This window comes from Schistocerca americana, chromosome 4, assembly GCF_021461395.2.
Source record: "Schistocerca americana isolate TAMUIC-IGC-003095 chromosome 4, iqSchAmer2.1, whole genome shotgun sequence".
NCBI classification, from domain to species: domain Eukaryota; kingdom Metazoa; phylum Arthropoda; class Insecta; order Orthoptera; family Acrididae; genus Schistocerca; species Schistocerca americana.
In genome coordinates this window covers 288,567,901-288,856,258 of record NC_060122.1, presented here as the reverse complement: position 1 = coordinate 288,856,258, position 288,358 = coordinate 288,567,901, and the positions used below count along the sequence as shown (strand labels likewise).

The window sequence follows — 288,358 nt, the reverse complement described above, 5'->3', positions numbered from 1 at the left end:
AAAATGATCTCCCCCACGCTCAATGCAAGTCCTCCAGCGCTTACAAAGTGTATAAATTCCTTTAGAAAAAAATTATTTTGGTAGTCCGCGCAACCACTCATGCACTGCGTGGAGTACCTCTTCATCAGAACGGAACTTCTTTCCTCCCATTGCGTCTTTGAGTGGTCCAAACATATGGAAATCACTTGGGGCAAGGTCTGGTGAGTATGGTGAATGAGGAAGACACTCAAAATGCAGGTCCGTGATTGTTGCAACTGTTGTACGGGGCAGTGTGGTTCAAATGGCTCTGAGCACTATGGGACTTAACTGCTGAGGTCATTAGTCCCCTATAACTTAGAACTACTTAAACCTAACTAACCTAAGGACATCACACACATCCATGCCCGAGGCAGGATTCGAACCTGCGACCGCAGCGGTCGCGCGGTTGCAGACTGTAGCGCCTAGAACCGCTCGGCCACACTGGCCGGCGTACGGGCAGTGTGGGGCCTTGCATTGTCATGTTGCAAAAGGACACCTGCTCACAGCAATCCACGTCGCTTTGATTTTATTGCAGGCCACAGATAAGTTCTTAGGAGATCTGTGTATGATGCACTGCTGACACTGGTCCCTCTACGCACGTAATGCTCCAAAATGACGCCTTTTCCGTCCCAAAAGAGAGTCAGCATAACCTTCTCTGCTCATGTTTCTGTTCGAAACTTCTTTGGGGTTTGGTGATGAGGAATGGTGTCATTCCTTGCTCGCTCTCTTCGTTTCCGGTTGGTGGAAGTAAATCCAGGTTTCGTCCCCAGTAACTATTCTTGCAAGGAAGCCATCACCTTCTCGTTCAAAGCGCCAAAGAAGTTCTTCACAAGCATCAACACGTCGTTCTCTGATTTCAGGTGTCAGTTGCCGTGGCACCCATCTTGCAGACACTTTGTGAAACTGGAGCAAATCATGCACAATGTGGAGACCCATGACTAATCTGTAAACACGCTGCAATGTCATTCAGTGTCACTCGGTGGTTTTCCTTCACTATAGCTTCAACTGCTGCAATGTTCTGTGGAGTCACAACTCGTTGTGCCTGATCTGGACGAGGAGCATCTTCCATTGAAGTCACACCATTTGCGAACTTCCTTCTTGCTGACAAACATGCATCACCGCCCTGGACCTTCATTCGTCGATGAATTTCAATAGGCTTCACAGCTTCACTACACAAAAACGGAATAACAGAAAGCTGTTCTTCCCTGGTGCAATTCGCAAGTGGGGTGGCCATCTCTATACTGATGCCGGCCGGGGTGGCCGAGCGGTTCTAGACGCTACAGTCTGGAACCGACCGACCGCTACGGTCGCAGGTTCGAATCCTGCCTCGGGCATGGATGTGTGTGATATCCTTAAGTTAGTTAGGTTTAAGTAGTTCTAAGTTCTAGGGGACTGATGACCTTAGAAGTTAAGTCCTATAGTGCTCAGAACCATTTGAAACATTTTTATACTGATACTGCGACGGAGCGTGGAATGTCAGATCCCTTAATCGGGCAGGTAGGTTAGAAAACTTAAAAAGGGAAATGGATAGGTTAAAGTTAGATATAGTGGGAATTAGTGGAGTTCGGTGGCAGGAGGAACAGGACTTTTGGTCAGGTGAATACAGAGTTATAAATACAAAATCAAATAGGGGTAATGCAGGAGTAGGTTTAATAATGAATAAAAAAATAGGAGTGCGGGTAAGCTACTACCAACAGCATATTGAACGCTTTATTGTGCCCAAGATAGACACGAAGCCCACACCTACTACAGTAGTACAAGTTTATATGCCAGCTAGCTCTGCAGATGATGGAGAAATTGATGAAATGTATGATGAGATAAAAGAAATTATTCAGGTAGTGAAGGGAGACGAAAATTTAATAGTCATGGGTGACTGGAATTCGAGAGTAAGAAAAGGGAGAGAAGGAAACATAGTAGGTGAATATGGATTGGGGGAAAGAAATGAAAGAGGAAGCCGCCTGGTAGAATTTTGCACAGAGCATAACTTAATCATAGCTAACACTTGGTTCAAGAATCATAAGAGAAGGTTGTACACATGGAAGAATCCTTGAAATACTAGAAGGTATCAGATAGATTATATAATGGTAAGACAGAGATTTAGGAACCAGGTATTAAACTGTAAGACATTTCCAGGGGCAGATGTGGACTCTGACCACAATCTATTGGTTATGAACTGTAGATTAAAACTGAAGAAACTGCAAGAAGGTAGGAATTTAAGGAGATGGGACCTGGACAAACTGATTAAACCAGAGGTTGTACAGAGTTTCAGGGAGAGCATAAGGGAACAATTGTCACAAATGGGGGAAAGAAATACAGTAGAAGAAGAATGGGTAGCTCTGAGGGATGAAGTAGTGAAGGCAGCAGAGGATCAAGTAGGTACAAAGACGAAGGCTAGTAGAAATCCTTGGGTAACAGAAGAAATATTGAGTTTAATTGATGAAAGGAGAAAATATAAAAATGCAGTAAATGAAGCAGGCAAAAAGGAATACAAACGTCTCAAAAATGAGATCGACAGGAAGTGCAAAATGGCTAAGCAGGGATGGCTAGAGGACAAATGTAAGGATGTAGAGGCTTATCTCACTAGGGGTAAGATAGATACTGCCTGCAGGAAAATTAAAGAGACCTTTGCAGAAAAGAGAAACAGTTGTATGAATATCAAGAGCTCAGATGGAAACCCAGTTCTAAGCAAAGAAGGCAAAGCAGAAAGGTGGAAGGAGTATATAGAGGGTCTATAGAAGGGCGACGTACTTGAGGACAATATTCTGGAAATGGACGAGAATGTAGATGAAGACGAAATGGGAGATACAGTACTGCGTGTAGAAAGACCTGAGTCGAAACAAGGCCCCGGGAGTAGACAACATTCCATTAGAACTACTGACGGCCTTGGAAGAGCCAGTCCTGACAAAACTCTACCATCTGGTGAGCAAGATGCATGAGACAGGTGAAATACCCTCAGACTTCAAGAAGAATATAATAATTCCAATCCCAAAGAAAGCAGATGTTGACAGATGTAAAAATTACCGAACAATCAGTTTAATAAGCCACAGCTGCAAAATACTAACGCGAATTCTTTACAGACGAATGGAAAAACTAGTAGAAGCCGACCTTGTGGAAGATCAGTTTGGATTCCGTAGAAATATTGGAACACGTGAGGCAATACTGACCTTACGACTTATCTTAGAAGAAAGATTAAGGAAAGGGAAACCTACCTTTCTAGCATTTGTAGACTTAGAGGAAGCTTTTGACAATGTTGACTGGAATACTCTCTTTCAAATTCTAAAGGTGGCAAGGGTAAAATACAGGAAGCGAAAGGCTATTTACAAGTTGTACAGAAACCAGATGGCTGTTATAAGAGTCGAGGGACATGAGAGGGAAGCAGCGGTTGGGAAGGGAGGGAGACAGGGTTGTAGCCTCTCCCCGATGCTATTCAATCTGTATATTGAGCAATCAGTAAAGGAAACAAAAGAAAAATTCGGAGTAGGAATTAAAATCCACGGAGAAGAAATAAAAACTTTTGAGGATCGCCGATGACATTGTAATTCTGCCAGAGACAGCAAAGGACTTGGAAGGGCAGTTGAACGGAATGGACAGTGTCTTGAAAGGAGGATATAAGATGAACATCAACAAAACCAAAACGAGGATAATGGAATGTAGTCGAATTAAGTCGGGTAATGCAGAGGGAATTAGATTAGGAAATGAGACACTGATAGTAGTAAAGGAGTTTTGCTATTTTGGGAGCAAAATAACTGATGATGGTCGAAGTAGAGAGGATATAAAATGTAGACTGGCAATGGCAAGGAAAGCATTTCTGAAGAAGTAAAAATTGTTAACATCGAGTATAGATTTAAGTGTTAGGAAATCATTTCTGAAAGTATTTGTATGGAGTGTAGCCATGTATGGAAGTGAAACATGGACGATAAATAGTTTGGAGAAGAAGAGAATAGAAGCTTTCGAAATGTGGTGCTACAGAAGAATGCTGAAGATTAGATGGGTAGATCACATAACTAATGAGGAGATATTGAATTGGGGAGAAGAGGAGTTTGTGGCACAACTTGACTAGAAGAAGGGACCGGTTGGTAGGACATGTTCTGAGGCATCAAGGGCTCACAAATTTAGCATTGGAGGGCAGCGTGGAGGGTAAAAATCGTAGGGGGAGACCAAGAGATGAATACACTAAGCAGATTCAGAAGGATGTAGGTTGCAGTAAGTACTGGGAGATGAAGAAGCTTGCACAGGATAGAGTAACATGGAGAGCTGCATCATACCAGTCTCAGGACTGAAGACCACAACAAAAACAACAACTGCGACGGTATGTGTGTATCTGCACTATGCTGCCACATACAGGCCATTCTGCACGCTGTTTGTAGCACGCTTACCAATTTACAGGATAACGGCGCGAAATTTCGATTTGTTATTACAAATTTAAGGTTTTTCATTTGAGTCACCCTCGTAGTTGCTCAAATCACCTCCTCGTTTGAATAAAATCTTTGTCTTTTCAGCCATTTCTTCAGTTTGGGGAACAAATAGTAGCACGAGGGAGCCATGTCTGGAGAATAGGGGGGATGTGAAACGAGTTGGAATCCTATTTCCATTAATTTTACGACCACAACTGCTGAGGTGTGTGCTGGTGCATTGTCGTGATGGAAAAGGACTTTTTTGCAGTCCAATCGCAGGCGTATTTCTTGCAGCTCTGTTTTCATACGGTCCAATAACGATGAATAATATGCACCTGTAATAATTTACTCTTTTCCAGATAGTTGATGAGGATTGTTCCTTGCGAATCCCAAAAGATAGTCGCCATTACCTTTCCGGCCGAAGGAATGGTTTTCAGCTTTTTTGGTGCAGATTCTCTCAGGGGTAACCTATTCTTAGATTGTAGTTTGGTCTCAGGAGTATAGTAATGTATCCATGTTTCATCCACAGTGACGAAACGATGCTTAAAGTCCTGCGGATTCTTCCTGAACAGCTGCAAACCATCCTTGCAACACTTCACACGATTCTGTTTTTGGTCAAGCGTGAGCAATCGCGGAAGCCATCTTGCAGATAGCTTTCTCATGTCCAAATGTTTGTGCAAAATATTATGTACCTGTCCGTTTGAGATGCCCACAGCACTAGCAATCTCACGCACGCTAACTCTTCTTTCATCCATCACCATATCATGGATTTTATCAATGATTTCTGGAGTCGTAACCTCCACAAGGCGTCCAGAACGTTCAGCATCGCTTGTGCCCATATGGCCACACTGGAAATTTTGAATCCACTTATAAACTGTTCTAATCGAAGGTGCAGAGTCACCATAATGTTTATCAAGCTTCTCTTTAGTCTCCTGGGACGTTTTGCCTTTCATAAATTGATGTTTAATCACCACACGAAATTATTTTTCGTCCATTTTTTGACGATCACTCGACTTCCTTGATTCACACACACGAATGCCAAACACAAAGAAATAGACCAATGTGGCTGAAACTTGGTGTGCGTTCTTTCCAAAGATGCTACTAACTAAACATGACCTCAATACGTGCCGGTGATGCCATCTCTCGGACTTTGCACGAACTTTTCAAACGCCCTTCGTATATTTCGAGAGTTCTAAATGTGTTCCAGAGTAGGACTCTCACTTTTTCCTTTATGGAAATGAGTATAGACGGAGTATGAGTTACTATTCTTTCAATTGCGTATGATATTAGTGAATCATCATTTTGAACTCTGAACTGCTTTAAGTTGGTAAATATTTCGTGTACTGTGATTATGAAATGAAATTAGTTTTTGCTTATCTCTGATTGCAATTAGTTCGACGTTATTGCTACCATTCTCCTAATGCTCACAACGTAACTCTGCTGCATTTGATACAGGTATTTTCTGTCTGTATTTAAAGTGAATATTATGGTACTACTTCCCGTTTATTTGAGATTTCCTGTCTCTGTCGTCTAAGTCAATTACAGACGTTATAACACAACACTTGTTATTAATAATTACTATTAAAAACAGTCTTGATCACGATTTATTTAACAAGGTGACCGGTTTCGACCACTACTGTGGTCATCTTCAGACCTATAAGTTGTATACAAAGCTCTAATTAGAGGACTACATACATTAAACAAAATACATAAAGTTATAAAGCTATAAAACGTTGAATTACCATTGAGTAGGAACCTCTTTCTGTTGGAGAATCACTACTGGAGAAAGAAGTTCCTACTCAATGGTAATTCAACGTTTTATAGCTTTATAACTTTATGTATTTTGTTTAATGTATGTAGCCCTGTAATTAGAGCTTTGTATACAACTTATAGGTCTGAAGATGACCACAGTAGTGGTCGAAACCGGTCACCTTGTTAAATAAATCGTGATCAAGACTGTTTTTAATAGTAATTATTTATTAGACTTTGATCACTGCTGTTCCCATAGTGCATTCAAAAGTAACTTGTTATTAAATTATTCATTTCACTTTCATTTCGTATTTCTGTGTATTTTGTTTACTCGCAACTCCAGTCAATACATTGCTATTTAAGTACATGTTCACAGCTACAGGTTATTACTTGCAGTGAATTAGCTGCGGTCCATGAAAGCAGGCATGCGTGGCTCGACCCTACAGATACCTTCAGTTATTCTTTTTCAAACAGAGCTGCGCATGGGCCAAGTACCTAAAACACAGGTAAAGATGCTACTGGTTTGCTCGATGGGATGGTTAGGTTTCGTCGAACAATCTGGAAATAATTTTTTTTTTTTTTTTTTTTTTTTTTTTTTTTTTACAAATGACATGCCTATCGTATACGTAAGTATTATGTCTTGTTAGAGGAATTTATAACGTTGTTGATGTATTTAAAATCTCTGTGTCTTCAATTGTAACCTCAAATATTGAGAAAAGCGTTCTCTTTATCAAATTATTAATGCCTAACGTAGAAGTGTAAAAGAAATGGACAGATGTTATAATGCAACACAATATTAAATGTCTACATATAAGAGGGTTGGTTTACACTGGAGAAAATACAATCGAACGAGCATCAGCGACTGAGAATTTACAAAACATCCTTGGTGAAAATTTATTTTGGTGATGTGGAAGAGCACTTCCTACTTCTCTCTGTCAGGTAATACTCTACATGACAGATCCTGCCTTCAGCTACATCACTATGAAGCTATGTGCAATGGAGGTATGACACTATCAAAGTATTATTTTGGCCCTATTTTGGCCCTAATGGTGAAACTGAAATGGACATAATGTAACAGGTTTTAAACTATTTTCAGTATCTCCAATATAAATGAATTTAAAAAGGTCATAGGAACTGATCTCTACGGAAATGATAGATGTTCAGTGTGATTACACAGATTTATTGTCAAAAAACACAAAGGTGAAATTCAGTGAGCAGACATAAATATTAATTAGAATGAATACAAATGGATGCTGTAGTACAGCTGACAAAGTTTGGAATGGGAGGAGTGCCTACACCTTCGGTCCCATTTAGAATGTGGATAAAGCTATCTGATTCACTTTGGGCTGACAGAGATTGTGAATGACAAACTACACACTAATGTAGCAATATTATGAAAAGGGTAGTTGCTACTCACCATATAGCGGAGATGCTGAGTCGCAGGTAGGCACAACAAAAAGACTGTCACAAAATAAGCTTTCGGCCGACAAAGCCTTTGTCAAAAACAGACGACGGACACACACACACACACACACACACACACACACACACACTCACGCAGGTGCAAGTGTTTGAGTTGCACTTGCGTGTGTGTGTATGTGAGTCTGTCGTCTATTTTTGACAAAGGCCTTGTTGGCTGAAAGCTTATTTTGTGACAGACTTTTTGTTGTGCCTGTCTGCGACTCAACATTTCTGCTATATGGTGAGTAGCAACTTTCCTTTTCATAACAGTTACATTCCATTCTGGATTTTCCACTGTTTGATTTTACACTAATGTATCATACATATGTGGAGCTATAATTGCTGCTGTTTGCACAGGTGAACGCCGTATATGGTGGGTAACTGACCTCCTATAATCCTATCAAGCTGGAAGAACACATGTCTACCATGGACTAACGGAAGTCTGCAATGCAGTGAACTGCACGCCACAGCGGTCACTCGATCGAAGTATCACAGCCACTACTGTTCGATACAGGACCCAGAACTGCGACTCTAAACCAAAGACGAAATTGCTATGCACGAGTACCATGGTTGGTGGTCAGAATATTCGCTCGAATTTGCCTTGCAGCAACAAACTGAAAGTCGACCAGAGTTGCCTTGCACCTAACACCAAACGTATGGCTGGCCTTGCAGCTACCACCAACACTTACAGCTCCATCTGATTACAACTCTAACTCAAACAGTCTGATCACGACTGACCTTTCTCTTTGCTTTCCCTCTACTCACTGCCCTATACTCCTCCTTAGTACTCTGCCAGAAACGTACATTCCAAGTGGAATTCGTTCAGAAAGAACAATCCACCACTGGTGGGATATAAGGTGTGTTTTGTGCCAATAGTTTATTTTTTAATACCTGGTACTGCCTCCCTACAACAGACAGGCAGAGCCATTTCCATCAATCTTTTCTCTATTGTGGCATCGTACAGGCGTCCTCCGGTATACCATTCGACGTCACAGTCAGCCCGCCAGTCAAGACATAGCTTCACCTTTCACGTGGGAACACTGGCGTGGGATCTGCATGTCCCTTCGAAATAATGCAACAGTTCTTGGAATGCCTGTATGGCGCACGTCAACCTGCGCCCACCCATTACGGCGAACAAAGCGGAATGTTTTCACAGGTCGATGTGGCGTTCCCAGGAAGACCCACGGAAGAAATTGTCAGGGCTACCTGCGAAAGGAGAGGAAAGCTCTCACCGCTGCATTGATCTACACTCTAGAGAGTAAAAACTGGTACACCTGCCTAATATCGTGTGGGGCCCCCGCAAGAACGCAGAAGTACCGCAACACGACGTGGCATGGACTCGACTTATGTCTGAAGTAGTGCTGGAGGGAACTGACACCATGAATCCTACAGCGCCGTCCATAAATCTTCTGAATAGCGCGTTGCAAGGCATCCCAGATATGCTCAATAATGTTCACGTCAGGGGAGTTTGGTTGGCAGCAGAAGTGTTCAAATTCAGAAGAGTGTTCCTGGAGCCACTCTGTGGCAATGCTGGACGTGTGGCGTATCGCGTTATCCTACTGGAATTGTCAAAGTCCTTCGGAATCCATTATGGACATTAATGGACGCATGTGATCAGACTTGAAGCTTATGTGCGTCTCACCTGTCAGTCGCATCTAGACACATGAGGGATGCCATATCACTCCAGCTGCACACGCCCCACACCATTACAGAGCCTCCACCAGCTTGCACAGTCCCTTGCTGACATGCAGGATCCATGGATTCATGAGCTTGTCTCCATACTCATACACATCCATTCACTCGATACAATTTGAAACGAGACTCGTCCGACCAGGCAACGTGTTTCCAGTCATCAACAGTCCAAATTCGGTGTCGACGGGCCCAGGTGAGGCGTAATGCTTTATGTCGTGCAGTCATCAAGGGTACATGAGTGGGCCTGTGGCTTCGAAAGCCCATATCGATGATATTTCTTTGAATGGTTCGCATGTTGACACTTATTGAAGGACAGCATTGAAATCTGCAGTAATTTTCGAGAGGGTTGCACTTCTGTCACGTTGAACGTTGCTCTTCGGTCGTCATTTGTCCTGTTCTTGCAGGATCTTTTTCCGGCCGCAGCGATGTCGAAGATTCGTCGATTCACCGGATTCTTGATATTCACGGTACACCCGTGACATGGTCGTACGGGAAAATCCCCACTTCATCACTACCTCGGAGATGCTGTGTTCCATCGCTCGTGCACCGTCCATAACACCACGTTCAAATTCACGCAAATCTTCATAACCTGTCATTGTAGCGGTATTAACCGATCTAACAACTGCGCCAGAAACTTTTTGACTTATATAGGCGTTGCCGACCGCAGCGCCGTATTCTGCCTGTTTACATATATCTTTATTTGAAGGCCTACACCAGTATCTTTGGCCCTTCAGTGTATTACCAGTGATCCATTCCGACGCAGCTCACAAAAACTTAGGCGCCGGCCTCTGCAGAGAAACGCCCCAAGTTCCATTAAATCCATGTCCCTTTGGGACACAGACAAACCTCCTGCTACTTAAGGCTCCTCCACCACCATTCCTCCCACAGGAGCGAATCGGTGATCAACATTTCTCCCCCGTCAGCCCGTATATTAGAGCTCAGTCCTTTGTATTCTCTGAACTGCCAGCAATAAAGTGGCCGTTCTGCTGTCCATGCTGGCGGCTGCGCCGCACGAGACGGTTGTCCGTGAGGAAGATAAGCTTCCAACATGAGCACAATTCCTTCACCTCAAAAATACTGCATGCAAATTACTGTACAACCAACACTGTACCTAATCACTGTTAATCCTCTATACTGATTATTGAATTGGACACCGTGCTTCCATAATGCGAGGTGAATGCCCTAATCTGTATAAAATCAATAACTGGGATCAATTAGGTGAAAGAAAGGCGAGTCCAAACGACTAGCCACCTTTCAAAGTATATCAGGTGTAGATAGCAGGAGAGCGCAAACGAACTGCAATCGGCTGTGTTCAGTTCCGATTCGATAGTGTTTGCTCATGATCTGCTGGTTTTTGGTCTTTTAGCGAACCATCAAAGGAAGTTCGTGTCCTCTCTGCTGTGGTGCTAGCAGTACAAGAATGGTTCAAATGGCTCTGAGCACTATGCGACTTAACATCTGAGGTCATCAGTCCCCCAGAACTTAGAACTACTTAAACCTAACGAACCCAATGACATCACACACATCCATGCCCGAGGCAGGATTCGAACCAGCGACCGTAGCGGTCGCTCGGTTCCATACTGAAGCGCCTAGAACCGCTCGGCCATCTCGGCCGGTGCAGTACGAGAATCTTCCTCTTTCTTGTCTACTTATGTTGTTGGCATGAGTTGCACAAGAGACAGCGCCAGGGCCGTCCTGGAGGGAGGCCAGTGGGGGCAGGTGCCCTTGTGAGAATTCATTCCGTTTACAATTATGAAAAAGGACTTGTAATCGCAGGGCCTGGATTTTTAAGACTTAAAATTTCTAAAACATTGCATTGAAATGACCTGAGAATATTGATAAAATTACGTAAAAATTAAAATCACATGAAGTGCAAAATAGAATAATGAAAAACTTTATAGGAGGTTTGCTTAAAATTGCCATGTTGTTCCTTGAGAAATCTCATTCTTTGAAGATGTAGGTAAATTGTTGCATAACCATCTTATAGCTTTTGTGCAGTATAACAGCATGCAGAGGTTGTGTAAGGTGAGTTAACATCTGTTATTGGGCAGTATGTCCTTAGAGTTTGATATTTTCCCTTAGTTTTAAAAACGAATAAAAAAATTGACACATGAATATCGATATTTCACAAATGGACATATTACGTTTGGCACAGTCTCAATACAAAACATCAATATTTTCGTTTTAATACCCATACCTGCCACAAGTTAACAACAGGAAGATATGCGAAAATGGCAATAAGCAGACGAACCATCAAGTTATTTTAAATGTGTCCGAATACATTCTTGAGCAACACTGCTACGTTTTTCTAAAGACTCGTGCATTGTTGCCAACGCTATAAGAAAGACCTGTTGTGTCGTAAATGATCGTTAGACACAAACATGGCAATAAATGAAATGAACTCTTAAAATGTGCAGTTTTCTGTTATGCCTTATCGCGCACATTGTGCTGGAGCGGGAACATGTACTTTTCCCCAAAAATCGATATGAAATCGTTGACAAAGCTTGCTGAAGTGGTTCCCAAAGCGCAAGACCTAGCAAATGTTATCCATTTGTATATTTTAATGGGAGGAAACGAGTAATTGAAAGAATAAGCTTTACGATGGGACCAACAAAAGATAACGTAAATAGTGGGAAAACGTGAAATCTGGGAATGTAAAAATAGTTTTTACTGTAATTTTACTTTTAGCTTGTTTATGTTTATAACATTGGCCAGGTACTAAAATTGCACTGAAGAAACTACTAGGAAAAAATTGTGAGCATACAGCAGTGGCCTCAAAATTTGTAAATTACTACGTTTAAAAAAAATTAAATAAAATTTCCTGAAAGCAAACAAGTGCGAATATGTGTCTATTATGCTGATTAAAATTAAAACTATACGAAACATCTTTTAATTCTCGTTACTTTAGCCGTTTCCATGCCGGCTGCGCTCCGCCGTGCAAACCAAGGACAGAGGTTCGGCGCAGCGCGACCGGTGTGGACGACAGTCAGCTCCGATGGCAGACGGTGCAAGAGAGGCATTCTGCATCACGGTGTGTTCTGCTGGTAAAATTCAGAGAGCGTCCGTTCCTAGAAGAGTCAACAATTGTATTGCTTCCTTCTATGCATACCTCACTCTCATAAGTCAATAAAATTAGGGAGAGCCCACACGGAGTATTATCATTAATCGTTCTTCAACCATTTGCGACTGGAACAGGAAAAGGGGGAAGTGACATTGGTACACCAAGTGCCCTCCGCCATACACCGCAAAGTGAACAGTGGAGTACAGACATACATGGAGACGTAGAATTCTCATAGCAAAGCAACTTTTACACCTTTCTAGTCAAGAATATTTTGAAATAAACCTTGGTGCAGGCTACAATTGTTGCAGCTTTAGTAGAACGTTTCACTCCAAAAGCCACTCCCATTTACAACACAAATCACCCTTTAGCTATCCGAGATCACACTACTTAATAATCGTTACCGTAACTTTTATACAAATATCTACAGGCGACTCACTGAATATCATCTGCCAATCACATAACATATAATGTATCATACATTTCATATTTACAGTTTACATCCAAATTCGTTGGTCTCTCGCTCATAGTTTAAATCGGCCACACAACTAAGTTCAACTGTGAGACAACAAGCTGCTGCGTAGCATCTTTAGCAGCGTTTCATTCAGATCCTCAAAACCAATTCTCAGACTAAATAAGCGACATTTAGCCACCTTTCCATTGCTTTAAATACAGAGACGACATGGTAACTGTTTTCTAACTGCTTCCGCTACGTAAAAAAGGATCGTGACATAATTCTTCTCACTTAGAATCATTCTACAAAGTTCAGAGTCAACGCCGTACTAGGTAATTAAAGTTCCAAAACGCAAGAGCGATTAGTTCAGGCTCGGCAAGGCAGATAGAATGTCTGTTAGATAATGTTTCTAAGATAAAGAAAAAACCCACCCTACAGGTGAAAGCCAAATCGTTAGGCGAAGTTTCGGTTACACTATTTACAGTGTTCCATTATCAGCCTTCCATGACACACATCAACCATTACTTACGCTATAGTCATGGCTTCGCTTTGCAAGTGCTTGTTCTGCAATGACATTCCACTTGGAGCTCCTTTTCTGCTGTGTCATTTCATCCCTCTGCTACTGAATTATGTCCAGCCCACTACTCTCAGGAATCAAGCAGCAAAAGCTAGGGTCACTGACCCTCTTATCTGAAACACTAAAATCATTGGACGTACATCAATGAGTCCTTAATTAAACATCGCTACACACTCCATACCCTTTAGCTTTATTAAAAGGAAACAATATTCCTGTTTTGCCTCTTACCCAATTGCACATTCTCATCCTTATAAGTCTTCACACAGTGTCATTTTATAGTGTAAATGTTGTACCGAGCCAACGATTACTTATCAACACTTTCTATCCTCTAAGACAATAGCAGAAATAATGTATGAGTAGTATTATTCTATACTCTAAAAGAAAATGTCACTTTGTTGACATCTCAGTTGAAAAGGACACTCGAAGTAAGATAACTCATAAAGTACTACACTTGCAGCCAGCAAGAACATATCAGAACAACAGCACAGTGCTTGTACTACAGTCATGATAGATTGACCAACCTATCTGTAGCTCTGACCTACCATAAACGTTCACACCTTGATAATGCATACTAATGCCTCTGCAGCACCTAATATAAAATACAGTTTTACATTCACAAATCTCTCATGTTCTCTTCTCGATCCAACTACTAGATTTCATTGTCATGACGTATACATTAAGTCATATCCAGTTGTCACCACAGCTTACATCCTCCTGTCTCATAATGCAGCACATACATTAACCCATGAGATAGAAGAAGAACTGAATTCCTCCCTCCCCCCTCCCACATCATTATAGGACAATAAAAAAAAGGACTGCAGATCAGGAAAAGGACAGAAATCCACAGCCAGCTCGAGAATCCCTCACTCACTAATCATGTGTCTGCTATAGAATAGCACATTCTACATAAATTCTGGATATCTCTCTGTATACGGGGTGCCCAAGAAGGAATGGCCAATATTCATGGATACATCAGGAACGACCATTCGAAGCAACATAGTCAGTTAAAAATTGTCTCTAAAATGCGTACCTTGGAGGTATGAGCACGTCTTCATCTTCGATAATGTGAAACGGATCTTTTCTAATTCTTCATTGATTTCCACGTTTTGAGACGTGGCAGGCTGGACTCAAACAAGAGAAAAAAGTGCGGTGGACAGGGCTCCAAAGTGAATACATTAAGATTTATGAGCACTTGTTCGTCTTCGCTACTGTGAAACACATCTCCCCTACTGAATATGTGTACATTAGCTCTTAAGGTAACCATTTTAGAGCCAATGTTTACTTCACAATTTTTTATTGTTTTGGGCTATACTATCTCCTCCCACAAAATGGCCGGCCGCAGTGGCCATGCCGTTCTAGGCGCTTCAGTCTGGAACCGCGCGACCGCTACGTATGCAGGTTCGAATCCTGCCTCAGGCATGGATGTGTGTGATGTCCTTAGGTTAGTTAGGTTTAATTAGTTCTAAGTTCTAGGGGACTGATGACCTCCGATGTTAAGTTCCATAGTGCTCAGAGCCATTTGAACCATATTTGAACCCAAAAAATGGAATGCAAAAAGCTCGCATAGAAGAGATTTGTTTCAGAGTATCGAATATCAAGAAGTGGTCATAGCTCTTAAAGTATGCAATTTAGAGCACATGTTTACTAGACTTCTTTGCTTCGAATGATGGTTCCTATCATATGCCTGAATATTGACCATTCCTCCTGGAACACCCTGTATAAAGCTTCAGTTCTATTGTTTCTGAGCCCAAGCTCTTTCCCCGGACTGAGACATAGCAGTCTATAGGACTTGTTGTGCGGTTTACGTCCGCGTCAAACGGACCATGATAAATCACCAAAAATTAATTTCAGTAGTTATTCACTCGGATTTCGCTTTAGTCTTTACCAAAACTAAGTCTCATATTTCAAAGCTGACAGGCTTGACTTTTTCATCACATCACCTTTTGTCTCTCCTGCTTTCTTTCTTATCCCTTACTTAGCTAATGTCATCTTTTCTTCCAAGGCCAGTTCTCTAATCACTGAAAACCCTACTTCCTCCAACAATAAATTACTTGATTTTACATTTAACGTAAGTTCTCATGAGGCAAATCCTGTCACTTCTCAGCATAAGTTATTAAAATCCAAATACGTTTCATTTTATCTCTTTTCATTCCGAACTATTTCAGAACCAAATTGTGCCCTCTTACAGGACAACAATGTTGTTGGACTCCACAGCGTCGAAATAAACAAATTTATTTAATCAATTCATTTAATCAATACTTCAAATCAAGAACTACGCTCCAGACACCCTAGCTGTTTGACATCCCTCCGCACCTACATTCCTTCACGTAAATACTTCCCCACTCAGATGGTTCAAATGGCTCTAAGCACTATGGGACTTAACATCTGAGGACATCAGTCCTCTAGACTTAGAACTACTTAAACCTAATTAACCTAAGGACATCACATACATCCATGCCCGAGGCAGGATTCGAAACTGCGACCGTTGTAGCAGCGCGGTTCCGGACTGAAGCGCCTAGAACCGCTCGGCCACAACGGCCGGCACCCCACTCAGATGGCTATTGATAAAAGATATCCTCTCCTTTCCATTCCAATCACTGGGTAAAACATCTCTAAAATTTTTGAACTGCTTTCTCTTATTTATGAATTTTTCCGTTTCTTCTTCGTAGAAAAATTCCATATTTAAGGTTGGATAAGAAGCACACTGTTTCTGAACATATGAGTAACATAATCTAGTGTATGTAATTACGCCAAAAGCACAAAATAAATAACCTATGCCATCATAGTGCAGCCATAACCACAAAACCTAAGCAAAACATTTAGAAACGAGTAGTAAATTTATCAGAAACAGTTCTTTCCACGAAAGAAATGGGAGTGCTAGCAAAATGTCTCAGATATGTCCCTCTCCATAAATCTTGCGAAAAACGATTAGATGTTTTAAAAGTTGATATAGAATACAGTGTAAACAATGACGTTGCTGCCAAACACATGGTAAGTCGTGGAATACAAAAATGGCGTTAGTTTGACATTCCAGCAGCAAAATATGTAGATCAGAACCTAAAGAAGAAGAACCAAAAGAAGAAAATTACCCAAAATAAGAACATTCTGACAAAATCAGATAAAAGTAATACATTGGTTTCCAGACAAAAGTGATTATGCTGAGAAAGTGAAACAATTCCTCACACTCAATCCCTACCATATCCTCACCAAAGATCCCATCAAAACCTTCAACGTAGATATTAAAAACTTAACCAGAAACTAATCAGTTCTTTCCTGAAGACGGACTAGTAAGCCGAAAACTAGCCCGAAATAAAAATCAGTAGAACAAAAACAGTGTACTTGTTTTCAATCGTAAGCCCACAGGATGAATTGACACCGCTTGGTCAAACTTACAAAAAATTTTAAATTTAACTAGAAAATCTTCCATGGCCACGCTCATACTAGTACAAGACCAACACTCCAGTACACTGAGACGATGCTCTATAGTTGGGTAAACTTCTTTCAGTCCTTCAGTATATTTGGCTTCTACACCTACATTTTCTGCTGGAATAACCGGTATTCCAGTGATGATTTAGCTTCTGCGTACCGCTCCTTTAATTTTTTATGCCTACTATCACTACCATCCTTTCTCATATGTTTATTACAATGAATTTCCATTGCTTGACCCATAACGTTACCGTCATTTTCCATCTTGTCCACGTCATGCTCTGACTTATCACCTCAAGAATTAACGTAAGTTCGTCTGACAGTCAAGATATTTTATGATCAATGTTGGAAAACTCTTGCTTACAACTAGTAAACATTTGGTCTGAATCTTGCTTAAAGCTAGCATACATTTGGTGAAAACCTTGCTTGCTTCTGGAAAACTCTTGCTTGAAGTTAGTCGACATTTGTTCTAAACATTCTGCGTGGTGTCTGTTTGTTCTGTATCGTGTCTCCCTACCACTTTCGCGCAACGACGCTCTGAGCGTGTTTTTTAGGGAACTGACTAATTTGAACCTGGGACCTGTTGCTGATAAGGAGGCGTCAGACCACACATGACATGTAGAATTAAGAAGAGTTCAATGAGACTAGCGATGATATAACCAAATACTTAATGATTTCAGCGTCAGCTCCACTGCACTCCCTGTAAAAGAATCTTAATACTAACTAAATTTAGTGGAAGGGGTTCAAGGCTTTCCTATTTTTAGTTAGCTGGTAAAATAACGTCGAAAAAGCAGTTAAGTTTACCATTGGAAATTTTATTCTACTCACAAAACATTGTATATAAATTGCACTACTGATAAAAGGAAATGTTTTAATACAGGATGGTAAAAACCAACTGCGTTCAACAAAAATGTGAACGAATATTCCCTGAATGGGTTTCCAAGTTCTACAATGGATCGAAGGATGACCTATGCCGTATCACATCTATAATCTAGGTTTAAATTAAGTTTCACAAAAGAGAAAACTATCAAAATGGTCTACAGTGACCCTCAATTATCTTTAATTACTCATCTAACTAGTCGTAAATTACAGTGGCTGATGTGGCTTCTCAATAACTATATAACAGAAAAATCATCGCGTTTCAGATTTTTACTTCAAGTGGCAAATGTGAACACCATGAGCTTTAATTGACGATCGACACTAGTATTACGCAAAAAGGGGATGTAACAGATGAGACTTCTGCAGTTCTGAGTGAAGCCCTATGTGCTCAAAAATGCAGCATCACGTGCATTCATTACCTTGTTGGTGTTCGTCAGGGGGCAGTGGGCAGCACAGCTCCGCTCACCTCGCCGTCTCCGAAGCAACTCTCTCCTAACTTCTCCTTACTACAATTTACCGAAGTTGGTTTTAAAAAAAACTATCTGGCTGTGTTTTCATCTGACCAATCAGGGTCTCAATGTTAACCTTAAGCTCCGCCTACAAAATTTCTGTCCATCCAATGAGAAACGTTATACTTTTCGTGGTGGGGCAATGTTTTAAAGATTGCAACGTAACAGAGAAGCGAAAAAGTCTCACGCTAAAACTTGCAGTTGGTGTGGTCCTTTTAGCGTTATCGTAAGATCTGTACTGTTCTTCTGGAGGGCTCTATCTTTTAACATGGGCTGGGGGGTGGTCCTAATGTAACAGAGACGCGAAAAAGTCTCACGCTAAAACTTGCGGGTGGTGTAGCCCTTTTTGTGTTATCGTAAGATCTGTACTGTTCTTCTGGAGGGCTCTGGCTTTTAACATGGGCTGGGGTGTGGTCCTAACGTAACAGAGACGCGAAAAAGTCTCACACTAAAAACTTGTGGGTGGTGTGGTCGTAGCGGTTAGCTGGCCACGTGGGTGTCCGTCCCTTATCGTAGGGCCTTCTTGCTTAACACGGTTCTGCTCTTGGCTTCTGTTCTCGCTTCTCCCCTCGGAACTGCGTCTGTCTCACGGTGGGAAGGTATGACATGCATTTAGGCATTCTTGTGTTAGTCTGTGGTATTCCATTTGCTCACTCGTTACTCGTATTACTTTGGTTAATTTAATGTCACGATTTATTCGGAGCTATGTGAGATACTACTGGATTTGCTTATCATGTCAGGGTTTTCATGGAAGGTGTTGGATTTGCCTGACACCTTACATATCACCACCCTTCGAACTTAATTTTTGCACTGAAGTTAGGCAATGATTGAATCATTGTCTAAGTCAGTCAAAAATTATTGCTTTATCTAAATTTTGTTGCCTACTGTTCAGCCACGTTATTTTGGTTCTATGCTAGTTTGTATTACTAATTTATATTTTTGTATTCTTCCACATTATTCTTAAAAATGACAAGAGAAGAAAATTTTTATGCTATCATTAATTTTTTATTATTTTCTTTCTTTATTTAAGTGTGAAGTTTGTTTTTTAAGAAGTTTGTTATCGAAAGTTAGGAGTCTTTCACATCGATTTTCTTTGAAATATTGTTTTTATAAATGTAGTAATTAAGCAAAATCTATTCCTAACAAATTTCTAAATATCATGTACAAGTAAAATGTTTTTGTTTCTAGACACTCATTTCAACGTTGTTACACTAACAAATAAGAATTATTTCCAAGAATTGCTTTGACAAGGAAATATACATACACAAGTATTGAGATATTATCCTAACAAATGGTACAAATGTTAAAAAAAAGGGGAAAACATCCAACAAGATATTTTTTTATTCTTTATTTTTTTAAGGAGAAAATAAGTAAAATATAGTTATTCTTTTATTTTTATGAGGAGAAAATAAGTGGCATATAGTTTTAGTGTTTATTATGCCTTACTTTTGTTCTTTATATACTGTCCATTTCAGAACTAATGACTTATTTTTATCGATAGTCTATTTTTTACTTAAGTCCACCGTCAATGACTGTTATTTTGTAGTTTATTAGCTGTCTGGTGTGCTTAACTTACTTAGTTTTTCACACGTTTCTTTTGCGCAATTCCTACATCACATAATTTGATTTCACACATTTACACAATCCTATGAATGTTTAAGCATAAGGTTGGCGAATGTTTTTGCACGGAGGTGATGGACTTGAGCGAGATGGATGTGGGCAGGCATTTGATGTACAGATTCGCTCATGATTCCTTGTTGGCTTTGCAAATGTGTGTTGCTGTTGTGGAGGTCCCATAATGGAATGGAGCTGTGAGTGCAGAATCTCGTGGTTTACTGGCTTTGTATGTGTAAAAGTCATCGTTATGTGTCGCTGAAAGCGGTCGTTTTTCGTTGTAATATTTTGCAGACGACTAGTTTACAATAGGATAGGGATTTGGGAAGGTATGTCGTCTATTCTTCACCCAGCTTCTTTCTTGGTCTCAATCTTGCGAATCTTCAACTTCTGTTCTTCCTGCTTTTTCTCTGCTTCTTACTTGATTCTTGGTTCTTCTCTGGGCAGGATATGGAAATATTTATTGATAACTAGTCGCTTTGAAGTTCTCCTCTTAGTAACAGTTTGATAAATTGTTTGGGCATGTCATTTTTACTTTGTGGACGTTTTCTTCAGTTTCGTGCATCAGCGTGCTGTTTAATAGCGGTAGTGTGACTTTTACACATATTTTTTGCCAGTGGTGGCTTGCCCAAGTGGTCTTCTCGTCAGGCCGTGTTTTGCTCACACCGCTGAGTGGGGGCGCTCGGAGACCCTTCCGGCATTTGGCTTTCGGCATCCCGTTGCGTCTCTGCAGGGCTCCGCTACTGTGTGGGTCTATGTTCCGTCCTAGCAGGGTTCTGCCTAGCGGTCAAATTTATTGCCCACTCTACGAGGGCCCTCTGTTGGTCTCGCTGTCCTTTCCCTTCTCTCGATGCTTCTGCCTTGTAGGAATCATGTCTTTCTAATTACGTCCTTTTCTTTCTTGATACTTCTCGCGTTGCAACTTGTGGGTCGTTGCATCTGGTCTTTGCTGGAGTTTTTACAATGGTTCTTACAAAAAGTTTTACTTATATTCATCTAACATATGCCTAGTACCTACATTGTTTTACGCCTTTTTAAAAAGCTTTACAAATTTTGGCGCCCTTTCCATGTTACAATTCTAAGATATTTTGAGTCTTAACTTATACAAGAAACCTCAAATTCGTTTTTTATTTTTGTGTAGTGTTGTGGTGTATAGCATTTTAGTACTTCATGCTGTTAGACTATCTACACTTTATCCCTTCACCTTAATCTATGGTACTATTGGTGTTATTATTGAAACTACTTTCTATTTCCCACCTTCCTCTCTCTTCATTCTTCTTTCTCCTGATGATATTATCTGCAACATAATCTTGAAATATTGTGCTGATTATTTACCAGTAATAAAATTAATCTTCAAACTTTTTGATATGGCTCACGTGGTGAAGTCCTAAGGTTTTGCCTGTTTTGGGGTTCATTAGTTCCACAGCATTATCATGAGCAATTCGGCTAATTATGACAGGTCCTTTGTATGCAGCGTAAAACTTATGTATTTTGTGTTTCTGTTTGCTGGAGAGATGGTGTGTTTTTACAAATACTTTCTGGCCTACTGAGAATGTTCTCTTAATTGCTGTTCTATCTCCTCTTTCTTTTCTTTTAATGGCTGCCTTTCTGATGTTGGAGAGTGCTGTTGCTATGACTTGTTTGTGCTGTCTACATGGTACAATAAGAAATCTAACATTTTCTCTGGTTATGTTTGGGGGTTCAATATTTTTAAGTACAGTAACTGGAGGTAGTAGTGTAGTGCTATATGGCATTTCATTTATTACTTCTTGAAAATCTTTAAGGTATATATCCCAAATGTTGTGTCTTTTGCCTGCATATAATCGGCATAAAGTGCCTATGTCCTTCATAGATCGTTCTGCTGGATTTACGCTAGGTTTGTACTTAGATATGTAGATGGGTTTTATTTTGTGTTGTTTTAACGTGTTCTGCCATTGCACTGATTTGTATTGTGAGCCATTATCCGAAATTATTCGTTCCACTCGACCTACTTGTCTGAGAAAATCTTGTCTAAATGCTTTACTTATAGTAAGACATGTTGCCCGTTTTAATGGTGTCAAGGTAACATAATTAAGATTAAGTTCCAAAACGACAAATATGAAAATATATCCATTTTTTGTGTGTGGGAGGGGCCCCATCAAATCTGTTGCAGCTATTTGTCTTAATCTTTTAGGGATTATTGGAAACATAGGTGGTTTGGTTTGGAAAGTGACGTGTTTAGCCCTCATACATTTTTCATTTGACCAATACTGTTCTAATTCGTCTTTCCATATTAGGAAAATGGCTTGTTTGTTTTATTTTTAAAAAGCATTTCTTTGGTCCAAAGTGGCCATTACTTAAATGTGTATACCGTATGTACTTATTAATTAGGTCATCTGGGATATAAATTAACCATTCATTCGTTGCAACATTTCGTCTAAAAAATAAAACATTGTTTTTTACGAGATAGTGCTGTCGAATGTCTGGAAAATCCTTACTTCTCCAGTTGTGTTTGATTCCTAGTATTTCGGGATCCTTGTCCTGTTCTTTGCCTATGTTTTTCAATACTGTCGTAATGTAGTTTTCGAAAGGTACTTGTTTCGTATAGTACATTGTACACTGGTCTTCTGCTGCTTCCAAACCTATGTTATTGGATGCACCCTGTGGACAACGTGATAAAGCATCTGCTAATACATAATAGTGAAGTCAAATTCTTGTAGTATTAACATCCATCTGGCTAACCTCCCAAGAGTTAGTTGGCAGATAACAGAAATTCTAATGCTTTGTGGTCAGTGTATACTTTTGTTTTTCTTCCTAATAGGAAGTATCGAAAACGTTGTTCCATATGATCTTAGTGCTGCCTGTTCGTATTGTTGGAATAAAACAACTCCTAAACCTGTTTTCGCACTATCAGTGGCCATACAAAAATTTTGTTAGATCAGGATGTGCTAAAATCGGTGCTGTTGTTAGTGCGTTTTTCACTTTTAAAAATTCTTCATTGGCTTGTTGATCCCATACCCATGGCGTGTTTTTTCCAGTCAATGCACATAGGCGTGGTGTTGCGAGAGAGTCGATCCAAATAAATTTTTTATAGAATCCGGTGAGACCTAGAAATCCTCTGAGAGTTTTCTTATTATATGGAGTGCAGAATTCTTTGATTTCCGTTAGTTTTTCTAGGTCGGGCATTACCCCTTTTTCGGAAATTATGTGTCCTAGAAAACTGCCCTCTCGCCTTCCAAATTTGGATTTTGTTATATTTACTGTGACCCCATGCTCTTCATGATCTGTAAAAACTGATTTAATGTGTCGTTGTGATGTTCCCAAGAGGGTTCTGCTATAATCACATTATCAACATAACAAGTAATTTTTTGTAAAATTTCAGGACTGAGTATAGTATTAAATCCCCTAATAAACGCTGCTGATGATATGTTTAAACCAAATGGCAATCGTTTAAACTGGTAACATCCACCGAATACGATAAATGCTGTAAATTTTCTACATTCTGGGGCCAATTCTATTTGCCAGAAGCTACTCCGTAAATCAATTGAGGAAAATATCTTAGCACCTATAGCGTCCCCAGTGCTACATTACGAAAAGACTTAAAAAACAGTATTTATAAAGAAGAGACATTTAAAAATTGAATAATATATTTTTATCATGTAGCCGTAAAACAGTAATTTCTCTGTCGAGAAATGCAAGGAAATGCAATGCAAAGAAATAATTTATGACAAAATAATCTAAAGAGACGACAAGATACGCTCTTTTGTTAATTTTTTTAGTCGACTTCACTTCTTCACTTGTCTTGATGATCTACAGACGGACATCTTGCGAGTGCTGGCAAATGTAAGCATATTTGTATGAGTTAAGCATATAATATATTAATTTAATATTATTGTGCACTTTTAATTTGTAAGAGGTGATCCCGATTTCATGTCCGCCTTCCTTGAATTAACCTGCATTCAAGTAATTTACAGTTCAACAATCGCAGTGGCCGATGCAGCCAACGACGCCATTAAGTGGCGATATTAACTTATGAAAAATTAGCGGAAGCGAAATACTCGCCCGCTATTAAATATAATATTAATTTTTCTCCACAGCCGCACGAAGTTGCAGAAATACGTAGCTTTAAAATTCTTATTTTCAGTACCGTAGCCGACAGCCAGAGCCAGGACTCCGACTACAATACAATGGTTAACGGAGGTAAGAAAAATACTCTCGCGCGTGTGTGGGCCGCAATTTTAATTAATAACTAAAGATTTCTTGCTTTAAAGTGAACTGACTAGCCGAGGAAATTAATATGAAAAGTTTATTACATTGTTCAACTTATATGCTCATGTTTTAAGATTCAGCGAGTCTAACATTCATTAATGTAACAAATAATTTGAAATTAATATTGTTAAAAAGGAGAACTTCAGGAAAGCATTTAATCGTAAAATCAAAATTAAATGAAATATCATTTTTATTAAGGCCCACCATGTAAGTCGGCAACAATCAAAAAATAATAATAACAATAATAATATATTAAATTACGACGGCCGACGGACGGGAGACACCTTGGAAGTTTTCTATCAATTCCTTTAATTTTTCTGGGCGATCTGTGTTGTTCTGTATGGAATCAAGCACTAACCTGATGCTCCCATCTCGTTTTTGTACAATATGGAGCGGGCTAGTATATGTGGAGGTAGCTGGTTCAATAATATCGTCATCCAACATTTTAGATATCTCCTGGAATACTTTATTCCTGTAGCTTAATGGGATTGTATAGGGTGGCACTCTAAATGGTTTGTGCTGTTTTACCTCAAACTTGTACTGAAAGTGTTTAATACTGCCAGTCCTAGGTAAAAATACCTCTGCTTTATCTCGTAAAATACCCTCTAATTCTCTTTTACTGTGTTCCGAAATACCTTGAACTTCTTGCAATTTTTCGTCGATTTCTTTATGGACTTCTAACATGAGTTGAGGCGATTCCCCCTTTTGTGCATACCGTTCTAATTCTTCATCCTCTTTATCTCGCGGCATTCTTAATTGTTTGTTTATAACTGGTATTTCTCCTAATTTTAGCTTTTGCTCAAAGAGAAGTGTGACATTCCCGAATGTTACGCTACCTTTCCCCATATCTATTATCGCTCGTCTCCCATTTAAAAAATCTGCACCTATAATCAAATCTACAATTGGTTCAGGTATAATCACGAAGTTGGCTTCGATCTTTTGACTTTGACACGAAAGAGTTAACCTTGTTTGTCTCGTAACTTCCGCAGCATTGTTTCTAATAGGACCTCTTACTTTAATCTTACATGTTTTCAGAACTGGCAATTCCTGATTGGCATTACACTGCATGAATAAATTTTCTGAGATCGCAGTCAGTTCACTTCCGCTATCAATTACAATATTGACTGGGATATGCTTTACCATGGCCTTCACAATTGGTTGAATTTGAAAGGGTTGGTTCTTTTCTTCTTCTTCTTGCATCAACGAATCCTCCAATGAATCATACATGAGTCTTTTCAGGAATTTCCCTTGTGAATTCTAACTTTCTGTAGGATAAGCTTCGACTGCTACTTCTCTCTCTTTTATTTCCTCTTCTCTATTTCTTCCTTCTTTTACGCTTTCTTCAACATCCTCTACTTTTTCCTCATCCTCTTCTATCTCCTCCTTCTTCGTCACAACTTCCACATAATCGCATCTAAATGCTCTAATTATCGCTTCATAACTTCCTTCATTATATACGTTGGGTTGTGTGCCCACTCGTAACTTATTTTCAACTTCTGTCGACTGCGCATTATCCTCATTGAATTCGCTTTCCCTGGTTTCCATCTCAAATAGCTCTGCAATACTCATTACTTCGTCCTTTCCTCCTACATTCGTTGTGCATGCCTCTGGTAATTCATCTTCCTCGTCAGTATTCTCCCAATTAATTTCGTCGCAACACGATATTGTTATTTTCTTCGTTTTCATCTGGTCCCTGCGGATTTGTTTCTTCCTTCTTCTCTTCTCGTGATAAGATTTTTACTTCTCTGTTCAAGGTGCTGCAATTGTCCTGGGTCGGTGCGTCATTCTCTTTGGCATGGGCGCTTAGCTGTCAATTCGAACGTTTATCGGGGTTTGGTGGTCTTACCTCCACCTCTTCTATGTGTATTCTCTTTTCTTGTTCAGCTTGTTGATAGTGGTTTCTTTGTTGATAATTTGTCGGTCTATTGGTTCTCCAGTACCCGTTCCGGTTGTCGTTATTCCCTCTGTAATAGTTGCTGTTCCTGGGTGAATTATAGTTATTGCCATATTCTCTTCTAAATCCATAACCGGTTCTTTGTTGAAATCTATTGTCGTTTCTTGGTGCGAAGTTATCACATGGTTCGTAACTATTGTTTCTTCGTACTGTGTCTTGTGGATTCCACTGCTTTTTGCTTTCGTTTTCACGTGCGCTTCGTCTTTTTCTTGCGTCATCTTCCGAAAATATGAACTCTAGTTCCCTTAGAATACCTTTAAATGCTTCGACGTCATTGCCTCCGCGACCTACTAATGATTGCTGGTATTTCAATGGTAGCTTCATCGCGCATAATTTAATCAACTCTCCGTCACTGTATGGTACATCTAAGCATTGATTTTTCTTTGCCATTAATTCGAAAAATTTCACGGGACTCTTCTCTTCTGAATTTTCAAAATATGGGTTCTGTAATAATTCGTACTTCACTCTGTTCTGTGCCTCGCTGGACCAATATCGTGAGAGAAACTTCTCTCTGAAATCTTCGTACGATCGGCATGTCGCTGCAACATTCTGCATGGTTTCTGCGACTGTTCCTGACATGTGTGCACATATAAAGTCTAATTTGTGTGCTAGCGTCCAGTGTTCTGGTAATCCTACTCGGAATTGATTAATAAAAGTTCGTGGATGTAATGAGTTTCCTTCTCGAAAGTGTTGAAATTTTCTGACTGTGAGGAAATCATCATTGTCGTACATCGTCATAGTTCCATATGAAATTCGCGATTCTTCGCCACTTTTGTTTCTGATCATTTCTCCCTTCATTCTTTCCGGTTGTGGTAGATCCATTGGATATTGTCCACTGTAACTTTCGCCTACCCTTGCGTAGTATCGTTGGAGTGGTACGCAATAATTTTCTTCCATCGGTTGTGAACGTGTAGCTGAATGCAGTGCACTGTACTCTTCGCGACCTGGCTTTCCATTGTCAGGCATTGGTTTGGTATCTAGTCTGGCTAACCTTGCTGCTTCATTGCACGATCCAAACTGTCTTGAAACATACATATGTGGTTCCGCATGTGTTTGTGACGACGTTTGTTCATCAAGAATTTCGAAACGTGTTTGTTGCTGTGCAGCCTGTCTGATTTCACGTATGTTACGTTCCGCCTGTGATTGGAATCGCAAATGTGTAATATCTTCGTTAATTGCTTGTTTTTCCGGTGCTGTTACAGATACGGATATGGTTGCGGACTCTGTGCTTGTTCGATCCTGTTCACTACGCTCTTCAATGGTTTGCAACAACTCTGTTCGCAATTTTTGAAACTGTCGCTTCTATTTTGACTATGCGGTTATCATATCTTTTCAGCGCAGCTTTCGTGATACGTTTGTGTAACACACTGTTTTCAACAATTTCACGCGCTGTACCTGTTGCTTGTCTAGTAATTTCGTTTATCTGTTTCTCTAGTTTCTTGACTTCTCCCTGGGTGTTGTTACGTAATGTTTTGATCTCGTCCTGAGTGTCATCACGCAATGTTTGTACGTCCGCTTGTACCGTGTCAATGTCTGTTCTCAATTGATTGTGACCTGTTATTAAGTTTCCTATCACTTCTCGAGATTCTTTTGCCTAGTCTTCAATATGACTTAGGTGTAACTGATTTTTTTTGTTTTGTTCTTTAATCTCACGCATTTGTCTCGTGGTTTCTGCAATTTGTTTCGTCGTTTCTGCATTTTGTTTCGTCATTTCTGCATTCTGAATTTTAATTTGTTTCGCAATTTCTTTATTTTGTCTTGTCATGGTTTCCGTCATTAATTGTAATAATTCTGCCAGATTGGTGGGTCCTATTGCGTTTTCTTCCGACGTCCTACGCTCTGTGTTTTCGCCCAAGTGTTGGTTCGCAACCGATTGCATTGAACTGTGCTGTGACACATTTCTGCTCGCATTCCTTGTACTCTGTGGTGAGGGAGCTCTGATTACTTGTACAATGGGTTCTACGTTTTCAAGACGCAAGTTAGAATCCTCATCGACTGTCTCTCTACTTTCCTGCTCCTCTGTCGTATGCTGACCTAGGTTTTCTGTGCCTTGACGTACATTATCCTCGTTATGGTGCGTTATGTGTCCTTTTTCTCGCGATACTGCATCGTCTGTTGTACTGTCCTCTATTCTCTGTCCATTTTCATGCTGGGTCTCTACCTCAATTCGGTCAAGGTCTCGATCTGCCATTGCTAATCTTTCCGAATCCCTTATTTTCTGTTTTAAAAGCAATTCACGCGCCCTACTTCGCGTCAACATGCGCTCATACGATCTCACGCGTTTCATAAACTTTTTGTTCACATAACTTGACACTACCAAGACTGACAATCCATTCACTTACTTGTTAGGTCAGAACCAACTTGTCAACGACGTATCTGCCACCTGTGCGCTTGCATTGGAGAGAAAACTTAATTCTTACAATTTTTAAAATTCGTAACTTAATTATGCTATTTTCTCTGCTAGAATGTCTATCTATTGAATACTTTCTTACTATCTATCTCTGCAGCTACTGTTTTCGACTATTTATAACGTTCAAAAAAAGTTTTTTTTATTACGAAAATTTTTCAACAGGATATTTTTCTGACCTAGTTAGGCATGTGGTCGACCTTCAATCATGGTATTTTACCATCCTGGCAGGGTCGCCATTTTCTAAACATTCTGCGTGGTGTCTGTTTGTTCTATATCATGTCTCCCTACCACTTTCGCGCAACGGCGCTCTGAGCGTGTTTTTTAGGGAATTGACTAGTTTGAACCTGGGACCTGTTGCTAGTAAGGAGATGTCAGACCACACATGACATGTAGAATTCAGAAGAGTTCAGTGAGACTAGCGATGATATAACCAAATACTTAATGATTTCAGCATCAGCTCCACTGTGCTCCCTGTAAAAGAATCTTAATACTAACTAAATTTAGTGGAAGGGGTTCAAAGCTATCTTATTTTTAGTTAGCTGGTAAAATAACGTCGAAAAAGCAGTTAAGTTTACCATTGGAAATTTTATTCTACTCACAAAACATTGTTTATAAATTGCACTATTGATAAAAGGAAATGTTTTAATACAGGATGGTAAAAACCAACTGCGTTCAACAAAAATGTGAACGAATATTCCCTGAATGGGTTTCCAAGTTCTACAATGGATCGAAGGATGACCTATGCCGTATCACATCTATAATCTAGGTTTAAATTAAGTTTCACAAAAGAGAAAACTACCAGTATGGTCTACAGTGACCCTCAATTATCTTTAATTACTTATCTAACTTGTCGTAAATTACAGTGGCTGATGTGGCTTCTCAATAACTATATAACAGAAAAATCATCGCGTTTCAGATTTTTACTTCAAGTGGCAAATGTGAACACCATGAGCTTTAATTGACGATCGACACTAGTATTACACAAAAAGGGGATGTAACAGATGAGACTTCTGCAGTTCTGAGCGAAGCCTTATGCGCTCAAAAATGCGGCATCACGTGCATTCATTACCTTGTTGGTGTTCGTCAGGGGGCGGCGGACAGCACAGCTCCACTTACCTCGCTGTCTCCGAAGCAACTCTCTTCTAACTCCTCCTTACTACAATTTACCGAAATTGGTTTTAAAAAAAACTATCTGGCTGTGTTTTCATCTGACCAATCAGGGTCTCAATGTTAACCTTAAGCTCCGCCTACAAAAATTCTGTCTATCCAATGAGAAACGTTATACTTTTCGTGGTGGGGTAATGTTTTTAAAGTTTGCAACGTAACAGAGAAGCGAAAAAGTCTCACGCTAAAACTTGCAGCTGGTGTGGTCCTTTTAGCATTATCGTAAGATCTATACTGTTCTTCTGGAGGGCTCTATCTTTTAACATGGGCTGGGGGGTGGTCCTAACGTAACAGAGACGCGAAAAAGTCTCACGCTAAAACTTGCGGGTGGTGTAGCCCTTTTTGTGTTATCGTAAGATCTGTACTGTTCTTCTGGAGGGCTCTAGCTTTTAACATGGGCTGGGGGGTGGTCCTAACGTAACAGAGACGCGAAAAAGTCTCACGCTAAAAACTTGCGGGTGGTGTGGTCGTAGCGGATAGCTGGCCACGTGGGTGTCCGTCCCTTATCGTAGGGCCTTCTCGCTTAACACGGTTCTGCTCTCGGCTTCTGTTCTCGTTTCTCCCCTCGGAACTGCGTCTGTCTCACGGTGGGAAGGTATGACATGCATTTAGGCATTCTTGTGTTAGTCTGTGGTATTCCATTTGCTCACTCGTTACTCGTATTACTTTGGTTAATTTAATGTCACGATTTATTCGGAGCTATGTGAGATACTACTGGATTTGCTTATCATGTCAGGGTTTTCATGGAAGGTGTTGGATTTGCCTGACACCTTACATTGTTATGAATCTTCCTTAATGCTAGAAAACATTTAGTTCATAGCTTGCAGGACTGCATTAAATTTTAAGCACTTGTTGGATGCACCCGAACTGCCAACTCCTGCTACTTTCACATCGACCATTGTCTCTTCTACTACTTTAATTTACATTTGAGCACTACCGTCAAGTGCAGACCCTTCAGAATTATCAACTGCTATATCGTGGCAATACTCATGGTGTTCTGTAACAATTCGGATTTAGTAACATTTTCTCTCCCTAGCTTGGCAGGCTCCATCCTCTCTACGCGCATAACACAAATAGGTTCAAAAGTAAATGAAAAGTTCTTATTGTTTTACTTTAATCCTTATTACATTTGGAATCGGCTTGTAGAATGTTCACTTAATCACACACCTTAGGCAGTCTTCCAGCTCTAAATGTGTACGACTTCAGATAAATTTCTCAGTCAAAAGTAAATGCACTTACGTTCCATTTAGACACTCTATTTTCACATTTTTTCCTTTCCTTCAGATATAGTGGAAGTGCATGGGTGACAATAAAACATCTTTTATAGAAAAAATTAACTGCCAGAACATCAGAGAACAAATAATAATTAACTTCACAACATGTCAGCCACATCATTTACAATAATTAATCTCGCAGACGTTATTCCGTAAGAAGAAAATCTAACTCTTATATCAGATAGTTTTCTTGGAAATAAATTACTGAAAGTTAAGTCACAGCATTGACAAAAAAAAACAACTGCGAATACACCTTAGAAAGTGTTCCAGTGCTTCAACATTGCCAGCCTTGGTAGATACATTTCACGATGTCTCACTGTTACAGTAAATAAAATTTGTTTAATTGGCATCATATTTGTCGTTGACTGTAGAAATTATTTATTTCACTACTGCAGTTTCGGCCTTTGGGCCATTATCAAGAGTTACTGCAAAAAACAAAAAAAAAATACAAAAAATAACATACAGTCTGTATACACTTGCACAAACATGCAATGTAGACGCTAGACATTACAAAAATGATGAAAACAATACATCACTTACATTTTGCTTTAGCAGATGTCGGACTTCAAAATCCTTCGACACGTATACATGTCGTTGTCAAAAACTATGCCCGGGATCATGCTGCCTGCCCTCTAACAAACTGTACTTACAGCAGATTTTATCAGGTAATCTACGTGACAAGTCGTACGTGTATTGCACATTTCAGTTAACATATTTTACTGCCGTTATTTTCTTTATGCGTACTTTAATAAATCCTTGATGCGGTATGCAACGTCACTGTAGACGTCACTGAGACATAGCAGCCACTAAAATGCGAAAAATCTCTACAGTGGGTAAAGGTCTCCAGCTGCTAATAACCAGAGTGTTAATGCTAGCCTTTGATTCATGTTATGTTAGTCTCCGGTAATTTGTGTTCTACTTTCATTCCTCCTCGGTTATAAAGAGAAGCGAGCGAAATGTTTCAACCGAATTGTAACGCTAAGGACAGTTGGAGCTGCTATTCTGCGTTACCATTTCACGCTTACCTACAAATTGAGGTCATAAATTCTTCTTTTCCTACACCATTTTGCTTAATACATTAAAAACGTTGTGCTCGCCATGCAAAATAATCCTCTCTAAATATAAATATTTTTCATCGTGGCTTAGTGCCAAAAATGACCAACACAGAGTTGTCTGATGTTCTTTTCTACCCCTCTAGCGTAAATACTTGTTCACAGATGGTAGTGAACTATGGAATATTTTCTGCGATGTTCGTTTGCTTGTGTTCGCTTCCATTCGTTCCGGTGAAAACTAGGCTTGAGATATCTCTTTTCTGTTTTTTGAATTACCAGTCTTCTGACTGGTGGGATACGACCGCCACGAATTCCTTTCCTATACCAGCCTTTTCATCTCCGAGTAGCACTTGCAACCTACGTCATCATTTATTTGCTGGGTGTATTCTAATCTCTGTCTTCTTCTAAAGTTTTTGCCCTCTACAGCTGCCTCTAGTATCATGGAAGTTAGTCCCTGATGTCTTAACGTATGTCCTGTCATTCTGTCCATCTTCTTCTCAGTTTTTTCTATATATTCCTTTCCTAGCGATTATGCGGAGAACCTTCTCATTCCATCGAATTTTCAATATTCTTCTGTATCACCGCATCTAAAATGCTTAGATGCTTTTCCGTTCCGATATCCCCACTTTTGTGTTAGCAAAAGAGCCAACAACGTGTTACGCGCGGAGGCCGAAATGCACGCGCTTTAACTCAAGCAGGCTGGCGTGAAGAGGGAAGAACTATACTGACGTGAGGTCTGGAACATGACAAGGAATGAGAATTCAGAAAGCGGACGTAATTAGTTTGATACTTAACTTTAATCCATGAATGAAGAACGTCGCTCTTGATGGTACATGAGTCACAATATTATCTGTTCAGAATACATTCTTGACGATATTACTTATAGTAACTGAATATGCCGCCTTGCTAGGTCGTAACAAATGACGTAGCTGAAGGCGTATACGAACGGACCGCGGCCGATTTAAAGGCTACCATCTAGCAAGTGTGGTGTCTGGCGGTGACACCACACCCACAGTCCATATTTGACTACCATAAAATGTTATGCTCTAAATGTACATTCTCAAAAGTTTCTTCCTCAAATTAAGGCCTGTGTTTGATACTAGTGGACTTCTCTTGGCCATGAAGGCCTGTACTAGTCTGCTTTTTATAACCTCATTGCTCCATCCGCCCTAGGCTATTCTTCTGTCTAGGTAGTAGAATTCCTTAACTTCGTCTACTTCGTGACCTGATGTTAAGTTTCTTGCTGTTCTCATTTCTGCTACTTCAAATTACTTTCGTCTTTCTTCGATTTACTTTCAGTCCGTATTCTATACTCATTAGACTTCATTCCATTCATCACATCTTGTAATTCTTCTTCACATTCACTAAGAATAGCAATGACATCAGTAAATCCTATCATTGGTAGTCTTTCACGCTGAATTTTAATCCACCTCTCGTACCTTTCTTTTATTTCCGTCATTTCTTCTTCGATGTATAGTTTGAACAGTAGGACTGAAAGACTACATCCGTGTCTTATCCTTCCTAATCTGAGCACTTCTTGGCGGCCACTCTCACTTGTTCCCCTTTGGTTCTTGTACATGTTGTGTATCAATCGTCTTTCCCTATAGCTTATCCCTGTTTTTCACAGAATTTCGAACATCTTGCAAATCCTACGAAGGTGTCTTGAATTTCCTTCCGTATTGTTTCCATTATCAACTACAACGACTGAAATGTCTTTCTGGTGCCTTTACCTTTCCTAAAGCCAAACTGATCGATGTCTAACAAATCCTCAATTTTCTTTTCCATTCGTCTGTGTATTATTCTTGTCAGCAACTTGTTTGCATAAGCTGTTTAGCTGGTTGTGCAGTAATTCTCCTGCAATCTTCGGAAATGTGTGGATGATGTTCTTTCGAGAGTCACATGTGGTGTGCCAGTCTCACACATTTTGCACACCAACATGAATAACCGTTTTGTTGCCCCCATGATTTTAGAAATTCCGATAGAATGTTGTCTATCCTCTCTGAGTTATTTGATCTTAAGTCTTCCAAAGCTCTTTCTAATTCTGATTCTAATACTGGATATCATATCTCTTCCCTATCAACTGATGTTTCTTCTTCTATCACGTCATCAGACCCCTCATAGAGGCCTTCAGTGTACCCATTCCACCTATTCGCCCTCTCCTCTGCATTTAACACTGGAAGTCCCATTGAACTCTTAATGTTACCAAAATGTTCAAATGTGTGTGAAGTCTTATTGGACTTAACTGCTAAGGTCATCAGTCCCTAAGCTTACACACTACTTAACCTAAATTATCCTAAGGACAAACACACACACCCATGCCAGAGGGAGGACTCGAACCTCCGTCGGGACCAGCCTCACAGGCCATGACTGCAGCGCCTGAGACCGCTCGGCAAATCTCTTAATGTTACCGCCTTGCTTTTAATTTCACCGAAGGTTGTTTCGATTTTTATACTTGTTGAGTCAGTAGTTTCGAAAATCATCTCTTTTTCGATTTCCTCACATTTTTCATGTAGGCGTTTCGCCTCAGGTTGCCTACACTTCCTATTATTTCACTCTTATGTGAGTTGTACTTCTGTATTTTTGAATTTCCCTCGATCAACTGAAATACTTCTTCTGTTATCCATGGCTTCTTGAAGATACTTTCCTAGTAACTATGTTTTTCTTTCCAGATTCTGTAATGCCCGTTCTAGACACATCCATTCATCTTCAATTGAACTGCCTACTGAGCTATTCATTATCGCAGTTTCCATAGCCTGCACTGTAGTACTATGACTGCAGTCAACTTATATGTATGATGGTTGTGGAAATTTGTTATTACGTCTCTTGTAAAAGCTGCCTCGCACATAAAAAAGTACCTGAAGAGACAAACAACAGATCGGCAATTTGTGCAGAAAACGATAGGCAAAAGTTCTGTCATGATCGGTGATCGGCAGGTGTAAGGCCTGCACACGTTGAAGATGACATAGATACATTGCTTGTGAAGTATCCTCCGCTCTGAATTTGGAAACTAGCATGTCAGGGCCACATGTCTTGCGCTGAACAGCTTAAATAAGCGTCTATGACAACGAACAGATTGTTATGATACGGCCCCTGGGAAGGAGAATCTCGGAAACATCAAAGCTGATCGGATCTTCAGGAGCTACACTATTTGATCAAAAGTATCCGGACACCCCCAAAAACATACGTTTTTCATATCGGGTGCATTGTGCTGCCACCTACTGCCAGGTACTCCATATCAGCGGCCTCAGTAGGATCAGAAATCAGGAGAGAGCAGAATGGGGCGCTAAGCGGAACTCACAGACTTCGAACGTGGTCAGGTGATTGGGTGTCACTTGTATCATAAGTGCATGCGAGATTTCCACACTCCTAAACATCACTAGGTTCACTGTTTCCAATGTGATAGTGACGTGGAAACGTGAAAGGACATGTACAGCACAAAAACGTACAGGTCGGCCTCGTCTGTTGACTGACAGAGACCGCTGACAGTTGGAGAGGGACGTAATGTATAATAGGCAGACATCTATCCAGACCATCACACAGGAATTCGAAACTGCATCAGGATCCACTGCAAGTACTACGACAGTTAGGCGGGAGGTGAGAAAACCTGGATTTCATGGTCTAGCGGCTGCTCATAAGCCACACATCACGCCGGTAAATGCCAAACGACGCCTCGCTTGGTGTAAGGAGCGAAAACATTAGACTATTGAACAGTGGAAAAACGTTGTATGGGGTGACGAATCACAGTACACAATGTGGCGATACGATAGTAGCTTGTGAGTGTGTCGAATGCCCGGTAAACGTCATCAGCCAGCGTGTGTAGTACCAACAGTAAAATTCGGAGGCGGTGGTGTTACGGTGTGGTCGTGTTTTTCATGGAGGGGGCTTGCACCGCTTGTTTTGCGTGGCACTATGACGGCACATGCCTACAATGATATTTTAAGCACCTTCTTGCTTCCCACTGTTGAAGAGCAGTTCGGGGATGGCAATTGCATCTTTCAACACGATGGAGCACCTGCTCGTAATACACGGCCTGTGGCGAAGTGGTTACACGGCAGTAACAACCCAGTAATGGACTGACCTGCACAGAGTCCTGACCTGAATCCTATAGAACACCTTTGGGATATTTTGGAACGCCGACTTCGTGCCAGGCCTCACCGAACGACATCGATACCTCTGCTCAGTGCAACACTCAGCGAAGAATGGGCTGCCATTCACCAAGAAACCTTGCAGCACCTGACTGAACGTATGCCTGCGAGAGTGGAAGCTGTCATCAAGGCTAAGGTTGGGCCAACACCATACTGAATCCACCATTGGCGATGGAGGGCGCCACGAACTTGTCCGGATACTTTTGATCACATAGTGTATTTTCGTGAGCACTTATGGAAAGTGACTGAAGGACGGCAGGGTAGGCGACAAAGTTTTGGAAGTCCACGGCTCAGTCATCACATAACGTGGAGGTCGAAGCTTTCCCGCTCTGTAAAGCAGGATATGCAGTGATCTTTGGCAGCTCTGACGAAAAAGAACGGTGCAGGTGTAGGTGCAAGTGTTTCGGACCACACTGTTCAGCGCACATTGATGAACATGGGGCTCACCTTACGTGATCCTATGTTGACGGAATGATGTCGTCGATCACGGTTACAGCGGACTCCGCATAATCGATATTGGACCACGTATTAATGGTAACATGTTGCCTGGTAGAATGAACAACTTTTCTTGTTACTCCAAGTCGATAGTAGCCCTGGGATATGTCGCCATCCGAGCGAACGGCTGCTGGAAACATGCAGTGCAGCATGCACGCGGGTCCTTGGTGGGGCGGTATTATGCTACGGGGGAATTGCACCTCTGCCTCAATAGGACCTCTGGTAGTAATCTAAAACACCAGGACAACTGTAGAGTAGGTAAACATTTATGCAGACCACTGCATCCCTTCACGGTTGATGTCTTCCCAGAGAGCGATAGCATCTTCCAGCAGGTAAATGCCCTTGTCACATGACCAGAATCGTGGGAAAATGGTTTGCGGAGCAAGATAATGTATTCACTTTGATGCCTTGGCCTCCAAATCCACCTGATCTGAATCCAATGGAATACATGTTCTAAACTTTTGGGAGCCAGCTCAACGCTCACGAACCACCGGCATGTAAATTGAGGGAATTGCGTAACCTGTACGTGGCCGTATGGTGCCGCATATCTCCGGAAACCTACCAAGGACCTGTCGAATCCATGTCGCGCAGCACCGCTAATGCACTGCCCTCTAAAGGATGTACAAAACGCTATTAAACAGGTGATTATAACGTTTTGAGCCATCAGTGTAGGTCCACTAATGCATGTAGAAGATGGTGTCTGGAACGGTATCGGTTACCGAGTAATTATCTTCAGGTGACGTTGTTGTTGTTGTTGTTGTTGTGGTCTTCAGTCCCGAGACTGGTTTCATCCAGCTCTCCATGCTAATCTATCCTGTGCAAGCTTCTTCATCTCCCAGTACCTACTGCAACCTACTTCTTTCTGAATCTGCTTAGTGTATTCATCTCTTGGTCTCCCTCTACGATTTTTACCCTCCACGCTGCCCTCCAATACTAAATTGGTGATCCCCTGATGCCTCAGAACATACCCTAAAAAGGTGACATAACAAAAACGAATATTAAATTATTATATACGTTATTTACATGGGAGAATATAGTACCCATTAGACGCTATTCACAACTCAGATACGAAAGTTTTCGTTGTAGAATAGGATATCCGTGCGATGTGATTTAGGTGGAATGTGATCGATGCGTCATAATTATAAATATGATGTTAGAAGCTTCTATACGTGTTACTGATAGAGTAAATTTACTCATTAAACCATTAGAATAGAACTGACACAAACGTATAAAGGTGTAGCATGAAACTGTATGAAACATTCGTGGTAGAAGTGTAAAAACTATACTGAAACCTAATTGCTTAATTTATGATTAAGGGATCATGTATTGTTACAAGTTACTATTCATATGTAGAAATGTATGAAGAGAACACCACTGATTGGAAAACTGACAAATAATAAATGAAATGTATTCGCAGTTTCGAATATGAACAACCATATCAGCTGTATAATGGATTGAGGACGACATTGCATCGTAATTTGGAATAACACAGGCAATGCAATAACGTATGACAAACAATATGCTAAGAACAAGGGAATCGTCTAGGAACTGAGCACGGCTTTGTGGTCAGGTGTGTGAATCCAGACTGAAAGGGGAAAGTGAAACAAATACTGGAATTAACAACAATGAACAACGAAAGACACATACCTCTCTCGCTGTTGCTGTCCTGGGAAAATGTAGAAGAGGTGTACATTTTTACATCCCCAGGGAGAATAAGGGCAGACGTCCAAACAGTGTGCATTTATCAAGGTACACAGAATAAGTGCCGATATGAAGGTTGTGAGAAAAAAAAATGACATTAAAGTGGCTTAATTTATTCTTACATATATCATTTTTCTACCAAAGAGCGATAGATGAGGCCGTTTAGAAATACATCACTCTTCTGTCTACAAATCACTTCGAGTACAAATGTTTATCCATATCTCTACAAATCTCTACAAATAACAAATGAACGCGAAATAAAATACAGTAGCTACTATTATTATGATCGCCAATGTATGTAGAAGGAAATGGGAGATTAGAGAACACACTGCTAAGTTTGAATCTATACCTTCTCGAGTCCGAATGAAGAATAACATGGGAGAAATGAAACTGGAAATTGCCGTGTGCTTCGGAGCGAACTGCAGCGAATCGATTAGCACTCGCTAGTAATGAGTCGCAAACAGTGTGTGATACACTGTCCCTGACTGCCGGCGCTATGGACTTTCCATTTGCGGAGACAGCGGTTAATGCTCCGTGACCCTGGCAAGTAGGCCAGGAGTGAAGGATCACTTTCACCGTTCTTTGGCATGGAGCACTTTTTTTTTTGCCGTTTACAGTGTCAATGGAGAATGGAAGCTCACCGTAACAATGTTAGGAACAAGACTGGAATAAGGAGCAGAACTTTGCCAGAGGTGCGCCGGAGAGAGAACTAAGAAACAAATGGTTCAAATGGCTCTGAGCACTATGGGACTTAACTTCTGAGGTCATCAGTCCCCTAGAACTTAGAACTACTTAAACCTAACTAACCTAAGGACATCATACACACCCATGCCCGAGGCAGGATTCGAACCTGCGACCGTAGCGGTCGCGCGGTTCCAGACTGTAGCGCCTAGAGCCTCTCGGCCACCCCGGCCAGCTAACTAAGAAACAAATGGGAAACATTAGATTTGGGCCGGACGGTGTAAGGACATGTCTACTTGCCTCAGCGAAAAGATCAAAACACTTGCTGTGAAAGATGATACTACCAGCTCAGAAGCTGGACCATTCGAACAATCTGAAATGCCTTTTGAAAAGGCTGTACAGATATTTGCAAACTGTCTCTAAGTAAGACGTGCAAACAAAACTATACGGTAATCCTAGTAATGCCACACACCCTGACTGTAAGATGTGGGGAACAATCAGAACCTGTAGCTCTCGTTACTCACCCACATATCCACATCTACTTCACGAATGAACACGATCAGAAAGGAGATGTTAAAACTTTGAGATTTACTGATGACATTATAATTCTTTAAGAGACACAAAGGACTTGGAAGAACAGTTGGATGAAATGGATAGTGTCTTGAAAAGAGGTTATAGGATAAACATCAACAAAAGTAAAATAAGGGTAATGGAATAAAACCGCATTAAATCGGGCGATGATGAAGGAGTTAGATTAGGGAATGAGACAGTAAAAGCAGTTGATCAGTTTTGTTATTTGGGCAGGAAAGTAACTAACGATGGCCACGGTCAATCAATGGCCCATACTTCCTAACGGAAGATTCAGGTAACACCATGCAAGCACTTTCTTCGGCGACTCAGGAGTCCAGGTATGGCAGATGTACGTACGTATATCACACCAAAAGAGTCGTTCGTCGGAGGCGCTTGTCTACATGCTCGTTTCGCGGTTAAGTTGTTGAGCCAGGCGCCGCCATGGAACTTGCTGTCATCCTTGACCAGTTCCCTCCATCTGTTGCGATCTTTGGCGTACTCCTCCCATTTGTCGCAGTCAATGTTAAATGTGTTCATATCACTCTTGATGCAATATGTAAAGCGCAAAGCGAGTCTTCCAGGTGGGCCCTTGGCACGCACTATCTCACTAAGTAATGTGCATCGGGGAACACTGGAGTGGTCCATACGATATGTGTCCCAGTCACCGCAGACGACATTCCTTGAAAGTGGCGTTGATACTTGGTAGACCTGCAGCATTAAGGTAGAATGTGTATAAAATGCAGACTAGCAATAGGAAGAAAAATCTTGTCTGAAAAGAAGAAATCTGTTAACATTCAATATGAATTGAAATGTTATGAGTCTTTTTTAAAGGCATTTGCCTCCACTGTAGCCTAGTACGGAAGTGAAACCTGCACTATACACCATTCAGACGAAAAGAGAATAGAAGATTTTAAAATTTGGTGCTGACAATGCTGAAGATTAGTTTGGTAGATCGGATAACTAATGAGGAGGTATTGAATCGAGTTGGGAGAGCAGAAATTTATGGCACAACTTGACTAAAAGAAGGAATCGGTTGACTGAACACGTCCTCAATCAATTTGGTAACGGAAGGAAATGTGGGGGTGTTAAAAACTGTAGAGGGAGACCAAGTAAGGAGGTTCGAAAGTATTTACACTACTGGCCATTAAAATTGCTACACCAAGAAGAAATGCAGATTATAAACGGGCATTCATTGCCAAATATATTATACTAGAACTGACATGTGATTACATTTTCACGCAATTTATGTGCATAGATCCTGAGAAATCAGTACCCAGAACAACCACCTCTGGCAGGAATAATGGCCTTGATACGCCTGGGCATTGAGTCAAACAGAGCTCGGATGGCGTCTACAGGTACAGCTGCCCATGCACCTTCAACACGATACCACAGTTCATCAAGAGTAGTGACTGTCGTATTGTGACGAGCCAGTTGCTCGGCCACCATTGACCAGACGTTTTCAATTGGTGAGAGATCTGGAGAATGTACTGGCCAGGGCAGCAGCCGGAATATTTTCTGTGTCCAGAAACGCCCGTACAGGACCTGCAACATGCGTTCGTGCATTATCCTGCTGAAATGTAGGGTTTCGCAGGGTTCGATTGAAGGGTAGAGCCACGGGTCGTAACACATCTGATATGTAATGTCTACTGTTCAACGTGCCGTCAATGCGAACAAGAGGTGAACGAGACGTGTAACCAATGGCACCCCATACCATCACGTCGGGTGATACGCCAATATGGCGATGACGAATACACGCTTCCAATGTGCGTTCACTGCGATGTCGCCAAACCTGGATCCATCCAAAAAAATGACGTTTTGCCATTCGTGCACCCAGGTTCGTCGTTGAGTACACCATCGCAGGCGCTCCCGTCTGTGATGTAGCGTCAGGGGTAACAGCAGCCATGGTCTCCGAACTGATAGTCCATGCTGCTACAAACGTCGTCGAATTGTTCGTGCAGATGGTTGTTGTCTTGCAAACGTCCCCATCTGTTGACTCAGGGATCGAGACGTGGCTGCACTATCCGTTACAGCCGTGCGAATTAGATGGCTGTCATCTCGACTGCTAGTGATACGAGGCCGTTGGGATCCTGCACGGCATTCTGTATTACCCTCCTGAACCCTCAGATTCCATATTCTGCTAACAAACATTGGATGTCGACCAACGTAAGCTGCAATGTCACGACAGGATAACCTGCAATCGCGATAGGCTACAATCCGACCTATATCATAGTCGGAAACGTGATGGTACGCATTTCTCCTCCTTACAGAGGCATCACAACAACGTTTCACCAGGCAACGCCGGTCATCTGCTGTTTGTGTATGAGAAATCGGTTGGAAACTTTCCTCACGTCAGCGCGTTGTAGGTGTCGCCACCGACGCCAACCTTGTGTGAATGCTCTGAAAAGCTAATGATTTGCATATCACAGCATCTTCTTCCTGTCGGTTAAATTTCGCGTCTGTAGCACGTCATCTTCGTGGTGTAGCAATTTTAATGGCCAGTAGTGTAATTTGCAATAGTTATGCAATAACGTAGAGGCCTGCGCAGGATCGACTAGTGCAGAGAGCTGCGTGAAAATAATCTTTGTACTGAAGACAATAACAGCAGCACGTCTGACAATGTCTTCATCGCAAGCAGATGTACGCTAACCCAGTGTGGCACTGAGAGACTTAACAACTCAAAAATTGTGGCTTTGTACAAATGCCAGTAGACAGCAGGCAGCATGTACCACGTGCTAGATATTTTAACACATATTCACAGATCACAGCAACTGGACAGCTCCAAAACTCATTTCTTCTCTGTGGCGGGAGCCCCCTAAGTTGTGTTGTGACTCTCAGTTCAGAGGTAACTGGCTCGAATTATCATCATCAGCATCTGGATGGCGAAAGGAGAGGCATCATCAGCACAGACATTCTACATGCGCTCATTACAGTCACTGACCACACAGCTCACATCTGGTACGTCATACACTGAAGCCACTGACATGACATCCAGTTGAAAGATATTCACAGGAGACGAATCACTTGGAGAGGAAGTTCTATGTGTGTCTGTTTGCCACTGAAGTTTGTATGGGGACTTTTCGAAGCATCTTGGAACTATTTGTATACTCCACCATCTAAATTTTCCTTTCCCCACTTTTACCCTGCCTGGCAAAAACAGTAAAGCGTCCAGAAAGGAAGGAGGAAGAGAAATGAAACTTGGTTGTTTCGGGGAAGGAGACCAGACAGCGAGGTCATCGGTCTCATCGGATTAGGGAAGGACGGGGAAGGAAGTCGGCCGTGCCCTTTGAAAGGAACCATCCCGGCATTTGCCTGGAGCGATTTAGGGAAATCACGGAAAACCTAAATCAGGATGGCCGGACGCGGGATTGAACCGTCGTCCTCCCGATTGAGAAATGAAACTTCACAACTTGAGAGGGTATGTGACGTTATTAGAGTGGTTACAAAATCGAGTCAAATTTACAAATATTTTGACAGTGCGAGTCCACGTATCAGTATGACATTACACCCCCTCTTGTGTGAATGCAAGCACTGGTTATGGTGGGAACGGTGTCATAATGCCGTAGGGTCTACTCGTGAGGCAAGCTGGTCCACAGCTGTTATAACCAGTTCTTAATCTGCTGGATACTGGCACTACAAAGGAGTTTACCTGCGAGCTGATCCCACATATGGTCTGATGGATACTGATCTATGGATTTGCTAGCCACGTACGCACCTCAGCACTATGCAGACACTTCATAGAGACACATGTCTTGAGTGGACGAGCATTAGTCTGCTGAAAAATGACACCACGATATGCCGCATGAGAAGACGATGACGCAGGATGTCCTTGACGTACCGTTTGCCGCCAGAGCTCCCTCATCGCTGGCAACCGTGATCGGAAGTCAGTCGCAAACGGCCCCCCACAAAATGACGCCAGGAGTGACACCGCAATGGCTCTCCAAAACATAGGAAGAATAGGACCTCTTCCCAGGTTGCTGCCATATTCGCCGATAACAGTCATCCGGGGTAGCGGAGAACCGCGGTTCATCGCTGAACACAATGCTACTCCAGTCACAGGCAGTCTGTTTTTCCTAGCTGCAGAACCACTGGAAACATAGTCGTCTGTGTTGTGGTGCTAACGGCAGCCTATGCACTAGAAGGTTATTCCCTAATCCGGCTCCTGCCAGTCTCGTAACGACGGTGCAGGGACTCCATGACATGTTTTCGGATGGCAGCTGCTGATGTGAATGGGTTATGATGTGCGCGGTGTACAATACAGCGATCCTCCCTTGTGGTTGTCAGACATGATCAATTGCAACCTTGACGATGAGTATTCCTGCCCTAATGTGCCCATGCAGTACAACTTTGGGCTTCCGTCATTTCCGAACGCCCCACAAATTCAGTTAATGCACGATTCGACTAGGGGTCATAAGGATACCCGCAATAAAGTCGCTAACAAAGTCTGTCAGGTGCTGATAAAGCTGTCTCACACGAGTATGCCGCATCTCTCTGCCCTTCACAGTGATCACCAACAATTTGATGCTGTTCACGTCTCTCATGTACCCTACTGGGCCTGGTAACAACAATGAATACGAGCAACAATAACGGAGTCTGGTGACTGTTCTTAGTGTCACAGAGAATGACAAATGGTTCAAATGGCTCTGAGCAATATGGGACGTAACATCTGAGGTCACCAGTCCCCTAGAACTTAGAACTACTTAAACCTAACTAACCTAAGGACATCACACACATCCATGCCCGAGGCAGGATTCGAACCTGCGACCGTAGCGGTCTCGCGGTTCCAGACTGAAGCGCCTAGAGAATGACAGCTCTAATCATTTACATACCCACCGATAGTATGTATGTGTACGAAGTTACGTTGACTCCGACCATGTCTTTTGTGTGATTCACTTTTTTGTCAGGCATTGTATTCTGTAGTTAAGATCTGTTATTTTCTAGGCTATGATGTTACGATATACATACATCAAAAAAGTTTTGCGTCACCTCGGTTCCGAGAGTTCAGGAACCTGGACAGAAAACTGGGACAGAGATCAGCATAAACATCATTTCCACCCTTTTTTATTGCTCATGAAAACCACACATGGCATGTTGTACCACCATACAGCGAGACCTTCAGAGGTGGTGATCCAGATTGCTGTACACACCGGTACCTTCAATACCCAGTATCACGTCCTCTTGCATTGACGCATGCCTGTATTCGTCATGGCATACTGTCCACAAGTTCATCAAGGCACTGTTGGTCCAGATTCTCCCACTCCTCAAAGGCGATTCGACGTAGATGCCTCAGTGTGGTTGGTGGGTCACGTCGTCGTCCATAAGCAGCCCTTTTCAATCTATCCCAGGGTTCATGTCTGGAGAACATGCTGGCCACTCTAGTCGAGCGATGTCGTTATCCTGAAGGAAGTCATTCACAAGATGTGCACGATGGGGGCGCAAATTGTCGTCCATGAGGACGAATGCTCGCCAATACGCTGCCGTTATGATTGCACTATCGGTCGGAGGATGGTATTCACGTATCGTACGCCTTCCATGACCACCAGCGGCGTACGTCGGCCCCACATAATCCTCCCCAAAACAGCAGGGAACCTCTACCTTGCTGCACTGGCTGGACAGTGTGTCTAAGGCGTTCAACCTGGCCGGGTTGCCTGCAAACACGTCTCCGACGATTGTCTGGTTGAAGGCAAATGCGACACTCGTCAGTGAAGAGAACGTGATGCCAATCCTGGGCGATCTATTCGGAATGTTGTTGGGCCCATTTGTACCGCGCTGCATGGTGTCGTGGTTGCAATGATGGACCTCGCCATGGACGTCGGGAGTGAAGTTGCGCACAGTTTGAATAGTAACACGACGTCTTGTGGCTGCGCGAAAACATTATTCAACATGGTGGCGTTGCTGTCAGGGTTCCTCCGCACCATAATCCGTAGGCAGCGGTTATCCGTAGTAGCCCTTGGGCGGCCTGAGCGAGGCATGTCATGTACAGTTCCTGACTCTCTGTATCTCCTCCATGTCCGAACAACATCGCTTTGGTTCACACCGAGACGCCTGGACACTTCCCTTCTTGAGAGCCCCTGGCACAAAGTAACAATGCGGACGCGATAGAAACGCGGTATTGACCGTCTAGGCTTGATTGAACTACAGACGACACAAGCTGTGTACCTCCTTCCTGGTGGAAAGACTAGAACTGATCGGCTGTCGGACCCCCTCCGTCTAATAGGTGCTGCTCATGCATGGTTGTTTACATCTTTTGGCAGGTTTAGTGACATCTCTGAACAGTCAAAGGGAATGTGTCTGTGATATAATATCCACAGTCAATGGCTATCTTCAGGAGTTCTGGGGATGTGTGTATTATAACAACTTAATGAAAGGAAGATAGGATATGAGCTGCATCGAACGTATAAACTAATAATCTTGTGGAAACGAATGTAGGTTAGGTGTATGGAGGGGCCTGCAACTGCCCTTCCTTCTAGAAAATAATTATCTTCACAAACCGAACTGGGATCATGCTCTGCCACACAGACAGAAGTACCAGATCAGTGTCAGTCTGAAGAAAGACGGAACATGACTAGTAATAAATCTCCCAGGAACAATTTCAGCGTGACACTGCTCAGATGTTGATTGTTTATTAACCTCAGAACATACTCATCGTTTTCAGCAATGTTTTGTTAATAGTGTACACGTGAATATGTAGCAACAGATACAAACAAGAAACACTAGTTCATGTAAATTATTATCTAAACAGTTTCGAGTATTGTACTCACTCTAGAAAATTGCGTTCCCAGCTTAAGACCTATCTATTTAGCAGTTCAATTTCCTCACCTTCGATGAGATTTGAGCACTAACAAAGAGGTTTGTCGTTAACGTTTGTCTCAATCTTCTTTGCAGTAATATTAAATTAGCTAGCGAAATCCTCCTTTGTGTATACAGGGTGTTACAAAAAGGTACGACCAAACTTTCAGGAAACATTCCTCACACACAAAGAAAGAAAATATGTTATGTGGACATGTGTCTGGAAACGCTTACTTTCCATGTTAGAGCTCATTTTATTACTTCTCTTCAAATCACATTAATCATGGAATGGAAACACACATCAACAGAACGTACCAGCGTTACTTCAAACACTTTGTTACAGGAAATGTTCAAAATGTCTTCCGTTAGCGAGGATACATGCATCCACCCTCCGTCGCATGGAATCCCTGATGCGCTGATGCAGCCCTGGAGAATGGCGTATTGTATCACAGCCGTCCACAATACGAGCACGAAGAGTCTCTACATTTGGTACCGGGGTTGCGTAGACAAGAGCTTTCAAATGCCCCCATAAATGAAAGTCAAGAGGGTTGAGGTCAGGAGAGCGTGGAGGCCATGGAATTGGTCCATCGGTCACCGAATCTGTTGTTGAGAAGCGTAAGAACACTTCGACTGAAATGTGTAGGAGCTCCATCGTGCATGAACCACATGTTGTGCCGTACTTGTAAAGGCACATGTTCTAGCAGCACAGGTAGACTATCCCGTATGAAATCATGATAACGTGCTCCATTGAGAGTAGGTGGAAGAACGTGGGGCCCAATCAAGACATCACCAACAATGTATGCCCAAACGTTCACAGAAAATCTGTGTTGATGACGTGATTGCACAATTGCGTGCGGATTCTCGTCAGCCCATACATGTTGATTGTGAAAATTTACTATTTGATCGCGTTGGAATGAACCTTCATCCGCAAAGAAAACATTTGCACCGAAATGAGGAGTGACAGATTGTTGGATGAACCATTCGCAGAAGTGTACCCGTGGAGGCAAATCAGCTGCTGATAGTGCCTGCACACGCTGTACATGGTACGGAAACAGCTGGTTCTCCCGTAGCACTCTCCATACAGTGACGTGGTCAACGTTACCTTGTACAGCAGCAACTTCTCTGACGCTGACATTAGGGTTATCGTCAACTGCACGAAGAATTGCCTCGTCCATTGCAGGTGTCCTCGTCGTTCTAGGTCTTCCCCAGTCGCGAGTCATAGGCTGGAATGTCCCGTGATCCCTAAGACGCCGATCAATTGCTTCGAACGTCTTTCTTCGGGGCACCTTCGTTCTGGAAATCTGTCTCGATACAAACGTACCGCGCCACGGCTGTTGCCCCGTGCTAATCCATACATCAAATGGGCATCTGCCAACTCCGCATTTGTAAACATTGCACTGACTGCAAAACCACGTTCGTGATGAACACTAACCTGTTGATGCTACGTACTGATGTGCTCGATGCTAGTACTGTAGAGCAATGAGTCGCATGTCAACACACGCACCGAAGTCAACATTACCTTCCTTCAGTTGAGTCAACTGGGGGTGAATCGAGGAAGTACAGTACATACTGACGAAACTAAAATCAGCTCTAACATGGAAATTAAGCGTTTGCGGACACATGTCCACATAACATCTTTTCTTTATTTGTGTGTGAGGAATGTTTCCTGAAAGTTTGTCCGTACGTTTTTGTAACACCCTGTATACCTATTCCCTCCTACATGAGGATGCTGTTCACCTTTACCACCTCTTTCCATCCAAAATCAATAGAAGAAAATACAATGAGGGGAAAAAAATCGCAACACCGAAAAATAATTAATGTAGAGTTATGAAACTTCAGGAAAACATTTGTCTAGGTAACATAGTCAAGTGATTGCCCGCCGGGGTGGCCGAGCGGTTCTAGGCGCTACAGTCTGGAACCGCACGATCACTACGGTCGCAGGTTCGAATCCTGCCTCGGGCATGGATGTGTGTGATGTCCTCAGGTTAGTTAGGTTTAAGTAGTTCTAAGTTCTAGGGGACTGATGACCTCAGATGTTAAGTCCCATAGTGCTCAGAACCATTTGAACCATAGTCAAGTGATTAACATTGCAAGATCCCATGTTAATATAAGCGCGAGATAAGCCATTGCAAATGAAAAATGCTGGTACATTAATAACCGGTGTAACCGCCAGAATGTTGAATGCAAGCATGCAAACATGCGTGCATTATGTTGTACAGGTGCCAGATGTCAGTTTGAGGAATGGAGTTCCACGCCTGTTGCACTTAGTCGGTCAGTACAGGAACGGTTAATGCTGCTTGTGGATGACGCTGGAGTTGTCGTCCAATAATATCCCCTATGTGCATGATTATAGACAGATCTGGTGATCGAGCAGACCAAGGCAACATGTCGACACTCTGTAGAGCATGTTGGGTTGCAACAGCGGTATGAGGGCGAGAACACCCCACGGGATGTTGCTCATGAATGACAGCACAACATGTCGAATCAGCAGACTGACGTACAAATTTGCAGTCAGGGAGCACGGGATAACCACGAGACTGCTCCTGCTGTCATACGAAATCACAGCCCAGACCATAGCTGTAGATGTGGGTCCAGTGTGTCCAGCAAGCAGACAGATTGGTTGTAGGCCACCAGCTGGCCTCCTTCTAACCAACATAGGGCTATCACAAGTACTGAGGCAGAACCAGCTTTCATCAGGAAATGCAATAGGCCTCCATACTGCCCTCTAATGAGCTCTCGCTTGACACCACTGAAGTCGCAATGGCGTTGGTTTGGGGCCAGTGGAATGCGCGCCACAGGGCGTCTGGTTCTGTTGTCCTTGAAGCAACCGATTTGTAACAGTTCATTGTGTCACTAGGGTGCCAACTGCTTCTCAAATTGCTGCTGCGCATGCAGTTCGATGCGTCAGAGCCCCACACCAAACACGATCGTGTTCCCTCTCAACAGTGGCATGTGGCCGTCTGGAACCCGGTCTTCTTGCGACCATACTCTCTCGTGACCACCGCTGCCAGTAATCGTGCACAGTGACTACATTCCTGCCAAGTCTTTCTGCAGTATCGCAGAAGGAACATCCAGCTTCTAGTAGCCCTATTACACAATCTAGTTCAAAAGTAATGAGGCGTTTATAATGAGGTCTTTTTCGTCTTAAAGACATTCTTGACTAATATCAACTCACCACGTCCAATCTCAAAGGTAACTAACGCTCACAACCGTTAAAGCAAACCTGGTTGAATACTCATAGTAGCGTTGCTAGCGCCAACTCTTGCGCGATTGTCGCGAAACTGGAACGGACATCATCTTTGAGATGCAGAAACGCGCCTCCCAAGTTTTGTTTGTGTCGCACGACTCCTTCTTGGTGATGTGATTTTTTTCCGTTAGTTTAACTGGTGTTTGGCCTCAATATTAATGATGATGATGATAATGACAGAATCCTGTGCCAGAACAACATGGAGTGCTTAGCTGAAGATACGTTGTTTGTGTATTTTCTGCCCTATTCCATTGAGACGAGGGAAATATATTTGTATACCTCTGTACGCTATCTCTCCTATCTTTTTCTCATTAACCCTACACATCATATACGACGGTCATTGCTACGGCATTAAAGCTCTGACTGGTTACCACACACCCTGCCCCTGTCGCTGCTGCTGTGACTGGAACACTGTCAAAGCTGCATAGTACGATGGCCAGACCATGGCTCTGGTGATCCAGATTACACCATTTCCAAGTGTAGTTCTGCGCCACTTCCATGGTCAGAAATTATGCTCTGTCGCGACAGAACTGGGTCGGGGACCATAAATACTGTACACTTCTGCAATGCCGTATCTGTCATCATCTGTAGCCTGCTCTGAGGTGCTCCACAGCGATCGATGACCTGATGTGGGTCATCCAGCCTACTGCTACTAGACACTGCTTGTGCTAGTTCCGCATCTATGGGCTTTGCCTACTCCTGATGTGGCTGGAAGCTTAACTGGTCTCTTCCAACCAGACGCTATCTGTTGGCTGACTTCAGCCGATTTCAGGGCACTTACACACTTTTCACACCTGCACCAGACTTATTGCTGGGTCACTGCCTGCCTGCTATGCACACTCTCTGCTGCTGCGGACGTGCGCCCAAAGACTATTGTTACAATCCGCCTGGTTTTGCTGCCATCAACACTGCAACCTGGGCCAGCCCATGTCATTTGCTGCTAATCACAGCAAGTCATCGTTCTCGACTGATATATTGATTGAGATGAGTAACCATGTCATTGTTTTCTCACTGCTTCTATGAGTCTACTATGGCTGACTACCCATTTCGATGTACCTGCTACCCTGCTAACCACCACGTACCAACAATGTGATCTTTCGTGAGATCATTAACCCTCAAGCTATCCTGACTCCACTATAACTGGCGTTAGATGTGGCGAGTGGATTAGGGCAATGATGAGGGCTGATGTACAGCATCATCAGTGCACTAGGGTGAGTGAAGAATATATTTTTTCTTCAAGTGTCATGGTAGACTGAGTGAACTGGCAGATGAGTTTTAAAGAGAAATTTGGTAGAACTAGAGAGGGCATCTGTATGAATCAGTTTAAGGGACATTTAAAGGAAGACTATGTCGTATGCTGGTTAGGTGCATACAGTGAATTTTATTAGGTCAAAGTGCACCCTATATGGAGTCAGCCCCTGTAACAGGCTTCACATATAGTAGATGTGGACATTATGCTAGACTGTGGAACGAATGCACCCCGCCATTTACAAAATTTCATGTAACACATGTTACAAATTCTACATAGGACAAACCAGCAGAAACTTCAAGATTACATATAAAGAGAAAGCAAGAGAAAATGAAAACAACCCATCTACATTTTTTCGTCATCTACAAACAGAGAAACACGAGATAAAACCTATAAACGAAGCACTAGAAATCCTTCATATTACGCAAAAGGGAGCAATCATGAACATCCTTGAGAAAATAGAGATATATTCACATGCAAAAAACAACCCCACAAATTTGCTAAATGAACAAACCGACCTAAAGCACTAAAAGTAAATAGAAAACTTTATTCACATTATAAAGCATGAAAACAGTTAAAGCAATCAAACAGAAACACTAAATAATAAATATACGTAGTAACAGCGATAACAACGTGAAGAGTATGCAACAAAGACATAACACCAAGAAAACATCACAAATCATAGACAATAAAAAAATTGTTACGAGATCATAAAAATTGAACATGAAAATCTCAACTAAAACAAATTCCAGGCAACAACAAAATTAGAACTAAAACTGTAGAAATAACAAAAAAACAGCCGAATTTCCACACATAACTTGGTTATTACGGCAACTATGTAAACATGTAAATCGCTGATCCACTGTCATCTGACCTGTCAAGAGAAAAATAGCGTACATAAAAACCGCTTAGTCAGATAAACGTCCCCAACGTATATCTAAAGAGAAACTAATAATTATAAAAAGAGAGGACATGACAGCAGTGATATTACTTATAAGGTAAAAACACAAAATGAATGTATTCCAGATCTTTTAATTAAATATTTCCCTGAGACATTTAAGTCTCTTTTTATTATCTACGATAATGAAGTAAAATTGGTACTGCGGCCGGGACTCGAATCCGCGTCTTCTTGCTTGCTTTCTTTTTCGTAGTTGATCGATTAACTCAGTTTTTTATTACAGAGGGAGCTAACCCTCTGACCGAACACGCTGAGCTACCGTGCCGGCACTATGGCGTCAGTTGGACAAAATAATTTGAAAGCTTCTGGAAGAATTTGATCCGTTTCATACTCAATCATTCTTGTGATAATATCTCCCAAACAGACAGAGTTAAATGTTTCTTTGAGCTGGGAAGAAAATACAGCCTTCAGTTGTACACATAACTGTGCACAATTGAAGAACGCACTACAACGAATCAAAACCGCCTACAGGTAAATTCTGAGCATAATTGGCAAACTGAGTACCAGTGCCTGCTTTAAGGAAGAGGAGTTTATCACGATGTAAAATCTTATTTTAAGTTGTGTTACAATATTATCCAGTACCTCGAAGTACACCTCTTTGTTTTTTGACATCAAAGGATTGCCAATGCATTTATCCATCGTTTTAGCTGTCTTCATAGAAACTTCAGGTTACGAATTAGTCCAGCATTTCATAGAATTTAAAAAGTCGATCAATTTATCTGTATTTCTTAAGCTTCTTGTAAGCTATGCATTCTGAGACAGCACAACTGTGCGTCATTTTCCGAAGAACGTTGAAGAGTAGTTCAGTCTTCAAAAAAATGTTCTGAAAAACAGAGGGGGAAAGAAACCAAGTCAAAGTATAGGAGGCTATTTTTGAAGCGATAGTCACTGCACTAGAGTCTGGACAGTCAGTTAGAGTCTGGACTGTCAGTTATTTCATTTAAAACTTGTTAGTCCCAGATGGTTTTCGTGAATGGGAGATATTGTTCTGGCGTTATAGTTCCATCTCATTTCACTGTTCAAAGGAATGCGTTTACCAACAATTCTGTCGAGAATTGCTGTGCATGTGAAAGACCGTTGGAAGAAAGCAGGAATTCCCTGAAGCGTGGTGGAAAAAATCCTTATTGGTATTATACAACTCTGCTGTAAAAATAAATTCGGACGATGTGTCAAACAGTGAGTAAAAAGAGCTGGTGGGATGGGGTGCGAGGGAAGGGCGAGGAGGGGCAATTCCACAGACATTAGTTTTCTGCCCATTTACTTCTTCATATTCACTGCACATGGGACAACTAACATAAGTACAGAACAATGCGCCAAAGCCCCACCCAACACGATCGTGTTCCCTCTCCGAAGTACCACGTGGCCGTCTGGAGCCCGGTCTTCTTGCGACCGCACATTCTCGTTGTAAACGGGCGACGTATATTATGGTCTTTATGCAAGTGGATAATGTATCTTACGCGCCAATGGATAATGTATCTTAACTGTCGTCTCAAGCCCAGGGTGGTAAATAGGCATTCCACATAGCTATAAGTTTTGGCCCTGTGTCAAAATTATTTAAAATGCCTCTGAATTCAAGAATACTCAAATCAATATAAATGACCAGTTTGGCATTTATCCTAAAATGATAACACAACCTCTCCTTTTCTCATTCTATATTTTAATTTATCAAAGCTTTCAAGGTTCAAGTCATAAACAACAAGGGGGTTTAATTACTACCAACTCTCAACAAATTAATTGAAATTTAGACATTGAATATGTGATTATTAAATCTTTATCTTTATACATGAAAGTATTATAACAAATTAAACAATTAAACCTTTATCAATGATATTTACATCTATGTTGTCGTAGCTGAGCAGTGGGCTAAGTTGGTGGAGAATGAACTTTATCTTTTGAACTAATCAAAACTCTCATGTACTCAGTGAAGAATAGTCAGTAATTAACTCTTGAATTTCTATATTCAAAGCGTATGCAGGTTGGAGTAAACAAAATCTCGACTCAACATTTAATCTCGCCTAATGAGCTTTGGTACATTACCAATCGGGAACTGCGGCGGCGTTATCTCCGTGCTGGATCTGAAACGCTAATTCCCTACTCTGGCCTTGACTGAATTCAATCAGTCTTAACTTTCCTGCATTCCGCAGAATGTTAAATTTCCCTTAGTCAAAACTAATGGCAATTGCACACTCGCTATGGGATGGAGCGACGTGCACAAATCTCAGCCCACAAAAATTCCTGCAGGAATATGAACTACTGCTTAACGTTTGTCGCCACAATATGTGAAGCGTACCGCCCTCGCTTCGCAAACTTGAGTGATCTAATTACCTACTCAAAAATTAGTAGCCACGCGCAATGGCCGCGTGGTTAGAGGCCCCATGTCATGGATCGCGCGGCCCCTCACGCCAGAGGTTCGAGTCCTCCTTCGGGCGTGGGTGTGTGTGTTCTTGGTTTAAGCTAGTTTAAGCAGTGCGTAAGCCTAGGGACCGATGACTTCAACAGTTTGGTCCCTCAGAAATTCACACACATTTGAACATTTGAATAATTAGTAGAATATTGTTATGATAAATCTCATCAAGTACCTCTGTAACTGCCTGAAGCTCAGAAAGCAACCATCGTGCAGGCTTTCCCACATCTCATGATTTAAAATAATTGCAACTGGAGTCAATGAACAAACCGCCTTTAATGATACCTCAAATTGTATGTGTCATTCTGTGAGAGTTGTATGTGAGGAAGTGGGATCACCCTCACTGCCTGCCACTGAATGGGCAGGCATTCGAGATCAGCGTACACTGCAAAAGGTACTCGCTCTTTGTGTAGAAAATGGTTTGAACTTTTGCGGCTCAGTAGTCATATCTACACTTACCATATCGTGGGCAGAGCAGCCCTCTGATGCTACATGAATTGTTTGCTCAAATTAAATGCATTCACACCTAAAACAAACACACTCTAAGACAGAAAGTGATGCACCACGAAGGAATTACCCAAATGGGATTGAAATTGATGGATGTGATGTACATGTGTAGACAATGGTTACAGTTTCACACAAAATGGAAGATTTATTCAAGAGAAAGAGTTCCCTAAATTGAGCAAGACAATAATACATTGGTACACCTCTGGCCCTTATGCAAGCACCTGTTCGGCTTGGCATTGCTTGATGCAGTTGTTGGTTGTAGTCCTGAGGTATATCGTGTCAAATCGTATACAACTGGCGCTTTAGATTGTCAAAATCCCGAGATGGTTGGAGAACCCTGTGCAGAATGCTCCAAACGTTCTCATTTGGGGAGAGATTGGGTGAAACTCACGCCATGTGCAGGTGGGCTTTATCTTGCCGACATGTTAATCCAAGACGGCTTGCCGTGAGGGGCAACAAAATGGGGAGTAGAATCTCATCGACGTACCATAGTGCTGTAAGGGTGCAGCAGATGACAACCAAAGAGGTCCTACTGTGAAAAGAAATGGCACCCCAGACCATCACTCTTTGGTGCAGGGTGTATGGGAGGTGACAGTCAGGGCTGTTCCAGGGCATCTCCAGACACGTATTCACTGCTCATTGGGGCGTCTCAGTTCGAAGTGGGACTCATCACGGAAGACAATTCTACTCCAGTCAATGAAATTCCAGTCTGAAGACATATCTGGAGACGCCCCGGAACAGCAGTGGGATACCAACCTAACTGTCTACCGCCATATGGTCCGACAACCAGGAGTAATAGTCTATGGTGCCATTTCTTTTCACAGTAAGACCTCTTTTCATGTCACCCTTACAGAACAGCGCTACGTCAATGAGATTCTACTCCCCATTTTATTGCCCCTCACGGCAAGCCATCTTGGGTTAACATGTCGGCAAGATAACGCCCACGCACTGGCGTGAGTTTCACCCAATCTCTCTCCAAATGAGAAGTTTGGAGATTTCTGTACAGAGAGCTCCAACCATCTCGGGATTTTAACGATCTAAAGCGCCAGTTGTACAGGATTTGACACGATATACCTCAGGACTACAACCAATAACTGCATCAGGCAATGCCAAGCCGAATAACTGCTTGCATAAGGGCCAGAGGTGTAGCAATCTATTATTGTCTTGCTCAATTTATGGAGCTCTTTCTCTTGAATAAATCTTCCATTTTGTCTGAAGTTTTCAAAGGCACATTTGCAGGATGGGCGTGGATATATTGCAAAAAAGTATATATAAGTTAAGAATATAAATAAAGAATTAGTTAAGATAGTAATTAGTATAAGCGGTTGTATCGATTGTGGCGTGCAACCGCTGAAACATTAGAATAATTACGCAGTTCAGTTGTCTTGCTGAGAAGATGGCACTTTTTTTGTTTTTGAGCCGGTTCCGATCGGACGCATATCTGCCATCACTGCAGATAATTATTGCGTACACCGCCATTATTTATTTTATTGAGACGCAATCTCACTAGGCGTACTCATAGTTGTACACAGCAACAGAATTAATGTAAGTGTCTATGTAACTTAATTTAGTATAATATTTTGTGAACACAATGATATTTTTTAATCTTGTGCTTCACTTATACTGTGAGCAACTGTTCGAATTAAACGGCATCTTGGCAATGCTAAAGGTTAGGTGTTACAAATGGTCCAGCACGAACCAAAACTTTGAAATTATTCAATCTGCAGGGTGACACAGAAAAACGGGAACATTTCCACAATCCAGTAAAACTAGAAGTGACGAAGGAAAGAAATTGCATTCCTAGTAATTGAACCTTACAACTTTGCCATTTACGAAACATTGATGGCATTTATGATTTTTTTTTAAATTATATCGTTTGGGTGGCGTCATCCTACACGAATACATTCGTGAAATCTGCTGTTGAGATTCCTCATTGACCGCTGCAACATCTCGGCTGGGAGACTGTGAATTGCATCCCGAATTCTCTGTTTTAACTCTTCCAGAGTTCTTGGTCGAGTCGTGTAGACGTTGCTCTTGAGGTAGCCCCACAAGAAAAAATCACAACGGATAAATCTGGCGATCTCCGAATCGTGAGATCACACAGTTGCCAAACAATTCTCTCACATACGCCACTGACTGCCGTGCAGTGTGAGATGTCGCTCCGTCCTGTTGAAGCCAGGCTTCTTGAACGTTTGGAAAGTTGTTCAATGCATGTGTAACGAAAGTTCGTAACATCTCCACGTAACGATCGGCATTGACAGTTATTGCGTTTCCCTGTTCATTTGTGGAACAATGCGGTCTGATAATCCCATGTAATGAAACACCTCACCGAACTGTCATTTTACTAGCGTGTAAAGGGCGCTCATGAACGTCATTAGGATTTGTGTTTGCCAATAACAGTAGTTCTGTTTATTCACATAATAGGTGAGATGAAAATATACCCCATCTGATATCCACAACTTGTTTAGAAATTCATCATCATTGTTTAATTTGTTGACAGAACCCTAATCGTAACCGGTGATCATTGTCCTTCAATTGTTTCACCATCTGTAGTTTCTGCGGATGACATTTTAAATCAAGACGAAGAATTCTGCGAACACAGGGCATTCCAACCACTGCTGCTTGCTTATGAATTGAACGCCTTGTGCTCCATAAGACAGGCTCCCGTACAACACCAAAGTTCGCTGGAGAACGCATACTTCTTGGTCGTTCTGTTGGTTTCTTCTTGAGGGCAGATCCAGACTCTTCAAAGTTATTAACCCAACATTTTATCGCGCGTTTCGACAGAACGGCATTACGACGTCCTAAATTATAAAAACATCGATACTCCCTCTGCGCCGCTACCAAACTATCACTGTTTCTATAAAACATTTTATGGCTAACGCACGCTGTTGTCTGTTCCACTGATCCATTATTACTGAAAAGGCGGACTATTTACTCGCTAACTGTCACGAACCCGCAGTGCTGCCACCTATCCATGGTTGCCACTACTCATTTCAAACATTATCGTTATTCCGCGTCACCCTGTACGAAGTCCGATAAAGAACAATTTCAGAAAAATCAAACTTAACGGTCAAACTTAAATACGCAAAAATCCATCGTCAAGCGCCCAACGTTTGTATTAACATACTCTGATCACATACTACACTCCTGGAAATGGAAAAAAGAACACATTGATACCGGTGTGTCAGACCCACCATACTTGCTCCGGACACTGCGAGAGGGCTGTACAAGCAATGATCACACGCACGGCACAGCGGACACACCAGGAACCGCGGTGTTGGCCGTCGAATGGCGCTAGCTGCGCAGCATTTGTGCACCGCCGCCGTCAGTGTCAGCCAGTTTGCCGTGGCATACGGAGCTCCATCGCAGTCTTTAACACTGGTAGCATGCCGCGACAGCGTGGACGTGAACCGTATGTGCAGTTGACGGACTTTGAGCGAGGGCGTATAGTGGGCATGAGGGAAGCCGGGTGGACGTACCGCCGAATTGCTCAACACGTGGGGCGTGAGGTCTCCACAGTACATCGATGTTATCGCCAGTGGTCGGCGGAAGGTGCACGTGCCCGTCGACCTGGGACCGGACTGCAGCGACGCACGGATGCACGCCAAGACCGTAGGATCCTACGCAGTGCCGTAGGGGACCGCACCGCCACTTCCCAGCAAATTAGAGACACTGTTGCTCCTGGGGTATCGGCGAGGACCATTCGCAACCGTCTCCATGAAGCTGGGCTACGGTCCCGCACACCGTTAGGCCGTCTTCCGCTCACGCCCCAACATCGTGCAGCCCGCCTCCAGTGGTGTTGCGACAGGCGTGAATGGAGGGACGAATGGAGACGTGTCGTCTTCAGCGATGAGAGTCGCTTCTGCCTTGGTGCCAATGATGGTCGTATGCGTGTTTGGCGCCGTGCAGGTGAGCGCCACAATCAGGACTGCATACGACCGAGGCACACAGGGCCAACACCCGGCATCATGGTGTGGGGAGCGATCTCCTACACTGGCCGTACACCACTGGTGATCGTCGAGGGGACACTGAATAGTGCACGGTACATCCAAACCGTCATCGAACCCATCGTTCTACCATTCCTAGACCGGCAAGGGAACTTGCTGTTCCAACAGGACAATGCACGTCCGCATGTATCCCGTGCCACCCAACGTGCTCTAGAAGGTGTAAGTCAACTACTTTGGCCAGCAAGATCTCCGGATCTGTCCCCATCGAGCATGTTTGGGACTGGATGAAGCGTCGTCTCACGCGGTCTGCACGTCCAGCACGAACACTGGTCCAACTGAGGCGTCAGGTGGAAATGGCATGGCAAGCCGTTCCACAGGACTACATCCAGCATCTCTACGATCGTCTCCATGGGAGAATAGCAGCCTGCATTGCTGCGAAAGGTGGATATACACTGTACTAGTGCCGACATTGTGCATGCTCTGTTGCCTGTGTCTATGTGCCTGTGGTTCTCTCAGTGTGATCATGTGATGTATCTGAGCCCAGGAATGTGTCAATAATGTTTCCCCTTCCTAGGACAATGAATTCACGGTGTTCTTATTTCAATTTCCAGGAGTGTATTATCATCATCTGTTATTATTTGTCTTTGGCTAATATTTACAACCCAGCCAGGAAAAGCCACGATAAATCGAACTGTTAAGACGGGTAATGGAACAGTACAATGGCCATTCCTAGTTACTATGAGGGTCATTCAATAATTAAAGAGACAAATTGGTCTGAAGAAAAAAGCGTTTATTTTTTCGAAACAATACTTTTTCTAATTTTCAACATAATCCCCTTGAACATTTATGCACTTGTTCCAACGGGCTGCAAGCATTTTTATTCCGCCTGCAAAGAACTCTTTATCTTGATGTTTGAACCAATTTTCCACAAACCTTTTCACGTCCTCGTTGTCCTGGAACCTCTTAGTACATAATGCCTCCTTCAGTGCACCAAACAAATGTAAATCACTAGGTGCTAAATCAGGACTGTAAGGGGGAGGAGGCAGTACCTCCCACCACATTTTGTCGATGATTTCACAGGTTAGTTGAGCAATATGAGGACGTGCGTTGTATTGCTGGAGAATCATACCTCTCCTCTGAGTCCACGTCATCTCTCTCTCTCATGGCTTGCTTCACCTTGTTTAAAAGCAAATCCGAGTAGCGTTGGCTGATCATTGTACGCTGCTCTTCGAGATAATCACAAAAAACTGGGCCTTCAGTATCCCAAACCACTGTCAACATGACTTTTCCTGCTGATGCTTGGGTTTTGAATTTTTTCTTGACCGGTGAGTTGGCGTGCTTCCACTCCATGGATTCCGGCTCATAATAGTGAACCCAAGTTTCATCACAAGTTAAAATTTTCAAAACGTTCCTTTAGCTCTGTGCCAACTCTCAACCCTGTTTCCTTGTGTAGCTGCGTCAATTCCTTTGGGACCCATCTTGCACATGTTTTGCGATACTTCAGCTTGTTATAGATAATGTTATGAACTGAACCAGTACTAACTTGAACCTTATCAACTGTCATTTCCCCAGTCACACGGCGGTGGCCATGAACAATGTCATCAGTTCGACTTTCAAGTGAGGAAGTTGAAACTGCAGCTGGTCGGCCAGAACGATGTTCGTCAGTCACTGAGTAGCAACCATTTTTGAACTGCTCTACCCACTTGTACAAATTTGCACATTCTGCAGTATATATTCACTGGTTTCTCGCCTTCAGTAAACAAAAAACGAATAACGGAACGTTGTTCAACTAATGTGGACGTTTCAAGGCGACTCTCGATCATGAAATGTATTTTTGAGGTTATAAACAAAACAATGTTGATACATCAGCTGATCAGTGCTCATTCCAGTCATGCCAACTTAACGCCATAAAAGTACCAAACTTGTCCTACTAACAGTTTTCCCCCAGATCAATTTGTCTCTTTAATTACTGAATGACCCTCGTAATTATTATAGGTTTAGATATGTTATGTGAGAAGGACACTATTATTGAGTTCTCGAAACTTAAATGTTCCCTTAGACATAAAAGCAGTGATGTCGCGATTGACTTAGATACCAGGACTCTCAAACATGACAAGTATTGTACTGAGTACAAAATTCACTTTTTGCGAGAGAGCGACGAAACAAAGATACAGACACTCGCAGCTGATACAGAATATGATGATTTGAAATTCAGTGAGAACGTTTGGAGCATTATGGGGAGGGCTCTCCAACCATCTCGGGATTCTGGCGATCTAATGCGACAATTGGATAGTATTTGACACAATATCCCTCAGTTCTACAACCAAGAAGTGAATCAAGCAACGCCAAGCCAAATAATTGCCTGCATAAGGGCCAGAGGCGGATCAACACATTACTGACTTGCTCAATTTATGAAGTTCTTTCTCTTGAATAAATCACCCATTTTGTCTGAAACTATTCTGGCGATCTAATGCGACAATTGGATAGTATTTGACACAATATCGCTCAGTTCTACAACCAAGAAGTGAATCAAGCAACGCCAAGCCAAATAACTGCCTGCATAAGGGCCAGAGGTGGATCAACACATTACTGACTTGCTCAATTTATGAAGTTCTTTCTCTTGAATAAATCACCCATTTTGTCTGAAACTGTAATCATGTACATTACATATACCGATTTCCTCCCCATTCGGATAATTCCTTTGTGGTACATGTTTTTTTTTTTTTTTTTGTCTTAGAGTGTACACTCTTATTTGTAGTCAACTGAAAGGAAATTAGGCGGGAAACGTTTCTACTCCAGCAGTAACGTTGCTTAGTGTCATCAGGGTTGAGCAACAAATCTGTTTTTTTGCACTGACCTGCAAATTACAAGTGAATGGGTTCAATAGCTTTATCCTCGATCCTTTTCTTCTACACATCGAGCTTATCAGACATGCTTTTCCCCAGGGTGTATACATGAACCGATTTGTGGAGATTCTGCCTCTCAAATTTAGCAACGTTCGGGAGCATGACTGCGGATGCAGTGCCATTGTGCTTATACAAATATTAGGCATGTAGTGCTGACTACATTCTGGACGTATCTTCAAGTTTTTCTCACAAGTGAAATGCTTGTTGCACTGTCGTTCGAACTTTCGACATGAACAATGTCTCGTTTTCGAAGTATTTCTCCAGGAAGAGGGATATATAAACACTCTACATGTATTGAGTCATAAACAAGTCTACAGATGTTCGACCACAGAACCTAATTACGACTTTCCCAGACTCTCGTTCTTGTAACTCACAGAATGAGGTCGTTATTTTGGTCTTGCTTAATCCCTCGTACAACTCAGCAAGTGGAATGCCTAGCGAAATTGCATCAGTTTCCCTCATAAATGTATTGGTGTTTTACAACGTCATGTTTTGTGACAGTAAACTCACAACACAGGGTCACATTACATTTTATGCTGGAATATTGTGGATCATCTAGGATCTTAGAAATTTTCCGTTTCCAGGCATGTTGATACGCTTTCAGGCACAGGATCGCGTCACAGTTCCTGGCTGAGTTCCCAATCAGGGCAAATGAGATCCTGTTCCAGTGTGTGTGACTTGAACCCCTGTACATGGCAGTGCCATAACATGACATACCTGGTGCATGTTAATAGAATGGGTTGACAAACTGTTGCTGGCTAACGAATTGTTACGATAACTTCCAGAGATCGCCGTGTTGACAGTCCAGACAGTCACGATGACAGCCTTAACGTGGGTGTTCGTGAGAATGGCCAGGGTGTGGGTTCATACTTGTTCAGTATTTCTAGGGAAAAAGAAAAAATGACCGATAAGCATTTTGTGTAAGAACAAAAACTGTTTTTCTGGAGAGTTACATATGTAAACAGACATTTCCTGTCTCACACTGGTCCGACATGTCCATTGAAATAGATTTCTGTGACTGTCCAGACATTAATACATTAGCGAGTATTTCTAGAATTGACAGGAAAACAGCTGCAGATAAGTATCATGTAGACGCAAAAATATTTACACACATATATAATGAGAGACATGTTATACAAGCACTCATCTGTGCTAGGGTCCGAGTCATTAAGTGATAACAGACATGGCATATGCAACGGGCTAGGTGCCTGTGACTGGACCAATTCCTGATCAAGTATATGGAAGTATCCACCAACATTCAGACGCCAGCCATGTCATTTCCCAATAGTTCTATAATAAACCAAAAACTACAGTAGATAATTAACATTTAAGAGCAATTTTTCTTTTAAAAATAGCACATATAGATTAACACATATGGGCACATTTGTGTTGATATTTCCATATGTTAGCTTCCATATTTCAGGCGAATCACTCATAATCATCAATCTGCTTTAATTAGAGCTCACACACTGACAAAACAAACCATGCAAACTGTGACAGTAGACATACTCCCATCGTGCTCTCAACAAAAAACTGCTTCCCTCAATGCTCAACGGCGTTTCCAATCTTGTGACACTTCTTTACAGTGTGCAGAGATGAATATTTTATGATCCGAAAGCAGTTTCATTAATAGTACGTAAAAGTGAACAAAGTCCAAAAGGACCAAAAATGGACTCGATTCGCTTGCGCTCAGAACATCCATTAAAGGGATCAGAATTCAACCAACGGAACTTGTTTAAATTCCATGCTCCACACTCATAAAGGAACATTCAGTGTTTTTTTTTTTCAGCAGTGGACTCTTATCATTCAAAGTCAATAATCTCCTTACATGTAAAGCAAAAAAAGTCGACTAATAAGTAAAATCCACTCTCCCTCAAAATTGATATGTCAGGCTTCCTACTATACACTGGAACTAACCAGGACTTAGGCTGATCCAAATATTATACTCTAAACTTGCATAAAATTGCACTCGAGTTGTTATCAGCTAATGATCGGTTGACAAATCATTTGAGGTTCTCCCAGCACAAAACCTTGTTAATACAGTACCCCTGAACTGACGAGCAACTCGAAAGCCATTAAATATCTAATAGTAAAAAAACAGCATACATCAATAACTCAAGGAACCTACAAGAATGTGCTTTAGAAACCTGTCCTAAATCAACGCTTGACGTTTCAGTACTAATCCAAAACCAAGCTTTCAAACTGTCTTACCAAACCTTCGTCAGGAAACAAGACTGCACCCAGATCAAAACTGCACTCCCACAATTTGACAACTTTATTATGCCCTGATCAGAACCGTACTGCCATAAGACCCATACTAAAGTTCAGGCACCATTAAAATTTGATAAACAAACAGTACTACTAATGTTTTTTTCACAATTAATGCAGTGTAGCTGATGGCTGTCTTTCAACAGTTGGCTGCTGGCTCATTCTACACTCTTTGCCGATATGGAGTTTCGGCATAGCTGGATGTGGCTAACGGTTCACAAGACCTGAGGCACATGTGATGTCATTTTGACATCACATGCTGCATCGAAGACGGAAAGAACTCTCTATCAATTTTCGCGAACCTTCATTTCACAACATGTGAGGTGAACGTGACATTCAAAATAATAACATTCGACTAAATCAGATAGAACAGGAGATTACACTTTATCTTAATTGCAGGGTACGTGAATTGCATGTTATGTTGCTTATGAATGTGTAAAGTTCTGCATTCATGTGGATTGAGCTGTGGATAAGGGAGACATTAACGAGTTTGCAAGAACTAACATCGAAACTCACTGAAAAAGTTGTATTAACTATTTTTCCTAATATGCCTTCATCAACCCCAAAAGCGAGAGGCCTTGCTGATTTACAATGAGAAAACAAGCTCAAGCCAGCCAGAGCTGAATGCAATAATTTGTGGAAACAAACTTCAAGATGTCTCAACAACTTACATTTATATTTAGAAACTCTGAAAACTAGCTGATGGCGTCTTTTTGTAATTAGAAATGGTGAGTAGGCATTATAGCAGACGAATTAAAACAATGACTCATTTAAATGATGTCCTATGAATAAATGCTGTTTCAGAATACCAGCACGTTGAGGGTCTCTCGAAAATGGGTCGGTACTGGTACAATTTGTTGTAATAAAATGATTAAAAATGTCATATTGGTAGTTAAAGATGTACCTCAATTGAAGACATTCTTCTTTGGAAAAGTTGTGTCCAAAAAGAAATAGCTCATAAACTTATTTTTATGTTTTATAGATCGCTTTTAATTATCTTGCAATTGTGTCAGTCTTTTCAATGTTTTTATTCTGAGTGATAGTCTTAAAAAAATATCTCGTAATAGATGCATGAGACTAAGTTACCTTTTACAGTCATTCTTTTGCAGATGTGTCGATCTCTTATATGCTTTTTATTCTGAATGGTTGTTCGTTTTCCTGGATGATGAAATGTTTTGAATATTTACTCGCTTTTGTGTGTCTCATGCTCAGTTTGTAAATTATTAACAAAGACAACACACTCCTGAGAGAGACAGTACACACATACGTGCATAACACAGAATATTACAAAACATACTTCAGTCAAAGGACCTGTAATGAGGCAGTCCCAGAATATTTAGGAACTTGAAGATAAAAAAAAAAACTGGAAATGGCAGTACATGAACGAGCAACTTTGTATTTTGTAACATTGTATTTACAACCAGTAAAACATGATAAACTTGTGAATCTTCAGACTTTGTGCTGTAACTTAGATAGTTTGAAGGCTTTCACAGCCAATATGTCGTTATGTGACCTTTAATTATAACAGACCATACCAAAAACTACTTTTTTATAAATTGTCAATGTGACATTGCCCTGTAATGGCATACTTTCATTACATGTAATCTTTGAACGAAAACTATCAGCTATGAAATTCATAGTGGCATCTCCCAAGCACCCTGCAACGAACCCTAAAGAAAGTCAATAGCAGTTCCTGAAGTCGTCAACACAGCATGTGACATAAAAATGTTCTCATGTGTTCCTATAGTCTTGTGAACTGAATGCTACCTAGCTGGATAGTCCCTGCGCCAACAGTTCGAGGCATTTTTCTCTTTTCCTTCCATCTACAACAAGGTTGTGTGACAATTTACATCAAGGAATCACAAAGAAATTACATGAATCTTTAATTCATCTTTGTATTCTTATCTTCTCACTGTTGATCAGTGAATAAGGTTGAGTGATATCTGTTTTTTTTTGTCATGACGAACGCCATACAAATTTTTGCTCTTTATAAAATGTTAAAACATAAGAAATGTCAAAATATAATCACTGTTCAGTAATACCATACTGTAAACTACAGAGGATACTGCTTTGCATTCAATCTAAAAACACCGATTTCAAATATTATTTGGATTTTTATTTCTCTCGACTATCTAGTTCACAAGGTCATTGTTGGTCTGTTTAACAGTAGAATACTATCTTTTGGTCACAGGATTTTCAACATATCATGTCACTGAATAAAAAGATACAATATGGTTGGAAAATAATTTAGTGTGTGTCTTTATTACTTATTCCATCGAACGATGAATGTGTTTTGAGAAATCACAAACTTTTGAAATTTATTGAAGTCTATATGACTTTATCGCCATATGGTCCTACCGCTTTAAAGAAGTTATTGAATATTAGATGTTATAAAGTACTTCATAATTTCTTAATGCAAAACGCTATGAAGACAAAACCTCACCACAACAATCAGTATTCTATTTTAACAAGATTAATGAGAAAACATAGACTTCATATGTCAAAGGAATTTTTCTACTGCCTGTGCAACGTACACTTTCCAGGCTGTGGGAGGGGGGAGTGAGGAAATTGTTCTCAGTTATACGGATGTTCTTACTTTCGACTACCTAATTTGTGGCTTAATGGTTAATTGTCAGAGTACAGATTCACATCTTCAAGATCTGATCTCCACTAGGGCCTGGAATTTTTTGCCATTGGCCATTTCTTGCAGACAATGCATTATGGATATCAAAAAATATACTAAGTAATTCTTTGCTTATATTCTATCATATATTGTAGCTTTTTCTACAACTAGCTGGGTAATACAGTTCAAATGTCAGAGGAAAGTGGTGGTGTACTACCTCCAACAAGAGCATATTTCATAAAGTAATGTGTTAAAGAAAGCTTTCTGTGTTTACATTAATAAAAAGTTTACAGTGCCTCCAGTAATGCTTTGAAGCCTGAATTGCATCATGTCCTGCATAATAAGTAATGGAAGAAAACTGTATTTTTTAGTTATTAAAACACTTTATGACAATTATAAATAAATTAACAAATATCAAAAATATATAACATGATATTAAAATGGATCAAGGTAGTAAAAATGCGAAGGCTTAATAATACTCTTTTCTTACTTCCTTACATTCTGTTCTGAGTGAGTCTGTTTTATAACAGTAATTCAAGTAAAATAATGTTGCTTAATTAAATAGAAATTTTAAAATAAAGCAAAGTTATTATCAAAACATTGTTATATTGGAAGTGGTATGCTCAGGGCTGGTTTGAGAACATTTACACACACAACAGCCATATTCAGTTGGCAACTCCTCCTCCCTGCTACCTGCCAAGCCTCTCCCCTCAAACTTCAACTGACTATCTCTGGTGACTTGGTAAGATGTTTAAAAATAAACATGAAGTTAGTAATCGTGGAAATGGGTTGTTTTTCTTTGAAAATAAGTAGACGTTCCCCTGTGATGGAAATACATTTCTGAATCTTATTTCAGTGTTAAAAATTTTTAAAAATCTTTTAAGGTCATTCCTGAGGACTTTAAAAGCTTTTGGCAAAAGCTACAAAGAAAATGTGATATCATTAAACTGAGTGCAAAGAAAGAAGATTCAAAATTTCTTTTCATTTTTAGTTTAATAATGGAACTTTTTATTTCTATAGTTTAGAAATTATCTCACTTTCCACTGAAAAACGTGGAACATAAATACAAAATATATTATCTAATTTTGTATTAACATGTTAAACATAAGAGACTATTTGGCCACATAAGTTGTATGTTACATGTTAAGAAAACTCCCCAGCAAGTAGGTAACTTTCAGTAGTTGAAAATTATTAAACTGGTCAAAAATTTTATGTATAAAATGCACCCCTCTCATCTTGATGCTCCAAGTGGTCACTTGTGTCATTTTGGCACTAAACCAGCCCTGGGTATGCTCTTCTTCCTTCTAACCTCTGAAGTAATAGCTCTACAGGGGCGCAGAATTAACATGGACCCTGCGCGACGCTGAAACTTGGCATTTTTCACAAATGCAATAGATAATAAAAGCCTTAAGTGATGCAAAATGCGAGGACTGACTGAGGCTTGAATCACCAACTTTCAGACTTTTATTCAGGATATATATCATATATCCATCGACCTACACAATCGAGAAATAATTATATAAATAGTGTCTGCTGAAAGAAGAATCGCAAAAATCAAATGTGCAACTTGAAATATTTGTGAAAGCTATACATCACGAGCTACACAGTTAGCAAGTTTAATTTGAATTAGATAAAAGGTACAACTATAATAATAAACATTAAAGGCCATTTCAAACTAGATGTCAGAATAGAATGGAATGGTATGGACTGGAACAGAACGGAATGTCAGGTAGCGTCATCTTGAAATGATGGAGTGTTCACACATGACGGAATCTTAAAACGATGTCAATGAAATTAGCTCAAAACCAAATGATGAAACTGAGATTATGAGATACCAATGAAATGTTACAAAGACGCAATGTAGTTATGCACTGCAGTGCTGTCGCTGTCTCCCGTTTATTCTTTTATCTCACACTTATTCAATGTTTTTTATGTTCTCTTGTTTTGTTCTCGAATTTTTGTGTCCTCTTGTGTATCTGCCAAATATTGTTAATAAATTATTCACACTAAATCCGCAACATTTTTAGTGATCAGTGAGACTTTGAATCACGCCACATCACAAACTAAGTACGAAACTATATGAATTTCTTTCGGACATATGTGAAAGAACAGACGCCATGCAGAATCCACAGCTGCGACACATTACATGTAAACTGAAGGTGATGGGGGGCGGAAGATAGGAAAGGAAAGGGATTACTGACGCCAGCTGCGTTGGGATATGACGCGAAATTAGAGGTGTTGAATGAAAATGTGTACCAGACGAGGATTTAAACCCGGGATCTCCTGCTTCCTAGGCAGGTGTGTTAACCTCTGCACTATGAGTGACACAGTGTTATCGCAACTTCACGGACTATCTTGGCACCCACACTCCTAGCGAGCGCCACCCATCGACAGCCCCTGTCCACTTCCTCCATGCTCACAACTCTGAGATTCCTGCAGGAGTTCAGACATGCTTGTGCATCTGCACCGAAGAAGGTGAACATGTCCGAAAGAACAGACACCACAGATTCATATAATTGATTCCTCTAGCTGGGCAATGGATTCACCTTCTTCAGTATGCATGCACAAGCATGATTGACCTCCTGCAGGAATGGAGAAAATTGAGGAAGTGGTCAAGGACTGTAGGTAGGTGGCGCTCGACGGGAGTGTGGATCGGTGATGAGGTGTGTCAAGATAGTCTGTGTAGTTGTGATAATACTGTGTGCCAGGTGGCACATTGGTTAACACACCTGCCTAGTAAACAGGAGATCTGAATTCGAATGCTGGTCTGGTACACACTTTCACTTGTCACTGCTGATTTCACATAATGTTCTGATGCAGCTGACATCACTAATCCCTGCCCTTTCCTGTCCTTTCTTTCCCTCTCCAACTTCAATTTACATATAACTACAAAACACTGCATCAATTGCATCAAGCATCTGCCTCGTATTGAATACTAATTATCTATAATGAAAAATCCGATGCCAATTGTCGACATGCCTACAAACACTCTCGCGAACCATATAACAGTTAAATCACCACCTTCTGTCAAGAAAATTGTGTTCTGTGGTTTCCACAACTCGAGATTCTGTGGTAGTCCACACAACTTCCAATGAAACAAAGCATAGTTAACTCCATTTGCCGTTCTCAACGAGGATATGGCCACTGAAGTCCAGGATATTTTGACCTCGCCACCAAGCACTGATAAATATGCTGCCATTAAAAATGTTCAAATCAACTGCTTTTCTCACTCTGAAGCCAAACGATTAGAAACATTTTTTCACACTGAAGTGTTAGATGATCGCAACTCTTCACAGCCGTTGCGTCGCCTACGGCACCTGGCGAGCAATGCTGTTAATGAAGATATTCTACGAAACATCCGTCACGCTTATTGTCGACGGCCACCAGATACTCACCATATGCCGCAGCCACTTCGACGCCTTTGCACAAACAGTGGACCATACTGCTAATATGTATCAGTTCTCAAGTGTTGCAGCCATATGCCCACAATCAGACAATTACAAGGACAAATTGCTGGGCTTACCACTCAAGTTGTCGCTCTTCAAACACAGCATCCCAGTCAGACATCACAGCGCAATCACTCAGCGAAGAAATGCCGCCATTCGCCTTCAGCTGAAAAGTTGTGCTGGTACCACAGACTAAATGATTCTGAAGCTAGAAAATGCCATTCTCCAAGTGAGACGGCAAATATACCAGGTTCAACATCTCACAGTGATTTGTACTGCCAGTCCGCTATGAGAATCGATTAGACAACAGGTCAGAGAGCAGGAGAGCTTCTGTCAAGTTTGGAAGGTAGGAGACGATATACTGGCAGAAGTAAAGCTGTGGGGACGGGGCGTGAGTCGTGCTTGGGTAGCTCAGATGGTAGAGCACTTGCTCACGAAAGGCAAAGGTCCCGAGTTCGAGTCTCGGTTCGGCACACAGTTATAATCTGCCAGGAAGTTTCATATCAGCACACACTCCGATGCAGAGTGAAAATCTCATTCAGGTCAGAGATACTCAGGCTACATATTCCAGCAACACCTTGCTTCCACTGTCTGGAACTGGCTGGCCTATGCCAACAATCAGTTAGCACCAGCATAGCGATTCAACCCTTGGCCATGCTATAACCAACCCTGGAAAAGAGTGCGTGTTGATTTTACCAGACCATTCTCATGTGTAATGTGATTGCTAGTTGTTGGTTCCCTCTTTAACTTTCCACATGTGACTCAAATGACTACCACTACTGCAGCAACTACTTGTCCATCATATTTGCAGTATAGGGGGCAACTGCCATACAGGTTTCTGACAATGGCCCTCAATTCACAGCATCTGCATTTCAGGATTTTTGAAAATGAATGTAGCCTGGTGAAAACTTTACAGGAGCGCACACTGCACTGTCTTTGTCCTACGTATCTGGCTCTGTGGGTCCACCGCCCACACATACACACACTCATGCACACAGTCATATCACCACTTGGGCTCCTATGTCTGGGCTCGCACGTTTCGCTGGGACTCCAGATGGACCTAAGGTGTCTTTGTTGGCAATAGTGGGTGGCAAATTTTTGAAGTAACGGCTGTCCAGGACAATTTGGTCAAGCACTGAAATCAGCTACAGCTGCATTAAGACATATCGACCCTCCCCACTTCCCCACAACTGCCAGCTGTGCACAATATGTGGAGCTGTACCAGGAAAAGCTTGCTTGCTACCACTATAACCTCTGCCCTTACGTACAGTAGTTTATAGGCGGTCGGTAGTGACTAGGAATGGGAGCTAATGGAGTGGAATCACTTCCATTCCCTACACCACTTCTGGGTCCCACCAACAGCAGAGATCCCCTCACAACACAATCGATGGAGGTGGAGCATTTTCAGACTCAGATTTCCATGACGGTCAATTCCTTGCACTATGTTCTATGCAGCCTGTACCCACTTCACTGCAGACAGGACCAAGCTGAGCCATAGAACTCATTTTTCAATTTTCAATCCTACAGCATGCGCTGGCATTTGACCCAGCCAATTGTATTAATGACCTTTGGGCTTCTGACATCTCTCTCTCCTCCTCCCTGAAGAAATGGCACAGACTGAGATATCTCTGATCCTACTTACCTATCAAAAGGTTTTAGTGCATAACAGTGATTCCGATTATCCACCCAGCCTAAGTATTGATATGGACAAAAGTATGGAGATACTTGGACTATATACTCGAGCTGCAGGTTGCTCCTGCATGAGGTATCGCCATGGCAAACATGTCACACAGAGCCATCCACTTATAAAGGCACATTTGCATGCCGAGCGTGAGTTTCCGCGGAAACGCGAAATATTAATTAAATAAATAATCAGTGACAAATAAATAAAGCCTATGGCACACAACTGCAGCGCTGTGTCGCTGATAAAACAAAAGCACAATTACGTTACTCTTATGTTTGATTAAGAAAGGGAGAGCTCTGGTAGAAGTGGTGCGAGAAGCACGTATTTTTTTTAATTGTCTGGCACACCGCCATATTTCATGTTATAGAAGAATACTGCGAGTTGCAACCACACTAGGCACTCGATTCTGTAAAGAATTATATTTATAAAAGTAAGTAGGATTATGAACTGTAGGCTTATTCATTGAATATATCTGATTTAACTAACTGTGTAACTTTTTTATGTTTAGTAGACAATCACCTCTGTACGACGTATTGGCATGGCTGGCAAATTATTGTAATATTGAGATTTAGATTATGAGTCCGCACCTACCGCAGCAGTCTTTGGAAACGATTTAATTACGAAGTCCGATTATTCAGTTTTATTTCACGGTCAACTACAAGTAACATTGCCTTTACGAAAAAGCCATTGTCAAGCGTCTGATACCGAATAATTAAACGTCCACGTTCCAAATAAGCAAATACAATTGCAATCACAATCACCATCATACAGATAGAATAATCAATATCGAAATAACAATATATTTTTATTTATTTATTTTATCTATTTTATATTGGCGACTGCGTGTCGGACTTGTTATTTTGTCATTTGTTACATTGTTCTCTTTGTTTCATGTAAAAAATCAACTTTCTGGACCTGGACGTCAATGTATGAGAGATAACAAAATCTGAAGATATTTTCCAATTCTGAAATTTTGCGGGAAGACGCAATGAAACTTCCAGCAAAATAAGGTAAGACGCAGCATCTTTGCATTAGCAGGCTTGACCAGACGTATAATTCAGTGTATTAGCTTTTCAGTAAATTCTGTAGTGTTTCTTTTCCGCATAACAGTTTCAGTGATAAATTTCATTCTCAGTACTTTTCCCTAAACAATAACGTATGCAACAATACCAATACACGAGTGTACAATATGGCCGACTTCGGTACGATATCATGTAACATGGCCAGCAGCCATTACCAATAATCTCAAATTCAGTTTATATTTTTAAATTAACAGACAGCCATTGTTGCTATGAGCGATTCATGCTCAACTACATTTTATTTTAAAATCAGTGTCAAAAATTTTCTTGAAACATATATCACGTGTGGCATGGTAATAACTAGAAAACAATACGCAAAAATGGAACAGCAAGGACGTACTATTCAGGCGCAATCCGACTCGGACGTGAGACAAGTGTTAGAAAATGACTTTACGACAGCAACCGGTAGTGACGATTCATCAAACATTGACGCAAGTGTTGACGAAAATTTTGACAATAGGCCGTCCACTACAAAAATTTCAAAATCTCAATCAGAGCCCATGTTAATGCATGACGTCACGTCTAATGACGCGGCGGGGGCAGAGACCTTGCAAACGGTAAACATTGCCGACATGTTACAAATGCTAGTGAAACAAAACGCAGAAAATATGGCAACCATAAGGAAACAGAACGCCGAAAACATGGCAACCTTAAAGGCACAATTAGAGACACAAAATGAACAGTTAAAAACACAAAATGACGAAATCAAATCTGATCTCATAGCAATCAAGATAGGTAATGACACTTTGTGTAAACGTGTGGAACTTATAGACGCCACACTGACCAGACAGATGACTGAACTCAGTACTAAATTTTCCCAGCTTAATACGAGACAAGAAAAGACTACAACTGACGTAGCACTTTTACAGACACAAGTAAAAAACCTTAATGTCACGTGTGAAGTTCTTACTGAACAAATTCAAACATATCCTTCAGTACATGACAACCTTGAAAAACGAATTACTGACGTACAGAATAAATTTGACAATGTTGAACAACACCTGACTGACATCTTACAATCTGATGCCACAGCTCATTTTCAAAATATTAATAAAGAATTTCATGATTGGGTTGAGAACAAAGACAAACATTTTGATAGATGCTTACGTGAAAATTTACCAACAATTGTGCACGACTCCGTAGCGCAATACATTACTCATAACAAACAGCTGATCAGTGACGCAGTACAATCCGTCACTGTACCCATGAGACAATTCACCGATCAACTACAGTCTGAATGTAACGAAAATATCAGTCAAAATGTACAGTTCAGAAACCAATATACATTCGAGTATGATACACACATTCCGCACACGACAAATACACAAGAACAAAACACACCACGACTACAACACATACCACGATGTGGAAACACAAACACAAGCTATTATCATGGTAAACCACAGCAACATTATCGTAATTACTCGCCAGCTGAACATACCAGTAATTACAGTGGAATAAATCCATATCACAATGCGAAGGAAGATGAAAGCTTAATGAAACACAGGCAATTTCAGATTTTTATCCCAGAAAAACGAACCATTCATCCGGTGATTTTTCTTAAATCTTTTAGTAACGCATTTCCACGCACTTGGAGCGACCGGAAAAAGATTTCATATATTGTCGGTTACATCCAAGGCGATGCAGCTGTCTGGGCATACAGTCAAGCTGACGTATGTACCACGTACAGTGAGTTTGAGCGTGCTTTTCTGAACAAATTCTGGTCGCAATCCGTCCAGGAGCGACTCAGAAGACAAATTTTAGAACCTGAAACTTTTAACAGTAAAAATGGTAACTTACGCAGATATTTTGAAAAATACTTGAACATGGGACATTTTTTAGACGAACCAGTCGCAACGCGTGATATACTCCGTGCGTTGAAGGCCAAATTGCCTTTCAACATTAAAGAAAAACTCCTACATATCCCGGATGACGATTCAGATTATTTTTTAACAGCTTTAGATTCGGTTGACATGTTACTTGAAGATCAGCGCTTCGCGCGGCAAAACAGCAGCCACAATGTTTACACTAGTGGTATGCAAAACATGCAGGCTTGCCAACACAATTCTGGCGCGCCCACAGTTGGATACGCGGTACAGCAAAAACAGCAAACTCACATGCCGTCTCAATACGGAAATCAAAATCAACACGCGTATTCCAATACAAACAATAGTTACAACAGTAATAACATTTCATGCGGCAATCTATACCAAAGGCACCGCGGTAATAACTACAACGGTAACAACGGATACAAAGGTAATAACAAAAACACAAACAGAAATAGAAATAATAATAACTACGAGCCAAGACAGCATCAAGGTTGGACTCGTAACGATCAGTACTTTCATTCAAACTCTGCTTTACCACAGCAGCCACCAGGTCAAAATTGGAGCATACCTCACGACCGACAGGTAAGTTATAATGCGCAACAGCTACAACAACCGCAAAAGTTTGGAGATCATAATAGGCAATATCCGAATGTGAATATAATAGAAATGACACCTGATGCACAACCTCAATCTGTGTCAGTACCTAGTACAAATGATAATCCAACAAACTAGAAACAGTCACTACTTTGTCCCAGGTCGTGGCTGAAGAATGCTTGGGGGGCGACTTCAATGTTAATCAGTTATTTGACACCACACTTGAACAACAGAATAATGATATGCCGAGTAATTCTAAACAAAAACTACCTGTTTTATTTATAAGATACAACCACAATAACAATATATCAGATGAACTTTTACAAGACAGTACACAATGTCGTTTAAACACAAATGTAATTGTTTTAGCATCTACTACTGGTGTAGTAGGTGGGATTCCAACTACTATTATCCTAGATACAGGTGCAGCTGTGAGCGTTTTGTCTTTTAATTTCTATAAAAAGATGTGTGAATTGGAACCTGTGCCTGAGTTTCCTGCCCAAAACTGTAAAATAACTACTGCACTAGGTAATAAGTCATGTAGGGTTACGAAGCAAGTTTTTGTAAACGTTAAAATAGGTAATGGAACCGTACAATGGCCATTCCTGGTTGTACAAAACCTTGTGACAAATTGTATATTAGGAATAGATATTATGAGCGAGAAGGACTGCATTATAGACTTCTCCAAAGGTAAATGTATTTTAAATGATAAAGGCAGTGTAATTATTATTGATTTGGACAGGAGAACTCTAAAGCATGACAAACACTGTACAGGGTACAAGGTTCAGTTAGTACTTGACAATGACATTCAAGACATGCAAACACACTCATCTGACACAGAGCTAATGGACTTGAAAACATTGCTTGATCATAAGATAAGTGAAGCTACAGCTCTCAGTGTACATGAACGTATAAAACTACAGGAAGTGTCATCCAAATATTTACAAGTTTTTACCAAATGATTAGGTGTTATCAACACGTATGTGTACAAGATTGAAGTTAAGCCTCACAAGATCTTCTACCATAAGACATATAACGTACCGTTATCTCAACGACCTGCTGTGTGGCAAGAATTAAAACAAATGTTAGACTGGAAGGTCATTGAACCATCCACCTCACCTTATTGTAGTCCTCTACTTGTTGTCAAAAAATCAAATGGAAGCATTAGGTTAGTGTTAGACGCACGAGCTATTAATGAAATAATTTTACCGGTTCACACAAAACCTGAAAATTTAGAAGAGCAATTACAGAAATTTCTAGATGCAAAATATTTTTCCACAATAGATCTCGCTAATTCGTTTTGGCAGGTGGGTATCACTCCTGATTCTCGGAAATATACTGCATTTATGTTCGGGGGGCGAACCTATCAGTTTTGTGTTCTACCCTTCGGACTGAATGTCAGCTCGGGGGTATTCATTACAGCCCTGGATACCGTGCTTGGCGACGATTTAGTTGAGACAGTCACACACTATGTAGATAATATACTGATAGCTACACAATCTTGGAATGAACACGTTGACACTCTTCAAAGAATTTTAGAAAAATTTGCACAAGCTGGAGTCACAGCCAACCTAAGAAAATCAAAATTTGGTTGCAGTGAGATAAAGTATTTAGGGCATATCATTAATTCACAGGGCATACGTCCGGATCCCAGTAAATTAGATGCTATCAGAAACTTTCCTAGCCCTCGAACTAAAAAGCAGTTAAAATCATTCCTTGGGCTATGTTCATTTTTCAGACGTTTTTTGCCACAACCACTTTTGAACAGTAAACATCTGCTAAATCTACTCAGAAAGAATCAAGTTTGGATCTGGTCGGAACAGTGCCAGAATGACTTTAATACAATTAAACATGCTTTAGTGAATGCTAACATATTGAGCCATCCAGATTTCAATTTAGATTTTTGTATGACTTGTGACGCTTCACGTACTGGCTTGGGCTGTTGCTTATTTCAAGTTGTAACGAATAAAGAGGAGGAACAGATAAGAATTATTGGGTTTGCGAGTCGCACTCTAACTGAATGTGAGCGTACATACTCCACTACTGAGTTAGAAACACTTTCCATAGTATGGGCATTCAAGAAATTCAATTATTATTTATTTGGAAAACATACGGTAATTTACACCGATCACCAGGCCCTGACATTTTTGTTAACTTGTAAACTTGTACATCCTAGACTATCACGATGGGCAGTTACACTTCAGAACTACTCTTTTGAAATTAAGTACATAAGAGGTAAGGACAACACCATTGCAGACACTTTGTCTAGACTTCCACAAGGTATGAATGATACCAACAGTGACTTAGAAAATATAAATGACTACAGGATTCTCTTAATGCAAGACAAGCAGTATCACCAATATTATATTGATATGTGCAGAAACATGGCTGAATTACAAAAATCTGATCCTCACTGGTATAAGATAATAACATTAATGGTAGAAAAACACAATCATCCTTTGACTAAGTATTACAAGTTACACAATGATGTGTTATTTTACCGCCGACATCCAAATGCTACTAACTGGTGTGTATGCATTCCCAAAGAGTCTGAACGTAATCTAATTTGGCACACACACTTAGTTTGGGGTCATTATGGGACGAAAAAGTGTTTGGCAAAGCTCAGCACATACTGTTATTTTAGCAATATGAGAAGAAAAATTTACAGGGAACTAAAAACATGTGTCATATGTCAAAAATCAAAACCTCAGAATTTATCCACAAAAACAGATTTACATTCTATTTTACCCAGTAAACCCCTGAAAATTCTGTGTACTGACATCAGTGGACCGCATCCAGCAAGCTCTGGAGGCGTCAAATATATCTTAGCTTTTTACGATATATTTTCTAAACATGTAAAACTTTATGCTTTAAAATCCGCCACTGCAAATGCTATAATACGAAGATTCTCAAGTGATTACCTGACGCACGTGGGAAAACCTAAAGCAATTCTATCAGATAATGCAGCATACTACTCTGGGTACAAATGGAGAAATTTCTTGAAGGACAATAACATCAAAAGTATATTTATTTCGAGGTTTAGTCCACAATGTAACGCGACTGAGAGACTTTTCCGAGAATTAAATCGATTCATGAGGACCTATATTTCATCAAAACATACTAATTGGGTGTCCTACCTAAGTCTTTTCGAAGACGTACACAATAACTTAAATATTTACGATACGAATTACACACCTAACGAGATCATGTTCAATTGCAAACAGAACGATCAGTGGATAGAACCATTACCTAAGTTGTCAGACAAGGAAATCACACCTGAACAGAAAATAAAAGAAGTATTGACTACATTGACACATCACGCACAAATACGAAACAAACATCACAGAAACATAATAAAAAGAAAACAAAAATTCGAGGTAGGAATGCTTGTACTACTTCGTACTCATCATAAATCTGTAGCACTCAAACGACGCAACGCTAAGTGGCGTCTGCTATATGAAGGACCTTATATAATTGTTAACATACCGCATCCTGGTGCGTATCTGTTACAACATCCTAGAACTAACAAAATTATTGGGCTATACGCACACCGAGATCTTAGAGCATTTCATGCTGAATAATGTCAAGGTCATACCCATCAAAATATTGCTAAGCAACTCGAAAAACTCTGTTGTTACAACACAGATAATAAGTAGTATAGAAATTTTCATTTCAGCGGTTCCAGTGACGCAGTTGAAGACAGAAGAACTCTTCTTTCAGTGCGCGCCTCCACCTGAAAGACGGAATATTAAAGTAAAATTTATGATTACGTAGCAGTGGATGACATATTAATTTTCACGGAACATTTGTTACTGAAGGTACCACTGACTTGGTGTGACACCTGACGAACTGACAGACGTCATCTGTGAAGCGATCTTTTACTTTGAGAAATAGATTAGACGCACATCTCTCAACACGAAAAGCATCTATCAGTAGTCAAGGCCACACAGACACTCTACACACACGCACAAAACGCGAGGAATCGAACATTTTCTCTCTCTTACTATTTTGAATATTTATTGAGTAGTGAAAACGCCTGGTCTTGCCTACTGATGAAATGAATGTTGTGTCTAACCTATCTTAATTTCAGATGACATCACAAAAAACATCGATAATATCCCAGCAAAACCGCTAAAGAGGATGTAAATATCTGCAATTCATGAAATCAAATGTGACACAATGTAATAACCTATAGCGATGTAATGATGATGTAAACATGTTTATGTGCAACTATATTATGTTTATGCTAAGAAAATATATGACGTGTGTATGTATAATTACTTATTTTTTTAACTGATGTAAAGTGTAACTGTTACTATGTAAAAATTTGAACACAACGAGTGCCAAAAAGACATTGCATAGTGAACCACTGGTCACGGACATTAACGAACATTACTAACTCTGCAACTATGCGGAAACCTATGTGAAAGAAACTGTTAATGCCATTCATTATGCAGCGTATCAATGTAAACGCGATGAACGATTTCCTTGATTAATAACTACGAACATTTAGGTGAGCTATATTAAAAAAAAAAAAAAAAAAAAAAAAAACAAACTGAAATTGTGAAGTGCATAATTCGTGCATCGTCTAGTGACATTACTACAGTACCCGACTTCAAGATGTTAACTGGATTAAATGGACACAAAGTGCCTGTCCAGAAAACAACACGACGGGTGGAAGAATTTTGGTTGGAACTTCAGGGAATGAAATGTTCTCGAAATGTGACGGACACTCTTACCTGGACTGTCCAAGGATCGACGCCAGCTATGTGCCGTCCGAGGTTCTGCAACCAAGCTTCCACGGAATGTAAAAAACGAACTGCACGTGGAACAATTACTCGACGGGTCACGTCTGATCTGTAATAAGCAATGCTTTTAGTCACAACGAACTGCATCACTACGACTATAATGGAAATGAGAATTGGACACGCTTATGTATTAATCACGTTGTTATACAACGATGTTACTGTGATCAAAAAAACTTTACCACGACGATACTAACCTGTAAAAAATTATTGTGCAGTGGATGAATATGAACTGTAATAACGACACGATGTGTATAGGTCAACGCACCTGAAAAATACGGACATTTTTCTTTGAAGCATTTCAAAACAATACTATGTAACTAAGAACATTCAACAATCTAAGTTGTATTGTGTTATAACAAATATTGTAAATTTAAAACTAAGTTACCTGTCATAGAATGTAGTCTTCATATGTAATCTTGGTTGAATATTTTCTTTGTGCAACGACTGAAAAACGCGCGCACACGAACAATATGATCTGCAATACTGTGCCGCGTGATCTAACTGTACGATATAACGGCAGTGCCGCAGTTACACAGACGCTTCTGCGCATGCGCGCGCTCTATCTGCCAACATTAGAACTTTTACGGTGCACCCGCGTCATTCAAATTTTGTATATAATGTGTAATGTAAGTCATGTAAATAGTTGTAGATAACTTAGATTTTCTTATGCCTTTAGGTGAATTGCTCGCCTGCAGGTGTGTCCTTTCGCCTCGCAATTCAGGGGGCAATATAAAGGCACATTTGCATGCCGAGCGTGAGTTTCCGCAGAAACGCGAAATATTAATTAAATAAATAATCAGTGACAAATAAATAAAGCCTATGGCACACAACTGCAGCGCTGTGTCGCTGATAAAACAAAAGCACAATTACGTTACTCTTATGTTTGATTAAGAAAGGGAGAGCTCTGGTAGAAGTGGTGCGAGAAGCACGTATTTTTTTTTTATTGTCTGGCACACCGCCATATTTCATGTTATAGAAGAATACTGCGAGTTGCAACCACACTAGGCACTCGATTCTGTAAAGAATTATATTTATAAAAGTAAGTAGGATTATGAACTGTAGGCTTATTCATTGAATATATCTGATTTAACTAACTGTGTAACTTTTTTATGTTTAGTAGACAATCACCTCTGTACGACGTATTGGCATGGCTGGCAAATTATTGTAATATTGAGATTTAGATTATGAGTCCGCACCTACCGCAGCAGTCTTTGGAAACGATTTAATTACGAAGTCCGATTATTCAGTTTTATTTCACGGTCAACTACGAGTAACATTGCCTTTACGAAAAAGCCATTGTCAAGCGTCTGATACCGAATAATTAAACGTCCACGTTCCAGATAAGCAAATACAATTGCAATCACAATCACCATCATACAGATAGAATAATCAATATCGAAATAACAATATATTTTATTAATTTATTTTATTTATTTTATACACTGATGTGAGACTGTCTGTAAATAATGTGGCCAGGCACTTTCAAGTTTGCTCTTCGAACCATTTAGTTACGTACCACTGAACAATACAGCCCAACATTGTGTGTTTTAAGTTTGTGATTTCAATTGCTCCTTGGACTGTTGTGCATGTTTAAGACGACTGTTACGCTATGGACTCGCCATTGGTTAACCATTCACTTCGTGAACTCCCCCACCGTTGAGTTCAGGAATTACCTATTCGTTCCACCAGTCTGTGTATTATCGCTAGTATCAGTGATCATAAACTGTTCCCTACCTATACATAGTAGGATAGAAAACGGTGAAGTCAGTAACAATGGGAACTTGCTTCTTAGACGGCAACCATCGACTGTTTGACAACGAACAGTGGACGAAACTGTTGTTTCTGTTGGACACATGTGCAGATGTATTCTCACCACAGCAGTGGTGACTGTCGGCTCTATGCTGCCAATGGTTCCACAGTGAAGACATATGGTCATCTGACACTTTCACTGAACTTAAGCCATTGAGAATTTGTGCGGCAATTCATTGTGATAGAAACAGTACACCCCCATCCTTGGAGCAGACTTTTTATCATTTTATGGCCTGCTACCAAACCTTCACCATCGCCGCCTTCTTGATAAAATCACTAACTTATCTAGCTGTGGATGGTTACACTGTGTGGACAACACTGCTGTATGTATGATCACTGGTGATTCTCCATATTCAAGCAGTTGGTGGAAATCACTCAGCAGCTACCCACGCCAGCGCCTGTTCAGTACTCAACACTGCAACAAGTTCTAACAACGCTGGGACCACCGATTCACGTTCGACCTGGTCGGTTACCACCCAAAAAATTGAAGGTAGTGAAGCAAGAACTTTCTTTTGTCCTAACCCAAGCGATCTGTCATCCATCAAGCAGCAGCTAAGCCTCACCTCTACACATAGTCCCAAAGAAGACCAACAGATCGCGTACATCCGATGATTACTGGCGATTCAACGCCATGGCAATTCTGGATTGGTTCCTGTACTACACATTGAAGTATTCTCATTCAGTATCCACAGCAAACACATCTTCTCAGTAAAATTTGGTACATGATTTCTTGCAAATAACCAGTGCTCTGGAAGACATACCTAAGATGGCTGTCTGTACTCCATTCAGTCTGCTCCAGTTCAGCGTTTTATGAGAAATTCACTCATAATCTCCACTTGAGAATGTTTTGGTAATTTCCAGCTGTAAAAATGAACATCTGATGCATTTATGTCAAATCTTCACTCACTTTACTCATCAACCCATCAAAGTGCATGTTTGGAGCATCAGAAGTTCATTTCCCAGGGCATACCATTAACACCCAACAAATTTGGCCACCACAGGAGAGAATGAAAGCTATACACAACTTTCTACATACTTTGATAGTCATGAGTTGCGCAAATTTCTCTGTGTTGCTAACTTCTATCGTCGCTTTGTGTGGAACCATGTGTTGCTGGCCGCTCCAGTGAATGACGTGTACGAGGTTTGCCGAAATCAGGTAACAAATTACAATGGACTAGCGAAACAGAAACTGCTTTTAACAACATGAAGACAGCAATCACTGAGGTCGCAGTTTTAGCACACTCTGTTGCCCGAGTGTCTCTTACTTTGTTGGTTGATGCATTCATAATTCCAATAGGTGTTGCTCTTCAACAACAAATAGACCTACCTACATTAGCAGCTCTTGGCATTCATCAATCAACCCCTCGCATTAAGGGGACATTGTGTGTGAAACTCGTTGAAATTTGACATTTTCTTTTTTCTACTCCATAATGTACTTTGGACTTTCCTGGACATTTTGGTATATAATACTTTAAAATCAGACAGTTGTGAGGCCTTCAAATAATATTTTGAATGTTGATGTGTGAATGTCAAATTTCGCGGCTACACATATATTGAGCAGTCATATCTTGGAAACTACACAGTCTAGAAGGCAGTGAATTGCTTTGTTTTGTGCCTACTGCTAAGTCTCAGAAGTTGGCATTGCGAATGAACAAATCAGTCCTTTGTTTCTGATACTACTTTTCATTGAAACTGCTGTAGTGTCTGATGGCAAGACAATAAAATGTGCTGGAAGACTAACAGACAAAGTAATTGATGAATTACAGGAATATTATGGGAAGGCCATTAGAGATAACTGCGACAAATTAAAGAAAATGAAAAGAGCTGTGTGGAGCACTTTCTTCCATCCAATATCAACTGATGAAAAGCCATATCATGCTTTTTGTCCGCCTCCACCAAACACTTGGTGTAAATATAGGCAAGCTAAATTTTCTGGCACCCTGAATGAATTTACACATAAACATTCTCTTCCTTTGGCAACAATGGAGGCAATCAAACCTATTTACGGAGATTTGGAAAATCCTGAGCTACTAAAGAAGTGTTTACGTGGGAAGACCTAGAATGTGAATGAGTCCTTCAAGATGTTGTGTGGTGCTGTGTGCCTAAAAATGTATTTGTTGGCCTTATGACTCTAAAGTTAACAGTGTCTGATGATGTAATAACTTTTAATGGTGGGAACTATGAAATATTTAAGGTTCTGTAGCAGTTGGGAGTAAGATTTGGATAGAACACAGCAGGAACTGGATGAGCTTCGTGTACATTAAGCAGAGTTAGCTGCTCAGCAAATGATGAAAGAAGCAAGAAAGAAAAGAAGAAGACAAGCACTGGGCTGTTGTTACACTGAAGAAGACACAGACTACGGGCCAGGGCAATTTAGTAAATAAAAGATGCAGAAATGTAAATCTGCATAAGAATTTGCAATAAAAAAGTTTTAAACCTTAATATCTCTGAACAACATTTTTTGCAGTAAATGACATGTTTTCTAATAAAAAGTGCTGGGGTAGAGACATGAAATTTTCACAGCATGCCAAGTGTGAGATTCAACACATACGGAACTAGAATAATTAAAATATCCTAAGTTGTTTTGTTTTTATTTTTATTTATTTACAAAATTCTGTCAAAAATTGAGAGTTTGAAAAAAATATCAAATGCCCCACAATGCAATTTTAGTAATAATTCGAGTTCAGTGTAACTAGTAAGGTGCATTCAATAATTATGGAAAATTGTAAGTTAGTGTCTTAAAAAGGGTCACAAAAATCGATAATTTAACATTGGCAGCATAGGACATACAACGTCCCCTTAATCTCCATTGGAGCAGAGCTTGGTTGTGTTTTATGGACCATGGCCTGTGGCCCTTGTCAGGAAGCAAAGGTAGGATGTTATGCTTAGCTCTCCTTTGGGAAATTCCGTATCCCAAAGGGACGTTTGCAGCATGTTCATATTGAGTTAGGCAGGCCATTCCCTGAGTCACAGGGTTCAAAGTACATCTTATCCATGATTGACCATTTGACACATTGCATTGAGACCACCCTGTTACTGGAAATTTCAGCCAACACAGTTGCCAAGGCCTTTGTTTGCAACTGGATTGCCACGTTCGACTATCTTCCATCACTGACAACAGACCAAGGCCAGTAATTTGAATGTGCCTTGTTCAGTGAACTGTGCCGACATTGCGGGTGGCATCATTTCCACATGGCTGCTTACCATCCTCAGTCAAATGGCCTAGTGGAAGGATGGCACTGAACACTCAAGGCAGTGTTAATCTGCCACTTGCAGTCAAGAACTGTTGCCCTGCCCTGGGTGCTTCTCGGAATTAGGACTGTTCATAAAGAAGTTCTGAACCCCTCACTTTCTGAGGTCCTATACGGTGAGCCTTGCAGAATTTGCCACTAAATGTAGCCACATTGGGCCATGACCTGCCAGAACTAGTGCAGCGAGTGCGTGAGTATATATGCAACACCTGCGTGCCACCACTTACCCATCACACAAAGCCTATGACATTTGTTCATAAGGAGTTAAACAATGGCTCTGAGCACTATGGGACTTAACTTCTAAGGCCATCAGTCCCCTAGAACTTAGCACTACTTAAACCTAACTAACCTAAGGACATCACACACATCCATGCCCGAGGCAGGATTCGAACCTGCTACCGTAGCGGTCGCGCGGTTCCAGTCTGTAGCGCCTAGGAGTTAAACACATGTTCCCATGTCATGCTGTGCACAGATGCCATCAGCCTGGCTTCGCACCACCCCTATGCCATACCGCATAGTCTAGTGGGACACCAACATGTTTCACATTGTTGTCTCAGGAAAGACCACTACAAAGACCTTAAACAGACTGAAGCCAGCATGGACTTAAACTGATGCCCCAGTGGCATGCTCTGCATTGGCGCCTCCACAGCCAACAGACACTCACTTCAAAGTACAATTAAATATGAGTGACTTTCTGCCAGAAGATATTGGTGTCATCCCATATGACTCACTGTTAGTTATCTCAGTCAGTTTCGCAAATAGGCAGGCAGGCCCCAGTGTAGTCTCCTGGTCAATCGAACATGCCCCGCCTCTGCCCTCCTTCGTCGAACACCTCGCTTCACGACCGATTGAGCGCTCATCGTCACCACCCCTGTGTATGCCGCTCTCACTGCCGACGCCTGGGATAACATCACCTCTACAGCCGCCTCGCCAGCCTCTTATCATCATGCTGGGTGCGCTGCCTGTTCCTCTTTCGCCAATGATGACATCATGCCTCCCACTGCCTCGCCGGTCGCGACCATCGTATCACCTACACCGCACCACCATCCCCTCTCCTCAGCCTCTGGCGGCTCCTCCTTTCTCACACTTTGGCTGCACACTGCACCCACCAGCGCACCTCGCCGATTAAGACGTTTCAGCGATTAACGCCTCCACCACTCTGATATCCCGCCGGTGCACACAGCTTTCTTCCATATGCTTCAAGCAATTGGGGGGGGGGGGGGGGGGGTGCTGTGGTGACGTAACTCCATGTGGAGTCGCCTGGAACAACATCGTTGCTCTGAGGTAGTTCAACTAACCTCTCTGGAAGTGCAGTTAATTCACCCTGATCGATGTTTGTCATAATATGCTTGCTACCTTATAGGGCAATAAAATATATTTGTATGAAATCCTATGATATGTTAGCTGCTATTATACGTAACTAATATCCGAATACCACACTTCCCACAGATTTTTCGTGTTGCAAAAGTTTTGATAAAACAGTAGTATCTCAGTTTCACTCTGCCACAGTATGTGAGTAGCAGAAAATATTGTTCCACTTCGTTTTATATTGGGAGTGCCCCTTTTTGTAAACACCACAGCAGTATCAGAACAAATTTCCGCCTTTTAGTGAAAATATTAGCATCACTGGCCTATTAATGCTTCAGAGCAACAACATTGTCACCCTTCTACCATCATTCACTGAGGTCTGTGAACTATTTGTGCTTACTTAGGACAAGTTTAACTCAGTAAGATTAAGAGGAAAGTTCCTACTTCCATTTTTTTTAAGTGATGAGTCCACAGCTACACAACATAGCTGTTGTGCCTATCAGTTATTAGTATTATCCACAGATGCCTAAACATATTTATCATAAAATAATAGCTATATATGTAGTTGTAGCATGTGGAAGGAGTTCCTGGGTGCTATGTTTTAAACTTTCCTCAAGTATCAAGTTTATTTCAGTGTCTTCCTTTATGTCAAATTGTAGCTAGTTGAAGGTAACTTAAATTCAAATGTCTTATATTGTACTTGTCTGAAGTACCAGTTTTGTGAAACTGATGGCTTATTGTGCTTGTTTAATGTAACAAAAAGTTTAATAATATACTAATGTCCCGAGCTCACTTAGTCGCCATCTATAGAAGAAAATATTATTCACTCTTATCTCCCATTTAGACAAAAACTTCCCATCTCCCAGTGAATGCTTCAGAGCAACAAAATTATCCATCATCTAGCATTATTTCCATAAACATGTAAATTATTTATGCTTACTCAAGCTAAGTTTAACATGTCAGCTAACGAGAAGTCAGTTTTTTTAAGAAATCAGATAGCTGTTGTATTCCTCAGTTATTCGTATTATCCACGCAACCGTATCCATATTCTTCATAAAATGATTGTTATCATTGTGTTAGAAGAACATAGGTACTTGTCACTCAGCTAACAGCAATCTTTGTTTATTAAATCGACATAGCCATAACAGCGGGAGTGGCTGGCAACTTATGTTTTAAATTTCCCTTGAATTGTCTCGTTTAATCCCTTTATTTCTTTCAGAAATGACTCTGTTCCACCAATGAACCAGCTACTATGGACATTCAAATATTTTGCCTCTGGTGATTTCCTTCTGTTCATTGGAGACTTTATTGCTACTGGCAAGCAGATAGCCAGCAGGTTTATTAAAAGGATTTATATGGCACCAAACAACATGCACAAGAGAGTTTTTCCATTATCTCCATTCTCTGACGTAATTAAATGAAAATAAAATAAACTAATGATTATGAATTAATATATTTTTATTCTGAAATCATGTGCTTTAATTTTTATTTCCTGATCCTAATTTTGAGCTTTATGCTCTGTTATTAACCAATTTAGTTCTTCCTCCCTTCTCGGTTCCTGTCAAGCTTCTTCTGAAGCAGCAGCATCTTAAACTCTGCCAATTGTTTCACATTTGACAACAGGTATCTTTATTATGGCAACAAAACTGTCAGTTCTAAGCTGAGATGACTGTAGAAAAGAAGAAAGGGAACACTGAATGTGTCACACCCACAGTTACTTCCCCTGCCCTCCCAGATTACATATAGCTACTAGAGAAGATTACACAGGACAAAATTATGTGTGAAGTAGTTACTCTTCCTCAAACATTTAGGGTGAGATACAATAACAGCAGCCTCCAGTTTTATAGATGCCATAGTTACATTTCTACCCCAGGATTATAAAAAAGATAGTAGTTATTTATTGTAAATGTTGGCATCTTGTTCTTCATATACTCTCAATATAGTTAATAATGGACTGGCAAACACCAAACACCCCATCTTTAATCGAACTTGAAGATAGATCGTTTTATTGTTGCACAAATAAGTACCCTACCAATTTTGCATTAATATTTTCATTGACTGAGACTGCAGGAGTTTTCGTGTTTTCTAATTTGCAGCTTTAAAGTATTCTCAAGCAAATAATTTTGTTATGAGGAGTGCTTATCACTCAGGTTTCACACCCTATTTCTGCAGACGACGACTACATAAATGATCTACACGAAAATACCCAGAGTTCTCTTCAGTTGTTGCCAACTTAACTGGACATGGATACTATTCCGAAAATAACTAACTGGGGAATAAAATGGCATTGTACAATGCATACTCCAAGTTAACCTGGGGCTAGCCTGTTCCTCAGTTAACTATCCCTGGATTTATGCCAAAATTGTGCAACTGGCTCTGTGATAACATTATTCACTGTGTTGGACAGAAACTGTCCTACTGGTCCCTGCATTTCCATCAAGAAAGATGTTAACACCATAGAAAAACAACTTCTCTATGGTGAACCCCAAGCAACAGCCGAGTCAGTTCTTTGGAAACATACCTAACGACCTAATTGAGGTATCAGATTATGTTCAAAAATTTCATTCACACATCTTCAAGCTGCATCCGATCACACCGAGAGAGCACACTCACCGATTTTTCAATTTTGTTGATCTTTGGAAAGATAATGAGGTTTCTGTTAGGCACAACACTGTGTGCAAGATTCTGCATTCACCGTATGACGAACCATATACAATCCTTAGTTGAGATGAGAAGACATTTAAGGTCTATGTTAATGGCACCTCAACTACAATTTCCATCGATCGCCTTAAACCTGCTTTCTGCATGTTCTTTGCTGGTATTTGCAAACCAGACAAGCCACAGCAGGTGCCAGACAAAACGCCTGATGAATCTGTGACAGACTTGGCAGAATCACCAATCATCATGTACAAGCCACAACAGGTGCTCGACAAAATACCTGATGAATCTACAACTGACCTGTCAGAACCACCTGCCCCTCCACCTGGTGTCACACGTTCTGGACCCCACGCCCATTTCATTAGAAACTAACATTATGCAATGCAGTTATTGTTGACTCCTATGGCGCCCATATGACAGTTTATAGGAGGAGGCCTACCTGGTGGTATGGAGTACTTTTAATATTTTGGAAGATGAATAGCAACTTGTAAGTAGTCATTCCGACCCTGTTAAAAACTTGCGTAATACGGATTTTTAAATCAGTTTCTTTGACGAAAAAAACCTTACTGTACTACATTCTTTCGTTTTCCTGAGACCTGGGGTGGAAGGGGTGGGATGTGGCCCCCTCCTTCCTCAGGTATGGGCGCCTCTGGATGACTGCCATTTATTGTATGGTGTCATATTTATTTATTGTTTTTTTATGTTCTCTTGTTTAGTTCTCAAATCGTTTACACTCTCTCGTGTATGTATGAAATTTTTTAATAAAGTATTAAGACTAACCTTGCAACACCATTCTTGATGCAAAATGTCAGAATATGGTATCAGATTTAAGGAACTAGCAATGAGGAATTTTATTAAAGGTGAAAGCAAACTTCATAATGGAGGTTATTTGATCAGTTTTGTGTTGTATACTGCTGAGAACTCAAACAAATTTCAAAAGATCGACATTTATTTTTTAGAGAAAATATATACACACAAACACAACAAAAACATTTATAAGGGAATACATAGAGCCTGTGTAGCTTTTCTACTGTTCAATTTTTTTCTATGTATCAAATGATGTCAGAAACAACTATATTTTTCTCCTTCAATAAAGCAGACTATTTCGTTTAAAAAAAAGATTATTTAATGAAAATTGCTTTATTAATATTTGTGAGAATGTCGAGCCACAATAAAGTACGAATGATATTACCGTAATTCCACACAATTTGTGAAATTGCCAAGTCAACACATGCAACTTAACCGAGAAGATACTCGCTAAGCTGAAACATGAAATGCACTGACGAAACAAACAAGAACACAAAAAGGTCTCCAATTCAGAAAACAAAGTTACTCCGCAATTCACTTCTCTTAGCGATAGTCTCCGACTACCTGCATTGTCAGAAAGCATCCCTCTCCATCTCCTTCTACATAGAGCAGAGCTCCTGGGATGAAGGGTTATTTGTGACATACGATCACGTCGGCCCTCACGCAGACTGTGTGGAAAACAGAGAAAGTGGATGAGTGTCCGGCAATGGCATAGTCTCGTCGACAGCTGCTTTAGTCAACGTAAGCACCAGATCTGGAGACTGGTCTAGCAAAGGCGTAGGCTCGTCGGCCGCTGTGTAATGTGATGCAGGCGTCAGGCGACCTGCAGTGTTGTCTGCCTGGAGCAGCTACGCCACCTTGAGATGTTTGACAGAAACCTTGAATGCTTTTCGTTAACCAATCCTATCTCCGTTAGCTCATGCTGTTCCAGTACAGTATGCAGACCCATGTAAGACGTTTGTAAAAGAGCTTTTACAGAGGCTGAAGCGTAACATGAGATTACATACTTAGATCTTGGTGAATAAAAACAAGGGGCCTCCATGTAGCAGGATGTTGTGGATGGATGGATGTTGGAAATGCAGTCCTTGATTTGTTGTAATAAGAACGGCAGATCCCTAGGCAGGTGGCCACAATGTTGGCTGAAGAACTCCGGAGGAAGCCTGATGGACTTGCCATACAAGAACTCCACCACTGAAGCACCAATGCTGAGTTTGAATGCAGCATGTAGACTAAGCAACGCTAGAGGTAAAACTGACAATGAAGATGAAACTTTACACATCAGGACAGATTTAAAAGTTTGGTGCCAACATTCAACCATCCCATTACTGGACAGGTGATACTGGTCGTATGATGATGTGTAAAACCACAAAAGTTTGTCAGTTGGCAGATCAGGATGGACTCAAATTAACATTATGTTACATCAATCGGATAATTGAACCGAGAGACTATAGAAAGGTTTGTGGGACAGTTTCCGCCGAAACCCAGCACATATACCAACCAAAATATGCTGAAAGCCTTTAACACATTTGAGTGGTCCAACCAAGTCAACATGGGTGTGAGAAAAATGGTGTGTAGATTCCCTGTAAGAACCAATGGGTTTTTATACATGTTACCCCACCTTAGTCATTTGTTAGAAAATATTTACCAACAGCCTGTACTCACGCTTGATGCCCACCCATACAAAGCTATTAGTCACAATCAGTATAGAGCAGTTGGCTCCAGAATGGGGGGAGTCCACGAATGGAATGAAAGAACTGTTTCCGAAAACGCTGTGGAACGAAAAGGAGTGGTCAGTTTTGAGAAGTCTGTCACCACACTAAGGAAGTTGTCCAAGCGATATTACATATATGCAATCCTGTATGTTACTTCTTGGTAACTCTTGTAATTCCACATCAGTGTCTTGCTCTGTCACCAGTCACTTGAAGGCAATGGTTGCTGAAACAGCATTAATTCTGGAAAAACAGTCAGCCACAGCATTATCCACAACCAATAAATGGCGAATATCGATCTAGAACTGACTGACAGATTCCAAATGGCGGAATTGTCTTGGTGAGAATGAGTTATGTGGAATAGTGAAAGCAAAAAAAAAAAAAAAAAGTCTGTGATCAATAAAACTGTGAAGTGGCAAGCTTTTACAATCAGCTAGAATTGCTTAATGGCTTCATACACAGTCAACAGTTCTCAGTCATAGGCGCTACATTTTATTTCCGACTCTGACAGTTTGTGAGAAAAGAATGCAAGCAGTTGCCATATATTTCTTATTTACTGCTGAAGATCTTTCCCTATCTTATCTGGTCAGCATCAATGAAAATAATCAAGGATATGGAATGGACAGGACACACTGAAAGAACGGTGTCCCTTAAACTGGACTTGATCCTGTCAAACGTGGATAGCATCTGTAAGGTCTTGAATTTGGTCCTGGCAGGATTACGGTGAGGAGCACCTGTAAGGGCACAGTGAGAGGAAGATGGCGTAACTGTTAAAATGTGTTTGAAAGAGAATCAGACTTAATCATATCAATTTCTACATCTACGTCTATACTCTGCAAACCACCGTGAGATACGTGTCAGAGGGTACTTCTCATTGTACCCATTATTAGGTTTTCTTCCTGTTGCATTCACGTAAGGAGCGCAGAGAGAATTATTGTTTGAATGCCTCTGTGCATGCTATAATTATTCTAATCTTATTCTCTGATCCCAAAGTGAGCGATATGTATAGGGTTGTAGGACATTCCTAGAGTAATCATTTAACACTGGTTGCTGAAACTTTGTTAACAGACTTTCTCAGGATAGTTTACACTTATCTTCAAGAGTCTTCCACTTCAGTTCATTCAGTATCTCTGTGACACTCTCACGTGGATGAAACAAACCTGTGACCATTCATGCTGCCCTTCGCTGTGCATGTTCAGTATCCCCTGTTAGTCCTATCTGGTATAGGCCCCCTTTTTTTTGTCATCAGTCTACTGTTTTGATGCGGCCCGCCACGAATTCCTTTCCTGTGCTAACCTCTTCATCTCAGAGTAGCACTTGCAACCTACGTCCTCAATTATTTGCTTGACGTATTCCAATCTCTGTCTTCCTCTACAGTTTTTGCCCTCTACAGCTCCCTCTAGTACCACGGAAGTCATTCCCTCATGTCTTACAAGGGAACCTCCCCATCGCACCCCCCTCAGATTTAGTTATAAGTTGGCGCAGTGGATAGGCCTTGAAAAACTGAACACAGATCAATCGAGAAAATAGGAAGATGTTGTGTGGAACTATGAAAAAAATTAGTAAAATATACAAACTGAGTAGTCCATGCGAAGATAGGCAACATAAAGGATAATGGGAGTCAAGGAGCGCCGTGGTCCCGTGGTTAGCGAGAGCAGCTATGGAACGAGAGGTCCAAGGTTCAAGTCTTCCCCTGAGCGAAAAGTTTAATTTTTTATTTTCAGTTTATGTGACAAACTCTTATGTTTTCATCACTTTTTTAGGAGTGATTATTACATCCACAAGAAAACCTAAATCGGGCAAGGTAGAAGAATCACTTTACCCATTCGCTAAAGTGTACAAGCTAGATGGGTCGACAACATTTCCCTGTCATGTGACGCACATGCCGTCACCAGTGTCGTATAGAATATATCAGACGTGTTTTCCTGTGGAGGAATCGGTTGACCTATGACCTTGCGATCAAATGTTTTCGGTTCCAATTGGAGAGGCACGTCCTTTCGTCTACTAATCGCACGGTTTTGCGGTGCGGTCGGAAAACACAGACACTAAACTTATTGCAGTGAAGAGAGACGTCAATGAACGAACAGACAGATCATAACTTTGCAAAAATAAAGTAAGTAGACTTTTCGCTCGAGGGATGACTTGAACCAAGGACCTTTCGCTCCGCGTCTACTCACGCTAACCACGGGACCACGGCGGTCCTAGGCTCAGACTCTCCTTGATGTTGCGTATGTTGAGCATGGACTTCTCAGTTTGTATATTTTACTAATTTTTTTCATAGTTCACACAACTTCTTCCTGTTTTCTCGATTGATCTGTGTTCAGTTTTTCAAGGCCTATCCACTGTGCCAACTTATAACTAAATCTGAGGGGGGGGTGCGATGGGGAGGTTCCCTTGTTAGCAGATGTCCTATCATCCTGCCCCTTCTCCTTATCAGTGTTTTCCACATATTCCTTTCCTCTCCGATTCTGCCTAGAACCTTCTCATTCCTTACCTTATCAGTCCACCTAATTTTCAACATTTGTCTATAGCACCACATCTCAAATGCTTCGATTCTCTTCTGTTCCGGTTTTCCCACAGTCCATGTTTCATTACCATACAATGCTGTACTCCAGACGTACATCCTCAGAAATTTCTTCCTCAAATTAAGGCCGGTATTTGATATTAATAGACTTCTCTTGGCCAGAAATGCCTTTTTTGCCATAGCGAGTCTGCTTTTGATGTCCTCCTTGCTCCGTCCGTCATTGGTTATTTTACCGCCTAGGTAGCAGAATTCCTTAACTTCATTGACTTCGTGACCATCAATCCTGATGTTAAGTTTCTCGCTGTTCTCATTTCTACTACTTCTCATTACCTTCGTCTTTCTCCGATTTACTCTCAAACCATACTGTGTACTCATTAGACTTTTCATTCCATTCAGCAGATCATTTAATTCTTCTTCACTTTCACTCAGGATAGCAATGTCATCAGCGAATCACGTCATTGATATCCTTTCACCTCGTATTTTAATTCCACTCCTGAACCTTTCTTTTATTTCCATCATTGCTTCCTCGATGTACAGATTGAAGAGTAGGGGCGAAAGGTTACAGCCTTGTCTTACACCTTTCTTAGTACGAGCACTTCGTTCTTGATCGCCCACTCTTATTATTCCCGCTTGGTTGTTGTACATATTGTATATGACCCGTCTCTCCCTATAGCTTATCCCTACTTTTTTCAGAATCTCGAACAGCTTGCACCATTTTATATTGTCGAACGCTTTTTCCAGGTCGACAAATCCTATGAAAGTGTCTTGATTTTTCTTTAGCCTTGCTTCCATTATTAGCCGTAACGTCAGAATTGCCTCTCTCGTCCCTTTACTTTTTCTAAAGCCAAACTGATCGTCACCTAGCACATTCTCAATTTTCTTTTCCATTCTTCTGTATATTATTCTTGTAAGCAGCTTCGATGCATGAGCTGTTAAGCTGATTGTGCGATAATTCTCGCGCTTGTCAGTCCTTGCCGTCTTCGGAATTGTGTGGATGATGCTTTTCCGAAAGTCAGATGGTATATCGCCAGACTCATATATTCTACACACCAACGTGAATAGTCGTTTTGTTGCCACTTCCCCCAATGATTTTAGAAATTCTGATGGAATGTTATCTATCCCTTCTGCCTTATTTGACCGTAAGTCCTCCAAAGCTCTTTTAAATTCCGATTCTAATACTGCATCCCCTATCTCTTCTAAATCGACTCCTGCTTCTTCTTCTATCACATCAGACAAATCTTCACCCTCATAGAGGCTTTCAATGTATTCTTTCCACCTATCTGCTCTCTCCTCTGCATTTAACAGTGGAATTCCCGTTGCACTCTTAATGTTACCACCGTTGCTTTTAATGTCAACAAAGGTTGTTTTGACTTTCCTGTATGCTGAGTCTGTCCTTCCGACAATCATATCTTTTTCGATGTCTTCACATTTTTCCTGCAGCCATTTCGTCTTAGCTTCCCTGCACTTCCTATTTATTTCATTCCTCAGCAACTTGTATTTCTGTATTCCTGATTTTCCCGGAACATGTTTGTACTTCCTCCTTTCATCAATCAACTGAAGTATTTCTTCTGTTACCCATGGTTTCTTCGCAGCTACCTTCTTTGTACCTATGTTTTCCTTCCCAACTTCTGTGATGGCCCTTTTTAGAGATGTCCATTCCTCTTCAACTGTACTGCCTACTGCGCTATTCCTTATTGCTGTAACTATAGCGTTAGAGAACTTCGAACGTATCTCGTCATTCCTTAGTACTTCCGTATCCCACTTCTTTGCATATTGATTCTTCCTGACTAATGTCTTGAACTTGAGTCTACTCTTCATCACTACTATGTCCGCCCCAGTAGCTGAGTGGTCAGCGTGACGGATTGCCGTCCTCTGGGCCCGGGTTCGATTCCCGGCTGGGTCGGAGATTTTCTCCGCTCAGGGACTGGGTGTTGTGTTGTGTTCATCATCATTTCATCCCCATCCGGCGTGCAGGTCGCCCAATGTGGCGCCGAATGTAATAAGACCTGCGATATGGCGGCCGGACCTGCCCCGCGAGGGGCCTCCCGGCCAATGACGCCAAACGCTCATTTCCATCACTACTATATTGTGATCTGAGTCTATATCTGCTCCTGGGTACGCCTTACAATCCAGTATCTGATTTCGGAATCTCTGTCTGACCATGATGTAATCTAATTGAAATCTTCCCGTATCTCTCGGCCTTTTCCAAGTATACCTCCTCCTCATGTGATTCTTGAACAGGGTATTCGCTATTACTAGCTGAAACTTGTTACAGAATTAGTCTTTCTCCTCTTTCATTCCTTGTCCCAAGCCCATATTCTCCTGTAACCTTTTCTTCTACTCCTTCCCCTACAACTGCATTCCAGTCGCCCATGACTATTAGATTTTCGTCCCCCTTTACATACTGCATTACCCTTTCAATATCCTCATACACTTTCTCTATCTGTTCATCTTCAGCTTGCGACGTCGGCATGTATACCTGAACTATCGTTGTCGGTGTTGGTCTGCTGTCGATTCTGATTAGAACAACCCAGTCACTGAACTGTTCACAGTAACACACCCTCTGCCCTACCTTCCTATTCATAACGAATCCTACACCTGTTATACCATTTTCTGCTGCTGTTGATAATACCCGATACTCATCTCACCAGAAATCCTTGTCTTCCTTCAAGTTTACTTCACTGACCCCTACTATATCTAGATTGAGCCTTTGCATTTCCCTCTTCAGATTTCCTAGTTTCCCTACCACGTTCAAGCTTCTGACATTCCACGCCCCAACTCGTAGAACGTTATCCTTTCGTAGATTATTCAATCTTTTTCTCATGGTAACATCCCCCTTGGCAGTCCCCTCCCAGAGATCCGAATGGGGGACTATTCCGGAATCTTTTGCCAATGGAGAGATCATCATGACACTTCTTCAATTACAGGCCACATGTCCTGTGGATACACGTTACGTGTCTTTAATGCAGTGGTTTCCATTGCCTTCTGCATCCTCATGTCGTTGATCATTGCTGATTCTTCCGCCTTTAGGAGCAATTTCCCACCCCCAGGACAAGAGAGTGCCCTGAACCTCTATCCGCTCCTCCGCCCTCTTTGACAAGGCCGTTGGCAGAATGAGGCTGACTTCTTATGCCGGAAGTGTTCGGCCGCCAATGCTGATTATTTATCAAAATTTAGGTGGTGGTGGGGATCGAACCCAGGACCGAAGACGTTTTCATTGTGAATCAAAGACGTTACCCCTAGACCACGGGTACAGAGGCCCCGGACACTTGAGTAATATTCTAGAACTGGTTGCAGGAGTGATTTGTAAGCAATCTCCTTTGATGTAATTATTCTATTTCATTTCTATAGAGGCTGAATGCTGAAAGTGTTAAACCGATGGCCCCAAAACTCCACTTCTTTCTGCCTGAGAACACATTTGTCTTTGATATATCAATAACAGACTGAGGTGGCACAGTGGTTAGCACACTGGACTTGCATTCAGGATGATGGCTGTTCAAACTCGTATCTGGTCTTCCTGATTTAAGTTTTCTGTGATTTCTCTAAATCACTCCAGGCAAACGATGGGATGGTTCCTTTCAAATGGCATGACCGATTTCCTTCCCCATCCTTCCCTAATCCGAGCTTGTGCTCCATCTCTAATGACCTCGTTGTCCATGACACGTTAAATACTAATCTCCTCCTCCTCCCTGATATATCAATAATAGATTATCGATTCGACATGCCAGAAAGAGTGACATGTCTGTTACTAGTTTGATTGTCACGAACTGACTCCAGAACATTTAAATGGGAGACCATTTATTCGCTGTGATGGTAGTGTGCAAGCAATTCATGTTAGGTTCACTGTTGTCATTTAGGTAGCTGCATGAAGGAGTGCTTTTTCTAGCTAATCGCCCGAAATAGATATGATACTAACAGCAGTTGCGCAAGCGCTTGCTGACGTCACGGTCCCAAAAGTACTGCTGGAGAGCGCTCAAATCGCGCCACTGGACTCGCATTCAGGAGAACGATGGTTCAAATGGCTCTGAGCGCTATGGGACCTAACATCTGAGGTCATCAGTCCCCTAGACTTAGAACTACTTAAATCTAACTAACCTAAGGACATCACACACATCCATGCCCGAGGCAGGATTCGAACCTGCGACCGTGGCAGTCGCGCGGTTCCAGACTGAAGCGCCTAGAACCGCTCGGCCACAGAGGCCGGCACGACGATTCAAACCCGCGTCTGGCCATCCAGATTTAAGTTTTCCGTGATTTCCCTAAATCGCTTCAGATAACTGCCTGGATGATTCCTTTCAAAGGGCAAGGCCGATTTCCTTTTCCATCCTTCCCTAACCAGAGCTTGTGCTCCGTCCTTAATGACATCGTTGTCGACGGAACGTTAAACACTAATCTCCTCCTCCTCAAATCGCGATGGAGTGACCCAAGTTCTTCAGATAGTGGAAGCTGCTCCCCTTTAATGGCGTACGCTGTAATTACATTCGCGATGCCACTTCTAGTTTGTGGGGCGCCACATGCCTCGTCACATAACAAAATATTATGCAACCGGTCACCAACAAGTAATTGAGAGTCACAGCTTAAGTTGTTATTTGAAGCTACAGAACTTCTGATTACGAAAGGAAACTGGTTGAACCACAATTGTTTTCACGTTACCTCAGACACTTCAAATTCAGTCATGACACAAGAATTCAAGAAGCGGTTTATCTCCGATATCCTAACTTTTCAAAATTGATGGGTTCGAAGATCTGTTGGTTTGTGCACTCGACGAAGCACATTTTCCTTAAAATGCCTGTATTTGCACACAGATGGCATGTCATGAACGATATCAGACAATAACAACAGAGTCCTGAGTGTCTTAAGCACTAACGGTAAGAATATATTGTAGGTTACCATTACAAATACATTAATGGTGAGCGAAAGTTCCAGAAGCGGGAACAATAGGTCCAGTTGTTGTGGCACGTACGATGGAGTGTTGAATTTTCCTAGCAGTACTAAAGAAGCGATACAGCTAATTGACGAATTGTCCATGTGCTGCGAATCACGCGAGGTTACCCGGTACTTGACCGACGTTTGTTGCCACTGGAGGAAAAGGAGTCACTTGTTGCGAACTGTACGACAATTCTTCTGTCAAGGTGGCGTCCACAGTAGCCACTGGACTATCCTCATGTTTAAAGTATGACCTTCTTTGGGGTCACCACTTGTGGGAACATCGATCCATTAAAGCATGGAAGATATTAATGCCACACATTTCACGGAACTGTCAAGTTAATACATGCAACAGCACAGAGAAGGCACTCCCTACACCAAAAACATGAGCCGTACTAGTAGGAACAAATAAGAAAACAAAAAAATCATCAGATTAGGAAACAAAGATATTCTACACTTCACTATTTTTGGTGATAGTCTTCGACTAACTGCGTCTCCACATATTTATTTTGTTATTTATACTTGGTGTAGGTGTCACCTCTGTCCAGCTGTCGTAAAACCAAAATAATTTTTCGCTTTCAGATATCTGGCCTCTCTTGTGGAAGAACACACAGTGTAAAAAATATCCAGTGTGCATTACACATTTGCAGTGGGTCACGAACACATAGCAAAATAATATAACAATGATTTAGAAACCACAAAAGCGCAACATACACGACTATCTACATCTACATCATACTCCGCAAGCCACCTAATGGCGTGTGTGGCGGAAGGTACTTTCGGCACAACTATCTGATCCCTACAACACCGTTCCTCTAGCAAATAGTGGGTGGGAAAAATAACTGTCGGTAAGTCACTGTATTGGCTCTAATTTCTCGAATTTTCTCCTCATGGTCAATATGCGAAATGTATGTGGGGGGAAGCAATATGTTGTCTGATCTTAGAAGTGCTGTCCAGAAATTTCAATAGTAAATCTGTCCTTGATGCACAACGCCTCTCTTGTAACGTCTGCCAGTGGAGTTTGTTTAGCGTCTCTGTAACGCTCTCTCGATCGCTAATCGATGCCACGACGAAATCTGCCGGTCTTCATTGGATCTTCTCTATCTTCTCTATCAATCTTACCTGACAGGCATCCCAGATAGATGAATAATACTCAAGAATCGGGCCAACAAGCGCCTTATAAGCCACTTCTTTCGTGGATGAGTTACACTTCCTTAAGATTCTTCCGATGAATCTGAGTCTGGTATCTGCTTTTCCCACTATCTGTTTTATGTGGTCGTTCCACTTAAGGTCGCTCTGGATAGCTACGCCTTGATATTTTATGGCATACGCTATCGCCAGCTGTTTGTCTTCAATAGTGTAGCTGTACAATAATGGATTTCTTTTCCTATGAATGCGCAATATGTTACATTCATTTTTGTTCAGGGTCAACTGCCAGAGCCTGCACCATTCACCAATTCTCTGCAGGTCGTTCTGCAAATTCTTACTATCTTCTGGCGTTGCTACTTTGGTATAGACAACTGCATCATCTGCGAATAGCCTTAAAGAGCATCCGACGCTTTCTACTAGATCATTTATGTATATTGTAAACAGTAACAGTCCTGTCACACTTCCCTGTGGTACTCCGGATATTACGTTTACATCTGTCGATTTTGTTCCTTTAAGAGCGACGTGTTGGGTTCTATCTGCAAGAAAGTCTTGAATCCAATCGCAAGTCTGCTCCGATACGCCGTAAGCTCGTTTTTTTTTTTTCATTAAACGGCAATATGGGCTTGTGTCAAATGGCTTACTGAAATCAAGGAACACGGCATCAATCTGAGCGTCGTTGTCCTCTGTGCTGTGGATCTCATGGAGGAACAGAACGAGCTGAGTTTCGCAGGATCTCTGCTTGCGAAATCCATGTTGATTTTTATGGAGGAGATGTTCATTTTTCAAAAACGTCATAATTCTTGAGCATAAAACATGTACCATGATTCTACAACAGACTGATATCAACGATATAAGTCTATAATGGTGTGGATCTGTCTTGCGGCCTTTCTTAAAACCGGGAATGACCTACGCTTTTTTTTCAGACTATGACGTAAGTGAGCTCGGCAAAGATATTAGTAAACGACGGCACCGTGCCCTACCAATGTCAACATCAAAACTTCCTTCCCGGAAAACCCTGACCTTGCCGTCTCGTTCCTTCTCGTACTGCCCCTTTCCGTTCCGTTGACAGTCTTTGTAGATGCCGTCATTTGAAATGTAGATTGTTTTGTTGGCCTGTTCAGTCCTGTTCCGTTCCGTCAAATGTTAATCGATCTGTTTATAGTTTTTGGTATTTTGTAAAAATAGTGAATAAAACATTACGACAATTTGAGGTGACCTGCTTGGTAAAAGCGTGCTCCAGAATTCTCAATTTATTGTGGTATTCAGCTGCATGCATGATAGTTACAGAGCGTTTCCGCAAGAGATTCCACGAGTACATTTCTAAAATTCTCCAGTATCAAATGATGTCAACACAATAGAGAGCAGGTCTTCTCTCATAATGCTATGTGATAAAATTGACAGGAAAAACCAAGAGTCCACATAATCTCATTCTGCCTAGGAATTTGATACGACGAGGGAGCATGCACTTTTTACAGTCAATACTCAACAGTCGATTATCCTTCACTCACTTCCGCGAAGAGAACGATAAAGAATATCCATGAGCCGCATCTTACATGCGGCAGCGGCTAGCAGAAGGCGTTGGTGGAAGAAATGACGTTTGTGACTGTAGAATTGTTTTATATTGATGCAGATTCTTTTGAATAAATATTTTTTTGTAGAAGTAGCAACCTTTATCAAAAAATCATTTTGAAGGTAAGGGGAGCGGTTGCATTCTCTTTAGTATACAATGATGTTCGATTAAAATATAAACAATGACAATGAATTAAGAACAAAACAACATAATCGTATTCACTTATTACGGATCCATACTTTTTGTAAAACAGTGATTCTGATTTCTTACGTCCAGTTTTACTCATGCTGACACACTGTTCAAATTACAGTAGCCTCAATAGTGAAGCAGACTCTAGGACAGAAAGTAAGATCGTGAACTTTTACGGCAGAAGATGAACAACATTTAAGACTCTCAGTTGCTTGCAGTCAGCGCCAGTTATGCAAACATAATGAATTAATAAACTCCTCATACTATAATTCGTTGGTATTATATGGAATTCTGTTCATGCTCAAAATATATGTTTAGCTCGTAAGTGAGCGATCAGATCATTATGTGCTGCTGTTTCACGAAAATTTTGTAGCCTGTTTTTAAGTAGCTTGGGTTCTTACTCTGGCACAATTTCTTGGCAATATTTGCGGTTAATATGAATGTGTAATAAGTAGCAGTAGCATTTATTCGTTGGACTGAGAACAACGAATGAACTTGAGTATGACTACGTCTTTAACCAATGTACAAAATGTTAAGTAAGCTTTGAAAACAGCTAAAGGTCTTACAAGCAAACTAAAGATTAACTAAAGCATTAGTGGCAAATGTCAGCACAGTACCTATTACATAATTCACGCTAGATACCTTCTTTTTTCAATTCACAATTGTAAAATTTATTAAATGAAATAAACTGTTTTGCAGCTGCTGTTGTGTCGTATTAATAGAAAGGTCAAAACAAATAAAAATTTTACTCTTTCAGTTGGTTTCTTGCTCCGATACACTTCATATCATTCAGCACAGTGAAGTTGTCAACAATAGCTTATAGGGCTACTCTTGTGGCCCTTTACTACTTGTTTATGAACTAAAATGCTTCCATGCAGTTTTCTTCCAGATTTTTTTTTTTATGTTTAGGGAAAGCATTTCTGATAGAATTGTAACCTGAGGATGGACGCCAAAGAAATAAAGACCAATTTGAAGGAGGCACGGGAAGCTATTAAAAATAAAGACTTTAATACTGCACTGCAGAAATGCAAGGTATGTTCAGTTATTTTAAAATGTGAAAATGTGCATTTGTAAACGAAAATTGATACATGGCAGTAGCAGTTACCGAACATATTGTTTATTACTGTGGCCACTCTTGGATTATAAGAGCAATAATTTGTACTTCATTTTAACAGGCTGTTTTGAAAGCTGATCGTAATAATTATGTTGGCCTTGTGTTGTTTGGAGTTGCATTGCAAGAATCTGACAAGAGGGATCAAGCCCCCAATGCATTTAGAAAGGCTATTGAAGCTTCACCAAAGCAACTGCTTGCATGGCAAGGCCTTGCCTCCTTTTATGAAAAGGATGATTCTGAAACAGCCTACAAGGAACTCTACCCAGTATATCAGCAGCTACTTATTCTTGAAACGTATGTACATCTTTTCAGCGATAGAGTAATGACGATAAATTTGAATTTCATGTCTATGTGCCTTTGTATATCACCTCGCAACACTCGGCTATGTTCAGTATTGTTTGTTGCTTAGTAAATCATACACAAGCTCTATAAATGCAATTTGTTGTACATTTGTAAGGTAGGCTGTGTGTGTGTTTCAATTCCTTGTTTTAATTTCACATTTTGTTTCATGTCATATGTTGTTCCTTCAGTCACACTTGGCATGTACACAGCATGTTTTTGCATATTGAATTAATTTTCCTGGCTCATCAAAGATTACATTTATTCCCATACTATAAATTACCATATATTTGTCCTTAATTTGAAATGAAAACTGTTAGTTTAATTAACCAGTGGTCATGGTAAAGATGATTTAACACACTGGCAGCAGGAGTAGTAACAAAAACAGTGTGCATCATAATGAAATTAAAATATGTGGTGAGCAGAGAACCTGATAAAGGTAAACAAATCATTCCTAGTATAAAATCTTGTCTTGAGATCCCGCAGAGTTATCGGAAAGTTATATTATGGAAATGATCAACACGCAGTGTTAGATTGTGACAGTGTGCAGTTGGAAGAGTGAATAGAAATAATGCGGGGCATTGTGCCTGGGGTTTTAGAGTGGACTAGATCACAAGTGATGAGTGACCATTAGCATTCAAAGCTAGTAATCCTGAAATATAAGCCCCAGTTTCCACTAGATGACATTCTCTAAACTACACTGATTCAGAGAAAACCATACTTTTTACCATCTGTCCAGTTTCACAGAATGAGGCCAAAGTTCGGATAGTGCTAATTGGTTATATTACATTAACACATTAAAATTCCCATGCTTCAGACTTATATTAATTTTACATTTGAACTCTCAGAATAAAAGGCGGCAGAATTTTGAATTTCATGAAGACTAAGATTGAACCTTAACACAGAGCAGAATGGAGCAGGACATATGGGATGATGTGGGATGTAATAGTATCTTTGCTGTTTTGTTGTTGCAGACATCTAGTGACTCTGAAGTTAGTCTCTCCACTTGGTTTTGATCATCAAGATTTAATAAAGCAGATACATTGTATTTCACGTTAGTTTTGTTGGTAATTAATTCACAGAATATTTTTTTTTTCTTTTGATGTAGGGAGAGGAAAACTACGTGATATCTTCAGACCTCCTCCATAACTGAAAAACATGATTACATTTCTCAAAGTAACCAACAGTCTCAGACACGGAATTGAGGTTCTGTTGTACACAAATTATTGTGGTATTTTTGTCAGTAATTTATTCATGAGGTTATTTTGTTTAAATAATTGCCATTTTCAAGGATGAAGTGGGACATAGCCAGAAAGCACAAAAAAGGTTGCTGGGAGCACTGGCCTCTTTAAATATGACAAAAAAGCAATGAAAAAGTTATTGCAGAGGATGAGAGATGTGGCAGAAGCTTAAGGAAAATAGCCAAGGAATATGTTGCTCCAAAAACACCACTGGGAGATAGGGTACATGGAAAAATTTAAGAGAAAATGTGGAGATCCGAAAGCTTTAAGTGAAGAACATGAAAAATTAACAGTAGAAGGGTTTTCAACCTGTGCACAGTGGGGATTTCCCCTTCAAAGTGGTGATTTTAGGGATATGGTAAAAACTTTTCCTTGAGTGGCATGGACATCAAGTGAACGAGTCCCAGGATACCAGATGTGAGAGAGAATGGGTTAAGAATCTCTTTCATCAACATGCTAATCTAACATTTTGTCTACCTGAAAATGTGAGATCAAGGGCTGTTGTTGAAGAAGAATGTCTAATTGGTTATGTACTTTAAGAATACGGTAGCTAATCTGAAAGATATTTCTCCAGAGAGGATACTAAATTGTGACGAGACAAATTTCACGTATGATCCTGGGTCTTCCAGGGTCATTGTGAGAAGAGTATGTCGACATCCAGAAAGAGTTATTGATTACAGCAAACAGCAAGTTAGTGTAATGTTTGCTGTATCCGAAAATGGAGAAATACTCCTACATTTTGTTGCCTACAGGAGTGTGGCCACAAGTCTCGACCTAACATGGACAAAAGGTCATGTTGAGGACTCACGCTATGAAGTAAGCAAATCTGGTTGGTATGACATGCCTTTATTTGAATAATGGTTTGTGAAAGTAGCTCTGCCATACTTAATAAGGTTTAAGGGAAGAAAAACTGTTATGGGGGACAGTTTTCGAAGAGAGCTCTTCCAGGAAGTGTAAGCTGTTTAATGACCACAGTATATTGCTGTTTTATAATGCTGCCTCCGAATTCTACACATCTCACTCAGCCCTTGGATGTTGCAGTATTTAGACCCATTAAAGCAGCATTGAGGACTGTTTTGATGAACTGGAAAAAACTGTACAAGAGATGTATGCCAAAGGTCTAGTTTCCAAGAAAACTGATGGAAGCATTGTAAAAAATTGAGAATGTGCCAAAGAATGTCACCTTTGGCTTTACAGCATGGTGTATGATACTGTAGGTCCTGAAAACGCAAAATACTATTGGATCCTGGAAAAGCACTGCAGAAAGTGCAAGGAAATTTCCAACGCTCAGAGTCGAAGAAGATATGGATAGATATTCTATCAGAAAAGCTTGTCATAGCTGGATCTAGTGATTCAACAAGCTACCAATTTTGGCTTCATTGTTGCCACAACTGCCACCCATGGCAGTATCTCCAGGCATCAGATTTCCACTAATGTCCAACCAATTGAACCATTGACATATTAGATGACAAGAGTTGAACAAAAAATTTAGACTCGTGCAGATGATAACAGCAGTAGCAAAATAAAATGTCAGTTTCCACTAAGAACTAGGAGACAAGCCAAGGACTACATTGTAATGTATTTTATCACAGAGGAAAACCACATGACAAAACTTATCTGGCACACCAAAGGATAAGATGATTTAAGTAAATTTTGTAAGAAAAAAGGAAAGGGAAAGAATGATGATGATCCATTTTCCTCTAGCTTCTGACATCCAAGATGATCTGTACAATAATACTGAATAGAGAATTGATGTGTATCAAGGCATCAGGAGAGAAAGATTTCCTCATTTTGTCCGAGAATGTTGACATGAAAGTGGAAATTAGCATGGTATTGCTTTTTTCTTTTTTTTACATGTTGCATTAAAATTTTCTCTGTTTCATAAAATGTCCTGTTGTTAACATGAACCAATAAAAATTTGTTTACGAAAGCTTAAAATAAGCAGTTTCTGCTTACCGCACTGTGTAGCATTATTTCCCAGTGAGAAAGGAAAATTGCAAAATCTCTATCCCACTTTGCCTCCATAATCTACTGGAGGGAGAGAGAAGCACAGTTCTTAAACACACTGCTGCTCGTTTTGTATATTAATGACCTGAAGAAAAATATTATTACCAACTTCAGACTTTTTGCACATGATACAGTTATCTGTAATGAACTATTATCTACAAAGTTACTCAGACAGCTCTTGATGATTAATTTATATTTTCAAAATTGTACAATTGTGCACTCTCGAATATCTGGATGTAACAATTTGTGTGGCTATGAAACTGTGTTACCACACATTCTGTCATAGATAAAGCAGACTTACATTCATTGACATGATACTGGGAAAATAGTCCATCTACAAAGTGGCCTGCTTATGAAGCACTTGTGTTTCATTTTATAATACTGCTCAACTGTGTGGGACTCGTAGTGAATAGGACAAATAATTGCAGCTTTATTTGAGTCGTGAGAAGGTGTATGGAAGTACTGAAAAACCTGATTAGGCAGACACTTGAAGATAGATGCCCATTATCTCCTGAAAGCATAGTTACAAATTTTCAAGAACCAGTATTCAGTGAAGAATCTAGAATTATACTTCATCCTCCCACATATCACTCCTATGGAGACTGTAAAGACAACTTATGCTAATTACAGTGCACACAGATTACTTAAACTTCATTCTTCATGCATGCCATATGCTGTTGGTGTGGGAAGAAATCCTAACATGTAGTGCAGTGCTAAGCACCTACTACTCTGTACATCACATTGGTTTGCAGAATGGGTATGTAGATCATAGTCGAGGAGGCGTTCACAAAGTACCTGTTTTCAAAACACTTTTATGAAGAGTATTCAGTGATAAATTTCATTTTTTACCGTGTTATCGCCATCTGAAACTCTGCAGGTGGTGACAGAAGTGTGTATAAACAAAGTTGTAATGTTTCATTGACACAAGTAGCTTCATGGAGGGAACACAAGTATTGGAAGTTATATTTGTTGTGACCACTTGTCCATTTTTCAAACATTGGGAATATGAACAGACAGCAAATTATTGGACTGATGACATTTCATTTCATGTTGGTTTATCACATGGAACTGTTCCCATATAATCATAAATCCATTGTAAAAATATAGAATGAGGGACAGCAGCCATTTGACCCATTGTGAAAATATACACACTCAGTCATTATTTTTTTAACACTTTATTTAGGCTACTGGTTTCAACAGTGCTGTAGCATCGAATAGTCACAAGTAAGTAGTTATGAACTAAAAGGTACTGCTAATTGCCTGTTGTTACCTACAAGATATTTCTTAACACTTATTTCTGAAAGAAATGTATTCTGAACAAAAGGAAACTTGGGTGTCAGTGAAAAGCAAGCTCATTGTGTTGCTCTACAACTCTCAGACAAAATTAAAATCAGTTGAATTCAAAACAAGAACACCTTCTAAGAAACAGGAATTTTGCTGTGGACAAAACCGAGGAAGTAATGGTTGTGGAGATGTTTTTAGACTAAAAACTAATCATTCACTACATATTTATTCTATGAGGCCAGACTGGAAGTGTAGAATTGATGTGGACATTATCTACTACCTACAGGGTGCTGTCATAAGCAAAAATCCAGTAAAATGGGCTGCAGACAACGAATTTTGCAGTATTATAAGGCCACTGTACACCAGTCATTATTTGTAAAATCTTACTTCACCACAAATGATGTTACCACATGAAACATTCATCCATATTACATAGCCTTATACCTGTCACTTCTGCATACTTCCATAATTATTAAATTTGTTTTGGGAATTGTAAAAAAAGTTAACAAAGAAGTTACATGGAACTTTCATATATTGAATGATAAAAATGTTCCAGGATTATTTTGATTAGTTGTGCTAATTTTTGAAGTGAAACATACACAACCATTACTTTAAATGTTGCCTTACTCTCTCAAACATTATTGTTGGCTGTTTACAAACGAGGACACATTGGTATTTTATGAACGAAATCCTCCTCATGTCAGTGTGAGTTTTGTAAGGTATTCTGTAGGAACATATTGAGGAACTAATAAATGAACATAAGTTAAAGTATGTTGGTAACTGAGAGCATCCTTGAGCAGCAGCAGTTACTCATTGACAGTTTCATGAAACAAGGCTCATGATACCTGCAGAAAATAGATGTTGAGATCCATATCATGGAACAACATGTCACCATAAAGCACAAACAGTTCTCAGTGCATCTCCATAATGTTGTCATTGGTAATTGTTAATGACTTTCCTGTACACCTGACACAGCTCATGATGAATTTTGGTCTGCATTCTTGTTTGTTTTTTTTTTTTTAATTTTATTTATTTATTTAATCTCAGTCCAAACCTCACATTCGCTGCAAGAAAGAGTAAGAGCTGTCATTTCCAGCCACTGCTGCAGCGCTACTGACAATAGTTGACACTCACCCAGCCATTGTATTTTTTAATTTATTTATTTATTTATTTATTTTTCCACCTCTGTCATGCTTGTGTTGTATTTCCTACTAAGTATGTTTACTTAAAAAAGGGAAACATAATGTCTAGGCGACTGTTGCCTGCAACTGGTTTCTCCTGTCAACACACTGCAAATTGTCAGTAAGATTTGTTACTGGAGGATTGTTTTTATTTTGTGTTTTTTGTCTTTCTATTCATGGCTTGGGCATGGTGATAAAAACTGTGTCATGCCACTACAAACTATTAATCTAATTTTATCTTAATGGTCATTACAGAGTCAGGACGTACAAATGTTGATACCACCATGTATCTTGTAATCTTGTAAGTAAGTTTATACTACATAGGAAATCTATTTCTTTGAGTATCCTATACTTGAGATTGTTTAATGTATATGTGACAACCCTGTGAGCATTTGCATTGCTCCTCTTTTCACATGCTCCATGTTGGTTGTTAATCCAACTGAATACATTCCACAAACTACAGCAGTATTTCAGAATGAGGAATGAAAGTATTTTGTAAGAAAGCCATCATGTAGATAAACTTGTTACGTTACCATATTTTACTGCTGAATCGAAACTTGTCTTTTGATTGATCCATGTTGCAACTTTTGTAAAGATTGAACTTCATATTCCCACATAACAAACATTTGTACAGCATGGCTGACTTGGTAATCATGTAAACTTTGGCGGCTATGTGTATATTTCCTGAAGTGCACTGCTTTTCATTACTATTTGTATAGAGCTAACTGAATCTTTGCACCAGGCTGACATCCTCTCAAGATTTGATTATAACTTAACTAAAGTATATAACAATATGTGCTACATGACAAAAAAGGAAGCAACCAAAAGGCAACAGAATGAAACTTCATGGGTTGAGAAGGTACATGATGATATTTCAGTGACTACAAAATCAAGTCATATTTACGAAGTACTTGGTAGTATGAGCCCACTTATCAGCATGATATTGCACCACCTCTGTCCTGGAAGCAGCATTGATTCAGTTGGGAAGGGTGCCGTAAAATCACTGTATACTCCCGTGAAGCTCACTGGCCCAAAACTGCTGTAACTGGTCCATGCTATCAGGCAAGCTGTGGGTTGATACACATCTACAGAGCAGCAAGTTAAGTGTTTTTCTTTTCCTGTGTTTTCCTCATAGTATAGTTCTTAAATTTCATGTATGTTTTTCTGTTTAAAGAGGTTTAACATCACATTTTTGTAAGTGTAAATGCTTTCAGCCTGTAGTGTAGTTTCGATTTCTTCTGAACAGCCAGCTACATCACTCATTAACGCACCAGCATCCATTGGTAACACATCAGGAGGATAGCAAGTTGCGTATCTAGGATTCTGTCTGCTTTTACAATCACTTCTTCAATTAGACTATTTAGGATGGGTTGGATGTGTACGTGCTGTGTGCGGACACAACTGCTGCAGTTCGTGAACAGCTGAATGTGCTTTGGCTACAGTCAGTCACATTCAGGGTGCTGTCTCGGGATGTAGTGGAGGTGGAGAATATGGCGTGTCACTTGTTTTGCCCATGGTCTCTGCTGCTCTGACACCTCCTAGTGTACCTGGTGCAGTGGGTCCACCCCCACAGCAGAGTGGTGGTGCTAATGTGTTCATTTCACTAAAGTCGGAGGGCCATTGTAGAGACTGGCTGTCTGGCCACACACATTCGGTCTGAGTGGACATGTGGCTGCTGCTTCAGCTGGGTCTGAGCAAGCACATGGGGGTGGGGTGGGGGGGGGGGGGAAGGTTTACTAGTTGTCAAGAACTCCAACATTAGGCACTTTATGGAGCCCCTTAGACAAATAGCATTCAGAGTTGGAAAGAAAGCCAATGTGCACTCAGTATGTCTGCTGGGGGACCTAATCTGAGATGCAGAGGTGGCCCTGCCTGCTGCTATCAAACATTTAGGGTGCAGTCACCTGCAAGTTGTGCTTCATGTTGGCACTGACTACGCCTGCCGCAAGGGTTCCGAGGTCATGCTCAGTTCTTACAGGCAGCTGGCGGAAGTGGTGAAAGCTGCTGGTGTCACATGTGGGGTGCAAAGAGAGCTCACAATTTGCAGCATTGTTCCAAATGTTGATCAAGGTCCTTTGATTTGGAGCTGAGTGGAGGCTCCCATCCAAAGACTTTGTCGACTCTGTGACTGTCTTGACTGCAGATTTCTGCACCTGCATTATCAGGTGGGGATTTGTAGGACTCCACTTGATAGGTCAGGGGATCACTACACAAAGGAAGCAGCTACTCGGGTAGCAGAGTATTTGTGGAGTGCACATGACAGTTTTTAGGCTAGGCAATAGTTTGAGAGGTACTCTGTTGAACACTCACCAGTTGATACTTAGTAAGGGGAGTCAGACCGCATTCAAATAAAGACACTTAGAATGTCAGAATTTTATTAGTAAACTGTCGAAGTGTTCGTAACAAAGTTCCCAAATTTACTGTCCTCTAGGGAAGTTCTTGTGCTCAGATTATTCTCGGGATCGAGAGCTGGCTGAAACCGAAAGTGGAAGGCTCTTTAGTGCATCACGGAATTTATATCAGAAAGACAGATTAGACGCCATAGGAGCTGGAGTGTTCATTGCTGTTGATAAAATTGTTGTACCTATTGAGGTTGAAGTTGAGTGTGACAATGAAATTACCTGGTCACATATAACAGGTGTAGGTGAAACCAAGTTAATTGTTGGCTGTTTATACCGGGAACTCGATTCCGCTTTGACAGTTCTAGAATCATTAAAAGCAAGGCTGCAATTAGTAGTGCATAAATACCCAGATCATGCAGTACTAGTGGGAGATTACTTTAATCTATTAAGTGTAGACCAGAAAGTCTATGGATTCATTGCAGGGGTAAAGACAGACACTCCTGCAAAGTACTTTTGAACACAGTTTTCTGAGAACTGTTTTGAGCAGCTAGTTCGGCATGAGAATATCTTACACCTTGTAGCTGCACATAGGCTGGATGTTATCAATGTCAGTATAAAAATCAGGATTAGCAATCATAATGTCATTATAGCAGCTATGGTTACAGAAGGTAATAAATCCGTCGAGAAGTCTAGGGGAGTGTTTCTGCTAGAAGAAGCAGTTAAGCAGTTGCTAGCATCTCATTTACTGAATTGACATAACTTAGTTCCAGCAAGCTTGACATAGATGAATTATTTGTGAAGTTTAAGCAGATTGTAAATCGTGGTCTGGAGAGTTATTTGCCCAGTAAGTGGACTAAGGAATTAAAAGATCCACTGTGGTCCAGTAATAAAATTCGGAAAATGCTGGGGAAGCAGAAGCAGTTGCTCCCTCTGTTAAAAAGAGAACGCCCATATGACGACAGGTAAAGATTGGTAGAGATTCATGTCTTTGTGAAAAGATCTATGCATGAAGCATACAACAATTACCACTGTTATACCTTAGCAAAAGATCTAGCGAAGAACCTTAGAAAATTCTGGTCCTATGTAAATGCACTAAGTGTCTAAGATTTTCATTTAGTCCCTTGTTGGCCCAGGGTGGTGTGGCAGTTGGAGACAGTAAAACAAAAGCCAAAGTTTTGAATATTGCATTTAAGAAATTGTTCATGGGAGAGAATCGTACAAACATACTGTCATTTGACTATCGCACACACTACCATGTTGAGGACATGGTAATAGTCATGCCTGGTATAGAGAAACAAGTGAGTCACCAGGTCCTGATAGCATCCTAATTCACTTAAGTTTTACAGCACTGGCCCCTTACCTAGCTTGCATTTGTCACAAATCTCTCGCCCAGTGCAAAGTTGCAAGCAATGGGAAAAATGCACAGGTGACTTCAGTATATAAGAAAAGTAAAAGAATGGACCCGCAAAATTACCAACCAATCCCTAACTTTGGTTTGCTGCAGAGTCCTTGAACATATTCTCAGTTCGATTATAATAAATTTTCTTGAGACCGAGAACATTATTTTCACAAATCAGCATGGTTTTAGAAAGCATTGCTCATGCAAAACTCAGCTTGCCCTGTTTTCACATGATGTACTGTAAACTATAGAGGAAGGGCAACAGACAGATTCTATATTTATAGATTTGTGGAAAGTATTTGATATGGCGCCCCATTGCAGGCTGTTAACAAAGGTATGAGGATATGGAAGAGATTCGCAGATATGTGAGTACCTTGAAGACAGAGCACAGTATGGTGAGTGTTCGTCAGAGACGAGGGTACCGGCAGGAGTGCCCCAGGGAAGTGTGACAGGACTGCTGTTGTCTATGTACAGGTTGGGCAGCTATCTTCTGTTATTTTCTGATGATGCTGTGGTGTACACTAAGGTGTTAAAGTTGAGTGACTGTCGGAGGACACAAGGTGACTTGGACAAGATTTCTAGTTTGTGTGATTAATGACAGCTAGCTCCAAATGTAGAAAAAATTAAGTTAGTGTGGGTAAGTATAAAAAACAAACCTGTAATGTTCAGACACAGCGTCAGTAGTAGTGTCGCGCTTGACACAGTCGCATCATTTAAATATCTGGGCATAATGCTGTAGAGCAATATTAAATGGATCGAGCAGGTGAGGACTGTGGTAGGGAAGGCAAATGGTTGGCTTCATTTTATTGGGAGAATTTTAGAAAAGTGTGGTTCATTTGTAAAGGAAACCACATGTAGGACACTGGTGTGAACTATTCATGAGTATTGCTCGAACGTTTGGGATCCATACCAGGTCTGATTTAAGGAAGCGTCAAAGCAGTTCAGACCGAGTGGGATAGCACAGTGGTTAGCACAATGGACTTGCATTTAGGAGAACCATGGTTGAAACCCGCATATGGCCACCTTGATTAAAGTTTTCCGTGATTTCCCTTAACCGTGTATGGCAAATGCTAGGATGGTTTCTTTGAAAGGGCGTGTCTGCTTTCATTCTCCACCCTTCCCTAATCCAAGCATGTGCTCCATCCCTAATGATCTTGTCGTAGATGAGACTTGAACACTAATCTCCTCCTCCTCCCTCAAAGCAGTTAAGAGGCGGACTGCTAGATTTGTTACAGGTAGATTCTGATAACACATAAGTGTAATGGAGATGCTTGGGGAACTCAAATGGGAATCCCAAGAAGGAAGGCAGCGTTCTTTTTGAGGAACGCTATTGAGAAAGTTTAGAGAACTGGCATGTGAAACTGACTGCCGAATGATTCTGCTGCCACCAAAGTACATTGCACATAAGGACCACAAAGATAAGATACAAGAAATGAGAGTTCATACGGAATCATATAGATAGTCATTTTTCCCTCGCTGTATTTGCAAGCGGAACAGGAAAGGGACTGACTAGTAGTATTATAGGGTACTCTCTGCAGTGCGCCACTTGGTGGCTTGTGGAGTATCTTTGTAGTTATAGATGCAGATACTGGCACTGAGATGGAGTATGATGACTAAACTTGTCCTACACTTGTTCTGTTGGGGAAAGATCTTGGGATCGTGCTAGTTGTTAGAGTACCTCAAATCATGCAGACAGTTCATAGAGATAGGTTCTACGTATGAATAACCATTGTACTGTTGAAAAATGGCACCATGATACTGTCATATGGGCGTTACGGGTTCAGGATGTCCATTATGCTCAGTTACCACTGGCCATGAACTGAAACCATACCCAATGGCTCCTCACACTGTGACACTAGGAGTAACACTGAGTTGCCTCACCAAAACATTGTAAGAAAGTGTCCTCTCCTCAGTTTCCACCGCACTCCCCACTGTTCACCAAGGGTAGTGTAGAAATACAATTCACTGCTGAACACAATGTGATGCCATTCATCAGCAGTGTATGCTTTCTGGTCACTGTACAACTCCAAACACAGTCATTGGTATTGTGGTTTTAACAGTAGCTTTTGCATTGGCTGGTAATGCCTTACACCAGCTGCTGATAGTCTCGTACAATGGTGCAAGATGACATGGAATGTTGCAGGGAGTCCATCACTTGCAGCTGGATGGCAGATGCAGGTGTGGAGGGTTACAATGTGCTTGGTGTACAATACAGACATGGTCGACTGGAATCTTGAGAGTGAGTATGCCTGCTCTCAAGTTCCCATCCAATCCAACATCGGGCATCTGTCTTATCCAAATGCCATGCAAATATGGATTTTGTGTGCTTTGTCCAGCCTACAATGTGGAGGCCCACAATGAGTCCCAACTCTGTCAGGTGCTGAGAGTGCTGTCTGATGAGTACACATCTTTCTGTCCATCATAGTGATCACTCAACATTTGATGCTGTTTGCACCCCTTCACATACCATATCAATCCTGGTAATAACACTGAACACCAACTAAACTGATTCACTCTGATTGATACTCTGCCTGTCACAGAGAATTGCAATTTAAACAATGGGAACTCCAAATAGGAACATAAACAGTGTAGGAAAAGATAGATTTGCTACTTACTGTAAAGATTACACAAGCTACAGACAGGCACAATTAAATGACACTTATATAAGCCTTCAGCCGCAGCCTTCATCAGCAAAGAGAAACACACACACCCTTCATACACACAAGCAAGCACATCTCACACACACATGAGCGCCAACTCCGGTAACTTAGGTCAGAATGCAACTATCAGTTGGACCAGTTGCATTCTGTCCCAAGTTGCCAGTTGCTGGTCATGTGTACACGAGGTGTGCTTGCTTGTGTGTATGAAAGGTGTGTGTGTTTCCCTTTTGCTGACGGAAGACTGTGGCCAAAAGTTTTATGTAAGTGTCTTTTAATTGTGCCTGTGTGCAACTTGTCAATTTAATCATTTACATACCTACCGTTGGTGTGTGTGTGTGTGTGTGTGTGTGTGTGTGTGTGTGTGAAATTACAGAGATCATGTCTCCAGAGTGCCTCACTTTTTTTTATCAGGCAGTGTATAACACCATCATCTGCAGACTTCGAGATTAAATCTAAAAATATAGTCTGTACCCAGATCAGAATAAACAAACGGTGATAGTCAAGCGCAGTTGTGCCCAGAAGGAGGCAATGAAAGGCAACGAAAGTTAGTTGTTACCCACACTTAGAGTGACTCTCTGCAACAACTATGTAATCTGTATTTAGTATAGTTACACTGTTGAGTTCACTTTGTAGGTTGTAGTTGGTGTGCTACCTATCAACATATTGCATCAGTTGCTTTAAAGGATTACAAGTTATCTGTGTGTCTTTTTCTGTGCATGGTTTCTTACAGTGAAATATGCTTCATAGCTGCAAGCTGAAAACATTTGTGGCTAGCATAAGAACAACAATTCTGCTTGTCATGTTTCATCATGTTTAAGTCGTCATTACTTTTTCAAATTTCCTGTTCATTTGCAGTCATAAATAACACGAGTTTCAACTCCAAAAATGCTTAGACCTTATTGAGTTGCCATCCGAATTTTATTACAGTTTTATTACTGTAAATGCTGTATATTTATTCAGGTGTCCTTTTCACCCCTATCATGTGCTGCAGATACATTTTGGATAAACTTTAAGTTGTAATTGCAAATTATGCTTAAATAGAATACTGGAACATTGGCAAATTGTGTGTGTCACATACTTGTGATCTCCGGTCACAGTCAGTGACATCTTCTGACAAGCAGATTTTGAATACTTCAGTAAAGGTCTTGTCCTAAATAGTTGAGATCTGTACTGTTACTTTTGTGTTATTGTAGTTTATTTTATGGCCAACAATATGCAGTGCTTACTAGCTGCAGACTTACTTGGCTTCAGAAAACAATCACATTTAGAGCAGTGACTGTTAACAGTTCAAATAGTTTCCCCTTTATAAAGTAGTGCACTCATCATGAAATCCTTTACACATTTGGTGCCCTCCCCCCCTTTTTCCACAATTAACAAAAATTTGTGCTGGAAAATGACCTCTGACTGAAAGTAATCATACAACTTATTTCACATTTTGAAATACGTTATTTCCAAGATTTGTCAAAGCTGTGGCCTGCAGTCAACAAAAACTGCCTAATTAAGGTTGTAAACTGCTGAACAGTACTCAAAAATTGATAAAAAGAGGATTTTAGAAGCTAATTCTTTTATGGATGTATTCTTACAATTAACTATGATTGTCAGCAGGTGTACTCCTATTTAATTGTGGTTGTAATTGAAGGTATTGAGTTAATGATAGTGTTTCTGTAGTGAAGGATCAGGATTGTAATCTAGCCCTTGGATCCCTATTTGGATTTTCCAATATTTTGCTAAATCATTCCAGGTGACTGCTGGTATGATTCCTAATAATAGGCAATGTCCATCACCCCCCAGTTCTGTGACAGTAACTCGTCATTTGAAATTGACATGCTATGCAATAGTATTATTACACAATGCATTTACTACTGCCTTAATTTAGTGAACATGTGCCATCAATATATGCCAGTGTAACAGTTATCCAATGGAATAAAAAAGAATTAAAATGATAAAGATGGAAGAATTAGTACTAAACAGAGTGTAAGGGTACTATCATTCTTGAAAACCGTGTAATCTAAGCACAACAGTTACAGAAATACTGATTTGTTAATTGCTTCATTCTTTTATTTTATTGTTGTTGCAGTGATATAGGCAAATATAGGGAAATTTGCAATAAATTAGCGGAACTAACTCTGAAGAGCAAGAAATGTGACACTTTTGCTGAAATTCTGGATTATCAAATTGAGATTGTAAGTGATGAGAAGAAATCTATAGCATTGAGAACTCTGGTAACAGTTCTGGGACAAATTCCAGACCTAAATGCAAAATTATCAGCAAAAGTAAGTTACCTGTCAACATACTTTTATGCAATTGTAGAGATCGTTGTTAAAAATAATTTATGTGACAGTTGCAGATTTTAATGTTCTTAATTTTGAAGTGAGTATATTTATTGTACATTACTTTGAGTCCCGAAGAACAAATTCCTTAATTCTGAAGCTAGAAATAGCTACTCCAATTTGTTACAGGTGACTGATGATATGGTCACTTCGGTTGGTGCACAGCCTTTTTTCTTCTACATCCTTGTCCAACTGAACTAATACTGTACTTAACAATGATCTTGATGTTAATGTACCTGTGCTATGTAGCACTCCCACCCCACCCCCACCCACCCAATCCACACCATCTTCCTTTTTTTCTTTTTAGGACTACTCCAGTAATGAAATAACAGTAAAGAAACTGAGTTTCAAACATTATGATGACATGAAGGATTGTTGTTTATAGGCACATTCGTAATAAATTAATTAGCTCTTTCATTTAGCCAATGCTCATACCCTTTTCCTTTAAATGACTTCATAGGCAAGAAGGAATAACACTTCAGCAGCCTGTACCTAGACATGTTTCACTTCTACTTGTATCCTTTCTCTTGTGTGTTTAGGGTTTATTCTATATCCTCCAATATTGAAAAGCTTTTTTTTTTTTTTTTTTTTTTTTTTTTTTTTTTTTTTTTTTTTTTTTTTTTTTTACATTTGTGAAAATTTTGCCACACTATAAGACGAGACCAAACAAATACAAATTGTGAGGAAAGTTTGAACGATGTACCAGCATTATGTAACTAAATTTACAAAGAGGTAGTGTTAAAAAATTTCTGGTAGAACCCTTTCATCTGTGACTGGAAAGATCTTAATGACAAACAGGCTTAGTAGAAAGTGGATGAAGTGGAAACTTGAAAGCAAATGCCACTATACCTCATTAATGTGCAATATTAGTATGAGTGAGTTCAAACAGAGCAGGATGACCGTATTTGGAAAACAGATTGTACTGCAATATTTTGTGTGTGCAGGGCACACTATTTAAACAGATAATTGAATTAACCACCCTATGTGGTTACAGCACAGACAATCAACATGTTGTCCACATGGCTGTAAAGGAGCATACATGTTGTCCACGGTATAGATTCAAAGGGGAAGCACTGCACTGAGTGTGGGCCTAGATGTGTGTTAAAGGTGTCACGGAATATACTACAAACAAGACTGGTGGTGTACATGCCACAGTGTCATTTTCTATTGTCCAAATACTAGAACCATCTTATTCTGAAATTTCTGAAATGTGCATGTAAATGCTGATGTTGCTTTGCTTAAAGGCAAAATTTAGTGATTTCATGTGAGTCCCACTTCAACCTGTACTATATTGATGGTTTCATGTTTGTTAAATCCTACTGTGTTGGCAGCTCTCTGACAGCCTGTATTTTTTAGTTACGTGGCTGCCAAACACTAAAGTGTTTGAGGGTGACATTGTATAGTATGTGTGATCTCAACCTATGTATATTGATGGTATTATGACAAGGATAGATTGCTACTCACCATATGACAGAGATGTTGAGTCTCAGACAGGAACAACAAAAAGACTGCTAACCTTATGCTTTCAACCAGAAGGCCTTCTCCTGAATTAGACAACATATATACATTCACACAAACACAGCTAACACACACATGACCACTGTTGTCTGCGACTGCCAAAGCTGTCCTCTGTTGCCACTGTTGCCAGAGATAGTTATTGCACGTGTGTGTGTGTGTGTGTGTGTGTGTGTGTGTGTGTGTGCGCGCGCGCGCGCGCGCGTTGTCCAATTCAGGGGAAGGCCTCCTGGCCAAAAGCTTACTTGTCTAGTAGTTTTTGCATTGTGTCTGTCTGTGACTCAACATCTCTGCGATATGGTAAGTAGCAATCTATCCTTTTCATAATGCTCTCACTATTCCAGCCTGTATTTTCCATTGTTTGATTTTGCCTTTACATTTGAGGTTTTAGAGTGTAACATGTGGTTCCTCGTGCGGGCAATTCCACAGTCAGTATTTGTTTTTTTTATGTATTCATTCTGATTACAGTATTTGGCGGCCTCACACCATACTTTAATGTCAGTCAGAGATTATGTATTGCTTTGCAAACTTTATCACTGGTGTATTGTCAGTAATGTGACATTCCTAATCTGTAGTGTAAAGTTCTTTCGGTCACATGTGCCCTTTGTGTTACAGTTTACACTGATGATGCTGTATTATTGATGTTACTATAGTGAAATGAATTTTGTTTGCTAAGTGTGTTACTTTCACAAAGGTCAGCGATCCAGCAGCAGCCTTTCTTTCCTGCAAGTGCATAAAATTTTTATGTTTGCTAGACTAAATTCAAACTTTTTTTTCTGTCTATTAACAGCTGGAAGATGCATTGTCTCTCATCCTGCAAGATGATTTGGAAGAGGAAAAGGAGGACTATTACAAGAAATACTTAAAATTACTTTATAAGTGTAAAAAGTATAAGGAACTTATGAATGAAGCAATAAATATGCATCTTTTGTATAAAAAAATGGAATATCCATTAGAATGGATATGCAAATGTTACAGTGAAGCTACAGTACATTGTCTTCAATCTGTTAATCATGTTAACAGTTGTATTGAAGATTACATTACTAGACTTCTTGCCCTAAACCAGAACTCAGGCCTAGCACTGCTTGCAAAAGGTGCTAAACTTTTTAATGATGGTAGCTTTACTGATGCCTGTGAGGTATTGAAACAAGGTGAGTACTACTGGTAGTTTCTGTTTTTGTAAGGGAAAAGCTAAAGCTGGTTTTTTGTGTGTGTGTGTGTGTGTGTGTGTGAGAGAGAGAGAGAGAGAGAGAGAGAGAGAGAGAGAGAGAGAAATTTAGTTAGTTGATTTCCTTCTCTTAGAAATTAAAAAAGCCCGAAAGATTGTTTCATTTTGGCTCTGCAGCTAATTTTTATTGCTTTTTCAGTGGTACCAATGATGCCAAACTCTTGTTATGTTTATGTTTTGCTGTGCCAGTGCTACCTTGCAACATACTGTTTTGTTGATTCAGAATTCTGTGCTAGAGAGGCACTATCAAAATTAGTAAATCTCAACCAGCCACAGGAAGATATGAAACATCTCTTGAATTTTGCCCTTGTAAAATCATTGTGTATGCAAGGTAGAGAAAAATGTGAGGAAGCTGTCAGCAAATGCGAGGAGGTGAGTTCATAGTTTCCAGTGAAACCAAGCAAGCATCTTTTGTCTTTCCTTTTAATTTATTTGATACTTGAAGTACTTCAGCAACACTTCACAAAACTAGTACTGCTTGATGCTGGTTTGTCACAAACTTTTCTTTTTACTGTCTCTCTATTCATTGCAACCTCCGTAAAGACAAAAATGTGCCAGTATCATCATATTTGTTCAGTATACTATAGAACCCATAATCAAAACGTGCCAGTATTGTCTTATTTGTTCAGTATACTACAAAACCCACAATGAAAGCCAGAATCTTATATTATTTCGTATTCTCAGTGTAACCTTCGCTTTTTAATGAAATGTCATTACTGCCATAAAATTTGTTTGCTAAGTAGTACTTTATGGCCCACACAATCAGACACTTTGGTAAGGTCACAGAATATACCAACAGAGTAATATTTTTTGTTTAGATGTGCCATAACTTCAGCTGTGAAGTCTTGTGTGGAGAACCCTTCACAAATGCCAAACTGGGTAGCAGTTAAACAAGTTCTCCGAAAAATGAGTTGGTCTTCTATCATAAGCCACTGTCTCAAAAACATTTTACAACAATAGGAATAATGAAATGCACATGTAATTAGAAGTGGTTTGCTTATCTCCAGTTTTATAGAGGAGCATGCTAAATATAATTTAAATCTGTCAAGAAACCTACACTGAGTTAATGACTGAAAGACAGCTTAATAATAGTCCTCCTAAGTTAGCTGAAGACTTGACTACTCTGCTAGAAACACCATCATAAACGAGAATTAGCACTTTTTAGTGATGTAAGTAATTTTCTCTCTTCCTCAGTGTATGTTTTACACCATCTTAATATCCGAATGAAGGATTTTACTATACTGGTGCTAAAGGAGTTTCGGCTCTTGACTACTGCTTGTCCTCTGAGTGAGAGAGTACTTGAGATATTTTAATCCCTGTAGTTGTCCATCCTTGATCCATCTTTCTGTTTAATTTTCTCCCCCATCCCCCCTTTTTATATATTGTCTGCTTTACAACTCACTTCCCATCATTCTTGTTATTTGTGTATTAGCACTGTTACTGATTCATTATTTATGGTCCTATGTTATGGTACTTTTCTTGTATGACCTGAATCTAATTGGTTGGGATATTTTGTTGTTAACAGATGGCCAGGTGAGATTCTTGACAGTTTCGCAGCATAATGAGTGTGTCTGATTTCAACGTAAATATCTCAGAAACTAAGATTGATAGAAAAATGCAAAAAACATTATGTTTATTGTGAAAACTGTAAGAATTTTATATAAGAGTTTCGAAATAGTTCGGTGATCTGCTGACAGATGGTAATGTAATCACAATACATAATGCCTATAAATAATATGCTGCAGCTCTGAGCAATGAGTTCCACCATTGAAATGTGAAAGGAGGTTTGTGAACCAAAAAAAGAGGTTCAAGTCATTTATTCCTTTGAACAAAATATAACATGTTAGCTCACCAACCTACAGGAGCAAGGCACAAGCTTCAAACATGATTTAATGTTCCAAAAAAACCCTGTGCAAAAACCATTTGCAAGCTCTTTGCCAAATTCCAGTGTACAGACCGTGTGGCTGGTGATCTAGAGGGGATTATTGGCCCCAGGCCATATCTGTACAAGCTTTGCAGCAGAGAGCTGACTTTGCAAACCAAATTTTCACAATGATTGGTAATGAAGGATCTCATGTTGGCTGCTTCTGGTTCACAGATGACGATCACTTCCTTCTGAATGGTGTCATGCATAAACAAAACTGGTGATTTTGAGGTTTCAAAGATCCCCATTTGTGTGATGTGGAACTTCTGTATTCTCCCAAAGTTACTGTTTGGACTGTGGTATGCAGCAGAGGCATTATTGGCCCCTTTTTCATGTGAGAAATGATCACTAGTGAATGTTATGTTACAATTTTGTAACAGTTTGTCACCACGCGGCCAGCACTGCAGGACTGACCAGGCACCAAGTGGTTCATGCAGGATGGAGCAAGACCATATCGCACCGAACAAGTGTTTCACTGTAATGATGAATACTTTAGGAATAAAGTCATTGCATTGGATTATTGCAAATTTACTGGCACAGGCCTGGATTGAACTTTGTATTCACATGATCTGACTCCTTGTTGTGATAACTTTTTGTGGGACACATTAAAAGACACCGTCTACAAACCCATCCCATCCCACTGGGTGAGCTTGAATCGTCTATCTGCATGGCATATGGATCCATTTCCATTAAGATACTACAAGATACGATGGCAACTTTCAACTTTTGTTTGTGCCACCTCTGTACTGCGGGTGGTGGGCATTTTGAAAAGATTTTGATGTGATTGAAGGGACTGCTTGCAGAGTACAAGTTAAATTGTGCACGCTGATATTATATGAGCTGCACAGCATACAGCACCTTTTAGAACTATTTTGAAACTTCTGTATAACTTAAATGTAAAATTCTCAGAACTTTCACAGTAAACATACCTATCATTGCACACATGTATCAGTTGTAGTTTTCAAGGTATTTAATTTTGAAATCAGGGAGTCCTTTGCTGGACACCCTCTACCATCCTCTCCCTTCCTTTTGTCGGTATTTTCCATATTTTCCTCTTCACTGATGCTGCAGAGAACCACCTCATTCCTTCTAATATCAGTTTGCCCGATTTTCGACATTCTTCTGTAGCACCACATCTTAAACTCTTTGATTCTCTTTTGTTTTGGTTTTCCCACTGTCCACAATTCACTGTCGTACATTGCTGTGCTCCAAATGTACATTATCAGGAAATTCTTCCTCAAATTAAGGCCTATGTTTGACACCAGTACACTACTTCCTGCTTTTTATGTCCTCCTGGCTTCGTACATTGTGGGTTATTTTACTACCAAGATAGCAGAATTCCTTAATTCTTTTACTTCATGATGGCCAGTTTTGATATAATTTCTCACTGTTCTCATTTCCACTACTTCTTGTTATTATCTTTTTTCTGGTTTACTCTCAATCCATATTCTGTACTTATTACCGGTAGACTGTTCATTCCATACAACAGATCCTGTAATTGGTTTTTATGCATATTGTATATCACAGGTCTTTCCCTTTAGCTTACTCCCATTTTTCTCAGAATATCAAACATATTGCACCATTACACAGTGTCAAATGTTTTTTCTAGATAGACAAATTCTGTGAGTGTATATTGAGTTTTCTTCATCTTTGATTCCATTATCCAGTGCAGTAAGAACTGCTTCTCTGATGCCTTTACCTTTCCTAAAGCCAAACTGATCATTATCTAACAGATCTTTAGTTTTATTTTCCATTCTCCTGTATGTTATTCTTGTCGGCAGCTTGAATGCATCAGATGTTAAGCTGATTGTGCCTATCTGCCCTCGCTATCTTTGGAATTGTGTATAATATTTTTCCAGTAGTCAGATGACATGTTGCCAGTCTCATAGATTCTACACACCAACTGGAATAGTAATTTGGTTACTATTTCCCTTTAATGATTTTATAAATTCTGATTCGACATCAGGTTTTCCAGAGCACTTTTAAATTGTAACTCGCTAATACATGATCCCCTATATCAACACTTGTTGGCTCCAGTTGCTTCTTCTGAAACGTTATCAGACAAGTCCTCCCACTTGTTTAGGCCTTTAGTACTCTTTCCATTTATCTGTTCTTTCGTTTGCATTTGACAGTGGAGTTCCCATTGCATTCTTAATGTTACCACCTTTGCTTTCAATTTCACTAGAGGTTGTTTTGACTTTTCTATATGTGAGTCAGTCTTACTGACAATGATTTCTTTTTTGATTTCTTAACATTTTCCCTGCAGCCATTTCACTTTAGCTGCCCTGCAGTTCCTATTTATTTCATTCTTGAATGATTTATATTGCTGTATTCGTGTCTTTACCGGAACAATTTTGTACTTCCTCCTTTCGTCAACCAGTTGAAGTATTTCTTTGTTACCAAGTTTTCTTAGAAGTTACCTTCCTTGTACTCATGTCCGAATGTGCAGCATCTGTGATTTCCCTTTTTAGAGATGTCCACTCATTTTCAACAGGACTGCCTACTGTGATATTCCTTATCACAGTATCCATATTGTTAGCAAACACCTCTTATCATTCCTCAGTGCTTCTGTATCCCACTTCCCTTCCACACTGATTCTTCTGTATGATTCTCATAAACTTCAGGTTACTCTTCTTCATTACTGAATTATGGTTGAGTATGTATCAGCTCCTTTGTATGTCTTAAATCCAGTATCAGATTTCAAAAGTTCCATCTGGCTATGATGTAGTCCATTTGGAATCTTCGTGTGTCTCCAGGTCATTTCCAATCATTTCTCTCTTCTTATGATTCTTGCACCAAGTAATCACTATTACTACCTGAAATTTATTGCAAAATACAGTTAGTCTTTCTCGTCTCTCATTCCTACTCTGTAGCCAGTATTCTGCCATAATCCTTTCTACTATTCCTTCCCCTATAACCACATTTCAATCCCCAGCAATTATTAGATTATTATTTTCCTTTAAATACTTAATTACCAGATCAACACCCTCATATACTTCCCAATCTCTTCTTATTGTGCTTACGAAATTGGTGTGTTTATCTGACCTATCGTTGTCAGCATTGGTTTGCTCTCTAATCTAAACCGTTCACAGTAACTCACTGTCTGCCCTACTTTCCTATTCGTAATGAACCAAACTCACATTATGCCGTTTTCTGCTGTTGGTCCTGTTACCCTATATTCATCTGACCAGAAATCCGTATCTTCTTTCCATTTCACTTCACTGACCTCCACTGTATCAGGATTGAGCCTTTGCATTTTCCTTTTCAGATTTTCTAGCTTTCCTACTGCATTCAAACTTCTGACATTCCATGCCCTGACTCATAGAATTTTATCCCTTCATTGGGTATTCCATCTTTTTCTCGTGGTCACCACCCCCCATTGACAGTCCATTCCCATAGATCCAAATGGGGGACTAATCCAAGATCTACCAATGGAGAAATCACCATCACACTTTTCCAGTAACAGACCACACGTACTATGGCTACACATTAGCCCATGTGTCCTTAGTGCATAGCCTTCTACATGCTCATGCCATTAATAATTGCTGATTCTTCCACCTTTTTGATGGTTTTCCAGCCCAAGAGAAAGGCAGTGCCCTGAACCTTTGTCCACTCGTCCACTCTCTTTGAAAAGGCCAACCTTTGTCCACTCCTCCACAGTCTTTGACAAGGCCATTGGGAAAACAAGGATGACTTTTCTTGTCAGAAATCTTCAGCTGCCATTGCTGACAATTTTTATTCAAAATTTAAGCAAACCTGGAACCCATGACATTTTGCTTACTAATCAAAGGCCCTACTCCAAGACCATGAGTTCCAATTGTCAGATACCTTTTAATTCTAAATCACAGAAGATAGATCTAAAACCAAATTCTAAATGCTGTTGCACTATGTTCATCTATCTTCATTGAGAACATTGCTGTGGGAAATAATCTAAAGCTCGAAAACAACTACTCAGGGCATCCTTGATCAGTACTGTCTTCCCACCTTTCTGTAGTGTAACTCCACCACCCACCCAGTCTTTACAACACTCTAATCCATTCTTACACTGCACCCTCTCCTAACCCTTTATCACATGACAATGGAAGACCAAAGCACAAGACCTTTCCAATGCAGTTTACTGTGACATCCTACTCCAAACCCACCAAAGGTTTATCCTTCCCTATCATAGGCCTGTTAAAGCAGTCATACCAGCTCTGCTGCACTTTATGCACAGAATTTTATGCAGGCATGACCATCAATCAGCTGTCCATTCAGATGAACAGGCACTGCCAAACTGTGGCTAAGAGCACAACTGACCACCCAGTGGTGGAACATACAGATTAGCACAACGTGCTAGATTTCAGTAGCTACTTCTCAAACTCTCCAACACCAGCTTCTCTGAACTAGGTAGATGGGTGTTGTCCTTGCAGTGCATCCTTTGATCCTATAATCCTCCTGACCTCAGTCTCTGATAGCCCCCTGCCCTGCGACGCTAATTTCACTCATTCTGCACCTACTCACTCTTCCTCACAATATCCCCTACTCTTGTTCTGTCTCCCTCCCTCCTCCGTTCTCTCTCTCTTACTCTCCCAGTCCACTCCCCTACATCTTTGTGAACTGCAGGAGATCACTGGTGCACGTGCCACATTGCTGTCCCATGCATCAGCTCTCTCCCCCTCCCAGCTGTTAGCCACCATTCACCCTTCACCCTACATCCTTTGTTTCACCTCTCATCCACTTCACCCAACATAACCCCTCGCCCGATACGAACTGCAGATGTACAATGTTTGCACGGTGTAGTCAGCCAGCCCAATGAAAAATTAGAAAACACACATCAGTACACTGCAGTAAATTATACTGTATCCTGAATTGCATCCTAGTATGCACTACAATGCCAAAATGGAATAGAAGATTTATCTTTGTACAGTGTGTGACATTTGTGTATAATAATTAAGTAATTCTACACTTACAGATTCCTGTGTGGTTTCTTTCTTGCAGATTTTGTCATCTTATGGCTTGAGTGCTGACATTCTCATCTGTATGGCAAGAGCATACATCTCTCTAGATGAGTTTGAACAAGCAAGAAAGTGTTTCGACATAATAGGGAATGAGAACAAATCATCTGCGTTACTACTTGAAGCACTTATGTTGAAAAAAGATGGTAAATTTGAAGAAGCTCTGGCTGCATTAAATGCAGCAGCAGCTACTGATCCCAGCCAGTCGGAAATATGGTTGGAAAAAGGAAAATTGCTTTGGGAGAAAGGAGAGCATGATGAGAGTTTGATAGCTTTCCTAAAGGTAGCGCATTTATTTATAAAATTTTGCACAGTTTAAACTTTAAATGAGTCAGAATGTGAACTTTTATTACAAGTTAACCAAATTTTATATATTAAATTTCTTATGACCTAGTTTAATAACTGTCATTCAATACAGTAGTTTTCAAATAGTGAATTGCTGCAGATTATCATACTGCACTTTCACAACCTTCTTTGTGGCAAAGGTAATTCTCTTAATTGAAAAAAGTAATTTTTGGCAGACCTCATTGTGCTCATTTAATTTGTCTACACATTACTCTGTGTCCTTACTTTTTGCCTTAAGTCTGAATGTACAAGTAACCTTCCATGTAATTGATTCTGAACTTTCTTCTAACCAAAATCATCAGTTACGTCAGGAAAGTCAAAATTCATTCTCAGTTGCTAAAATTGCTGATGGGTAAGACAACTTTTGGTTCTTGTGCTCTTTTGCAAGGTTTTTAGTGTGTTTACCAGTTTACTAAAAGACAGTTCAGCCATAGACACTATTACTGGAATTGTACAAAAATGTCTAATTGCAGTACATCGGTTCAGAAAAATTGGTTGAAATTTTTTCTCATGTATGGAGTTGAAAAGCTTCATCGGGTCCTTTTCTGATTGGAAGACTTAGATTAGATTACATTAGTTTTTCGTTCCATAGTTCCGTGCTGAGGAGATCCTCGTGGATGTAGAACATATCTTCTTTTTTTTTTTTAAAAAAAAAAAAAAAAAAAAAAAAGCTGAAATAACAATACTAATAGTAGGAATGAACGAGGTTTGACCGGAAAATACATATAAAAGTTGAATAATGTCTTTATGTTACAAGTTGCAGTCACCGCCAGGTGGGACTACTGCTGTAATCAGTCCCATCAACGCTCAGTTCGAGTGAGAGTACTCTGTGTGAAGGTGGGAGTGTGCAGCAGCTTGTTGACAGTTACCTTTTTTCATCCGCCGTTGGCATGGAGCTCTCTCTGATTGAGGAACAGCGCGTCAACATCAAGTTTCTTGCAAAGCTACGCAAGAATGGCCGTGAGATTTTTGAGCGTTTGAAACAGGTTTACGGAGACAATTCTCTGAAGGAACCAACCGTGAACAAGTGGTTAAAAAGGTTCCGGGATGGCTGAGAAGAAGTGAATGATGACCCTCGCCCAGGACGCCCGTCGACATTGAGTTCCGATGCAAATGTTGAACGAATTCGGGCTTGTGTTCTTAAAGACCATAGATTGACAGTCAGAATGATTGCTGACGAGCTGTCAATCCCCAAAACAATCGTTCACGAAATCCTGACACACAAACTTGAAATGAAGAAATTGTGTGCGAAAATCGTACCGAAGTTCTTGACGCCAGAACAGAAAGCAAAGAGGGTTGAGTGCTGTGAGGATTGGTTGGAAGCAGAGGAACGAGGGGACTTTCTCAACCGAGTCATCACTGGAGACGAGTCCTGGTTTTACGAATTCGATGTGGAGCTCAAATCTCAAAGCAAGAAATGGAAACTAGCAGGAGAACCGAGAACAAAAAAATCATGAAAATCAAGGTCCAATGTGAAGACAATGTTGATTGTTTTCTTTGATTCTAGGGGCATTGTTCACAAGGAATTTGTCCTTCCCGGTCAGAGAGTGAACGGAAATGTTTACGTTGAAGTTCTGACACGTCTCAGAGCTCGTGTGGCCCGAGTTCGACCGGAGTTGGCATAAGGGGGCAGGTGGATCCTTCATCACGACAATGCGCCTGCTCACACGTCGCTCGTTGTGCGCGAGTTTTTGGCCCGAAGCTCAATCACTGTTACAGACCACTCGCCTTTCTCACCCGATTTAGCCCCGTGTGACTTCTTAATGTTCCCGAAATGCAAAATGGTGCTTTGGGGGCAGCACTTGGGAGATGTGGAAGCCATCAAGGCGGAAACGACACTGCAACTGAACAACAACACAACTGAAGACTTTCAGCAATGTTATCAACAGTGGAAACGGCGTTGGCAGAAGTGTATCGCATCTCAGGGCGAGTACTTTGAAGGAGACCATATTGTAATACCTGAATAATTGTAAAATAAAGTTATTATTCAACTTTTATACGTATTTTCCAGACAAACCTCGTATACAGTACATCATTTGTTTCTATTAAAAAATTCGTCAATGGAGTAGAAGGAGTTGGCCACTAGTAAGTCTTTCAGGCTCCTTTTAAACTGATCTTCATTTGTAACTAAATTTTTTATGTTTGCTGGCAAATTATTGAAGATGAGTGTTCCTGAGTAGTGGACCCCTTTTTGAACTAAAGTAAGTGCTTTTAAGTCCTTGTGCAGATCATTTTTGTTCCTGGTATTGTATGTATGAACTGAGCTGTTTGTTGGAAAAAGAGGTATATTATTTAGGACAAATTTCATTAAGGAGTAAATATACTGAGAGGCAGTAGTTAGTATAGCCAGTTCTTTGAAGAGGTTTCTACAGGACGTCCGTGAATTTACTCCACAAATAATATGTATTACACACTTTTGGACTCTGAAAACTTTTGTTTGACTTAGAGTTACCCCAAAATATTACACCATATGACATTATGGAATGAAATTAGGCAAAGTATGCAAACTTTTTCATTTTTATGTCACCTATGTCTGCTAACACTCGAATTGCAAATACAGATTTGTTAAGGTGTTTCTGCAGTTCTGTAGTGTGCTCCTCCCAACTGAATTTATTATCAAGCTGTAATCCCAGGAATTTAAGACCGTCAACCTCTTCTATCTGCTCTTCTTCATACTTTATGCATATGCTGGGTGGAAACCTCTTACAGGTTCTGAATTGCATGTAGTGAGTCTTTTCAAAGTTTAATGTCAATGAGTTGGCTTTAAACCATTTATTAATATCCATGAAAATATCATTAGCAGATCTTTCTAGAACTACACTCTACATACTATTTATTGCAATACTTGTGTCATCTGCAAACAAAATGAACTCTGCTTCTAGCAGTGTAACTGATGAGAGATCATTAACGTACATAAGAAAAAGCAATGGCCCTAAGATGGATCCTTGTGGGACACCACATGTAATTTCTTCCCATTCTGATGATGACTGATGACTTAATTCACTAGTCCCTTTCACTGACACCCTTTGTTTCCTGTTAGCGAGGTATGACTTGAACCATTTTGCAGCACTACCCGTGACACCGTAGAATTCTAATTTATTTAAAAGGATGTTGTGGTTCACACAATCGAATGCCTTTGACAAATCACAGAAAATACCTGCTGCTTGTAACTTGTTATTTAATGAATTAAGTACATTTTCACTGTAGGTGTAAATAGCCTTCTCAATATCAGAACCCTTCAGAAATCCAAACTGTGTTCTTGATAATATGTTATTTTTCTTCATAATATGTTATTTGTGGTCAGATGGTTGAGAAGCTGCCTGTACACTACTTTTTCTAAAATTTTTGAGAATGCTGGCAAAAGTGAAATCGGTCTGTACTTTGATGGTATCTCTTTATCCCCTTTCTTGAATAGAGACTTAACATCTGCATATTTTAGCCAGCCAGGAAATGTCCCAGTTATAATTGACTGGTTACACAAGTAACTTAGAATTGTACTAAACTCACAAGAACATGCCTTACTTAACTTTGTTGATATTTCAACGTAACCACTAGAATGCTTTGTTTTTAAAGATTTTATTATGGAAGTTATTTCTTTCGGTGAAGTGAGTGACATATTCACGTACCTGAAGCTATTTGTAAAGGCTAGTTTCAGATATTCAAGGGCGTTATTTACTGATCCTGACAATCCCATTTATCAGTAACGGATATGAAGTACTTGTTAAATAGATTTGCCATACTATACCCATTGGTTACTAATGTGTCATCTACCCTTAATGCTATTTGCTCCTGTTCCTTTCTGTTTCTACAAGTCTCATTTTTCACTATATCGCATATTGTTTTTATTTTGTTCCCTGACATTGCTATCTTCTTCTCGTAGTGCATTTGTTTAGATGTCTGAATTACTTTTTTAAATATTTTACCGTATTCCTTGTATTTAGCTAAATCATCAGCATTGGAGCTATTGTTGGTCGACAGATACATTTTCCTTTTTGTCTTACAGGAAATCTTTATTCCTTGTGTAATCCATGGTTTTATTATAGACTTCTGTTTAATTTGAGTAACTTTTAGAGGAAAACAGGTTTCAACCATGGTACTGACATTGTTCATGAATGTGTTATATTTTTCATTCATGTCATGAGCACTATAAACATCTTTCCAGTTCATATCTTTGAGCAGTTTTCTAAAACACTCAATTTTTGGTTGATTGACTACTCTCCTGTACTCAGATTTAGCAGTCTTGATAAACTGCTTAGAATTTACATCTAAAACAAGGAGCTGCATGTCATGATCTGATAGTCCATTTATTACAGGTTTTATGATATGATTTTGTTCAAAGTAGACTGTAGTATATAAGCTCTTAATGTGGAAAACACTTTGATCTGATCTGAAAAGCTGAGAAAAAAGTGTAAGATGATTATATTTCCTGTCACAGTGTATCACTCGTCACTGGCGGTAAAGTACCAGGATTATCCAAAATACAAGTGTTTGTGTCATCAGTATTTGTGCTAAGATCTAGATTAGCATATTTTTCATTACTTGGTGTACAATAAGACAATTTCTATTGTTTTTTGTTTCCTCTGATTCAGTTAGCTGCTCAGAATTGAAAGTGTCTTGTTATTGTTTGATATGTTGTACATATTTTTAGTCTGAAACTGCCTGAACGACTGAGCATGAAAGTTGGCTACCTGAGGCTGTTGTAGGTGCTGCTGTCTCATGGGGCTAAACTTTGTGTAACTCTTCATCTTCATGACACTACAAATATTTGTAATAGTCTGACAACCTGTAGCTGCTTTTCCTAATTTGTCTTATGACAGCTTTCTTTTCAAAGCCACAGATTTTGTTTATAGCTTGACATCTTAACATGTTGTGTTATGTAATCTGAAATGAAACAATATGTTCCTGCCAGACTATATTTATTTATAACACAAATCTACATTTCTCAAATTGGATTATTAGTAAAAGTTACTCTTACCTTATCTTGTTCAATAATATTTTCACATAATTAAAATCGTATCAAAACAAAACACTCATATACAAAATAACTTAATGTGAAACTTAACCAAAGAAACATAATCACTCACAGTAGCAGCAGGCAAAAAGGAAGAATTTAACACATGTCACATGGAGTTGACTGGTGGACTCCAACTGATACGCAATGTGCCTGTTTATAGAGCAGAGAGGAAGAAGGGAAATGGCTAGTCAGAAAATACCCAAGACAGGGAGGGCAGATGCGATTGATAAGAGGGGATGTGTAGGGGAACGGGCCTTACTGTATTAATACACACATAAGTTCACTAACAAACGCAATGACAATAACTGCTAGTGACAATTTTATTAAACATTTATGATAAGCAATTTGTCATAAATATCTGTTTTAAATTTTGGGCCATGATTAACTGTAGAATCTTCTAAAATTTCATTTGTTAAAAAAATATCCAAACTATTTTTTGTAGTTTGCATTAAGTAATGATAATTAAAAAATTAGACTGCCTAGGACTGGCCCCAAGCCCCCATCAGGCCCGGGCTCTGGTTGCAGTGATCTACCCAGACCCACCAATGTGGGGGCCATATTTTAAGTTGCACACTCGTGCGATGTTCTCATGCATTTCACTGCAAAATAGCAGTTTTGGCAATTTTTTTCGTAGGAATCATATTTATTGCCCTGAAGTAAAAGTGTGTTAGGTTTTAGACAAACATTGTGAGGAATTCATTCCACATAGCAGTTAAAATTTATTTGATTTTTCTTCCAAATTCTTGTCTACAAATGGTCAGGTTAATAAAGGGGAGAAACTTTTATTTAAGCACAGGACTGCCAGTAAGCTCAAGTCTGTTAATGACTTTATTCAAATATTTGAATACATTGAATACATGCAGTACACAGTTTGTTCAATCCTGCGTAGCCATCAAAATATGGGGTGTCTAGGAAACCTGCTTTCTCGGATTGCTATACAACATTCAAACAACATTTATTACAAAATGTAAAATATAACAATATTTAACTTTGTGTTAAACAGATGTGTTGCAAGCAAAGGACGACAAACAATAAGCAAGTTCTTCAGTATATACAATTCCTAATACAAGTGAAGTAATACAGTTGATGCTCCTGTTCAGGTTGCTAATCTTGAGGCTTCTTGTAGAACTGGGCAGCGACCAGTCGGGCGCAGCACTTATGTTCTACACTCCTGGAAATTGAAATAAGAACACCGTGAATTCATTGTCCCAGGAAGGGGAAACTTTATTGACACATTCCTGGGGTCAGATACATCACATGATCACACTGACAGAACCACAGGCACATAGACACAGGCAACAGAGCATGCACAATGTCGGCACTAGTACAGTGTATATCCACCTTTCGCAGCAATGCAGGCTGCTATTCTCCCATGGAGACGATCGTAGAGATGCTGGATGTAGTCCTGTGGAACGGCTTGCCATGCCATTTCCACCTGGCGCCTCAGTTGGACCAGCGTTCGTGCTGGACGTGCAGACCGCGTGAGACGACGCTTCATCCAGTCCCAAACATGCTCAATGGGGGACAGATCCGGAGATCTTGCTGGCCAGGGTAGTTGACTTACACCTTCTAGAGCACGTTGGGTGGCACGGGATACATGCGGACGTGCATTGTCCTGTTGGAACAGCAAGTTCCCTTGCCGGTCTAGGAATGGTAGAACGATGGGTTCGATGACGGTTTGGATGTACCGTGCACTATTCAGTGTCCCCTCGACGATCACCAGTGGTGTACGGCCAGTGTAGGAGATCGCTCCCCACACCATGATGCCGGGTGTTGGCCCTGTGTGCCTCGGTCGTATGCAGTCCTGATTGTGGCGCTCACCTGCACGGCGCCAAACACGCATACGACCATCATTGGCACCAAGGCAGAAGCCACTCTCATCGCTGAAGACGACACGTCTCCATTCGTCCCTCCATTCACGCCTGTCGCGACACCACTGGAGGCGGGCTGCACGATGTTGGGGCGTGAGCGGAATACGGCCTAACGGTGTGCGGGACCGTAGCCCAGCTTCATGGAGACGGTTGCGAATGGTCCTCGCCGATACCCCAGGAGCAACAGTGTCCCTAATTTGCTGGGAAGTGGCGGTGCGGTCCCCTACGGCACTGCGTAGGATCCTACGGTCTTGGCGTGCATCCGTGCGTCGCTGCGGTCCGGTCCCAGGTCGACGGGCACGTGCACCTTCCGCCGACCACTGGCGACAACATCGATGTACTGTGGAGACCTCACGCCCCACGTGTTGAGCAATTCGGCGGTACGTCCACCCGGCCTCCCGCATGCCCACTATACGCCCTCGCTCAAAGTCCGTCAACTGCACATACGGTTCACGTCCACGCTGTCGCGGCATGCTACCAGTGTTAAAGACTGCGATGGAGCTCCGTATGCCACGGCAAGCTGGCTAACACTGACGGCGGCGGTGCACAAATGCTGCGCAGCTAGCGCCATTCGACGGCCAACACCGCGGTTCCTGGTGTGTCCACTGTGCCGTGCGTGTGATCATTGCTTGTACAGCCCTCTCGCAGTGTCCGGAGCAAGTATGGTGGGTCTGACACACCGGTGTCAATGTGTTCTTTTTTCCATTTCCAGGAGTGTATTTGCATAGAGGCCGCTGCTGCCATGTTGTCGTCCTGAAGAGGGGTCAGTTAGCATGGAATTCAGGGAGAGCATAAGGGAACAATTGACAGGAATGGGGGAAAGAAATACAGTAGAAGAAGAATGGGTAGCTCTGAGGGATGAAATAGTGAAGACAGCAGAAGATCAAGTAGGTAAAAAGATGAGGGCTAGTAGAAACCCTTGGGTCACAGAAGAAATATTGAATTTAATTGATGAAAGGAGCAAATATAAAAATGCAGTAAAAGAAGGAATAAAAACGTCTCAAAAACGAGATCGACAGGAAGTGCAAAATGGCTTAGCAGGAATGGCTAGAGGACAAATGTAAGGATGTAGAGGCTTATCTCACTAGGGGTAAGATAGATACTGCCTACAGGAAAATTAGAGAGACCTTTGGAGAAAGGAGAATCACTTGCATGAATATCAAGAGTTTTGATGGAAACCCAGTTCTAAGCAAAGAAGGCAAAGCAGAAAGGTGGAAGGAGTATATAGAGGGCTATACAAGGGCTATGTACTTGAGGACAATATTATGGAAATGGAAGAGGATGTAGATGAAGATGAAATGGGGGATATGATACTGCATGAAGAGTTTGACAGAACACTGAGAGACCTGAGTCGAAACAAGTCCCCGGGAGTAGACAATATTCCATTAGAACTACTGATGGCCTTGGGAGAGCCAGTCCTGACAAAACTCTACCATCTGGTGAGTTACAGTTTTAGAACCTTACAAGGCCACAGTTCTGCTACTCGGCCCATCAAATGTCAGAGGAGTTTCATCCACATTCATTACTTGGCTTAATTCCGCACTGCTTTTCTTTCAGTATTGAATAATAAAGCAATGGAAAGATAATATTTTCTCCTCATACTCGCATGGCATTTTCTGAGATATTTTGATTTTGGTTCGCATGCTATGACCGTGAAGCTTCATAAACATGTAGCATCAACCAACTCCACCCTTAAAGTCTGTTAAGTTCCACTGTAGTGCTATCTTACGAGCATGTATTTGAATCATTTTTGTATTGATTCCAATGCCAATGTGATGGTGTTCTTGAATCCATTTCAATACATCATCATCTTGCCTTAGTCATTTTGCTTTCAGTGCCGTATTTGCACATTTTGTCTTCGTCATTTTTTCAGTTCTTCTTTACTAGCCCGCCAGTCACTAATGGTTTTATCTATTGGTGGAGGGCCGAAATGCCGCTCAGTTTCCATGATCTTCTGCATATGCTATTACTTTCAATTTATAGCCTGCATCATAGGAATACCTTTTTTTTTTTTTTCCATTACGAAACTAGCTACTAACAAAAATATTGTACCATCACCAATAAAACAAATCACTTTCAATTCAAGTTCACTGGCACTGTAGACTGTGATGATGCATCATAGGCTATACAGTGTTCTGGGTTTGTGATGGTGGGGCAGGAGGGAGACAGCGTTAGCAAGATGGTCAAGTGCACACAACCCTCACTGTAGCCTCTAAATTGGGTGCAATGTCCAAGGGACATTTATGCACCATAATTTGTAAGTAGTGGCCTTAAGATGGTGCTGTTGATGGCGGGTGTCCATTGCAAGGTGGACCATCAATGTTATTCCATGATAGTGGCTGAATGTTGGAATGCCGTTGTCATGATGGATTCAAATCTGGCAGACAGCCTCCCATGCTGATAACACTTCTTGAAAAGTGACAACACTCACATGATTCTGTTGTTGTTGTTGTTGTTGTTGTAGTCTTCAGTCCTGAGACTGGTTTGATGCAGCTCTCCATGCTACTCTATCCTGTACAAGCTTCTTCATCTCCCAGTACCTACTCCTTCTGAATCTGCTTAGTGTATTCATCTCTTGGTCTCCCCATCGATTTTTACCCTCCACGCTGCCCTCCAATACTAAATTGGTGACCCCTCTATGTCTCAGAACATGTCCTACCAACCGATCCCGTCTTCTAGTCAAGTTGTGCCACAAGCTCCTCTTCTCCCCAATTCTATTCAATACCTCCTCATTAGTTATGTGATCTACCCATCTAATCTTCAGCATTCTTCTGTAGCACCACATTTCGAACGCTTCCATTCTCTTCTTGTCCAAACTATTTATCGTCCATGTTTCACTTCCATACATGGCTACACTCCATACAAATACTTTCAGAAACGACTTCCTGACACTTAAATCTATACTCGATGTTAACAAATTTCTCTTCTTCAGAAACGCTTTCCTTTCCATTGCCAGTCTACATTTTATATCCTCTCTACTTCCACCGTCATCAGCAAAACTCCTTTACTACTTTAAGTGTCTCATTTCCTAATCTAATTCCCTCAGCGTCACCCGACTTAATTCAACTACATTCCATTATCCTCGTTTTGCTTTTGTTGATGTTCATCTTATATCCTCCTTTCAAGACACTGTCCATTCCATTCAACTGCTCTTCCAAGTCCTTTGCTGTCTCTGACAAAATTACAATGTCATTGGCCAACCTCAGAGTTTTCAGTTCTTCTCCATGGATCTTAATACCTACTCCAAACTTTTCTTTTGTTTCCTTTACTCTTGCTCAATATACAGATTGAATAACATCGAGGAGAGGCTACAACCCTGTCTCACTCCCTTCCCAACCACTGCTTCCCTTTCATGTCCCTCGACTCTGCCATCTGCTTTCTGTACAAATTGTAAATAGCCTTCCGCTCCCTGTATTTTACCCCTTCCACCTTCAGAATTTGAAAGAGAGTATTCCAATCAACATTGTCAAAAGCTTCATCTAAGTCTACAAATGCTAGAAATGTAGGTTTGCCTTTCCTTAATCTAGCTTCTAAGATAAGTCGTAGGGTCAGTATTGCCTCACATGTTCCAATATTTTTACGGAATCCAAACTGATCTTCCCCGAGGTCGGCTTCTACTAGTTTTTCCATTCGTCTGTAAAGAATTCGCGTTAGTATTTTGCTGCTGTGACTTATTAAACTGATAGTTCGGTAATTTCCACATTTGTCAACACCTGCTTTCTTTGGGATTGGAATTATTATTTTCTTCTTGAAGTCTGAGGGTATTTTGCCTGTCTCATAGGCAGGACTCATAGGAATGGACATGAAAAAATGGACTACGTTGTTGTCCTTTCATATTGTGCTGTGGTACTAAACTTATCCAGTGATCATATTCAAGTGCAAAACAATGCCAAAACCTTCTGAAATGCCATCACATGTTGTTGTTCATGTACATGACAAGGGTCAGATGGATGAGGCTGGTACGAAATTATGAATTAACAGAATGTGGGAGAGAAGGAAAGGTGCTTTATTGAAGAATAGTTCTCTTCTTGTGCTAGATCCGTTTAAAAGTTATTTGAAAAATTCTGTGAAAGAGAAGTTGAGACAGGGAAATACCGAGCTTGCTGTTATTCCGGGAGGATGTACTTCACAATTACAACCTCTTGATTTCATGATAAATAAAGAATTTAAAGTGTATATAAAGAGGAGTGGAACAAATGGATGCTGGATGAAACACTACATGACTTCATGCCGAAGGGAGCTTGAAATGACGTAGAATCAAAAAAGTATGTCAGTGGATAAAACAATCATGGTCTAGGGTGAGAGAAGACATTATTGTTAAATCTTTCAAGGAGTGCAGCCTAAGTAACACTCTTGATGGCAGTGAAGACTATCTTATATATGAAGAGGATAACGATGATGATGATGATGATGATGATGATGATAAACAATCTAATAGAAATCATCAGAAGTGCTTTAAGGCAGTTTGCAGAGGCGGTTGTCTGTAAGAAAGTAGCAGTGCCAGAAGACTATTGATTTGTAAAATGACCAGTTGAGGACTGAGGAATACTGCATGTCTGACAGTTGACACCAAACATAAATAAATGTAACATATTGCACCTACATAAGAAAAGAAATCCAGTACTTTATAACTACACAATTGCTGACAAATTGCTGGAAACTGTATCTACCATAAAATATGTAGGATTAACTACCCAGAGCAACCCTAAGTGGAATGATCACATAAAACAAATAGTTGAAAATACAGATGCCAGACTGAGATTCGTAGGAAGAATCTTAAGGAGATGTAACTCTTTTTCGATTGGTTTTCGACTATTGTTCATCAGTCTGGGATTCTTACCGCGTAGGACTGATAGAATGGATAGAGAAGGGCGATGTACTTGAGTGTGTGTTTTGTGACAGGTTCATTTAATCTGCATGAGAGCAGTACAGAGATGCTCTACAAACTCCAGTGACAGATGTTGCAAGAGAGGTGTTGGGCATCACAGAGAGGTTTAGTATCAAAATTTAGAGTAAGCATTTTCTGAGAGGAGTCAGACAACATATTACTTCCTCCCACATACAATCATGAAATGACCACAACGAGAAAATTTGACATATTAGAGCTAATACAGAGGCTTTCCAACAATCATTCTACCAATGTGCCATTTGCGAGTGGAACAGCGAAGGGGGGGATCAGTTAGTGTTAACAGTAGTATTCCCTGCCACACACTGTTAGGTGGTTTGCACAGTGTGATGTAGGTGTAGATTTACCCAAAAACACCATCAGACCTTCCATAAGTGCATATCACCCGTATGACCTTCTGCATTTCGCACTTTAAAGTTTGTCCAACCACTTAGCCTAGTCATTGCACTGTGTATGGCATGCTGGTGCTATTTAGTACAGTATTCTGTTTCAATCTTGAAACAGTCTGAGTAGCTATACTGAGAGAACTAAGGGCTTGACGGTCTCTGGTAGGCCCTACATAGCCAATGTTTCATTGTAATACCCAGAGCACGGCCTATTGGTTCACATTGACTTAAGGAATAGACCTACTTTGTCAATAAAGATCCTGTCCCATATTTTGTGGGGAATTAGGTAGGGGGCAAATATCTGCAGAAGTGTGCCAGGTTTTCTGCCCACCTCCCATAACCACATTGTTGTTGTTGTTGTTGTTGTTGTTGTGGTCTTCAGTCCTGAGACTGGTTTGATGCAGCTCTCCATGCTACTCTATCCTGTGCAAGCTTCTTCATCTCCCAGTACATACTGCAACCTACATCCTTCTGAATCTGCTCGGTGTATTCATCTCTTGGTCTCCCTATACGATTTTTACCCTCCACGCTGTCCTCCAATACTAAATTGGTGATCCCTTGATGCCTCAGAACTTGTCCTACCAACCGATCCCTTCTTCTAGTCAAGTTATGCCACAAACTCCTCTTCTCCCCAATCCTATTCAACACCTCCTCATTAGTTATGTAATCTACCCATCTAATCTTCAGCCTTCTTCTGTAGCACCACATTTCGAACGCTTCCATTCTCTTCTTGTCCAAACTATTTATCGTCCATGTTTCACTTCCATACATGGCTACACTCCATACAAATACTTTCAGAAACGACTTCCTGACACTTAAATCTATACTCGATGTTAACAAATTTCTCTTCTTCAGAAACGCTTTCCTTGTCATTGCCAGTCTACATTTTATATCCTCTCTACTTCCACCATCATCAGTTTTTTGCTCCCCAAATAGCAAAACTCCTTTACTACTTTAAGTGTCTCATTTCCTAATCTAATACCCTCATCATCACCCAACTTAATTCGCCTACATGATTTGATCTTGAAAGATCTGGGGATGACCAGAAAGTTCTCGTCTCATTGTGTGTGCAGCTTAGTGACACCTTCTGTTAGCCAAAGGCAAAGGCACAGCATAAAGTAAGCAAGCAGAGAGACCGGATAATGTGGAATCCCTGTGGGCCAACCATATAGGGGGCATGATAAGAGTTGCTGGAGACCATAATCGTTCTCAATTTACTGTGTTATCTTTACAGAGGGAACAGAGCCAGTGGGAAATAATAAGAGTAAATCACTGTTTACATTCTATTACATTGGTTTAAAATAAATCTCGTAGTTAAAAGCATGTCATCGTTTAGACCCACAAGCCATAAGGTTAGGTATAGAATTTGTTATTGGAGTATTTTAATACTGATGCCTCCTACATAATCTGGGAATAATTTTTGTGGGCTCTGATTAAGGGCTTAGAGATATATTGGTTTTTTGAAGCCATCAGAACTACATTGTGATAGTGTGATAGTCTGATCCATATTTGGAAATACCAGCTGCCAAAATCAACATGCTGCCAAGCATGAAGTTTGCTAAGTAGGATGCAGTGTAATAGCGGCTTTAATTTCACATATGCCCTGTCACAGTTAATCTTCATTTAAATGGAACACCTTTTTTCCACAGGCCATCACTGCTACACTGCTAGATGTGCTGAGCTTTCATGAACAGTAGGCTTATTTGTAACTAATCATAATCATTGGCTATGTTAGTCATGAAGAATCACTTTCTGCTGGTGAACTGGAAGAGAAATTCTTTGGCACAGGAAATTGAATAAATGTCATCCTTGGCCTGTGTTAATGTTTGCTTTGAAGTTGTCACAAATATGATTTGCCAGTAGGCTTCTTGAAGATAACCAGTGACATGGCTCATTGGCTTGATGTTATCAGAGACTTTTTGTTGTTCAAGTTGGTTTAGTTCAAATTTTATGGTTTTCTTGAGAGCAAATGTAATCAGTAAAGGTTAGAAAAGTTTGTTTCCACTGAGGGATCTTATGTTATGTATGCCATGTAGCTCATTACAAACCCATAATTCATGAACAAAGGGTTTAAATCCTTCACAGATGCTTGATACCCAAAGTCCAGAAAACAAGAAGTATCTTGGCCTCTTTTGATTAACAGTCAGTGACAGGTGAATGAGATGAAAAAATAATTGGTGGTAGTTGACAGTAATTTTTTTCAAAGGCATAGTAATAATATGTTTAATTTTTTTTTTTATTAGTAAGGCTACATGAATCTACAAATGTATTACATACATTGACTGTAAATTGAGTTGAAAGACATGATCTGTTATAATGATGAAGACACTGATGTTTGTTTTGCAATGGAAATAATGTACCTGAACTATGAAAGGAGGGGTTTTTGATTACTACTGATGTTTGAGGTAGCTGTGGAGAGGCTCTCAGCTTCACTGAATTGCGATGCTAGAATGTGTATTATGTGATATGGAGAATAAACATAAGGAAACCAGCATTTTCTCTTCCTTAATAATTGTTGCTAAAGAAAAAAATGTGGAAATGTCATTTATATTTATTATTGCATATTTGAGTTTCCATTACATACTCTCTTCCATATGGGTTCATCAATAGAACTACTTATTTATGGCTGGTTTGACTAGGTTAAGGGAGACAGAGAACAGGCAAATAAAACTCAATGTGGGAAAACTAATAATAAGAGATAATAGACAATAACTAAAAAATAAGGTGCCTCAATAAGGCACAATAAGGTGCCTCAATAATTTTTACAGATTGCCTTCAACTGTGTCAGTGTTGATGAATCGTGATGATGGTATGTGTCCATACTCATCATAGTAGGCAAATATGCTGTGTTAACTTGAAAAGTTATCTGGTGGGAAGGGATGAGAAGAAACATTCATGCAGTCATCTAGATATCCTGAAATTTCCATCACTGTGTTTATGCACCCATCTGATTAATTCTACCTTGTTTGCCAGCTGATAACCTGTTTTTATGATAAACATGGCCAGACCCACTTCCTGTATAATCTCATTAATAGGTGCCTCCACATAATCCTGTTAGCTCTTCAATTGACAGATGCAGTATTCACAATAACAGCACAGTGTTAAAATCTCATATTTGTGGCAACATATCGGCGACACACATCAACAGTCGAGGAATCGATGTGAGTGCGTGGAGTTGACAGATGATCTGCAATTTTAGATTATACTTGCTTTATCTAGTTGCTGGTATTTGGTGTCGATGTTTTATACGAAAGTTAAAATAAAGTATCTTGCATTGTTACCATTTACCAGCACTCCTTATGCTGGGCTAAAACAAGAAACTACAGTGGTAACCTTGCAATTCAGAGATTAATTCATCCACATCATATAACATATTATGCCACCACAAAATGGTAGATCAAGTGCCTCCCCTCTTCACGCGGGAAGATAGGCAGCAGCAGAATCACAGTTCTCTCATTTTGTCATCAATTTCTTCACAAATGAATATTTCACCTACATCAAAATCAGTACAAATACCAACTTTTTGGTCAACTTTTCCCGAAGAGTGGTTTGTTCAAGTGAAATGCATCTTTCAGTAATACAGTGTGCACAATGACGAAGACAAACTAAACCTAATCTCCACCAACATGGATCAGGAGCTGGTTAAAGCGGTGCAAGACTTGATACTGCAGCCAGTCACCAAGCAATCATATCAGAGTCTTAAGGACACAGTAATAAAGCACCTGTCAGTGCAAAAGGAACAACATATGCAACGCGTCCTACATAAGGAGGAAATCAGAAATGGAAATCCATCAGAAGTATTATGACAACTGCTTGATTTGGCAGGTCAGAACCTTTCTTCAGAAGACACATTATTTGCAATATGTCTCCACTGTCTTCCATCTGTGACGAGTATCATTTTGGTACCATATGACAGGTTACATTATCAATTTCAACAGAGAAATAGATGCAATTTTCCATTTTCCCCCTACTGCACTCACTCAGAATAAGTGTGCAACAACAAGCTCAGTTCTGGACATTATGTGTTGTGATAATGTTAAAGAAAGCAACACACAATAAATTCAGATTGACACCACTCTTGTTGAAACAAGTCAGGAAAAGGGTAAACTTTTGGACACTTTAAAAGGTTTATAGCACCGTTTTAGTATTTTAGAGGACGATATTGAAGTCTACCACCACACAAATGGTTTTCAACCTGCACAAAAACACAGCTGCAAGTCAAGGGTCGACAAAAGTCACGCTTCCACGTGGTGCTGGTATCATGTCAAATTCTGATATCAGGTAGGAAGTGTGAACAACTGTGCTGTTACTCAAATGCCAAAAGCAAGCGATAAGGGACATTATCAGCCACAAACAACAGTTCAATCATCCTGCAGGCACTAAGCGAAAGCAAGTCCATGACAACTGCACTTCCTCACGGTGTGCATATCAGCAAATACAAAGTGCTTCAGAAAAGCATATCTTTGTGAAAGACATAGTGAACGGCATCAAATTATTTAATTGGCAGTAGATCGGACATTAGCATCGCATCCCCACAGTGCACTAAAACTGCACATTGTAAGGAGAGCTGCACACTAAAAGCTGCAAACAGTACAGTCATTCCTACCTTGGGGTGGACTTTTTAAAACCATTTTGAGCTTCTTGTGGATGTACACAATTGTCAGCTAATCAAGATGGATCTACAACATAGAAACCCTACAACAATGATGAAAAGTCCAAATATAACCACCATTGCTAGTGAGGATAACGATCCATTTCAGCAACTCCTACAAAGCTTTTCAGACTTAGTCATGCCAAGCGTACCTCAAAAGAAAATGCGGCATGTAACAATGCACTACATTCGAACAGTTCCTGAACAGCCTCTCTCTGCCTGTGCCCGCCGCTTAGCACCAGAACATTAAGCGGCAACCAAGCAGCATTTCAACAAGTAGTTGGACACAAGTATTACATGCAGATCAGACAGCCTCTGGGTGTCACCACTCCATTTGGTGAGTAAAAAAAGGTGGTACCTATCATCCTTGCTGCAATTTTAGGGCTCTGAATGCTAGGACCATCCCAGATCACTATGCGATTACTAATGTCCAGTACTTTGCAAGTGCGTTACACGGTGCTACGATTTGTAGTGCAATTGATTGTGACAAGGCCTATATGCAAGTTCCTGTAGCCCCCTTTGATATTCCTAAGGTCGTCGCCATTATCCTGTTCGTGTTATTTGAATTCCATTATTTTCATTTTGGATTGTGCAGCACATTTGAGACATCGTAACACTTTACATATTGTAATTTGAAGAGGCCAGAATTTTTGTTTCATGTATATACATTACATCTTTTTTTTCTTCAAGTGGTGAGCAAGAACACAAGGAGCATTTACAGTTATGATTTCAACATCTCCAGCAGTATAGTGTCCTCCTAAACATAAACAAGTGCATGTTAGGGAAGCTGTCTGTTAAATTTCTAGGATATGAAGTGTTGACACAGGGTACCAAACCACTCCCAGACAACATTCAGGTAATTTTGAATATGCTTCAGTCAAAACCTTATGAAGAGTTAAGATGTTTTGTAGGCATCATAAACTTTTACTGAAGAGATTGACCAAATGTTGTGCAAATACAAGCCCCACCCATTGTCGCTCTTAAAGGAAAATATACCTCCAGCAATCACCCAGTATCGTGGACACAAACAACGACTGGAACCTTTAATAGACTTAAGGATGCATTGGCAATGGCTACCTTGTTCTTTCATCCAAATCACTCTGAGCCGTTAGCTTTAACAGTAGACACTAGCCAAACGGCCATTGGTGCAGCATTACAGTAGTGGGTATTGGGAACTTGGTAGCCGTTAGCTTTTTTCCCTGTAAACTTATGCAGGCTCAAACCCCTTGGTCTGCAAGAGACTGAGAGTTACTGCAGTGTACAAAACAGCAAAATAGTTCTGCAGCGAATTTGAAGCAAAGACATTCACTGTCTTCACAGATCATCAACCTCTCATCACAGCTTTCCAGAGAATGTCAGCACAGCCCACCTTGCCTCATAAGACATTTAGAGTATATAGGACAGTTTACTACGGACAATCACCTTATAAGTGGACTAAAAACATTGTGTCACATTGCCTCTCATGAGCATACAATGCAGTCAGTGGAATGTTGTGGACGGGCATCACTGACAGTGCACGGACCCAGAACTACAAATGCTATTGCACAGTTGTAACTCCAGTTGCAAATTTAAGGAAATATTTGTTCCAGCATTGGAAGTCACCTTATGGTGTGACACACCACAAGATCAACTGCGCCTCCACATTCCCACAACGTACCATGAGAAGATATTCCATGTTGTTCGTGATCTTTCTCACTCTGGAAAGGTAACTCAGTGTTTTACATGGCCAGGAGCTGATGAGCAGTGCTGCCAGCTAGTGCGAGCATGTTTACATTGCCAGCAAAACGAAGTCAGTCAACATGGCTTCACACTTATTGGAGATACAGTCACTTCAGAAACAAGATTTACACATATGCACCTGGATGTCACTGGACCATTCCCTTACTCCATTGCGTACAGGTACTTATTGACTATAATAGACAGCTCTATCTGTTGGCCAGAAGAGACACCAATATTTTGGCAGAGGCTGTGGCTAATGAGTTTGTTTGCATGTGGATGTCATATTTGAAGTTCTGCCTACAGTGACTATGGATTGTGGCCATCAGTTTGATTGTTTGTTTTTCAGAACTCTCAGAAGTAATTGAAACTCCCACCTCAAGGCTACAAGCTGCCACCTGACGAGTAATGGAATGGTGGAAAGGCAGTGCTCATGTGGCACAGCAATACCTGGAGTGATACTTTGCCTATTGTACTACTCAGCTTGAGAACTATTAAAATATACATTGGTCTGGCCCAGAGTCAACTAGTTTACAGACAGCAAATTCATGTTCCTACGTGATCAGTGCGTGCAATTAATGGCCACACCTCGTGATCAGACTAAGAGTCAAATTGCGCCCAAATTCCTATGTGTTCCCAGCATCCTCAGATCCTGCAAGCAAAATCTTCAGTCAGTGATAATGAGCTATACTTTGCTTTTACAGAGATTTGTGGCTCAACTGGTAATGACACTCCAACACAGGAGCAGTACAGCTGTGCTCTACTTTGGGCAATATCGCTCAGCTGGTCGTTCTCTGTCCTACTCTCAAGAGGGGGCTACTGTGGTGGAGTATTGGCACACAAATCAACAGTTGAGGAATTGATGCAAGCACATGGAGTTAGGAGATGACCTGCAAGAATTTGAATTTTAAATGATTCTTAGTTTTTCTAGTCACTGATATTCAGTACTGATCTGTTGTTTGAAAACTAAAGTATTTTGCTTCGCTACCATTTATCAGTGCTCCTTACTTCACAGTAAAATGATTAATTAGATATTTAAACCTTTCTTCTTATAAAGGGTGTCCCGCAAAAGGGGTTTACACTGTTTAAACTTTAATAGCTGAAGTATTAATGATAAACAGATCCAATTGTGATTGTATCATGCTCTCATGACTAGTGTGTGTAGCTCTTCAACTGTTTTTCTTTTGTTCAATTTTTAGTCACCAGTAACTACATATAAATAACAAGATGCCTGGAAACTTGTCCTTGGAGCAAAGAAAGTGGTTTTTATTTGAAATGTCAAAACATGAAAGAAGTGCAAAGATGGATGGTGGGCAGAGTTTGAGATTGCACCTCCTTTACATGTAATGTTAACAGAATATCATGACGAATCTGAGAGAGAAGGCTTTCACAAGGTCCTCAAAGAAGTCCATAAGGCAAGCTGCATGTGAATCAGGTGCAAGCAAATAGTGTTCACTACATTTTAAAGCAAGCAAGGTGCGGGACCGTAGATTTCCAGGATGCTTCATGCAATGAGTGAGGATGATCTGGATATGGGCCTTCAATTTTGTGAACGGATTTGTGATAATAACCAGTTGACTGATATGAAACTTCCTGGCAGATTAAAACTGTGTGCCCGACCGAGACTCGAACTCGGGACCTTTGCCTTTCGCGGGCAAGTGCTCTACCATCTGAGCTACCGAAGCACGACTCACGTCCGGTACCCACAGCTTTACTTCTGCCAGTATCTCGTCTCCTACCTTCCAAACTTTACAGAAGTTCTCCTGCGAACCTTGCAGAACTAGCACTCCTGAAGTTTCATATCAGCGCACACTCCGCTGCAGAGTGAAAAAAAAATCTCATTCTGGCAGTTGACTGATGTCAGTGTTTGGTCTGATGATATGTCATTTAAATTGAATGGAAGCATCAGTTGATATAACTGTTTGAACTGGACAAAAGATAATCCCCATGTCAAAGAACGAGCTGTTAATATTCCTGGATTATCAGTGTGGTGTGGTATGTGTCAGAAGACTTGTAGGACCATTTTTTTTTAGAGCAACAGTGACAAGTGTAAAGTACCTTACCATGTTGCATGAAAGAATAGCAGCAGCTGTTCATCAACTGTTACAAACATGATTTTTTTCCTCTTTCTTTCGCCTTATTGTGACATGCAGCAGTTCCTGGGTGAAACAGTGTTGAGTTTCCACCCAGACCTCCTGATCTAACGCCATTAGACTTCTTTCTGTGGAGAACTCTGAAGGACACCATGTATACCACAAAGCCACATAAGCTGGATAACATGAGAGAGATGCAATTGTGACCGCCTTTGACTGCATTCCAATGGCAACCATTTCAGTTTGTGTCGATCTGTTCTGCAACATTGCAGACTCTGTATTGTTGTCAATTGAAGACATTTTGAAGTCTTCAGCAGTAAAACATCATCAGTAATGTTGTGAGCATGTATATGACTTAAAAATTCATGGTTTTCATTAATTTTTGTTAGTGTTATTAAAGTTCAAACAGTGTAAACCCCTTTGTGGGAAACACTGTATTTGAAGAACTGTCTGCTACAGCCGTTTTCAATATTTAAACAGTTACTGAATATGCTTAATGTTGTTCTAATTATAATATACTTTCTCGGGTCAGAAACCCTTTTCGCAGATATTGCACTTTTTTTCTTCCTAGTTGCTGTTGGGATTTTCTTAGTCTTTGATGTTGATTTTACTCAAATAAATGGGTAATGTTTTTGAATTTGGAAAAAAACACCATCATTTCAACCTATTGTCTTGTTTGAGTAACTATTTTCTGTAGTAAAAAAAGTCTGGAACTGTACCTATAAGACTCATGTAACCAACTGAGAAGCTGCAATGTAGCAGTGTGGCTCTCAAACCACCAAAGTGACATTGCAGAAATTAGTGAGCCGCACATGTTTTACTCCTTGAAGAATGAGAATTATCACTGATGAAAGTATTATCTAAGTATCTGACACTGAGTGGCAAAAACTGCTTTAACATATAAACAAACATCATCTGGATCTCAGCTTTTTACTGCCAACTACTGATTTCAATCTGCGCCTCCACATCATCTATGAGCCATTGAAGGTTGAGTGATGGAAGGATTTCGACAGAGACTGCCGCATATTTCATGCATAAACACACTAATTCATTGATTGTCACTCAACCTATTATGACCTGAAGGTGATCTGTTGTGAAGATTGAAACAAGTAGTCAGTAATAAAAAGTTGTGATCCATAAGGTGTTTGTCTATTTATTATAACAAAAGAGATCACAGTTCCCTACTCATAGCATCAATTATGAAAAACTGCCTTGCTGGAATGTAAAATCTGCTATCTTTTTAGCTCATTTTGTGAATATTTTATTTCGTTAAGCTGTTGGGTAAAATAAATCCAAGTGAAACAGTTGCTATCAGATTAATACACCTAGAAGGGGGTTGATTAATCATTTTAAATCCTATCATTACATCAAATGGTCTTTATGAAAAGACTAGTTTGTGAATGTACATTGTTTAATATAATCAATATGCTGAACATGCTAAGCATCTGATATAGTCCTGATTACAGTAAGTAGCTTCTGACATTGACAGCACTTTATTCCTTGTGTTTTCTCTGTGGTAATATTTAGAAAATTATATTATTCTGTAGAACTTTTGCATTACCAACATTTTGTTTCAGTAGTTTTTTGATACCCTAAAATTGGTGCCACACTGATTTTCCACACGTACCCTCAGTTATTCCATATATTTGAAAGACATTTGAAATGAATAACTGTGTCCAGTGTGCATAATGTCACCTCATTCAGAATGATATATTCATCAGAAATATACCCCCTTTTTTTTTTTTTTTTTGGTTGCTTTTAGCTGTCTTCTGTTTTAATTGTGTAAAGCTTGCAGCACATAGTGAATCTTTTGACATAGAAAATATACAAACTATATTTTGATTTCATCAATAATTCAAATTGTGTGTTTTGTTAACAGGCAACCAAACTGGACCCAAATAGCTATTATTGTTTTGTGTATTTGGGAAGATATTACAGTCTAAATGACAAAGATCTTGATAAAGCTCGACGCTGTTATCAGAAAGCATTTCAACTTAATCCTCGGGGTGATGAGGCTGGGATTGGACTCAGTGATACCTACAGGCGACAGAAGTATGTGGTAAGTACATGGTTGATCATCTGGAATAAGTTGGAGTTACACAGAACTTGGGTGTTTAGATCAGCCGGTTGTAAAGTGATACATTTACTTAACTTGCACACTTCTTGGACTGATAATAAACACAAGTGATATCTGTGCATATGTTATCACAGATTCCTCCTGGAAAAGATATATTAGTAAATTTAACATTAATATAATAGAGGGAAACATTCCACGTGGGAAAAATTATATAAAAAAACAAAGATGAGGTGACTTACCGAACGAAAGCGCTGGCAGGTCGATAGACACACAAACAAACACACAAAATTCAAGCTTTCGCAACAAACTGTTGCCTCATCAGGAAACAGGGAAGGAGAGGGGAAGACGAAAGGAAGTGGGTTTTAAGGGAGAGGGTAAGGAGTCATTCCAATCCCGGGAGCGGAAAGACTTACCTTAGGGGGAAAAAAGGACAGGTATACACTCGCACTCACGCACATATCCATCCACACATACAGACACAAGCAGACATATTTAAAAGACAAAGAGTTTGGGCAGAGATGTCAGTCGAGGCAGAAGTGTAGAGGCAAAGAAGTTGTTGAAAGACAGGTGAGGTATGAGTGGCGGCAACTTGAAATTAGCGGAGATTGAGGCCTGGCGGATGACGAGAAGAGAGGATATACTGAAGGGCAAGTTCCCATCTCCGAAGTTCGGATAGGTTGGTGTTGGTGGGAAGTATCCAGATAACCCGGACGGTGTAACACTGTGCCAAGATGTGCTGGCTGTGTACCAAGGCATGTTTAGCCACAGGGTGATCCTCATTACCAACAAACACTGTCTGCCTGTGTCCATTCATGCGAATGGACAGTTTGTTGCTGGTCATTCCCACATAGAATGCATCACAGTGTAGGCAGGTCAGTTGGTAAATCACGTGGGTGCTTTCACACGTGGCTCTGCCTTTGATCGTGTACACCTTCCGGGTTACAGGACTGGAGTAGGTGGTGGTGGGAGGGTGCATGGGACAGGTTTTGCATCGGGGGCGGTTACAAGGATAGGAGCCAGAGGGTAGGGAAGGTGGTTTGGGGATTTCATAGGGATGAACTAACAGGTTACGAAGGTTAGGTGGGCGGCGGAAAGACACTCTTGGCGGAGTGGGGAGGATTTCATGAAGGATGGATCTCATTTCAGGGCAGGATTTGAGGAAGTCGTATCCCTGCTGGAGAGCCACATTCAGAGTCTGGTCCAGTCCGGGAAAGTATCCTGTCACAAGTGGGGCACTTTTGTGGTTCTTCTGTGGGGGATTCTGGGTTTGAGGGGATGAGGAAATGGCTCTGGTTATTTGCTTCTGTACCGGGTCGGGAGGGTAGTTGCGGGACGCGAAAGCTGTTGTCAGGTTGTTGGTGTAATGATTCAGGGATTCCGGACTGGAGCAGATTCGTTTGCCACGAAGACCTAGGCTGTAGGGAAGGGACCGTTTGATGTGGAATGGGTGGCAGCTGTCGTAATGGAGGTACTGTTGCTTGTTGGTGGGTTTGATGTGGACGGACGTGTGAAGTTGGCCATTGGACAGGTGGAGGTCAACGTCAAGGAAAGTGGCATGGGATCTGGAGTAGGACCAGGTGAATCTGATGGAACCAAAGGAAATTCTGGAGTTCTTCTTCACTGTGAGTCCAGATCATGAAGATGTCATCAATAAATCTGTACCAAACTTTGGGTTGGCAGACTTGGGTAACCAAGAAGGCTTCCTCTAAGCAACCCATGAATAGGTTGTCGTACGAGGGGGCCATCCTGGTACCCATGGCTGTTCCCTTTAATTGTTGGTATGTCTGGCCTTCAAAAGTGAAGAAGTTGTGGGTCAGGATGAAGCAGGCTAAGGTAATGAGGAAAGAGGTTTTAGGTAGGGTGGCAGGTGATCGGCGTGAAAGGAAATGCTCCATCGCAGCAAATATTCCGCACGTCCAGGGCCTCGCTGCGATGGAGCATTTCCTTTCACGCCGATCACCTGCCACCCTACCTAAAACCTCTTTCCTCATTACGTTAGCCAGCTTCATCCTGACCCACAACTTCTTCACTTTTGAAGGCCAGACATACCAACAATTAAAGGGAACAGCCATGGGTACCAGGATGGCCCCCTCGTACGCCAACCTATTCATGGGTCGCTTAGAGGAAGCCTTCTTGGTTACCCAAGTCTGCCAACCCAAAGTTTGGTACAGATTTATTGATGACATCTTCATGATCTGGACTCACAGTGAAGAAGAACTCCAGAATTTCCTTTGGTTCCATCAGATTCACCTGGTCCTACTCCAGATCCCATGCCACTTTCCTTGACGTTGACCTCCACCTGTCCAATGGCCAACTTCACACGTCCGTCCACATCAAACCCACCAACAAGCAACAGTACCTCCATTACGACAGCTGCCACCCATTCCACATCAAACGGTCCCTTCCCTACAGCCTAGGTCTTCGTGGCAAACGAATCTGCTCCAGTCCGGAATCCCTGAATCATTACACCAACAACCTGACAACAGCTTTCGCGTCCCGCAACTACCCTCCCGACCCGGTACAGAAGCAAATAACCAGAGCCATTTCCTCATCCCCTCAAACCCAGAATCCCCCACAGAAGAACCACAAAAGTGCCCCACTTGTGACAGGATACTTTCCCGGACTGGACCAGACTCTGAATGTGGCTCTCCAGCAGGGATACGACTTCCTCAAATCCTGCCCTGAAATGAGATCCATCCTTCATGAAATCCTCCCCACTCCGCCAAGAGTGTCTTTCCGCCGCCCACCTAACCTTCGTAACCTGTTAGTTCATCCCTATGAAATCCCCAAACCACCTTCCCTACCCTCTGGCTCCTATCCTTGTAACCGCCCCCGATGCAAAACCTGTCCCATGCACCCTCCCACCACCACCTACTCCAGTCCTGTAACCCGGAAGGTGTACACGATCAAAGGCAGAGCCACGTGTGAAAGCACCCACGTGATTTACCAACTGACCTGCCTACACTGTGATGCATTCTATGTGGGAATGACCAGCAACAAACTGTCCATTCGCATGAATGGACACAGGCAGACAGTGTTTGTTGGTAATGAGGATCACCCTGTGGCTAAACATGCCTTGGTACACAGCCAGCACATCTTGGCACAGTGTTACACCGTCCGGGTTATCTGGATACTTCCCACCAACACCAACCTATCCGAACTTCGGAGATGGGAACTTGCCCTTCAGTATATCCTCTCTTCTCGTCATCCGCCAGGCCTCAATCTCCGCTAATTTCAAGTTGCCGCCACTCATACCTCACCTGTCTTTCAACAACTTCTTTGCCTCTACACTTCTGCCTCGACTGACATCTCTGCCCAAACTCTTTGTCTTTTAAATATGTCTGCTTGTGTCTGTATGTGTGGATGGATATGTGCGTGAGTGCGAGTGTATACCTGTCCTTTTTTCCCCCTAAGGTAAGTCTTTCCGCTCCCGGGATTGGAATGACTCCTTACCCTCTCCCTTAAAACCCACTTCCTTTCGTCTTCCCCTCTCCTTTCCTGTTTCCTGATGAGGCAACAGTTTGTTGCGAAAGCTTGAATTTTGTGTGTATGTTTGTGTTTGTTTGTGTGTCTATCGACCTGCCAGCGCTTTCGTTCGGTAAGTCACCTCATCTTTGTTTTTATATATAAATTTAACATTATTAATAAACTGAATATAAAGTATTTTTGTTAACTGAAATTTTCAAGTTTTGTTTACTCACCACGTTTGAAATAAAGAATTGAATATCAGATGGAGACACAGAAAGAATAAACTGTGCCTAACTCTCAAGAATATATGTGTATTTTTGATTTTATGCAGGATTGTACTGGCAAGGTGGAGCGAAAAGTACTGAAAAATATTCTTCATGTAAAGAATTTATGTTCAGCATTCCTGCAAGCTCACTTTTCAATTTTTGTGCCTCATTCATCAATACAGCATAAAGCTGAGTAGGGAGGGTGAGATGGATTTGGGTAACAATCTATTCAATCATAGCATTCAGTGACACAAGGACCTGGGATGTGGCAAATAATGAGCACCACAAGAAACTAGTCAAGCTCCGACTGGGTTTGGGTTTAGCTAACCTGAGATCTTAAGCAGGAGGTTGGTGCCCTGTTACTGCTATAACCTCTTGATGTGTTGCAGTGACTATCATTGGTCAGGAAACTCAGGTGTCGGGGAACATGGGTAATAGATATCTTGGTAGCTTAACTGCTTGGATCACATGGATAGTACAAACCACTCTAAAACATCCTCATACTCAAGATGCCCTATATGTATATGGGGTGGAAAGCTATTGAGGCAAAGGAGTTGTTTGGAGACAACCACTGGGACTTCGGACGCTGATCACACTCTTAATTGCAGTAGACTTTAGGCTTACTCAGGAATGGGAACATGGTGGGGGAAATTCTGCCTGAAGGAAGCCTATAATCCACCCCCCCCCCCCCCCCCCCCCCAGGGGCCTTATAAGTCTTTTGTGAGTACATGCTTGACTACCATGGCTCCCCAACATTTGCGGCATTACTTCCTTTCCATGCTGCATGCTTATACTTCCACTATCCCTTTTCCCTCTGCTTCTTCATTGGATGGTTTTCTTGGTGAAAAATTCTCCAGAAGTGCAGATTGTGCAAGGAAAGTTACCCAATGCGGTGTGTGCTAAACCATTGTCCCTTTTAAAGTGTGTACCCTTCCCTTTAATATGGTAATACACCCCAAACCCAACATGGCCTCCAACCCATTGTGGGGGCGAGTTGTCAAGTACCTGCATGGTGGTAGCCTCCTGGCCATGCAGGGATTGCACTGTTGATGCTTGAGCTGAAAACTCCCCATGTATGCCAAGGAGTATGTGCCCTTCATGACTGGTGCATGGGGACTCCGAGGAATGGATTACTGCTGAGGCTCGGTGGTGCCCATTGGGAGAGCCCCCGTCCGGAGTGGGGGTGGGGGGGGGTGGGGTGTGTCACCATGGTGGATCAGCCACAAATGAAGCGAATAAAGTTATCTCCTACTGGTGGCCCAATGGCCCAGCAGTCTATGAAAGCACAGTCCTGTTTCAATGCAGAGATACACAACCATAAAATGTTCCCTTCACTTGCTACGCCTTGGGAAGAAAATACTCCCAGCAATACTGTAAAATGAGGTGAATCCGACCAAAAATGGCAGTTTTATTATTTTATTAAATTTCATCTACTTATTGTTGTGCTATCGGAATAAAAATTCAGTATGTTAATTTCACAACCTTGATAATTATATATTCATGTATTACATTAGTTTTAGCTTATAATTGCAGTTATTATTTTAAGTCAATTGTAGATAGGTTTCCCCTCCTCAGTTGGGGTGAATCCGATCACCATTATATTTAAAAAATATATTGCTGTATTTGCAACAAAATTTTACAATTTTTAGACCAAACAAATTTTTACAAGGTCATTAAATTTGAGATTTTTGCTGTAGAAAAACTTGCATTCACAAAAATTGACAAACAAATATTAATTTTTAGTTATTGTGTGTCATTATCAATGTGAAAGGTATTTACTCAATGTCATAATCATCTATCCCTTCAAAAATAAATTTACCTTGCCTTCTATGTTCTGGAACAACTTTCTTAATAATTTGGGCTCTTTTTACATAAGTTGCATCGTCACCTTCTGGAAAGACAAACTAAAAGTTACCATCAAGAACTTCCTTTCTCAGAAATGTCATTTCATTGGTTTTTTTAGAGATGCTTTCAATTTTACCAATAAAAAAACCTAACGTGTTTTTTAGGAAATGTTACTACGGTGAAATCATTTTCTTTAAATGTATGCCGATCTGTATCCTTCTCCTTGTCCATTTCTTCATTTTCATTTGACTTGTGCTGTTATAGATCGCTGTTAGATGTACCGGATAGGGAATCCCTGGTTGCAGCCACATCACTATCATTTTCATTGAAGTCACTGATAACAAATCCCTTTGCTGGAGTTAATGCTAAATGCTTTGCTTGGCACAACTTTCCTTTTGTTTCATTAGAGCAAATCTGTTTCAATTGCATTTCGAAGGCTGCTGTCCAAGAGCTTTCTGATGAGCTGGTGCCATGTGCATTGTTTGTAATTTGTGAAATGGCTTTATCGTGACAGACAGGAAAAATTCCTGCTTTTCTGAACCCAGATATTACATTTGATTTGGACTTGATAGCTTTGTTTTCAAAGGTGTCTTTTTTTTTTTCTTCAACCACCTAGGAAATTTGAATTTTAGCACCACTCCTCTATTCTTCCGTTTCCAATCATTTAGCACATTTCTCCAAGCAAGTTTTAAAGGTTTAAAAAAGACCACATCAGGTGGCTCATTCAAATGAGTAGAATTATGTGGTAGAAGCACAAATTTAATGTCCTGTTCCAGGCACAGTTTAATCACGTTATATGACAGATGACTTGAGAGATTGTCCCTATAATCATTTAGGTCCCATTAATTGCCAGGCATAAGGCAAGACAATTTCAACAAACCATGATTTAAACATTGTTAGGTCAAACCAACCACTTTGATATCTATTGTAACCTGCACCAGTTACGCCCCCTTCCGTCCAAGTATCTTAAAGGTGTTTTGCCCTATAAACTGTGTATGGTGGGAGGACTGAGCCGTCGGTAGGTACTGCTATCATCACACTGATACTTGTCTTAGAACTATCCACTATTCTTTCAGGATGTCTTGTGCTTCACTTCACTATTACTTTCAACTGTCCAGGATCGTCACAAAATTTTGTCTTGTCATAGTTTATAATGTTGGAGGGACGGAAACCACTCAAAGTCACTTCAAGGTTTTTAAAATAATCAGTCACTGTTTCTTGGGTAACTGCTGCCTTTGCCCTCTTCACATTTGCATTTACTCTAATCGTTAGTTCTTTATTTCTTTTCAAAAAAGATTTTACCCACTCATGCCCAGGTTGATTGTCATGAAATCTCTTTTCAGTCCTCCCTGCTCGATTGAGATAAGCCTGTACAATGTCCCTAACACCATTATTCCTCCAAGGAAACCCCCATTTTGCACAACACAATAATCCTTCAATAAGGCTTTTTTCCTAACTATTTTTTAATGCTGGTTGGCTGCCTATTTTGTTTGTACCTTTCCTTGAGTTTGTCATCTAATGTGGTATATGGAACTGTGTATTGATCTGAAGCTTTCCGGATGCTTAATTTTCCTGATTTGACCTTGCACTTTGTCCATCATGTACATAGGGGGTCAAAGGACAATAGGGTTACTACTGGTGTCCTTATCTTGGCCTTTGAGGGTGATTCATTGCCTGAAATTGTGGATGAGTGCAGCATGTGAACACTCCCTGTGCACTTCCCCCATCTGTGTCAACTTTGGAAAGCACCATTCTCCCTGCTCACCAGACTGCACTATTTTCCGGAGAGGAAAGAAGACAAGAATTCAAGACTGTGGATAAACTCAGTTACCAAGAGGCCAAGAAGTAGTACAAGTGGTTGCACTCAGCATGTCAAACAATATCATATGCTATAGCTATGATGATGATGCCCCCTTTGGCGACGGTGGTACTCCTGTTCGTTACATCTCTTAAAATAAGTGGGCACTCAGGGCTGCTCAACTATGCGTCCTTGTCTTCTCTCATCCATCCACAATGACCTGTGTAGTAGTGACCACTTCCCAATCTTCCTGTGTCTCCCTCAGTTTCACTCCCCTGAACGCCTGCCCAGATGGGCTCTCAACAGTGCTGACTAGGATGCTTTCACATCTGCTGTTGACCTTGGCTTCCCCCCCATATGGAGATATCGATGAAAAAGTTCAGAATGCAACTACGGTCATTCCAACCAACGGAAGACAGTACCTTGGTGTTCCTTGAAAATCCCAGACGCCCTTCGAGATCGTGGGCGGGCTCTCCAAAGCCATAAGGGACACCCACCCATTGAGCACCTCATTGCCTACAAGCGGCTTGGTGCTCGGGTCCGCCACATAATAAAAAGAAGGAAGCAGGAATGTGGGAACAGTATGTTTCAACCATTGGACAACGTACCTCTCCTTTGCAGGTTTGGGCTAAAATCAGATGTGTGTATGGATACCAGACACCTGAAGGCGTACCTAGTATTACCTTGAATGGCACTGTCTACGCTGACCCAGACGCTGTCGCTGAACATTTTACTCTGCTGTATGCTAAGCCTCAGCGTCTTATAATTATCATCCTGCCTTTCGTGTCCTAAAACAGCAGTTGGAGTGAAAGCAATTATCTTTGGGGTGGAATTTGTCAGTGTCCTAGCCCACTGCCCTGATACAGCCCCAGGGCTGGACCACATCCACAACCAAATAATGAAGCACTTATCAGTGGCCTGTTAACGTCATATCCTTGCCATCTTTAACCGCACCTTCAGCGTGGGTGAGTTCCCATTGCAACTGCAAGAAAGCGTCAGTGCTCCAGTACTGAAACAGGGTAAGCACTCTTTAGAGATGGACAGTTATCACCCAATTAAGTCTCACCAATGTTCTCTGTAAGTTGCTGGAACACATAATGAGCAGGCGACTATGTTGGCACCTTGAGTCTCGGATTCTTCTGGCACCGTTCTCAGGGTGGTTTTCACCAAGGCACTACTGATAATCTGGTTTTCTTGGAGTCTGCCATCCGTAAAGCTTTTGCCTGACATCAACGTCTTTTAGCCATTGGCTTCGACCTCCAAAAGGCTTATGACGCTACAGGGCAACAAAACATCCTTACTACCTGACACGAGTATGGTCCTTGGGTTTCTGCCCCTGATTTTCATCCCAAACTTCCTGTTGCACTTTATGTTCAAGTTAGTGCTTCCCACAGTACCCCCCCCCCCCCCCCCCCCCCATATCCAAGAGAATGGGGGGTCCCTCAGGGCATTGCACTGAGTGTCCCTCTCTTTCTAGTAGCCATCAATGGTCTAGCAGCAGCTGTGGGGGCCTCAGTATCACCCTCTTTGTATGCTGACAACTATTACATCTACTGCTGCTCTTCTGTGTGGGTGTTGCTATACATCGACTGCAAGAGACATATGAAAGGTGCAGGCATGGGCCCCTCAACTATGGCTTTGATTTTCCACGGCCAAGACTCATGTCATGCACTTCTGTCGACATCATACTGTTCACCCCCAACCAGAACTTTACCACAACAACCAACTACTCAATTTGTTGGAGACTTACTGCTTTCTAGGACTGGTCTTCAATTCTCAGTTGATGTGGATTCCCCATCTTCAGCTTAAGCAAAAGTGCTGGCTGCACTTTAATACATTTTGCTGCCTGAGTTAACACCAGCTGCTGTGCAGATTGCACTACCCTTGTGCAACTTTACAAAGCCCTGATGAAATCCCGTCATGATTATGGGAGTCTGGCATACGGTTCTACATCATTGCAGATACTGGATCTGATACACAACTGTGGGGCTCAACAAGCAACAAGAGCCTTTTGAATTAGCCCTGTGTACAGCTTACGCGTGGAGTCTGGGGTCTTAGTGTTGTGGATCAGGTGCCAACAACAGCTTGTCGATTATGCTACACACGTTAGCAGCTCCCCTAATCATGCGAACTACTGGATCACTATCTGCATCCGGTCTATCCTTTCTGAACTTCAGTTTTTTTCTCTTCCAACTCTCCTCTGGACCTGCTCCCTTATTTCTCCATGATGCATCCCTCTACCACAGCTTCATCTTGACCTACCACAGGGTCCGAAAAACTCGACTCATCTAGAGGTCCTCTGCCGCCAATTTTTCTCTATCTTTGGCACATCCCAGTGTTCACAAGTAGTCTACAATGATGGCTTGATGGTAGCTGGTCTTGTAGGCTTTGCTTATATTCATGCAGGACATAGTGAACTGCTCTCCTCACCAGATGGCTGTAGTGTTTTCACTGCAAAGTTGGTAGCCATCTCTCGTGCTGTTGAGCATATCCATTCCTGCACTGGTGGGTCCTTTCTCATCTGCAGTGACTCCTTGAGCAGTTTGCAAGTTCTTGACCAGTGCTATCCCTTGGTCAGTATAGCCTGGAGAATCTGGCTACCAATAAATCGACCGTTGAGATTGGTATTCCAGAAACCGATCTCCAGTTGGTATTACGCTGTCAGGTTTTAGGTGCCTGGAATATAGAATGGCTTGTCTCTTGGCTTCAACAGGTGAACTATGGATGATAAAGGAGACGATGACTCTGAGAAGGTCCTCCATGGAGGCCTCTCGCAAGAACTCAACCACCCTTTTCTGGCTCTGTATCGGCCATACTTGGCTAACTCATGGTCATCTCCTCCATAGCAAAGACCTACCGCATTGCAGTTGTGGTTCCTGTTTGACGGGGTTCCACATTTTGCTAGACTGCCCCAATCTAGCTGTCCTGTGGTGGACTCTTAATCTCCCTGACGTGCTGCTACCACTGGTGTTAGGAGACGTGTTAGGAGACGATGCTCCAGTGGCTGACTTAGTTTTACGTTTTATTCATGAAGTGGGCTTTTACCACTCTCTTTAAGGGAGGGGCATTTAACCTTATTGGCCCATTGAGGCATTGGCAGAAACTCTGTTCCCTCATCTACCCATACCAGGCTGTAACTGTTTGGGCTTGGTGGTCCAGGCCAGTCCTCACCCTACCTGCTCTTTTATCCTTCTTTTCCCACCCCCCCCCCCCATCCCCCCCTCCCTGTCGCGGTGGTCTGTTAGACTTGTTCATCTTTTGGCCCTGTGTGCTTCTCTTGCCCTGTCTGCGTTTCTAGTCTTTACAAGGCAGTCTCGGAGAAGAGTACCTCTGGTAAGTGGTGGGGGCTGGGGGATGTGTGTCACCTCATTGCACTCTAATTTTTGGGGCTTCCAGCTGGGGCATCTTGTTTTGCCTTTCTTTCTATGTCTCCGTTTCTTCTTACTGACCCTTAGCTCAGCTTGCTACCATTGGTAGACCTTCGGATTTTCTTCCCCGTGGTTTTGTGCGGTAGGCTGTCTCTGATCTACAGTTATATAGATCTGTTGTTTGAAGAAAAAGATACTGATGGCCTAGTAGTTTGGTCCCTTTAACCATCCAGCCAACCAATCTGTATTTTCATAGTTTCTCATGAAACTTTCAGTGTTTCCTACATCATAAACTAAAAACAGTCTCAACAAAACAAAAGAGATTGTCCACAGACCACTAATGTATATCGTATTTACAGCTGATACTGCAATTTATCTCACTGACTATCAAATTGTTATAGTATGCAGACAGTATCTGCCTATATGCATTTGTCACGTAACTCTGGAGTATTTGGCATAGACTAGATTTTTCTACCTTTTTTTCTTGATTTATAAATATTGGACTAGCTGTATCACCTTGCAAATTATTAGTAGTGGTGTTTACTTGCAAATTGTGTGGCATCTTGTTCCACAGATGAATTTGGGGGACTACACAATACCAGTAACCTCAACTACGCATTTCCTGTCTTTATCTACAACTTGTGACTGACATTGGGTTCCAAGGTTCATTAAATGATAAACATCCTCTGTGCATCGGTTTGTACCTGGTAGGGTGCACATGCTACCATAACGCTTGCCCTGTAACAGTTCACTGATACGACCACGGTTGGATTACAGTGCAGTCTCATCCTACTGCTTCATCGAGTTACAACTCACCAGTTAGACAAAAACAGCACTGTTGCATCAGAATCAGCATTGAAATGATGCCTTCAACACTATCCAGCGCTCTGTTCTTGAAAGGAGCAGAGAAGCCTCTTCATATCCAGTTCCAGTTTGTAGTAGATAAATTTATATTGTGGAAAATCCAAACTCTGGAGCTTCCCGTTGCTCAGAAATTAACTAAGCTACAGTAGCTTCTTTGGGCCAGTTCTGATATTTCCTTTGAGACAAAAAGTGTGCTTCCTGTAGTAGATAGCCCAGGTTTCACAATCTTGTATATATAAAGCCCTGCAGTGTATTGCTAAAACACGTCAATCTACGAAACAACTTAAGACTAGCCTGAGAATGTTTGTTTCACGTACAACGTGAAACACCACGTCTACGTGCTGTAATCACTTCTGGATACCTGATGACAGATAAATTCCAAAACTCATCATATGAGCAATAAAGTCATTTTTTCCTGATGTTTGACTTTTACCATTGCCATCCAGTCAGCCTGAATGCAGAACTACTGATTATTATAATAATGGTTGCCTGCCTCCTGCATGACTGTTGTCAAATTTATGTTATTGGAATTAAAACATTCTCGAAAATCTTGGAGTCCCTGGGATCGATATCTAGCCAGTATCAATATTGATACAAGCAAAAATGGTCAAGATTCTTGATTCCCGGAATGGATTAACTGTCTATAAACATAAATAAGTTGTCCAGAACCCTAAGTGGGTGAGATCTAGTAGTACCTGTCCAGTTTGTAGTAATATTTTATATGACTGCTACACTTTAACATGCTACACAGGCAGGTAAAAACAAAGATGTCCTTGGCTGTTCATTGATTTTTCCTTAGATATGTCTCCAGGATCTGCCTACCAGATGCCATCATGGTGTATAAAGTCATATTTACTGCTGTACAATGATGAGTTGTTTTGTAGGAGTTTGAAGTCTTCTTTGGTATTTCTAAATCAGGTTATTAAAGTTTTGGGGTTTCAGTTAAAAAAGTTGGAAGAACCTATTCCCGTCCATTCTTTTGACGTGACTGTAAAATCGTGCATGTCTTTCGTGGATTGTGTCCGTAATGTTATCTATTGTTGCCATAGACTTCCTTGTTGGATTTTTTTTTTGTGGTGTATGCCATTCTTGTAATGAAATCCCATGATTGTTATACTGATTCTGCACACTTTTTTTTCTTCATTTCTTTGAGGAGGAACTTATTTGCATTTCAGGACGGGGTTTCAGCTGCATATTTTCTATAATAATGATTTTAATGACTGAAATTGTAGACCATTCGTCTTCATGAACAGCCTTCAGGCAAGTGGGGCAAATCAAGAAACACTGTGGTAAAAAGAGAGGAAGCATGCAGCTCTTATAAATTGTATCAGTACACTATATTAACAAATAATGATAACAAATTTCAGTCAGAGAAAAAAAATGTGTTTATTTTCTTTCATACATTGCTTTCCTTGTGGGAAATAATGTTCAGGAGTCTTTTATTGATTGCAAAAGAAGTCCCATCCATTTGTCCAAAATTGCATTACATTGTCATTTTTCCTGAAAAAAAAAATGTTGCAATGTGGTAGAATAATTATCAGTGCGCTTTGTGTTTTGGTTGGTTAGTGTACAACACTGCCCATGAATGATGGATCTGGGTGAGGTGGGATGTCTTGTGTGCCTCTATGATCCAGATAGCTGTACCGTAAGTGCAACCACAATGGAGGAAAGTTGTAGAGAGGCCAGACAAACATGTAGACAAACACGTGGTTCATGAAGAGGAACAGTAACCTTTTCAGTAGCTAGAGTGGCAACAGTATAGATGGTTGACTGATCTACCCTTGCAACACCAGCCATCATGGCCTTTCTGTTTGTAATGGCAGTTTAAAATTAAATGTAAACTGACTCTAACTCTGTTCTTTCTGTTGACAATCTCCTCACCTACCTTTAACACTAAGTTATGATTAAAAAATTCTATGCAAAAGACACACATTTCAGATGAAACAATATCTAATAATAATGGCCCACCAAATTCATTGATATTAGTTGTGAATTATTGATAAAATTTCTTTTTATATATGAGCCAGCAATTTAACTGTAGCTGTGTATTAAATTTAAACAATCTCTCCCAAATAGATTGTTCACCTACAATACCAGACGAAAGAGGTTTGTCAGCAGATAATGCAGTATTTTGTTGAACCTTTTGCTTAATTCAAATGTCCACAGATTCCTCCATTGTTGTCAAAGAAAAGTATGAAGTTTCTAATTTATCTGAATCTGTACCTTGTTCTGCAATCTTAAGTCTGACACTAGTGTCTGAAATGCCTTCAAAATCTATATTAATTCGAGAGAATAGTCATTCACTTTTTTTATAATTAGGGCAGACCATTCAAGTACTTCAGAATGTATCTACCATGTTATATTCAAGATAATGGCTCCTAATTCTAATAGATTTCTATTTATTTCTAATTTTTCTTGATGTGACTCAGTAATGTGTTGATCTATCTTGATATTAGTCACATCTAACTTTGCATGTGTCTCAGCAGTACGTTGTTCAGCTTTAACATCCAGATCATCTATAAACACACATTTAATTTGTTAATTGTTTTAGCCAGAACCTTTAAGTCAAAGCTGGTTTGACCTACCTTGTCATTCATCTCACCTGATCTGGCATTCCATTCAGCCTTTAACTCAATACCTTCAGCATTTAAATCTACTTCTAACTGTTTGTATCTAGTTTGGCTTCTAACTCGTTTGGCTGTTCCTTAAATTGTTCACTCTAATTTGTAAAAAATTCTTTAAACTGCTCCTCCGTATCAAGTGAGGTGGTGCAGTGGTTAGCACACTGAATTCACATTTAGGATAATGACAGTTCAAACCCACATAAGGCCATTCTGTTTAGGTTTTCTGTGATTTCCCTAAATCGCTCCAGGCAAATGCCGGGATGGTTCCTTTGAAAGGGAACAGCTGACTTCCTTTGTCGTTCTTCCCTAATCAGATGAGACTGATGACCTCGCTGTCTGGTCTCCTCCCCCAAACAACCCTGCAGATGCTGGGATGGTTCCTTTCTATCTATTGTGTAAGCCATTTGGGGAGAACTCTATCCCTAGAATCTATGGTGTGGATACCTCTTCCCCCCCTTCTTTACCCTCTTCCTTTCCCACCATAGTCCTCCTCTGCCCCACTAAGTCACCAGCACATGTAGCCAGTGCATGTTGTGGGACTGTTATGTACTCATCTGGCTGAGCTCGCTGACAACACAGGGATCACATTTTTTACGTATGCCTAGGAGTAGTTGCTTGTCATTTGGGAGCAATGGTCGCTGTGCCAGACAGCCCTTGCTGTGGCTGGGCTGTGCCCATGGGGAGAGCCCCTGATCAGTGTGGGTGGTATCAGGGTAGATAATTTGCGTATGAAATGTATTGAGCTTCAAAAAACTGCCCATTCTTCTACAGCCATCTCTTTGGTTGGTAATGGATCATTGCATGCTGCTTCTTACGACCTTGCAGCCTTTCTGTCCCTGGCTATACCGTGGTAGGATGGCCAGGCTCCGTGGCTTCGGATGAAACACTTCCCCACTACCTGATCTACGCTAGGACAGATGGGGTCACGTTCACAGCCACGAAGCCATTATTTTTTGTGGAAAATATTGAAGACAAGTTTGCTAAAGTGAAGTCTCTCATTAAGTTGCTGTCAGGTTCACTGTTGATCAAAGCTTCTTCTGCTGCTCAGTCTGGAGTCCTTGCTTGAGCTCATCTTGCTGGTGTCCAGTCTTTGAATATGGTTCTGGGAGTCATTTTTCATAGGGACATCATCTTTCAAACTTATGAAGAACTCCAGGCCAATCTGGAATGATGATGCATTCATTTTGCTCAGCATGTGCAGAAAGGTCATAAGGACAATTGCACTGATACCAATGCTTTATTCTGGCTTTTGAGATAGATAGATACCTTCCAGGAGAAGGTCAAGGTATGTGTCATCGGGGTGATGTGAAGCTGTACGTTCCGCCACCCATGACATGCTTTCACTGCTTGCGTTTCCAACACGTCTTCCTGATGAATTGCGGACCCTCTATGTGGTGAATGTGGACACCCACTCCATGAGTTGTGACAACACACACATTGCCCTTCCCCCCCACCCCCTCCTCCCATGGGGATTCACAGCTCTTTTATGGATACGTGCGTAGCGAGCACGAGACTCCAAGCTAGTGTGGCCCTCCTTCCTTTCCGGGCTGCATACCTTCCTTTTCCACATCCCCCCCCCCGCACCTCCGCCTCTTCCCTTCCCTTTCTGCCCCTCTGGGGGTATGTTTAGTGCCTACATCCAGAGACGGACGCTCAAAACTGTATAACAGTCTCTCTTCTTCTTTTCCTCTACTGGCAAGTCTTTGTCCTTCTCTTTTCCTTACCTCTTCTCTTTGCCATTTTCTCTGCTGCAGTGTTTGAGACCTCTCTTCTTTCCTTTCCTTTCCTTTCCTTTCCTTTCCTTTCCTTTCCTTTCCTTTCCTTTGTTCCTCCCTTTCTCTTTTTTCATCCCTGTGCATGTCTGAAGGCCGACCTACCCAATCCCACGCGTAGCCGGTGACGGGGTAACGCGTAATTCCCTGCCCCAGGTAGACAGGTAGGACACGTACATACCCCCTGGTAACGGCCAGGCCCAGGGAGGGATGATTACCCGAGCTGATACCTTCCGAAAGTGCCGATTGGTCCATCCGTCCATTTCTCGGGCGGTGTGACCTGAGGTGTGAACAATCACCTAAGGCAGGAGTGCCCTCAGAGAGGGCCCCCACAAGGAAGGAGCACGCCATCGGGGACGCCGGTAATCATGGGGGATACTTCCGCAATGGTTTCCTCATCATCTACTATGTCTGCTCACAAGCGAAAATTAAACGAGTCTCAGCCACGGACAATTCTTCCATCATTGCCACAGTTCCTTGTTGTTTCTCGGTCGGACGAAGGTCAAGACTTCTCCACAGTCAACCCTTTCATTATTCAGAAAGGTGTCAATGCAATTGCAGGTCCTGTAAAGTCTTGCTTCCGATTACCAAATGGCACCTTGTTGTTAGAAACAGTCAGTGCCCTCCAGGCACAAAAATTGCTGTGTACTTCACTCTATACACCTTCCCTGTCCTTGTGGAAGCGCACTGCACTTGAAATTCCTAACATGGGGTCGTTTATACACACTCCCTTGACAGATTGTCCGACGAGGAAATTCAAAACTATCCGTCTGACCAGGGCGTCACGACTGTTCATCGCGTTGACAATGGTTGACAACCCTTACTGTCTTCTTGACATTTGACAGAGTTCAGCTTCCATTGAACATAATAGCGGGCTATGAGATAATTTCCGTTCGCCCTTACATCCCAAACTCTACGCGTTGCTATCGGTGTCAAAGGTTCAATCATACCAGCCAGTCGTGTTCCAATCCGGCCAAATGTGTTACGTGTGGCAAGGATGCCCATGAGGGTACTCGTTCACCTCCATCCCCTCGTTGCATCAACTGTATGGGTGACCACACTGCTTCCTCTAGAGATTGCCCCATTTTTAAAGACGAACGGCTCAGTCAGGAAATCAGAGTGAAGGGAAAGGTATTGACCTTTGCTGCTCGAAAGTTATTCGCCAGTTGAAAGCCCACTGTGCCTCACGCTGGTCAATACAGCACTGTCCTTGCCTCTCCTCGGCCAACAAAGGAGGCAGCCACGCAGACTTGTGACCTCACCTTTAATGCCACAGTCGTCAGATCGGCCAGAACAAAGATTGCCCATTCAACCTTCCCATTCTGTCCTGCTCATTCTATGGCACAACCTTCATCGGGTTCTGCTAAATCCTGAGCCCCAACATCAGACACCCAGACTTCCAAAAAAGAGCCTAATCGTGAAGATTTTTTACGTACCCCGACTTCACAACCATTGATTCCTCCTTCATCTCAACGTCCTGTTTCCAAGGAGGCTAATAAGAAACCCAGTTCCTCTCCTCCCCCGTCACGGTGTGTCTCATCTACAGCACCACCTGGTGGTAACCGCCCTCGGTCGTCTTCTGAGTCGCCGAGGCTCACTGCTGGCGGCCGATCAACCGGCCGATCGCTGGTGGCAGGAGCTGCTCCCGAACAACCTATGGATCAGGATCTTCTGCCTTCGGCTGAATGCTGCTCCACGCTGTCGGTCGCCGGCTCTGAACAGTTGCTGAGTTGAGGGTAATCTTGGCCACATACTTCACTTTTCTGTCGACCCCATGTCCATTATCCATTGGAATATCCGCGGCATTCGAGCCAATCGGGATGAATGGTCGATCCTCTTACGATCCTACTCGCCGGTCATCTTCTGTCTTCAGGAAACAAAGCTGCGTCCCCACGATCGCTTTGTTTTCCCCCACTTTCAGTCAGTCCGATTTGATCTCCCCTCTGTTGAAGGCACTCCAGCACATGGAGGACTCATGATTCTTCTCCATGATACTCTCCATTATCACCGAATCCTCTTAAACAGTTCCTTCCAAGCTGTCGCTGTCTGTCTTTCCCTTTCTGGATACACCTTCTCTCTTTGTACTGTATACATTCCATCGCCCACACCAATGGCAAGAGCTGATCTCCTTCATCTTCTTTGTCAGTTTCCACCTCCCTATTTGCTGGTTTGGGACTTCAATGCCCACCACCCGCTTTGGGGATCTCCGCGTCCTTGTCCGCGCGGCTCACTATTGATAGACATCTTCCACCACACAAATCTTGTTTGCCTCAACACTGGGGACCCTACATTTTTGTCTGCCTCCACTACAAATTTTTCGCATTTGGACCTATCGGTCGGTACTGTTCTGCTAGCTCTTGCTGATACACTCTCGAGTGACCACTTTCCATGTGTCCTTAGATTGCAGCCACAACTGCCATGTATGCGCCCGAGCCACTGGAAGTTTGCCCAAGCCGATTGGACACTTTTTTCGTCTCTAGCGACATTTGATGACCGTCACTTTCCTAGTGTCGACGTTGAGGTCACTCATATTACAGAAGTTATTCTTACAGTTGCAGAACGTTCAATACCTCGCACCTCGGATTTGCCCCAGCGTCCCCCAGTTCCTTGGTGGAACAAGGCACGCCGTAACGCAATACGTGAGCGGCGATGTGCTCTTCGTGTTTTCCAGCACCATCTTACTTTGGCCAACTGTATCAGCTATAAGCAGTTCCGTACGCCATGCCGTCGCATCATCCACGATAGCAGGAAGGCAAGCTGGGACTTCTTTACTAGCTCTTTTAACACTTTCACTCCCTCCTCGGAAGTTTGGAGTCGGATTCGACGGTTATCTGGTGCGCCTAGTTTCTCCTCAGTCTCTGGGCTCACTGTCGCTAACGATACATTAGTGGACCCCGTCGCAATTGCTAACTCATTGCGTCAACACTTTGCTGAGATTTCGAACTCTTCAAATTACCCGCCAGCTTTTCTCCCGAAGAGACGTGCAGCGGAAGTGCAACCTCTTGCTTTCTCCTCTCAAAATCGAGAAAGCTGTAATACTGTTTTCTCCATGCGGGAACTCCAACACGCGCTCACTTCTTCTCGCTCTTCCGCCCCAGGACCGGATGGTATCCACATCCAAATGTTGCTGCACTTATCATACCATAGTCTGCGTTACATCCTTCGCCTTTATAATCGAATTTGGACCGACAGTACTTTTCCCAGAAGATGGCGGGAAGCTATCGTCATTCCTGTTCCAAAACCTGGGAAGGACAAACATCTCCCCTCTAGCTATCGCCCCATTTCTCACGCGAGTAGTGTATGTAAGGTTTTCGAGCATATGGTAAATTGCCGCTTAGCCTGGTGGCTGGAGTCCCGAAGTCTTTTAACACCTGCCCAATGCGGTTTCCGAAAGCATCTTTCTGCAGTTGACCATCTTGTTGCTCTCTCCACTTATATCATGAACAATTTTCACAGGAAACGCCAAACAGTAGCAATATTTTTTGATCTGGAGAGAGCATATGATACCTGTTGGAGGACAGGCATCCTCCACACACTGTTCTCTTGGGGGTTTCGAGGTCGGCTGCCCCTTTTTCTTCGTGAATTTGTGGCAGAGCCCACATTTAAAGTGCAGGTGAACACTACTTTCTCCCGTACTTTCTCCCAAGAAAATGGGGTACCCCAGGGCTCCATGCTAAGTGTTGTACTGTTTGCCATTGCCATAAATCCAATTATGGATTGTCTCCTTCCTGATGTCTCGGGCTCCCTCTTTGTGGACGATTTTGCGATCTACTACAGCTCTCAACGGACCAGCCTTCTTGAATGACGTCTTCAAGGATGTCTCGATCGCTTCCACTCTTGGAGCATCGAAACTGGCTTCCGCTTTTCTCCCAGTAAGACCATTTGTGTTAATTTTTGGCAAAGTACGGAGTTTCTTCCGCCTTCCTCACCTCTAGGCCCTGTCAACCTTCTGTTCGCGGATGTCGCTAAATTCTTGGGTCTTAATGTTTGACAGAAAACTGTGCTGGTCCTCCCATGTTTCCTATGTTTCGGCTCGCTGTCTGTGATCCTCAACACCCTCTGTGTCCTGAATGGTACCTCCTGGGGAGTGGACCGAGTGGTCCTTCTCCACCTATATCGCACCGTAGTGCGCTCGAAATTGGACTATGGAAGCATAGTTTACGCCTCTGCTCGGCCATCTATTCTTCGGCGTCTCGACTCTGTCCACCACCGTGGATTACATTTAGTGTCTGGAGCTTTTTACACCAGCCCTGTGGAAAGTCTTTATGCTGAGACTGCTGAACCTCCACTGTCCAATCGGCGAGCTGTCCTTCTGAGCTGTTATGCTAGCCATCTGTCTTCCATGCCTGCTAATCCGGCCCATGACATTTTTTTTGACGCCTCCTTGGATTTAGGGTATGCAGGCTGCCCTTCCTCCCTATTACCACCGGGAGTCCACTTCCGTCAACTGCTACATTCGGTTTCATTCCACTTTCCTAAGACTTTCTTGACAACTTGGGGTACAGCACCACCTTGGCTCCGGCCCCGGACCTGCCTGCTCCATGACCTTTGTCAGTTTGCCAAGGAAGGTACTCCTTCTCTTGTTTATCGTCGAGCATTTGTTGCTCTATGCGCACAAATGAAGGATGTCACATTTATTTACACTGATGGCTCAAAAACATCGTTTGGTGTTGGGAATGCCTATATTGTTGGCGACACCCCAAATCGATTTTGGCTTCCCGACCAGTATTCAGTTTTTACTGCGGAGCCTTACACCGTTCTCCAGGCTGTCCAATACATCCGTCGCCATCAGCGGATACAGTATGTTATCTGGTAAGATTCGCTCAGCTCTCTCCTCAGTCTCCAAACTCTCTACCCTGTCCACCCTCTAGTGCACCGGATTCAGGACTGCCTCCACTTGCTCGGCGTCTCTGTGGCATTCCTCTGGATCCCAGGACATGTTGGCATCTGTGGAAATGAGGCGGCCGATATAGCGGCCAAGGCTGCAGTCTCTCTTGTTCAGTCTGCTAGTCGCATGATTCCCTTCGCCGATCCTCATTTGTGGTGGATGTTGACCCAGTGGCATGATTGGCTTTAGCCCATTTGCCTCCCATTTGTATACCTGCTCTGTGTTTATTCAGTGGCACTGTAATGGATACTACCATCACCTCCCTGAGCTGCAATGCCTTATAGCCTTTTACTCAGCTTGTGTTGTTCTTGAGAAATCTCATTTTACTGATGCTCACTTACCGACCCTTCATGGGTTCCGTGCTTTCTGTTGGAACCGGCTGAGCCATTTGAGGGCCTCTGGTATTGTTAGTACATGGATCCCACTTCGTTCAGCATTGTCAGCAGTTACTGTCTGGATCCATTTGGACTCTGCAGTCATGGTTTGAAATCTCTATCTCCCTCCTGACAGGCCACCTATATCTGCTGCCCTAACTGCCCTCCTTCAGCAATTCCCACCTCCCTTCCTTCTGCTTGTGGTCCCTTCCTCCTGCTTGTGGTTTTTTATTGTTCGTCACCCTTTGTGGGCAATGCTTTTTTGTCTGTTCGGGGGGCTCCTCATTGACCAATTTCATGCAGACCATGAGCTGCGCTTTCTTAGTGCTGGTTCTCCTGCTCATTTTAGTGCTGCATATGGTAGTTTCTCTGCCATAGATCTTTTGCTCTCTTCCCCTCTGCTTCTTCATTCGTTAACCTGGTTGCCAAGTGGTGATCCTGTGATAATGACCAGTTTCCATTGATTCTCTCATTCTCTTCCCACCTCCTGATGACCAGGTTACCCAGCTGGGCTTTCCATCATGCTGATTGGTCTCTATATACCTCCCATGTTGTGTTTACACCTTCTTTGTCAGGTTGTATTGATGAAGTCATCTGTTATCTGTCTGATAAGATAATCCATGCCAATGGCATTGCCGTCCTCACTTGGCAGGCCCCATTTGCTGTTGGCCAGTTCCTTGGTGGAGCAAAGCCATTGCCATCACTATCTGTGATCACCACCACACCTTGCAACGTCTTAAGCGGCACCCATCCTCTGCTGGTCTTATTACCTTTAAACATGTTCAGGCCAAAGCACATTACTTAATCAAATAGAGGAAGTGGGTGTGTTGGAGTGCTTTGTCCCTTCTCTAGGTTCTTCTGTCCCTTCATCTTCAGTGTAGGGTACACACAACACCCTCCAAGGTTGTCAGTGGCAGTCTTCCATTCCGGGTCTTGCCTTTCCTGGTGGCCTTTGTACAGAAACATAAGTTTTTGTGAAATAACTTGCAACCCATTTTGCAACTGCATTACTGTCTGCTTCCTATCCAACCATCTTCCTTCTCCGGAAACAGAGGGCTGAAGCTTCTTTCTTATATTTTACCACTCGTCAGGTGGAATACTACAGTTAACTTTTTACTGTGTGGGAGTTTCTTCTTGCCCTCTCCTTCTTCCCACAATTCAGCTCCTGGCCCTGATTCCATCAATAACCAATTGCTTCAACACCTCAGCCCTCCACAATGACAATATCTCGTCCAGGTATTTAACCAATTTTGGCTTCAAGGCATTTTCCTCTCTCAGTGGCAAGACAGTATTGTGTTTCCTGTGCTTATGCCTGGCAGGAATCTGTTGTCCCTTGATAGTTACTGGCTAATTACCGTGACCAGTGTCCTCTGCAAGTTACTGGAATGGATGGTGGTTCGTCAGCTCTTTTGGGTCCTTGAATCTCGGGGCCTCTTATCTCCTTACCAGTGTGGCTTTCGGGAGGGACGGTCTCCGATCAATCATCTGCTTCAATTGGAAACCACAGTTCAGGTCTTTTCTCAGTGCCACCATCTTGTCATAGTTTTCTTTGATCTTCGGAAGGCCTACGACACAGCTTGGTGCCATCACATCCTCCTTATGCCATCTGTCAGGCCCTCTGATTCATTAAATGGTTGTCACCAACCCGTGTTTTGCTATATACAGACTCAATGAGTGGCCTTCAGGCTGTCACTCGGAATTTTTCCCACCACCCCTTGGGCTCTGCCATCCGTGACCTTCTCGTTGATCTTGGTGATGCTGTTTATTCAGTTGACTTCCTTTGGATTCCTTGCCATGTGTGTATCCTGGGTAATAAATTCGTTGTCTGACTGGCTGGTAGGGGCAGCCACATACCCCCCCTTGGGGAGTGAATTTGCAGCTTTACATCAAATCCCTTTTTGCTCAATTGTGAGTCGACTCATGGGAGGCTACCCACCTGTCTAATAAACTTCACGCAATCAAGGATACTCCCACCACATGATATTTTTCCCTCTGTCTCTGCCGGTAGGAATCTACCATCCTCTGCCATCTTTGTATTGTCCATACTAGTTTGATCTGTGGCTTTTTACTCCACGACGAGCTGAGTTTTGATTTACAACTGATTTGTATTTATTGAATAGTATTTAGTTTGATGAATTCTAGACCTTGACTGTGCAAATATCTTGGACTACTTCTTTTCTGCAATTTGGAATATAGCTGGAAGTAAGAGGCCTTAACATAAAGTTCTTGGAAAGAGCTGTGAAGAGTTTCTTTGAGAACTTTTCAATGTCTTCTTTGAAAACTGAGTTGTAAACTCTTCTATATAATAGTTTCTTAATACAGGAACATCACACAGTCTGTTTTCTCCAGGTCTGACATAAGAATACAAACATCAACTTGGCAGTTCTAAGTATCACCAGAGAATGAATAAATTTAAATTGTTTATTTGTTTTCTTCCATGGCTATCAATATTATGAACTGTGGCTCACGCTCAAGTGCCAATGAGCTTCTCCAAACTGAGGTGACAATCTGTGAAGTGTGCACAAAAACCATGCACATACTTCCTCTTACGAAGTTAATTCAATTGTGATCCCACTTCGAAGACACCACATTCCCCAAGATGACTCACCATATGCAAAATACATAACAAATCCACAAAACAATTTTGCTCTCCTGAATGTTAGCTTATTATGTCATTTTATAATTCATGAGTAAGATTCAAGTGGTTCAAATGGCTCTGAGCACTAAGGGACTTAACATCTGAGGTCATTAGTCCCCTAGAACTTAGAACTACTTAAACCTAACTAACCTAAGGACATCACACACATCCATGCCCGAGGCAGGATTCGAACCTGCGACTGTAGCGGTCGCGCAGTTCCAGACTGAAGCGCCTAAAACCGCTGGGCCACACTGGCTGGTGTGAGTAAGATTCATCGACAAGATAGACATAGGGTTACACATCACTTTTCCAGATTGATATGTAACAACACAATTGATGCAGAGCCAAAATGCACACAGTAGGATAGGTTTATATGCCAACTAATGCTACATATGGAAAGATAAAGAGATATAATGAATATATAATGATATTAAAGAATTTTTTTGGATAGTTAAGGGAGATGAAAATTAATTGTGACAGGTGAATGGCTTTCAATTGTACAAAAACTGAAGAGAATGAAAAATAGCTGGAGTACATGGACTGATGGAAAGGAATGAAAGATGGAGCTGTTGGACAGAATTTTGCACAGAGCATAATTTATTCCTCACTAACACTTGGTTTAAGAGTCAGGAAAAGATGTTATTTATGTGGAAGAGGCCTTAGGACTCTGGAAGGTTTCATGTTGATTGTATAATGATAAGACAGAGTTTTTTTAAATAAGTTTTTAAACTGTAAGATGTTTTCAGAGACGGGCGTGGACACAGTTTGTATTTTGTAGATTATGAAATGAAGATTAAAACTGAAAAAAGTGCAAAAAGTAGGAATTTAAGCAGATGGAACCTGGAAAAACTGAAAGAACCAGAGGTTGTTGAGCTTGTGAGGGAGCGTAAGATAGTGTTGGACTGAAACAGAAAAAGATTACAATAGAAAATAAGATAGTGAAAGCAGCAAATGATCACATAGGTAAAAAGATAAGGCTTATTAGAAATTCTTGAATAACACAGAAGATATCGAATTTAATTGATGTAAGGAGAAGATATAAAATGCAGCAAATGAAGCAGGTGAAAGGGAACACAAACATTTAAAGAATGAGACTGACAGAAAATGCAATATGGCTAAAGAAGAATGGCTAGATGACAAATGCATGGATGTAAAAGGATGCAAAACTAAGGGAAAGATAGATGCCACCAATAGGAAGATTAAAGAGACCTTTGGAGAAAAGAGAATCAGCTGCATGAATATCAAGACTGAGATGGTAAGCTAGTACTAAGCAAAGAAAGGAAAGCTGAAAGGTGGAAGGGATATACAGAGGTGTGTATCGGAGGAACAAACTTGAGTTCAGATTATAGAAGGAAGAAGAAGAAGAAGAAGAGGGTGAAAATGAGATGGGAGATAGGGTACTGTAAGAAGAATTTGACAAACACTGAGAGACCTAATTGGAAACCAGGCCCCTGGAGTAGACAACATTCCCTCAGAATTACTGAGATTCTGGAAAGCTGTTACCATGACAAAACTGCTGCACAAGGTTGCAAGATCTGTGAGCTGAGCAAGAGGATTTGCAGAAATTTATTCAAGAGGATGACTGACAGGAGTCATTAAAATTGCAACTTTTTGTGTATGAGTTGATCATTTTTGAGAAGCTGTAATATTGTCCCACAGCGATCAGAAACCTAAAAGATTTAGCACGATCACAGGAAATCACTTCTAGAAGTGGTTGAGAATTCCGTAATGAATAAAAAAAACTCTACATTCTAGATGTGATGTCCTTCCAAAGAAGGCAGGTGCTGACAGATTTGAATGTTATCAAACCACCATTTGCAGAATGTTGACACAAGTTAGTCATAGAAAAATAGAAAAACTGATAGAAACCAGCCATGGGGTTCCAGGAAAATGTAAAAACACGTGAAGCAATACTGATCTTTTGTCTTCTCTTAAAAGATATGTTGAAGAAAAGGAAACATACATTTCTAGCATTAGAGAAAGCTTTTGGGAACGTGAACTTAACTACATAGTTTAAAATTTTGAAAGTAGCAGGGAGGGAATAAAGGGAGCAAAAGGTTATGTACAACTTGTATAGAAACCAGGCTGCAGTTATGAGTTGAACATGAAGTCATTGGGCGTGATGTACGGCTGTAGCCTGTTCCCCGTGTTACGCAGTCTGTACATTGAGCAAGCAGTAAAGGAAATAAGGAGAAATTTGAAAAGGGAATTAAAGGTCAGAGAGAAAAAATAAAAACTTTGAGGTTTGCTGACGACATTGTAATTTCATCAGAGATGGCAAAGGTCTTGGAAGATATGTTGAAAGATATGGGTAGTGTCTCAAAAGATTGTAAGATGAACATCAGTGAAAGCAAAACAATGGTAGTGGAATGTAGGCCTAGTCAAATTAAGTCAAGTGATACTGATGTAATTAGATTAGGAAATGAGATATTAAAAGTAGTAGATGGGTTTTGCTATTTGGCTGGAATGGAGATGATATAAAATGCAGACTGGCAATAGCAAGAAAGGCATATGTGAAAAAGAGGAATTTATTAACATCTAATATCAATGTAAGTCTTTTCTGAAGGTATTTGTCTGGAATGTAACTTTGCACAAGAGTACAACTAGCACTTCAGACAAGAGGATAATAAAAGCTTTTCAGCTGTGATGCTGCAGAAGAATGCTGAAGATTATGTGTAGATTGAATGGCAAGTGAGAAGGCACTAAATCTAATTGAGAAAAAAAGAAATTCATGTCCCAACTTGACTAAAAGAAGGGATCATTGATGGGAGGGGGGACTTCCTGAGGCATCAAGGAAAGACAATTTAGTAATGGAGTAAAGTATGGTGGTTACAAATTGTAGAGAGAGACCTAGCCACAGTACAGTAAGCAGGCTCTGATGGATGTTGGTTGCAGTAGTTATTCAGAGATGAAGAGGTTTGTGCAGGACAGACAAGCATTTTGAGCTATACCAAATCAGTCGTCTGACTAAAGAACACAAAAGCAATAAAATCGAACAATAATATGTCAGAAACCAACTTAAGCTCAACCCCACAAAAACACAGATTTGAACTTTCATATCTGCAACATGCATTCGGAGACTCCCAGGGTACATAGAGAGGAATGTTGTTGGGGCACTGGACCTACCCAAAATAGTTGAATGTTGCCCTGGGCAGGGTACTTACAAATGGGCAGCACTGCGCCAGCATCAGAATGAAAGCCAGTGACGGAATTAATATCTCCATCTTTATACATACTTTGCAAGCCACTGTACAGTGTGTGGTGGAGGGTACCCTGTACCACTACTCATTTCCGTTCTTGTTCCACCTGCAGATAGAGCAAGGGAAAATGTGCCTCCATATGAGCCCTAATTTATCATATCTTATCTTCATGTTCCTTGTACAAAATGTATGTTAGCAACATTCGAATTTTTCTGCAGTTAGCTTCAAATGTCAATTCTCTAAATTTTCTCAGTAGTGCTCCTTGAAAAGAATGTCACCTTTTCTCCAGGAATTCCCATTTGAGTTCCTGGACACTTACGTGTTGTTCAAACGTACCAGTAACAAACCTAGCAGTCCGCCTCGGAATTGTTTTGATGTCTGCCTTTAAACCAACTAGGTACGAATCCCAAACACTTGAGGAGTACTAAAGAACAGGTCGCACTAATGTCCTACATAGCTTCCTTTACAGATGAGCCACACTTTCCCAAAACTCTCCCAATAAATTAATGTCAGCCGTACGCACCTTCCCTACCACAGTCCTCATGTGCTCGTTGCATTTCATATTGCTCTGCAGTGTTACACCCAGATATTTAAATGATATGAAGGCATCAAGCGGGATACTAGTAATGCTGTATTCAAACCTTACTGGTTTGTTTTTCCTACTCATCTGCATTAACTTACTTTTTTCTACATTTAACACTAGCTGTCATTCATTACACCAACTAGAAATTTTATCTAAGTCATCTTGTATCATCCTACAGTAGCTCAACTTTAACACAGTGTCATCAGCAAACAGCCACAGATTGCTGCTCACGCTGTCCGCCAGATCATTTATATATATGGAAAATAATAGTGGTCCTATTACATTTCACTTATGATGTACTTGTCTCTGGCGATCACTCACCTTCGAGGACAGTATACTGGGTTCTGTTATTTAAGAAGTTTTTGAGCCATTCGCATATCTGGGAACCTATTCCATATGCTCATACCTTCATTAATAGTAGAAATACAGAATCTGCCTGTTGCTCTTCATCCATATTTCACAGTGTATCATTTGAGAAAAGGGTAAGCTGAGTTTCACAAGAGTGATGCTCTTTAAAACCATGAATATTCATAGACAAGCTTCTCAATCTCAAGGAAATTATATTCAAACTGGGATTATATTCGAGGATTCTGCAGCAAACCAATGTTAGGGATGTTGATGTGTAATTTTTTGGGTCCGTTCTTTTACCCTTCTTATATACAGGAGTCACCTGCATGTTTTTCCAATCACTTGGGATTTTGCTCTGGGTGAGAGATTCACAATAAATGTAAGTAAGTAAGGTGCCAATGCCACAGAATACTCTTTGTAAAACTGAATAGGGATTCCATCCAAACCTGGTGACTTATTTGTTTTCAGCTTTTTCAGTTGTTTCTCCTCGCCAAGGATGTTTATTGCTATGTCGTCCATTTGAGAGTCTGTTTGATGGTTAAATCATGGTATGTTTGTATGATTCTCCTGCATGAATGATTACTTAAATGGGAAATTTAGTACTTTGGCTTTCATTTCACTATCTTAAGCACCACACCAGATTGGTCAAAAAGTGGCTGGGTAGAAGCTTTAGACCTACTTAGCAATTTTACATAGGACCAGAATTTTCTCAGGTGTTGGCCGTATCTTTTGCTAAGGTATGTCAGTGGCAGTTGCTGTATGCTTCTTGCATAAATTTTTTCTTAGGCATGTGGATCTCTACTAACCTTTGCTTGTCATCATTTGTGCATTCTCTTTTGAACTGAGAGAGCAACTGCCTCTTCTTCCTCACTATTTTCCGAATTTCGTTACTGAACCGTGGTGAGTCTTTTCCATTCTTAATCGTTTACCAGGCATAGAGTTTTCCAGACTATGATTTAAATCTATTTAAACTTAAGCTATAATTCCTATACATCCATCTTACTGGAACTAAGTGATGTCAGTTGTGATATATAATCACAAATCCCATCTGTATACTGATGCTGTCGATAAGGTCCAACTTTTTTGTAGCTACAAGGTCTTAGATATTTACATTGTGTGTGGGCTTTTCTAACTAGCTGCTCAAGGCAGTTTTCCGAAAAACACATTCAAAAGTACTTCACAAGACTGTTTTGTCCGTACCTCTCTGCAATGAATCTCTATTCCTCTCATTCTAAAGACTGTTTTGTCTGTTCCCCTTGACAATGAACCGTATTCCTCTGAGTCTACACTTGATAGGTTGAAGTCACCTCCAATTAATATTGCGTGATCCTGGGTATTTGCACACTACTGGCCATAGACTTTCTTTGAATGACTCTAGAAATGTCACTGCAGAATTGTGTGGCTGGTAAAAACATCCAACAATTAACTTTGTTCCCTTTGGACCTGTTATACGTGACCAGATAACTTCATTGTCACATGCAACTTTGACCTCGATAGAGACAATACGTTTGTCAACTGCAGTGATCACTCCCTCTCCTGTGGTTTCTAATGTGTCTTTATGATGAATGTTCCATGACTTGATAAATATTTTGGAGCCTTCTACTTTGGGATTTCAGCCAGCCCTCTGTGTCAAGAATAATATGAGTGTGGAACTTTCCTGCAGGGCAGTAAATTTGGGATCTTTGTTATGAATACTCCTCTGGAAAATTAGGTGCTAAACCACAAGTAGTTAAAACAACAGCACTGGTATACCACTAGTGAATGTGCCTCTCCCATCTGGTACAAATCTACCCAAACTAAGCAGGTTGATGTTGCACTCAGCAAAATTTTGAAAGTTGCTAGACCAGTTAAACATTATCATATGGTTGTAATTACACTGCCAACAATTTAGTGGAATATGATACCTGCAAAGAGAGAATGAAGCCCTCCTCATCAGTATAACACCTGCCTTATGGCATTTGACTAGCTGAAACAATCAGAAGAATTAGTCTCTGGCCAATTCAAAAATTTGGAAACCTCTCAACAAACTGTAAACAGAAACAAGAAGATCAAAAGTAAATCTTGTAGAATGTGGATACACAGTACAGTCTGACGCATGTGATTGCAGTGACGTCTAGTCTTCCAAACACATGTATTCCTGCCTTGAGTGCCTCATCCAGTGCGATCTCGAGGACCACTTGTCAGCAATACCCAATCAGTTGGCATTGCTCACTTCTGAAACAAACTAGTCTATCTAATGCACTCTCTTTTGTAACGACCGGTGTGGCCGAGCGGTGCTAGGCGCTTCAGTCTGGAACCGCGCGACCGCTACGGTCGCAGGTTCGAATCCTGCCTCGGGCATGGATATGTGTGATGTCCTTAGGTTAGTGAGGTTTAAGTAGTTCTAAGTCTAGGGGACTGATGAGCTCAGATGTTAAGTCCCATAGTGCTCAGAGCCATTTGAACCATATTGAACACTCTTTTGTAATATATAATTTGCAGTGTCTAATTTGTTTTTTAAGTATCGTAAGTGTAGAACAGTAATGTCAAAAGGACAGCAGGCACATCAAAGAAAAAAAGGAAAAAAAAACTGCTGCTAGATATTATTAGCTGTTGAAGTAAGTTCATCAGGCATAGACAAAACAAAATACGTGCACTTTCACACACACACACACACACACACACACACACACACACACACACATGCTCATTGTCATCTATGATCACTAAGGCTCGATTGTGTCTGAAGTGGGTGGCAGTCTTTGCTGGGGTGATAGTTGGGGTACAGAAATGGCATGAGGGAGAGAAGGGGAGGGGTAACCAGATAAGGGTAAGGGTGAGGGAATATGCTAGTGCTACCTTTGGGAGTGGGGGGGGGGGGGGGGGGGGTAGGGTCGTGGGGCTGCTGGGAGGGCTAAAAGGAGATGAAAGAAGTAGAAGAATGGAAATAACTATCCAGGTGCACTGGCATGTGTGGGCTGGGATGGTGACCAGTCACGGTCAGGCCTTGGCAACTGGGAATGACTGTGGCTGTGTGTGTGTGTGTGTGTGTGTGTGTGTGTGTGTGTGTGTGTGTGTGTCTTGTCTTGTCTTGTCTTGTCCTGTCCTGTCTACGTCTAATGAAGCACTTACTCCAGTACCTAAAGATATCTAGCAGCCTTTTTTCGGTGTGCTTGTCTGCCATTCAACTCCTCCTCCAGGTGGTGAGTAGCAATTTTCCTTTTCATATTGTTGTTATTCCATCCAAGATGTGGCATTGTTTGATGTTGATAAGTGTATAACAGTTCTATTGCCATAATGTGTAGTTCTGTTTTATTTTTTAAACTTGTAATTTGATGGTCCTGAGATGAATAAATATTGTTATAGGATCTGAATCTGCAACTTTTGAACTACATAACTGAAAAAGCAGGTCCTGGAGGTGCCAAGTGGGCATGGCTTAGGCTTGGATTACATCACCAGGATCAAGGTAACATTGATGAGGCTATTAACTGCCTACAGTCTGCTGTACGTGCCGACCTGTGTGACAGGTAAGATGAAGGTTGTCTTCTTTTAGCTAATTTCAAGTGAGTAATTTCTTTTACAACATTAAAGATTGATTTTATGCTAATTGCAACATAATAATATTAATTATTATTATTATTATTTTAAATTTTGTGGTAATAGGTACTGGAATGTTTTTCATGTTGTGAGGGAATTGAGGTTGTGGCACTCCAATTCAACAGGAGTTTATTCTTTAGCTTATGCATCATCAGTGGTATCATCTTCCAGACTAAAACAGTAAAATGTTTAATTTTCTGTTGTATTTATTGCATTACAAAGCCACAGAGTACTCTTTTCCGGAAAACTTTTTCTTGCTTGCTGTAACAGTTCATTAGCTTGAAAACATTAGTTTCAGAAACATATAATGAAGGCTTTCACAACCAGTTGTCTTAGTTGCTGATGAATCTTCTGGGTTGTAGGGTCGTAGAGGCCATGAAATCCTTTTGTTTGTAACATTTCATCCAGCCCCCTTTTTTCCATGATATTGAAGTCACTGTCTGATGTCTGGCCAAACAGTAGGCAAAACTCAGTACAACCACAAGCACTTCTGAACAAAACATTAGGAATTAGGAAGAATCTCATGGACCATGACCATATAACCTGGAAGATTCACTAGCAACTATTACATTTGATCAGTTAACCAAGTAGGTTTCCTGTAATAAACAACTTAGTGATATTAATTTTACTTTTAAATATTTTTTTAAAGAAATATTCAATACTAATTTATTTTTGTGTTTTCACATATTTAAGCCATTGTTGGGAGAGTTTAGCTGATGCTTATTATGCAAGAGGATCATATAATGCAGCACTAAAATGTTATGAACATGTTCAGGAGCTGTCTCCTGATGCCTTGTATCCAGCATATCAAATTGCTTCTGTAAAACAAGTAAGCTGGATTTACTTTTTCCTAGAAATGATACTGTCATGTTGGTGCATTAGTTTAATTATTCATAACACTAATAATTGCACTTTTATTTAAATGTAACATACTATATACATGTAACTTACTATGGCTTATCTCATCTCTATTCCAGCTTGTAGGCTCCTTTGTTGAATCTGTGAGTGACTACAGAGCTGTGGTTGCTGCCAATCCAAAGTATGTGCCTGCACTTAAAGGACTGGGTGAAACCTGTTTGCTGTTGGCAAGATCGTACGCATCACAGAAGCTTATTGGTCGTTGTAAGGATTCCTGTCAGGAGGCAGTTGATGCCCTCTCTAGGTAAACACTATTTTCTTTCCTGTTGGAAAACATACATTGAAACCTACAGTTATGGGTAAAGGGATGTAAGGTGAAAGGTTAGGGCCCGTGTACCGTCATGTGTCATTGCCTGTTACTACCTTATTGACCTCTGAAACAGGTAGGCATTTGGTAATCACAATTTCGGTTAACGACAACACAGATTGAGTAAGATATCAGATCTCAGTAATAGGACTTGAATAATAAGAGTTTATGAAATAGCTCTTAATTTAGTTAGAAAGAAACAGGCAGTTCTTCGGTAATAACAGTTTCAGCTAAGTAGAATTGCCAAATAGAAAATAGGCAAGCCTTCAATAATAACAGCTTTAGTTAAGTAAAATTATCAAATGAAAGTAGCCATGCCTTCTTTAATAACAGCTTCAGGTAAGCAAAATTACCAAATAGAAAACAGACAGGCCTTCATTGATAACAGCTTCAGTTAAGCAAAATTATCAAATGCACTTGAATGCCTCCTCAGCAGGGGTGCATCAAGAGGCTTATACACAAGGAGCACAACACTACACCAAATAGGAAGACCAAGAAAGGTTAAAATGAGAGAACTGGCCTTCCGAGGCCCTTTTCGTTGGGTACAGACCGGAAAAAGAAATATTAACACAGCAAGGTTAATTACGTGAAAGCAACACTAACTACCCAAATGATATACCCACATCACTGTAAGATACAACCAGTACAATGATGGTGAAATGCCCGATAGAAAACTAGGCTGCCAAACCCAATTAAATAGCCTCAGTAATTGTAAATTTTGAGACCCAGGCACCTCCTAAGCCTATATTGTCGCAGAAGAAGCTGAGTAGCACAGTCATTGTGATGTAGTGGTTATGATACTAAACTGTTGCATGGAGGTTCGCGAGTTCAAAACTCACCTGGACTGTGCGGTTTTAATTTCTGTATTCGGTTCGAGTACATTCTAGAAGTATCCACAAATGTCAAGCAGCATTGTACTGGAATGTTCTGTAGCTGTATATATACTGTATGTGTTCTGCCTGGAGGCAGTTCGCTCCGTGCTCTTGTATGTGCATGTGCTGAATAAACCTTCATTAAGTCATGTTAGTGTTCGTCATTCATGTAATTACACTGTCTTCTATGTGACATTATCCTGGTGGAGACGCTGAGTATTGGAACTTCTGATAGTGCACATTATCGACGACACAGTGCCCCCCTATCAGGCCATGACAGAGCCGCCATTTATGTGGCAAGAAACCAGAGTTCAAGCGATATTCAACACATTGCAATCTACCAGAGACAGAAGAAGAAGAGGATGTTACGATGACAGCAATGGTGTGCCGCCACGTGAGACATCCTTCTGGGTTCTCTGGTGACAATGGCAAAGATCCAAACAAGAGGCTGAAGGTATATGAGCGTATAGCCAAATTTAACAAATGGAATGACACCATATATTTGGCTAACGTATTTTTCTACTTGGCGGGCACTACCAAGCAATGGTATGAGAACAACGAGGAGAAGTTCACAAGCTGGGAAGTATTCCAGGCGGAACTGCGCAAGTATTTTGGCGACACAAAGACAGAAGAGCAAGGCTGAAGATAAATTAAAGTGCAGGGCACAGCGTTCAGGAGAAACTACAGCATCCTACATTCAAGACGTCTTGGAGCTGTGTAAAATAGTGGATCCTAGAATGAAAGAGGAAGACAAGGTTGCACATATCATGAAGGGCATTGCTGAGGACATGTATCAAGCCTTACTCCTTAAGGAAGTTTCAACAGCAGACAACTTCATAAAATGGTGCCAATATATCGAGACAATGCATCAAAAAAAGAATTACACACAAGAAGTTTGAATGGCTTCCAAACATCATATCGATGTCTGTGATGGAGGAAGCAACTGATTTCAGAAGTGTTCTTCGTCGTATAGTGAGAGAGAAAGTTCAGAAGACACTTGGATTGCACGGCGAGCAAAAAATCAAGACGCTTCAAGAGGTCATAAGGGAGGAAGTGGAACAGACATTGAACCCAATCTCTCGTCCTTCATTTCTCTTTAAAACAATGAAAAAGTTGAGACCCAGACAAAGTTACGTTCCTACAATGCTGCATGAGGAACCTGTTTGGGCACCAAGGAAGACTGACGTCTGGAGGACCCAGGATAACCAACCAGTGTGTTTCCACTGTGGATGACTGGGACATGAGGTTAGCTATTGTCGAGAAAGGCGGCTGAAATTTGATGACGCCCACACCAGAAGACAGCAGATCGATCTTAGCCGACGCCAACTCTGGTATGACGAAGATGAACAAGAAGATGTGGGTACAGTAAGACATTGGTCACCATCGCCGCAAGCTAGCCGCTGGAGAGGACACTCGCCAACATGCCAATCAAGGCCTCCATCGGCATTTGAAGCTCCAGCCAATCACCTAGCTGCCGTAACCTGGAAAACTAAAGGGTGCGACCGTCCTTGGAGGTGAGGCCGCTGAGGAGAAAAATCCTCCACCGTCAATCACTACAAAAATGATAGGAAACTACGCCAATATCCTCATGGATGGCCGACCAGCCCCAGCTCTTGTGGACTCTTGAGCATCATATTCAGTCATTTCAGAGAAGTACCATCGCCAGTTGCAAAAAATCATTCGTTGACAGCAAAACATCTCTGCTGAAGTGGCTAATGGGAAATATGTAAAACCTACAGGAAGATGTACCATTCATGTGGATATAACTGGCCCTACACAGCCTGTAGAATTCATTGTCTTACAAGAGTGTAGTCATGACGCCATTCTCGGTTGGGACTTTTTGAAAGCTTCTCAGGCAATTATCGATTGTGGTCGCTTGAAGATTATGCTAGGCGAGGTGAGAGACTGTGGACAGGAAGATGCGCATCTGAGTATGTGGAGACTATGTGTGCTGGATGAAGTGATCATTCCTGCAGTCAGCGCTAGAAAGGTAACTGTCTTATGTCATGCCAAGCATCAATCTATGGATCTTGTAGTGGAATGTAAGAGAAGCATACCACTGCAGAATAACTTGGTCATCCCAGCCTCTATCGTCTCGTTTAAGAATGGATTCGGTGAATTGTGGATAGTTGACTGTCACCGAGAACCACAGATCCTTCCAAGATGCATGTGCATAGCAAACACTGACCCATTAATTGAAGAACAGCTGAGCATCATAGAAACCTCCCATGCCCAGTTTGTTGGCGAAATTAACAGTACCACTACGAGACAAGATCTTCTAGCTCGACTATCACCAGATCTCACTAAGGAACAACAGAAAAAGCTACTTGCCATTCTTCACGAGTTCTCAGGGTGCTTCAATCCACAGATGAAGAGCAAATTAGACAAATAAACAGTGAAGGACTAGATTAGCACTGAAGACCATCAACCAGTAAGCCAGAGAGCATACCATATGTCATCAACGGAACGTCAAATAATTCGTGATGAGGTAGAAAAAATGATGAAGAATGACATCATTCAGCCTTCACAGAGCCCATGGTCGTCACCAGTGGTTCTCGTCAGGAAGGAGGATGGCAGTTATTGCTTTTGTGTTTATTACAGGAAGCTTAATAAGATAACTATGAAGTACATTTACCCTCTTTCACGTATTGACGATACACTAAATTGTCTGAAGGGGGCTAAGTTTTTCTCAACCATGGATATGTACTCAGGATACTGGCAAATCGAAGTAGATGAGGCTGATCGTGAGAAAACTGCATTCATCACCCCTGAGGGCGTGTATGAGTTTAAGGTAATGGTGTTTGGTTTGTGTAATGCACCAGCAACTTTTGAACGGATGATGGATAATCTTCTACGTCACCTGAAGTGGACAATGTGTCTTTGTTATTTAGATGACATTGTAGTATTCTCAGAGACATTTGATGAACATATAAAAAGACTGAAGGCCATTCTTAAGTGTCTCCAACAAGGCGGACTGAAACTTAATCAAGAAAGTGTCTCTTTGGAGCAAAAGAAATCAAAATACTTTGACACCTTGCGTCAACCGAAAGTGTGCGGCCAGACCCAGAAAAGTTGAGATCTATAATGGAATTTCCTATTCCTAAAAGTATTAGAGATGCGAGTAGCTTCCTCAGATTATGTTCTTCAAAGACTTTTGTATCAAAGCCAGGCCACTCCAAGAGTTGGTAAAAGCTGATGCTAAATTTATCTGGGGCAGTGCTCAACAAGATTCTTTTGATGTGCTGCGAAAAGCTCTGATGCCTGACCCTGTCCTTGGTATGTATGATGAGAGAGCACCTACAGACATACACAAAGGTGCCAGTGGGTATGGGATTGGTGCTGTTCTGGTGCAAATTTCAGATGGAAAAGAGGAGGTTATAGCCTGTGCTTCTAGGACATTGACAAAAGCAGAGAAACTACTCAACTACAGAAAGAGAATGTCTTGCTGTGATCTGGGCCATGTGCAAATTTCGACAGTATCTCTGTGGAAGGCCATTCACAGTTGTTACAGACTTTGTTGGCTGATAGGTCTTAAGGATCCAACAGGATGACTTGCCAGGTGGGCACTATGTCTTCAAGAGTATGACATTACCATAGTGTACAAAAGTGGAACAAAAGCCAAGATGCCAACTGTCTCTCAAGAAACCCTGTGCTAGACCATCAAGACTTTGATGAATGTAGTGACTGTCTCCCTGCACTCCAGGATCTCTCTGCTGAGCAGGACGACGACACCAAAATACCTCAAATTATGCTTGCCTTAAATTGGTCAGAAGATATGAATGAACAATTTAATGTAGTTAATGGTTACTTTGCAAGAAAAACTTTGATCCGTTTGGAAAGTGGTGGCTACTAGTAATTCCTAAACACATGTGCTTAGATGTCCTACAGAAATTCCATGACACACCTGAGGCCGGGCATTTAGGATTTATTAAGACAAACGATAGAATCCGCAAGAGATCTTTCTGGCCAGGTTTATTTAGGAGTGTCCGTCACTATGTGTCGCACTGTCGAGAGTGCCAGAGGAGAAAGACAGTCCCTCAGAAACCACCTGGCCAACTCATACCAATTCCACCAGCCGTAACGCCTTTCCAGCGTCTTGGGATTGACCTCCTCGGGCGATTTCCAATGTCTGCTAGTGACAATAGACGGATTATTGTTTCCACTGATTATCTGACACGCTATGCCATTACAAAAGCCGTAAAAACAGCCGAAGCATTCAAGGTAGCCAAATTCATCGTGGAAGACATTTTATTAAAACACAGTGCCCCAAGGTCATTAATTACGGATCGAGTGAAAGTTTTTCAATCAAATCTTGTGACAGAGATAAACCGTCGTTGCAACATTGCTCATCACATGACGACTGCCTACCATCCGCAAACTAGCAGGTTAACTGAATGCCTTGGTCGAGATGCTATCAGTGTTCGTCAATGTTGAGCAGAGCAACTGGGATGAGGTGCTACCTTTTGTGATGTTTGCCTACAACACCGCCAAACAAGACACCACAAGATTTACGCCATTTTTCCTGCTGCATGTGCGTGAGGCGACTACGATGATGGACACTGTGTTTCCATTACATCCTGATGACGTGGACGACGACTACATTGGCCAGGTGTTAACCAGAGCTGAGGAAGCTCGGCAGTTAGCTTGACTCTGCACGCTGCAGGCTCAAGAAAATTTACGCCGAAGGTGTGATGCAAGCCACCGCCCTGTTGTTTACCAGCCCGGAGACCTCATCTGGATCTTCACTCCTGTTTGGAAGGTTAGTCTCTTTGAGAAGCTCCTCAGGCACCACTTTGGACCTTATAAAGTTGTAAGACAGTTGTCTGATGTTACTTATGAAGTTGAAGTTTTCGACCCAAACACAAGACGACGAAAGATCAGAGATATGGTCCACGTCACTTGAATGAAGCCCCACAAGGATCCTGCAACCCAGGGTAAATTCGAAGCTCCAGCGACAGGCAACAAATGGAAAAGTGATGAAGATCGTAGAGGCAAAAGAAGTTCTAAGAACATCACCACCAGGGCGAGCATCAGTCATCGGGAGTAGGAGTATGCAGGATCGATGACTTGTTCCCAGACTAGGAGGACATAACACCGAGACGCTTTTCTCTTAAGGAGGGAGCAATGTTGCAGAAGAAGCTGAGTAGCACAGTCACTGTAGTGTAGTGGTTATGATACTAAACTGTTGCACGGAGGCTCATGAGTTCAAAACTCACCTGGACTGTACAATTTTAATTTCTATATTCAGTTCGAATACATTCTAGAAGTATCAACAAATGTCAAGCATCATTGTACTGCAATGTTCTGTAGCTGTGTATATACTGTATGTGTTCTCGTCGGAGGCAGTTCGCTCTGCACTCTTGTGTGTGCAAGTGCTGAATAAACCTTTGTTACATGAAGTTAGTGTTACACGATCTTCTACGTAACAATATAATTAACATAGAAGAAACACAGTATCGCCATGACTCAGGAAACAGGAAAAGCAAACAGCAGCTCCATTTCAAGGAGCCAAGTGGTGGTGAAATAGGTCAGCTAAGAAACTGAAATGATCACAACAGACCTGTAGGTGCCATTAAGAAAATAACAGTTAAGACCAATCGAAGCTGAAACTTGTTGGTTCCAAAGGGAGCCCAGAATTTTCAATACAACAAAATTGACTTCAACTTTTTCATTGATTTGTCATGCCCTGGAGTTGGCTGGCCAGGCTTCACACGAACACTGCACTCGGAGTCAGCCATGGATTCAAATCGGCACAAAAATATGCCCAGCAACAACTCGCCGGACTCTGTGCCCGAGAAGCTGGCCCAAGTGCCCACCTTATTCACTGGAGGACCTCTCACACTGTCCTCCTCGCTCCATTACCACTCCCCAACTCCACACCCCAAGACACCCCGTCCCCATCAACAACCTTGAACAAAGATCTTAGTGGCCTCAAACCAGGGGAAAATCACATGACAGATCAAGCTAGTGGTGCCAGGAATTTGAAAGGCAATGCCAGCAACCCTGCCATGACTCATATGTTATTCATCAAATGAAAAGGTACAAAAGAAAATAGAAAGTAGTTCTCAGAACAACAGATAGGATGTATCCAACACTGGAAAAAATTCTCAATTAGCATATTAAAGCTTTAAACAATGGCAATGTTTTGACTGACTCCAGAAATTGTTGCTCATCTGCTAAAGACGAAGCATTGTTGATGTAGCCATTCTTCCATGTCTCTCACTGATATGCTCAAGTTTTCTATCATAAGATGAACAGTGAATAGCTGAATAAAGAAATTCGGAGTACATATCCTTGTCAAATTTCACCATTTTAAAAACTTTAAATTGCGTGGTCCGTAAAATCAAAAGTTCTCTCTCTCTCTCTCTCTCTCTCTCTCTCTCTCTCTCTCACCACCAATGTTGTTGATATTTGCCTTTCACACTCATCCCAGTCTCTTCTTCATATATATCTATCTGACTTTTCACATGGAAGTTGAAACGTCTCAAAGTTTTGGAATTGGCCTGAAACTTTTTACTTTGTCATTCTTATTTTAGATGACATTTCTGAATATTTCCTAGTGAGTAGAGAGTTGTCCTAGTATTATTTGATGCTTTTATCACTTAACTTGTACAGATTCAGCTGAAGCAGATTTAAGCTGACATAAGTGGAACCTCAATTTTACATTTTCCGATTGTATGTTTTTCACGATTCTACACCATAATTTCGTAGCTCCCGTGAAAAGTCCATAAAATCAATGCTAAAAATTCCCTGATTTTACATTTCTTCCTAGTAAGGTTTACCTCAATTCTAAGTTCTTACTCGGCGTCTGTTTTCTTCCTATTGACATTTGATGTGACTGAATGAATTATAAGTGGCACAAAAGACAGATGGTCCCCACCATGGGTGGTTGCGGAGTTAAGGGAATATTTTAGGCTGTTGTGGAGATGTGAGAGAGGAAATGCTGACGTAATCCACGATTGGTGTTGCCAGCAAAACTTGGAACATTTACCTTCACTGCACAATTATTATACAACTAATGTTATGTTGCAGCAGTAATGGAAAAACAAGACAGTCAAGGCGAAGTGTTCTGAACTGAGTCAATATATGATGAAGGGGCTGAGATGTCATCTTTTCTTGTGGCACTTGTAACTTAGTCTCATGTTTTTGCATGTATTTCTATGTACTGTATTCAACAACAATATAAGTGTCAATAATAATTCAAACACTGAGTCTCAAAGAATCTGATTGGTCATAATTGAGGAAATGTTGCCCAATTCTAGCTAATGGACTCTTATTGGCTGGTGACTTGTTAAGTCGCCCAATAGCCAGCGCAGCCACCACACCACTCCACACTAATGCACATAAAATGAGCTTATCTACTGGCTGTGTGGAAAGGGGGAGTGGCCCTTCAGTGACGGGATTGGAGTTAGGGGTGAAAGCATTTTCTGATGTGGTGAAAGTATACTTTTCATGTAAATGATGTCCTTTGACTGAGATGTTACATGGAAATACACTGAAGCACCAAAGAAAGGTATAGGCATGCATATTCAAATACAGAGATTTGTGAGCAGGCAGAAAACGGCACTGCAGTCAGCGATGCCTATATAAGACAACAAGTGTTTTGTGCAGTTGTTAGATAGATTACTGCTGCTACAATGTCAGGTTATGAAGATTTAAGTGAGTTTGAACGTGGTTTTATACTTGGCGCACGAGCGATGGGCCACAGCGTCTCCAAGGTAGCGATGAATTGGGGATTTTCCCATATGACCATTTCTTGAGTCCTTTGTGAATATCAGGAATCCGGTTAAAACATCAAATCCCTGACATCACTGTAGCCAGAAAAAGATCCTGCAAGAATGGGACCAACGACAACTGAAGAGAGTCGTTCGACATGACAGAAGTGCAACCTTTCCATAAGTTGCTGCAGATTTCAATGTTCGGCCATCAGCAAGTGTCCACGTGCAAATCATTCAACAAAACATCATTGACATGGTCTTTTGGAGGCAAAGGCCCACTCGTGTGCTCTTGATGACTGCACGCTGCCTCGCCTGGACCTGTCAACACTGACATTGGACTGTTGATGAGTGCAAACATGTTGCCTGCTCAGATGAGCAGATGGACGTGTATGGGTATGGAGAAAACCTCATGAATCCATGGACCCTGCATATCATCAGAGAACTGTTCAAGCTAGTGGAGGCTCTGTAACGGTGTGGGGCATGTGCAGTTGGAGTGATATGGGACCCCTGAAACATCTAGATACGACTCTGACAGGTGAGACGTACATAAGCATCCTGTCTGATCATCTGCATCCATTCATGTCCATTTTGTATTCCAACAGACTTGGGCAATTCCTGCAGGCTGATGTGACACCCCATATATCCAGAATTACTACAGAGTGGCTCCAGGAACACTCTTCTGAATTTAAACACTTCCGCTGGCCACCAAAGTCCCAGAAATGAACATTATGGAGCATATCTGGGATGCCTTGCAACGTGCTGTTCAGAAGAGATATCCACACCCTCATACTCTTACAGATTTATGGACCGCCCTGCAGGATTCATGGTATCATTTCCTCCAGAACTACTTCAGACATTAGTCAAGTCCTGCCACGTAGTGTTGCCTACATGATATTAGGCAGGTGTACCAGTTTCTTTGGATCTTCAGTGTAGAAGACAGGTTTTGCGATAGCACATGTTAAAGACTTCCGTGTTTATATCTGACTTGATACAGTTGCAGCTACTACATACACAACTCACTTGTATTCTTTCCACCACATGCCGTAAATCATAAAAATTGGCAGCAGTGACAGAGGGCATTAAGTGAAACTGTAGCACCTGAGCCTTCTTTCAAATTTACCTTTTACACAATGTACAGAAATTCACCGAACTGACTTGTAATAAGCTTGTAACATCATTTGGGAAAGTAAACTCATTTTTTTCAAGTCTCTGTTTCTCTCATCAAGCCTAAAACAAAACTTTAACAGAGGTCAGCATATGAAGTGCGGCTCATAAGAAAAGTATTAAACAATAACAGCGATGGTGACAAAGTATGTCATTAAGCAGATATCTGCATTTATGCATACGGTTTAACCATTTATTTCTTGTAATGTTTTTTGGTTTAATTCAACATGTTCCTCAATTTTGCTTTATTCTGGATGAGGACAAAGGATGATCTCTCAAAAACCCATGTTTTGAACATATAATTTGTAGTCGTAACATGTTGGAAAACAGCTCAATTACCTTGTACCCAGATAAAAGTTTCAATTTTTTGATGAGTTTTTACTTGCTGTTACAAATGTGTGATTTTTTGAGAACTGGTGAAATTTATTACCACAAATTATTGTATAAACATTGTATTGTACATTTAATTTCCTTCACTTAGACAGATTTTATGCAAATTATTGGAGAGTATTGTGATATTTAATCATATAAGGCAATTACGTTTCTTTTTGCTCATTTTTTATATATATCTTTATATATTTTCATCATTTCTGCATTTTCCTCAATTTTGTGTTTTTTAAGTCTGGACCACATGAAAATGTAAAATAGGGGTTTCACAGTAGTAACAGTCTCTAAGTGTGTATGCGCACGCACACCTGCACGTGCGCACAGGCGCGCGCGCACACACCCCCGCATGCGCGCGCCACACCTGCACACACACACTCTTTACACTACTGTAGGTCTGCAAACTGAGGACCAACCAGCCAAAACCCATTCTTTCTACCGTACTACATTACAAGAAGCAACTACAGAGTGTTTTATAAAGTTATACCAGCTCTTCAGTGGCACACCTTATGAATCACTGGTCACAATGTGCAAACACGCTTGGGAGGGTGTTTATTTTTCACAGAGTACTTTAACACTACACAGAATGCAGATATTAGTTACTACTAATACTAGTACACATAAGGCATATGGACTCATTCTGTGTAAATCTCTGCACGATGTTCTACACAGCTAGAGGGGAAATTGATTCTTAAGGATGATGTATGGCAGTTGTATCATTCTTCCAGGAAATGCAACCTGTTATGCCATGAGTGGTGCTCACTTTTCAATTTAGACAGACTATACCTCCACAACATTTCCTGCCCAGTTCTCGTATGCAAGTAGGCAACATAACTTCATGAGCTCATATTTAATAGTGGAGTTATTTTTTGTGTATTTACTTAAATTGTAGTTGTTAAGTGAGCTTTTATGTAAAATATGTTCCTACATAACAAACAATGCCTGAGGAGCATTTAATTTGGAAATGTAATGTCAGTGACCTATGTAGTATTGGTGGGAAAGGGACTGGGTTGGTAAATGTGGCACATTCTTGCCGCCGGTCATTGACAGCATATTGAAAAGCAATTGAACCATATTGTAATCACTTCATGGTGAATTAATGAGTGACAAGAAAGTAACTGCACTTCTCTCACTATTATGTGTGTTACTGATGGAGCGCATAAATCTCTCCCATTTGCAAAGTGCTGACACTCTAAGGTGGGCTACAATGAGTGCAATGAGTGGATCCACTTACCATACATCGTCAGTATATCTTACAAATGGTTTTGAATATCATGCTGTGAAAAATTTTCCAGCCACTAGTAGTGGAGACAGTGAAATTCACATTGGCAAATACTTACCGTATTTACTCGAACCTAAGCTGCACTTTTTTCCGGTTTTTGTACTCCAAAAAACCGCCTGCGGCTTAGAATCGAGTGCAAAGCAAGCGGAAGTTCTGTAAAATGTTGGTGGGTGCCGCCACAACTAACTTCTGCCGTCGAATATATGTAGCGCTACATAGGCATGCTTTGTAGGCACAAAGATAAATACTGGCACCAAATCCTCTGCGTCAGTAAATAAATTTTAAAAAAAGGGTGGAAGACGAGCTTTTTTCTCTGCCCTGAGTTTCGACCACTGCATTTCCATACATTATCCAACGAAGTAAGTACAAATTCCGTACTGTTCATCTTCGAATGTAGCAGCATTTCAATGTACTATGAAAATCCGACTGGCAAGACTGTTTGGGATGTTTGTCAATACGGCCAACTCTACGTTCTGAATTTTTTCCTACCTGTGAGAAGAGATGGTTGCTAATAGAAACTTTTATGAATTGTGAATCACATGAGTATTCTCTTCACCATAAGAATAATACGAATATAAATATTTTGCCATGTATTGTTTCGTGTTTGCTGCTATCTCATTTAAATCCAGTCTGCCTAATAAACTACGAAACTAGAGTGAGACAACAGCAAACGCGGAAGAATATACATATCATGTCATGTTTATATTCGTATTATTCTTATGCCTAATAGTGATACAGTCAGAAATGAAGCACAGCAATTGACTAGATTTTTAAATCTAAGATGACTCTAATTTCTGTGCAGAATGTAATGTACTAAAGAGGCGCCTGCAAAGATTTTCGAATGGAGAAAAATTTTCGCAATACTCTCGTTCAGAACATCTTCTATCATACGCAGTCTATTATCTGGTTCTTGTTGGATCATTATCAAAGGAAGCAGCAGTGTAAGTAACAACAAATAGTAGTCTCTTGCCATTGTTTAGCTAATGAGACGATTCCTCTCTTTTTTCTTTTTTTTTAATTGTAAGCGGCGGTAGCACGCATAAAAGCAAGCCATGCCGCAAGTGACGACAGGCCGTAAACACGCACTATCAGAATGCGACAAACAGTGCATGACACAGTACAGTAACTAACTTTCAGCTTAGAGTGACGTAAACACATATAACAAAGAAAACGGCGCTTATCAGATGAAAGAAAAATAGGCAATCAGTTCAAAGCAGACAAAGCACGTGAAAAAGGAAGGATACCCGTATAAATACGGACGGAGTGCCTGACGCATAGCAATGGCTACCTGGTAAAGCTTAACTGCTAAGCTTACGACTCGAACCAAACTACTGTAGCTGTATCGTCATTCATTCAGCCTAAATTGTGTCTCATATTACAATGGACCAACTTTGTTTCGATTTAGAGATGCGGCCTAAAACTTTTCTCTCCCTTTGAATTTTGAGTCTCAAATTTCAGGTGCGGCTTAGAATCGGGAAAATTTTTTTCCCTAGATTTCGAGTCTCATTTTTCAAGTGCGGCTTAGATTCGAGTAAATACAGTATTGACAGTATGTTACACTTGTGCAGCCTTTAGAGTGTGCTAGATAGTGACAGCTCCAGCTGTCACTATTGTTTAGACAATAGATCACTTAACAACTGAAAATAACTATTAACTTAATAAATTGAAAATATCTTCACTATTTAAATATGAGATCAGTGACTTTATTTTGTCTACTCACATAAGAGAATTGGACAGGAAATGTAGAGGAGATAGTCTGTATGTAGACTGAAAATTGAGCAGCACTTGTGATAGGGTTGATGCCTTTCTCTGAAGAACACTACATTTGCTGTATAGAATGACCAAGAATCAGCTTCCCCTTCAGCAGTGTAGAGAAATTTGCAAAGATTTTAGTAGGTGATCGTCATATGTGTTACTCGTGTGTATGTATTGTATGTAGTGTTAATACACTTCGTGGAAAATAAACACCACCAGCATGTTTGTGCACTGTGTCACCAGTGATTCATAAGATGCACTGCAAAGAGGTCAGTATAACTTTGTGAAATACAGCATGTTGCAGGGCATCCCAGATATGCTCCATAATGTTTATGTCTGGGGGGGTTTGGTGACCAGCAGAAGTGTTTAAACTCTGAAGAAAGTTCCTGGAGTCACTCTGTAGCAATTCTGTTCTGGATGTGTGGGGTGTTGCATTGTCCTCCTGGAATTTCCCAACTCCATTGGAATGCACAATGGACATGGATGGATGCATGTTACCAGACATATTAATGGAAATAAGCCTCCTGACTCCACATGTAACAAGACAAAAGAATCGTATAGAAGGTGTAACATAAACGATGTGCAGAACAACTGATGTGAATGGAACGGTACAAACTAAAACAACATAGTCAGGGTGAGTCAGTGCTGCTCCATGCATGGATAGGCAGGCCTAGTCAGTAGATGACATGACGGAGACTGTCCTATGTGCATGCTTCTGGCCTGTAGTGGAGGGCCTGCGCTGATACAGTCGGCAATTGATTTAAGTACACATGTGCAGCGACTCTACACTTGGCATGCTCACATTCACATTCACACGCACTAGTACTAGAATACAGCACAGTGCAAGGCATTCACTTGCATAAACACATTCTGGTTTCGGTGCTATGTTCTAATGCATGATTTTTGTATTTCTCAATGTGCACTTTATTATTGTAATACTTTTATTTTTTCCATAAGCCTTTTTAATTTTGTGTATTCTTTCGTATTTGGCAGATTTTTGTCGCCCATTGAACTACCTCTCACACACACTCGAACTTTTTTCAACCTTTTCTATTTTACCAATGTCTGTCCATAAAAACTTTGGTGCATTTATGTTAGTGATAAAATTGGTTTTATCTGCAGAGATTTGTAAACCTTCTTTATTGGCTATCACTTTCAGGAGACCAGTTTATTTCTGCACTTCTTGGTTTTGAAGATGCTACACAAGTCATGGGCACATTCCAGGTTGCTTACTTCAATGTACCTTTCTTTCTTCATGGTTTTATTGGTGATATTTGATACACTTTTAATTTCTCTACTTCACATCTCTCAATATTTTTAATACACAGCTGATGAGGAGATAAGCCGTCACCTCATCTTACACCAGTAAGGGCTTAGAAATTTTGCCTATGACCTTTATTTTTGTGAACTGTGTCTGGAAGCATTTCACAGACTAGATCTGCCAATTTAATTTTAGCACCACATGCTTGGATTACTTTGTCTACAGTTCTATTATCGATAGTGAAATGTCTTCTTAAAATCCACAAGTGTTGCAAGTATGTCTGTGAGGTCAATGGTCTGTGACTGATTATAGATTTTAAATTGATTATCTGTTGTGAGCAGGATTTGCCTTTTCTGAAGACCCTCTGATATTTATCTAATTGTTACCAAGAGTTTTTACTGTTTTGTACAGTGGAATTTTTGAAAATAATGTATATTCAATGGGGAAGAGAGATATTCCTCTATACTTAATGAAGTCTTTATTGCCTTTCTTATGACAGATGTATTAGTGTGCCTTCCCAGAGAAATCTTTTCTGTTTTCCACATTTTTTTTTTCAAAAACTGTTTGCAGATGTTTTATAATCTTTGTTTGTGACCATTTCAGAAGTTCAGCTGATATGGAATCTTCCTCATTGACATTATTATTTTTTTCAGAGATTTAATTGTTTATCTGAGTTCTTCAGTGGCTTGTGGTGTATATTGTTCTTGATTCTCACAAATGATTGAGAAATCTAATTTATGACGAAGTTCTGGGATGTTTAACAATTTATCAGAATATTTTGCAAGTATTTCATGATTTTCATTGTTATGTAAGCCATCGCTACCTCTTTCAGTCTTGAAGAAAATGCTTATCAGCCTTTTTATTTATTCTTGAAGGTCTGATATAAATATCGGAATTATTATTTTTGAAGTTTTCTTGTGTTTCAGTATTGTTGTTTCTCAAATTATGTTTGGATTACCCATATTATCCTAGATGTCTCTTTTCTTTGTTGTTTAAATTGCTCATAGCATTCAGTGTTCAAAAACTTTTCCATTCTCTCCATTTTTCTGATTTTGCAGTTAGTGATTTTTCACATCTTTAATTCCGCCATTATTTTTTTGTTTCTGGCAAACCCAAGTGTCCTTGGTGAATTTTTTTATATTCATTCTGCTGTGGTCTAAGGCATATTGCTGTGTCTAAAGTTCATCTTTGAATATTGGAGACATCATCAGAGCCTATGAAGATCCAGAGATCAGTTTGAAACTTAAATTCAAAAAGCCAAGCTTTTTATATATAGCTACACAATGGTGAGGTTGTGATATTATCAGACCACTGCCTAAGTTCGTGGAGTCGCACTAATGTGTGTTATGGAGCTTGTAGTGTGGAAGAGATAGTGCTGTTTACTTCACATAGCACTAAGGCTAATTATTTTCAATCCTTCTTTCCATTAAAGTTTCATTGTGCTTTTGAGTTCCTGTGGCCTCTTTTGCATAGTAATGATTGGATTTTTGATAAAACCATATTATCAAAGAAATGAATTTGAAGGTTCCCTGATCTCAGTGCATGATCTGATCCTTGTTTCGCAGGCACAGTTGCTGTTGTGTTCCTTAAGCGACGTGTTGATGCTTCTTTTTGTAGTTACTATGTATATTTGACCTATTATGCAAGGGAGTTTATACAGGGTGTTTACAAATGAATATCGGGGTTTTAACGCTTTATAATATTTATTATAGTAAACTTAGTTATAAATGACATGTCAAATGAAAGAGCAACTCAAACAGTTTTACCAAGAACCTTATAAATGTTCAATGTGAGCACCATTTGTCACATGGCACACATCAAGTCTATAGCAGAGTTCTTCCCAAATGTTGATAAGTGTGTCTTCAGTGATTGTAGCAGCAGCTGCTTCAATCCAGCTTCTTAATTCAGGAAGGTCTTCTGGTAGTGGAGGCACGTACACACGATCCTTGATGAAGCCCCAAAGGATAAAATTGCATGGCGTTAGGTTGGGCGAACGTGGAGGCCATGCAAAGCATGCCCTGTTATTGGGCCCCTTGCAACCTATACAGTGCTTGGGTACAGTGAAATTCAACCAATCGCGTACTGTGCTATGCCAGTGAGGTGGTGCACCATCTTGCTGGAAAATGAAGTTCTCTGGCTCATCTTCTTCCAACTGAGGGAAGAGCCATTGCTCTAGTGTATGAAGGTAAGAAGTGCCAGTTACAGTAGATGTACCAAAAAAGAAAGACCCATAAACCTTTCGCCGGGATTTTGGCACAAAAAATAGTCACTTTAGAGGAATCTCATTGCATTTGTACCACCTCGTGAGGATTTTGTGAGCCACGGATGCACGCATTTGTGAGTGTTAATATGTCCACTAAGGTGAAAGGTTGATTCATCACTGAAGACAACATGATCCAGAAAATCTTCATCATGAAACGACATTTTGTTTGTGAAGTTGGCATGGAATCCATGGTCTATCAGCTTTAGAGCCTGTAATAACTGTAAATGGTAAGGACATAGTTGTATGCGTTTTCTTAAAACTTTCCAAACAGTCAACATGGGAACTTGTAATTCACGACAAGCCTTCTGGACTGATTTCTTTGGGCTACGAGTGAACGACTCACTCTCTAACTCAACAGTCTCTTCACTAACTCTTGGTCGTCCTGTACTGTTCTCTTTATGAAGGCAGCCGATATCTTCAAATTGATGGTACCATCTACAAATGTTATTATCACTTGGAGGATCACAACCGAATTTCAGCTGGAACGAAAGTTGCACAGTAACTACAGATTCGGTCTTTGCAAACTGCAAAACACGAAACGCTTTCTGTTCACAAGTCACCATCTTAGCTACTATTACTGTCCTGCAGATTGCAGTGGAAACATGCGCGCTGCGCATGGGCACTGGTGCCAAACACATCTGTTTGAGTTGCTCCTTCATGTGACATATCATTTATAAGTGTAAGTTTAATTTGATAAATATTATAATGCGTTAAAACCCCAATATTCATTTATGAACACCCTGTATACTCTTGCTGTGGCAAGTGGCTGGTGTGAATCCTTTGCAATGTTCAAATATTCACTCACATTTCTTGGTGATTTAAACACAGGGCCAATATTGTGTCGTCTTAGTATTATGCTGGTGTGATCTGTGACTTTTTTTTTTTTTTTTTTTTTTTTTTTTTTTTTTTTTTTTTTTTTTTTTAAATGTAGGCAAACCTACCTTTAGTGGATTCTCTTTCACTAGAACTCCAGATCTTTTAGGATTGTGTGCCATATTTATCTCTGTCAGAGTAGCCATTTCTTCTGAAAGTAGTTCTTAAATGATTGGGCTCTCCCTCAGAGTAAAGTGATTCACAAATTCTTTTATCCCTGTCCACCAGTTTTTTGATCACTCTTCTTTTAGTAAGCAGAAGAGCTCTGTCTTAGGTCCACTGTTTTTTTCTCACACGTGTAAATGACCTTCTGTGTAATAAACAACTAGTAGAAATATTTGTTTTTGCAGATGACACTAATATTGTAACCATTCCAAACATACATACAGCAACAGAACAAATGGTAAATAATGTTGTTAAAAGTACTGTTGAAGTGTTTTCCAGAAATTATTCTCCCTCTCAATTTCAAAAAGCACAACATACACTAAAACCTTGTTTTTATATTTCCACATTTTACATGTGCCCTCATTTTACATTGATTTTTGTCAGTCCCAGCAGAAGTCCTATTCTCTCAGTACAATGCTTTCTCACCATTAATGATTCCATGTTACAACATTTTAAGTTTTCTTTGATGTTATCATGACCTGTAACATTGATTTTCATACAGATTTCTGCAAGACGTGCATCATATTCCTGCTCAAATTCAACCTTGGAACAAAGCAGAAAACACAGATCAGATACAAAGTTTACACAATGAGCAAGATTTTTGTCGTTGGTGTGTTGGGTCGTGGCTGCCTGTATAATAGGTTCATAGTGCTTGGAAGAGACGGAAAGTATCATAAGTCACTGCCTTAATGATCATGATCTGACAATAGTGACTCAAGTAGCAACCTTCTTTGTACTCATTATGTTGTATTACAACAGCTTTAATTTAATTTCAGTCATTATTCAAATAAGCGCTGCTTTTGAAGATGGCCGTCTCTATAATGGGCTTTCACAAACCGTTGTTACTTCCATGTGAAATATACTAATCCATTCTAGGCATGCAGTCTTCAGGCATAAAAATCCCTCCTGAAGATGCTCCTTAACATGACAACAATTTCCGCCCTCATTCTCACCGAGGATGTCCCTGAATTGAGTGACCTCGTCTGCAACAAGATATAATCCTCATGCCTATTGTTGTGTGTTTACGAAGACTGCCAACTTTTGCTATTTTAACCAATATTGTGTTAAAAGTTTTATAATGATTATCAATTAAAAGTTTCTTGAATGTTATTGTAATGTGGTTTCATGAAAGACTTTCGCTTCAGTGTTTCAGATTTTTTTAAAACAGGCAAAATTAAATTGCTTTAGTGTCATAGTTTGAACAGTATAAAGAAAGTGGCAGTAATTTTTCCATTTTTCTGTGTTATATTTCCTATGCTTCCCTGTATTTTATATTTTCATACGTTTTACACCTTTTGGGGTCAGTCTGTTGAAAAGTGTAAACAGGGGGTTTTACTGTATTCAGTTCCACACTATCCCAGTGGTAAATATAACACATGGTGAAGAAATGACAACTTCGGTGCAAACTTCAAATGTTTTATATGTCCATGCGCGCACACACACGCGCGCGCGCGCACACACACGCACACACACGCACACACACGCACACACACACACACACACACACGCACACACACACACACACACACACACACACACACACACATATGTTTGAACTCTTAAACAGCTGAGATCAGCTACATTAGCACTACACCAATTGTTTCAAATATTGAGGAGAGAGAAATCAGTAAGTTTACATATTTTGAATATTTACATTCAACAATGTCGTATAGAAAAATTTTCTGGGATAACTCATCTTTAAGAAAATATGTCTTCATAGTTCAAAAACGTGCTGTAGCAATAATGTGTGGTGCTCTCTCGTAATCATCTAGTAGACATCTGTTTTGATCACTGCTTCACAGTATATTTTTGTGATGTTTGTTGTAAATAACCTATAACAGTTCCAAAGGAACAATGATTTATTACAATGCAAGAAGAAACAAATGACATTCATTATTTCATATTAAGGTTGTGTTTAATACAAAAAGAGGCTCACAATGCTTCCACGAAAAGTATTGTTCAGTTATCAGATTATATTAAAGTCTGACAAACAGCAAACTGAAAAATTTTCTCTTCAACAGTTACTTCTATTATATAGAAGAATGTCAATTTATGTAGTATGGTAAGAGTGGTAGATTGGAATTAATAGTTCACATCTATATTTTATTTATTTTTTAAGTTAATTATCGGCATGGTCGCTATATTTACATATGATTAATTGTACAACTGATCCATGGAATATAAAAAAAGAATTATTTGTTGCCTTAAGTGAATTTTGTGTTCTGTACTCTTTCTCTCTCTGTTGTTAGAATGAAAGATTTGAAGACAGTACTAATCACTTCACATTTACATCCACTAACATTATTTCTGTATTCTTTATCATGATTCTGTTCTCAGAGCTGTAGAAGAAAGAAGAAATTTGGCTTGTCTTTGGAAGCTGTTGGGAGATGTATTCAATCTAATACAAGGCTTTCCAGAAGAGCTTGCTACACTTCGGGTTCAGTCATGGCTTGCTCAGACAGAACCAACTGTTAATCTTGAGGAAGGAGTGAAATATTTAAGCAAAGAAGAAGTGTTACAGCTCGGAGCTCGGTAATTACTTTGAATTCTTAAGAATCTTTTGTTTGAACTTTTTGATGATGAAACATATTTTGTTGTCTTACACAGATAACCATACTTCATTAAACATAATTGATGATCTATCGTGATTACGTATTCTGCTTGAATTTTCTTGTCTGAAAAAGAATGCTGAAATTTTACATTGTTAGCCGATCATTAAAATAAAGCCTTTGCATATTCAACAGTTTTACCTGCAGTGTAATGTTTCAAAACCTCCTGATTGAGACTGTGTATCAGACTGGGACTCCGTCCCAGACCCTAGCTTTCTGCATTGCACTTGCTTAAAGCTTCAATCCCTCAGGTGATTTTTTTAACAGATCTGAAAAGATTTATTCTGGAAACAATTCCAATTTTGTACCATCCTTTATCTTCAGTGAGCTCAGCCGGTAATATATTCAGCTTAACTCCTGGAGTTTGCGAAGCAGCAGATAGCCAAGGGCAGATTAAAGCAGTAAGGAAACAGGCACATACCAAATGTGTGGCTAATGTAAATGTGTGGCTGCTTTTTGTGTTGGCATTTTTAGTGTCTGATAATATGTTAATAACAATTACCCTGTTTGCTGATACTGTTAACTAGTTTACACATTCATCTTGTTGGTCATCAATATTCTGCTGTCTGCCGCAGCTCTTTTAAAAGCTAATGATGAATTATTTTTAAAGTTCCCCTTAGTTCTGTTAAATGGCACTGTATTTGTTAATTATTCTTTTATGACAACTGTAATTGTCATCTAAATGTGCTACTTTAATGAACTCCATCTGCAAAACAGGTTGGAAAAAAATAGTAAGTATGCTACCACATTTTCATTTCCATCACTGAAAAGCTTTGTGGATTGAGTCTATCATCTATGTAGGTGACTGGATGATGATGTTTTGGTCATCAGCCCACAGACTGGTTTGATACAGCTCTCCACGCTGCTATATCCTGTGCAAAATTCTTCAATTCCGAGTAACTACTGCAACCTACATCCTTCTGAATCTGCTTAGTGTATTCATCCCTTGGTCGCCCTCTACAATTTTTACCCTCCACACTTTCCTCCAGTACTAAATTGGTGATCCCTTGATGCCTCAGAATGTGTCCTACCAACCAATCCCTTCTTCTAATCAAGTTGTGCCAGAAATTCTTCTTCTCCCCAATTCTGTTCCGTACTTCCTCATTAGTTACATGATCGACCCATCTAATCTTCAGCATTCTTCTGTAGCATCACATTTCGAAAGCTTCTATTCTCTTCTTGTCTAAACTATTTATCGTCCATGTTTGACTTCCTAATACCTAAATCTATACTCATTGTTAACAAATTTCTCTTCTTCAGAAACGCTTTCCTTGCTGTAGCCAGTCTACATTTTATATCCTCTACTTCGACCATGATCAGTTATTTTGCACCCCAAATAGCAAAACTCATTTACTACTTTAAGTGTCTCATTTCATAATCTAATTCCCTCAGCATCACCTGATTTAATTCGACTACATTACATTATCCTCATTTTGCTTTTGTTGATGTTCATCTTATATCCTCCTTTCAAGACACCATCCATTCCATTCAACTGCTCTTCCAAGCCCTCTGTCTCTGACAGAATTACAATGTCATCGGCAAACCTCAAAGTTTTTATTTCTTCACTGTGGATTTTAATTTCTACTCCAAATTTTTCTTTAGTTTCCTTTACTGCTTGCTCAATATACAGGTTGAATAACGTCGGGGATAGGCCGCAACCCTGTGTCACCCCCTTCCCAACCACTGCTTCCCTTTCATGCCCCTCGACTCATAACTGCCATCTGATTTCTGTACAAATTATAAATATACTTTTGTTCCCTGTATTTGACCCCTGCCACCTTCAGAATTTGAAAGAAAGTATTCCAGTCAACATTTTCAAAAGCTTTCTCAAAGTCTACAAATGCTAGAAATGTAAGTTTGCGTTTCCTTAATCTGTCTTCTAAGATAAGTTGTACAGTCAGTATTGCCTCACGTGTTCCAACATTTCTACGGAATCCAAACTGATCTTCCACAAGGTCAGCTTCTACCAGTTTTTCTGTTTGTCTGTAAAGAATTCGTGTTAGTATTTTGCAGCTGTGAGTAATTAAACTGATAGTTTGGTAATTTTCACACCTGTCAACACCTGCTTTCATAGAGATGGGAATTATTATAATCTTCTTGAGGTCTGAGGATATTTCACCTGTCTCATACATCTTGCTGCTGGATTTTTGTCATGGCTGGCTCTTGCAAGGCTGTCAGTAGTTCTAAAGGAATGTTGTCTGCTCCTGGGGCCTTGTTTTGACTTGGGTTTTTCAGTGCCCTGTCAAATTCTTCACGCAGTATCATGTCTCCCATTTCACTTTCATCTATGTCCTCTACCATTTCCATAATATTGCCCTCAAGTACATGGCCCTTGTATAAACCCTCTACTACTCCTTCCACCTTTCTACTTTTCCTTCTTTGCTTATAAATGGTTTTTCATCTGAGCTCTTGATATTCACACAGGTGGTTCCCTTTTGTCCAAAGGTCTCTTTAATTTCCCTGTAGGCAGCATCTATTTTAGCCTTAATGATATGTGCCTCTACATCCTTACATTTGTCCTCTAGCCATCCCTGCTTAGCCATTTTGCACTTTCTGTTGATCTTATTTTTGAGATGTTTGTATTCCTTTTTGCCTGCTTCATTTACTGCATTTTTATATTTTCTCCTTCCATCAATTAAATTCAGTATCTCTTCTGTTACCCACAGGATTTCTACTAGCCCTCATCTTTCTACCTACTTGATCCTCTGCTGCCTTCACTATTTCATCTGTCAAAGCTAGGCATTCTTCTTCTGTTGTATTTCTTTTCCTCGTTCTTGTCAATCGTTCCCTAATGCTCTCTCTGAAACTCCCTATAACATCCGGTTCTTTCAGTTTATCCAGGTCCCATCTCCTTAAATTGCCACCTTTTTGCAGTTTCATCAGTTTTAATCTACAGTTTACAACCAATAAATATGGGTCAGAGCCCACATTTGCCCTTGGATATATCTTAAAATTTAAAACCTGGTTCCTAAATTTCTGTCTTACCATTACATAATCTATCTGAAACCTTGCAGTGTCTCCAGGCCTCTTCCACATATACAACCTTCTTTCGTGATTCTTAAACCAAGTGTTAGCTATGATCAAGTTAAGCTCTGCGCAGAATTCTACCAGGCAGCTTCCTCTTTCATTCCTTACCTCCATTCTATACTCACCTTTTATTTTTCTTTCTCTTCCTTTTCCTACTATCGAATTCCAGTGTCCCATGACTACTAAATTTTCATCTGCCTTCACTACCTGAATAATTTCTTTTCATCGCATCATACATTTCTTCAATCTCTTCATCATCTGAGGAGCTATTTGGCATACAAATTTGCACTACTGCGGTAGGCATGAGCTTCGTGTCTATCTTGGCTACAATAATGCGTTCACTATGCTTTTCATAGTAGCTTACCCAAGCTCCTATTTTTTTTAAATGTATTGTTAAACCTACTCCTGCATTATCTCTATTTGATTTTGTATTTATAACCCTATAGTCACCTGACCACAAGTCTTGTTCCTCCTGCCACCGAACTTCACTAATTCCCACTATATCTAACTTGAACCTATCCATTTCCCTTTTTAAATTTTCTAACCTACCTGCCCGATTAAGGGATCTGCCATTCCGCACTCCGATCCACAGAATGCCAGTTTTCTTTCTCCTGATATTGATGTCCTCCTGAGTAATCTGTGCCTGGAGATCTGAATGGGGGACTTTTTTTACCTCCAGAATATTTTATCCAAGAGGACACCATCATCATTTAGCCATAAAGTAGAGCTGCATGCCCTCGGGGAAAAATTGCAGCTGTAGTTTCCCCTTGCTTTCAGCCGTTTGCAGTACCAGCACAGCTAGACCATTTTGGTTAATGTTACAAGGCCAGATCAGTCAATCATCCAGACTGTTGCCCCTGCAGCTACTGAAAAGGCTGCTGCCCCTCTTCAGGAACCACACATTTGTCTGGCCTCTCAACAGATACCCCTCTGTTGTGGTTTCACCTATGGTACAGCTATCTGTATCACTGTGGCACACAAACCTCCCAACCAATGGCAAGGTCCGTGGTTCATGAATGGGAAGGGGGGGGGGGGGGTGGTAACTGGATACTGTACTGTTATTATTGGGAGGAGGGTGGTAAATGCTCACTACATTCATAGCATTTCCTAAGCCACATGCATTGTTCCTCCCATTTACCATTAAACATCAAAAGAGGAATTCTTTTCTGTACCTCAAGCTCACAACAGAAGAATAAAAATACTCGACAAAGTGTCTACCAGCACTAAAAAAGCAATGGAAAAGTCATTTTACCATACATTATTTTGCTGTGTTGTGGTGATTAGTGTATTGCACACTTCGAAAGTGCAGCAGGCAACCCCTTAAGTTTGTCTTTGCAAGCCACCATTAGATTAGATTACATTCAGTTTTCGTTCCTTAGACCCAAAAATGAGATGACTTTCGAGGGTGTGGAATAACTTGGGGCCCCAAGCTGAGAGGAGTGCCAGAGTTGCTCAAACCGTAAGTTTTCTATACAGGACATATCACTGTATTACAATTAGTACCAACCACTTGGGGTGCCATGGATGTCCAAGTGCAAGATTTGTATACCGTGTGTATCACAATTAGTAGTGGAAATTGACATGTGGTTGTGTGTGAGGGAAAAGAGGGGAGTGGATGACAAATGATAAGATGCTTATGTGCAGAAATGTTCTCAAACAAGCCCTGCGTCTCCCTTTCAAGAGATATCACTGAACATAGAGAGAATTCACAATAATGACTCCTAAATGTCTCAGAATGGGGCACAATCTTTTGCCTGAAAATTACCTCCTTTAGAGAGGTGCCCATCTCTCTTCAGTCTGTTTTACACGCAGTTTCTGTCACTCTTCATGCATCCCCAATGATCACCATTTGTTTTGTATCTCACAAATTGTTTCACTGCTTGATCTGCCACCATATTGGCTTGAGTTTCAACATTCTCAGATACCAAAGTGAATTCTAGTTTCTTACTCCAGTCTTAAAGGAAGAGGAATATTGTGCCCTGGGCACATTTTCCTGCTGGGTGTAACTGTCACTGGACAGACTGAAGTGTACCCAGAAATTTCGAGTTCTTGAGAAGTTTCAATGCACAATGAAAATAATGTGAAACTCTATAACGAAGAAAATGAATTCCAGTGTGGATGAAGTCATAAGATTATCTCTGAGAAAAGAAAATTGTAGTCAACTAATTTGTCAGAAAAGGGCTCCATAAGTAGACAATTTTAAAAAATAATAATTCATGAATGAATTATTGACCGATAAGGGGATAATTCGTCTGTGAATACAAATAATTATTTGTTGTTAATTAGTTGTCACTTAGCTAATAAATAACATACACTACAACTGCACTATTATTATTATTATTATTATTATTCTTTCCTTTCTTAGACGTTATGTCTGGTTAAAAATGGAAAGTGACGCGGACCTTGATCAAGTGTTACTTCCTTTTAACTGTACAGTATATGTTACATTGCATTTAGGACCTTTCGTGTAATTGAACATGTATCAGTAATTACAGATTTCTGTAGTTGTATATATACGTTTGGATGTAGCTGTATTGTGTTGATGTACTGGTGGATATTGTGTGGTATAACTCCTGTAGTTGATAGTATAATTGGTATAATGCCAACTTTATCCTGATGCCACATGTCCTTGACTTCCTCAGCCAGTTGGATGTATTTTTCAATTTTTTCTCCTGTTATCTTCTGTATATTTGTTGTATTGAGTATGTATATTTTGATTAGTTGTGTTAATTTCTTCTTTTTATTGGTGAGTATGATGTCAGATTTGTTATGTGGTGTTGTTTTCTCTGTTATAATGGTTCTGTTCCAGTATAATTTGTATTCATCATTCTCCAGTACATTTTGTGGTGCAATTTATTAGTTTATGTTGTAAGGCAAGCTGTTGATGTATTATTTTTGCTACATTGTCATGTCTTCTGGGGTATTCTGTATTTGCTAGTATTGTACATCCGCTTGTGATGTGATCTACTATTTTTATTTGTTGTTTGCAAAGTCTGCATTTATCTGTTGTGGTATTGGGATCTTTAATAATATGCTTGCTGTAATATCTGGTGTTTATTGTTTGATCCTGTATTGCAATCATGAATCCTTCCGTCTCACTGTACGAGGTGCATTCAAGTTCTAAGGCCTCCGATTTTTTTTCTAATTAACTACTCACCCGAAAACGATGAAACTGGCGTTACTTTTCGACGCAATCGCCCTGCAGACGCACACATTTTTCACAACACTGACGCCATGATTCCATGGCAGCGGCGAAGGCTTCTTTAGGAGTCTGTTTTGACCACTGGAAAATCGCTGAGGCAATAGCAGCACGGCTGGTGAATGTGCAGCCATGGAGAGTTTTCTTTCATTGTTGGAAAAAGCCAAAAGTCACTAGGAGCCAGGTCAGGTGAGTAGGGAGCATGAGAAATCACTTCAAAGTTGTTATCACGAAGAAACTGTTGCGTAACGTTAGCTCGATGTGCGGGTGCGTTGTCTTGGTGAAACAGCACACGCGCAGCCCTTCCCGGATGTTTTTGTTGCAGTGCAGGAAGGAATTCGTTCTTCAAAACATTTTCATAGGATGCACCTGTTACCGTAGTGCCCTTTGGAACGCAATGGGTAAAGATTACGCCCTCGCTGTCCCAGAACATGGACACCATCATTTTTTCAGCACTGGCGGTTACCCGAAATTTTTTTGGTGGCGGTGAATCTGTGTGCTTCCATTGAGCTGACTGGCGCTTTGTTTCTGGCTTGAAAGATGGCATCCACGTCTCATCCATTGTCACAACCGACAAAAAGAAAGTCCCATTCATGCTGTCGTTGCGCGTCAACATTGCTTAGCAACATGCCACACGGGCAGCCATGTGGTCGTCCGTCAGCATTCGTGGCACCCACCTGCATGACACTTTTCGCATTTTCAGGTCGTCATGCAGGGTTGTGTGCACAGAACCCGCAGAAATGCCAACTCTGGAGGCGATCTGTTCAACAGTCATTCGGCGATCCCCCAAAACAATTCTCTCCACTTTCTCGATCATGTCGTCAGACCGGCTTGTGCGAGCCCGAGGTTGTTTCGGTTTGTTGTCACTCGATGTTCTGCCTTCATTAAACTGTCGCACCCACGAACGCACTTTCAACACATCCATAACTCGATCACCACATGTCTCCTTCAACTGTCGATGAATTTCAATTGGTTTCACACCACGCAAATTCAGAAAACGAATGAATGCACGCTGTTCAAGTAAGGAAAACGTCACCATTTTAAGTATTTAAAACAGTTCTCATTCTCGCCGCTGGCGGTAAAATTCCATCTGCCGTACGGTGCTGCCATCTCTGGGACGCATTGACAATGAATGCGGCCTCATTTTAAAGCAATGCGCATGTTTCTATCTCTTTCCAGTCCGGAGAAAAAAAATCGGAGGCCTTAGAACTTGAATGCACCTCGTATATATTGCCTTTTCTTAGCCATGTGTTGGATGCGTCTTGATCGATGTGTGGCTGTGTTAGATGATACGGGTGCTTGCCATGTAGTGTTTTCTTTTTCCAATTTACTTTTTTCGTATCTGTTGATGTTATGTGATCTAAAGGGTTGTAGAAGTGGTTATGAAATTGCAATGGTGTAGCCGATGTATTTATAGGAGTGATTGCTTTGTGTATTTTGCTAGTTCCTGCTCGTTCTATAAAGAATTTTCTTAAATTGTGTACCTGTCCATAATGTAGGTTTTTTATGTCGATAAATTCCCTTCCTCCTTCCTTTCTGCTTAATGTGAATCTTTCTGTTGCTGAATGTATGTGATGTATTCCATATTTCTAGCATTGTGATCGTGTAAGTGTATTGAGTGCTTCTAGGCCTGTGTTACTCCATTTCACTACTCCAAATGAGTAGGTCAGTATTGGTATAGCATAAGTATTTATAGCTTTTGTCTTGTTTCTTGCTGTCAATTCTGTTTTCAGTATTTTTGTTAGTCTTTGTCTATATTTTTCTTTTAGTTCCTCTTTAATATTTGTATTATCTGTTCCTATTTTTTGTCTGTATCTTAGATATTTATAGGCATCTGTTTTTTCCATCACTTCTATGCAGTCACTGTGGTTATCCAATAAGTAATCTTCTTGTTTAGTGTGTTTTCCCTTGACTATGCTATTTTTCTTGCATATGTCTGTTCCAAAAGACATATTTATATCATCGCTAAATACTTCTGTTATCTTTAGTAATTGGTTGAGTCATTGATTTGTTGCTGCCAGTAGTTTTAGATCATCCATGTATAGCAAATGTGTGATTTTGTGTTGGTATGTTCCAGTAATATTGTATCCATAATTTGTATTATTTAGCATGTTGGATAGTGGGTTCAGAGCAAGGCAGAACCAGAAAGGACTTAATGAGTCTCCTTGGTATATTTCACACTTAATCTGTATTGGCTGTGATGTGATATTATTTTAATTTGTTTGAATATTAAGTGTGGTTTTCCAATTTTTCATTACTATGTTTAGGAACTGTATCAATTTAGGATCTACTTTGTATCAAAAGCTTTTTGGTAATCAATGTATGCGTAGTGTAGCGACCTTTGTTTAGTTTTAGCTTGATATGTCACCTTGGCATCTATTATCAGTTGCTCTTTACATCCTCGTGCTCCTTTGCAGCAGCCTTTTTGTTCTTCATTTATAATTTTGTTCTGTGTTGTATGTGTCATTAATTTCTGTGTAATGACTGAAGTTAATATTTTGTATATTGTTGGTAGGCATGTTATGGGACAATATTTTGCTGGGTCTGCTTGATCTTTAGGTTTCAGATAAGTTATTCCATGTGTAAGTGTATCAGGGACTGTGTATGGGTCTGCAATGTAACTGTTAAGTAATTTAGTTAGATGTGAATGTGTTGAGGTGAAATTCTTTAGCCAGAAATTTGCTATTTTATCTTTTCCACGGGCTTTCCAATTGTGCGTAGAATTAATTGCTCGGGTGACTTCATGTTGCATAATTATCACTTCAGGCATTTGTGGTACCATCTTGTATGTGTCTGTTTCTGCTTGTATCCACCGTGCATGCCTGTTATGTTGTACCAGGTTTGCCATATCCAGAAGTGTTCCATGTCTGTTATGTTTGGTGGATTGTCTATTTTGATGTGTGTGTTATCTATTGTCTGGTAAAATTTCTTTTGGTTTGTGTTGAATGTTTGGTTTTGTTTCCTTCTATTTTCACTTTTTTTTGTATCTTCTAAGTCATTTGGCCAATGCTTGTAATTTCTGCTTCTTTTCATCTAATTGCTCTATCGCTTCTTGTTGTGAGATTTTACCTAACCTTTTACGTTTTTTTTTTTTTTTCCTGACATTTCATTTCTTATAAATTGTGTTAGCTGTCCGATGTCTTTTCTCAGTTTTTCTATTCTGATCTGCAGCCTGTGTTGCCATGCTGGTTTTGTGGGTTTCTTCTGTGTGTTTGTTGGTTCTAATCTCTGCCTAGTGTGTATATTTAGTGTAGTGAGTGCTCCTATATAAACCAGTAGTTGTAACTCTTCCATAGTTGTGTTTTCATTTATTTTGTTGTGTATGATTGTGTTGATAGTTTTTATTGTTGTTTCGACTTGTGGGTTATTTGGCGGTCTATGGAAGAATGGTCTAATGTCTGTATTTGTGTCTTTGTATTCTATATATGTCAGCTGAAATTTTTCTTCTATATCTAACATGTGTGTCACTTCGTGTTCTATTTGTGCTTGTTCTGGTGGCTGTCTTAAGATTTCGTTTTCCTCTGATTGTTTAATTGATGCATGTTGTTCTTTGTTTGTTTGCTCTGGGATGTTTGAGTCCATTACTGTATTTTCTTCTTCTTCTGATTGCACATTATTTTGTTCCAGTATTTGTTGTACTTTTTGTTTGATGTTTTCTAATTCTGACTGGGGTATCCTGTTATTTTTTATTATTACACGGATCTGATCAGCTAGTCGTTGTTCTGTTAAAAATTTTAATTCTGGGTATCGGGTAATAAATGTTATGTATACTTGTGATCTGTATCCAGTTGTGTTGGTTCCTAGGTTTGTTGCTTGGTAATAGCAGAACATGAGGTGTCGATTAATTTCATCTGACCATCTCATCCTCTGTCTTTGTTTTCCTTCTAGGGTGGTTGCAGGAAGCATATCCTGCAAAACACCTCTATTTGGATTTGAATCATTTTCCAGTTGGCTAGCAGTGTCGTTACCATTGTGGGCGAGCATAGGGTTCAAGCGTCGTCCCCGACCATGACGGCGCTTGTCCGAGGCTTCTTTAGTTCTGTCCTGAACCAACTAATCACACTAAAAGGGGGGTTAGCCCTATTGGTGGTTTGTTCTTTTCGTCGCCTTTTACGACTGGCAGAACATACCGGAGGCCTATTCTTTTCCCGGGCCTCCACGGGAATGTTATTGTATATATTATTATTATTATTATTATTATTATTATTATTATTACTATTACTACTATTATTACTATTACTATTACTCAGTGAGCACTGTGACACACGCAATCAGTGTTTGTTGAGGAGGCTCAATGAGCTTTCTGATTTATAAACATTTAATTAATGGTGTATAAGTGCTAGACTACCAGAATTCAGTCCCCCAGTAGATCAACAGATCCCTGCACATGGCAGTGCTTCCTCTCCTACTTACCTACCTCTCTCCCTCTGCCAACATGTAGAAGTATTGCAGGTAACTAGGCAAAGATAAAAATGTAGCCAGTAGAGACTAATTTGCAATACCAAGACCGCTAAAGCTAACAGGTGCAGATCCACTTTATACGACGACACAGTTATCTCATGTTTGTAGTTCTACAAAATGAGTGAACAAGAGTAAGGCATCTGTGGGTGGTAACAGTCAACACCAAGATGCTTCAAATTTAACATCTCCAAAAAATGGTGAGAAGCGGTTTAGATGAAAATTATTCACTGTCATCATTGATCTTCTCTTTGGTAAGTTTTTCAGACTTGAAACTTGAAGTTTCACTCCAACTACCTCAGTTGTCATGTAGAAGATAGTGTACATGAGTAGTAATGTGGTATGTTTCGTGTTAACAACATTAAAAGACCCAAAATATAGAGATGGTGGCAACATCTATACATGTCAGAAGATTTTTAGATTTTTAAATTTTTAACTGTGCTAAAACACAGTTACACACTTGATAATGGCCCTACATTTGAAATTACAATACTGCAATCAAATAACTTTTACAGTCAAAGACAACTATGGTGTCATTCACAAAATTGAAACTGAAAATCTGAATAAGATGTGTGTTGTGGCTACTTATTAGAATTGATCGCCTAATATTGTTCACCACCAAGCGGGGTGGCGCAGTGGTTAGACACTGGACTCGCATTCGGGAGGACGACGGTTCAATCCCGCATCCGGCCATCCTGATTTAGGTTTTCTGTGATTCCCCTAAATCACTCCAGGCAAATGCCGGGATGGTGCCTCTGAAAGGGCACGGCCGACTTCCTTCCCAATCCTTCCCTAATCCGATGAGACCGATGACTACGCTGTCTGGTCTCCGTCCCCAAAACCAACCAACCAACCAATATTGTTCAGATTAATGGAAATGCTTATTCACCATGAAACTTTTTAACCATTTACAATGGAAACACAGAGAACAAGCCATTTAATATCAAACTTACACTAATTAGATGAAACAAGACTGGAGGAAAGTTAAAAACTGCCATAGTCATAAATAATGATGAATCATCCATGTTTCATAAGATAAATTTGACATTTATCTTGTTAAGGTTTGGATCCATTCGATGGTCCTACTGAATGCTGTGAAGACCCATTTTTTACTGAAATGCTACACATTTCAGATTACAGTTTAAATGTAATTAGCCAAAGGACACTTACCAGAGAAATAGGCACTACTGCATGTCAAATGCATATATATATATATATATATATATATATATATATATATATAGAGAGAGAGAGAGAGAGAGAGAGAGAGAGAGAGAGAGAGAGAGAGAGAGAGAGATGATAATCTCTACTGACAATCCAAAATATTGGTATTCTCAAGAGTTCATATCTACAATCACGTAGCCACAATGCTAGATGAAATTCACAGAGAATTCAGTGTAGACTCAAAAATAGTCATTGCAACTGTAAATGATAATGGACACAATTTTGTAAAAGTCCTTAAAGAGTTTAGCATGTCTATCAGTAGATCAGTGGAGTCAGAGGAAAGCAAAGCTATGACTGCTGAAAGTGAAGTTAATTGACAGCCTTGGTGAAGATGGTTGTCTAGAAGAAAATAATATCCAGTCACCAAGACACTTTCAAGGTACTGCACTGCTCAGACTAAACTTCCGTGCTTCAAGTGATACTAACCATGTTCTTAAAAACCTGATGAAAATTTATGATACTTATCACTGTCAGAAGTGCATCACAAAACAGTATGAAATACAATGGTTTGTGGAATGCTGCTGGATGTCTAATAATAATAGGAAGTGTTTTAGGACAAACTCTCAGTAGGCTTGATGTTGCAAGATGGAACAGTGTGTATGGTGCAATGAAATAAATTTATTCAATGCAAGATAAATTGATGTCATTACATGTAACCTTGACTTTGGAAAATTTAGTGAGAGACACTGTATTAGAGTTGATAAGAGTTTATAACATGTTCAGGCCATGGATATTCTTCAAGGTGAAAAAATGTGTATTATGGACTTTTAGATCCATGCTATGTGGCTCCATGTAAAAGGGTGCAAAAACTGGAGAGTGACAAGAATCCACAGTGAAGTTGTCTGCCATGAACTATTGCAGAATTGATAACCTCTCCATTGTTTTGCAGGAGGAGATAATTATTTGGTCTGATGTTGTTATTCTGAAATAAAGACAATACTACACTGTCCGGCACATGTGGAACATATTTTTTTGTATAGCATAATAGCAAATGTTCCAAAGTCAAATAAAATGGCTCAAAAACTGTTTAAAAAAAATTTTCTGAGAACTAATGTAAAAGCAACCAAAAGTACCTCAGTGCTATAAATGACAAAGAATTGGATGAATACATATCTGTGGATTTGAAAATTATCTTTTATTTGTGTACTCCTTTATTGCTAAATAATGAATAAATATTTGTATTCACATAAATGAACGATCACTTGAACAAATAATTTTGTGTTATTCATGAATGACTAATAATAAATTTTTTCTGTATATTATTCAAATATGCATTGTCCAATTTTGTATAAAATTTGCAGAACTTCTTTTTCATGATTGAGCAACTTAAAAATTATATTGGTCTCATTGATCAACCAAGTGGGCTTGTTGCTCAATATACCTGGGAGAGCTTCGTATTTGCTGCAGAGTGATCCATTGTAAACTGCTTTGCTAGCACCTGTAATGGCTCTGTAGCTCATGAGTGACTAATGAATATTGACTGTATTGGTGTACAAGCAAGCTGACTTGGTATTAACAACAATATGGAAAAGATATTCACTGCTCGCAGCATTGAGGAGGCTTTGAGGCACAGTAAAAAAGAGTGCCAGAAATATTCAAACTTTCTTGAGAACTAAAAATCTCACACACATTCAAGGGAGCACTACTCGCATACACACAGAGCTAACTGCTGTATCCAGGCAGTAACGGCCAGTGAGTCGCAGTTGGGCCTTAGTGCCCAAGATAGAGTGTGTGTGTGTGTGTGTGTGTGTGTGTGTGTGTGTGTGTGTGTGTGTGTGTCATAATGGAGAGTCACTAGTTTGCAATGGCTCACTAATTTCTGCTCACTTTCTTGGGGTGAAGCTTATTGTATTACTCTTAACTCTCGATGACCTGCTTAAAAATTTCCGAGTAGAAAGATCATAGGAAGACTATGTCTATCTTAAGATGCTACAGCCAAAATGATGTTACCAAATAAACACATTTTAAAATTATGGTGGACATGTTTCCGCTATGTGGTTGAGGTATTCAAAATATTTATTGCCTTCATGACTGTGACCTTATGGCAGTTAGGTGGGTCTGAAACCAGATATGAGAATAAAAAACTTAACAAGCTTGAGTCACAACTGTGACAAATTAAAAATTCATTGCCCACATCTGAATGTAAAACAGTTTTCTCTGTGGAAAATGTAATGCATGTTCTTCTAGTTCTTTCTTCCAGACTTTAAACATCAATTCCTTTGGGGTTGAAGGAATAACAGTTCTTTAACTTGTCACTGGAGCCTTCCCTTTTTGTGCACTGTTGTCAAAGAGGATGTGCTTAATGTAGTTCCAGGTAGAACAGCATTCTATCAGATGAATTTATCTGAAACTGTGTTCCTAAATTGATAATTGTTGGATCACTCTGCAAGAAAGGGTTGTAGTAAAAGCTGCAAGCTGTCACAGATCAACAGCTACAAAGTAAGCTCAGAATGTAATACTTTCTTGTAGTGTCATTAATACATACTTCCAACAGGATCAGATTATTAAGGGACTTCCTGAATTTACCTGGGAGATAATAAAGAGTTTCTGTGACTCTTTTCAGTGGCATGTTCAATGTTTGATCAAGGACTTGTCGTCTCAAGCTGCTGATTGCAACACTGTTCCTATCTTCACAGTACTGCATAGATATCAGCTTCACTCAGTATCAAAATTCTTGGCAGCATATTGTTAGCAGCTTGGTACATCCATGTTCACTCTTGGTACTTCAATTTTCACTCTTTTGACAAAGCTCGACACCTCTGCTCTCATGATTGGCAGTGGTACACATTTGCAATTCAGTCTTTGAAATGAATACCAAAGCCCCATTCCACACTAAGCTTACAAGGTGATATCTGTGAGAAAAATGATCATTACTGGGGAATTACATCAGAAATTCAAACACACACACACACACACACACACACACACACACTCTGGATTAAGGTATCACTGACACAGAAATCAAGATGTGAGACTTTTTCAAGCCCATGCCTTGCACTCGTTGATAAACTGTATTAGCCTGTATTAGCTTCTGTAATGATCATTCTGTTATTTTTTTATGTTATAGGGGTTTTAATTATGTTTAGACAAGATATAATGCACTGCATAAGTATTGTGTTTGTGTTTTAGTATGCAGCAAGTCTTATCATTGATATCTTTAATTCAGATGTTACTGCAGAGCATTGACTCTCTCACCACATAGTGATCTCATATGGCATGATCTAGCTGTGAATTACCAATACCAAGCAGAAAATACTGCTATGCGAAATCTCAAAAATCAGCTGCGAAACTGGGCTCTCAAAGCTGCAAAGAAATGTGTTACACTGAGTCCCAGAAATTGCCAGCACTGGAATTTACTTGGAGTTGTTGCAGCATCTCCTGGTATGTGGATAGTAAATGTTTTTACATTATTGGTAGTGTGTTGCATCAAATGAGTGTTTAGTGTTACGCATTTAGTATGTCCTGTTGCAGGAAGCAAACCTGTATTAAACTTTGGCAAGGTAATTGTAAAATAATGCTTTGTCTTCAATTTTATCAGTACTGGTTTTGTACAAATGAGTTGGCCCTCCCCCTTTTGTTCCATAATTACCGTCACTTCTCAAGATGCTTCCACATGATTCCTTTTTGTGTGTACAGCTTAGTTACATGGATGATAGTTATGCCAAAATTTAGTCCAAGGCTCAGTTTACTGTTGTGTTTGATTCAGTTACATTTTGTGAATGTTGAACTTAATTATTTACTTCTGTACTTTGATTATAAATTTCCTATTTTTGCACAGGACATTGTAAAAAAGAAACTACTGGTGTAGAAAGTAACTTTTTCCATTATTGTAAATAGTGATTGTTGAATAAAAATACACATGGTAAAGTAGCATTTCTATGTGAAATCTAAGATGGTGGTGACGTCACTTTTTATGTGTAAATTTGACGAAAGTTATTTCGACAGAAACATATCTTATTTCTTCACAGAAATAAACAATTTGAAGTTAGCACAACATTCCTTCATAAAAGCAATAGAGCTGGAGAAAAACAATGCAGTACCGTGGACCAACTTGGGGACACTCTATTTATGCCTCGGAGAAATAAAGCTTGCAAACAGAGCATTTGGTAAAGCTCAAAGGGCGGATCCAGAGTATGTGGAATGCTGGATTGGCCAGGTAAAATGATCAGTTGTGTATGTATGTGACTGTCCTGACAAAACCATTCCTCAAGTTGCAAGATTTTACAGGAAGAGGAATAAACATAATATTGGTGGAAAAAATATTGAGTGTTCAATTTCAGCTCTATCTGGTGGAGGGAACCTTGAACAACATGGTGGATGCAATCACAGCATTTTTATGGCTCGCAGAAGTTTTATAAGACCCTTTCTAAGCAGATTATGCTTGTAAACAATTGTTTAATTTAAGTTTCTCATAATTCAGAAGATTCAGACTCTCAGTTCTGAAAATGCTCTAGAAAACCTGAGTTAAATCATAAAATTATAGTTTTCATATAACAGATTCTCATTTCAAATGCATGAGCTTTACAACTTCTGGTTTGGTTTTCTGGTGACAGGCACATATATTTGCTGTAGTCAATGAACTTGAAACAAATATTTCTGAAAATAAGTTATTTTTTTGCAGGCTCTCATAGCAGAAACTGTAGATGTCCAGGAAGCAATGGATCTTTTCAGACACACAACTGTGCTTGGAGTACACCCTGAGAGTTGCTTGGGCTATGCCCATTGGGTTTGCTCTACATTACTAAACACAAAAACTCATCAGAAAGATGCACATTACATTTACAGTGTAGAGAAAATGCATGCTGTACCTGTAGCGGGTGATTCTATGATGTGGTACACTGGTAAGTTGCCCTTTGTGAAAGTTGTGTTATAGGTTAACATAACATTTTAAGGCACAGTCACATATTCACAGATACAAACTGAAGCGAACTATAAAATTCTCTGAGGACTTCACACTGACCATTATTGTTCAGTTCTCAAAATTTGTTTGATTATGTTTTCAAATAGCCTTATTATTGTACCTTAGGGGAAGAACATAATGTTTTGTTTTGTGTTTACTGTGATCTGCTTCTTTGACAGTATCTCAGAGTAAGGAATAAAGGTAACCATGTTTTGTATACTGTAGGTCAGACCAGCCATGGCTCGCCAAATCACTCGTGAGCTGAATGTGCGGAGCGCAGCTCTGCCTGTCTCAGCTTTTGTCAATACTTCCCAAAGATACCCAGTACAGAGTGACATTTCATTTAGTATTGTGAGGTGCATTTTTTGGTTGGCACAACTTTCCTCAGTTTGACAGAATTGTGGTGTCAATGCCATTTACCCATTGCTATTTGTTTGTGCTATGAACAGTGTTTTTAGGTCCAGTGGTTGTTTGCACAAAAAGAAGCAGTCTGACAATCTATTGGCACAAGCCTTTTCAAATGAATGGGAATGACAGAAGAGAGGGATGAGAATTCTCAGTACCTACACACATCAAAAAAAGTTTTGCATCACCTCAGTTCCAAGAGTTCTGGAACCTGTACAGAAAATTGGAATAGATATCAACATAAACATCATTTCCGCCCTTTTTATTGCTCATGAAAACCATACATTGCATGTAGTGCCACCATACACAGACACCTTCAGAGGTGGTGGTACAGATTGCTGTACACACCGGTACCTCTAATACCCAGTAGCACGTCCTCTTGCATTGATGCACGACTGTATTTGTCATGGCATACTATTCACAAATTCATCAAGGCACTGTTGGTCCAGATTGTCCCACTCCTCAACAGCGATTCGGCATAGATCCCTCAGAGTGGTTGGTGGGCCATCTCGTCCATAAACAGCCCTTTTCAATCTATCCCAGGCTTGTTGGATAGGGTTCATGTCTGGAGAACATGCTGGCCACTCCAGTCGAGCGATGTCATTATCCTGAAGGAAGCCATTCACAAGATGTGCACGATGTGGGCGCAAATTGTTGTCCATGAAGACGAATGCCTCGCCAACATGCTGCCGATATGGTTGCATTGTCGGTCAGAGGATGACATTCACGTATTGTGCAGCAGTTACAGCACCTTCCATGACCACCAGTGGCATATGTCAGCCCCACATAATGCCACCCCAAAACAGCAGGTAACCTCCACCTTGCTGCACTCGCTGGACAGTGGGTCTAAGGCATTCAGCGTGACCAGGTTGCCTTCAAACACATCTTCGATGATTGTCTGGTTGAAGGCGTATGCGACACTCATCGGTGAAGAGAACGTGATGCCAGTCCTGAGCGGTCCATTCGGCACGTTGTTGGGCCCACCTGTACCGTCCTGCATGGTGTCATGGTTGCAACATGGTTGCAAAGGTGGACCTTGCCATGGGTGTCAGGAGTGAAGTTGCGCATCATGCAGCCTATTGCACTCAGTTTGAGTCGTAACATGAGGTCCAGTGGCTGCACGAAAAGCATTATTATACATGGTGGCATTGCAGTCAAGGTTCCTCTGAGCCATAATCCGTAGGTATTGGTCGTCCACTGCAGTAGTAGCCCTTGGGCAGCCTGAGTGAGGCATGTCATCAACAGTTCCTGTCTCTTATCTCCTCCATGTCCGAACAACATTGCTTTTGTTCACTCTGAGACCCCTGGACACTTCCCTTGTTGAGAGCCCTTCCTGACACAAAGTAACAAAGCAGATGCAATCGAATGGCAGTGTTGACCGTCTAGGCATGGTTGAACTACAGACAACAGAAACCATGTACCTCTTTACTGGTGGGCCAGCCGGAGTGGCTGAGCAGTTCTAGGCGCTACAGTCTGGAACCGCGCGACCGCTACGGTCGTGGGTTCAAATCCTGCCTCGGGCATGGATGTGTGTGATGTCCTTAGGTTAGTTCTAAGTTCTAGGGGACTGATGACCAAAGCAGTTAAGTCCCATAGTGCTCAGAGCCATTTTTTTCTTTACTGGCGGAATGACTGGGACTGATCAGCTGTCGGACCCCCCTCTCCCCCTCCATCTAATAGGTGCTGCTCATGTATGATTGTTTAGATCTTTGGGTGGGCTTAGTGACATCTCTGAACAGTCAAAGGGACTGTGTCTGTGATAAGATATCCACAGTCAACGTTTGTCTTCAGGAGTTCTGGGAGCTGGGGTGATGCAAAACATTTTTTGATGTGTGTATTATCTAGTTTTTTAATCAACGGGTATTGAATTTGCTATGAAGTGTCATTACAGTATCGTGCAGATAGAATTTAGACAATGAAAGAGCAAAAAAAGTTACATCAATTGACAGTATATATTCCTTGTTCTATACATTAAAAAGCTCTTTGTGATAAATTTGTGGGCATGGAGGGTGTGAAGAAGTCAATTGTACAAATAGTAAAATTTCAGATGTCACACACATTACCGTATTTACTCGAATCTAAGCCGCGCTTTTTTTTTCCGGCTTTTGTAATCCAACAAACCGCCTGCGGCTTAGAATCAAGTGCAAAATAAGCGGAAGTTCTGAAAAATGTTGGTAGGTGTCGCCACAACTAACTTCTGCCATCAAATATATGTAGCGCAACACAGGTATGCTTTGCAGGCACGAAGATAAATACTGGCACCAAAACCTGTGCGTCAGTAAATAAATTAAACAAAAAGGTAGAAGAACGTAAACATTATGCTATGTATTCTTTCGTGTTTGATGCTATCTCATTTAAATCCTGTCTGCCTAATAAACTACGAAACTGGACCAAGACAACAGCAAACGCGGATGAATATACATATCATGTCATGTTTATATTCGTATTATTCTTATGCTGAATAGTGATACAGTCAGAAATGAAGCACGGCAACTGACTAAATTTTTAAATCTAAGATGACTCTAATTTCTGTGCAGAATGTAATGTACTAAAGAGGCGTCTGCAAAGATTTTCAAATGGAGAAAAATTTTCGCTAAACTCTCGTTCAGAACATCTATCATACGCAGCTATTATTTGGTTCTTGTTGATCATTATCAGAGAAAGCAGCAGTGTAAGTAACAACAAATAGCAGTCTCTTGCCATTGTTTTGCTAATGAGATAATTCCTCTTTTTTTTTTATTGTAAGCAGCGGTAGGGCGCACTAAGCAAGCCACGCTGCGAGTGGCGGCAGGCCGTAAACACTTGTTATCAGAATGCGACAAACAAGGCATGACACAGTACAATAATGCATTTTCAGCTGAGAGTGACGTAAACACCTATAACAAAGAGAATGGCACTTATCAGATCAAAGCAAAATAAGCAGTCGATTCAAACCAGACAAAGCACGTGAAAAAGGAAGTTACCCATATAAATACGGATGGAGTGCCTGACACATAGCAATGGCTACTTGGTAAAGCTCAACTGTTAAGCTTACGACTCGAACCAAACTACTGTAGCTGTATCTTCAGCCATTCGACCTCAATTGTGTTTCACGTTACAATGGACCAACTTTGTTTCTATTTGGTGGGGCGGTCTAAAACTTCTCTCTCACCTTGAATTTCGAGTCTCAAATTTCTGGAGCGGCTTAGATTCGGCAAAATTTTTTTCCTTGATTTCGAAACTCATTTTTCAGGTGCGGCTTAGATTCGAGTGCGGCTTACATTCGAGTAAATACGGTACTCCACTATCAGTTGCAACAGTTTAGTATGGAATCGAACAAAGAGTATGGAGACTTCATATATTGTATTACAGCAAAGTTTGTTGCGTAAGTCAAGGGACATTCTTTGAACAATTTTCAATTTAAAACCTGCTGTTGTTGAATTTATGAAGGCAAAAGAAGTGCAGGAATGAAAATTAGAACATTAGGTGGACTTGACTGCACACTGCCTACTGTAAGACATGGCAAGGTAGGGAGCAACTTATTTCTGATTTGGTGGAGATGTGTTTAGAAAGAAAATCACATTGTAGAAGGGACAAACTCTGACAGACACAGTCTATCTAGTCCCCTTAGCTGAGTGGTGTTAAAAAAAACATGAGGTTTGAAGAATTCATTGTGGCCTTGAAAGAATTAAGAGTAGTTTCCTAAACATTTTGAGGACACTGTCAGTCTTACATTTTTTTTTTTTTTTTTTTTTTTTTTTTTTTTTTTTTTTTTTTTTTTTTTTTTTTTTTTTTGAGCTTTTTCTGGTACTGTTTGACACTTCATTTGAAAGCAACCGTGTTCACATTTTTCCACCTCCCCGTCATGAGGCTGCTAAAGTCCTAAAATATTTCGGTCAACATAAGTGTGTGAAACACCTTTTTTTTTTTTATTATGAAAATAAATGAGTCCCGATTAAGTGGCAACCTGAGTGCAAAAATCTTTGAAACTGTATGCATCTGTCTATATGCCAAAAGTTTATACCAGATGAAGAGATTTCTTCAGTGTGCCAAAAATAATTAAATTTACTGAAAATGTGTTTTCTTTGGATCGGTGTTGTTGAGAAATGTGAAATATAAAACCAAATTGTATACAGTGCACCTGCATTGTCATTTAAACACAGCTTGTTCAGTTTCCCCTCTTCCCCCTTCTCATGTCCATGTCCTCTTCCCCCTTCGCATGCCATGGTGGTGGGGAAAATATGCAGCCAAATTGAGGGCCATGGCATTCATACTGGAGCACTACTTGCAAGCTGAATTCTTGGCTGCCCCTGTTTTAGGTGTTAATTGTTTGACAAATATATTCACAGTATGTCACAATTCCATTAGGAGTCCTTGTGTGAAATTCCAAACTGCAGTGCTGTCTCCTGGTGAGTTGTGGTGTTACGATCCTTGAAATGTCAAAAATAGCTGTGTTGAAAATCAAAGCACTAGCATTGCTGCAGCAGTCAGCCTGACCACAAATGTAACATGACCTGTCTGACTTTCATCAGAAAATGGCAGTGGAGCAGTGAAGCAACATCAAATTTTTTGAGCACTCCAGCATTTGTAGGCAAGCATTCATCAAATTCGACCCGAATACCTAGAGGCTGCTTCCTGGTTGCTCCACCGTGTTGACACACTAGCCACAAAGCGAAGATTGTGCAAGCATGAGTTTTTGGCCAGCAAATGGATCACAGTCCTGGATTACCCACTGTATTTGGCCACAGCCGACTTCTGGTTATTCCTCAAGTTGGCAATGAAAGGATACTGTTATGATGCAATTAAGAAAGGCCAAGAAAATTGTACTGCAGTACTAAATGCAACTCCAGCGGAAGACTACAGTGGCTGTTTCAAAACACTTTTAAAATGATTTCAGCTGTGCTTTGATTCTGGGGGAGGCTATTTTGAATAGATACAGTGATTTTGTAAACATAATCCATGACTTTTATTTGTCATATCCACAGTCCTAACAGTAAGTAAAGTAGTAAGTGAGCCTGGATGGGTGAGGAGAAGGAGACTGACAGCTGGGAGGGAGGAGCAGCAATGGAATGGGATTGAAATGTGGCACTAGTGAGCTCACTCTGGTGCAGATAGGAGAAATTTCTCATGGCGTACAATGAGTTTGGGGGGGGGGGGGGGGGGGGGAGGTTGGCATGTTGTAATATGAGGAAGAGGGATCCTGAGGACAAGGGACAAAAATGTGTGGATGTAGATCAATCAAACAAAGTGGGAAGCTTGGAGTCAGGAGTGGAAGTTGGGTGGGATAGGGACTAGCAGAGTTGGAAGCCAGAAGGTTATGAGGTTGAAAGTTACATCGGAGGAAGATTTCAGTTTACATCCTGGCAACAGTGAGGAGATGTATTAAGACATTGATATTGGTGGGAGGGGGTTTCCATATGTGAAGCTCCTGTCGAGGTTGAGTATATAGTGCTCAGCTGCATTTTATGCCACTGCGTGGTTAACTTTGCTCTTGGCTACTATTTGGCTGTGATCATTGACTTGGATGGTCATTTTATTAACAATTAGCCAGCATAAAATACCATGCAAAAGTTACGGTAAATGTTGGTATATGACACGACTTTGTTTCCTTAGTTTGCCCTGCCTCTGATAAGATAAAATATACCAGTGATGGAACAGCAAGTGCTGGGTGGGTGCTTGGGACATCGGGGGCTTCCACAGGAATTTGATCTATGTGGCAGTGAATTGAATTACATGCAGCTTAGGTATGGACCATAATTGGGGCAGATGTCAGAATATAGTTTCGGGAGAGGTCGGAAAGATGTTCCTTATTTCAGTGCAAGGTGATAGATACTCAGATCCCTGGCATAGGTTGTAGGTAAGTTGTCCCTTACAAAGATAATATGGGTTATGAGGCGAGTATTATTTCAGCTGGTTCATGGGGATTTTGAAGGATTAGGGGCTTGTGTGGATGTAGCACAAGATACCTGTGTACAAACTTTGTTTGGAGGGTAATGCCTGTCTGTGAAGGCCTCCTTAAGATTTGAAGTATGCTAAATATATTTTTAAGGCATTCATAAATAGGTATTACCCTTGAAATTTAACCCAGAAACAGATTTCCCATGCAATATGATGGTGGCTGATTGGTTAGGGCCATATGTAACTATAATGTCATTCCAGACATAATGGTAGACTAGGCGTGTAAAGCTATGAAGAAAGGAGAAGTACCAGATTATATTGAAATTATGAAAGCTGGAGGAAACGTAATGCAAAAGGAAGTGGAAAAATCATTTATATAATACATAATGAGGAAGATGATTCCCCAAAACAGGAACAATGCTGAAATTATTCTAGTTTATGAGAGAGGAGCCAGATAAGACATAAAAAGCTATGGACTAACCATTCTCCTGTTGGTAACGTACAAGATATTCTTTAAAATTATTAGCAGCTTGACAGAGAAAAATGTTAGACTTTGATCATGCAAAAGAAGAATTGGCTTTAGAAGTGGAGACAGCTCTATGGACCATTATAAAGTCATGAACAAATTTGTAGAACAAAGCAATGAATTACCAGTTAGTCTGTAATTCATAGATTTTGAGAGTGTTTTTGACTGATATGTATTAACAGCCCAAAGAAATAAGGCTTTAATTTGACGTATTTTAGTTTCCTGAAGAATATATACATCACTGCTGGAGTTTCTGTCAGATTTCATCAGAATGGTCAGAAATTCATAACTGAACAATGAGTCTGGCAGATAAATCCTGTATACAAAGTTTATTGTCAGCACTCCTAGAGGACGTTTTCAAATCCTTAAATTGAATGGAATATGTGTTGATGGAGAGAATCAGACCCACCTTGGTTTTTTGATGATATTGCACTGTCTGCTTCTAGTGCAAGTAAACTTCAGTAATGAATGGAAGTATTTAATCAAGGAAGTTTGAAAGTAGGCCTGTATATCAACTATAATTAGGTTAAAATAATGTACAGTCAACACATCAAATTAAGTAAAAAAAAAAAAACACTTGATAAGCTTTCGTAATTAGGACTGCTGAAGGATATGACTAGGTAGGCACTGATTGGATGAACAGAAAAATACATATGCAGAAAAGAAAAAATGACCAGGAGAATATTTTTTGTAAACTAAACTAAGTTTTTAAAATGGCTCCAAAACAGAAATTTTACAAACATCGTATATTAACAGTTTTGATGGATGACAGTGAAACACAAACCTTTAATGGAAAAACCATTCAAAAACTAAGAGTTTCTCAGTAAACAGTGGAGAGATGCATGCTGGAAATTATCAGGGAACAGATTGCAATAGAAGTAAATATGGCTGTAATGGAAGTGAAATGAAGGTAGGCAGAACATGCAACCAGGCAAATGGATGGTAGGGGAGAGCAAAAAAGAACTTTTCTGGATTCTAAGAGATGAGAAAAGATGATAATGACCTAATGAGTAAGTATAGTTGAAGACTGTAACACATCATAAAATCTGAGCAGGCTTTTATTCATCAGTGGATGTTAGTTTCATGTTGCATGACTCATTTGTGCAATTAATATAATTATGTGGAATGATTCATTTTATTTTCTCATAATATTGCACATTCATATGTAAATATGGCTACTTGCTGGCCATATAGATTTTTTTAAAGGAAAAGAAACAGATGTGAGTTAAGTAATTTGTAACCATAAACTTGTACATATTATAAAAATAGAAATTATTCCACAACCCAACATGCCCAGTGAGGTGCACTGCAGAGTACTAAACAGATTCTCACCAGACAGTGTCATCCGGTAATTCTCCATGTAGGACTGTTCATACCCATCATACTCTCCTATACAAAGCCTAGATGGAACTTCAAAAAATCCAAATGGTCTGAATTTTTGAAATGAAAAGATGTTACTATAAGATGAATAAAACCTAATTTCAACAACAACATATTCATTGGTGTGCTGAAAAGTGCAAACTTTGGTGTGTGAGCATGTAAATAGTATTCTCAGTTGAGCAACTCTTCTGAGATCCAAACTGTGATTTACTGAGGGTACTATTGTTATTCAGGTGGGTACTATTCTCGAATACACAACCTTCTCAAAGATTTTGGAAAATGAAGGTGAACAACTACTGCCAAACTGTGTCCAAAAGAAAAGTAGACTACCCTATGACACAACATGTAGCTGAACATAACATCCTTGTCTTCACTGACTGCTTCACTACCCAAGCCATCTGGATCCTCCCCTCCACCACGAGCTTTTCTGAACTGCACATTCTACACCCCCAGAATTATCCCAGCCTCAGCCTACAGTAACTTACTGTCCCCATCCCCACTGTCCTATCACCCCCTCCCTATTCTTACCTCCCATCCTTTTTCTGTGCTGCACTTTGCTGATGCACCCATCCATTTTTCCCCTTCCCCCTCCTCTCCTATTTCACTCATCATCCCCCTCCCCTCTCCCCTGCCCCACAGCCTCCCAACACTGTGACAGACAGTGCTGTGCTCCCCCCCCCCCTCCCCCACCTTACTCTGCTATCCCTTCCCCTTTTCCGCCCCCTCCAGATTGCTGCTATCTTTCTGTAACAGTTGCATTCTGGTCCGAGCTGACTAAGATGGCAGTCATGTGTCCATGAGGAGTGCTTTCTTGTGTGAATGAATGTGTGTGTGTTTCCTTTTCTGACAAAGGCTTTGGCCAAAATCTGATGTGTAAGTGTCTTTTTGTTGTGCCTGTCGGCAATTTAATGTGTCATTTTTATGGTATGTAGTAATCTATCTTTTCCTTATATTGTTGATATTCTAATCTGGGGTTTCCATTGTTTGATGTTGCCTAACAGATTTTCTTCCATCCCAAAACCCTTTAATGCTTTCCTTTGTTACTGTTCTCTGTAGCATTACTCTTCTCAGTGTTCATCCTTTTTCTTCTTTCCTGTGTTTATTCACTGCATTCCAAACAGCATGCACTTCTGAGCCACACTGATCTTGTTCACATACAATACATGGCTTCTTGACTGTGCAGATTGCTGATGCAGCACATGATGCCCCAAATTCTTCCTACTGATAATTATATTTATTCCTGTTGATCCCACTTCCTCTGATACCCTTACATATTTTAGCATTTTATTTTCCTCACCTACCTGAGCCACATGAACTTGCAATCCTCGATCTAACTGCTCCCCCTTCCCCCTCTCTTCCCACATCCCAACACATGCATACTCCCATACCTCATCTGTGTCGTTTTCCCATGCTTTTATATACTTTTTAATGTATTTGTGCATATTTTTATATGACTTCACACAGTTTAATGCATTTTTGTATATATTTACATATTTTTGCATATTTCACATATTTTTGCATATTTTACATGTTCTTGTATATCTTTGCTTGTTTTTGTGTGTCTTTGTGTGTCTTTATGTGTTTTGTTTGTGTCTTTTCTCTTATCCAGCTCCCCTCACAACCATCCAACACCGTCTTTTGCCCATTTCTGCATCCTTCCTGTTTCTCCTATGGCATCCCTGCCACAACGGACCTCCTGCTCCATCGTTCTGCACCAGTTCAGAAAAATATCCCTTTCCCTGGCTAAAACCCAGTCACTCATCCTGTTTCTTAAATGCTCCCAAAACCACGGAATCATCCCCCACCCCCCAATGGCGCAACCATAAAGGTTCCTTTTACTAGGTCCCACCCTCCTTTTATAGTGACCTTCACCTTTTCAGATTCCGTCAGTCCCTGTCCCTCACAAACCTGGTACTGCAGGAAGACCTCTCCATGGCACAGGCACCCCAGAACCATCTCTGCTCCCTCCACAAGATACTGCTACTGTGCAATCCCTACTACATAGTTACACTGTTGACATTGAATTCCTTGCTCTCCAGCATGTACAAGAGAGTTCCAGGACACCACCTCCAATCTGCTGACATCCTACTACTACCTTGGAGTACCACAGACTAACCCCTGTCCTACGCGCAGTGTTCCTCCTCATCAACCCCTCATAGCACCCAGATCCTGCCTAGCTGACATTTTTGACTTGCCACAATCCCCAAAATTCTCTAACAACACCTCATTAAATCTAGAGCTGAGACAATCCTGGAACACTGTTGTTAACCTCTCCATCAAAATCATCAGCCACATATAAGTTCCAGCCCTATCCAAAGGCTTGACCTTCAACCCTACACCCAAATTTAACCTTGTTGGACTTGTCAATGAGTTACTCTCTCTTTTCCAATTCCTGCAGTGAAAACACTTCTTGGCCTCCAGTTCCTACAAACAAAACCAACATAATTCCAACACTGAACCCTGTTTCTTCCAGTTCATACCACCATTCAACTGTGTTCAACTCTCCTCCGACCTAACCACCCCTGGTCACTTTCCAGGAATTCCTTACCTCCAACTTGTCCTCACCATCCTTCCTCAGATTGTTTCCTCAGAGCATCAACCTTTCAGCACAAGAAAGGAGAGCCATAAACAATATCAAAACAAATCCAGACATAATCATCCTACATGCAGACAAAGGTTCACCACTGTTGTTATGACACAGTGACTAACTGATGGAAGGCCTCTGCCAATTCTCTGACTTCTCCACCTATACACTCTGCCGTAATGATCCTATCCCATAAGTCCAACATAAATGCCAATCCCTGCTTAAAGTCTCTGGCCCAGCCCAGAACCTCTCCCCTGAATCCGTTTCACTCCTCACCCCTATGACGCCCCACACACCCACCTTCTACAAGCTCCCCAAAATTCACTAACCCAACAGTCCTGGACATTCCATTTTAGCTGGTTATTGTGCCCCCACTGAAAAAATTTGAACCTCATTGAGCAACATCTTCAACCAATTGCCCATAATGTAGCCTCCCATGTCAAAATACCAACTACTTCCTTCACCAATCCTCCACCGCCCCACCTCTTTATCTCTTGGATCCGTACTCATCACCATTGATGCCACTTCCCTATATATCAACATCCCTCATGCCCATGATCATACCTCTGTTGAAAACCATATTTCCAAACGTCTTCAGACTCCTAACCAACCACATCATTACTCATACACCTTACTAGCTTCATCCTAATCCACGACTAGTTCTCCTTTGATGGGAAGGTATACAAATAAATCTCCAGCACAGCTGTAGATAACCACGTGGCATCATCCGATGCTAACTTGTTCATAGGGCATCTAGGGGAGACCTTCCTAGTCTCCCAAAACACCAAACCTTTAGCCTGGTTTAGGTTCATTGATAATATCTGCATGATGTGGACTCAGGGCCAAGACACCCTATATTCATTCCTTGATAACCTGAACACCTTCTCTCCCATCCACTTCTCCTGGTCCTTGTCAATCCAGCATGTCACCTTCTTGGACATTGATCTCCTCGTGTCTGATGGCTCCATTCACACCTCATCCATATTAAACCCACCAACCGCCAGCAGTATCTGCATTTCGACAGCTGTGATCCATTCCACACCGAAAAATCCCTTCCATACAGCCTGGTCACCTGGGGCCATCAGTGAAGAGAACTCCCTTGCCCAATATGCTGTATGCTAAGAGTCTCACCAAGGCCTTCACAGAGAGGCTTTATCCCCAAACGTAGTCCAAAAACAGATCTCCCTTGGCATTTGCCTTCACAGCTGCAATCCTCCCACTACCCCCAAGAACCAGCTACAAGGAAGTGCTCCCATTGTCACCCACTACCATGCCGAACTGGAACTACCAAACCACATTCTTTGTCAGTGCTTTGAATATCTATCATCATACCCTGAAATGATGGTCATCCTACTAAAGGTGCTTCCTACCATCCCTAAAGTGGCATTCTGTTGCCCACCCAACCTCCACAACATTTTAGTCTATCCCTATGCCACTCCCAATGCCAACCAATTGCCACAGGAATCATATCCCTGTGGAAGACCCAGGTGTAATACCTTCCCGATCCTTCCACCCAGCACTTCCTATTCAAGTCCTGACAGGCTTATGCTACCCCATCAAAGGCCAGACCACCTGTAAATGCAGCCATGGCATTACCAGCTTCGCTGCAATCATCGCACAGCTTTATATTGGTGTGACTACCAACCAGCCATCCAACAGTATGAACGGCCACTGCCAAACTACGGCTAAAAGGAAAGTAGACCATCCTGTGGTACAACATGTAGCTGAACGTAACACGCTTGACTTCAGTGGCTGCTTCACTGCCCGAGCCATCTGGATCCTCCCCTCCAACACCAGCTTTTCTGAACTGCGCAGGTGGGAGTTATCCTTAGAACACATTCTCTGCTCCCAAAATTATCCCATCCTCAACTTCCCCAGACTCTCCACTCAACAGTTTCCACACCCCTCTATGCTATCACCTCCTCCCTATTCCTGTTTCCCACACTTTTTGTGTGCGACCCCCTGTTGATGCACCCAACCATCTTTACCCCTCCCTACCCCTCTCCTTTTTCACTCCTCATACTCACCCCCCATCTCTGCTGCCACACAACCTCCCAACACTGTGACAGACAGCCCTTTACTCTCCCCCCACCCATACCCTGCTATCCCTTCCCCTTTCCCGCCCGCTCCAGATTACTGGTATCTTTCTATGTGACAGTGGCATCCAGTCCAAGCTGCCAGAGATGGTGGTCGTGTGTGTGTGTGTGTGTGTGTGTGTGTGTGAGAGAGAGAGAGAGAGAGAGAGAGAGAGAGAGAGAGAGAGAGAGAGAGAGATCTGTAATTTTCATTGTTTGATGTAGCCTTTCCTAAAGAGGTGTTTGACAAGAGCATATTTCAATCTCTCTGCAAAAATGCATTAAGTTGGCAATGCATTACCTACTTCAGAAAAGACTGCACTTATTATAGAGAAATAAGTCCTTAGTATTTGGTTGGAAACACTAACAAATCCAGGCAAGCTTTTATTTTTGGAAGAATATATAATTATCTTAATTTCAGAAGAAGTGGGTGAAACATCCATATGATTGAAATTTATATGAGATGCTTTGTCGACATACTGCTTTGATTTTTCTCTTTACCTGTTGTTCTTATATTACTATTAGATTTAAAAAGTGATTCTTAAATATGCCTGCTGCCTGTGACTGATCATTTATAGCCCTTTCATTTAAATCAGTAGTGATGTTATACTGTTTTGTGGCCTGTTGTTCAATCTTTTCTTTTACTACATTCCGTTTAGACTTAATTACTGATTTCTACCATAGTGTCAGATAGCTTACACACTGTCACATGGCTTATGTTGATGTTGGTGTTGTTTACAATGCATCACAGTCCGTTGCAACAATGTGTTATTCGCAAAAATAAATAATTTCAACAGTGAGTTACGTCGTCCTTCCAGAAGGACGTCAGGGTTATCTAGGTTAAAAGCAATAACAGCATCACTGACCCTCCACTCTTCATTCCAACAAAAACATTTTTTGGTAAGCGAGTCCATATAAGATTAGTGACTGACACATTGGGACTTTTGAGTCTGACCATGCAGACACTTCTTCAGTACTTCAGGATTTTCCAGGTCTCTGTAAATAGGTTTTATGATATCCATGACTGCTGCTGGGATGGAATGTTTATGGCTGTATGAACTGTTTGAGTACTGGGCATTGCGGTAATTGCGCCATGAATCAGGTCCAGGAGAGCAAAGGTGGTGTACTGCTTTTTCATCAGTTGACAGTTGGTGGAAGAAGGTAGCCCGTACTGCCTGCTTCAGTTTCAACAAATCCTCAGTATTATTTCTAATGGCCATCCCATAATACTGCTGTAGTTCATCAATCATTTTGTCTGTCAGCCTGCCTCTTATGGTGTTACCATCAGAAAGTTTCTTGTGTCTCAAACTTTGTTTCAACTTCCTCAATCTGGTGCCCATCCTCTTCTGGACATGACCAACACATTCCAGTTTTGTGATAATCTTCTCACTATAAGGCTGAGTGGCTGCTACACTGTTATATGCTTTTGAGTCTCCATCACCTAAGAACTTAGTGTAACACACTCCCCTTTCGTTCACAGATCAACTAAAAATTTCAATAGCTGCAGAGGCCTCCATACCACCTCTTGTTCCTTCATTATTTCTGTCACAGATATGCCCTTCTTCATTCCCTGATTTACACTTATAACAATGTTTGGTTAAAATATGGAAATCTGTTACCTTTCCAGTATCCACACTGGTCACCATAGCAACAGAATTCTTAGAACTGTAGCCACACTTCTGCCAAGTGCCATCAAAAGCAACTGGTATGTTGAATATACCATCATTTATTTCATCAGCTTCATTTGTAGCCCCTTTCATTGACTTACATGCAACAGGTTCCACAGCAGCTCCAATAAATTGTGCACACTTCTCAATTTTACAAGGTGGACGTGGCATATTAACCAAAGCATACATTGTTTCTGCTGTAGTGTATCCTTTGCCAGTCACTCTCAATCCATAAAACCACCTAACATTTACTTAAAAATAATTATCTTTACACTTATCAGAATTCCAAAATGACTGAGTATATTTACAGTTGGCACAATTAATGATAACTTTCCTGGTTAGTCCATTTGATACCTCACTGTCTTCATTTAAACTAACTGGCCCTCCACATATTTTACAACATACACATTCACCTAACACCCTTGTTAGAACGTGTAAATCTATCAGAATATAACCTATCCTACCATTTACATCACTTTCGTTTCGAGAAAACTGTGTATCACAAAGTTTTATTTTAATCTTCGAAGCACTTATGGGTGTTTCTCTAGATACTGACAAGTTTGCCTGTATTTCATTGTCTGTAACATCACATGCCACAAATTGAACACAGTGTTTCCCTTTATTCGAAAATCTATTACCATGAAACCCAAGTTTCTTAAAAAAACACTTCATTTTGGTATCATACTTTACTTTTTGAGAGATTTACCAATTTATTCATCACTTTTCCTCGGAAAAACATTAGCACTTCAACATACAGTGCATGTTTATACCACAAAATGATACGATACTGTTTCTGACAGTGCTACCAATACAAACACGTTATTTAACCTTTATGACACAGCAATCCAAAGCCTTCTGTATAAAAAATTACCAATTTTATAAGATCTTGAAGTAATGTGCATGAAAATGAGTGAAATATAATGCAAGTCATTTCTCAAGCCTATAATTAATACAGCATCTTAGTTCATCTAGTAGGAGATGATGTATAAATGAAGAAACTGGTTTATTCTGCATCTTCCCATTCATTAATAAGCTTGGGAGCCTGTTTTGGTGAAACTCAACTTACAGGGACAGTATTTTCAGGATACAGAAGGGTGTTGTAAGAATTGTATTTGGTTTTAATTGTAGAACCTCTTCAGAAAAATTTGGTTCCTCAACAACTACTACACTTGACCTAAAAAAAAATCTTTCTTTTTTTATAGGTGTGATACCAAAAGATGCATGTGCACTTAATATGCTTGGTCTGCTGATGGAAAGACAGCAGTTGTACGGGACTGCAGCTGCTGCATTTTGTAAGGCTTTGCAGCTGCTTGAATCTGAGGAAGGTGATGAAAAGCGAGACATAGTTTTTGCCAATTATGGAAGGGTTTTGGTACAGCTACAGCAATATGACGCAGCAATCAAATCATACTTACAAGTGAAGAAAGCTACATTCAAGACACAGTGTGGATTGGCTGTTGCTTATTTCAAAGGTAACAAAAAAGTCTATTATCAGGGCATTTGTATTACTGAAACACTATCCCAGAACCTAGTGCCAGTTGCAGCATAACAGCAACAAAAATACGATTTTCAGTATTTCTCATAATTATTGACTGAATTTAAAAAGTTAAAATACTCTCCTAATCTAATCATTAAGAGGCATAATATTATGTTAAAGTTTAACATAATAAGACAAGTAGTACAGTTAGAAACTGTTTGTTTCGAGGTAATGTGAGAATGCTTAATGATTTGCAACCAACTTTCACATATTTTCTTACCTTTTCAAAACTTTTTCTCACTGACACCCCCCACAAAATTACAAAAGGAAAAAATTTTATTGCTTGCTACACTTTTGCTGTTCATGCAGTCAGACTCCAGCATCAGGCATGGTGTTTTAATTTGTTACTTCTTTACTACTAACTCTCTTCACACCACAGTTTGCAGATAGTATACACATATACCACTGAATGTACTTGCAAAAAATATTAATGTACAACATACAACATATAGTTGAAGAGATATGACATCGTAAGCATTTAGATGCATGAAAAACTAACTTTTGTATAAAATGGAGTGCAAATTACTCAGTTTGTATTCATCCAGTTTTTCATAATGAGAACACCTAGTGACTTCCAGCAAACTTTAAGCATAATTTCAAACCTTTCCTAAATTTTTCTTGCTTACTTGATAAATGCAAATATTTAACTCATTTGTAAAATCATCAGGCATTTTGTACATGGGAATTTCATTCTTTAAAGAATTGGGGGTTTACTGGTTTATAAATCTTCATCACCACTCAATTTTAATTTGTCTTCTGATGGTAAGGAGGAGATTATGGCAGTGTTCATTACACATACCAGTTCTGCTGCATCAGACAGGAACGCTGTTTTTCCACATTATAACCCATTGCCAAAACTGAAAGGTTTAAGGTGCATGTACCACAACCTAATGAAATACTTTTTAGGGTAGTCAAAATGCATTACAAATCCTTAAGTTTTTAATACCTATCCTCATCTAGCTGGCAGTGGTTATTGGACTGATCTCGATTTTATTTTGTCCTCATACCTGATATATTGCTCATTAGACACACACTCTCTCTCTCTCTCTCTCTCTCTCTCTCTCTCTCTCTCTCTCTCTCTCCATTACCAAACTGATAGTTCTTTGATGTCTCAAAATGTGCCCTGCAGAGAGATCCCTTCCTTTTGTTAAGTTGTGCAGTGTATTTCAATTTTTCAACAATAGCGTTCAGTATCTCTTTGTTATTTGAATTTCCCATTTAATCTTCAGCATGCTTCTGTAGCTTCACATTGTAAAATCTTCTATTCTCATCCATCCCACACAAATACCTTTGGAAAAGACTAGCTAACAGCTAAACTGATATTAAAGGTTAACAAATTCCTCTTTTTTCCAGAAATGCTTTACTTGCTATTGCCAGTCTGCATTTTATATCCTCCTCACTTGCACCCTTATCAGTTATTTTGCTCCTCAAATGCAATACTCACCTACTAATTTAGTGACTCATTTCATAACCTAATTCCCACAGCCTCTCATGATTTAATTTGGCAACATTCCATTAGTGTCTCATTTCCTAGTTTAATTCCCTTAGTATCACCTTATAGGCTGTTTTCAAGACACTGTCCATTCCATTTAACGACTAATTTGCCATCTCTTGATAGAATTACAGTGTCATCATCATACCTCAAGTTCTTATTTCCTCTCCCAGAAATTTAATTCCCTTTCCATTTTGTCTTCATTTCCATCACAGATTGCTTGATCTACAGATTGAATTACATGGGAAATAGGCTACAACCCTGCCTCATTCCCTTTTTAGCTACAGATTCTCTATCATGTCCTTTGACTCATAACTGCTTATTGTAGACGACTATATGCTCCTTATCTGCTACTGCAGTTTTTCCCCTCTTTAAAAATTGTTACATTAGAAAAGAGAACTTCCTGCAATGACACATTACTGTGTCGAACAAACTAACCACAAAAGTTGTTGTTTGTGGAAGGTTGCATGTGGAGGGCTACGCTGGATGAACCACCAAGGTAAATTACAGCAAACTGCCCTTGATTCTACCCTATATGACCAAGTAGATGCTTGATTACCTTATATCCTCTAAAGCTGTCTTGATATTCCCATTGAATTTCTTCTCTGTAGGCCACAGCTTCTGACATGCGATTGTAAACAATAATGTTTGAAATGGCTTTTGGGAATGGTACTACACAATAATGTCTCAATACTTGGGATGCAGACTCATTTATTAATTCAAACCACCACGGGCAAAAGACTTCCTTATCACAGTCAATGCTTTGATAGCCAATCTAAACTCATTAATCACAGTAACAATCGTGGAATCTGAATGTAACACTTTGAGCTCCACAATATTCATAAAATAATGCACAGTACCTATTTCCATGTTTCTTCAGTTAAATTACCATTTCATCAATTTAATTTTAACTTTCTTAAGTAAAATGAAGCACTTGTGATTAAAATGTGTTCACCTCATGTACAGCATAGCTATACTGCATTGAACATCATTTTGCTGTTTCCCACCTGGTTGCGCAGGGTGCACTTTCGTGATGGATCAACACTTAAATTAATTCTTTTGTTAATTTCTGTGGGTCAGTTTTTAATAATTGAAATTGTAATTGTACAGAATGTAAACAGTAACTGCTTACAGTATACCACAGTGGTGTAGTTGAAGTTTAGATGAACAAATTGCTAAAGGACTCTTGTGGTCTATCAGACTGGAAAACAACCTCAAATTGGTCTGCAAAAGCCACCTAACCTACAGTGCATGTGTGTCACAGGAGATTCAGGCAAAAAATGCTCCTTGAATATTAAAAACCCCGTGTTCTTGCACTTACAAAATGTAAAATTCATGTCTGTGTAAATTTTACTCCAAAATATTGTGAATTTTAACAGCATAAAATTAACAATTAAAATGTTTTGTTTGTATGGCCTTCTTACTATGAAACTATTGTGCTTGTAAGTGTTAAATTTAGACTGAATTGTAAATATAATTAATTTTTGCACAATGTTTACAGTAGTCTCTTTTCTTTTGCCCTTGTGGAAAAGTTTAAATTAATATGTTTAACAAAACACCCAACAAAACCAGTGGCTTAAGAGTGAGAGGCTATTGAAAATGCATGTGTGTTGTAGCTTAGGTTGCTTTTGTAGACCAGTTTTAAGTGTGATAGACCACAAGTGTCCTATATCAAGTTGTTCATATAGACTTCCCCTCCACCACAGTGATACATTATAAATTGTTTACAACCTCTATGGATATCAATATAGGTAAAGTCTTCAGCACTGTCAGATTGGTTTCTTAGCCAGTTAAACATTAATATTGGGAAGTTCTGACATAATGTAAATACATTAGGAGTAAAGGGGAGCACTTACTAAAAGCAGAAGCACTGAATTGTTGAGAGGCAATCAGAAGTGCCTGTGAATGACTCAGTGCTTCTGCTGTTACGTGAGTCGTCTGCTTTACTCCTAAAGTATTTATATATTAATAATGGATGTTGTGCATCTTGGCACCAAATCTGATATTGAGTTGCCTTCGATCTGTCATTGCTCAAGGACAATGTAGCCTATTCACATTGTTCTCCCACATTCCCAGTCCATATGGCATAGAGTGGCTAACCTGTCCTTGCTACCGGCTTGCATAGCAACAACGGCATATGCAGTTCTACACAATATGATATATCACAGATTGCAGAGTAGCATAAATGCTAAAATACCTGGAAAATTTCAAAGAGTGTATTCCAGTCATTATTGTCAAAAGCTTTCTGATTGTAAATTATGCTGTGGAGACATATGTACCAAGTAAATGGATTAAACATAAAATGACCCTCCAGAGTTTAATATTAAAATTCAGAAGTGGCTGAAAAAACGGAGATTGTTGAACTCTCAGTTTAAAAAAGAGTGCGCAAATGGTGAAAAGCGAAAGTTAGTACAACTTCATGCATTCATAAGACGATCAGTGTACGAAGCATCCAACTACTTCCACCATCGTACCTTAGTGAAAGATCTTGCCAAGAATCCAAAAAAATTCAAGTCATACATAAAACTGCGAAGTGAGTCAAAGGCTTCTATCCAGTCACATGTCGGCCAGTCTAGGTTGGCAATAGACGACAGCAAAAGGGAGGATCATATAAACACGTGTTCGTTTGACTGTTGCAGACTCCCTCTTGGAAGACACATAAATTGGCATCCATGGTGTAGAGAAGCAACTGGAAAAAGTTGAAAACAAATAAGTTGCCAAGTCCAGATTCAGGTGACTCCTGTATATAAGAAAGATAAAAGAACAGACCCCCATAATTACAGACCAATATTCTTAACATCACTCTATTTGTGAGTGGTACAGGAAAAGAAATTATTAGTAGTGGTACAAGGTACCCTCCGCAATATACCGTACAATGGTTTTCGGAGTATGTATGTAGATATAAATGCAGAATCTACAAACACTGTAAACAGAAATTTTGCCTAAGTCGTATGGTCAATATTGTTTTGTACACCCTTGCATTTCTCCAGAACGCAAATTGATCTTCTCCATCACTGGCTTCTACCAGTTTTTCCATTCTTTTGTAAATAATTCATTTCAGTATTTAGCTACCATGACATATTAAACTGCTAGTTCAGTAATATGCACTGTCAGCGTCTACATTCTTTGGAATTGGAATTATTTCAGCCTTCTTGAATCTTGAGATATTTGTCCAGGTTTACTAGTTTCATCTTCTCTGATTCTCCCAAATATTTAAATTCTTCTGAGATATTTCATGTTCTCCAGAAACATTGTTTTGAGTTAGGTCTTTCAATGGTCTATCAGATTCTTTTTGCAGTATCATATCTACCATCTCATCTTTTTTTCTTTCCCTACAATATTGTCTTTGAGTTCATTTCCCTTTAATAGACCTTCTAAATATACCAACAACTTTTCCTTCTTTGCTTTATACTGGCTTGCCATCTGAGCCCTTATTATTTATACAGCTGCTTCTCTTTTTCCCATATGTCTCTTTAATTTTCCTGTAGGTGGAATCTGTCTTGACCCTAATTATGCCTGGTTCTACAACCTTGCATTTGTCCTCTAACCATATCAGTTTACCCATTTTTCATTTTCTGTCAGTTTCATTTTTTAAACATATCTATTTCTTTTCATATGCTTCATTTGGTGCATTTTTTTAAATTAAATTCAGTCCCTTTTGTGTTATGCAAAGACTTCTACTGTACTTTGTATTTTTGTTGATTTGATTATCTTGTGCCTTCACTATTTCATCTTCTATTTTATTCCTGTTTTCTGTTTCCCTCAATCATTGTCTAATGCTCCCTTTCAAACTCAACTAATCTGGTTCTTTCAATTTGTCCAGATTCCATCTTAATTTTTTACGTTTTTGCAATTCATATCCAGTAAATTACAGCCACAGTTCACATATGGCTCTGGAGGTGTTTTGCATTTTCAAATCTGATTTTAGAAATAAATTTCTCACCCTTATATAAACAATATTGAGTCCAGTGTGCTAATCACTGTAGCATCTTGCTCGGTAGTTTATAGGTGGAGGAGTCAAACAATTGGCAGAGGGTACAAATTCATAATGACAGTGGTGGAATCTATGTCTACAGTAGGATGATTAGGTCAGGATCTGTTTTGAGGCTGTGTATGGCTCCCCTTTCTTCTGTGAAAAGATTGGTGTTCTTGGAAAGTAACTTGGGGGAGGAAGGTGAGGCAGTGTTGGAGGTAAGGAATTCCTGGAGGGGGCCACAAGCTGGTTGGGTGGGAGGTGGGAAGGATCATGGTTGGATGGTGGTTTGAACTGAGTAGGGCGAGGTTCAATGCTAGGATTAGACTGTCTTTGGTTGGAGGCAAAGAAGTGTTTCCATTGCAGGAGTTGAGAAAAAATAGGTAGCTCACTGGCAAGTCCAATCAGTTCTAGATTTGATGGGATGTGGCAAATCGAAAAGGTCAGCTAGGCAGGATCTGGGTGCAGTGAGGGGTTGATGATGAGGAGCACTGTTGGTAGGACAGGGGTTGGACAGTGGTGCCCCAAGATGGCAGTAGGATGTCGGCAGGTTGGATAACTTATGAAGGTGGTGTTTGGAATGCTCCTCTACATGTTGGAGAGCAAGGGATTCAGTTTCAAAGGTGTGACTATGTATTAGAGATTACACAGTAGCAGTATCTTGTGAAGGGACTAGAGGTTCTGGGATGCTTGTGTCGTGGAGAGGTCTTTCTTCGGTACCAGGTTTTTGAGGGACAGGGACTGATGGAATCTGAAAAGATGGTCATTGTGAAAGGAGGAGTGGGATCCAGAAAAAGAAAATTTTGTGGTTATACTATTGGGAGGGGGGGGGGGGGAGATTCTTTGTTTTAGGCAGCATTTAAAGAACAGGGTGTGGGACTGGGTTTTAATCAGGGAAAGGGATACTTTTCTGAACTAGTGCAAAAGATGGGACAGGAGTCCACTGTGGCAGGGATGGTGTTGGGGAAATGAGAAATGACGTAGGCAATGGGCATATGAAGGCGCTCCCCAAAAGCCGCAAACCCAACAAACCTAGACACTACATTGTAGCTGGGTATTGTGCCCCCACTGTAAGAATTTCGGTTCTCATTGGCCAACACCTCCAACCAATTGCCCATAATCCCACATCAAAGATACCATCCACTTCCTTCATTGACTCTCCATCATCCCCCCCATCCCTTTATCTCCTGGATCACTATTCGTCACTGTTGATGTCACTTCCCTATACACCTACATCCCTCATGCTCATGGTCTTGCCACTATTAAATACCATCTTTCCCAACGTCCTTCAGACTCCAAACCCACTACCTCATTCCCTGTACACTTTACTTACTGTATCCTAACACACAACTATTTCTCCTTTGAAGGGTAGGTATACAAACAAGGCCATAACACAGCCATGGGCACTCACATAGCACCCTCATTTGTCGACCTGTTTATGGGCCATTTAGATGATATCTTCATAGCTCCTCAAAACCCCAAACTCCTGCTCTGGTTCAGTTTCACTTTCATGATCTGGACTCAGGGCCAAGACATACTATCCTCATTCCTTCACAAACTCAACGCCTTCTCCCCCGTCCTTATCACCTAGTCTTCCTCCTCAACTCAGCATGCTACCTTCCTGGGCATTGACATCCCCTTCTCTGAAGGCTCCATTCACACATCTGTCCATGTTAAACACACCGACGACAAACAGTACCAACATTTTGACAGCTGAGATTGTTGCCACACCAAAAAGTCCTACCCATACAGTCTGGCCACACAGGGACAGTGTATTTGCAGTGACAACAACTTTGTTGCGTAGTATGCTGAAGGTCTCACAACCAACCACTATCCCTCATACCTAGTCCACAAACAGATCTCCAGTGCCATATACCCACACATTCCAATCCTCTCACCTCCACCAACAAACAGCTACAAAGGAGTGCAACTGAACATCATCATTCGTCATGACTGTGGCCAAGAGCAAAGGGGTCCACTCTGTGGCACTACATGCAACTGAACATAACATGCTTGATTTCAATGCCTGCTTCACAACCTGGGCCATCTGAAGCCTTCCTTCCACCATCAGCTTTTCTGAACTGTGCAGATGGGAGTTATTTTAACAACACATTCTTTGCTTTTGAAATCATCCCATCCTTAACCTATAGGAATCTACTTTCACTCAAACTCCACCTCCACAGCCTCCCATTGCTGTGCCAGGCAGTCCTGTCCTGCCACTGTTTAACCCGTGGACTCTACACCAGACTGTGCTCATATCTACCCGCAACCATGCCCTGCTATCTTCCCTCTTCCCCACTCCACTCCAGATTGCTGCTTTTGTTCAGTGGGACAGTTGCATTCTGGCTGGAGTAGCTAGAGGTAGCAGTCACATACATTTGATGTGTGCCTGTTTGTGTGAATGTGTGCGGGTTTTTTTTTTTTTTTTTTTTTTTTTAAGAAAGCTTTGGCTGAAAGCTCAATGTGTAACAGTTTTTTTTATTGTTCCTGTGTACACCACAGTGTGTCATCAGGGAAGATGAAAGTTCAAACCCACGTCCAGCCATTCAGATTAAGGTTTTCAGTGATTTCCCTAAAGTGTTCTACACAAATGTCGGGATAGTTCCTTTAGAAAGGGCACGACTGATTTCCTTCCCCATCCTTGACATAGTCTGAGCTTGTGCTCCATCTCCAATGACCTCGATGTCAATGGGTTGTTAAACCTAAGCTTCCTTCCATCCACCTTTAAATTTTGCCAGAGTGATCCCATCTCAGAAGCCTGACCTAACCTTCTGTCCCTGCTCAAAGCCTTAGACCCTTCCCAGAACCTCTCCCTGAATCTATTTCCCTTCTCACTCGTATGACACCCCAAACACCCATCTTCTACATGCTCCCCAAAATCCACACACCAGCAGTCTTGGATGCCCTATTGTAGCTGGTTGTTGTGCCCCCACTGAAAGAATTTTGGCCCTCACTGACCAACACCTCCAACAAATTGCTCAGAATCTAGCTGTCAAAGATACCTTCACCATCAAAGATTCCTTCACTGACTCTCCAATATCCCCCAATTCTTTTACGTCCTGGATCCCTACTCGTCAATGTGGACACCACTTCCCTATACACCAAAACCCTCATGCCCATAGTTTTGCCACTATTGAACAGTACCTCTCCCAGTATGCTTCAGACTCCAAACCCACTACTTCATTTCTCAGAAACATTACTAGTTTCTTCCTAACACACAACTGCTTTTCCTTTCAAAGGAAGGTACATAAAAAAGCCCATAACACAGCTATGGGCACCTGCATGGCATCCTTGTGTGCCTATCTGTTTATGGGGTGTCTAAAGGAAACCTTCACAGCCTATGAAAACCCTAAGCCTCTGCTCTGGTTCAGGTACATTGATGATATCTACATGATCTGGACTCGTAGCCAAGACAACCTATCCTCATTCCTTCACAACCTCAACACCTTCTCCCCCCTCCACTTCACCAGGCTCTCTTCAGCTCTGCATGCCATCTTCCTGGAGGTTGACGTGCTCCTCTCTGATGGCTGGATCCACACCTCTGACTAGATGTGCTCCTCTTTGATGGCTTGATACACAACTCTGACCACATCAAACCCACCAACCATCAAAAGTATCCCCCTGCGGGTTCGGGGGTTAGAATCGGCCCGCGGTATTCCTGCCTGTCGTAAGAGGCGACTAAAAGGAGTCTCAAACGTTTCGGCCTTATGTGATGGTCCCCTCTCGGGTTTGACCTCCATCTATCCAAATTATTCCGAAGAGCGAGCCAATTGGGGAAGGGCACCTTACATGGTGCACTGTATCCTTCGTGCAATTAGACCTATTGCCGTCTTTCTCGTCGTTGCGATGGTGTCCCGCTCGTTTTCGATCTCATGGGCGATTACCACGCTGCACTCTGCAGTGTTTCTTTTAACTGTGACGACGACCTTGGCCATTTTTGCACCTAAGATCCAGCACGGTAGCCAGTCCGTTGTGGTGGGGTCGCCATGTACCCTCTTGGTTGTAGCCCCCTGACAACACAGGGATCGCTCTACTGATGCCTGCGCCGTTCACTCCCCACGTATGCCAAGGAGTAGATGCCCATCTCCCTGGGGCATCGGGACTCCCGGCAATGGCCATCCTGCCAGGTGGCCTTTGCTGTGGCTGGGTGGCGCCCGTGGGGAGGGCCCTTGGTCGGAGTAGGTGGCATCAGGGCGGATGACCCGCAATGAAGCGTGGTACATCATCTGTCGCTGGCGGCCAGCCGCCAGCAGTCTCTAAGCGTTCTCGGGCTCAATTTAATGCTGAAAAGTACAATCCGAAAACGTTCCCCTCTCTGGCCACGCCGTGGGAGGAACGTAAATCTCAGGATGGCAGTAGCACTTATTCGCCCCGATTCTTAGTTTGTACGAGAGCTGATGGGGAGTCTTTTCTCTCAACAAAGCCTCAGTTCTTCGTTGAGCATTTAGAGGACAAGTTTGGGGAGGTGGAGGGCTTGTCAAAAATGCGCTCTGGATCGGTCCTGATCCAAACGGCATCCTCTGCCCAGTCACGACGGTTACTTGCTTGTGATAAGTTGGGGGATGTTGCTGTTACGATCACACCGCATAAGAGTTTAAATATGGTCCAGGGAGTTATTTACCATAAGGACCTTCTTTTGCAGTCTGATGACGAGCTGCGCGCCAACTTAGAGCGCAGAGGTGTACATTTCGTCCGGCGTGTTCATCGGGGTCCGAAGGAAAATCAGATAGCTACCGGTGCCTTCATCTTGGCCTTCGAGGGTGATACGTTACCGGAAAAGGTCAAGGTGATGGTCTACCGATGTGACGTCAGGCCCTATATTCCTCCCCCGATGCGGTGCTTCAAGTGCTGGAAGTTTGGCCATATGTCTTCCCGCTGCACTTCCAGCCTCACATGTCGAGATTGCGGACGCCCGTCTCATCCCGATACTCCATGTGCCCCGCCTCCCATCTGTGTCAACTGCGGGGAGCACCATTCACCTTGCTCGCCAGACTGCAGAATCTTCCAGAAAGAACGCAAAATCATGGAATTTAAGACCCTGGACCGACTGACTTATACTGAAGCCAAGCGGAAATACGACCGATTACATCCCGTGCGAATGACGTCATCCTACGCCGCCGCTACGACACCTGTGCCCGCCCCATCAGTTTCACGACTTCCAGCCAGCTCGATAACCAGTAAGACTCCTCCTGCCCCCTTGCCAGTGGGGGGCTCTACCCACCGGGTTGCTCCTGCGCCACCTACCTCAGGGGCAACACCATCCCCCCCATCAGGGACGTCCGTCCCTGCTTCTAAGCCGGAGAAGTGTCCAACTTCTTCGGCTTCTCACGCTCGCAAGGGGTCCCTCGGGTCCCTCCCTTCCCAGGTTTCCACCAGTGGGAAGGCTGACGACCGCCAGTGGCGTAAGTGCCCGCAATCAGCTGGTCGACGGGCTTCACGATCCTCCTCAGTCCCGGAGACTGAATCGGTGAAGCCCTCCCAGCCAGTTAAACCCAAGGAGCAGCGTGAGAAATCAAAGAAGAAGAGCTCTAAGCCCAAGGAACTCGCGGTGGCAGCCACCCCACCGCCACCTTACAGCTCTGCGTCTGAGGACGACGTGGAGATCCTGGCGTCCGCTGAGGACCTAGAACTCGCCGGTCCCTCAGACGCCATGGATAACACTAGCACGGGTGCTCAATCGGAGGCAGCAGGTGACCCAGCGGCGTAATCTGCCTTCCCCGTCCTGTCACGCCTTTCTCAGCCATGGACAATACCATCCTCCAGTGGAACTGCAGCGGTTTCTTCCACCATTTAGCTGAGCTCCGCCAACTTCTCAGCCTTCGCCCTTTCTTCTGCATTGCTCTCCAGGAAACTTGGTTTCCAGCGATGCGAACCCCCGCCCTCCGTGGCTATCGGGGTTATTACAAGAACCGAGCAGCTTATGACAGGGTGTCTGGTGGCGTCTGCATATATGTCCTTCACACTCTGCATAGCGAGTCTGTCCCTCTCCAGACGCCTTTAGAGGCTGTTGCTGTACGCGTGTGGACGCCACAGGCTGTTACCGTCTGCAGTCTTTACATTCCACCGGATGGTGATGTCTCGCAGCATGTCCTGGCTGCACTGGTCGCCCAATTGCCGCCACCTTTCTTGCTATTGGGCGACTTCAACGCCCATAACCCTCTGTGGGGTGGGTCAGTCGCAACAGGTCGAGGCACCATCGTTGAGCATTTATTGTCGCAGCTCGATCTCTCGCTGTTAAATGATGGTGCCTTCACACACTTCAGTGTGGCGCATGGCACCTACTCCGCCATTGACCTTTCAATCTGTAGCCATAGCCTCTTACCGTCTGTCCAATGGAGTGTGCATGACGACCTGTGTGGTAGTGACCATTTTCCGATCTTTTTGTCACTACCACAGCGCCACTCTTCTGGGCGCCCTAGCAGATGGGCTATGAATAAGGCTGACTGGGACTTGTTCTCCTCCACTGCCGCTTTTGAGCCTCTCTCAACCGATGACATTGATGCGGTGGTTCAATCGGTCACCACCGGCATCGTTACTGCCGCCGAATCTGCCATTCCCCATTCCTGTGGGTCCCCTCGGCGGAAGGCTGTGCCTTGGTGGTCGCCTGAGATCGCTGAAGCGATTAAAGATCGCCGGCGGGCGCTCCAGCGTCACAAGCGACACCCCTCCCTCGACCACCTTATCGCCTTCAAACGGCTGCGTGCGCGGGCCCGCCTCCTTATCCGCCAGGGCAAGAAGGAGTGCTGGGAGCGGTATGTGTCCACCATTGGCCTCCATGTCACTCCCTCGCAGGTCTGGGCCAAGATTCGGCGCGTCTACGGCTATCGGCCACCTGCCAGCGTCCCTGCGCTCTCACTGAATGGAGCAGTTTGTACTGACTCCGACGTCATTGCCAATCGCTTAGCAGAGCATTTTGCTATGAGTTCCGCTTCTGCGAATTACCCCCAGGCCTTCCGCTCCATTAAAGAGCGGATGGAACGTCGGAGCCTTTCGTTTCGCACCGACCACCCAGAATCTTACAATGCTCCATTTAGTGAGTGGGAATTTCGCAGTGCCCTCGCTGCTTGCCCTGATACCGCTCCTGGGCCAGATAGCATCCACTGTCAGATGCTGAAACACCTTTCAGTGGACTGCCAGCGGCGCCTTCTCGATCTTTACAACCGTCTTTGGGTCGAGGGGGAGTTTCCGTCGCAATGGCGGGAAGGCATTGTCATCCCCGTTTTGAAGCCTGGAAAGAACCCTCTGGAGGTGGACAGCTACCGTCCCATTAGCCTCACCAACGTTCTTTGCAAGTTGCTTGAACGGATGGTGAGCCGGCGATTGAATTGGGTACTGGAGTCTCGGGGCCTTCTGGCTCCATCTCAGGGTGGGTTCCGTAAAGGCCGCTCCGCCGCCGACAATCTGGTGAGCCTGGAGTCGGCCATCCGTACTGCCTTTTCCCGCCGTCAGCATTTGGTCGCTGTCTTTTTCGACATGCGGAAGGCGTACGATACGACGTGGCGTCATCACATTCTTTCTACGCTTCATGGATGGGGTCTTCGGGGTCCTCTGCCGATTTTTATCCGCAATTTTCTGTCGTGTCGTACCTTCCGCGTGCAAGTCGCTTCCTCGTCTAGTTCCTCCCACGTCCAGGAGAACGGTGTGCCACAGGGCTCTGTTTTAAGTGTCTGTCTGTTTTTAATAGCCATTAACGGGCTTGCTGCGGCCGTGGGAAATTCTGTCTCTGCTTCCCTGTATGCTGACGACTTCTGCCTTTATTACAGCTCTACTGGCATTGCAGCTGTTGAACGTCAGCTACAGGGCGCTATCCGTAGGGCGCAGTCTTGGGCTGTGGCCCATGGTTTTCAGTTTTCGGCAGCCAAGACCCGCGTTATGCATTTCTGCCGGCGCCGAACAGTCCATCCTGAGCCGCGGCTTTATCTTGCCGACGAACTCCTTGCTGTGGTGGAGACCCACAGGTTTTTGGGGGTGGTTTTCGATGCCCGGTTGACTTGGCTGTCTCATCTCCGGCAGCTTAAACAGACGTGTTGGCGGCATCTCAATGCACTCCGGTGTTTGAGCCACACCCGCTGGGGAGCCGACCGCTCTACCCTGCTACGGCTCTACCAGGCGTTAATCCAGTCCCGCCTGGATTATGGGTGCCTGGCATATGGCTCAGCATCCCCGTCTGCGTTGCGGGTGCTGGACCCAATTCTCCACAGCGGGATACGCCTTGCCACTGGTGCTTTCCGCACCAGCCCTGTGGACAGCTTACTCGTGGAGGCAGGTGTCCCTCCCCTGCGGTTCCGACGCCAACGTTTGCTGGCCGCTTATGCTGCCCATGTTCTCAGCTCGCCCGGGCATCCAAATTATCGTCTCCTGTTCCCGCGATCGGTCGTCCATCTGCCAGATCGTCGGCCCCGGTCTGGTTGTACAATAGCGGTCCGTGTCAAAGAGCTTCTCTCTGGGCTTCAGGTTTCCACTGTTCCACCTACTTTCCGGGCTACTTTGCATACACCCCCATGGTGTGTTCGTCGCCCTTGCCTTCGGCTGGACCTGGCACAGGGCCCGAAGGACTCAGTCCCTCCAGAGGCCTTCCGCCGCCGCTTTTATTCTCTCCTGGCCACGTATCAGGGCTCTGGTATTGTCTACACTGACGGTTCGATGGTTGCTGGTCGTGTCGGGTATGCGCTCACTCTAGGGGACCGTTCCGAACAACGTTCCTTGCAGGATGGCTGCAGCGTTTACACTGCTGAATTGGTCGCCATCTTTCGTGCCCTAGAGTATATCCGCTCCTGCTCAGGTGAGTCCTTCGTTATCTGTAGCGATTCCCTGAGCGGTTTACGAGCTCTCGACCAGTGTTTCCCTCGTTCTCGTCTGGTGATGGCTATCCACGAGTCTCTGCATACTCTTGCCTGTTGCGGCCGCTCTGTGGTCTTTGTGTGGACCCCCGGTCATGTCGGTATCCCGGGTAACGAACATGTTGACCGCCTGGCGAAAGAGGCCACCAGCAAGCCATCTCTGGACCTTGGCCTCCCAGAGACTGATTTGCGGGCAGTCTTCCGCCGCAAAATCTTGGCGCTATGGGACGAGGAATGGCGCGAACTGCCATTGTCCAATAAACTCCGTGCTGTCAAGGAGACGACGGCTGTGTGGCGGTCATCCCTGCGAGCCACTCGCAGGGAATCGGTAGTTCTTTGCCGGCTCCGCATTGGCCACTCCCGGCTGACACACAGTTATTTACTGCGCCGGGAGGACCCTCCTGTATGTCGCTGCGGGGCGGCTTTGACAGTGGCCCACATTCTGTTGGCCTGCCCCCTTTTAGCTGTGGTCAGGCAGACATTTGCGCTGCCTGATACGCTCCCTGCCCTTTTAACAGACGACTCCACTATGGCTTACTTAGTTTTACGTTTTATTCGGGCAGGGGGATTGTATCATTTAATCTGAGTGTTTCTGTTTTATTTTTGTTTTGTGTCGACTCTGGCCTTTGGCCTATGATTTTACACTGATTTTTTAATGTGTTTCTAAGTGGTTGGCTTTTCCTTTTTTATTTGTATGGTCGGCCAACCACCGTTTATCTCTATGTGGTTTTCGTTCGTTTCGTTTTGTCTTGTCTTTGTCTCAGTCTCTCCTGTTCTGTATCGTCTGTGATCTCTTCTGTTCCTCGTTTTTGTTCTCTGTGGGTGTTCTATGTCTTTGGAAAAAGGGACCGATGACCATGGCAGTCTGGTCCCTTTAATCCCCCAAACCAACCAACCAACCATCAAAAGTACCTGTATTTCTACAGCTGCTCTCTTTTCCACAACAAAAAATCCCTCTCATGCAGCCTGGCCACCTGGGAGCTCCTTTGCTCAGTATGCGGAAAGTCTCACAAAGGCCTTCACAGACAGCCACTATCCCACAGACCTAGTACACAATTAGGTTTCCTGTGCAATATCCATACACATCCCCAGTCCTCCCACCACCTTTAACAACCAGCTACAAAGTAGTGCCCCCTTTGTCACCCAGTACCACCCTGGGCTGGAACAACTGAGCCACATCCTTCATCAAAGCTTTGATTATCTTTCATCAGTTACTGAAATAATGAACATCCTACCCAAGTTCCTTCTCAACCCTCCTAAAGATGTTTTCCATCCCTATGTCACTCCCAGTTCTAACCCCTTGCCACAGGGATGTGATCTCTGCAAGTCCTTCCCAGTCCAGCCACCCAGCACTTCCTATTCCAGTCCTGTCACAGGCTTATTCTACCCGTCAGAGGCCTGTACACCTGAAAGTAGACATGTCAAATACCAACTCTGCTGCAATGATTGCAAAGCTTTCCACATTCTTATGATTACCAACCAGCTGTTCACCGGGATGAATGTCTGCCGCAAAACAGTGGACGAGACCAAAGTGAGCCACCTTGTGGGCCACAACATGCAGCTGAACGTAACATGCTTGATTTCAGTGTCTGTTTCCCAACCCGGACCATCTGGACCCTCCTCTCCACCACCCACTTATTTGAACTGCGCAGTTGGGAGTTATTCTTACAATACTTTCTCTGCTTTTGAAATTATCCTGTTCTCAACCTATGGTAACCTACTTTCACCCCACCTCCCTCCATACAGCCTTCTCGACACTGTGCCAAGCAGCCCTGTCCTGCCATGCCACAGTGCTCTTTTCTGCCCATGACCCATACTCTCTCTCTTCCCCTTCCCCACCCCACTCCGAATCGCTGCTTTCCTTCAATGCAACACTTGCATTCTGGCTGCAGTGACTGGAGATAGTGGTCATTTGTGCATGAGGTGTGCATGCTTGTGTGTGTGTGTGTGTGTGTGTGTGTGTGTGTGTTTTAAAGAAGGCTTTGGCTGAAAGCTCAATGTGGAACAGCCATTTCGTTGTGACTGTCTGTAACTCAATGTGTCATCTTTATTTACAATGAGTAGCAATATATCTTTTTCAATGTTGTTTATATTCCAACCTGGAGTTTCCACTGCTTGATTTTACCATTGTATAATATCTCAAACTTTCCTGTGTCTCCAGGTCTCTACCAAATATACAACCTTCTTCCATGATTTTTAAACTAACAAGGAGAAGTCCCAAGTGGTGGGATCAACTTTCTGAAACCACATGCACAGTTATATAAGTTAAGAAACTGGGTGTCGTACACTATAGGCATTCATCTTATTGGGCCTTGTTTGCAGGCAAAAAATTGTAATTTTTTGTGATACTCGGCAGCATGAAAAAAGTGGTATTGTATGGACTGGTTGTATGGCAATAATAGGGTAAGGCCTTAGCATGCAGATGGTCAGGTGTTTTGAAACCCATCAGATATTTTAAATTTTGAAACTTCCTGGCAGATTAAAACTGTGTGCCCGACCGAGACTCGAACTCGGGACCTTTGCCTTTCGCGGGCAAGTGCTCTACCATCTGAGCTACCGAAGCACAACTCACGCCCGGTACTCACAGCTTTACTTCTGCCAGTACCTCGTCTCCTACCTTCCAAACTTTACAGAACCTCTCCTGCGAACCTTGCAGAACCTTCTGCAAGGTTCGCAGAAGAGCTTCTGTAAAGTTTGGAAGGTAGTAGACGAGGTACTGGCAGAAGTAAAGCTGTGAGTACCGGGCGTGAGTTGTGCTTCGGTAGCTCAGATGGTAGAGCACTTGCCCGCGAAAGGCAAAGGTCCCGAGTTCGAGTCTCGGTCGGGCACACAGTTTTAATCTGCCAGGAAGTTTCATATCAGCGCACACTCCGCTGCAGAGTGAAAATCTCATTCTGGATTTTAAATTTTGTTTATTTTTTGCTGAAATGACTTTGATCATTATTTTTATTCAATTAATTTGTTTAAATGTATTTTTTATTTCTGTTCCTTTGTCACATCATTTGATTATTCTATCAATTTCTTCATTTGCTGTCATTTTTCTTACTGTCATTCCTTTTCTGCCTGTAATCTTTGTTCATGTGATTTTAATTAAATTTATGTATTGTTGTTGTGTGGTCTTTAGTCCAGAGACTGGTTAGAGGCAGCTCTCCATACCATTTCCCTTTTTAAATTTTCTAACCTACCTGCCCGATTAACGGATCTGACATTCCTTGCTCTGATCCATAGAACGCCAGTTTTCTTTCTCCTGGTAATGACGTCCTCTTGAGTAGTCCCCACCCAGAGATCCGAATGGGGGACTATTTTACCTCAGGAATATTTTACCCACGAGGACGCCATCATCATTTAACCGTACAGTAAAGCTGCATGCCCTCGGGAAAAATTACGGCTGTAGTTTCCCTTTGCTTTCAGGTGTTCGCAGTACCAGGATAGCAAGGCCATTTTGGTTAGTGTTACAAGGCCAGGTCAGTCAGTCATCCAGACTCTTGCCCCTGCAACTACTGAAAAGGCTGCTGCCCCTCTTTGGTTTTTTATTTATTATTTTTTTTTTCTCACATGTAATTTTGCATCCCCCCTCTCTGTTTATTTGTTTCCCTTTTTAGCACTTTTTAAGGTGTGACATACATCAATAAACATTTTGCTAAGCAATTTGGAGCCTAGCCTGTTTAGATGAAGGCCATCTATCGCCAGGCATTTGTTACACAAGAGCTTGTTTGGGTCTATAAATATTGGTATGGTGGTAGTGGTAGTGACCATTTTACAGAAATGCCAAGTATCTCAGCAGATTTGCCTTCTACACTAGAATTCTCATCTAATTGGAAGAAGGAACCTTGCTTTTGAACTGAATGTATAGCACTTGAAAATAATTGGGTTAAAGCTTACCTGGAGAAATTTTAGCTCCTTGGGCAGTTAATAACCATTATACAAGTAACTGGATAGATTAAAAAATCCACTCACCAAGTGACAGCAGGAGAATATACATATAAAAAAATTCAGTCCACAAGCTTTCATAGCCAGTGGCTCCTTCTTGTGGCAGAAATGTTGACAGGGAAGGGAAGGGAGCGAAGAAAAAGGACTGTTGAGGTTTAGGAAATGGGGTAGAGTTTGAACAAGTCCCATGCCATTTTCCTTGACATTGATCTCGTCCTCAATGAAGGTCAGCTACACACTTCTGTTCACATTAAACCTACTAACAAACGTCAGTACTTATGTTTTAACAGTTGCCATCCTTTCCGTGTCAAACATTCCCTCCCACATAGCCTTGGCATTTGTAGCAAACATATTTTTGTAATGCAGACTTTTTACAGCAGTATACCTCAGCCTTCACTGTATGTAATTACCCCACAAGCCTAGTTCAAAAGCAGATTTTGTGGGTCATCACATCCGATCCTGGTGCCACTGATCTCTCCAAAAGCAGCTTAGAAGTACACCTTGTATTACTGAGTATGATCCTAGTCTTGAATTTATCTCCCTAAAATCATGCCCTGAAATGGGGTCCATTCTGTTTGAGATTTTTCCCACCACTCCTAGAATAGCTTTCTGTCACCCTCCGATCCCCAGGATATACTTGTCAGACCATATGCTGCTCCTGTACCCATCTCCCTACCTTATGGCTCCTGCCCCTGTGACCATCCCACTGCAAAACTTGCCTTGTGCACCATCACCTATATCAGCCCTGTAACTGGCAAAACATGTACTATCAAAGGGAAAGCCACCTACGATATGACGCATCATATACTTGCTGTTATGTGAACACTGTTTGGCCTTTTACATCAACATGACTACTACCAAGTTATTGTTTAGGATGAATGGGCATAAAACAAGGATGTGTTGTGACACCACACAATATCCTGTTGCAGAACGTGCTCTACAACATGACATTCATGGCCTTGTTTCTTGTTTCACCACACTTGTCATCTGAATTCTTCCCCCAGACATCAGTTTCTCAGAACTCCAAAGGTGCAAATAATTCTTGCCACCCACCTGGCCTTAATTTATGTTAATTTCTTCAGACTCAGCATTTCTTCACAGTAATTATTCCTGTCTTCACTCCCTATTAGTTTTCTACACCTTTCATTTTCTGACCTGTCTATCTTTTGCCATCGCTCCTCCCACCTGTATCGCATAAAATGCACTTAGCTTTTCACTCTTATTAACTTGTGCACAGTATTTTAGCAGTAATCTCTGTCTTGCATATTACCTCATCTTCCATCTTTAAGCTCTCAGGTTTTTTTAATCTCGTTCAGTGCAGTCCTCGCCAATCAGCCTTTCGTTCTCATCCCATCCGTTAAGTCTCCCCTATGCGTGGTTCTGGACAACTTTTCCAAACTGAAAAGTCTTACCCTTTTTCTAAATGTCACCAGTCATTTTCCTTTACCTCTCTTCCGTGCCCCTTCACCCTCCTGCCAGGAGGAGCCACTGATCCCGATAGCTTGTAAACTGTAATACCTTTTGTATGTATTTTCTCCTTTCTTTAATAAATGACCAATATATGAATGACAATAGGAGAGGTTTTGAACTACCTCCCACTGATATGCTGAAGGACAGTGTACAGGGAAGGGACCTTCTTACTGGTGAAAATGTAAATAGTGGGTTGACTTATCGTAACAGACGTATACATGTACTTAAACATACAGTAAAAGTGTTTGCTATTACTACACATAGCCGAGGAAAAGTATTAATGGAAAAGATATATTTCTTGCCTACTATGGAAATTTATTATGCATGAAAGTATTTAAAATTTATAAAATTGCATTCTGTAATTGAAAATAAAGTTGTTTTTAACTGCAAGCCATGTCACTATATTTCTGTTAATATCTTTTGTAATGGTTTCAGCTGAAAAATATGAGGAATCATATGAAACGTATGACAGTGTCCTTCATTGGCTTGCTTCTGATGATGGCTTGAAATCTCATGTTCTTGTTGCTATGGCAACAATGGCTTATAAATTCCAGGGAGTTGAAGACTCAAAGACATTGCTGTTACAAAGGTAAACACTTTTTCCCTGAGAAATATGTACCTAGGGGAGGGTGAAAGTTTGAATTTTTTTCTTACACCACATAGATACAAATTTCAGGGAAGTTTTACATTAAAATTGTAAATAATAATACCCTGTTTGTTCCAGTGCACAACTAAAACCACCATCAGTTGAAGGATATTTTGCTTTATGTGCTCTTGGAATGCTCAATGAAGATCTGAACTTGACAGAAGTTGTTCTAAAGGAACTTGTTAGCTATGATGATGATCCAAATTATGTTATGCATATTGCAGTTTTCAGAGCATACATGCATTTTATTCAGGTAAAGTAAGACATTTACAACTACCACAACTGTCTGTTGTAGTGACAAAAATATTCAGTCATTTTTATAGTTGAAAATGTAAATGTTTCAGAGACGCACAGTTGAATCGAAGCGCAGCCTGAGTGGTGCCGTTCATCGTCATCCTGGCGAAGCATCACTGTGGTTGTCTCTTGCCCTGATGTTGCTGCATCTTTATCCTCGTTGCAATCCTGCCGGAGCTGCACAGTGTGCGCAGGTTGCACTCAGTCTTGGTCGTGGAAGCATGGATGTTTCTAAGGTCAGTTGACAAAGGTGTGATAAGTTTAGTGGTACACTTGGGTTCAAGTGTTTTTAACTGTAGAACAATATTGTCTGGTCTGTTACAGAAATCTGCCAATTTCCACTCCACCAGACTTCTCTCCTTCTACAAAACCCTGCAGTTATCCACCCCTCATGTTTCCTTGGATGGTATCATCCGCCAAGCCAACTTCAGACTGCAGCAACATAAAAGACTTCATCTCAAAAAGCTATCACACGTTCTCCTAAACTACCTCAACAGTGGTGTTTACCTTCCTGTCCCTCTGCACCTCCCCAAACAGCCACACCTTCAGTCACCACTCCTCTCATACAAACCAAGCTTGGCCAACCTCTTTAACATCTCACAGTCTACACCACTGCCTCCCAGACCAATAGTAACTCATAATGACAAGGACCAGTCACTACAGTACAGAGTTCTCAACCTCTCATATAAAGCTCTCTCCCCTCCTGAATTTACTGTACTATCCAAGGGTTTCACTTTCAGCCTTAATGCTGCCTTTAATCGTGGTGCTTTGGTGAAGGACCTAGTTTCCTTTACACTTAATCTCAACCGGAAATATCACTTTTCAGCCCAATCCCAAAACTTTTGCAAGAGCAAACCTGGCATTAAGCACTGCCTTGAACAGTTCTGACCACAATCCAACTTGATCCACCACAGTTAACTCAAAATTATCCCTTCCAAGCCTTCCTCACATCCAGCATTGCTTCACAACCCTTCCTCAGGTTCCTACAATATAACCCTAACCTGCAGAACTCCAGGCTCTGTGTTCACTAAAAGTTGATGGCTCCATCATTATCCTCCCAGCAGACAAAGGATCTACCACTGTGGTACTTGACTGACAGGAGTATGTTAATGAAAGTCTATGCCAGCTGCTGTCTGACATTTCTGCATACAGCATCTGCCATCAAGATTCTATCCTTGTGATTCAAACTGACCAGGAGATCCTCCTAAAAGCCTGAAGCCCCTCACAAGGACTTACACCGCAATCCATAGAATTTCTTACCCCACTGAAACCAAACAGCCACATCTTTTACCTTCTTCGTAAGATCCGCAAACCCAGTCATCCTGGCCACCCTATAGTTGCCGGTTTCAAAGCACCCACCAAACATATATGTGCCTTAGTTGATCAATCCCTGAAACCCATAGTACAATGACTTCCCTCTTATATAAAAGATACCAACCATTTCCTAGAGCATCTGAAATCTGTGCCCATCCCACTCCCACCACATGCCTTGCATGTCACCATTGATGCTATCTCCCTCTATACCAACAGCCCCCGTGTACATGATGTTGTCCACTGCCGAACATTTCCTCAGTCAGTGCCCACCTGATTCCAAACCTATGACATCCTTCTTTCTGTCCTTAATTAACTTTGTACTTACCAACAAATACTTCACCGTTGAGAGTCAGACATACAAACAAATCACAGGTATGACCATGGGAACCAGGATGGCTCGTACCTATGCCAACCTTTTCATGGGTCACTTGGAGGGTCTTTCCTGGGATCCAAAAGCCTTCAGCCTCTGGTTTGGTTTAAATACATTGATGACATCTTTGCCATATGGACTCATGGCGAGGTTGACTTGTTAAAATTCCTAGAATCTGTAAATACCTTCTCCCAATCAAATTTCATGTAGTCCTATTCCAAATCCCTTGCCTTTCCTTGATGTTGATATCATCCTCACCAAAGGCCAGCTACACACTACTGTCCATATTAAACCTACTAACAAACAACAGTAATTACATTTTCACATTTGTCATTCTTTCCATCTCAAACGTTCCCTCCCATGCAGCCATGGAATTCGAGGCAAACATATTTGTTCAAATGCACATTATTTACATCAATACACCCCATTCTCACCCCACCAGCCTAGTTCAAAAGCAAATTTCCCAGGCCATCACATTTGGCACTGCTGGTCCCTGCAAAGACAACTTCAGAGAACACCAATTTGTCACTCAGTATTATCCTGGTTATCCTGGTCTTGAATCTATTAATCAGCTACTTCGACAGGGCCATGACTTCCTAAAATCATGCTCTGAAATGAGATCAATTCTGTCTGAGATTTTGCCCAGCACACGTAAAATAGCTTTCCGTCGCCCTCCCAATCTTCGCAATAATCTTGTCAGGCCCTATGCTCCTTCTGCACCCACCTCCCTACCCTATGACTCCCACCCTGCGACTGTCCCCACTGCAAGACTTGCCCTATGCACCCTTCTACCACCACCTACACCAACCCCTTAACTGGCAAAACGTGTACTATCAAATGGAGTGCCAACCGTGAAACGACACATCATATACCAGCTGTTATGTAAACACAGTTAGGCCTTTCACATTGGCATAACTACCATCCAGTTACCAGTCAGGATGAATGGACACAGCAGAGGAGTGTATACCAGCAACAAACAACATGACAGTCATGATCTTGGTGCCTGTTTCACTACAAATGCCATCTGGATTCTTCCTCCAGACACCAGTTTCTCAGAACTCCACTTGTGGTAAATAGCACTACAACATGTCCTTGGTTCACACCACCCACCTGGCCTTCATTTATGTTGATTCCTCCCATCTCAGCATTTCTTCACAGTAATTACTCCTTTCTTCACACCATTTTAATTTTCTACATCTTTCATTTTCTGACCTGTGTATTTTTTGCCATCCCTCCTCCCACCACTGTTACATAGAGTGCACCTAGCTTTTCACTCTTAGTGGCTTGTGTGCAGTGTTTTGGTAGTAATCTCTATCTTGCATTTTACCCTGTCTACCACCTTTAAGCTCCGAGGTTCTCAAATCTCGTCCTGTGCAGTCCCCAACAATCAGCTGTTCCGTCTCATCCCATCCAGTAATTCTTCCCTGACCTGCGATTCTGGGTGACCTTGCCAAAATAATGTACCCCTTTTCCTATACCTCTCCACACCTTTTTCTTCACCACCTCTCATCCTTCTCCATCAGCTCTTCTTCTGGCAGGTGGAGGAGCAACTGGCTGTGAAATCTTTCATAAGTTAAACCTACCTCTCTCTCTCTCTCTCTCTCTCTCTCTCTCTCTCTCTCTCTCTCTCTCTGTGTGTGTGTGTGTGTGTGTGTGTGTGTGTGTGTGTGTGTGTGTGTGTCTATAGATATATTTAGATTTAGTTTCTATAACAGTGCACAAAAATTTAACAGAACATAGAGGATGCTGAACAATTTGAGGTAGGGAACCTGGGGTCAGAGAAGCCATCTTGAGAAGACAATAGTAATAAAACCACATTACTGTGGATTTCTTTATTTACATTAGTTACTGTTAACTGCAAATACCATCATTGAAACAGTGATGGTATTTGTACCGTATCTTACAAAACGTCTGAAACTGATGGCCATCAACATCCAATGCATGGATGACATCAGCGAACAAGTTTCTGACACACCTTGATAAATATTGATGTGTTTTGGATCACATAACAGGCAGCTACAATCCTGGCAACTAATTCCATATCCGTAGCCACTAGGGTCTCGAACACAAGTGACTTTAGATATCCCCATAGGAAATAATCAAGGGGATTCAGGTCAGGTGACCTCGCAGGCCATGGAATAGGACCTCCCTTTCCAATCCAGCGACCAGGAAAAACCACATTGAGATGGTTGCAGACATCCCCACTGAAGTGAGGCAGTGTACTCTACTGTTGTTGATTCATAGCACATTTTGTCATGGGACAATGCAAATATGATACAACAGAGCCACCTTATGGACAATTAGTGTAAACAAAACTAGCATCATGACTTCCTAGTAATCAGGCCCGTTCTCTTTGCTTTCTTGCGTGAAATAAAGAACATGCATACAAATAAACAGCACAGTATGTGTAAACTTTTATGCATGTTAGTTGTACATACACTGGAAAACAGTAATGCTAGACAAATCAGTAGAGAAGTTTACTTCAATATCTCCTTACGCTGGCGTCTCCGATCCCAGGTTCCCTGCATCAAATTGTTCAGTGGAGCATTCTCTATGTCCTGTTGCATTTTTGCATGCTCTTACGGAAAACATCATATGTATATAACAATGAAAACAATTATTGACAAAATTATTTAATTGGATAGATAAAAAATCTACTCGCCAAGTGGCGGCAGAACACACACCCAAAAAACTATTGTAATTGGCAACCGTATGGGATGAAAAGGAAAGACTGACTGACTGGGGACTGCATTGGATGAGATTCGAAAATCACGTCCGATGCATTCCCCAATAATCAGTCTTTCCTTCTCATCAACTAAAAAGGACTTGCAATATGGCGACCGAACTCCTCCGAATGGGGCCTCCCAGCCAACAATGCCATACGACCATTTCATTCATTTCATCCCGTACAATATGTCTCCCCTGACCTGTGGTTTTGGATGACTTTCCCAAAATCTACCCCTTTTCCTAGACCTCTCCAGTCCCTTTCCTTTACCCTTCTTCCTTCCCCTTCGTCCCTTCTACCTGAAGAAGGAGCCACTGGCTCCAAAAGCTTGCCAATTACAACAGTCTTCTATGTGTGTGTTCTGCCGCTGCTTGGTGAGTAGATTTTTTAGCTATCCAATTAAATAATTTTACACACACACACACACACACACACACACACACACACACACACACACACAGACAGAGAGAGAGAGAGAGAGAGAGAGAGAGAGAGACTAAGACTGACTGGAAGCAGTTTTGGCAGATTGGACACAATCCTCATATAACTAAATATGTTGTGAAAGGACAATTACTGAACAATTTTCTTGTTTCAGGTCATGTCATTGGTGAGCTTAAGCCACTTGCTTTCTGGAAAAGCTAAAGCCAGTCTAAGTAGCTCACAGAAAGCAGTCCACATGTTTCCTGACATACCTGAAAACTGGGTAGTGCTTATAGCATCATTTTTACCATGGTGCATTTTGAGCAGCTCTTGTCAGAGCTTGCACTGGATGAAGCAGTTAATAGGACACGTTCGCCGAAAAATGGAAGCTTCGAGGCAAATGAACAAGTGGCTCAGTAGCCATGAGCGCAAGGTTACACTGCTTGCTGAGGAGTTCACAGTCAAAGCATAGGCTTGGTATCTGTCTTCCAAATGAATTGTGATAAAAGGTGGTGCTTTAACTTTTTTGTTTGATGTGTATACTGAAGTGCACTTTGAAGAAAACACCAATGTTTAAAAGAAAGAAGACTGAAACTCTTATTTATGCAGTACAAGCATTTCATATCAAATGTTTTATGAATGTACTTTAATAAAGACCTTTGTCTAAGCCACTACCTATACAAGAAGTATTTTATTGCTCATGACTAAAGTAAAATAAAGAGCGATTGGAATAGCACTGAACTTTTTCAGACCTGATCCTAACCAGATCTCCCATGGGTTTTTACTACTTGGCACAGGGTGATGAATATTTTTAAGGAAAACTATGTATGTCTTATCAGTTGGACCAATCAATGTTAATGTAAGGCACAAAGAAATGCTGCGCAGAGTGGCCGCGCAGTTTGATGCTCCATGTCACAGACAACGTGGCCTTCCCCGCCGGAGGTTTGAGTCCTCCCTCGGGCATGGGGGTGTGTGGCGTTCTTAGCATAAGTTAGTTTACGTAGTGTGTACGTCTAGGGACCAATGACCAGTTTGGTCCCTAAGGAATTCATGCATATTTGAACACAGGAAATTCCTCCCAGAGACCGAGCAAGGTGGCGCATTGGTTAGCACACTGGACTCGCATTTGGGAGGACGATGGTTCAATCCCGCGTCCGGCCATACAGATTTAGGTTTTCTGTGATTTCCCTAAATCGTTCCTGGTAAATGCCATGATGGTTCCTTTGAAAGGGCACGGCCGACTTCCTTCCATGTCCTTCCCTAAACCGATGAGACCGATGACCTCGCAGTTTCGTCTCTTCCCCCAAAACAACCCAACCCAACCCTCCCAGAGATGAAACAATTAAAATTCTACTAGCTCAGCTGTCAAAGCATTCACAACATAATCCCATAGTTTGAAGCAGTGCTAAAAGGCAGCAGAACTCTCTATTACTAGATACAAAAACCTGGCTCACGCCCATAATTGATAGTAGTGAAATTTTTGGGGTAAATTTAAGCGTATATCAAAAGGATGGGCAAATGAGAAACAGAGGTGGTGTATTCGTCACAGTAGACAGTACGTATACATCCATTGACAGACGATTTGCAGCTGTGTGAGAGATTATTTGGACAAGATTAAGTATCAAGGTTGGGCATAAACTTGTAATTGGGTCCTTCTTTGACCACCAGGCTTGTATCAAAATGGAATAGAAAACCTCAACTCATTAATAAAAATGTCCCACAATCACATTGCTGTCATTAAAATATCTGGTAGATGTGGTACTGCTGCAGCTTGAAAATATTGGATATGCATATATTTTCAATGTAATATCATTATTGGAGAAAACTTAAATATATCAGCCATCAAATGAGAGAACTAAAAGTTTTGTAAGTTGCAGGCATGACGAGATCCTGCAGTATAATATTAAATGCTCTCTGACAGCTAATTCAAACAAACAGTTCATGTTGGAAATGTCTCATGGCAACAGATAGACTTGACCCCTTTGAAGATAGCCATGTTGAAACTGGTGTCAGTGTCCATCAGGCAGTTGAAGCAATAATGATTACTAAAGTCTATATTTATATATCACACTGACACTGGCAAGATGTTGCTCGCAGAGGTTCCAAGACTCTTGAAAATGTTTTAATATATTTATTTCGTGTGATATAATTGCAAATTAATAATTTTATGATTTTTTTTTCCTTTACTTGTACTTTGAAACCTAGCTTCTTGCCAAATTTTATGATTCTACATCAAGCAGAAGTACCTATGGGTTTCAACAAGTGAGTTTTTGAGTATCAAAATTTGTGATGTAAATGGCACATTTTTGATTGCATTGACTTAGAGGGTTAACTTTTTTGGAACCAAAGGACCATAGACCTCAGTATGTGACATAAATTTCAACTTACGTCTACCTGTTCCTGAGGGAAAGGGTTTTCAGCAATTGAACAGACAGACGGACAAACAGAATGATGCTGCAAGGATGCCATTTTTAACAACTGAGATGTAGAACCCTAAAAAGGTAGAAAGATTTAAAAGTTCAGCAAGCTACATACAGAGACAGTTTCGACATATTTCAAAGAGTAATTCAAACATTCAGTTCTGGACAGGAGCATATACAGGGACAGTGGCTAAGAATATTGCCATCGAGAGGACGATGCAGAAGGCCTTGAATGACTAGCATAGTAGAATCTTATCAAAAGATCTCTCTCTGTCAGTGGTACCAAAATTAGTGATTCGTGGATGACAGAGAAATTGAGATTACTTAGTACACCTACATACACATATATGTGATTACTCTGCTATTCACAATAAAGTGCCTGGCAGAGGGTTCAATAAACCACCTTCAAGCTGTGTCTCTACCGTTTCACTCTCAAACGGCATGCGGGAAAAACGAGCACTTAAATTTTTCTGTGCAAGCCCCGATTCCTCTTATTTTACAGTGATGATCATATCTTCCTATGTAGGTGGGTGCCAACAGAATGTTTTCGCAATTGTAGGAGTAAACTGGTGATTGAAATTTCATGAGAAGATCCCGTCGCAACAAAAACCGCCTTTGTTTTTATGATTGCCACTCCAATTCACATTTCACAATAATACAAAACGAGCTGCCCTTCTTTGAACTTTTTTGGTGTCATCCGTCAGTCCCACCTGATGCGGATCCCACTCTGCACAGCAGTACTCCGGAATAGGGCAGACAAGCATGGTGTAAGCAGTCTTTAGAAGACCTGTTGCATCTTCTAAATGTTCGCCAATGAATCGCACTCTGCTCCACCCACAACATTATCTATGTGATTGTTCCAATTTAGGTTATTTGTAACTATAATCCCTAAGTATTTAGTTAAATTTACAGCCTTCAGATTTGTGTGATTTATCGCGTAATCGAAATTTAGCGGATTGCTTTTAGTACTCATGTGAATAACTTGACACTTTTCCTTATTCATGGCCAATTGCCACTTTTCACACCATACAGATATCTTATCTAAATCATTTTGCAATTCGTTTTGGTCATTTGATGACTTTACAAGATGGTAAACGACAGCATCATCTCCAAACAATCTAAAACGGTTGATTTGATTTGATTTTGACGGGGAAGCTAAAACAGCTTTGGTCTAACCCACCACTGCTCGCACCAAAACTGAGCTTACTGTGCACTATCACTCCCTGTATATCTAGTAAAGCCAACGAATGCTTTTAAATAGTGCAAGGAGTCCCTTTACCAGTTTTTTGTTAGACACAGTTTCTTCAGGTCTAGTTGTCCCAAAAATTTTGTATCTCTTGCTCTCCAATGTCATGTACCTCGTCTCCTACCTTCCAAACATTACAGAAGCTCTCCTGCGAACCTTGCAGGTACTGGCAGAAGTAAAGCTGTGAGGACGGGGCGTGAGTCGTGCTTGGGTAGCTCAGTTGGTAGAGCACTTGCCCACGAAAGGCAAAGGTCCCGAGTTCGAGTTTCGGTCCGGCACACAGTTTTAATCTGCCAGGAAGTTTCATATCAGCGCACACTCCGCTGCAGAGTGAAAATCTCATTCTGGAAACATCCCCCAGGCTGTGGCTAAGCCATGTCTCCGCAATATCCTTTCTCTCAGGAGTGCTAGTTCTGCAGGGTTTGCAGGAGAGCTTGTGTAAAGTTTGGAAGGTAGGAGACGAGGTACTGGCAGAAGTAAAGCTGTGAGGATGGGGTGTGAGTTGTGCTTGGGTAGCTCAGTTGGTAGAGCACTTGCCCGCGAAAGGCAAAGGTCCCGAGTTCAAGTCTCGGTCCGGCACACAGTTTTAATCTCCCAGGAAGTTTCATTAGAAAAACTGATGGAGCACCGAATCAACAAATATCTAAATGACCATAATTTACTAAACAGAAATCAGCATGGCTTCCAAGCATGTAAAAATACCAAAACAGCTGTAATGTGCTACACTGAACAAATAATTAAAAATCTAGAAAAAGATTATAGTGTAGTAGGAGTAAATTTAGACCTCTCCAAAGCTTTTAACACTGTGAACCAGGACATTCTTTTAGAAAAATTGGAAGTGTTGGGTATACATGGGATAGGAAAAAAATGGTTTGAATCATACCTAAAAAACAGAACACAGGTTGTAGGACTGACATCAACTTACTCCTACCACAAAATAAATTCAGGATCAGAGGCAAAAAAAAAAAATTGTAGAAATAGGAGTACCACAAGGCGGCATCCTAGGGTCCATATTGTTTCTTGTCTATATACATGATTTTCACACCTCAGATGATGTAGCCAAAGCAATAATATTTGCAGATGATACTAGTATGATAATAAGTGCACCAAACCAATTGCTACCAACTGCTGATAAAGTACTAAATTACATCCATTCTTGGTTCAATGCAAACAGGTTGACACTGAATGTAAATAAAACAAATTATATGCAGTTTGGGAAAAGATGTCAAAATGTAAATCTTGATCTGGTGTGGGGTGACAAAGCTTTAGACAGAGTGACATCCACAAAATTGCTAGGGATTCATGTGGATGAAAACTTAAATTTTAATGACCATGTAATAAAACTTGCACAGAAACTTAATTCAGCCTGTTTTGCCCTCAGAATTATTGCAAATGTTTGTACCTCAGAGGGTGCCAGAATGGCATATTTCGGCTATTTCCTATCACTTGCCACATACGGAATAATATTTTGGGGTTCCACAATAGGGCGTCTAAAACAAATTTTTTTGTTGCAGAAGAGGGCCATCCGAATAATAACTCACAGTCATCCACAGACACATTGCAAACCCATATTCAAAAAGCTTAGAATACTTACTATACCATCATTCTACATATACAAATATGTATTGTATTTCAGGACCCACATTGCAGATTTTCAGACAAATGCCGACTTTCATAACTACAATACCCGTAATAGCGCAGCACTCCATATTCAGCGAACAAAAAGAACGAATACACACAGGCATGTGAGCCATATTGGTGCAAAACTGTACAATGCACTGCCAGTCAACATCAGGCAGTTAGAAGATGATAACAAATTTAAAACAGAATTTAAAAAATTTCTAGTAGAACAATGTTTTTATTCTGTAAATGACTATGTAGGTCAATAAATTTTTTTCTGATGATATTTATAAAGGCAAATGGAAAATACTCTATCTGTACCTAATCATTCATTACATTTACATACTTGAAGGACAACTGTTGTGTGATGTAAATATATACTTAAGCAGTGTTGTGTATATAAGGACTTGCCGTTTAGGGAGGACAAAACTAAAGCCTTATGAAAAACAGACTATACATTTAAAATAACAAGCACGGATGTATATAGGCTATATTAATTTCATTGTATTATTATTAACTTCATTGTATTATTTTGTTTTGTGCCTTTTTACGTATATATTGTTTGTGTCCCATTTATTTGAAATGGCTTACATGTACCATTGACAACATCCATACAATATGTATTGTCAACAGATGGATAAATAAAATAAATAAATAAATAACCTTCCGTACATACTAGACAACCGCAGGAGGGCCACCGTCAAAGAAAGGGTGAGGCCCAAGCAGTACATATCATACGGCATGCCAAGGAGGATCCATAGTTGTCACAATGTGTAGGTGGAAAATACTGTATTGAATATTATCCAGCAGAAGATTTTGATTTCACAAATATGCTCTTTCAAAAAGACTACTTTCATTTTGGTAATTGTTTTGTTTCTATCTCACCATAAAGTTGCATTTTTAGTTTCGTAAGATTATCTTTCAGTCCCTGCTGCCCTTTAATTTAAGCCTACATATTAGGAAATTCAAGTGGTGCAGTTCTCTTCCCCCCCCCCCCCCCCCCCTCCCCTCTCAGGAACTTGTTTCTGTGGTTGCAAAAGATTGTCAGATTATGAATTACAGCTTGTGATTGTCACTGGCAGACATTGATAGTGGTATACCCAGAAAGTGCTATAGGATGTTAAGTGATGTCACCAATACATAGGAAATGACATGGTATGCTTCAGAGTTTGCAAGTTGAAAATAGCATCATTGAGATTTTCGATTGTTCTGCCTATAAAAACACACACCTATTTACAGGGAGCTGTTGAAGATGAGAAATTCTATGTTTCAACTCCTCTAGTGGCCTTACTATCAATGCAAGTCAGGGAAACTGACAGAGCAGTCAAGGAAAGCACCTTCCTTGATTCATTGGTGTTTATTATTGTAGAGTCAAACCTCATCTGAAATATAAAAAAAAATGTGGACTGAAATGCTCTATCACCTCTTTGGGCACAGCTCCACAGATCATAATGATAATCCAATAAAGATCATATACAAGTTATAATGAAACACTCCCAGAACTGATGAAACTATTATTGTGTTTATGCAATTTTAAATCACATTTTCTGCTCCAATATACACAAACCCTTCTGCAATCAAATGAAACTATGTGGTTCCAGAGACAATTTCAAATCTCAAACATCTACATCGTACATCTGGAGACAAATGAAAATTTGCACCAAGGCCAGGATACGAACCTGGACTCCTGCTCAGTAGTAAAATGTGTTAACCACCACACCACCTTGGGACAGTGGGTTTGCAAAACTGCATGGACTATCCTAGCATGCTTGTCTCCTCAATACAAACTCCCATTCAGGGCTCAGTTCACTTGGTACCCCCCTGGTCATGGTACAAATTTTCATTCATCGCTTCATTCTGTGCATGTACATCATAGATGTCTTAGGTATTAAAAGGCCTGTGGAACCATATAGTTTCATTTGATTAAAACACTTATGCCTGGGTTTCAGGCAGGATCCACTGTTCCATCATTGCTGAGGTGTTATTCCAACCAATACAGCTGGAGAGCCTCCACAATGCTGTTCGAGTTTAAGGGGAATACCAAGCGGGCTGGGGCGTGAATGGGAACCATTGAGGAGGGAGGTGTGCTAGGATAGTCCGTGCAGTTGTGCAAAGCCACTGTGCGAGGGTGGTGTAGTGGTTAGCACATTTGTCTTGTTGGGAAGTGACTGAGGTTTCTTCTGCAACACTTGATCAGAAAATTCTGTCAACCATTATTGCTCTTTTGGCAGCAACACTTTCTGTGAATTTGTAAAACGCTGTCAATACAGTTTCATTTCTTGCCCTGGGGATGTCTCCACTAGGCCTTCTGTAATGGTAAATTTATCCAAGTGATAAGAGTTTGAGAGTAAATATAGCTACAAAATGTGTGACAGGTAGTGATTTAAAAAAATGCAAAGCAAAATCCTGCAGGTTCAACAGAATCATGGAAATGAAAGAATACACATTCAACAAATTCCATCAAAGCGTTTGACTCTGTAATTTCAATGTAGCAAAATGAAAGAACAAATGGAATGTCAACAGATATACACATTAAAATTCATTTGGACCAAGTACACTTGGATAAATATAAACTAATATCGTATTGTTCTAGAATCAATAAAAGGGGAGTGGATGTACCACATACTTCAGAATCCGTGTTCATACACAAATTGAAAAAAATTAGAAAATACTATGCCATAATAGTGGATTTGGAAAAACAAAAGCTTGTAGTATTGACTGCATACAGCCCATAAGCAGAACATATCCTCAGTTTTGTGAGACATTTGAGTATCAATGAACAAAGCTGACTAGACATGTGTTATTTGTGAGATTTTAATGTAAATTACCTGCCCCATAGTTCTGACTGAAGACACCTATAATTTCTGATGACTAGTTTGTAATTATTATGCAGTGTAAGTCCTAATGTTGGTTGAAACTTATTGCACAACCATGATAAATTGTGTATCTAGTCACAGTAGTAATATTTCGCCAATAAATCATAGTGACCGGTTAGAAACTGATGTAAAAATTATGTATGCTGTGTGTAACTGATCAGAATTAATCACAGTGTTGAGAGAGAACTTGAAGGAAATATGTTGGGGAGGAAGTGTTGAAGCAGACAATGTTCATGACAACACTTACTCTTTCTTCCTTCTTAAACGTTTTTCTACAACATTTTGAATCCTTTTACATCTGTATACATCTGAAAGGACAGATTGTAATCAAGAACAGAAACTGTTGCCACAGGTATTGTAAATTCATCCAGTCTATCATCAAAAACACAAAACATAAATACTACACCCAATAAATAAATTACAAGAATAAAGTAAAATCTATCTGGAGCAATATTTATTAGGAAAGAGATCAAGACAATGGTGATTAGTTCCTAATAATAGCAGCAAGAAATGGATCTAATGATAAAAAAACTGTCAAATGTAGCTGTGTGGAATTATTCTAGTAGACCTTATACAATACCTTGATGTACTATTGTGATCTATCAATGATTCATGGTATGTTTGCTGGACAATGTAAATGTGCAGTGCTACAGTTCATCTATAAAATGTAGATGACCAAATCATCTCCAATTACAAATGAATTTCACTCCTTCCAGTCATTTCAAAGCTTTTGAGACAGTGGCTTAAATAGAATCCTAACTCACTTTTCAATTGCTTGCATTCAAATGGCTCTGAGCACTATGGGACTTAACATCTGAGATCATTAGTCCCCTAGACTTAGAACTACTTAAACCTAACTAACCTAAGGACATCAAACACATCCATGCCCAAGGCAGTATTCGAACCTGTGACTATAGCAGCAGCATGGTTCCCGACTGAAGTGCCTAGAACCTCTTGGCCACAGCAGCCGGTCTTTCAATTGTAAACTGCATCTCAGTTTGGCTTCTGTATTTTGAGAAAGTAATGTACAATAGAACACTAACTCAGTTTGGCTCTGTATGGGATTCTCTACAAATAAAACTATAAATTATCTACTAATATTGGGCAAAGCCAAATGAGACGAAAGATTACACTGGTATTTTCTGTTACCTTTCCACGTAATGACATTACTGGCATTCCTCTTATGTGGATGGAGTGTCACCTTCATAATAAAATGGCAAAGATCAATGTGTCAAACTGGGCCACAGGATTAAAGCTAAAAGTGTCCAGTGCTGATTCTGTTCCTAAACTTAACGTATATGAAGAACCCTCCAAAGACTTCAAAAAGCTGTTAACAACTGAAATGCTGACTGAGCTTACAAGCCTATTGATCAATAATGTGAACACTACCTTTTATGAGCAGGGTGTGGCATATTACACTATCTGAACACACCTTGAAAGTCCAGCTTAACACTAGTTGCTCACTATATCTGCTGACAGTGAACTGCCTGTGACAAGCTGGTCTAGCATGTAACTAAACAAGTCCAGCATTAATGTGTTCATCACTCTCTCGTGCTATACCATGTGATCATCAATTGTGTTTGTTTTTTTGTGATCTTATAAACATTTACATCTGCCACAGTTGTATTATTCCATGCCAAATTTTACATGTAAATATTTTTGGACTTACAGTGAAAAATATTGAAAAATTTCAAAATAAGGAGCTAAATGGCAACAGACAAAGACCTGGAAGAGAGAATTAAACTGAGACCATAGAAAACTGTAAAGTCAGTCTGTGTATTTGAACTCTCAACACAAAATTGATTTGGGTCCGAGATCAGTGCCAGTATCTTGATGTCATCTTCCCTTATTACTTTTTCTCCAACTGTCCATCTTATTCTAATGCAAGATTTTTGTTCCATTTCACTTTAAACAATTTCACTTTAGCAATTGTATCATGTCTGACATTCAGAGACGTAAACAAATTGACCATTAGTCCAGGAAGCTGTCAATACACCATGGTTACTCAGCTGTGGGAAAGATTACTACCCATCAAAGACATATAAAAAGAATAAAAATTTGATACGATGAACTATATACAGCCACAACATTCTCTGAGTTCTTCTTTAAATTGATCAGCAGAGAACATAGCAAGGATTAAAAGTAATTTCTTGTTACATTAGAGAATCTCAAATATGGATTATAAGAAAAACTCTGTCATCAATTGATTTAGACCAACTAAAAAGGATTCAATTTTTTTTTGTATAATTTGGTGGCTCAGGAGGAACTGCCAGATCACAGATCCAAAGGCCTGGTATTCAATCCCCAGTCAGTCCTAGGATTTTTACCTGTTACTTATCACTTCTTTCACACTTAGCAATGTTTGTTAACCAGAAAAATCCTGAGTTGCACCATGGTTCAGAGTCCAAATTAAACTGTAGGGCCCCCTTTAACTTCCAAGGGCTGGAGGAAGACAGGAGCATACCATCTCCAGTAGGACTATTTCTGGAAAAGCACTGGCATTCAGGTCAACCTTTTGAGTTTGTGAAAGCTTTATTTACTTTTACCACATCAGATCAGTCGACATAGTCTGTTCAAATTTGAAATAATTTGTGCCTGTGATTCCATCGTAGCTGTCATAAAATGTCTCTTATCATCTTCAACAAAATAAAACACTATAAAACTCTGTTTCTGTAATTAAAAATTGTAATAATGAATGAGACAGCAATAAAGTACAGGGAGAAAGCATTCTTGAGGGGAGTGCAATAAAACACCACCTGTCATTTCATCACGATTTAATCAACATGGTGGGCTTTAATGAATCCATGGGAATTAATCAGGGATTCCAGCCATGGATCCAGTGTTTGGTTCTGGCCATATTAACAGTTTCTTTTATCATTTTCCCTTATCCACCCCCAAACAAGACTTGCCATCACCCCCCCCCCCCCCACTTCTTTATCCTTGCACACACACACACACACACCGTCTCTCTCTCTCTCTCTCTCTCTCTTTCTCCCCCCCCCCCCCTCCCCCTCTCTCTCTAGAAACATGTCACTGAGGCATATTCTTATAATAAATGACGACAATATTATGAACAAGATAGATTGCTACTCACAATATCGAGAAGATGTTGAATTGCAGACAGGCACAACGAATAGTCTGTTATACATTTGAGCTTCAAAAAGGCCTTTTTCTAAAGCAGAAAACACACACACGCAACCACTGTCTTTGAACACTGAACGTGAACTGCGAGCAACTGCACCTGATGGGAGAAGCAATTTGTAGATGGTGGTGTCAAAGAGAAGGCTGTGATGGGGAAGGGGAGGTATAGCAGGGTAGGGGTGGGGGGGTGTAGTGCTGCTTGTAGGCGGATGCAGGTATGGAGTGAAGACAGAGAAGGGCTTCTACTTGTAATTGGGAGATTTGAGTCAGGGTGAGGGGAGGAAGGGAGTGGAAAAGAAGAGAAGCAGAGGAGGGGAAAAAGACTAGTGTGTATGTTGGTGGAATAGAAGGTTATATATTGCTGGAATGGGAGCAGGGAAGGGAATAGGTTGATGAAGGACAGGGACAAGCAAAGGTTGGGCCAGGGGCTTATGGGAACATAGAATATATTGCAGAAGTACCTGTGGAAGCAATAATCTAATTTACAAATTTACTTGCAACCACTATGCTGCTTTCTATGTGGGCATGATACTCAACAAGATGTCTGTCCATACGAATTGCCACTGACAAACTACAGCCAAGAGACACCTGGACCAACCAGTTGCTGAACATGTAGCCCAGCACAACGTGCTTCACCTCAGTGAAAGCTTCACAGCCTGCATCATCTGGATCCTTCCAATCAACACCAGCTTTTCCGAACTGTGCAGGTGGGGATTCTCTCTGCACTATATCCTATGTTCCCTTAACCCTCATGACTCTAACCTTCACTTGCCCTGTCCTCAACCACATAACCCTTCCCCTGCTGCCACTCCAGCACTACACAGCCTTCGATTCCACCAATGTACCCATTAATCTTTTTCCTCCTCTAATTCTCTCCTTTTTCCACTCCCCCCCGCCCCTCCCTCCCCCACCCCCCACCCCCATCCCCCGCTCCAATCTCAACTGCACCTAGCAGCCCTAGTCCATCCCCACCACATCCCTGCATGCTCCCACAAGTCGCACTACACTCTCCCCCAACCCTAACGTGCTGCATTTCCCCTTCCCAGCCCCAGCCTCCTCCACACCCACATCACCTATGGCTTGCTTGTTCTGTCACGTGCACTTGCTCACAGTCCAGCGTCATTGATCAAAGACACAGTGGTGACGTATGTGTGAGTTGTGCTTGTGTGAATGTGGTTTCTACATTAGAAGAGGGCATTTTGGCCTCCTCATTAGTTATGTGATCTACCCATCTAATCTTCAGCAGTCTTCTGTAGCACCACATTTCGAAAGCTTCTATTCTCTTCCTTTCCAAACTATTTATCATCCACATTTCACTTCCATACATGGCTACGCTCCATACAAATACTTTCAGAAACGACTTCCTGACACTTAAATCTATACTCAATGTTAATAAAAATTTTTCTTCTTCAGAAACACTTTCCTTGCAATTGCCAGTCTACATTTTATATCCTCTCTACTTCGACCATCTTGAGTTATTTTGCTCTCCAAATAGCAAAACTCATTTACTACTTTAAGCGTCTCATTTCCTAATCTAATTCCCTCAGTATCACACAATTAAATTCAACTACATTCCATTATCCTCGTTTTGCTTTTGTTGATGTTCATCTTATACCCTCCTTTCAAGACACTGTCCATTCCATTCAACTGCTCTTCCAAGTCCTTTGCTGTCTCTGACAGAATTACAATGTCATTGGCGAACCTCAAAGTTTTTATTTCTTCTCCATGGATTTTAATACCTACTCCGAACTTTTCTTTTGTTTCCTTTACTGCTTGCTCAATATACAGATTGAATAGCAACGGGGAGAGGCTACAACCCTGTCTCACTCCCTTCCCAACCACTGCTTCCCTTTCGTGTCCCTCAACTCTTATAACTGCCGTCTGCTTTCTGTACAAATTGTAAATAGCCTTTTGCTCCCTGTATTTTACCCCTGCCACCTTTAGAATTTGAAAGAGAGTATTCCAGTCAACATTGTCAAAAGCTTTCTCTAAGTCTACAAATGCCAGAAACGTAGGTTTGCCTTTCCTTAATCTTTCTTTTAAGATAAGTCGTAGGGTCAGTACTGCCTCACATGTTCCATCATTTCTACGGATCCAAACTGATCTTCCCCGAGGTCAGCTTCTACCAGTTTTCCCATTTGTCTGTAAAGAATTCGTGTTAGTATTTCCCAGCCATGGCTTATTAAACTGATAGTTTGGTAATTTTCACATCTGTCAACACCTGCTTCCTTTGGGATTGGAATTATTATACTCTTCTTGAAGCCTGAGGGTATTTCGCCTGTCTCATACATCTTGCTCATCTGATGGTAGAGTTTTGTTAGGACTGACTCTCCCAAGGCTGTCAATAGTTCTAATGGAATGTTGTCTGCTCCCGGGCCTTGTTTTGACTTAGGTCTTTCAGTGCTCTGTCAAACTCTTCATGCAGTATCATATCTCCCATTTCATCTTCATCTACCTCCTCTTCCATTTCCATAATATTGTCCACAAGAACATAACCTTGTATAGACCTTCTATATACTCCTTCCACCTTCCTGCTTTCCCTTCTTTGCTTAGAACTGGGTTTCCATCTGTGCTCTTGATATTCATGCAAGTGTTTCTCTTTTCTCCAAAGGTCTCTCTAATTTTCCTGTAGGCAGTATCTATCTTACCCCTAGTGATATACATCTCTACATCCTTACATTTGTCCTCTAGCCACCCCTGCTTAGCCATTTTGCACTTCCTGTCAATCTCATTTTTGAAACGTTTGTATTCCTTTTTGCCTGCTTCACTTACTGCATTTTTGTATTTTCTCCTTTCATCAATTAAATTCAATATCTCTTCTGTTACCCAAGGATTTCTACTAGCCCTCATCTATTTACCTACTTGATCCTCTGCTGCTTTCACTATTTCATCTCTCAAAGCTAGCCATTCTTCTTCTAATGTATTTCTTTCCCTCATTTGTGTCAGTTGTTCCCTAATGCTCTCCCTGAAACTCTCTACAACCTCTGGTTCTTCAACTTATCCAGATCCCTTCTCCTTAAATTCCCACCTTTTTGCAGTTTCTTCAGTTTTAATCTACAGTTCATAACCAATAGATTGTGGTCAGAGTCCACATCTGCCCCTGGAAATGTCTTACAATTTAAAACCTGGTTCCTAAATCTCTGTCTTACCATAACCTTCCAGAATCTCCAGGCTTCTTCAATGTATACAACCTTCTTGTATGATTCTTGAACCAAGAGTTATCTATAATTAATTTGTGCTCTGTGCAAAATTCTACAAGGCGGCTTCCTCTTTCATTCCTTACCCCCATTCCATATTCACCTACTACGTTTCCTTCTCTTCCTTTTCCTACTATCGAATTCCAGTCACCCATGACTATTAAATTTTTGTCTCCCTTCACTATCTGAATAATTTCTTTTATCTCATCATACATTTCATCGATTTCTTCATCATCTGCAGAGCTAGTTGGCATATAAACTTGTACTACTGTAGTAGGCATGGGCTTCATGTCTGTCTTGGCCACAATAATGCGTTCACTATGCTGTTTGTAGCAGCTTACCCACACTCCTATTTTTTTATTCGTTATTAAACCTACTCCTGCATTACCCCTATTTGATTTTGTATTTATAACCTTGTATTCATCTGACCAGAAGTCTTGTTCCTCCTGCCACCAAACTTCACTAATTCCCACTATATCTAACTTTAACCTATCCATTTCCCCTTTTATATTTTGTAACCTACCTACCCTTTTAAGGGATCTGACATTCCATCCTCCGACCCGTAGAATGCCAGTTTTCTTTCTCCTGATAACAACATCCTCCTGAGTAGACCCCATCCAGAGATCCAAATGTGGGACTATTTTACCTCCGGAATATTTTACCCAAGAGGACGTTATCATCATTTAACCATACAGTAAAGCTGCATGCCCTTGGGAAAAATTACAGCCGTAGTTTCCCCTTGCTTTCAGCCGTTTGTAGTACCAGCACAACAAGGCCATTTCGGTTAGTGTTACAAGGCCAGATCAGTCAATCATCCAGACTGTTGCCCCTGCAACTACTGAAAAGGCTGCTGCCCCTCTTCAGGAACCACACATTTGTCTGGCCTCTCAACAGATACCCCTCTGTTGTGGTTGCACCTACGGTACGGCTATCTGTATCTTTGAGGCACGCAAGCCTCTCCACCAACGGCAAGGTCTGTGGTTCATGGGGGTCAGTTTATTATTATAAATTTTCCTTCGATACTTGTCCCTGTTTTCTAGTGTAACCATGGCTTGTTCGATTTTGTCTTGTAGTGTCATTTCTGTAGTGCGTATCTTTGGTATGAGCGACTCCCACTCACTTATTTGGTCCAGAACATCAATTCATTAGGTGTTAAACCTGTTGAAGAATGTGGAAGGGTATTGACCACTTGCATGAAAGGAGTTACATATTCTACCTATCGGGTGTTTTTGTGAGGTGTGTATGTCCTAATAAACTGGTTAAATTCTTTAAAGACTCATTCAACTGGGCTTGCTTCTGGCTGAAAAAGGCTTACTAATATGTGCTTTATGCCCTGTGAGGTCACAAATTGTTTCTACTTTTGCCTAACAATATATGAAACATTGTCAGTTAGTAGTACCCAGTACCTTTGGTTTACCTACTCTTCTAGTCTCCCTCAATTCTTTTTCTGATATGTGTGGCTATTCCATTTTTAATGGTATACATTTCAATATGTTTCGAGAAAATATCATATAGTGCTGCTACGTATCTTCGTCCTCCTTTACTTCTTGGATATGGACCAGCCATGTTCAGGGATACTATATCTGGAGGATTTTTGTGAGTATTGGGTGTAACTCAGTATATTTTGACACATTGGACTGTTTTGATTTTTGACATATTGCACATTTCCTTAATACCTGTAGGACTCACCTTCTCAAATATGGAAAATAACAAAGTGTTGCAAGTCTTTCAGTACATTTGCCTATGCCATAATGTCCCCATACATCATGTGTGTGTCTGTCCTATAAATTCGTTGATATAATCTTCAGGAATCCACACACACCACTGAGCAGATTTTTCATGTTTCCTATGAAACAAAATGCCCTTGTACTCCTGATACTTACTTACCTTTCCACCTTCATCTTGCTTAAGGTTTTGCATGACTTTACTCCATCTGCGATCTTGCTGTGGTATAATTTTCATTGACTTACAAAACTTACGGTAATCAGACTGTTGTGCTGTACCTTGCATTAATAACGTTGTAATTTCTGCATCCTGCTCTGTTAATTCACCAAATTCCTCTAAACATTGTGGTAACCTGGACAAGGCATCCGCAATAAAGGCATTCGAGTCAATTCCGCACTGTTGCTTGCTCCAAAAAGTGCACGCTTATGGTCTATCCGATGACATATGCGGTTGGATAGAAAGTTTTCTAACAAACAGAGAGCAGTATGTCATCCTGAATGGGGAGACTTCAACAGAAATAAGTGTAACTTCAGGTGTGCCCCAGGGCAGTGTAATAGGTCCACTGCTTTTTACAATTAACATAAATGATCTGGTTGGTGGTATTGACAGCGGCATTAGACTGTTTGCCCATGATGCTGTACTCTACAGGAAAGTAGTATCACACAAAAGTTGTGAACAAATCAGTGAGGATTTGCAGAAAATAAATGTGTGGTATAATGACTCTCAATATTAGTAGGTGTAACAAACTGCGTATAACAAGGCAAAAATCCCCATTAATGTATGAGTACAAAATAAATGCCCAGTCTTTGGAAGCGGTAACATCCGTCAAGTATCTGGGTGTGACTATTCGAAATGATCTCAAATGGAATGATCAGATTACACAAGTAACAGGCAAGACAAATTCTAGATTGTGGTTTATTGGTAGAATCCTGAAGTGATGCACTTCTTCAACAAAGGAAATTGCTTACAATACGTTAGTTCGTCCAGTCTTAGAGTATTGTTCGTCTGTATGGGTCCCTTACCAGTTGAGTCTCATTCAAGAGATTAAAAAGGTCCAAAGAAGATCAGCAAGATTTGTGACTGGTACATTTAGCCATCGTGAGAGCGTTACAAATCTCAGAGAAAGTTTGAAGTGGGATATACTAGCTGATAGATGATGCGCTAAACAGATGGGGCTGCTCACTAAATTCCGAAATCCGATCTTTGCCAACTTTCAAATAGCGCAATGATCACCATTCAAAGATAAGGGATATTAGAATTCATGCTGAGGCATTCAGACAGTTGTTTTTCCCTCGTGTGATCTGCGAGTGGAACAGAGAGGAGGAAATATGACTTTGGTACGAATTGTGCCCTCTGCTTGGTGGTTAGCGGAGTATATATGTAGATGTAGAACCTTCTGACTTCCTTTAATATAAATGATCTCAAAATTGAATTCTTGTAAATATACACACCACCTAGCTAATCGACAGCATAATAGTTTACATGTTAAAAGAAATGACAGTGACTGATGGTCACAGTAAACTTCGGTATTCTTGCCCCATAAAAAATGTTCAAACTTTTTAAATGCCCATATTACAGCTACACTTTCCAATTCTGACATGGAGTAAGATCTTTCTGCTTCTGATAATGTGCAACTTGAGTACTTCCTTACCTTCTTTCTTTTGCATCTAGAACAAGCATGCCCTCAGCCCTTGAGATGGGGCATCATGCGTAGACAAAAATCCTTGGAATGTCAAAGTGGCTAAGAATGTTTGCATTGACCAACGCCTGCTTAATGTTATTAAAGTCCTCTTGACACTTATCATCCCACAACCAAAACATATTTCTTCATAACAAGTTGAGCAGTGCATCACTGTTCATCAGTTGTTGTGGTATGAACTTACAAAAAAACAAAACTAGTCCTAAAAAGATCTTTAGTTGTTTTTTATTCCTTGGAGCTGGACAATTGCATATGGCATCAAGTTTCTTGAGATCAGGTAACATACCTTGTCCTGACACAACATTTCCCAAAAATTTGACTTGCTCCTTACCAAAACTAGATTTTTTAAAAATTGGCTGTTGTTACTCCGTAATCTGCAAAGTGTTGAAGCACCTGTCCAATGAGCCTGATATGTTCTAACCAAGTGGGTGTGGCTATTTGCATATCATCTACATAAACAGTGACTGCTAAGCAATTCAAAACCTTGTCCAATGCAGATATAAACACTCCCACGCTAATGTTCTGTCCAAAAGGTAGAATACGGAATTCGTGACTTCTGCCACCACAGACAAATGCTGTATATTTTCAACTTTCTTCATGGTACTTTATTTGCCAGTAGGACATATTGAGACTAAGTATACTGAAATATCTTGTATAGTAAAACTTTAGAAGCTGTTCGTCTATGTTGTCTGGTCTTATGCGTACAGGTACTATAATCTTATTAATACCTCTAGCATCAAGAACTAATCTTACAGAACCATCTGATTTGCTTACTGGTAATATTGGACTACAATAGGGTGAAAATGAAGGTTGTATAATTCCCCGTTTAATCATATGATTGATCTCTTCCCTTACTGCCTCTCATTTTGCCCATGGAATAGCATATGACATTACAAAAAATGCTTCATGTGGATAGACTTCAAATTTATGTTTATAATCTTTGATTACTCCTGTCTGCTTACTGGAAACACTGGTATATTTAAATAACAAGTTAGAAAGTTCTCGTCATTGCATCTCATTTTGTACCTGTGGTTCACTTAGTTTCTGCTCTACCATATCATAACTAACCTCAGTGTTTGCTTCTTGTTCAGTATCAAATTTGCTTTTGTTACTTTCATCAGATGTTCTGACTAAATCAATAGAAAAGATCTGATCTTTTACAAAAGGGGCATCTACCATTACCTATATCAATCTGCATTTTGTATGTTCTAAGCGTGTCCATGCCAATAAGACAATTATAAGAAAGTTGCACCGTAAAATGTTCAATTTGTAATGGAATAAGTGCCTGATGTTTAACCAATTTAGTCTTACTGCCTGTAGCAGTTTGCACCTTGTAATTTTGGACAGGAAAAAAGTTGAGAACTTGCCTCTCTTCTACAATTCACAAAAAAATGAATTTGACATTAGGTTAGTAGTTGAACCAGTATCTAAAATTAACTGTATGTCAATGTTAAATATTTTCACCGTAATGACTCCTTCTGTTTGCTCTTCCTTGACTTTATCTATGATATCTAACTCATGCTGATACAAATCATCCTTGATGTCACCTTGTTTGTCTAACCTTATAAAACATGTTTGTGGTTCTGCGTTGCCACTGCTCCCCGAGAGGTCAATAGCCTGGGTCTTAACTATGACTGGTTGGTGTTTTCCAACGGTGTAGTGTGACTTAATTCATTACCTGGAGAAATTTCAGTTAGTCGCACTGTGTGGGTACTTCGCCAATTTGTGTCGTTAGCTGCTGTGCAGTTATTTTGCTGCCCAAAAGGTCGGCTGCGGTACAGCGTAAGACATGGCATTGTCGCTGTGCGTCAGCCGCTGCTGTGGCTGACTGTTTCCATTCATATTCGGCACAGGGCCTTGTGATGATGAATTGTAATTCACTCATGCATTGAAAGTACACTTATTGTTTTGGAAATTTCTTTTAAATTGTTTGGTTTTTCCATTCCCACTACCATACTCATTACCTCTGGGTATGTAATTTTGCTGTCGTGTGTACCATCCTTGCTGTGTGTTTAGATCACATTTTACCGACTAATTTACATAACTACTTTTGGGTACAGGTCTTTCCTCATAGATTAAGTCAATAGAATCAAGCACTGACAGCAAATATTCAGTGTTGTGCTATGGCATTTTGACTGATTTTTCTCTAATGTGCGATGGTAAACGACTTTTCAAAATTTTTAACACGTCTACCTGTGATATTGGGTTCGTCCAGTAGCGTGTCCCGTTCAGGTGTTTTTTCAAAGTATCCACATTTGCCATTGAATGGTGCAGGGTTGAAAACCTCGTGTCTGAGTCATTCTTGCACTGCCTCAGAACAGCATTTCTCGAGAAAAGCGCGTTCAAATTGGATGTAAGTGCTGCAACGTTCGCCCACTTCACTTGCCCATAAAAGCACATGACCTTGCGTATATCCCACAACAAATCTGGTTTTCTGTGCTTCTGTCCAGTTGCATGGAAATACATGATGAAAAGCACTGATAAATAAAATGGAATTCATTCTTTTACCTTTGGTAGTGAATGTAGGAAACTATTGATGTATCGGCAAACCTTCGTCTGCAAAAATACACTACTAGCCATTAAAATTGCTACACCAAGAAGAAATGCAGATGATAAACGGTTATTCATTGGACAAATATATTATACTAGAACTGACATGTGATTAAATTTTCACGCAATTTGGGTGCACAGATCCTGAGAAATCAGTACCCAGAACAACCACCTCTGGCCGTAATAACAGCCCTGATACGCCCGGGCATTGGGTCAAACAAAGCTTGGATGGCGTGTGCAGGTAAAGCTGCCCATGCAGCTTCAACACGATACCACAGTTCACAAAGAGTAGTGACCAAGACATGTAACCAATGGCACCCCATACCATCATGCTGTTGGATATGCCAGTGTGGCGGTGACGAATACACGCTTTCCTTGTGCGTTCACCACAATGTAGCCAAACATGGATGCGACCATGATGATGCTGTAAACAGAACCTGGATTCATCTGAAAAAATGACGTTTTGCCGTTCGTGGACCCAGGTTCATCGTTGAGTACACCATCGCAGGCACTCCTGTCTGTGATGCAGCGTCAAGGGTAACCGCAACCATGGTCTCCGAACTGATAGTCCATGCTGCTGCAAACGTTGTCAAACTGTTCGTGCAGATGGTTGTTGTCTTGCAAACGTCCCCATCTGTTGACTCAGGGATCGAGACGTGGCTGCACAATCCGTTACAGCCATGTGGATAAGATGCCTGTCATCTCGACTGCTAGTGATACGAGGCCATTGGGATCCAGCACGGCATTCTGTATTACCCTCCTGAACCCACTGATTCCATATTCTGCTAACAGACATTGGATATCGACCAATGTAAGCAGCAATGATACGATATGGTAACCTGCAATCACGATAGGTTACAATCCGACCTTTATCAAAGTCGGAAACATGATGGTACGCATTTCTCCTCCTTACACGAGGGCATAACAACAACATTTCACCAGGCAACGCTGGTCAACTGCTGTTTGTGTATGAGAAATCGGTTGGAAACTTTCCTCATGTCAGCATGTTGTAAGTGTCACCACCGATGCCAACCTTGTGTGAATGCTCTGAAAAGCTAATCATTTGCATATCACAGCATCTTCTTCCTGTTGATTAAATTTCGTGTCTGTAGCACGTCATCTTCGTGGTGTAGCAATTTTAATGACCAGTAGTGTAATTGCTAGACACATGGCATTTTCGGTCATATTTAGGTGGTTATTGTAGTTACCTGTAATTCAGGCTGGTAATTGTTCAGGTATTGGAGTTGTGGGTATGTTTACACTTTGCACTCCTGTCACTGGTATCTGCTGCGGGACTTGTGACAATTTGTGGATAAATACCAACAGGCTGTGGTTAGCCTGTGTATTCCTTCGAGATCTGGTAATATTTTCTTCTAAAAGATTGCGGGGCTTATTTTTTGCGGCTAGTAGATTAATGTTTACCTTGTTCACTATTTCATTTTCTGTTTTCTGATGATATCACTCAAATTTTCATTGATCTTCTCTCTCTCCTTCTTAGCTCATGCTGAGTCAACTTCTAATGCTGCTACTCTTAAAGGAAGCTCTTCTACAGCTAGAGGTACACCTTCATAGTCTTTATTTAGTTTGTTTACGTCAGTGGTTACTTTTTTACTGTCGAACACAACTGGTTTTGTGTGGCTTCAATGACTGTGGTTGTGTCTGTGATTTTCTTTATCTGTTGTTCTACTAGATCATTATGATTGTTGAAAGAATCTACCTTCTGTTTCGACTCTGTAATATTACTGTTAACTTCAGAAAGCACTTCAAGCTTCACCTGTTTTTTCATATCATTCAATTTTTCGTCAATTTCAGTGCGAAAAATTTTGGCTAAGTCATCGAATTTCTGTGAGACCGCGTTTTGCAAATCCTTGAATACTTGTTTTTGTTCTTGTTTCATTGTATTTAGATCTTGTGTGATGGTATTCAGATTGTGTGTCAAACTATTAATTTTGATATTCATATCTTGTTTCATATCACTGAAATTGGTGTTCATACTGTGTTTCACATAATCAAATTTCACGTTTATTTTGGATAATAACTGCCATAGCAGTGCTTCTGTTGTACCACTGTGGTTGCTATCAGCTGTACTTTCCAAGTTAATGTACGTGTTGTGACCAAGTGGTGTTTGTAACTTGTTGTCAAAATTCGTATTGGAATTGCTCTCCAATATTTCATTCGTGAGCAGTATGTCGCTCTGGGAGATATGTGACATTGTCTCAGCAATTGTAAACATTGTGTCATCAAGGTTGTTCTGCTGCCGAGTGTCACTATCATTTGTCATTCCTGCAACCCTCATCTCTGATCAACTTAAACTTTCTGCAGTAGGCATGGTTGGTTGGTTGGTTGGTTGGGGAAGGAGACCAGACAGCGTGGTCATCGGTCTCATCGGATTAGGGAAGGATGGGGAAGGAAGTCGGCCGCGCCCTTACAGAGGAACCATCCCGGCATTTGCCTGGAGCGATTAAGGGAAATCACGGAAAACCTAAATCAGGATGGCCGGACGCGGGATTGAACCGTCGTCCTCCCGAATGCGAGTCCAGTGTCTAATCACTGCGCCACCTCGCTCGGTGCAGTAGGCATGCATGGCGCCTGAATTTCAATTGTTCGATCTTGCAATTCTACGCCATCTTGGCTGATTGCGTTTTTGCTATTGTTATCAACAACAGGCATATAATTTTCGGCCATGTTGTATGAATATGCAAAAAATAAAATTCTCACAAAAATGTTAAAAATTTCATATGCTAACCATTACACTTGACAAATGCAATTCACGTGATGTCAAAGCCTGTTTTATGTCTATTATGATGTGCAAAGTATTGTGGCAAAATTCTTTATGTTTTACTGACAATATGTATCACACTGAAAAATTGCTGTAAATTTTTTGCAAATAACATCCAAGGAAGGGAATAATGAGGAAAAGGTTTTTATCTACATAAAGGGAAGCACTACCAAGTGTAACCATGTAAGCAACTTGTGTAGCCATCCTAACTTTGCTGTGCCGAACGAAACAGCTTACTATTGAAAATTTTTACGTAATCTGTGTCCAATTCTGATTCCTTTCCAAAATTTCTCCTCAATTTTTGCCTCTTTGCTTTACTTGTTCCCCGTTGTGATTAGTGCAAACAGAAAATACAGGCAATTAGTTTTTATGATTCATAACGTCATAGAAATTTGTTACTATAACAATAGTTAACAAACCCTACTCACAACTGGTGCCCTAAAGTTTTAGCACATCGGTCGACAGTTGTAATAAAAAAAGAATTAAATAAATTAATTAAATATTACTAAACATTACTGACTATGCGAATGAAAACACATTTTTGTAGAATATAATACAATTGCATTATTAAAATGTCCTGTGCTTATTTGTATCTTTTGGCCATCAGACTTTGCTTACATTTTAATTGTACCTGCAGGAGGCAGACTCCAAGAAACACAGGTGCTTGTCATAATCCAGAAATCCTCCTCATATTTTCTTCTCTTCACTTCACTTCAATAAATAAAAAAATACTTGCTACTGTTGTTCAATACAATATTATTCACGCACACATATGATACATAGAGCTCGCAATACTTCGTATCTAAAATCGCACATTTTCATTGACCTTCTACATACAAGAGAGTGTAAGAGTAAAACCAAAAAAACTGTACAAAAATTGAATGTTTTTTCTTTCATTTGTCTGTGCCTTATTGCGCATTCATATTTAACATCTTTGCCAACTTTTTGGTCGTTCAGTGTTCCATTTTTTAATAAATCTTAATTTTACGGCATCCTGGGAGCCTTTCATCATGTAACTACAAACCTCTGCAAGTGACAGGCAGAATATTTCATGACGTCCCACACAGCCAACATCGAGAAGGTCTGATGGAAATAGGAGTAAGCACTCCCCTGCCCAATGTGGTTCGCAATGCTTTCTCCTTGAAACAACTGTGAAGAAAATGAGTTAAGCTTTTCTGGTCCCAGGTATGCAATTATGTATTTCTGCAAGTCAAGTCAGCTCGCCAATCAGCACCATGTTTAGTGATTTATATACCCAGAAACATATTAACTGTAGTCACAGTATGGAATTAGATATCTTGATTGTGCTCTTGTGCTCTATGCCATTAAAAAGTCATGTTTGTATAGATTTTATTTTGTTCAGTGACCTTAACCCTACTACTACTACTACTACTACTACTACTACTACTACTTTATTGTGCTTTCTGGGCATAAAGCTAGGTCACAAAGAAGTCTAATGACTACAAAGGCAGGTTTTATTCTTGAATACATATGAATATAAATTAGTATGCAAGACCTACGTGGCTTGTGGTCTAACAGTTAGCATCGTTGCCTCTTGATCGTGGGGTACTGGGCTCAATTCTTGGCTGGTTATTTTCTTCACTTGGGGACTGGATGTTTGTGATGTCCAAATCATTTCATCTCATCTTCATTATGAAGATGCACAAGTTGCTGAATTGGTGTCAGGTAGAAAGACTTGCACCAGGCTGTCCAACCACCTCAGACGGGGTCTACTAGCAAATAATGCTATATGAGAATTTCGGAATACAAGACAAATAAAAATGAGTTGCTGGTACCAGAGGTAGGTGCTGATGATCATAAATTAAATAAAACCCGGTGTAAAATGCATTAAGATCCATATGTAAAAAAAAAATCAGTAAAATGGAGTTGACATATAAATAAGCTAATTAAGCAGTTCTATTTGCCTTTTGCTCTAGTAAAACACTTTCTTGATGTTTCTTCGGTACCCCTGAAGCCCAGTTGTGTGTGACATTAACAGTAAACTTAATGTTCCTTTGTACTGATCAGAGTTTGAAGAGAAAATTACCTCAAAGCACATTTCCTTTCTGGAGAAGATAGTGTGTTTAAATTCCACTCACAATTGTGTGGTACCTCCTATTCAACTTTTTTTACATACTGGAGTCTTGGTTGCTCATACTATCAACCTTTCGCTTTGGCTTTCTCCCTCTTCTTCTATTCTTCTGGTCATCTGTTGCCTTAAATGTTATTAGCAGCAAGCACTGTCCATGAATGAATTTCTGTTACCACAGGTAAACTAGAGAAGAACAGGTTACACAACAGAATAAATGCCTCCAAAAGTGTAAATACTGAAGAAACATACAGAGTCTGGCAGATGACCCTCAACCTATGCAAATGTAAGCTTTTTTGTACAAATAGGTGAAGCAATCATTTATTGTTTGTTGACAATACACCACTTGAAATAACAACACCCACAATATACCTAGGACTATACTGGTCAACAAATGGTCTGGCACATATTTTCGATTTTTACCATCGAATTATTTCAATGTTGATTGCAGCTGGCATCAGTATTTCCTTTGAGATTTGGTATTTGTGGTCGCTGTATCAACAACAGTGTGTTGTCTGTTGTGTTGGACTTGTTTTGTAAACTTCAGCTTGTATGTACAACAGGATCAAAGCCTCTTGCAGCAACACAGGACTTGCTGAGCGCATGTAGGCGACTGGACAGTGGACACGACTAACGTGTGATTAGTTGAGAATTAGAGTGAGATGAGATGTCTGTCCAGGTGGCCAAGGCAGTTGAGGCAACCACTTACATTAAGCAGGAGTTCTGGGTTCGAGTCCCAGTTCAGCACAAATTTTCAGCATTCACCATCAAATTTTTCGATGCCCAATGTCAGCTGGCATTGCTCTTTTCTTCACATAATGAAATTTTATTTTCGTTGCCTGCAATGTTTCAACACTTTTAGGGTATTTTGTGGCTTCCGAGTCCAAATATGACACAGGTTTTGTCTATGAGCTCTAGTTCATGTGATATGGTATACCATTCCTTTACTGTTGTATGTAGGTGTGGACATATGACTTTAAACAGCAGAGCCTCTGTAAACCACCCAGATGCCTTTTGTTACACATGCAGCAATATATGCCACAGAAACACATGAAAAACTTCAGTGACTTTATGAAACAAGCATATCTTACTCACTTCAGCATACAGCTCTGAGACCAAG

At 40.9% G+C, this 288,358-nt stretch overlaps 1 protein-coding gene across 1 annotated transcript; it reads left to right on the top strand.

Moving 5' to 3' along the window:
* Positions 1-101,545: 101,545 nt before the first annotated feature.
* Positions 101,546-262,574, top strand: LOC124612407 (tetratricopeptide repeat protein 37). The gene is made up of 20 exons (XM_047140599.1): positions 101,546-101,696; positions 102,673-102,795; positions 102,939-103,171; positions 117,408-117,603; positions 119,966-120,326; positions 120,543-120,775; positions 127,305-127,604; positions 150,183-150,362; positions 181,762-181,922; positions 182,686-182,821; positions 182,970-183,154; positions 203,292-203,486; positions 218,638-218,852; positions 219,440-219,627; positions 220,093-220,312; positions 236,088-236,357; positions 256,563-256,716; positions 256,852-257,026; positions 257,118-257,303; positions 262,072-262,574. Exons 2-20 carry the CDS (start codon positions 102,706-102,708, stop codon positions 262,366-262,368), a joined length of 3,975 nt encoding a protein of 1,324 aa, XP_046996555.1. The 5' UTR covers positions 101,546-101,696; positions 102,673-102,705; the 3' UTR covers positions 262,369-262,574.
* The last annotated feature ends 25,784 nt before the right edge of the window (positions 262,575-288,358 follow it).

What these genes read in the sequence shown, in the direction of transcription:
- LOC124612407 (XM_047140599.1), top strand. Translation starts at nt 102,706, where the DNA reads ATGGACGCCAAAGAAATAAAGACCAATTTGAAGGAGGCACGGGAAGCT. An exon ending in CTGTGAGGTATTGAAACAAG is followed by an intron (nt 120,327 to 120,542) that starts GTGAGTACTACT and finishes TTGCTTTTTCAG; the next exon opens with TGGTACCAATGATGCCAAAC. An exon ending in GTTTGATAGCTTTCCTAAAG is followed by an intron (nt 127,605 to 150,182) that starts GTAGCGCATTTA and finishes TTTTGTTAACAG; the next exon opens with GCAACCAAACTGGACCCAAA.